The sequence below is a fragment of the Muntiacus reevesi genome, chromosome X, assembly GCF_963930625.1.
Source record: "Muntiacus reevesi chromosome X, mMunRee1.1, whole genome shotgun sequence".
NCBI classification, from domain to species: domain Eukaryota; kingdom Metazoa; phylum Chordata; class Mammalia; order Artiodactyla; family Cervidae; genus Muntiacus; species Muntiacus reevesi.
Genome location: NC_089271.1, coordinates 35884768 through 36160026, shown reverse-complemented (window position 1 = coordinate 36160026; position 275259 = coordinate 35884768). Strand labels below are relative to the sequence as shown.

The 275259-nt window shown below is 40.7% G+C and overlaps 1 protein-coding gene and 4 pseudogenes across 1 annotated transcript; 4 read left to right on the top strand and 1 right to left on the bottom strand.

The window, feature by feature from the left end:
* Positions 1-22710: 22710 nt before the first annotated feature.
* On the bottom strand, positions 22711-23982 carry LOC136154425 (protein FAM47E pseudogene; annotated as a pseudogene).
* Positions 23983-31128: 7146 nt separating this feature from the next.
* LOC136154424 (MOB kinase activator 1A pseudogene) lies at positions 31129-40945 on the top strand (annotated as a pseudogene).
* A 51889-nt stretch (positions 40946-92834) lies between these two features.
* PRRG1 (proline rich and Gla domain 1) lies at positions 92835-237759 on the top strand. Its single transcript, XM_065915830.1, has 4 exons — positions 92835-92943; positions 143270-143322; positions 177190-177350; positions 233623-237759. The coding sequence occupies exons 2-4, from the start codon at positions 143313-143315 to the stop codon at positions 234106-234108; spliced, it is 657 nt and encodes a 218-aa protein (XP_065771902.1). The 5' UTR covers positions 92835-92943; positions 143270-143312; the 3' UTR covers positions 234109-237759.
* Positions 92866-163961, top strand: LOC136153742 (transcription factor E2F6 pseudogene; annotated as a pseudogene).
* Positions 237760-271650: 33891 nt separating the features above from the next.
* Positions 271651-272307, top strand: LOC136154423 (ferritin heavy chain pseudogene; annotated as a pseudogene).
* Positions 272308-275259: the final 2952 nt, after the last annotated feature.

Genomic DNA, 275259 nt, shown 5'->3' with positions numbered 1-275259 from the left:
TTTTTTTTTTTTTTTGATGGTTTCCTTTGCCCTGCAGAAGCTGTTAAGTTTAATTAGGTCCTACTTGTTTATTTTTATTTTTATTATTCTAGGAAGTGTATCAAAAAAAGACATTACTGTGATTTATGTTATAGAATGTTTTCCTCTAAGAGTTTTATAGTGCTGAATCTTATATTTAGGTCTTTGGTCCATTTCGAGTTTATTTTTGTGTATGATGTTAGAGAATGTTTTAATGTATTTCTTTTATATGTAGCTGTGCAGTTTTCCCTGGAAGCACATATTGAAGACACTGTCTTTTCTACATTGTATATTTTTTCCTCCTTTGTGGTAGATAAATTTACCATAGGTGTGTGAGTTTAAATTAAGTTTCAGTTGTTCAGTTCAGTCGCTCAGTCGTGTCCGACTCTTTGCAACCCCATGAATCGCAGCATGCCAGGCCTCCCTGTCCATCACCAACTCCCAGAGTTTACCCAAACTCATGTCCATCGAGTCGGGGATGCCATCCAGCCATCTCATCCTCTGTCGTCCCCTTCTCCTCCTGCCCCAATCCCTCCCAGCATCAGGGTCTTTTCCAGTGAGTCAACTCTTCGCATGAGGTGGCCAAAGTATTGGAGTTTCAGCTTCAACATCAGTCCTTCCAATGAACACCCAGGACTGATCTCCTTTAGGATGGACTGGTTGGATCTCCTTGCAGTCCAAGAGACTCTCAAGAGTCTTCTCCAACACCACAGTTCAAAAGCATCAATTCTTCGGTGCTTAGCTTTCTTCACAGTCCAATTCTCACATCCATACATGACCACTGGAAAAACCATAGCCTTGACTAGATGGACCTTTGTTGGCAAAGTAATGTCTCTGCTTTTTAATATGCTATCTAGGTTGGTCATAACTTTCCTTCCAAGGAGTAAGCGTCTTTTAATTTCATGGCTGCAATCAACATCTGCAGTGATTTTGGAGCCCCCCAAAAATAAAGTCTGACACTGTTAGTGAGCTCTTATGAAATCAGATGTCTGATCGTTAGAAGGGTGATGATTTTTCTGCCTCACGTGTCTGTTTTTCAGTGGGCCAGTTTCAATTGTAAGACTGATAAGGCAAGTGAACTTAGGCAAACTCTACCATTGTAGTGTATAAACAACCAGGTGCAAAATAACCCCAATGATAGGGTGTCATCAAATGAGCATGGCTGTGTTCCAATAAAATTGTATTTATGACTGTTGAAGTTTGAATTTTAGAAAAATTTTTACATGTCATCCATACTGTTCTTTTAACATTTTCCAATCATTTAAAAATAGAAAAGCCATTTTTAGCTTGTGTGCTGTAAACAAATAGATGATGGGTCAGATTCAGCTTGTAAGCCATTTGCTATGCTCTGTTTCAGATAACATGTATACTTTGAAAAACTGTAGAAATGAATTACTACAACCAAATAAAAATTTACAATTAAAGCTGACTGATGAACCTAGTAAAAAATAACAGATGGGACATCATCATGCAACTTAATATACTGCACACAGTTCCAAATCCTTATCTGACTCTCAGTTTATATATAGCTGTGTCAATACTGGTTGCTGGTGGAGAATTTGTTCTCAAATTGAAAAGTTATTCAACAAGATTTAAGGCCTACCAAATCACAAAAAATATAGTCTAACTCAGTGACCATTTCTATAGAATGAGACACAGTTACAGATAAATATTGAGATTGCTGTAATTTGTTGGCTAAGGCAGAAATTCGTAGTTGTGTTAAACAAATCATCCATGATAATTTGTTGACATTTGTAATTTATTGAGTTTATAGTTTTGAATTTTATATGATTCAATGTTCAATAGTTTCATTTGTGAATTTTATAGAGAATGACTTTATGTTTTTTGTATTTGTTATGACTGAGAAAGAAGTACTACAGTGACAAAAAATTAACTCAAAATGGATCAATAGGCCTAGTGGTAAAGTACAAAATTGGAGGTATTCTTACCTCTCCGGAATGGAAAAGGTGCTACAATTAGGGGACTCACGGTTACAAAAGCATGTGGAGAGAAAGTCAAGGCTGTCCCTGTGCAACAGAGAGAAGATGAACCAAAGGAATGCCACAAAGTTTCCAAATTCTACACAGGAAACAAGCTACAACTACTCAGATACAAAGCTACCCTTTAAGAAAAATGAAGAATAACTTTAAGAGAAGAACTTTGGGCTCAGAGAATGGAGCCTTGAGCACAGAGGGGGAAATCTTGACCCACAAGGAATTCCTCCTAGGCCTGGCAACCTAATGAAATATCCGTACTGGGCTTTGAAATCACTTGGAATCAGTGACCTCTTCTGTTTTTTTCCATTTTGGAATAGGAATGGCTAAAGCTCTTATACTTGATTTGTTCTACCATTGTTTATTGGAAAGCAGTAACTTGTTTTCTGGGCTTCCCTGATTGCTCAATGGTAAAGAATCCACCTGCCAATATAGGAGACACAGGTTTGATCCCTGGTCTGGGAAGATCCCCTGGAGAAGGAAATGGCAACCCACTCCAGCATTCTTGCCGGGGAAATCCCATGGACAGAGGAGCATGGTAGGCTACAGTCCTTAGGGTTGCAAAAGAGTCAGATACAACTAGACAGCAACTTGTTTTCTAGGTTTACAGGTATAGAGGTGGACAAGTATGTCGTCCTAAGATGGATCATACACAGAGTCTCACTCTCTGATTTAGATAATGCTGATAATTATGTTTTGGACTTCTAAACTCATTATATGAAATTTTGGACTTGAGTTTACACTGTAAAGGATTAAGAGTCAATGGGATGTTGGGATGGATGAATGTATTTAACATGTGACATAGATGTGAACCTTTGGCAGCCAGAGGGAAGACTATGATAAGCTGAAAATTACACTACCAAAAAATAATCTACATACGAATCTCTGAAACCCATGAATGTAATCTTATATGGCAAAACTAAGACTGTCTTTAGATGTGGTTACTTTTAAGATCTTGAGATAGGAATATTATGCTGGATTATCTAGGTGGGCTCTAAATGTGGTCAAACACAACCACTTAAGAGGGAGATAGAGATTTCACACTCAGAGAGGAAAATGTAATGGGCAGATGGAACAAAGATTTGAAGATGATGGCCTTAAAGACTGGAGGGATGCAGGCAGAAGCCAAGGAAAGCTAGCAGCACACAGAAAGTGGAAGAAGAAAGGACGATTCTCCCCTGGATCCTCCGGAGGATATATATCGTAGCTGACACCTTGATTTGGGCTGAATGAACACACTTTGGTGTTTCTGGCCTCCAGACCTCTAAGAGAATAAGTATGTTGTTTTTGTTTTATGGCGGGGGGTAGGGGACGTGGTCATCAGTTCGAAGCAATTTGTTACCACAGCCCTGGGAGATTATTTAAAGTGGAAGCAATCCAAATGCCCATCAAATGATGAATGGGTATAGAAAATGTGATACTACCATCTAACAGAATATTATTCGTTAATAAAAAGAATAAAGTAATAATGTGTTCTGCAACATGAATGGACCTTGAAAACATGCTAAGTGAAAGAAGCCAAAAAGGAACACATGTTGTACAGTTCCACTCATATGAAATGTACAGAAGAGACAAATCTATAATACACAGAAAGCAAATTAGTAATTGCCTAGGATTGGGCAGGTAGGGATATTGGGAAATGCTACCTAAGTGGAGTGAAGTTTATTTGGGGGACAATGAAAATATCCTAAAATTTATGATGGATGTATAACTATGAATATACTAAAAGTTCTTGGATATAAATTCAGAGGGTGAATTATATGGTATATGAATAATACCATAGTGAATTCCTTTTTTCAAAGGAATGCTCTAAAGTGTGCTGAGAAAAAGGCATGAAATTATATTGAGAAAGACAAGTCCCACGATCTGCAGTGTCAAGCAGGGGACCAAGGAGAGCTGATGGTATAGCTCCAATCTAAGAGTCAGCAACCTCAATACCCAGTAGGAGCTAATGTTTCAGTTCAAGTCCAAAAGAAAGAAAAATCCCCCCTCATTTAAAGGAGGGTCAGCCTTTTTGTTCTAGTCAGACTTTCAATTGATTGGATGAGGCTCACCCCCATTAGGGAAGTCCGTCTACTGATTCTATTCTACGGATTCAAAGGTTAATTCAAAGGTTAATCTTATCCAGAAACACTCTCAGGGACACACATAATAATATTTGCCCAAATATCTGGGCATCCCTTGGTCCAGTCAAGTTGACAAATAAAATTAAACATTATGTAAGTTCTTTGTCATAGATACATGTTGTAATATTTTCCCATTTGCAATTTGTCTTTTAGTTTTTAATTTTAATCAAGTCCATTTGATCACCTTTTTTCTTTTCACTTGTATTGGATCACTTGTATGATACATAATGGATCAGCATGTCCATTCCTGCAAAAATAAAGTAGTAGCCTTTTCCCAGTAGCCTTGGGAAATGCTAGCTAAGTGGAATGAGGTTTATTTGGGGGACAGTGAAAATATTCCAAAATTTATTATGAAACATTTTTTATTGGGATTTTGAGAGATTGCATTGAATCTGTGAACTCTTTGGGGGATTGTTACCATATTTACAATATTAAATATTCCAATAAATGAACAAGAGATGTCTTCTCATTCATATTGACCTAGTTTAAATTATCTTAGCAGTGTTTGTAGTTTTCACAGTAAAAGTTTTGCACCTCCTTGATTAAACTTATTCTTAAGTATTTTTTCCTTTCTGATGCTGTTAGTGGAGTTATTAATTTCCTTTTCAGATTATTCACTGATCAGGTATACAGTACAATTTATTTTTGTGTTGAAACTGTGCTCTGCCATTTTCCTGAATGTATTACCTATAATTTTTTGTTCTTTAGGATTCTCTTTATATAAGATTGTGTCATCTGTGAATAGAGATAGTTTTACTCCTTCCATTTCAATTAGGATGTCTTTTTCTCCTTGCCTAAATGGTAAGGCTAGAATGTCTGGTTGAATGGAAATGGCAAAAGCAGGCATCCTTTTCTTTTTCCTGACCTTAGAGGGGAAGCTTTTATTGTTTCACCATTGAATATGGTATTAGCTTCTAGTTTTTAAGAGCTGCCCTTTATAATATTGAGGAAGTTCCCTTCTCTTTATAGCTTGTTGAGTGTTTTAATATTGAAATGGTATTCAATTTTGTCAAATATTTTTGTGTCCGTTGAAATGATTGCGTGCTTTTTCTCCCAATCATTCTGTTAGTATGATTAGTTGATTTTTGTGTATTGAATCAACCTGGCATTCCTAGGGAAAATTCTACTTGGCCGCAGAATATAATACTTTTAATATGCTGCTGCATTCAGTTTGCTAGTACTCTATTGAGAGTGTTTATATCTGTACTCATAAGGGATATTGTTCAGTAGTTTTCTTTTGATGTCAGTATCTGACTTTGGTATCAGTTAATACTGGTCTTATAGAATAAGTTAAGTAGTGTTCCTTTTATTTTTTGGAAGAATTTAGAAAGAATTGGTATTCTTTAAATGTTTGGTAGGATTCATCCAGAACTTTTCTTTGAATCAATAATAAATAGCCTCTCAACAATCTCTTTACTGGTTACTATCTTTGCAGATTATTCTTGATTAAGTTGTGATAGTTTGTGTTTCTAGTACTTTGTTTCATCTAGGTTATCCCATCTTTGTTGACACAATTGTTCATTGCATTATGTTAGATACTTTATTTTTTGTAAAATCAGTAGTGATGTCCCCACATTCATTCCAGGTTTTAGTTATTTGTTTCTTCTCCTTCTCTAGTTTGTTACTGTTGATATTTTTAAGGAAAGAGCTATCAGTTTCATTGATTTGCTTCTTTGTTTTCCCATTCTCTACTTCATATATCTCCTCTCTAATCTTTATTATTTCCTTCTTTGTGCTAGCTCTTCTAGTTTCTTAAGGTGTAAAGTAATATTTGAAATCTTTATTTTTAAGTTTAGGCTCTTAAGTTATACATTTTCCTCTAAGTAAGGCTTTACATGCATTCCAGTCATTCTTGTAATTAATAACAAGGGGAGACTCACTTCTGCTGTTTTTCTATTTATTTTCTATATATCTTATTTTTCTTCCTCGTTCCCTCTATTGCTAACTTCTTTCATGTTTGATTCTTTGTAGTAAACCATTCTGATTCCCTCTCATTAATTTTCTGTGTATATTTTTACTTTTTAAATGATTACCTTGCAGATTACAATTAATATCTTCAATGTAGAGCAATGTATTTTGAATTAGTAGTAAATTAGCTTCAATAGTGCACAAAATATGCCACTACACACTTCCATATTCCCCCCTTTATGTTGCTGTCACAAATTATATATTATATATATTGTGTTCCCATTAGTATACATTTATGACAAAGTTTTATGGCTTTTCACATATCCTAGAGGATACAAGAAGTTCTAAGTGAAATATACAATAATAGTGGCTTTTATATTTATTTATGTAGCTACTTTTAACAGTATTCTTCATTCCTTTATATGGGTTCTAGTTATTAATAGTATCTATAAATAAACAAAGATATACTCAGCTCCATTAGTAATTAGAGAAATTTAAAAAAAATCACAATACGGTACTACTTAACACCTAGTAGAATGGCTATGATTTAAACTAAATAGGCAGTTTTGTGTATTTCCAAAATGTTATAGAAATTGGACCCTCACACATTGCTGATGGAAATGAGAGATTATGCGGACGTTTTGGGAAACAGATTGGCAGTTTCTTTTTTTTTAATTAATTTATTTTTCAATTGAAGGATAATTGCTTTACAGAATTTTGTTTTTTTCTGTCAAATCTCAACATGAATCAGCAATAGGCATACCTATGTCCCCTCCCTCTTGAACCTCCCTCCCCATCCCACCCCTCTAGGTTGACGCAGAGCCCCTGTTTGAGTTCCCTGAGCCATACAGCAAATTCCCATTGCCTATCTATTTTACATATGGTAATGTAAGTTTCCATGTGACTCTCTTCATACATCTCTCCCTCTCCTCCCCTCTCCCCATGTCCATCAGTCTGTTCTCTATATGTTTCTCCATTGCTGCCTTGCAAATAAATTCATCAATACCATCTTTCTAGACTCCATATATATGCGTTAGTATACAATATGTTATCTTTCTCTTTCTGACTTACTTCACCCAGTATAATAGGCTCTAGGTTCATCCACTTCATTAGAACTGACTCAAATATGTTCCTTTTTATGGCTGAAGAATATTCCATTGTGTATATGTACCACAATGTCTTTATCCATTTATCTGTTGATGGACGTCTAGGTTGCTTTCATGTCCTAGCTATTGTAAACAGTGCTACAGTGAACATTGGGGTACATGTGTCTTTTTCAATTTTGGTTTCCTCAGGGTATATGCCTAAGAATGGGATTGCTGTGTCATATGGTGGTGGTATGCCTAGTTTTTTAAGGAATCTCCATACTGTCTTCCATTGTGGCTGTATCAATTTACATTCCCACCAACAGTGCAAGAGGGGTCCCTTTTCTCCACAACCTCTCCAGCATTTATTGTTTGCAGACTTTTTGATGATGGCCATCCTGACCAGTGTGAGGTGATATCTCTTTGTAGTTTTGATTTGCATTTCTGTAATAATGAGCTATGTTGAGCATCTTTTCATGTGTTTTATCTGTATGTCTTCTTTGGAGAAATGTCTGTTTAGGTCTTTTTCCCACTTTTTGATTGTGTTGTTTGTTTTTCTGATGTTGAGTTGTATGAGCTGCTTGTATATTATGGAAGTTAATCCTCTGTAAGTTGTTTCATTTGCTATTATTTTCTCCCATTCTGAGGGTTGTCTTCAACACCCATACTGATGACACTTCTGATAGGTTCTTCTTTGGGTTCCTGGATCTCATTAACCCCAGTGATCTCCACTTTTCTGTTTCTGGTCAAGTTCATACCTGTCTGACAGTGGAGTGCCACCTCCAGAGTCTCAGTGAATCTTTTTTTTTTTTCATTTATTTTTATTAGTTGGAGGCTAATTACTTTACAATATTGTAGTGGGTTTTGTCATACATTGACATGAATCAGCCATGGAGTTAGATGTGTTCCCCATCCCCATCCCCCCTCCCTCAGTGAATCTTTGCACCTCTGCAGCTTTCACTCTTTTTGAACTTGATGTTTGCTCCCTTTGTTCTTGCTCATCTTCTAATCTTTCAGCACAGTAGTGGAAACCCAGCCCTTTCACCTGACTTAACAATTTCCTTCCTCTTGGATAAGTGCAAACTTCTCTTTTCTCTGTCAGAAAACAAGACTTAGATACATTCTTAGAGAAAGCACTTAACCATATGAATATATTCATCCCTCCCAGCCTCATTTGTCCTTTCGCTGCCACTCAGCAAGCATTTTTTTTAATCCCTTAATTATGTTGTTTGGAATGAGCCACAGTGGTAGGAAATATCATTGATTTCAAATTATCTTTCATTCATTCAGCACATATTTATTGAATATTTAGTATCCCTACAATTTTACTCCATAAAATCTTAATAATACTCTTGAATGGATATGTTTGTCCTAAAGGGTGATAATGGTGCTTCTCAGATATTTTATACCTTATCATTAATCCTAAGTAAGTAGGTAATAGTAAAATATATATTATAACTAAGGGAACCCTAAAACTTAACCAACTTTTCTAAGGAATAATCAACAAAGAAGCATGGACTGGGGCTCAAATTTCCAGAAAGGAAATATGTGTGTATGTGTGTTTATATAAACAAAACCATTTCATTCAGTTTTTCATTAATGAAGAATATAAAACTAAGTACAAACACAGAATGAAAAAACTTCAGAGCAGAATGTATTTTTTTAAAAAATATGATTATGTTACAGAGTCCAATTTCACTCTGGTTGCCACACAACAGGCCAGTGAATCCGAGAAATGGGGTGTTGAGGCAAGGAAAAGGACTTCAATCGGAGAGCTGGCAGACGGAGAAGATGGCAGGCTAGTACCTCAAAATAATCATTGATTGGGGTCTGGATGCCAGGTTCTCTTATAGACCAGAGAGAGAGAAGCAATGAGGAACTAAATTAAAAAGGCAGAATAGAGAGAGAGAGTCATTGGGGAAGTAAAGTGAAAGGGTCTTCAGTCTTGCAAAACATCTCCAAGGGAATGGCCAGCCTTTGGAAGGGATGTGTTAATCTCTTCTATTCACAGGTGGGCAGGAACAAATTATCTCTCCAGGAGCTGAACCAAGGCACTTTAGTTTACCTTCAAGCAGAGGGGCAGGGTCCTCCAGGCAAGCCATTGAGTATGATTATAATAACAAAAGCAACAAAAAGCAAGTCAAAGAAACACTTTCCGACATGGAGTCAGAATTGGCTTCCTCCCTGCAACAATTATAGGACCATAAAATGAAATGTCTGTGGTCAGTATATGTATTAGTCAGTGTTCTCTAGAGAAACAGAACCAATAGGATTGATTGATAGATTTTAAGAATTGGCTCATGCAAATATCGAGGCGGAGCTTCCCTTGAAGCTCAGTTGGTGAAGAATCTGCCTGCAATTCAGGAGACCTGGGTTCGATTCCTGGGTTGGGAAGATCTCCTAAAGAAGGAAATGGCAACCCACTCCAGTATTCTTGCCTGGAGAATCCCATGGACAGAGGAGCCTGGTGGGCTATGGTCCATGCGGTTGCAAGCATTGGATACAACTTAGCTACTAAACCACCACATTATGGAGTCTGGCAAGACCTAAGATTGACAGTCAGCTGGAGGTACAGGAGAGCCTGGAAAGGAGGAGAACCAAGAGGAGCTGATGTATCAGTTTAAGTTTGAAGGCAAGAAAATACTGATGTCCTAGGTTGAAGGCAGTCAGACAGGAGGAGTTCCCTCTTACTCAAAGGAGGGTCAGGCTTTTTGTTCTTTTGAGGCCTTCAACGGATTAGTTGAGGCTTAGTCACACTAAGGAGGGCAGTCTGCTTTACTGAGTCTACCAATTCAAGTTATTTTCAGGCAAGTGTCTTTTTCAAGTTGTTGTTCAGTAGCTAAGTCATGTCAGACTCTTTGCGACCCCATGGACCGCAGCATACCAGGTCTCCTGTCTTTTTCAAGGTTTTTTTTTTTGAGATATAATTGTCATATCACTTTGTATTAGTCCAAGATGTATGATTTGATATATACTGCAAAATGATTACCACAATAAATTTGATTAATGTTAATCACCTCAGATAGCTACAGATTTTTTTCTCTAGTGATGAGAATTTTTAAGATCTATTCTATAAGCAGCTTTCAAATATACAATACAGTATTGTTACTAAATGGGGCTTCCCAGGTGGCTCAATGATAAAGAATCTGTCTGCTATTGCAGGAGTTGCAAGAGACATAGGAGACACAGGTTTGATCCTTGAATCCGGAAGATCCCCTGGAGAAGGAAATGGCAACCCACTGCAGTATTCTTGCCTGGAGAATCCCATGGACAGAGGAGCCTGGTGGGCTACAGTCTGTGGGGTTCCAAAGAGTCAGATACAACTAAGCAACTAACACACACATACACAAAGTGATGTATCAATCTAAAATCTATACTGTCTGTCGCTGGGCTGTTCACTCTACTTTCTTTTATTACACTTACTTTCTGAGTTTTCACTATTATTACCTATATTTTACAGATAAAGAAACTGTGGATTACGGAGTATATAGCACGTAAAGCACATAACTTGTAAATAATAGAGAGTGACACTGTGAACTGGATTCCTCTCTTGGTAATTTGGAAAGTTTGGCTGGACCATGAGGACTAGAACAAAGGCTGCGTTTAACTTGTTTGATGCTAGATTTCACAAAATAGGGGCTCAAAAACATGATTTAAAGACTAAGTGGCCTTTTAAAGTTTTAGTTTCATCTGTCCAAATTAAAAAACAATGAGTGGAAGCGAGTATTAAATTTGTATTTAAACTGTTTCTTTTTTTTAATTTATTTATTTTAATTGGAGGCTAATTACAATATTGTAGTTTTGCCATACATTGATATGAATCAGCTATGGGTGCACAAAAGGAAAACCAATCAAAGAGACGCAATTGTGACAAATTATTCCTATAATTTTACTTTAATATGCACAAACATATAGCTAGGTATAAAGCTCTGTAGCTTTAAAATATGCTGTTAGAACTGTAAAGCTAACAATTTGTGTGTGTAAATATATGTGTGTGTGTGTGTGTGTATACATATCTCTTGGAAGAGAAGCTGAACACCAAGACAAAGCCTAGCATTCCTTTATGGTCAGGAAGTTCAGATGTGCTGTGAAGTAACTGGTGAATTTAGGAAGGTGTGAGGCCAAAGGCAGCCTTTCGGAAATGGAAGAGAGTGTTGGAACTGGGAACTGAGGAGAAGAGAACTACTGACAGAGTTTTCAGGGATAACACACTTCCCTTTGTGTGTCTCTGTGGTAGAGTCTGTGGCCTGGAGTACAAGGAGAAAGATGTACTAGAGTAGCTTCTGGTGGCAGGAATACTATTTTCTTCTACATGCAGCTATGGAAACATTGCTTAATATTCCTCAGATCCTAACTGTCACGGACAAAAAAAAAGTGATGATAATGGGAAGTCAGTTCCAACTGCTTCCCCCTTTCATGAGCTCTCTTTCAATTATGCATGCTTTCATTCCCCCCTAAATCATCACTTTGTTCCTTAATCACATGTATTCCTCAATGAGGCAGTAGAAAACTACAGTCTTCTCTCTGTGGCCCTTTCCCCTTAATTCTTTTTTGATTTTTGCACCAACAATCCCTAATTTTTAGAAAAAAAAGACAATAGCATGCAAGTGAATCAAGGTGCAGAATTCCTTAAATTTTGAGAATCAATTCTTGGATCTTTATTGATTGCTAAATATATTGATCACATCAATTTAAGTATTTTAATCAGTTTGTGTACAGAGATTGGAGCTACAAAGTAAAAAGCATAATTTGTTTATTCAGTGGTTACAAATGTAGGAAGGGGAAATGTAAATAGGATTAACAAGATTATTATGCAGAACCAAGAGTCTACCTCCTTTTCTTTCCAAAGAGACTGTTCTATAAACTGTGGTACTGATTTTCCTAGCCATGCTATTAAACATGTTTGGTTAGATTATGTTTCAAATCAAAACAGGTTATTGAAGTTAATGTCTATGCGGAATGTTTGTACATGCTCAGTTGCTAAGTCATGTCCAACTCTTTGTGACCCATGCACTGTAGTCCACCAGGCTCCTCTATCCATGGAATTTTCCAGGAAAGAAAAGCAGGGTGGGTTACCGTTTTCTCCTCCAGGGGATCTTCCCGACCCAGGGATCAAACCCACGTCTCCTGTGTCTCCTGCATTGACAGGTGGATCCTTTACCACTGGCCCACCTGGCAAGCCCTTCTCTCTGGGATACTTGTGTTTATAAAACTATTTCATAGCTAGATGATGTGGAGCATTCCTCAGACTGTGTTCTTGCAAAGGAGTGCTTTTGAGTCAAATAAATAAGAGAAAGCAGGTAATAATATAATATTACAACTCTTTGCAAAAATACGACATATCAATTCACATTTTGTGATAGTCTGAATAGCATGTTAGAAAACCACAGTGTGTCTATGTGTGTATGGAATACATGCATTTATATGATTTGTATGTGAATATTAGCCTTTGCTTACTAAGAGTTATGTTCGCTAAAATTTAGACCTTATTGTGAATTGTGGTATGGATATATATTAGCCAGATAAAGTAGACCTTAGTGGGAACATGCATCTTGCCTGACTGTGTGTGTGTGTGCATTCTGTGAATTTTTAATTTTTTAAATTTATTTTACTCAATTTTTGGCTGTCCTGGGTCTTCATTGCTGCAAGTGGGCTTTTGTAGTTGCAGAGATCCAGGGCTGCTCTCTAATCGTGGTATGCAGACTTCTCATTGCAATGGCCTCTCTTATTGCAGAGCACAGGCTCTAGGGCACGTGGGCTCAGGAGTCATGACTCACAGGCCCCAGAGCACAGGCTTAGTAGTCGTGGCCCAGGGGCTTAATTGCCCCACGGCATGTGGAGTCTCGTCAAATCAGAGATCGAACCCATGTCCCTTACATTGTAGGTGGATTCCCAACCACTGGATCACCAGGAAAGTCCTTATTGTTTTTCAAAAATACACATGTTGTACTAAATATCATGGATTGAGTCAGCACTAGTTGGAAACTGAGGTTATGAATTATTCTTCATTTCTCATATTCATTAACATGAAGGTGTTAGGGGAAGCACACTGACTGAAACCGCCCACCCTGGCCAGGCACCACAGAAACCATCTGCATGAGTTGTTTTACGACAGGAGATCCTGGTAAGGAACACGGAACTAATAAGCCACCAACAAGCAAAAGAGTTCGGGAAAGGTCAACAGGAGACACCGCATGTCCGACCACCTCCCAGAATCCTTCTCTCTGGCATCCACCTTGGCTGAACAAGGCGTGCACCACCAGGAAGGACTCTGAGTCAGAATGACTGGCTAAAGACAACCCGGAAGCTAATCCATCACCTTAAAACCTGAGACTGCGAGCCGCGTGGCAGAGCGGTTCTCCTGGGTTCACTTACCTGCTGCTCTCCACCTGGGTGCCCTCTTCCAATAAAGTCTCTTGCTTTGTCAGCACATGCATCTCCTCAGACAATGCATTTCCGAGTGTTAGACAAGAGCCCAGTTTCGGGCCCTGGAAAGGGTCCCCTTCCTGCAACAAAGTGATTCAGGAAATTTTTTGCTAGCTACTAAAATGTAAACTTTTAACATTTAATCTCTCAATAAGTTCTGCATAATGTACACTTCAATCTTGAGAATTTAGATGATTCATGTTCTATACTAGCTTCCCAGGTGGCACTAGTGGTCAAGAGCTTGCCTGCCAGTGCAGGATATGTAAGAGATGCAGGTTCAATCCCTGATCGGGAAGATCCCCTGGAGGAAGGCATGGCAACCCACTCCAATATTCTTGCCTGGAGAATCCCGTGGACAGAGGAGCCTGGCGGGCTACAGGCCATGGGGTGGCAAAGAGTTGAACACAACTGAATGACTTAGCACACACGCATGTTCTGTATTCTCAGTATACTGCTGCGTTATTTAAGGTACATAGGTATAGAATGAGTGCAGTGTCCTTGCTTTACTCCCTTCTTAGGAGGCGGTGAAAGATGTGGGATTTTGTGTCAGATAGTCATCAGCTGAAAGCCTGACTCTCTGCCTTCCAAGCTGTCTGAACTTGCCTATAGTGATTCACTCATCAGAAAAATGGTACTAATGATATGAGATGTTAAGAGGATTAAATTAGATGATGCATTTATGATTATGCTAATATTACACAGCTGATTGATTACAGTCAATACACAGTAGCTTTTATTTTAGGAACTAGACTGACCCTGAGAAAGTAGTCTACTCACTATATAAAAAGTTCACCTTAATTTTTAAATTTTAGGCTCTTCTATTAAAATCCTGAAAATGTAATGCTTTTTCTCTTCCCTCGTATTTTGTTCTTTCTCTTTTTTAGCTAGTCACTAAAATCTATCTTATGCTATTTTTGGTGGAAAGGTTAGCAGATAATGCAGTTCCAAAATATATGAACAGCTTTTGGAATCAATAAATCCCAAAGATTAGTATGAGAAAGAGGAATTAATCTTCAAAACGTAGCTTAGAAAAAGTATAGATTTATATAGACTTTTGACATTTCTAATATTATTGTCCTGAGTTACTATTTAATTTCAAGTGTACCTGTCTTTGCACTCTAAGGAAATTGTAAAGTTCCTAAGGTCCGGGACATTAGATCATGTCTATTTATTTCTATTACAGAGCTTTCTCTACTTGGGGCTTAATAATAATAATGCAAAGAGTAGTAGATCTTATTTTAATCATGTTCTTTTAAATTATTTTAGTGTGGTAGTCATGTAGTAGGTATTATTTTAAATTATTTCAAGAGTATAGGTATTTGGTCTATTGAATACAGATCCATTAAACACTGGTATTCTGTACTGTGTTATGAAGAGATGGTAGCTCATAAAGCTGAATGTTTTTATATAAGTATATTTAGGAAAGAATGCAAATATGCCATGTGTAGCAGATTTGAGTGATTTTTAGAACTTAGTTACTTTCCCCAGATGCTATTAAGAAAGTCTGATGAGGGGGCGGGTGGCAGTAGATGTGAAATTGGCAAGATGACAGAATCAGAGGCTCCTGGTTTTACTTTCCATTAATGAAAGACCAGCTAGCAACTATCCACAGACAAGACAAGAAGGCCTTTGGGGGGAGGGGGGGAAAAAAAATCCCAAAACCTGGAAGTGAGGCTGCAGCACCCTCCTCTGGATCGCAAAGCAACTTCACTCTGACCACACAGCCCCTCCTGCAGGCCAGCACAGAGCCACACCAAATGATATCTCCAGCAGGGAAAAGAGATCCCTGTGTGAACTTCCAGGTTCCACAACATTCTGGGAAACTTCTCTTAAGATCCACTTCTTTCCATCTCACAGGGAACATTGGGAGAAAAGGGGGTGACTCCCTGGAATTAGCTTGAAATAAAAGGGAGGTGGGGCAGGGTTTACAGCATCCAGTGCATAGATTTTGATGGACTGTGTACCAGAGAGCACAGCGAGCAGTTCTGCCCACCTGTGGTGTGGAGCCAGTAATCTCATTTGGCCAGGGAGCGCAAAAGCAGTTCTACCCACATGAGGTGCCCAGCCAGAAATCTGGCCCAGTCATTGGAATTCGTCCTATGTCCCTGCTTAGGCAAGGTGGCAAGCCAACAGCCCCATCCAGATACCTCATCCAGAGCACAGCCTCTAGGCTTGCCCAGCCAGGAAGCCCAAACAGTGACTCTGAGAAATCGTGGAACCCAGTGCACCAATCTGCCTGGCTTTGGAGCCCAGCATACAGCCCATCTGATGGCTGAGCAGATGTCCCATTATGTAAACTATGCAGGAGACCCAGGTTCAATTCCTGGGTCAGGGCGATCCCCTGGAGAAGGGGATGGCTACCCACTCCAGTATTCTTGCCTGGAGAATTCCATGGACAGAGGAGCCTGATGGGCTACAGTCCATGAGGTCACAAAGAGTCAGACATGACTGAGCAACTAACACCTCTTCACTTCACTTCAAGCTATTGAAGTACAAAAGGAGCTATTTCATTTATCTTTCAGTCTTTCCATGTGCTATCAATTTTCTTCCTCACAATGCAAAGATTTGTTGGGTATGCTAGAACTATTATGAACAGTGCTGTAAATAGTTTCCTTATTTAAAGGCATAGTTTTTATTTTCACACTAAAGATTCCTTAGTTGCTCTAATGATAGACCTCAAAGAGGATAATATCCTTATCTTCTGTTTAATTGTTAAGAGATCAGGAGAGCATGACATAGGTATCACTGGCCATGCTATGCAGTTCTACTTGTTTATGATTTTTGCATCCTCCCAGAGCTGAATTTCATTTCTCCCTGCTCCTGCCACACAACTGACAAAGCTGTGGTTGTTGTAACAGGCAAGATGGAAGAGCAGGGTACAGCTGGTTCCAGCAAATAAAAGTACATCTTTATGTTTCCCTTATTTGAGGGTCCAGTATTATGTATGTTCTTCCTCCAGTTTCAGTGGTTGGGGGTCCAAGGTTTCAAGGTAAATATTTCCTTGTCCGTGATATTGCTGAGTGTCAGTGTGGAAATAATACAATTAGAGGACTTTGACTTCCCACTTGACCTTAGATAACTCACTTATTTGAAGTTTTCTCAGTTATAAGATGGAGATAATAATTCTTTGGGGTTTCTCTGTGTTTTCAACCTCAAAACAAACAAACAAAAAAAACCCCCACAAAGATTGTGAATGAGCATTTCGAAAATTTTTTAAGTAGCTATAGTAACACAGTTAAGCATCAAGCTCTCCTGAATTTCCTCTCCTTCTAAAAAGGCTTCTGTGGATTTGAAGTTGCACTGATGTTAAGAAATCTAAATTCTGTTTGTGTCTATATCTGTATGACAACTAATACCAATGTGGATAATTGCTGCAGTGAAGAAACCCATACAGTTTTACTGAAGAAACTTATTTTCACCAGTAAGTGATAAGTGGCCTTATTCGTGACTCTTATTTTGAAAATGCATTTTAATCTTAAGCAAAAGCTAGAATTGAGGTTTTAGTTGAATGCTATCACCCTGGATAAACACCATCAAAAAGTTTTTTTTTTCTCTTGGCTTTCCTATGTGCCCTTTTCAAACACTTCTTCCTTCTCTTTCACAGATGTATGCTGGGTATCTCATCTGTGATGGTGGTGGTATTAGGCACTTCTATAAAGTGATCCTCTAATTTTCAGCAAAATCTGAGTTTGATAATATGGTCTCCATCTTATAGATGAGGAGACATGCTTCTTGAAGTACAAGGTCACGTAACCAAAATATGGAAAAGAAGGTATTCTAAGTGTGTTTTCTGACTAAAAATATGTTGCTATTTCTGTGACATATTCCTTATATGCATATGCATATTCCTTAATGCACTTTTAAAATTGAGGAAACTTTAGGTAATTGATTCCAATTTTGGTTAAATGGAAGACTGAAATCTCCTTTCTTTTACAACAAATTTTAAAAATGTGTTTATTTAGTTTGGGCTGCTCTTGGTCTTCATTGCAGCACATGGGACTCTTGTTGCTGTATGCAGTCTTTCTCTGGTTGCAGCAAACGGGGGCTACACTCTAGTTGTGGTGTGCTGGCTTTTTGTTGTGGTGGCTTCTCTTGTTGCTGAGCATGGACTCTAGGGTTTGTGGGCTTCAGTAGTTGTGGTGTGCGGGCTTAGTTGCCCTGCAGCTTGTGAGGTCTTAATTCCTAGACCAGGAGTGGATCGATGGAGTCCTGGTCCCCTACGTTGGTTGGTGGATTCTTAACCACCAGGGAAGCCCCTAAATCTCCTTTCTTACCTCCCTTGCACATGCTAGCTCTTCTAATGAACTACTGCCCATGGAGTCATTTCACACTACAGTTTGGTTTACCTGATTTATTTATGTCACAGAGAAATCCATTCAGTCCTGTATTTGAACATTTGAGTGTCTGTTTTGTTTAAAAAGCAGTGATTTGTGTTAAAATACAATGGGATGAAGCAGATATGGTGATTTGTGTTAAAATACAATGGGATGAAGCAGATAATTAGCACATTGAGTGATGCATATAGTACTAACCTTAAATACAAAGGAAATGACACATAGCCTTTGTTTTGCATGTGACTGCAGTGGAAAGTATGAGAAAGGTATGTATTATGATGCTAGAAACTGTGATAAACTCTGGTCAGTAAAAAAAAAAAAAAAGGAAAATGAAGGAGGGGAGGAAGAGACCACTTTGGATACGGATCATTTCACATTTTGGTTAAAAAAGAAAAAGGAGATGAGGGTAGAACAGGTTTTGATTATTAAAATGTGAGGGAAATATTGTAGACTTAATAAATCCTATTATTTAAAAAAGCTTCTCCTATTTTCATCCATTCAACAAATAGTTATGGAGCATCTACTTTGTATCCTGAATTTTCTGTGTAGTGAGAACTTAGAGGCTAATTAAAAGTGTCCTTATTTCCACAGGGTGTTAAGCCTAGAGAAGAGAGGAAATAAACAAATATATATATATATTTATATATATATGTGTGGTGTATATATATATTTTTTATATATATGTGTGTGTGTGGTATATATATATATATATATATATACACCACATCTCATAGAGATAAATGTAATGAAATTAAAGATGAAGCAGGGGAAGGTGGGGTGGTAGAGAGTGATCAATGGTGATAATTGGAGTATGGTAATCTGAGGGGGACTCTCCAAAGAGGTGACATTTGAACTATATCTGAATAAAATGAACTATATGAGCATCTAGGAAGAGAACATTGCAGACAGAAGGAAGAGCAAATTCAAAAGCTCTGAGATGGGGGTATTTCTCACTCTCAAAGGAGACTTGAGATTTTATCCCAAGTGTAGTGGGAGACCTCTGAGCATTGTAGTTGGAGAGGAATATGACCTGAATTCGGTGTTTAAAAGATCACTCTGGTTTACTCTGGAAAATAATCTACAGTGTGAAAAGAACTGCAGTCGGAAGGTAAGGTGAGAAGCTTTTGCTATTGTGTGGCAAGATATGATGGCTCAGAAGAGTAGTAAGGGTGGAGATGGTAATAAGAGTAGAGGCTCTCCCTTTGGGAATATATCGTGAAGATATATCAAACTTCAGCATAGAATTGAAGAAGTCAAGGCTAGCCTGGCAACTCTGAGTGATGATGCTGTTTACCAAAATGGGGAACATGACAAGACGAGCAAATTTAGAAGTAGGAAATTATGAGAGTTCTTATGATAATGCTCTTTCTTTTTATTGAAGTGTAGTTGATTTATAATGTATTTGTTTCAGGAGTACAGCAACGTGATTCTACCTATGTGTGTGTGTGCTCAGCCACTTCAGTTGTATCCGACTCCTTGTGACCCCGTGAACTGTAGCCCACCAGGCTCCTCTGTTCATGGGATTCTCCAGGGAAGAATACTGGAGTAGGTTGTCATTTCCTCCTCCGGGGGATCTTCCTGACCCAGGGAATGAACCTGCATCTCCTGCATTGCAGGCAGATTCTTTACCACTGAGCCACCTGGGGAGCCCTTATATGGTTATACCTACATAAATATATTCTTTTTCAGATTTTTTCCATTAGAGACTATTATAAAGATATTGACTGTAGTTCACTATGCTATACAGTGGGTCCTTGTTGTTTATTTTTTATATATAGTAGTGTGTATCTGTTAATACCTATCTCTTAATCCCTCAGTCTTTTCCCTTTGGTAACCATAAATTTGCTTTCTATGTCTGTGAGTCTATTTCTGTTTTGTAAATAAGTTCATTTGTATAATTTTTTTTTAGATTCCACATAAAAATGATAAAGATGTATATACAATGAAGTATTACTCAGCCATAAAAAAGAATGAAATAGTGCCATTTTTAGCAACATGAATGAACCTAGAGATTATCATACCAAGTGAAGTAAGTCACATAGAGAAAGACAAATTTCATATGATATTGCTTGTATGTGGAAGATAATGCTTTATTTTAAATTCCTATTACACATGCTGGTAGAGGTGTCATGTGGGCAATTGACTATATTGCAATCTGGAGTTCACCACTAAAAATTGGGGGGTGTCATGTGGGTAGTTGATTATATTGCAATCTGGAGTTCACCACTAAAAATTGGGGAGTGTGTGTGTGTGTGTATGTATGATAAAATCATGCTATTCAATTGAATTACCTCCAGAGTTAGTTCCAGGACTGATCTCTGGGTATATCCAAGTCAGAAATAGGAGAATTTCACATTTAAGTCTCAGACCGGAGAAGGACCAAAACACAGGAATTGTCATGTTAGAAGAACAAAAAAGGAGGGGAATCCAAAAAGGAATGAGTTACTTATTAGGCCCAATGCTCTTAAATAAGATGAAAATATTAAATTTCGCCATGACACCTTATTGGTGACCTTGACAAGAACATGTCACTAGGAAATTAGAACAAAATTCTGATTGGAATGAATTCAAGAGACCCTAGGAGATGAAGACGTGGAAATAATGATTTATAAACAACTCTTTTTGGTAATTTTTCTACAAAGTGGAGCAGAAAATATAGAGTGGTAACTGGAAAGAAAAATTACATCAAGAGAATTATTATTTGGTTTGGTTGTTTCACATAATGAGAGTTATAAAAACCTTTTTGGTTTTGGTTTGTTTGCTTTTTAATTACAGGAATTATTCCCCCCTGCAAGACAGACCAATAATGTAGGAAAATAAGGAGAAAAATACAGGACAAATATTTAATTGGGCAAAATGTTGACATCCAATGCAGAAACGAAAGGCTTTGCCTTAGTAGAATAAAGAGTTCATCCTTTGTTACAGAGGATGGAGAATATGGGTATAGATGTCACTGGCCTGGCAGATGTGGTGATGGGAGGAAAAAATGGTTCTCTTCTAAATATTTTTTTTCCTCAGTGAAGTACAAAGCAGTGCTTTGAGGAGGAGGAATAGAAACAGGGATTTGGGCAACTGATTGCAGAAGTAAGATGATCATTAGAAAATGGGAAAATATATTGATGAGGGAAATAAATGGAGCAGAATTTCAACTAGTGTTGAAGGCACATTTAAGATTCATGCCATATGTAACCAGTCCCTGTGGTATGTGATTTTCTCTAGCCATGTATAACCATTTGGGTGCAGGTACAAGAATGGCAGACATTAAGATTTAACCAGGATTGGGGTTTTATCAGAAGACTGTAAGAGTTCAGGGAGTTAAAAGTATACTCAACGAAGGGATAATAGTAGTCAGTGGAACCTAAGCTGGGAAGGTAAGGAACTGAAGCAAGGCACAATTAATGCTGAAAAGCTGGTGAGGGTCATTGGATTGTTAACATGTTGGAGTAGAAGAACTGGAGGTTTGGGAATATTAAAAGGGCCTGATCCACAAGGTAAAAAGTAGGGACTGGAAGGTGGGATAACTGAAATTGAGATTTGGAATTGGTGTAAGTATTGCCAGAAGCAAAGGCTAGAGTCTCACTGTAGGGATCATCTTACCTACTGTCTGTAGTGAGATGAGGACAAGATGAATGGAGGCAGTGAGATCCAGTGCCAGGATGTGAATGGATAGTCTTTGTGAATATTTGAATCAAGAACTTTGGGAGTAGTTAAAGGGAGCAAGTCAGTAATTCACACACTAAGTAACTTCAGTGAAGATGGAGGAGTGAAAAGGGAGTAGTTGATTGCAGTAAGGATATTGGTGAACACTACAACCTGATGGCTCTGTTCTCTTCTTACAAGGGTGAAGTATATGCACATACTTCCATTTACAGATGAACTGCTTCATTACCAGAAATAGAATTGCACTGCAGGCCTGTGCTACTAATCTTTTCCACTATCAATTTCCTATCTCAGACAATTTTACTTGTTATTTTGGAAATGTATAGAAGTTGCTTGACTTCTTCTTTTACATTCATGAGTGAGTTTTTAGTCACTATTCATGAAATGAAATGATTAATCTTACTTGAATAGATATGTGTGGATATTTGATGATGCTGTGTAGTTTTGCTCACTCAGACCCTTTTTGTACACTAGATTTGCCAAGAACTTGAAGCTCCCTGTTATTCTGTACCTGTTATGTTATATGGAAGTACTTTTTCTTGGTGAAATTTTTATGAATATGGTTAAAAATTTTTAAGTATATTTAATTAAGAGGCATGACAAAACAGCATAATTAAAGTTTCACCTATAATTTTGATACTTTTCCATCTGTTTTGGGAGCTTGATGCAGCTTGATGCAATCCTAATAAGGGGGATAGCAATTTCATTATTAAATGGGGCTAACATTATTTTGGCTACCAATTGTACTTAAGAGTAATTGTCATAATTAACTCATTATGATTTTAATTATAATGCACAATTATTTTGAAACTGATCCCATTTTGTAGCTGACATAGCTAGATCATACTTATAAAAAGGAATTATTTTTTGTGGATTTATTTCTACAAATAATTGATACAACAATGTGGTATTCACGATGCTATAAAATGTGAGAAGAGTATATATGAATATTGATTTCATAGGCGATAAAACTGATAAAATATTGATAGACCCAAGCAGAAGGTCATTGAGAACTGTTTATAAGCATTAGGTATTAAATTTACAGATGTAGAATCAAAGTTGTACATACATGATGGGATGGACACTCACCATGAATTCTGATGGATGTTACAATGAGAGAGAGAAAAAAAGCCAAGTTAAGCAGTAAATAGAAAAATGTCTAAGCGTCTTCCCGTGCATTATCTTCTCCAATTAAGCTGATTTTTATCACTTTGTGTATAGGAGTCCTAACAGAATCATATTTCCATCCCTTCCTGGTGAACAACCTCTCAAGGATGTCTGGCATCCGGTAGCCCTTGCTTAGAATGAAATCTTTAAATGCAATTGTTCCATAAAGATCTTCAAGAATGTCCTGTTCAGGAAACCTCTTTCCAAAAATCCCACCTCCAAGTAAGACCTTGGGATCAATCAAAGGTTCGTCATTTATTAGCTTTTTCCACAACTTGGGCCGCAGGTACCATGCACCATACCTTATCTTCACCCAGTCAGGTTTATAAGGATTGTGTGGTTTCTGGAGTTTCCTCTCCCAGTTTTGTTCCCCCATGGAGTATTTTATTGCCTTCATTTTACCTACACTGATGTCAAATTTTACTTTTGAAGAAACCTGGGATAATTTCTTAATGTGGGCTTTGCCATGGGTTGCTGGGCAGTCGCAGTCCACCTCACACATTTTCATGATGAACTGTTCGTCAATGCCCAAGTCTCCAAAAGTAGAAACCCATTTGCAGAATTTCCGAATTCCTTTCGGTACATTGTTATCAAAAGACGAATCAGTGAGTGAATCCTTTCTGCTTGACTCCTTGTCTTCAAAGTAGAAACTGGCTAGGTGTGACACGGGAGCCTCCTTGACAGGTTCCAGCTGGACCATCACAGAGTGTTTTTTAGGAAGCTTTTTGGGGGACTTCTTTTTTCCCTTGGGACCCAGACAGTAAGCCCACAAGTCCTCCAGCTTTCTGTCAGGATCGAGCACTTCCAGCACCTTTAATAAGAGGTCTGCAGGTAGATCTTCCTCCAGCTTCTGGTAGAGCGCCGAGGGATGCTGGGTTAGATGGGCTTCGATTTCCTCCACGAATGCCTTCCGTGCTTGCTGGGCTGATGAAAGCGTGGAGAACACTTCTGCCTCCACGGGCAGCTTTTTCTTTGGGGGGGCATGCTGGGGAACTCTGTGAGCAATCACGGGGAGAAAGCCCTCACTAGGTCCCCGAGTGATCAGATCTTTACAAGGTGGGCAGCCCTTCCGGAAGTCGTCCAGCCCCTCTTTCACAAATACCCACTGCCGGCTGTCCAGGGATGTGGGGAACTTCAAGAGTGCCTTCTTGTGCTTTGCGAAACACTCGGAGGGTAACTTGTCTTTGTACCAGGGCTTGCAGTTCATGCCCAGGGGCATTGGTTCCAGTGGCCCCGGCCCTAGCAGCCACTTCTTTTCTGCCATGGTTCCCCTGGCCTCGAGGGGGACTCACTGCTTTAGTAGTTTGTTGTCGCGGCTTCTCCGGTTGCTAGGAGACCACGTAGCCAGGTGCCGCTAGATTCTCCCTGGAGGCGGGTCAATGCGGGCGCCATGTGAAACCTGCATTCTCCCAGGATGTGCTGTGAAGGCACATTCCTTTTTGTTGTAGTTACTGTGTTGTTGTTACTATTCTGTTGTATGGACATAGCATCACTTATTTATGCACTCACCTTTTGGTGGACATTTGGATTATTTGCAGTTTGAGGCTATCACAAATAAAGCTCCTGCAAATATTTGTGTTTCTGTCTTTGTATATCCATATACTTTCATTTCTCTTGGGTAAACTTTAACTCTGAGTGGAAAGCTGGGAGCAGATGAACTTTTATGGTTTAGACCACTACCAAACTTTTCCCAACTGGTTGTACTGGTTAATATTTCTTCTAGTTGTGTATGGGGCTTCCCAGATGGCGCTAGTGGTAAAGAATCTGCCTGCCAATGCAGGAAACTCAGGAGACATGGGTTTAATCCCTGGGTTGGGAAGATCCCCTAGAATAGGAAGAGGTAACCCAATCCAGTATTCTTGCCTGGACAATTCCATGGACAGAGGAGCCTGGCGAGCTATAGTCCACGGGGTCACAGAGAGTCGGACCCAATTGAGCATGCACACACACACATATACACTCACTAGTTGTATATGAAAATGGCACTCCCTCTACACTTTCCCCAATACTCAGTAAGGTTAGTCACTTTATTTTTGGCTGCTTTAATAGGTGTATGGGCATCCCTGGTAGCTCACCTGGTAAACAGTCTGCCTGCAGTGTAGGAGACTTGGGTTCGATCCCTGGGTTGGGAAGATCGCCTGGAGGAGAGCATGGCAGCCCAATCTAATATTGTTGCCTGGAAAATCCCCATGAACAGAGGAGCCTGGTGGGCTAGAGTCCATGGGGTCTCAAAGAATCGGACATGCTGGTGCTGCCGCTGCTAAGTCGCTTCAGTCGTGTCCAACTCTGTGTGACCCCATGGACGGCAGCCCACCAGGCTCCTCTGTCTCTGGGATTCTCCAGACAAGAATATTGGGGTGGGTTGCCATTTTCTTCTCCAATTCATGCCTGCATGCTAAGTTATTTCAATCATGTCCAACTCTGTGTGACCCTATGGACAACAGCCCACCAGGCTCCTCTGTCTACAGGATTCTCTAGGCAAGAATACTGGAGGAATTGGACAGGACTGAGTGACTACACACAGTACCCACAGCACAATAGGTGTATAATGGTATCTCATTTTGGTTTTTAATTTGTAGTTCCCTAAGTAATACCGGTGTTGAACATCTGTTCAGGTGCTTATTTGCCATTCATATATCTCCTTTGGTGAAGAGTCTATTCAAATTTTTTGTACTTTTGAAAATTGTTTTGATTGACATCTCTTATTTTTAGAATTCTTTGTGTATTCTGGATGTAATATATGATTTATAAGCATTTTCTTCTCCAACTATGATTTTTCTTTTCATTGTCTTAATACTGTCTTTTAAAGAACAGTTTTTACATTTGATGATGTCCAGTATATCAAGTATATATCCAATATATGGCTTGTCTTTTTGTGTTGTATCTAAGAAATCTTGCTTTGCCCATCCAGAGTTTGCCTGTTCTGCTAAAATTTGTATAATCTTTAGGTTTTACGTTAAGATTTGTCACCTCTTTCAATTCTTTAGATGATGATGAAAGATAGAGATCAAAGTTGTTAATTTTTATTTATTTATGTTTGGCAGTACTGGGTCTTTGTTGCTGCAATCAGGCTTTCCCTAGTTGCAGTTAGCAGTGGCTACTCTCTAGTTGTGGTGTGTGGCCTTTTCATTGTGGTGGTTTCTCTTGTTGCAGGGGCACAGGTTCTAGAGCATGGGCTCAGTAGTTGTGGCATTCGGGGAGCAAATTAGTTGCTCCTTGGCATGTGGAATCTTCCCCTGCTACTGCTAAGTCGCTTCAGTTGTGTCCGACTCTGTGCGACCCCATAGACGGCAGCCCACCAGGCTCCCCCGTCCCTGGGATTCTCCAAACAAGAACACTGGGGTGGGTTGCCATTGCCTTCTCCAATGCATGAAAGTGAAAAGTGAAAGTGAAGTCCCTCAGTCCTGTCCAACTCTTCGAGACCCCATGGACTGTAGCCTCCCAGGCTCCTCCGTCCCTGGGATTCTCCAGGCAAGAACACTGGAGTGGGTTGCCATTTCCTTCTCCAATGCATGAAAGTGAAAAGTGAAAGTGAAGTCACTCAGTCCTGTCCAACTCTTCGAGACCCCATGGACTGCAGCCTCCCAGGCTCCTCCGTCCATGGGATTTTCCAGGCAGGAGTACTGGAGTGGGGTCCCATTGCTCTTCCCCTACCAGGGATCAAACCTCTGTCCTCTACATTGGCAGATGGATTCTTAATTCACTGCACCATGAGGAAAGTCCCAAAGTTTTTATTTTTATTTTTCCTGCGGATATCTAGTAGTTCCAGAATTTGTTATATTCTTTGAAAAGAGAAAAATTTCTCCACTCAGTTACCTTTGTAACTTTGTAGGTATGAGTTGTCTCTATTTCTGTGGGTCCATGTCCAGACACACTTTTCTGTTTCATTGATTCTCTGTCTCTACTCCGGTTCTGCTCTGTGTTGATTACTTTGTATTTTACAATAAGCCTTGAATTTAGGCTGCATTAGTTCTCCAACCTCTTTCTTCTTTTACAAAGTTGGTTTGGCTCTTACAGGTCTTTTGAATATATATGAGAATTTGAGAATCAATTTGTCAATGTCTTTTAAAAGAAACCTGTTGGAATTTTGATTAGGATTTTTTGGAATCTACGAATCAATTTTGAGATATTTGACAGATTAACAATATCAAAGGTGCATGTTTTCATTTATGTATATATTCTTTCATTTATCTGAGCAGTATTTTGTAGCTGTCAGTGTGTACATCTTTCACATCTTTTTGTTGTTGTTGTTCATCTTCTCTGAACTTCTGTTTCATCTCCTCCCGTCTTTAGCTTCCACTATGGAAAGATACAAAGTTTGTTCTTGCTAAACTGTCAAGAAAGCTCTTATTTTACTACTTAAATAGTTAAATGAAAATAGTATGACAGTGCAAATTTGTATTATTTCCAGACTTGTGAAAGAAACCACAACCAGCATGATGCATTGTGTAAAGTACGTACAGCTTTAATAAAAGAAACAAATCAGCCACTATAACATCGGAAATGTTCTAGAATAATGATAAACCAAAACTTTTATTTATTTATTTTCACAACTTTTAGTTAGGAGTTTTAGAAGGTAAAGAATTAAATAGTTGAAACTCAGCTTTAAACTATCAGGAGAGGCACAAATTATTTCCTGTAATAATGCAATATATTTGGTATAGGGAAGAATATCAAAGGATAAGCTACCATTCCTGATTTCATGGAGGAGAAACATTTCACACTGGTACCTTGGTATCTGCCTGGGGTTAGCTCCAGGACTCCCCTTAGATACGCAAATCTGCGGATGTTCAAGTCCCTTATGTAAAATGGTGCAGTATTTGTGTATAATCTATGTACATGCCTGTATACTTTAAATCATCTCTAGATTACTTAGAATACCTCTTGCAGTGTAAATGCTCTGTAAATAGTTACACCACAAATTCATGTTTTGCTTTTTGGATTTTTCTTTTTCCAAATGTTTTCCATCTGTATTTAGTTGGGTTCATGGATGCAGAACCTAAAGATATGGACGGCCGACTCTACTGTACCATCTCATACAAGGGACTTGAAATCTGCAGACGTTGGTATCTGCAGGGGTCCTGAAACCAGTCTCCTTTGGCTGCTACCAGATGACTGTATTCTTCTTATGGCCTCTCTTCTATCTAGCCTATCTCCTCTGCTCCACACTGATGTGGATTCTTCCTTTCTGAAATTACAGCTTTATTGAGGTAGAACTTGCATTTTAGCAATTCACTCTTTCAAAGTATGCAGTCTAATGGTTTTTAGTGTATTAATAGGATTGTGCAACTATCAAAGCAATCGGTTTTGACACATAGTCATTAATCTCAAAGGAACACCAAACCCATTGGCAGTCTTCGATCCCCCAGCCACCTCAGCCCTTGGCAGCCACTAATCTACTTTCTGTCTTTTTAAATTTGCGTATTCTGGACATTTGATATAAATGCAATTATAGAATATGTGGTCACTTTTGACTGGCTTCTCTCATTTATCATACCACTTTTGAGCTTCATCCATGGTGTAGCACGTATATGTACTTCATTTCTTTGTATTGCCAAATACTAATCAGTTATGTAGATATACCATATTTAATGTATCTGTTCATCTGTTGGTGAATATTTGGGTTTTTCCACTTTTTTGTTGTTATGAATAGTGTTGCTACAAACCTTCATGTACAAGAGATTTTTTTCTATTCAGTCTTTTGAAATTTATTATAATCTCTTTTCCCAGATTTCATGATGTATAATTGATAATTTAAAATTTCATATTTTTAAGGTATACAGCTTGATGACTTCATAAACATATACATAATGAAACAATCACCACAATCAAGCTAATCAACATACTCATCATCCCCCATACTGTCCATCTTACTTGGCTTAAGATCTACCCTCTTAGAAAATTTCAAATATACAATATCGTTAACTATATTCACAGTGTTCTACATTAGTTTTTCAGAATTTATTCATCCTAAGTGACTTAAAATTTGTACCTCTCGATTAACAACTTTCCCTGCCTACCAGTCTCTGACAACCAACTCTTGCTACTACTATTCTCTGCTTCTAGGAGTTTGACTCTTTTAGATTCAACATATAAGTGAAATCATGCAGTATTTGATTTTCTGCATCTTGATTATTTCACTTAGCATGATGCCCTCCAGATTAACCCATGTTGCAAAAGGTAGGATTTCCTTCTCTTTGAAAGTTAAATAATATTCTTGTGTGTGTTTGTATCTCATATTTCCTTTGTCCTTCTCTGGATGGATATTTAATTTGTTTCCATATCTGGACTATTGTGAATAATGCTACAGTGAACATGGGAGTGAATGTATCTCAGTATCCTGATTTCACTTTCTTTGGATGTATAGCCAGAAGTAAGATTGCTGGATTATAAGGTGGTTCTGTTTGTGATATTTTGAGGAATCTCCATACTGTTTTAAAGAATGGTGATAAAAATTTACATTCCCATCAACAATGCACAAGGGTTCCATTTTCTCCCCTTCCTCAACAACATGTGTTATTTCTTGTCTTTTTGAAAATAGCTATTCTAAAGCGTGTGAGATGACATCTCATTGTGGTTTTGATTCACATTTCCTTGATGATTTGTGATATCATGTACTCTTTCATACCTTTTAGTCATTTGTGTATCTTCTTTGTAGAAATGTAGGTCTTCTGCCCTTTTTTTTTTAATTGAGGCATTGTTTTCGACCATTGAGTTGTATGACTTACTTACATATATTGGATATTAAGCCTTATGAGATACATGGTTTGAAATATTTCCCCCATTCTGTGACTTGCCTTTTCCCTCTGTTGGCTCTTCCTTTTGCTTTGCAGAAGCATTTTTATTTGATAAAATTTCTCTCATCCACTTTTGCTTTTGTTGCTTCTGCTTTTGCTGATATATCCAAAAAGTAATTGCCCAGACCACCATCAGGAAGCTTTTCCCATATGTTATCTTCTAGTAGTGTTACAGTTTCAGTTTCATGTTTAAATCTTAATACGTTTTGAGTTTTTGTTTAAATAGATAATCTCATTCTTCTGCATGTGGATACCAAGGTTTCCCAGAAGCATTTACTGAGGAGAGTATCTTTTTCTCATTGGGTTTTCTTTTCTGCTGCTGTACTGTACTCGGTTGCTTAGTTGTGTGTGACTCTTTGCAGCTCATGGACTGTAGTCCACCAGGCTCTTCTGTCCATGGATTTTTCCCTTAAAGAATATTGGAGTGTGCAGCCATTTCCTTCTCCAGGGAATCTTCCCCACTGAGGGATCAAACCTGGGTTTCCTGCATTGCAGGCAGATTCTTTACCACCGCACCACCTGAGAAGCCCCATGGATTTATTTGGTATATATGTCTGATTTTAATGCCAATACGATGCTATTTTAATTACTGTAGCTTCACAATATATTTTGAAATCAGGAAGTATGGTTTTTATTTCTCAGGATTGCTTTGGCTATTTGGGGTCTTCGGTTTGTTAGAGTTACTTTGTGACCTATTTTGTGTTCTATCCTGGAGCAGGTTCTGTGTGCACTTGAGGAGAATGTGAGTTCTTCTACACTTGGATAATAACTACTGTATATTTCTGTTATGTCATTTTAGTCTATTGTGTTCTCACGTCAGTTGCTTCCTTCTTGATTTTCTGTCTGGATGTTCTATCCACTAAGTGAGGTATTAGAGTGTCTTACTATTATTGTACTGCTGTCACTTTCTGCCTTTAGAACTGTCCCACCTTTATTAATGTATGGTTGACAAATAAAGAATTTGTATATATTTAAGACATATAATATGGAGATATATCAATATCTGCTTTATACATTTAGCTGTGTATTCATATAAATGTTATCTCGTCCTGTTGAATTGACCCTTTTATCATCATGCATTTACCTTCTTTGACGCCAAAGACAGTTTTAGACACAATGTCTGTTTTGTGTGGTATAAGTATAGTTACCCTTGCCAGGCTGGAGAAGGTGAGCCAAGCTGGACAGGGCTAACTTGAGAGCATCCCTTTGGGGGCCCACCCTATGACCCCCACCTTTTAAAATTATGGTGCTGCTCCTCCAGGATCAAGGATAGGAACTTGGTACTCTTCATGCTCCTACGATACTCCACCTGGCGCCAGGATCATGTGAAAGAGAAAAGAGCTGATGTGTGCAGAGAATTGACTCTTTTGTTCCCCTTCTATATCAACCTAAACAATATATCCAATAAATACACATCAGTATCAGCCAACTCTTATGGGAGCAATAAGGTGACCTGAGTGAAAGGTAATACTTGAGTTTTGTGCTAAGGAGGCTTGAGAAGCTAGTAGGATTTTATGGGGGGGTTGTTATTATTTTACTAATATGCTGACATCTACCTGTGACTCCAGGCAACTGGTATATGCCACAGAATATAACAGCAGGAAGGATGTGCAATGCCAAAGAAGAATGGAGGTAGGGAAAAATGAGACTGTCAGAGATATGAGTATGGACTTATCACAGTGTTTTGGGGTGAGAATCAGTGGATCGACTCAGAATTCAGTACAAGGTTTGATACCTGGTCATTGTCCTATGTTGACCTTGGTTACTTAGATATCAGGGCTTCTAGCGCTCCAAACATGCTCATGATTCAAAAGATTTCTGAAAATAGCTTGTATATACTAATAAGAAATGCTTTATGTGCTCACTTTTTAAGCGTATGCTTAGTCGCTCAGTCGTGTCTGATTCTTTGAGATTCTTTGCAACCCCATGGACTATAGCCCACCAAGTCCTCTGTCCATGGGGTTTTCCAGGCAAGAATACTGGAGAGGATTGCCATTTCTTCCTCCAGGGGATCTTCCTGACTCAGGAATCGAACCTGTGTCTCTTACATCTCCTGCACTGACAGGCAGGTTCTTTACCGCTAGCACTACCTGGGAAGCCCTAAAAATCTAGAGCTGTGTCCTTGACCTTTGGGGAACTTTTCTCATGTGTAAAAATGAAGTAGTTGAAGCAGATTTTCTGACCAAGATGATTTAAATCAGGAAGATTTTTTTTTTTTATAAATATCTGAAAAACTGTGAGGAGAATATTAAAGTATCATCTTAATGATCTCTAACCAGAAACAGAGAGTTCTATCTTTTCATGTGGAACAAAATGAAATTCTTCTACCTTAGAGATAAGCAGAGCCCAAGGCTCTTAATCTCAGCAACACAGTGTATCCAAGACCAGTGCACTCAAGGAGTGTGGCAGCTAGAGATGAAAAAGCAAAGTGCCATTCATCTATTGCTTTCTGCATCACTGCACACCTTCTAGGTCTTAATACCTCTGACCTATGGCCTGAGCTCCTTATCTGGTTGACTTCCCTTTAATCTCTTTCTCACCTCTCCAGTAAATCCTCCATACTGACACTGGTTGTGCATCTTTCCAGAACAAAGATCCCTCATGACATTCTTCCTTCATTGGATTTCTGCATCAAGGGGGGAAAAAAAAAACAAAACTTGTCTGCTGGCCAGTCATTTAAAACCTTCCACAGTCTTCTCTTGACCTGTCTTTTCAAATTTGTCTTCTTTACTCCCTGTCTTCTGTACAACTCCACACTGTTGTAGCTATTGTTCTGGATGCATTCTGCTTTCATACTTTCTGAGTCAAGCTCAAGCTTGCTTCTCAACCTCACCACTAACCCCATCCCTCTACTGCCAATCTGACAGTGGGGTCCTACCCCGCCTCCATGACCTTGTTCAAATAATTCCCTACAAAGCCCTCTTAGATTTCTGCAGTTGGAAGTGATCTACCTTTTGCTTTTATTCCCAGAGCACTTTGAACCTTTTCCAGAAAATTCTTATAACAACTGGCTGCTTTGTCAGTTACCCTCACTGCCTCTCTCTCACAGGATGAACAGCGTGTGTGCCTTAATCATCATCATGATCCCAATAATACCTAGCATAGTGTGAATATTTGATAAGGATTCGGAAAACATTTGGTGACAACTGAAGGTAAGATTATAGCCAAAATATCATGCAAATAGCATGCAGGAGGTCATACCAAACATTTTGTTAGTTTTAATGGTAACTTTATTTCTGGCCTTATTTGTAAGACTATTTGGCAATAAAGAACATGGTAGGTAAAACATTTCTATCCCCTTTATTCAAGATAGTCATTCTATTTGTTTATACTAATAAAAATAAAATCTTTATTAGAGGGCTCAGAGTCAAACAGAAGCAGTTGTGATATTAGCATTTAAATAGAATTTGGGGTTACCCAGGTATAACACAAATTTGTAGTATATGATTATTGAGAATTAGTTCTCCTACCATTGTATAATATATATATTTTTAGCTCATTGATCAAGATTCTTCTTTGTTCGATTTTAGAACACTCCCTCCTGTACCACGGCCAACAGGCCAGAGAGAGTTGGTAAAGACTACTGATAACTATCACTTATGTATCATTTTATCATGTTCTGAGCACTTGAATGTATTTTAGGTTATTTAATCTGTCTGAAATCTCTTCAAGGCAGGACTTGTTTCCTTTCTTGACTGAGGAATCTCAGGCAGAAAATGTCATGTCTCACATCTAACATTCAGCAAATAGAAGAACCAGGTTCAAATCCAGATTTTCTGACTTGGAACAGCCAAGCTACAAAGAATGTAGAACAAGAGAATGAAGAAGAGTTGGTCTTTAGAAAACATCATTTGTGGTCCATCCGCTGACCTAGTCAATGTGTTGACGTATTCCCAGAGTATAGCTAACCTTGAAAATATCCTTATAATAATTCAATTTCTCTGTATAAACCAACTTATCTACTTGTGTTTCAGCAGTACCAATACTACACTAAAACATATCTATGACCATCTCCCAAGATTAGTGTAGTTTATTCTCTGAAAAAACAAAATTATCCCAGAGCTTATTAAAGCTCCAAAATGGGGAATGCGGAGTTAATGCGAGTCTCTTCATAAATTATCAAATTATCTTGACCTTCAAGAAAAGTTCAGGAGGTGCTTCCTTCATTCTCCTCGCCTTTCTAGTTTCTTTTTAATTTTATTTTTACATTTTCTCCTCTTTCTGAGTACCAAGGAAATGTTTCTAAGGAGCTCTGCTCTGGAGAGCAGCTTGTCCAGGTCCCTTTGCTCTGTCTTCTCGTGTATCCAGAGCCATCCATATCTTCGCCTTCACGACCTTCAAATTCAGCGTTTCTTAGGGAGCATTTGATTTGCTCTCTTTAGTTCTTCTGACAGGACTGGAAAGTCATTAGATGCCCTCTCTGTGTATCTGCCAGGCTAGCTATATTTCCCAAGTCACAATTGGGCCATACGGTTTGACATGCATGCTTTTTGAGACAAGGGAAAAGGATATTAAAATTGAGATTGTCCCAAATTCTTCAGATGTATGGTCACCATACCTATCTATGTGTATTTTGTGTCCTTTATTCTGTGGCTGTAACTTTCCTTCACATGAGAACAAAGGAGAGGGACTTGGATACCCCCCATTCCTGACTGGATATGCAACTTAATTCTGTTATGTCTCCTTATTCACAACACCTCTCCACAAATGTCCTTGAAAAATAGAGACTAGTTCATTTAGAAGCATCTCAGGGATATGTTATCACTCTGTTTAGCATGATCTTTCTCCAAATTGTTGCACATAGCATTCAGTAAATATTGTGGAATGAGTGAATAAACAAATTGAAGTAAGGCTGAGGTTTGTTTTTCTTTTTAGCTGTCACACACAACTGCTCTTTGTGGTTATTATTCTTCTGGTTTCCATTTTTTGATCCTTGGTGTGTGCCACAAAGGTGAGGCAAAAGCTAACCCAGACCCTGAATTTTTCTGATAGCATCTCTGATAGGCTGTGGCAACTTAGTGACATTAGAGTGATGTCAAAATCTTGAACACTTCTGCTCTGCATTTGTCTCCCATTGAGTCCCAATTTGATTTGATCAAGACCTCTTGGGTATTGGGAATATCTCCTCTATGTATCACTGCAAGCTTATATTAATACTGAGACTCAAGGTATTTTGTTTTATGATTTAAATCTATAATATCCAAATCCTGACATATTTTCTCTGCACTAAATGAACTCAGACTTGCCCTGAGTCTCAAGATATGACCCTAGCAATGAAAAAGGAGCCTTTATGAGAGACAAAAATACATTTTCATTCTGCTACCTGCACATCATATTCATTAGTTTGTTCCCAAGTCTAAGAGGAGGGTAGGTGCTAACCTGATTTATAAAGTTAATTAAAGTTGTTGGAACATGTCACATGACAACAGGGGATTCCGTGAATCTCAGTACCTACTCAGTACCTTTTGTTGGGCAACCACACATGATGCAACTGAAATTTGAGTTTTCTCTTGCTCCTTTTCATTTCCTTAAATGATTATGCAAGACTGTTAATGTCTTCAATGAAGTTTTAGGTCAGTTATTTATACCACAGAATTAAACTAGCAGGCAATCATGTTCCTGTTAATTTTGCTTTGTAAATGGCATGATGACTGAGCCCAGGGCTGGTGGTTTTCAGTCTTTACAGAAGATCTCAGAACATATTTATTCCCTGCTTCTTCCTCTGTATGAGTGTCACATGACGGTGAGGAGATGGCCAAGACGAAGGGAAGCTAAAGGGGGTCAGGAGTGGGCATTCCAGCACAAAGGTGTCAGGGAAGAACAGCAGAGGATGTTTGGGAAACTGTAAACAGTTGCCTGGAAACAAGGCAGGAAATGGGAAGAGATGAAGCCAGGCAAGTTGTCAAGACCACGTGGGGAGGGACAAGGATGTCATGTGGTACTGGGGAGTGGGGGCCTCCTCGACAGGCACAGGGAGGCCCCCCAACCCCAGGGGTGAGCCAGGAGTGGTGCTATTGGACTTGCATGCGTGCCTTGGGCAGCTGTGTCAGGGGGAACTTTGTGAAGCACAATCCTGGAAAAAGGAAGCCAAATTGGGAGGAAGCATGGAGGCCCAGGAAAGAGATGATAAGTATTGAAACTGTTAGTCACTCAGTTGTGTCCGACCCTTTGTGACCCCATGGACTTTGGCCCACCAGGCTCCTCTGTCCATGGGATTCTCCAGGCAAGAGTACTGGAGTGGGTTGCCATTTCCTTCTCCAGGGGGATCTTCCTGACCCAGGGATGGAACTCAGGTCTTCTGCATTGCAGGCAGATTATTTACCAACTGAGCCGGAAGGTAATAGAAAAGGGGAGGATGGGCTAAATCTGAGAGGTATATTAGGGGAGTGGCAGGGCTATGTGACTGGCTGGTTGGGTGGATCTGGGGAGGGAAGGAATGAGTCCTAGTTCTGGTGGAGGCGGGGCGAGACAGCAGGGGATTGTGAGGGGGCTTTGGCAGCTGTGACAGACAACTCAGGAAGAGCAGCAGCAGTTTTGCCCTTCAATTCAGCAAAATTTCTTGAGAGCCTTCCTCAAGGTCAAGTGCTGGAAGATGGTGAATGGGGTGCAGGAGACATGGCATTTGAGGTTCTGGTGTCATAGCCACAGACCAATGTGTGACAGGGAGAAGTGGAACTTGGAAGCTTGCAGGAGGGGCAGGCCAGAGGTGACAGATCTGTAAGTCACCAGCTCATAGCTGGTGGTTGAAACTGAGAGTAAACTTACTTACCCAGGGAGCACATGGCAGAAGAAGAACGCTGAGCTTGGCAGAACTCTAGATGATGTAAGCATTAAAATGTTTATATAATTACTTTTTTTTAGTAGGTACTCCATGCATATTATATGATATCCAAAGGGTTCAAAAGGCTAGAGAGAAGTGAGTTTTTCTTCACCCTTGTCCCCTGGCTGTCTCACTCCCCAGCACTGTAACCACCTTTATTGGTTTCTGGTGTATCATTTCAAAGATGCTCTCTCTAAATGCAAATGTTTGCAAGTATGTTTGTGGTGGTTGGGATCATTTGAAACAGCGCCATCTCCTGTTCAGTCTGGTTGAGTTGCAGTCCTTGAGGACCCACCTACATGCAGATGTCTAACAGTGAGAAATAGATCTTTGATGCTTGTAGGAGAGGTGTGGGCCAGAGAGAACAGATCTGTAAGTCACAGCCCCCAGGTGGGAGTTGAAACAGCAAGAGTGAATTATCAGCTCCTGGAGGAAAATTTATTCCTTTCCAGAAATGCAACACAGAGGGAAAGAGAGGACTGGGCAGGGGAAAGATAAACAGGGAGAGAACGGGTGTGTAACCTCAGGAGAAGTGAAGATGGGGCGGGACATTATTGCTTTCAAGAAAATAAATTATGAGAGAAAAAAAAAGAGAACACTTGAGGTTGTGTCTTGTTCCAAATAGCTAAGGGGGTGGAGAAAATGAAACTTTATGATAAAATGGAAAGCATAGGGCGTTTGGAAGACTCAGATGGATACCCCAGAGACACGCCTTCTCTATTTGTTTCCTTAAGACTTACACTCTGGGAAGTCTTCAGAAGCCTTAAGAACCAGAGGCATCTCAGTAATATGCACTGAACATATATGGGGTGTTTTTCCTTCTAAAAACGTTCTAGCAACATTTTCCTGCGGCCTCATGATGTAGTGCCCTGCAGCTTGGAGCGTCTCGGTTGTGGCTTGCTGCCCTCTAGTGGCCAGAAAGGAACCTCACACTCCGGTTCTGTGACTTCAGTGAGGAGGGCGAATGGGGACTGGGTTTTGTGCTGAGTGTTTGAGTGACTGTGTGGAGGGCTCCTTGGGAACTTTGGAGATCATCGGCCTTTCTACCCAATCCACCATTTACCCGGAGAAGAAAATTTCCTTGGTCCAGAACACATTATGGAGGCAGCCATTAGGGCCAGACTCGAACTCATTGTTTCTATGATTTAAACAGTATTCTAAAGATAATGCTTTCTAGTTTCTCTGATGAAAGAGAAGGCAGGCAAGATGTGGTTGGAGCAGACCCTCGTGAATATGTCAGGAGGGAAATCAAATGGAAATAGTGTAAACCAAACAAGTTTGGAAACTCTAGAGAAGTCCATGTATATACAGCATTATTTTAGGGAAAAATATCAGTGATCACGTGGCCTCTGCAATAGATTCTTGGGCAAGATGTGCAACTTCTCCAAGCTTCAGCTGGCCCATCTGGGGATAACAATACATCCTGCATGTTTGTGTGGCTGAGATCACATGAGTCGATGGTTGAAGGGCTCACTTTTACCTTTCACTGTGCTTGACTGACACAGTATTAAAGATTTAATAAATTTAGCTATTATTTTTAATGAAGCCTATGCACCTCATGCACAGTGAGGCCAAGCAAAGTGAAATGTCAGAGTCTGGAGCAGAGAAAGATTCATTGCAGGCCATGCTTCTCAGGTAGCTTAGTGGTAAAGAATCCACCTGCCAATTCAGGAGACACAAATTCGATCCTCGGGTCAGGAAGATCCCGTGGAAGAGGAAATATCAACCCACTCCAATATTCTTGCCTGGGAAGTCCCATGGATAGAGTAGCCTGGTGGGCTGCAGTCCATGGGGTCACAGAGAGTTCGACACGACTTATCAACTAAGCAGACATGCAAGGCGATAAGGTGGCTCATATCTGAAGTAACTTGATCTCCTGGAAGGGCTTCAAGGGAAGCACTTTTAAAAACCAGATTGGGAGGGGTGACCTGGTGGATCATGCACAATTCTCTGATGGTCTGATGAGGAAGCAACAGGGTGGTGTCACAGGGGTTAACTTTCTCAGTTCTTAGGCTCCAGGGGGCCTGGGACTTTGCGCTCACGGTCATCGAGTAGTTAACATCTTCTATTTGGTGGGAAGTTTTCACTTCTGCAAAGCAACTCAGAAGATGTGCATCAAATGCAATACTATTATCCAGGTACTTCAGAGAGGAGCTAAAGCAGAGTATGTGGAGGGGGGAGGCACCATATGGTCCTGCTCAGTTACATTATTATTATTATTTTACTGTTTTATTGTGTTGATTATTCTTTAGGAGATATGGTCCCAGCTTCAGCTTTATGACAGACCAGGAGAACCCTTCCATAAATAGAAGCTCTCCTTCCCAGTTTATAAGGGTGTTTCAAGTCCATGTTGATCCCACTTAGTTAAAGCAGCACTTAAAATTCCTCTTAAAGCTCTCCTCAAAGAGATGGAAGGGGAAAGATGTACTTGAATGGCCACTTGATGTGAAGAAACTGTAGAAGCGATTGAAGTGAACTTTGAAGGCCTTGATAAAATGGACCTCAAAGCACTCACAGGATAAAAATTTTGAATCACCTGACTCTCTGACCTACTTGTTGCCTGGAAATTCATGAGCAGAGGCCAACAGCAGAAGGGACCAGAGACACGTCTCTGCACAAGCTTGTGGCTGACCCCGCCCCACATTCTGGAGGGAAACTCCATTCTCTCCTCCTCAGAGGCGGGCACTTGGGTCCCTCCAGTCACCCAGGGATGCTCCTGGAATGGCACACAGGCTGCCCATGACACCCTCCCTCCCAGCACCACGCACCAAGAATGCTTTCCTAGTGGAGGAGAGAGGGGCATCAAGCTGAAGGAAATCAAAATAGTAAGACTCTGCAGGATGACTGGACAGAACCTAAGGAAGTGACTGACAACAAAAACTGGCAAGGATGATTTCGATACCAGTCTGATCTTTGCATGATATAAACATTATAACTTCTTGTGTCTTGGCAGAAAATAATACAAACATCATCATCTAATTTGTCAGTTCCGTCTGACAGTCATGGCATTAATAGAACGCTGTGATTAGGGTGCAAAGAGAGGAAACTATACAAGCTTGAATTGTGACATAGAATATACTTAATTCTTCTTTATGGAAGGATAGATGAACAAGTTGGTGAATTGGCTCTACTACATAATGGACTATGAATTCCTAAGAAGGATCCATCACTATAAGTCAACAAACATTTCAGTATAGACAGTATTAAAGGAATTTCCCTGGTGGCGCAGTGGATATAAGAATCAGCCTGCCAGTGCAGAGGACATAGGTTCAATCCCTGGTCCAGGAAGATCCCTCGTGCTGTGGAGCAGCTAAACCCATGCACCACCACTACCAAGCCCGTGTTTTGCAACTACTAAAGCCCGTGCATCTAGAGCCTGTGCTTCACAACCAGAGAAGCCACCACAATACAACAAAGAGTTGCAACTAGGGAAAAGCCCATACAAAGCAACAAAGGTCCAGTGCAGTCAAAGCTAAAATAAATAAAAAATTTAAAAAGCTATTAGTGCCTGGACTTAGAGGGAAAAATCATAATATCAAAATAGCTCATGTTATTGAACATTTACTGAACACCAGATGCTATGCAGAGTACTTTTCACACATTATCTCATTCTTGAGACATACAACCAATTTTCACGTTTTACTGGGGTTCTTTAGAGAATTTCTTTCTTTCCCTTCATATGATTTACCACAATTCTTCATTATATAGTGTTTGGCTATTTGATGTCCAAAGATGATAATTGATGTTCGACATTATAATTGCAGTGTAAGTGGAATCTTTCCTTGTGAAATACGGCTGGGTCCATTTTTCTGGTTGGTGATGTGGGGGAGGCAGCCCCAAGTTTGACCCCCGCTCAGGGTAGCAGTAGTCTATGTTTTGCTGTCCACAGACTGAGGAGTGTCTACCCCTCCTGGTTCCCAAGTGCTGACTTTGTATACTGACTGCACTGCAACCCAATGTTCTCTCCTTCCCCAACCTCTACCCTCACACTCAAGAAGAAAAGAGCTTCCCCTTCAGCAGCCATTCTTCTAATACATTGAAATCCAAGAACATCCCTGAAGGAGCTCATCAGTATGAACATTTAAAACCTGCAGAAGCACTGTCAGAAGTGGGAACACGAAGGGAGCTGCCATGTTGCCCGAGCAAGAGGACCTCTGTCAATGGATGACAGTTAACACTATGGATTTCTCCAGCCAGATCACACCTGAGCACTGAACCAAGCTGCAGATCCAAGATCTGAACACCACTGGGAAGACGGTACTAATTTTGACAGTAGTCACGTGTCCTGCTCCATAATATATTGACCATTAGATGCTTTGAGTTCAGGATGAACTTGACTGTGAAGCTCTTTTTCCTTCTAAGGTTGGTGTCCCGTTTCCCCAAAATCTTATATCTGTGGTAAAGACTCTTCTAAAGCCTCTGTTCAGAGTTTACTGCCCACCTTTCTTACCAGCACTTTGATTCTGTGATGTAGCTGCCAGAAAAGGCCTGTCACAGTGTGTCCTTTAAGTACTTTATTTGTTCAAGATTTCAATTTGATTGATAGAGGACAGTTGGCACCACTTCAGGAATTCATTGAGGAGTTTGGATTGAAATACAGGTTTCTTTAACACAGTTATCCTCTTGCTTCGTGTACCGTTTGACTTATCTTATTGCTAATCTGCCATAGACTTGTGTTGGAGGTTGAATTGTGCACCCCCAATCATATGTTGCAGTCCTAACCCCCAGTACCTTATTTGGAAGTAGAGTCCTTGCAGATGTAATTAAGTTAAAATGAGGTCATTAGTTTGGACTTGAACCCAGCATGACTGGTGTCATATAAAGGGGAAATTTGGATATAGAGACATGTACAAAGGGAGAATGTCCTGCGAACATGAAAACTTAAGACACGTCATCCCTTTCTCTAAGTCCAAGAGGGAAGCCCTAACAAATCCTTCCCTCACAGCTCTCAGAAGAAACCAACTCTGCCCTTACCTTGATTTTGAACTTCTAGCCTTCAGAATTGAGAGACAATGCATTTCTGTTTTTCTAAGCCATCTGGCTTGTGGTACTTTGTGTCCTGGCATCCCTAGCTAATACAATCGGTGATACAAACTTTGAGAAACCAAGGTACAGACACACATTGTCTGTGTTAACTGATAAAATTATTCCAGTGGTAGGTTGGCTTCAAAGTAAGAATACAAGAGTGTAGTTAGCTTTGACGTACTCGAAGACCTGTTATTTCATGAAGTCACACTTGTAATATATGATGACTAACCTGTACTTTATTAGTTTAACATTGTTTCTTTGCTGAAGAAATTGAATCTTTTTCCAATGACAATATAATGGATAGTGAGCATTTCAGTCAGTAATTTATTGGTTTCCAAAAGTTTTGAAACCAAATTTCTTAACAGTACCATCACATCACCAGATAGGTTTTATTCTACTTCAATCTAAACAATAAAAAGAGGCTTTTTTTTTAACCATTTAGAACATACGTTTTACTTTGTATTTTATTTTCATGTTTGTATACAAGTGCTTTTTATAGTTAAGAATCTACCTACTTACCTGTCTACCTATCTCGCTATCTTCCTTTTAAAAAATCATAATTGCTATTTTAATAAATATTATATGACACATGTGGTGTAGGAGCAACTAAAGTTTTTCCTTAAATTCCTTTTTATTTTATAATCTTTGAGATTTTTATCAACATAAATGTATCTACATTGTTAGGAGGGCATAAGTGTGTGTTTATATACACAGAAATGATATATATCAGAAATTATTTATATATCTTTTGCATCTTCTAAGGCTAATCTTTTTTTTCCCTAAGGCTAATCTTATAGATTTTTATTTTCAAATGCCTCATTCAAATTAATTTTAACATATGAAGAGTTTGGTTAAGAAAAAAAAATCTTCTAAAGCGTTATCACAAACAGAGGTCTCAAAGCTACTGTTTTCATTCATGTTATAGTGTGGGAGTCCACAAGCTTTATCCCAATAAATATAAATTAAGGAAGACCACAATAAAAGCCATGAAGATATCCAAAAGTATAGCACAGCTAAGTTATGGTGTGCTATCTATTCTTTAAGGATTGAGCCCTCATAGGAGTTCCGTTCTTTTTAACTGTTTTAGTATCCATATTCAGCATACTTTATTTCAGTTAATAAAAAGGACCTTCCCCTTAAATAAGAAAGCACCTATTTTTCATTTGGCTCCTAGGACTTACTCCAGCTAACAGTTTAGAATATATTGAGGCACAACAAGTGTACTGGAAGATTTGCAAAAGAAACAAAGTTTTAAATTCCCGGACATTCTGTATTTCAGAGCCCTGATTTTCTTAGTCACTCACTGACCTCCTTGATGGCTTTGATGAAGGTTAGATTTGATAGTATTTTTTTTAAATTTTTATTATCCCACTAGGCTATAAAGAAAATTGTTGTTTAGAAAATTCCATTTTATTAACTCAATTTTAATAAATTCTTAAATACATACAGCACTTGAAAGAATTTTCATCTAATTTATATCATCATTTGTTGAGTGAAACAGTGGGCTGTCACTTGTGAAAAAAGAGAAAAGCCCTCTGTGAAGCTAACCTATAATTTTCCTGTCAGCTGTTTTGTAGGGGAGTCTAGATAATGCCTAGAATGTTACTGCCTCTCAACTTTAAATTAAATCTTGTCACTTTTATTTTATTTTTCCAGAAGAAATTAACTTCTATTTTTCAACTAGAGTCACATTTTCGTCTTCATTTCTAGTATTTCTGTTATTCTCAAACACAGGGGTCCTCACTTTTCTACATGTATTTTCAGCACTAGAAATCCTCTCTTTCCTCATGACTACACTTTAAACCAAACATCATCAGATCCCAAAGACATTCATTGTTAACCACAAACCAAAAGCTTGTAATTTGAGACTCATGATGCCCTTTATTATTTTTAATAAGCACAATTATCACCAGGTACACTAAAACCCTGATACAAACATTATTTGTTTGCATTCAAGGCCAGGGAGCCGAGGGTAGAAGAAAGCTGAAAGTGGAGAGAATGGGAGAGGATGACACCCTCCTGACTTGGCTCAAAGCTAAACTTTGAGGAGTCAGAAGAAATCTGACTTCTGTTTCACTTTCCTGGTATCTCTCCGTGCCTTAAGCCAGAGTGTCTTGTTCCACAACCCATACTCCCCTGCCCACTCCAAATCACAAGGCCTCTATTCTCAATATCTGTTATCTTTGCTCTTTGCACCTAATCCCACTCATAGGATGGAGAGAGCTTGCTACATTGTGTAGTCAATCTGTGGCGCTTTTATCTTCAGGCCTTTAAAAACAAAAATTTTTAAACCATGGGGCCATCATAGATCTTTGTTTGAATATTGATGATTCCATGTGCTACCGTGTTGGTTTTGGCCCCCAGATCTATCTATCTTATTCTTCATCCGTGATTTTATAGGACTACTAGTTAATGAAGTGTTTCATGGTAGACTTGTAGCATCCTAACTCAGGTAGCTTCCTAGTTATTCTAGAAAAGCAAATCAGTGCTCATCATGACTTTCACAACAAAGGACAAGTTCCCAGGGCCAATTTTACTGGTGAGTTCAAGTTTTCCAAACTCGAGTTTTCCTTATTATTCTCTGGACTTTCTCTCTGAGTGGTGAGGTTAAACCAGAAATGGAGCTTCTTAATCATAATATCACTATGTCATTAGCAGAAACAAATCAGGCCTAAAAAGTCTTAAGTCCTAGAAGTTTATTTCCAAGTAGACTCAAATCATGGTGCTGCTGCTGCTCCTGCTTCTCAGGGTGGAATCCTAGCCAGAGAAGTACTGGCCTGGACAGTTACATTCATTAAACAAGGAGCTCATTAGGCTGAGGTGGCTGTAATGCCACTATGTAAGTCAACTAAAACCTAAGCCTGCAAATGCCTCAAGGTTGTGAAATTGAAACCTAAGAACAACCAGTTACAACAAGTCACCTAGGCTTTAAGCTGTAGCCCATCGAAGAATTTCCTTTCTTTGCCTCTGCACTTCTCTATATAATCTCTCCCCTGGCTCCTCCTGGCAGTGTGCTCCTAACTATTTCCAATTCCACTGGAATCAATTGTTACTCTGATAAGCTCATAAAATTTTTAGTATGCCTCGGTTTATCTTTTGACAGCACCAAACCCTGAACACCTTCATGGAGGGATATTATTTCCTCCTGCACATTCAGTTTGGTGAGTAGATTTGATTTTTGCTACTGTAGAATTTTGGCAAAAAGGGGAAATGATCATCTGTTCTCAGTCTTTGTAAGTTTTGCATTATATTGTGATGTACCAGGCTGTAAAAGGCTTCCAACAGTAGTAGGGACATTACATGAAGTGGCAGTAATTTTACTAAATCAAGTGCATTGAAATTTGCTTGAGGTTTTTCTGATTATCAAATTCTATGCCAAACAAGTATTCTGTAAATCCAGATGGATTACCAGTGGGCGGTACACTTGTTATGGAGCAACATTACATATTTGGTCTACATCAGAAATAGTAAGTGTTCTTTGCCATCCAAAATATTTTTAAATGTTCTTTTTGTTAAAAAAATTAACCATTTTAATTGAAGTATAGTTAATTTACAGTGTTGTTAGTTTCAAATGTACAGCAAAGTGATTCAGTTATTCATATAACACACACATACATATACACACACACACATATACACACACACACACACATTCAGATTATTTTCCACTATAGGCTCTTACAAGATACTGAATATAATTCCCTGCACTATACATGCTATACAGTAGGTCCTTGTTGGTTATCTATTTTATACATAGTAGCATGTATATGTTAATCCAAATCTCCTAATTTATCTCTCCCCTACCCCCACTATGTCATTTGGTAACAATAGATTTGTTTTCTTTGCGAGTTTAATTCTGTTTTGTAAATAAGTTCATTTGTATCTGGAGTGGGTTGCCATTCCCTTCTCCAGGGGATCTTCTTGACCCAGGGATTGAACCTGCATCTCCCGCATTGCAGGCAGATTGTTTACCATCTGAGCCACCAGGGAAGCCCATTTCCTTTGGTAACCCTAAGTTTGTTTTCTTTGTGAGCTTATTTCTGTTTTGTAATTAGGTTCATTTGTATCATTTTTTTTTTTAGATTCTACATATAAGTGATATCATATATTTATTTTTCTCAGTCTGACTTACTTGACTCATTATGAGAAACTCTAGTTGCATCCATGTTGCTGCAGATGATATTATTTCATTCTTTTTTATGTCTCAGTAATATTCCATTGTATATATAAACATCTTCTTTATCCATTCACCTGTTGATAGACATTTAGATTGCTTTGATGTCTTGACTATTGTAAATAGTACTGCTTTGAACATATGGGTGGATGTATCTTTTCAAATTAGAGTACTGTCTGGGTATTATACCCAGGAGTGGAATTGTTGGATCATATGTCAAGTCTATTTTAGTTTTTTAAAGGAACTGCCATTGTGTTCTCCATAGTGGCTACACCAGCTTGCCCTCCCTTTGCCCTCCCTCCTCCTTTTGGATCCTCTTTTCATACTACCTTGGGTCAGCAAAATATGTGGAGCTGGGGCATTCATCTTATCATCACAAAGGGTCAACCAGGAGAAAAAAGTCAAATGAGTACCAGATGCTGGTTCTGAAGTCATCAAGTTTCTGGATCAAGACCAGTAGCTACCTACCTTGAGATTTTTTTGTTAATGGAGAAAAATAAACTTCATCTTTGTTTAAAAGTCACTGTAAGACAGGTTTTATACTGCTTGCAACTTGAAGTCCTGATAGACTTGCCTTGCCCCAGGAGAGCCACAGAAAAAGCAATTACAGCTCCATTATGGACCTGACACCAGTCACGCATGCCTTTTACCTTTTGGTGCACGTGAAGCTTTGGATTCCTACCTGTTCTTGTACTTGTGTCCTTGAACTTTGGATCTGTGTCTTCAGGGTGGTAAACATGTGTCTAAATGCCAGTTACGATTGCGCCTATCTCCTGTTTTAACCAGACTTGGGGGTGTTCGGGGTCCCTCCTCCGTTTTTGGAGTCAGGAAAGGATAGATTCTGTGGTACCCAGAGCCACAGGTTGAGAAAAAACCTTACAGGCAGTCTTCTGGTTTCCAGATGAGTAAATTGAGGACTGTGATAAGGCTAATTGGAGTGTGCCGCTCTGCAGTACCATGCTTATCTCATCCTTCCTCTCCTGGAAGAAAGTCATTCTTGTTCAGTGTTGTCTAAAAGGCCCCTTATAGGGTTGCACCAACCCATGGTTGTAGGAAGCTTTGCCGCCGTGTGGGATTCTCATACTTCTTATCCTTGCAAGTGACCCCTTGGGAGGCAGAATGATGAGAATCACTCAATTAGGTGAGAGCAGGTGGATTGACAGTGCAGTCATGTGGAAAACCATTTGATTTCACTTGCTACTTCAGATAAGAAGCATATGTATGATGATCACCTAAGATAGGAGTAGCACTTAATATTTTTCCTTCATATTACCACCGAGTGGTGATTACCTCTTTGTCATATTAGTAAGAAAGCATGTAATAAAATATTACTGAGCTATTAGATGAGATTGTCTTATAAGGGTTTTAAAATATAATAGTTTATCAGTTATGTTATTTCACTTGTTTCAATTATGATTAGTTAAAATGATAATAGATTTGTGATACTGGATTAATAGAAAAATTACTGAAGTACTGAGAGGAAAGAGGAGGAGGAGGAGACAGAGGATGAGATGGTTAGATAACATCACCGAGTCAATGGACATGAATCTGAACAAGCTCTGGGAGATAGTGGAAGCCTGGCGTGCCGCAGTCCATGGGGTTGCAGAGTTGGACATGACTTGGCAGCTGAACAAGAACAAGAACTGAGAGAAAATGATTTCCCACAAAATAAATTTTTATTTAGCTAATTGAATAATTTCCCATGTTATACTGAGAGGAAAAGAGCGATGGGAAGTAACTTTGAGGTTTTTAATACAAGCACCTCAGAAGATGACTTCCTATAATTAAAAATACCATAATAGTTGTGTGGAGAAGGAAATGGCAACCCACTCCAATATTCTTGCCTGGAGAATCCCATGGACAGAAGAGCCTGGCAGGCTACAGTCCATGGGATCACAAAGAGTCAGACACGACTGAGTGACACATTTTTTCAGAATTGCTTTACAATGTTTTGTGTTTCTGCTTTACAACAATGTGAATCAGCCCTATGTACCCATACAGCTAGCAAGATTCTCTCTGCCAACCAGTGCCCAGTATCAAGCCAGGAACTGCCTTTTAAAGAAGCTTTGCTAGCATCAGACATGTAACAAGACCCTCTTCCGGTGGATAATAGTTACTATGCCAGTACTGAAAGGTCCGTGTGTGTGTGTGTGTGTGCGCGCGCGCGCGTGTGCATGTGCATGCATGCACGCACTTAGTTGCTCAGTCGTGTCCAACTCTTTGTGATCCCATGGACTGTAGCCCCCCAGCCTCCTCTGTCCACGGATTTCTCTAGACAAGAATACTGGAGTGGGTTGCCATTTCCTTCTCCAGGGGATCTTCCCAATCCAGGGATCAATCCTGTGGCTCCTGCATTGCAGGTGGATTCTTTACCATCTGAGCCATCAGGGAAGCCCAAAAGGTCCTAGGTAATAACCTTTGATCAAGTGGTCACCAGGCACAAAATCATGTGTGTAATAGTCTTGTGATAAACTGTTCAGCATTTGAACCTATAGCAAAATGATAACCCCAAATTAACTTAAAATTGAGATATTCTATTCTTTAATAATAACACATGATCATGCCATGAAGAATTTAAATATGCTTGGATCTGAACAATTCTTTTTATCACAGTGAGCATGCAAATGTCTACAAGATGAGCACTCTTAAAATGAGGGCCAGATGATAGCTTCAGTTACATGGTTCCAAGTTTCTTTTCACTTTTAATATCTTGGAACAGAACCTTGAGAAAGAGTGAAAGAGTCCTATATCTGGAATACCTTAACATATTTCTTTGTATCTCGAGGGGCTTCCCTGGTGGCTCAGACGGTAAAAGAATCAGCCTGCAATGCAGGAGACCCAGGTTCAATCCCTGGGTTGGGAAGAATCCCTGGAGAAATGAATGACAACCAGTCCAGTATTCTTGCCTGGAGAATTCCATGGACAGAGAAGCCTGGTGGACTGCAGTCAGTGGAGTCCCAAAGAGTTGGACATGACTGAGCAACTGACGCTTTCAAGGGACCTAGTTACTACTCAGGTGTGAATAATTCTAAACAGCAATACATGATTTACTTTGTTTCCATGCTTGTAAACTGGCAAAGGGAAGAGAAACAGAAAATATGGGATCATTTTAATATTAATTGTTGACTCTTTGAGTAAAAGTTACATATGGCTAGAAATAAACGTGCGATACAAGAACAATGAAAAAAGATCTGCAACTCATTCTGCTTAATCATCACACATGGAACAAATAATTGTAACTTTTATTTCATAAAACCACTGCTTCACAATCTTTCACTCGCTTTTGTCCTCTTCCACATTTCTTTCATCCACCACTTTGTCCCCTGATTTTTTTGTTTCCCAGCTGAACTCTCAGAGAGTCAGGCAGCTCCAAGACTTCTGAGCCCATTTAACCTCAATGGGATCCGGTCTTTTCACTCCCTTTTGTCCTCGACTCCATTTTCAATCCCTGCTGTTAGTTAGCTTCATGCTTGGAACTTGCCAGATTAATACTTTAATAATCTTCTCAGATGGAATTGTGATTAATTTCGGTAGATTGTACAGTAGATTATCACTATCTTTATTTCCTCTCCCCTACCATTTAATTCAGTTACTTAGGCCATAAAGCTTCTGAAGGATATGCTTGTCATTTCTTTTCTTTTTTTTTGGGGGGGGGGGCCTCTCCAGCACTTAATACAGTATTCAGTAGGACCTTAATAAATGTTTGTTGAATAGTCAGATAAAGTCCCTAATCCATCCCTTCTTTTCCCTGACTTCCTCTTAGTCCTAAGTAAGCTTTGGAGAAGAATATGACTAAGATATGCTCAGAATCTGCGAGGGTGTTTGAATAGGGATGCTCTAGGAGAAGGCAATGGCAACCCACTCCAGTGTTCTTGCCTGGAGAATCCCAGGGACGGGGGAGCCTGGTGGGCTGCCGTCTGTGGGGTCGCACAGAGTCGGACACGACTGAAGTGACTTAGCAGCGGCAGCAGCAGCGTCTCTGCACTTTGTCACCATATTTTAGTGGCTATAATTCAAGGACTAATGATATTCCCTTAGAGATCTGGACAGTACACTTTCTTCTTGCCATTTCCCATGCTCTCCTTGTGCATCCTCATCCATCCTATGTCCCAGGGCCAGGACTGATTAACTTGTGTAGTTTTATTTGGGTCAATTTTGCAAATGGTAAGGAATTTGTTGCTTCAGTGGTTTGGACAAATCTATCCAGGCGGTTTCATGCACACATTCAAAACTGGGCCCAAGTAATCATTAGAAAAGACTGGCAAGGAAGGAGGCGAGCCTGGGAGAGATGGAATGCACTGAAAATTTTCATTTCTCCCTGCATAAATACATTTCATAAGTACATTTTCTAAAATCTCTCTTGAGACTTCCTCTTTTCACTGAATTCTGTAGAAGTGTGATGTTTAATTTCTAAGCAATTGGAGATATTCCTAACGTTCTGTTAATGATTTCTATTTTAATTTCATTACAATCAGAGATATCTGTTGTTTTCAATTTGTTAATGTTTTATTACCTATCTTTTTGCTTTCCTTGTGTGCTTGAAAAGAATGGATATTTGTTGTTGTTGGATAGAATGTTCTATAACTGTTAGATGGATCCCATTGGCTGATGTGGTTCAGTTCTTTTATATACTTGCTGATTTTTTTATCTAGTAGTTCTATCAATTACTGACAAGAGGTGTTGAGATTGTCATCCTTGATTGTGGATTTGCCTGTTTCTCTTTTAGTCATGTCAGTTTTGCTCTTGTGTTTTTTGCAACTCTGTTGTTTGGGGTATACATATATGTAGGATTGCTGTATCTCCCTGGTAGGCTAATGTTTTTATCATTATATAGTGTCCCCCTTTATCCCTGGTGATTTTTTTTTTCCTGTGAAGTCTCCTTTATCTGATATTAGTATGGTTACTTCTGATTTCTTTTGATATATCATTTTGCATCCTTTTATTTTTAACCTCCTTATATCATTATATTTGAAGTGAATTTCTTATAGACAGCGTGTATTTGGGTTTGGAAGGTATTAATTATTCTTTGCTCATACTGTTCATAATCTCAAACTCCTTTTTTTTAAGAATAAATTTTATTTGTTTATTTTTTCTGTGCTGGGTCTTAGTTGCTGCACAGGTTTTCTCTCGTTGCAGAGAGCGGGAGCTACTCTCTATTTGCAGTGCTTGGGCTTCTCACTGTGGTTCTCTTATTGGGGAGTGTGGGCTCTAGGGCCTGCAGGCTTTGGTAATTGAGGTGTGTGGGCTCAGTGGTTGTGGTTGCTGGGCTTTAGAGCACAGGTTAGTACTTGTGGAGCATGGGCTTAGTTGCTCCATAGCTTGTGGGATCTTCCCGGACCAGGACTGGAACCTGTGTCCGCTGCATTGGCAGGTAGATTCTTTACCACTCAGCCACCAGGGCAGGAAAGCCCCTCCTGTTTTCTCTTTGTACTTTATTTGTACTTATGGTATAACAGTTATCACACTTTATCTTATGCATGTATTTGAATGAGATTTGAGAAGCAGCCTCTTCAATTTTTGATTCCCCCATATGGAACACAGCGCATTTTAGTGACTTAAGTATAGAGCTATTTGTTAAATTCATTGTGTTCTATTACCTGGTTTTCTTTAATTGAAGTACAGTCGACTAACCGTGTTGTGGTCATTTCTGCTCTGTGGCAGAGTGATTCAGTCACACGCATGTATGTGTGTGGGTGTGTGATTGAATTACTTTGCCATACAGCAGGAACTACCACAACATTGTAAAATATATATATTTATTTATATTATACATATTCTTTTTAATATTTGTGTCCATTATAGTTTATCACAAGACATTGAGTATAGTTCCCTGAGCTACTCAATAGGACGGTATTGCTTGTCTCTGTTACCCGTTAATGGTAAACTTAAAGTGTAAGATCCAAGAAAGAGATGAGACTTTAAACTTTGAAACATCTCATCCTTAGTTTACTTTTGGATGGCATATTGATGTTTAGTTGCTATACACAAAAATGCTTAGGTAAAAGATTTAAAACTTTATTTTTAATTCCATCAAAGGGAAATATTGTAGCAGAGAGTCATAGTCTTGAATTCTGCAACCTGGGAAATTTAAATGTAAGGAAATACAAACTAGAGTGAGACATGAGAACTTCTTGGCTAAATTAATGTAAGACTGTTATAGGATGAAGAACTGTGGTGAAGGAGGGGAGTAGGTGGGAAGAAGCAAGAGAAAACAACTTTCATTGCCGTTTCATACCCATCCTCTGCCACAAATCAAATATTCTTATTCCCTAATTTAATGTCAATACTAACTTTGACCCTCATATACCTATATATATGTCAATTTTTATTGGAGTATAGTTGATTTACAATGCTGTGTTCGTTTCAGGTGTACAACCAGCACATATTAATAATAGAAAAATATTAAAAGGATTAATAGCAAAATAAAAAAGGATTTCTGCTGGCTCATAAAATAATAGCCTCATTGATGAGAACTAATAATTTTCTCAGGGAGCTCAGCTCGGTGCTCTGTGATGATCTAAAGGGATGGAATGGCAGTTGGGGAGGCTCGAGAGGGAGGGGGTCTATGTATGCATAAAGGTGATTCACTATGGTGTACACCAGAAACTAGCACAGCACTGTACAGAAATTTTACTCCAATTTTAAAAAAAAGAAACAGTTTTAGTGCAAAAAACAATTTCCCAGAAATGTTTCAGTAATATGTAGACTGCGGTTACATCAGGGAATATTTTAGTAATCTGTAGGCTGGTTACAACAGGGAACACTTTGCTTTTAGTTCAAGGATTACAAACTTCACAGCCCACCTGGGTCAGGGAGGTCATTTAAATATGTAAAATGGGTCAAAGGTTTATTGAGGAATGATAAGGACTGTGGTAGAGTAGCAAACACATGCCCTATACCAAGGCATTCAGTTTAAAACATTTAAAAAATACTCTAAAGGACATGCAAAACATGTCTGCTGGCCAAGCCACCTTGATGTGACCTCCAGTTTAATTACTTAGCCATTTTTGATGGAAAAGAAAGCTAGTCTGTCTTTATCACATTCAGACGGCCCTTACCTCACATGTAACTGTCACATTCTGGAGTCATGTATAAGCTCTGCAGATGCAATCATCCTACGGGGAGATTTTACAGAACGCAGTGACTATAAGACATGATGCTGTGCCTCAGGGATTTCTGACCCCTAGAATCTTAAAATCAATAGATTTTAAAAAACAGAGTTCAAAAAAGGTCTAAATAAATGATCATTTTTGCTTTAAAACTTATTTTGTATTATGAACATGTCTAATCTTTCTTTCCAATTAAGGATGGCATCACTAATTCAATATATATTTTACTCTAGATCAAGGGCCAGCAAAATTTTCCTGTAAAGGTTCAGGTAGTAAATATCTGAGGCTCGCAGGCTACACGACAAATACTAAAGTCACTCACTGCAGTGCAAAAGTAGTCATAGACATTATTAAACAAATTCGTGTGACTGTGTCCCAATAAAACTTATTTATGGACTTTGTGATATTTTCAATGAAAAATTGAGGTCATAGTTTTGTTTTGTTTTTTTAGTAAGTGGGTTAAACCATTAATAGTTACCCATGTCTTTAATGCTCAGCCAAAATTAAGTCAATATGAATCTTGTTTTTGAACTCTAAATTGAGCTCCATTTACTATCAAAACCCCACAGAATATTTTCCAGTTGTTATGGAAAAAAGGCAAGATCATTCCTCAGAGCCAGCCAGCTGGCGTACAATGACCAGGCAGTGGGAATGTCTGCCCACATGGGAAGGCTTATGATTTTCACTTTCTTGCTATGCACTGTGCTAATAAAATGGAGACAGATTTTAGTTAGGTTTTTCTTTAATATTTAAAATATTTATTTGGCTCCACCAAATAAATTGCATGTGGGATCTTTTTTTAATTGAAAGTGTCTGTAGTCAGTGAACCCTATTATTGGCTGTACTCCCGGTCTGCCCCCCTGAGTGTAGGGGCATAACCACTCCCACTGGGCCATCCTTGGAATGCCACATGGGGTTAGCCTCTGTGATGTTTGCCCATGTGGTATCATTGGAAGGTTGTAGGAAAGCCTCAGACAAATCTATCATAAAATACCTAAAACTCTCCCATTCATAACAGAAATAGTAATGATAGAAGTGGAGAAGAATTACCATGTATTGACTTGTCTACCATGTGCCAGAGATTATGTGTTAAGTGCTTTATTTATACTTGAGAGATGAGGAAATGGGGTTTCTGAGAGGCGAAATAACTTGTCCAAAGCCACTGAAGAAATAATGGGGTGGGGATTCGGGACTGGATGTAGGGAACAAGTAGGGTGAAGAAGGCTGCATGGGAAACTTCAGGAAAAAGGATGCTTAAAGTCATGAGAACAGAGGGTTGTATGAGAACAATGTGAAAGGATAGGGTTGAAATGAGAGGGTTGAATAGGGTTGAAATTGTGAAATATTGCGCCGGCCAAAAAGTTGGGTTTTTCCATACCATCTTACAGAAAAACCCAAATGAAGTTTTTGGCCAATCCAGAAGATCACCTTTTCTAACTTCTAAAAAATATAACACTTTGAAAAGTGAGGTGATTGCATAAGATGTTAAGATACTTTTGTCCTCCTAGAAAGATTTCAGCATTTAACAGACTCAGGGTCTTCCTGGTTCAAAAGTTGTTCAGTCAGTCAGTCATGTCTAATTCTCATGCCCCATGGACTGCAGCACGCCAGGCTTCCCTGTCCTTCACCATCTCCTGGAGCTTGCTCAAACTCATGTCCATTGAGTTGGTGATGCCATCCAACCATCTCATCCTCTGTCATCCCCTTCTCCTCCTGCCCTCAGCCTTTCCCAGCATCAGGGTCTTTTACAGTGAGTCGGCTTTTTGCATCTGGTGACCAAAGTATTGGAGCTTCAGCTTCAGCATCAGTCCTCAAAAGAGGTGTGTCTTATTTTGGCAACCCAGATCTTTTTCCAATGACTCTGTAAACATTTTAAGTATGGTCAAAGCTGTCATGTAGTAAAAGACCTCAAGTAAGATGAATATTAAAAACACCTATAGTGAGAAAAAAAGATTTAAGAAAAATAAGATGAAAAGCATATCTACAGTTGGTAAAAAGGGAAGGGAACAACGGAAGTTATCATTGCATTCACTGAAAATGAAAGTAAATGTAAAACGGATAGAAAGTTTTAGAGTTAGGAGACTAAAAGTGGTCCTTCAGCTTCAGTGTTCATCTCTATCACCTGGAGGGGTTGTTAAAACACAGATCACAGTCCTTACCCTTAAAGTCTGATTCAGAAGGTCTAAGGTAAGGCCTGATAATCTCCTTTTTTAGCAAGCTTCCAGGTCATGCTGATGTTGCAGATCTGGGGACCACGCTTTAAGAACTATTGGACCTGGACTTCTCTGGTGGTCCAGTGGCTAAGACTCTGCACTTCCACTGCAGGGGGCACGAGTTCGATCCCTGGTCTGGGAACTAAGATCCCACATGCCCTGTAGTGTGGCCAAAAGCAAACAAACAAACAAAATCTGTTGGATTGGAGCAATGCTACTGACACTTTTCAAACTAACTCCTCCCAGTAGCAAAGGAGAGTAGGCAACCATGGGCTAAGATTTATCAGAGCAGTGTAGTAAAGATACAGGACCAGATATTAAGGGGACAGGACACAGGCAGAGTCTGGAGCAACTCATGTGTCCGTGCTCATGTTCAGTCGCTCAGTTGCTCAGTTGTGTCTGACTCTGCAACCCCATGGACCATAGCTCACCAGGTTCCTCTGTCCATGGGATTTCCCAGCCAGATTACTAGAGTGGGTTGCCATTTCCTCCTCCAGGGGGTCTTCCCAACCCAGGGATCGAACTTGGGTTTCCTGCATTGATTCTTTACCACTGAACCACATGTTAAGCCCAATCCATGTGTAGGCCTCCTAATGGTTTCTGCCTGCCATGAGGGGTCACACAGAATATCCTTTTCCCCCAGCAGTTAAAAGGCAACAACATGCACAATGTTTCTGCCCCGGGAAGCCCTTTGAGACTTAGTTTAGGGTTTTCTCTTTTTTATTATTGTTTTTTCTTTTTAGGGTTTTTTTTTTTTCTTTTTTGCTGGAGACTGGTCACATAGGCACCCTCTGCCTTGGATCTAGCAGAAGTCTCAACTTCCAGGAGGAAAGTAGGTGTTCAGAATAAAACACATTGTGTGAACTGTCCAGGCACAGTAAAAATCCTCATCAGTTAGGGAGCAATAAGGACCCTCCCCAAATCCAAGCTCCCAGACAACAGCCAAGGGCCAGGTTGGCAAACAGGCCTTTCTAAGGGTATCAGTCTCAAATCTGCTTCGTTCTTATTTCTGCAGAGGACAGTTGGCAGAAACCTCAGATAATACCATCAGTAGTATTATGGAACCCTATGGGATAGAATGATGAGGTGAAACCAACAAGGTGAAGCCTATTAAGGGAAAACGAGAGCTTTGCATTAAAGTCCAAAAGATCAATGACTAGTACTGGATGGTGGAGACCCAGCTTGACAGCAATTAATGTGAAAAACCCCCCGGGGGGTTTGTTGCTCAATATCAATTAACAGTGTTAAGTGAGCCATTGGAAAAACTAATGGAAACTTATTCTAAATTAATGGGTGTAGAACTCCCATGGTACTCTGAAACGATCAAATATCATTTGGAAAAATGTATACAGTTCTAAGGTTTTTATTCTAATACAGATATGAATAAGTAAAAGAAGTGCAGTAGCTATACGGGCTGCTAGAGTGACATTGATATATGAGCAACCTTATCATTTTTGAAATGAGCCCTTGAAATTTTTGAAACGAGTCTGGGTGATTCTCTCTTGCTCCATTTGGCAGAATTGAGACCAGTGGAGGCAGCTTTAGGGAGGTAGATACAGTGACACTGTAGAAAAGAATTAGAGCAGACCGACTATGAAATTAGCTGATGTGGGCAAGAATGTCTTCCCCAATAATGCAAGTATTTACACAACTGGATGAACATGGTCTCTAGGCTGGATGAGACACTGGAACTGAGGATCTGTGTGTATGTGTGTGTGTGTGTGTGTGTGTGTATGTGATCAGTTACTCAGTGTGTTGGACTCTTTGCAACCCCGTGAACTGTAGTCCACCAGGCTCCTCTGTCCATGGCATTTCCCAGGCAAGAAGACTGGAGTAGATTTCCATTTCTTTCTCCAGGGGATCTGCCCGACCCAGGGATTAAACTCACGTCTCCTGCATTGGCAGCTGGGTTCTTTCCCATTGAGCCACCATCTCTTTCTCTTCCACTGTGCTTGACCCTGTGGTTCTGTTAATTTAGATGCCTCCCTTGTGCTCATATCTCAGAGGCTGCTGAAGGGACAGTCAAAAGAAGAAGAGTGGCGACCTCTGCTATAGGTTGCCACAGGAGCCCTGGGGATGCTCACATCTGCTAGGGGCTCATTTCATAACATTGTCTCATACAGGCAGGCCCTCAATTTGGAGACAGAACTCTTCACTGGCAAGATTCATGCTTGAAATTTCACTTCTAGAATTAATCTTCAAGGATTATGTCATAAACATTAAGACACTACCTCAGTGAGCAACTCTTAAATTTTAGATGCAATTTCAGTATATACCAGGAAGTTCCTTAGTCCCAGATGAAGCTGACCGGAGCTCCTCCCATTTTACCATTAAACATTTATTTTTCTGCATCCTACTAATATGTTGACTATCACAAAACATCCCCTAAAAATAAATAGCCCTGGGTGAAGTAGTGCTTTAGCTAATATCATCTAAATCAGGGTTCTCTAAGTGTTTCGTATTATGTAAAAAATATTGATTTCTAGGAGGAAAAATTCAGTTGTATCAGTAAAAAAGTTAGTCATATCCTGACCTGTCTATATCTTTTATTTCCTTGTATCCTTGACACTCTTCACTCATTCAGCTTCCTTCCTCGAAACAACCAGAACCCTAGTCACAGCCAGCTCTCTGCCCACTCTGCAGCTGTGCCCCACTAATACCTTTGGCTGGAATAAAATTCATCACCATGCAGATGGTTTTCTTTTGAAATTGATGCTGGAAACCTTATGTGGGCCCTTAATGCAGCTGAACCATCAGACTGTTCTTCCTGAATGTAGTCACTCTCCGTCAAAGTATATCTCAGACTTGGTGGTGATGGTGGTTTATTGCTAAGTTGTGTCTGACTCTTTGTGACCCCTTGGATTGTAGCCCACCAGACTGTCCATGGAATTCTCCAGGCAAGAATACTGGAGTGGGTGGCCATTTCCTCCTCCAAGGGGATCTTTCCAACCCAGTGATCAAACCCAGGTCTCCTGCATTGCAGGCAGATTCTTTACCATCTGAGCCATCAGGGAAGCCCATCACAAACTTGAGTGTGCTCTAAGTCACCTGGGCTTCTTAATTAAGTACACTTTCTGGTCCTGGAGTGTGTGAGTCTGTGTTTCTAATAAGCCTCAGGTAAGCTACAACCTTGGTGACCATTGAGTAGCAGAGTCCTCAATGACAATTTTATACCTTATCATTTCCCTCCAAGCTTCTAACACCTCCTCCCCAATTCTTGCAGCCAGGCAGTGCCCTGCTTCTTACTGTACCAAGAAAGTTGTAGCAGTCAGAAGAAATGTCACCTCATCTACTGACCTGCCTGCATCTAGACCCACACATTCTGCCTTTCCACCTATTAACAGACATCTCCAACATAACCGGGCTCAAAAGTGAACTCCTTGTGTTGTCCCCACAATCTCTTCTCTCAAGTTCTATGCATCAGTCCCTGCTGATGTTGCTGTCCTTTCTCCAGTTGCTGACATCAAAAATCTTGAAGTCTTCCTTCTCACGTTTCTTTCCTTTTACCCTGTATCCAGTCCTATTTGCTTTACCTTCAGCATACATCTGTAGTCGGGCCACTTCTCACCACCTGTATCATTACCACCCCTCCCTGTCACCTGGGTCAACATAATCATCTGTTAACTGGCCTGCCTCCATCTTAGCCTTGTGCCGTTAGGGTCTATTCAAAACCAAGTAGTGAGAGTGATCTATGTTATTGAATCTAATGTGTGTGTGCTCAGTCGTGTCCAACTCTTTTGGACTCCATGGACTGTAACCTGCCGGGCTCCTCTGTCCATGGAACTTTCCAGCAAGGATACTGGAGTGGGTTGCCATTTCCTTCTCCAGCAGATCTTCCCGACCCAGAGATGGAACGCATGTCTCTTGTTTCTCCTGCATTGCAGGGAGATTCTTTACCACTTGAGCCATTGGGGAAGCCCTATTGAATTTAAGGTGAAAGTGAAAGTTGTTCAGTCATGTCCGACTCTTTGTGACTCCATGGACTGTATAGTATTCTCCAGGCCAGAATACTGGAGTGGGTAGCCTTTCCCTTCTCCAGGAGATCTTCCTGACCCAGGAATCAAACCAGGGTCTTCTGCATTTCAGGCGGATTCTTTACCAACTGAGCTCTCAGGGAAGCCCAAGATGCCACCAATTGTGAGAAGCAGCCTTATATTATGTATAGGTAAAGTAAGAGACACTGCTATGAACTAAACTATAAAGCTTTGCCTTAAAACTGTGTGTGCATGTGTGCTAAGTCGCTTCCGTTGTGTGCAATTCTTTGAGACCCAATGGACTGTAGCCCACCAGGCTTCTCTGTCCATGGGATTCTCCAGGCAAGATTACTGGAGTGGGTTGCCATTTCCTTCTCCAGGGGATCTTCCCGACCCAGGGATCGAACCCATGTCTCCTGTGGTTCCTGCATTGCAGGCGGATTCTTTACTGCTGAGCCACCGGGTAAGCCCCTTGCCTTAACACTAATCTTGTGCGAAACATCACTTAGTCTCATCAGAATCTGTCTGCTTGAAGAGATTTCACAATTCCAGGATATTTGAAACTTTTTTTTTTTTTTTTTACTGCATTCAGATTCATTCATCACTTGATGGAATGATAGGCAATCCTTTCCGATGTATACCACGAATGAAAGAAAACCCAAGTCCCTGATATATTTTCTTTGACCTTTCACAGTACTAACTTGGTAATGGCTTTGCAAGAAATGACAGACTTTCATTCCTCCAGCAATGAATGTTCATTTCACTAGTATCACTTTTTACACTGCTTCTATGTTTCCCTGACTTTCTATTGCATGTTAACTTTTTGCTTCAGTGCCAAATCATCATATAATCTTTTGGAAGACATTTTTATTTTTTAAATATTTGTTTATTTGGCTGTGCTGGATCTTCAGTTGCAGCATACAAACTCTTAGTTGGGGCATATGGCATCTAGTTCCCTTTCTAGGAATCAAACGCAGGCTCCCTGCATTGGGAGCATGGAGACTTGGCCACTGGACCACAGGGAAGTCTCTGGAAGGCATTTTAAACAGCAATTAAACTCAACACATGTAGTACTGATAATGCAGAGAACTTGCCTAAAGGGAAGAAAAGAATTTTCCTGAACAAGTTCCTTTGTGCAGGCAAATAACAACTTTGCCTGAACTGTCACATGGCAGATGAGTGTTGTAATACAGTTGCCTCAAAGGCAATCCCAATAACCCCAGTGATAAAATGTAGGGGGAAAGTGATAAAATTGAGTAAGTCAGATCAGTCCCTTCTGTACTCAGAACTAACAAAGGCTCTCCATTGCACTTATGAGAACCCCTGCCATATCCTACCGAGTGCTGTGTGAGCTCTCTGTCCCCAGTTCAAGCCCCTTTGTCTTTGTTCCAGAGGGAGTTTGTCATTAGAGTGATCAGGTGAGTGTTTGGAATCTAGCCATGGGCATATTGAGTTGTAGATACATGTAGCTTGGATTTCTGGGATGTATTTTTGTAGTTCACAGTCGTACCTAGAGGTAAGCTAGCTTCCCCATGTAAGGAATGGCTTCCCGAAACTCCTCATGTCCTCTGTGCTGACTCATCTGTGTCGGACATGAGGATGCAAGACCGAAGCCTGTTAGGTAATATAACCATGCACTCTCCCAGAACCTGGAAGAATGGAGATGGTGGGAGAGAAACAATTACTGAAATGGTTGATGCCACAAGCCAGAGCGTCGGAAACTCTTCCATCACTAGCGTGTATAAAGTTGTAGGCAGCGTGGTTTACTCATGCCAATGTCTGTGGAGACAGAAGTTCTCTCCTATCAGGAACATACATGAAAATGCAGCCATAAACTCTATTCCATACTTCAGAGTCTTCAGGGTTTGTGGTATTTGTTGGCTTTTTAAAGTTTGGGCTTCACTCCTGGGCATACACACGGAGGAAACCAGATCTGAAAGAGACACGTGCACCCCAACATTCATCGCAGCACTGTTTATAATAGCCAGGACATGGAAGCAACCTAGATGCCCATCAGCAGACGAATGGATAAGGAAGCTGTGGTACATATACACCATGGAATATTACTCAGCTGTTAAAAAGAATTCATTTGAATCAGTTCTAATGAGATGGATGAAACTGGAATCCATTATACAGAGTGAAGTAAGCCAGAAAGATAAAGACCAATATGGTATACTAATGCATATATATATATATGGAATTTAGAAAGATGGTAACGATAACCCTATATGCAAAACAGAAAAAGAGACACAGATGTACAGAACAGACTTCTGGACTCTGTGGGAGAAGGCGAGGATGGGATGTTCTGAGAGAATAGCATTGAAACAAGTATACTGTCAAGGGTGAAACAGATCACCAGCCCAGGTTGGATGCATGAGACAAGTGCTCAGGGCTGGTGCACTGGGAAGACCCAGAGGGATGGGATGGGGAGGGAGGCGGGAGGAGGGATCGGGATGGGGAACACATGTACATCCATGGCTGATTCATGTCAATGTATAGCAAAAACCATTACAATATTGTAAAGTAATTAGCCTCCAACTAATAAAAATAAATGAAAAAAAAAATAACTGCCAAAAAACCAAAATAATAAAGTTTGGGCTTCCCAGATAGTGCAGTGGTAAAGAACCTGCCTGCTAAGGCAGGAGATGTAAGAGACTCGAGTTCCATTCCTGGGTTGGGAGGATCCTCTGGACTGGAAATGGCAACCCACTCCAGTATTCTTGCCTGGAGACTCCCCATGGACAGAGGAGCCTGAGGGGCTACAGTCCATGGGGTTGCAAAGAGTCAGACAGGACTGAGCACACGCACACACACCTAAGTTTCGTCATTTATTGCAGTTTTCTTTGTCATTCTACATAAGTCCTCGAATTTGTACCTAATTTTGTATTTGTACCTTTGAATTCTTTCCTTTTTACAAAGCATTTATTTATTACTTATTTGCTGCTCTGGGTGGTGTTTGTGGCACACGGGGTGTTTCTCTAGTTGCAGCCTATGGACTTCTCTTATTGCGGCATGTGGGATCTGAGTTGCCCAACCAGGGTTGGAACTTGCAGCCCCTGCTTCGGAAGACAGATTCTCAGCTAGTGGACCACCAGGGAAGTCCCTGAATTCTTTCATTTAATTGTGCAAGACTCAGGTGCCACAACGGAGAAGGCAATGGCACCCCACTCCAGTACTCTTGCCTGGAAAATCCCATGGACGGAGGAGCCTGGTGGGCTGCAGTCCATGGGGTCGCGAAGAGTCGGACACAACTGAGCGACTTCACTTCCACTTTTCACTTTCATGCATTGGAGAAGGACATGGCAACCCACTCCAGTGTCCTTGCCTGGAGAATCCCAGGGACGGCAGAGCCTGGAGGGCTGCCGTCTACGGGGTCGCACAGAGTCGGACACGACTGATGTGACTTAGCAGCAGCAGCAGGTGCCACAAAGCTTGGATCCACTCCTGCTCTGACTTCTGTAACACTGCCCTTGTCCCCACTTCCCGCACACTTGCCCTGAGCATAGGGTTCAATTGTAGTTGGTGGTTGTATATTCTTTTTTTTTTTTTTTTTGATTGTGTGTGGATTTTTATTTTAAGACTTTTTTTAGAGCAGTTTTAGGTTCCCAGAGAAATTGAGAAAGGTACAGACTTTTTCCATATACTCCCCTGCCCAGTGGTTATGGATTCTTACTACAGGGAAAAGGACAGGATGGTTTTTATGGTTGAATGACTGCAGGACAAAGACCAAAGCTGCCTTTGAAATAAAAGCTTCTCATACGCGTGGCTCTCGGTTTAGGAAACCAGAGAATTCTCTGGTGGTCATTATTTAGAACAATGAGGAAAATGAGGACAGCAGAAAATGCTGAATGCTGTGAGCATTGGATACAAGCCAAACATTGGAAATGATGGTTTATTAACTTCTTTTCTGTTTGAATTTGTTTAGCTTTTTTTTTTTCTCGCCTCAGAAATGAGGATCATTTCCCCACATCTTGGGCTCCATTTCCATCACAGCTCAGCAGGGCATAGCAGTGGGAGCCTCACAGATGTTAATTTCGCTTCTGTCTCAGAACTTCGCATTTCAGGGAAAGTCTGCCTCCTTGTCAACAGCAAATTCAGTTAACAGTTACTAGCTATGTTTCTGATGTCTTTGCCTGGCCATGCGCGGCTTCGAGCTACTTCTATCACTGTGCAGGAGGCTGGATGAGAAGTCATGTTTCTCCTTTTTGCTGAAAGGAAAGATTCAGGCCTAATGTTTTCTGCTTGGCTTAGCACATGTTCCAGGATGCTGACATATTTGGTGTAGTGATGCTAGGGAAATGTGAATGTCAAGAGCAGGTAGCCCTGAGGAGGATCACCTGGCAGAGTGGTTAACCGTGTTTCTTCTCCACTTACATCACACATCTATTTGAAGCCTTGGTTCACGTCTGATCTTTGACACTTGGCAGTTGTCAGCTGTAGCTTTCTGTTCATGGCATGGTGGATTGGCAAGAGGGGTCCTCCCATGGGCACAGGCTTGTGGTGCCTGATGGCTTGTGGGGCCCAGGGAGGTGCCAGGACCTGTGAGGTTTGTTCCCTTGTGATCCAAGTGAGCAAGAGACTGGTCTCACTGCCCCCATCCTGGCCCCCACACAGCAGCCCAATGGAGCCTGTTGAAACAGGAATCAGATCATGTCACTCCATTGCTTCACACCATCCCTTGGGTTCTCATTTCACTTGAAGGAAAGACGACGTCTTCACAATGGCCCTGCTTGATCTGATCTCTGCCCTCCTCTTACTTTTCCAACCTCTTCTCCTATTACTCTCCACCTCCCTCCCTCCATCCACTTGGACCACACTGGTCTTTTTTTGTTTTTTGTTTTAATATTTATTTATTCGACTGCATTGGGTCTTAGTTGCAGCATGCAGGATCTTCGTTGCATCATGCAGGCTCTTTTGTTGTGGAAGACAGACTCCAGCTATGGCATGCAGGCTCAGCAGTTGCAGCACAGGGACACTCGAGTTGTGGTACATGGGCTCTGGAGCATGCCGGCTCAGTATGTGGTGCCCAGGCTTAATTGCCCTGTGGCATGGGGGATCTTAGTTCCCCCACCGGGGTTCGAACTCAACTCACCTGCATTAGAAGGAGAATTCTTAACCACCAGACTCCCAGAGAAGTCCCCACACTGGTCTTCTTGCTGGACCTTAGACACACCTAGCACATGCCTTCCTCTGAAAGTGAAAGTCGCTCAGTCATGTCAGACTCTTTGCAACCCCATAGACTATAGCCCGCCAGGCTCCTCTGTCCATGGAATTCTCCAGGCAAGAATACTGGAGTGTTCCCTCCTCCAGGGGATCTTCCCCACCCAGGGATGGAACCCAGGTCTCCTACATTGCAGGCAGATTCTTTACCATCTGAGCCACCAGGGACACCCTTGCATTTACTGTCTCTTCTGCCTGAAATTCTCTTCCCTCAGGTTTCCTCATAGCACCCTCCCTCATCATCTACAAGTCTCTGCTTAGAAGTCACCTTCTCACTGAGGCTTACCTCAACTGCCACATGTCAATTAGCACCCTCTCCAGACACCCCACTCACACATGTATACTTAAATTCTCTCTTCCCTGCTTTAGTTTTTCCATCACCTCCTATCATCACTGAACATTCTATATTATGTTTCTTGATTGTTGTATTGTCTGTCTTTCCTGCTACAGTATAGGCTCTAAGAAGTTACTGGTTTTTACCTTATACACTGTTCACTGCTCTAGTCGAAGCCCCTGGAATAACACTTGGGATATAACCAGGTTGAGCATCCATACTGGTTTGCCAGGACTGTCCCAGTTATGTCTGTTGTCATGGTGTGACTATTAACTACACTCCCTTCACTGTGCAAAGTGACAATTACACCAAGGAGAAGTTTAGTAAATATGTCTGGATGAAGAGGCTGCTTTCTCATGGGTAGAGTCTTTTCCAGTTGTGGTTCAGGCATTTAGTCAGTACCTGGAAAAAAATTGAACACTCACCAGAATGATGCAACAGAGGTTCAGAAATGGTAGTAGAGAAAAGCAGTGAGCCTCTGAAAGGTCAGTCTTTGGGCTACAGTTTATCTATCTCTGAGTTTCCCTGGTAGCTCTGTTGGTAAAGAATCTACCTGCAGTACAGGAGACCTGGGATTGATCCCTGGGTCAGGAAGATCCCCTGGAGAAGGAAATGGCAACCCACTCCAGTATTCTTGCCTGGAGAATCCCATGGACAGAGAAGCCTGGCAGGCTGCAATCCATGGGGTTGCAAGAGTTGGACACGACTCTCAATCTCTGATATTCAAGAGCAGCATACCAGTTTCCTATAGCACAGTGGGCTCACTCTTTCCACAAGAAGCCTTGGGTCACTAGAAAGTTGACCAGAGCAGAAATGTAGAACAGCGTCCAAAACGGAAATCTAGCTTCATAAGCCAGCGCTGAAGAGGGTAGCAGCCAGGTAATCACAAGTTTTAGCTAACAAAAAGGATCTTTGATGCTTTTACTCTCTTGAACGAACCCTTTGAACCCTTTTGTTGTTGTTTAGTTGCTAAGCTCTGTCCGACTCTCTGTGACCCCATGGACTGGTGCCTGCCAGCCTCCTCTGTCCACGGGATTTCCCAGGCAAGAATACTGGAGTGGCTTGTCATGTCCTCCTCCAAGGGATCTTCCTGACTCCAGGGATCGAACCCATGTCTCTTACATTGCAGGTGGATTCTTTACCGCTGAGTCACCAGGGGAGCCCCTTGAACCCTTTACATATATTCGAAATCATCTTTTTCTTGTTGAAGACTGTGGCTCCCCTTCTACATGCCTTGTTAGTCTGTGACTTTTTCTTTTTTCAAAATATATACTTGAATACTTTAAAAAATATATCACTTTGCTTTCTCTTATTCCCTGTATTATTTTTAATATATTATTTATTTGGCTCCTCCAGGTGTTAGTTGCAGCATGCAGGATTTTAGTTGCAGCATGTGGGGTCTAGTTCCCCGACTGTGGGTCGAATCCAGGCCCTCTGCATTTGGAGCACTGAGTCTTCTTAGCCAGTGGACTACCAGGGAAGTCCCAATGTATTAGGTTTCTATTGCTGACATAGCAGATGGCCACAAACTTAGCAACTCAAAATAACACGAATTCATTGTCTCACAGTTCTGCAGATCAAAAGTATAGGATGGATCAGCAGGTTTTTCTACTCTGCGTCCCACAAGGCTGAAATCAAGGTATTGACTAGCCTGGGCACTTCACTTGTCTGGAGGCTCTAGGAGGCATTCCCCTGCTTGACACAGTCAGGTTTTTAGCAGAATTCAGTCCATGCTGTTTTAGGACTGAGGCCCGCATTTCCTTCCTGGCTGTTGTCTAGGAGTCATTCACAGCTTCTGGAAGCTGCTCACATTCCTCGCTTTGTGGTCCCTTTATCTTCAAAGCCAGCAAGAGTGGGTTGACTTCCTCTCACGATTGGAATCTCCCCGAAATGTTCCTCTCTAGCATCTCCTCCAGCCTCCTCTATCACTGCATCTCTCTGACTGACTTTTCTGCCTTCCTCTCTTGCTTTTCTGGATTCATCTGTTTATAGTGAGCCCATGTCAATAACCCATAATATCCTCCCTGTTTTAAAGTTAACTGATGCATCACCATTAATTGCTTATTAACAAACTGGTGATTGTAATAAACTATAATAACTGTAAAAAAATTTTAATTACATCTGCAAAGCCCCTTCACAGTAGTAACTCGGTTAGCATTGGATTGAATAACTAGGAAAAGGGACTCTTGGGGGAGTCACCTTTTAGAATTTCATTCGTCACATTCCTTCTGTTTTTGCAAATGTATGTTCAAATTTCTTTTCAAAATATGTATTCAAATTTCTTTCCAAATTATCAAGCACTTGAGATGTTTTTGCTTTTGAGTATGACAGCCTCCCGGCCCTGCAACTCCACAAACAATGCCTATAAAGGTGGTGAAATGGGTGGGCAGAATCTTGGGCTGAACTTAAACAGGAAACTCATCTGGTGAGGACTGATGTGTAAAAGTCTCTGGCTTCCAGCTGGCTCTCAATACCTTCATTTCTTCCTCCTAGCAGAGTTTGTTGTTGTTTTTGTTCAGTCACCCAGCTGTGTCTGACTCTTTGCGACCTCCTGGACTGTAGCAGGCCAGGCCTCCCTGTCCCTCACCATCTCCTGGAGTTTGCCCAAGTTCATTGCTTCGGTGATGCCATCCAGCCATCTCATGCTCTGATGCCCTCTTCTTCTCCCTTCAATCTTTCCCAGCATCAGGGACTTTTCCAATGAGTCGTCTATTCACATCAAATGACCAGAATGGTGGAGCTTCAGCTTCAGCATCAGTCCTTCCAGTGAATATTAGGGATTGAGCTCCCTTAAGACTGACTGGTTTGGTTTCCTTGCTGTCCAAGGGACTCTCGGGAGTCTTCTCCAACATCACAGTTTGAAGGCATCAGTTCTTTGGTATTCTGCCTTCTTTATGGTCCAGCTCTCGCAACTGTGTGTGACCACTGGGAAGACCATAACCTTGACTATATGGAGCTTTGTCAGCAGAATGATGTCTCTGGTTTTCAACACCCTGTCTAGGTTTGTCAGCAGAGAGTTTAATGAATAGCAAAATCCGATGTCAAAAATAAGACTCCAAGTCTCTGATTTCCAAGGCAGGGAAAATGGGTAGGAGGATGTGCATGGGCTTAGAAAACTCCAGCACGGGAGCATAATTATCTAAACAGTGCACCCAGGAAGTGGTGTTGGGAGGGGCCCACACGACTGAGACCCATCAGGTAGCTGTGAATTGTGACAAGGGATGTGTGGGTGATGATTCTGAAACTGCTGCAGTAATTCCTCTCTGGAGCTAGGATAAGTCAAAGACAGTGCTTCTCCAAGTGGGATCCCTGGACCCACAGTGTCAGCATCAGCTGGGGAATGTGTTAGAAATGTAAGTTCTTAGGACTTCCCTGGTGGCCCAGTGGCTAAGACTCTGTACTCCCAATGCAGGAGGCTTGAGTTCAATCCCTGGTCAGGGAACTAGATGCCACATTCCACAATTAAGAGTTTGTATGCTACAAGGACAAATTGACACAGTCAAATAAATACATACGTACACACGTATAAACATTTGTTGTTGTGCAGTTGCTAAGTCGTGTCTGACTCTTTGTGATACCATGGACTGCAGCACTCCAGGCTTCCCTGTCCTTCACCAACTCCTGGAGTTTTCTCAAACTCATATCCATTGAGTCAGTGATTCCATCCAATCATCTTGTCCTCTGTTGCCCACTTCTCCTCCTGTCCTCAATCTTTCCAAGAATCAGGGTCTTTTTGAATGAGTTGACTCTTCGCTTCAGGTGGCCAAAGTATTGGAGCTTCAGCCTCAGTCCTTCCAATGAATGTTCAGGGTTGATTTCCTTTAGGGGTGACTGGTTTGATTTCCTTGCTGTCCTATTTGAAAGCATCAATTCTTCAGAGACATATATACAGACATAAATATTATTTTTAAAATGTAAGTTCTTGGACCCCATTCTTGACCTCTTAAATCAGAAACTCTAAGACCCCAGGGATAGGGCCTAGGTGTTGGTATTTTAACATGCCCTCCAGGTGATTTTGATGCAGGAGAGGTGGGTCCCCTTCAGCTATAACAGTACACAAGAAATGGAAAGTGACACATCATGTAAAGGAGGTAAAGATACAATGTAGAAACATCATGGAGATTCTCAGTTACCTTTCATGTATAATACTATGTTAGTGATTTTCGAAGACAATATGGGCATGATATTATTTCCTCTAGGAGTTCACACACAAGACATGGTTCCTTAACAGATTTGAACATTTCCTCTAGAACAGGAGTTTTGTTGCCCAGAATCTCTGGAGACATTCTCTACGTTCAATAATCTAGGGTTAGACTTAGTGTCCAGGGACAGGAATATTCAAAATTGGAATCATTTATCTCATCCTGCTGAAAGCCATGAAGCAAAGAGTGTTCACTTCATGGCTCACCCTGAGTTAAATAGATTCCTAAATCATTCAACTGAAGCCCTTCAGGTTTGTCAACGATTCATTCACGACCCAGGGTGTGGAGGGCTGTGGCACCAATTTGGCTGCTAAAGGGCTGGTGCTGAATAAAAGTAAGGTTCTGCTCAGCAGCAGTGAGCCCCGTCTCTACAGTGAGCTTCTGCTTTGATGGAACTTGGGTATGAGGCTGGCAAGCTGCCTGGCCCCTCAGAGAGTGAAAGAATTTATTGTGAGTAAATGCGTGAGGCAGAGGGAGTGGAAAAGGTCAAGGACATGGTTGAACTCAGACATCTGTCTGACTTGGAAAGAGAAGCGTGAGCCATGTTAAAGGCATGAGGCCTCCTCCTCTTTGCTAAATGATGATTGACTCCCTTTTCACTGAAACTATAGGCTTTTGCTTTTGTTTTACTCTGTTGTTATTGCTGTTGCTGTTTTAATCTGGAAGCTCTACAGCCAAAAGAAATGGCTTTTCTTGATTTTCTTTTAATATTTTTTTTTATTTGTTTGTCTCCGCCGGGTCTTAGTTGCAGCATGTGGAATCTAGCTCCCTGACCAGGGATTGAACCCAGGCCCCCTGCAATGGCAGTGTGGAATCTTAGCTACTTCTTGATGTTTTTGTTCTCAAATTTTGGCATAGCCAGGCAGCAATTCCTGAAATCTGTGTTTTGAGAGCTGCATGCACCCAGCTCTGCCATTTCCAAACTGTAAGCTGTAGCAGGTCACTCAGCATCTCAGTGTCTCATCTGTAAGATGTGAATATAATAGTTCTTACCTCATTGGGTAATGTTTAGGATTGGATGAGTTCATAAATGTCAAGCACTTACAACTGTGCCCTACATAGATTAGGCACCCAGCAAATGAAAATTATTCTTGCTGTTGTGGGGTGGTATTCTCTGCTCTGGATCACTTTCTTCTTATACTTCCCGTTATGTACCATATGCCTCATGACCATAACAAGAGGAGAAGACAGAGGCTATGGACTAGAGGTAAAATAATTCCTCGCATACCATACCCAGGTTGCATGCACAGTACCTCCCTGTCTTCTCTCCTTGACCATCAGCTCTTTAATTAAATGCCAGGAAAGTTCAAGAATAACAAAAGATTACTTTAGTGACCTGAAAATGTGGCCTTTAAGCATTTAGAAATGTAAAAAGTAGTAACTAGCAAAAGCAAATTTTAAGTCATTTTGATATAATATGGGCTTCCCTGGTGGCTCAGATGGTAAAGAATCTGCCTGCAGTGCAGGACACCTAGGTTCGATCCCTGGGTCAGGAAGATCCCCTGGAGGAGGAAATGGAAACCCTCTCCAATATTCTTGCCTGGAGAATCCCATGGGCAGAGAAACCTGGCGGGCTACAGTCCATGGGGCCGCAAAGAGTCCAACACAACTGAGTGACTAAGCACACACTACAATGTATGGACTGTGCTAGTCAGTAACAAAGAAGTCCAGCATTATAACCATATATAACCACCAGGACTTATTTCTTGCTCACATAACCAATCTGCCGTGAGAAGACTGGGTCCCACCTCCACAGCTCTCTTCTCTGGCTGAGTTGGGCTGTTAGAGCGGCCAGCATCTGGAGAGTTGCTGTACTGTCGGCATGAAAAAGGAGACAAGGCACATCATGTACACAGCCATTAAAGTGGTGGCCCAGAAATGAGCCACTTCTCACATTCCTTCAGCTAAAGCAAGTCACCTATCTACGCTTAACTTCCACAGGGTCCATTACATCTGTGAAGGCATAGCCTCAAAACCAAAGCATTGTAAACTGTTGCTTCCAAAGAAAAATATTGGGCTTCTCTGGTGGCTCAGTGGTAAAGAATCTCCCTGCCAGTGCAGGAGACTCGGGTTTGATCTATGATCTGGGGAGATCCCACATGACTTGGAACAACTAAGCCCATGTGCCGCAACTACTGAAGGCCACGCACCCTAGAGCCCATGCTCCACAACAAGAGAAACCACCACAATGTGACGCCTGCGCACCACAACTAGAGAGTAGCCCGTGCAGCAACGAGGACCCAACACAGCCAAAAATAAAATTTATAAAACGGAAAAATATTTAATATATAACAACATAAAAACACAAATTAACAATGTAAGAACGCAAATCAACCTGAAATGAATCATCCCAACCCTAAGTGCACATTGTGTCAAGTCAGTTTTTTCAGTCTTTAATATTTATATGATTAGTCTACTTTTCTAAGCAGAATGATATAATTTTCAAGCATTTTAATTATCTAAGAAAGACCTGCATAAAAAGGTCAGTCTCATTCCAATTTTAGGACAATATCAAGATACATGGATTTTTTTTGAGTTGTTTTTGTTATCTAAATTTATAGATGTATAATTCCTATATTAGTAGTTTTTCTGTAATATAGTTTTTTGTTCCTGGTGTTCAGTGTGTGCATATATACATTCCAGTTGCTTTAATTCAAAGTAACTCCTTAAAAATGTGCTTTGACTAAGGAAATTTATTTTTGAGAAAGCCTATCTGGTGATGGACAGGGAGGCCTGGTGTGCTGCAATTCATGGGGTCGCAAAGAGTTGGACACAACTGAGCGACTGAACTGAACTGAACTGAACTGATCAAGTTTACTAGGTTTTAAGCATGTACTATAGCTTTTTTCTTAAGCTAACTTTGATGATTCCAGCTGAATAATTCAATGTTTGCATTGAAAGCCAAGTTTGAATTTTGCATAGTCATGAAATGAAATAATAAACAATATCTTAATTTACTAAGCTTTGTATACTTAATTAATCACTCAAAAAGAGGAACTATTAGTGTTCCCCCCCACACCACCATTTTGCAGTTGTAGAGATTGAGAAGCTAAGACTTAACCAGGGCTTCTCTGGTGACTCAGTGGTAAAGAACCCACCTGCCATCGCATGAGACACAAAAGACACGGGTTTGATCCATGGGTCAGGAAGATCCCCTGGAGTAGGGATGGCAACCCATTCCATTATTCTTGCCTGATAAATCCCATGGACAGAGGAGCCTGGGTTACTACACTCCAGGACGTCACAGAGTTGGGCACCACTGAGAAACTGATCACAAGCACAAGAGACTTAACGAGGATCACACAGTAAGTAGCAGAGAGAGCATGCAAATCCTAGTCTCCCTGGCACCAGAGTCAGTGCTCCTAATAACCCTCTATGCTCAACGGCTCACCAAGACCCCACATCCCTCAAAGTGAAATAGGACAGTTTGCTTATCCAACTGAACTTGTCCACGTGGAATCCTTGAGTGTATAAAAAAAAAAACAAAAAACAGTTACTTAGGGCCCGATAAAATACGTCCTAATGAGATAAGAGTATGTATAATTTTCCCAGAAGCATAATGATCACATAGCTACTATTAATAGTGCATGTGTGTGTGCTAAGCCACTTCAATTGTGTCTGACTTTTTTCGACCCTATGAACTGTAGCCCACCAGGCTCCTCTGTCCATGGGATTCTCCAGGATACTGGAGTGGGTTGTCATGCTCTCCTCCAGGAGATCTTCCCAACCCAGGGTTCGAACCTGCGTCTCTTATGTCTCCTGCATTGGCAGGTGGGTTTTTTACCACTAGCGCCACCTAGGAAGTAAGATACGTCTAATACACTGATATCTATGTTTAAAGTATATACGTAGGAAATAGCAGGCTTTTGTAGGTTGAAAGAATGAGAAAATAGTTGTGCTTAAAGATAAGCGGCTGAGGACTTCTCTGGTGGTCCAGTGGTTAGGAATCTGCCTGCCAATGTAGGGGACATGGGTTTGATCCCCGGTCTTGGAAGATTCCATATGTGGGTGGGGCAACTAAGCCCATGTGCCGCAACTACTGAGACCTCATGCTACAACTACTGAAGTCTGTGTACCCTGGAGCCTGTGCTCTGCAACAAGAGAAGCATCACAATTAGAAGCTCTCGCATGGCAACTGGAGAGTAGCCATTGCTTGCCTCAACTAGAGAAAGCCTGTGCACAGTAATGAAGAGCCAGCATAGCCAAAAGTAGAGAAATAAGATTATTTTTTAAAAAATATCAGCAGCTGAATTCTTAATATTAAAAGAAAACAAGTATTAAAAAACTGGCTCAAACTGGTAGGTTTGATATATGTCAAAGGCTTCTTTAGTCAAAGTAGAGATGAACAGCAAAGAATGTGCAGTAGCTTCATCTCATCTATTAATGTGTGAACTTCCAGGCCTGCCAAGAGACTTAGAGTAGCCAAAGTGCCATAATAGGCTTTTAGTTTTCAACAGGGTCAGAGAGAAATTACATTTTAACTCTGATTAATTCCAACATCCTGTTAATTGAATACCTCAACAAACTCGTTAATGAGACTGTTGACAGAAGAATGTAAGATCAGTTGTTTTTTATTGTGGCTTTTTAGTTGACATTACCTTCAAAAAGAAAAGCTAATAAATTACATTGGGAAATCTATATTTGTAACCAGAAAATAAATTGCTCTTACAGTAACTTTGCTGAGGTAGGTAGACTACAGTATAAAGGGCATTTATTTTTAGGTAAATTACTGGTGTTCAAAAATATTCTATTTGCACGGCTAACTTGGTTAGCTACTTTGCAGAAAAGAGTTAAGATAACATGCTTGAGACTGCTTTCCTAAGAAGGGTCTGTTAGTGAGTTTGAACTTTGCCTGGAATCTGGGAACTTGGATTTGGGGAGGGTGCCCACCAGTCCCCAAACTGATAAGGGTATCTAAATGGTTTGTGCAAACAATGTAGTTCCTGCTGAACTCTGCTTTCCTTCTGAAGTCTGCAATGCTGAGAGCTCAGCTTCTCTGCACAATGGTGCCAAGTCAAATCTTGGAGACCGAGTTTTGCATGAAGTAGAAAAGAGTAGCTTTATTGCTTTGCCAGGTAAAGGGGGCCACAGCAGGCTAATGACCTCAAAACCGTGTGTCCCCACTTGGGGCAGATACTGAGAAGTTTTATAGTAATGGTTCAAAGAGGGTGTAATCAGCTCGTGGACTTTCTTCTTATGGGTTACTGGTAAGGTAAATAGGAGTCCGCATCATCGACCTTCAGGTCCAACTGGTCTGGGGTCTACGTGCCTGTGGGCAGCAAACCATTATTAATTGTTAACTTCTCCCACCTGGAGGGGCTTTCAATATCTGCAAAACAGCTCAAAGATACTCTTGTGTGTATCCATGGATGGGGAAATGGGAAAACAGGACCTTGACCCAAGGCTGCTCTTGACTGTTTGTTTCTCCCTAGTCTCACATCCCCTCCCTTCCATTTTAACAACTGCTTGAATCTGCCTGTTGGAACTCAGGGAAGGTCATGGAGGCTGAATGGAGACTGTTTCCTATAATCAAGGAAATGGGTGACACAGGAAGGCCTCATTCCCAGGAGTCCCACTGGGACTTGCATAGTATCATCTAGAATTTTGATACATGTTTGACAGAAGGTACCTATGTGACCAGCCCCCAATGAAAGCCCCAAATACTAAGTCTCGAATGGATGGCCCTGGTTAATAACATCACACATATGTTGCTGCATTTTTCTTGCTGGGGAAAGCGTGCACTCTGAGTGATACCTAATGGAAGGAATAAAACCTAGCAAGACCCTGCAGGCCTTCCCAGGTACAAAAGCCCCTCTGTGTCCCCCATTTCTCTCCTGTAGAAAAAGGCTTTAGTCTCCTAGGCCCTTCCTGAGTTCCAAAGAGCAGACTCAAGCATTTGCTAATTAGGGAAATGAGGGAATGCTGAAACAAAGGAAAAACATTCAAGCAAGAAAAGTTGTGAGAGCTTAGATAATAGTTCAGCGATAAAACAGAGTCTTAGTTCTTCCTCAAGAGATCCACATAATGTTGTTATTGTTGTTCAGTTGCCCAATCATGTCCGACTTTTGTGAGTGACCACATGGACTGTAGCATGCCAGGCCTCCCTGTCCCTCACCATCTCCTGGAGTTTGCCCAAGTTCATGTACATCACATTAGTGATGCTGTCCAGCCATCTCATCCTCTGACGCCCTCTTCTTCTGTCCTCAATCTTTCCCAGCATCAGGGACTTTTACAATGTGTTGTCTGTTCACATCAGATGACCAAAATACTGGAACTTCAGCTTCAGCATCAGTCCTTCCAGTGAATATTCGGGTTGATCTCCCTTAAGATTGACTGGTTTGGTCTCCTTGCTGTCCAAGGAACTCTCAGGAATCTTCTCCAGCACCACAGTTCAAAAGCATCAATTCTTTAGTATTCTGCTTTCTTTACGGTCCAGCTCTCACAGCCGTATGTGACCACTGGGAAGACCATAGCCTTGACTATATAGACCTTTGTTGGGAGAGTAATATCTCTGCTTTTCAACACACTGTCTATGTTTATCATCACTTTCTTGCCAAAAAGCAATCATCTTCTGATTTCATGACTGTAGTCACCGTCTGCAATAATTTTGGTTTCTCTGGTAGCTCAGCTGGTAAAGAATCCACATAATAATCTGACATGTATCTTTGAGTCATTCTGCAAACACTAAGACTCCCCACCTAGCTGGAGGATGGTGACTACATTCTGATCACAAGAAGGTAGACCTCAGACTGATTGGAACCAGAAGGTTGATGATTGATTAAGATTACCAAAACATCACCACCAGCCAATCAGAAGAAAGTCTTGTATCCTGCAGCAGTCACCCCAAATGCTGCCTTTCGAAAACTCTCCCCTGAAAGCCAGCGAGGAGTTCTGGTCTTTTGAGCATGAGCTGCCCATTCTCCTTGTTTGTGAAAGTGAAAGTGTTAGTCATTTAGTCATGTCCAACTCTTTGTGACCCCATTGACTGTAGCCCACCAGGCTCTTCTGTCCATGGGATTTTCCAGGCAAGAATACTGGAGTGGGTTGCCAGTTCCTTCTCCAGAGGATCTTCCCAACTCAGGGATTTTCCCGACCCAGGGATCGAACCCGGGTCTCCCACATTGCAGGCAGATGCTTTACCGTCTGAGCTAGGAAAGGAAGTTCTCTCCTTGTTTGGTGCCCTGCAAATAAATGCTGTACTTTCTTTCACCACCACCTGTTAGCAGTAGATTGGCTTTGCTTGTCAGTGGGCTGCTGCTACTGCTAAGTCACTTCAGTCGTGTCCGACTCTGTGCGACCCCATTCCTGGGATTCTCCAGGCAAGAACACTGGAGTGGGTTGCCATTTCCTTCTCCAATGCATGAAAGTGAAAGTGAAGTCGCTCAGTCATGTCTGACTCTTGGCGACCCCATGGACTGCAGCCTACCAGGCTCCTCCGTCCATGGGATTTTCCAGGCAAGAGTACTGGAGTGGGGTGCCATTGCCTTCTCCGTGTCAGTGGGCAAGTAGACCCAAATTTGATTTAGTAACAGGAAGAGAACAAAAGGAAACCTGCATGTGGATTCTTCTAGATTCTGCTTGTGTCTTTCCCCCTCATGATCTGGTTGTATATCCATGCTGCATCACTGTAATAATTCTTGGCAATGTGTGCAACTGTCCTATGAGTCCTTCTGGTGAATGTCTGAATGCAGGGATGGTCTTGGAGACCCTTCAGCACAGGTACTTTCTACAGGCATTTTGCATCCACAAGCTTTAATTTAAAAAGCAGTACTAAGTTGGTGTGTTTCATCAGAAAGTTGTAGAAAGATGATGTCTCACCCCGTTCCGACAAGATAAATAAAACTCCAAATATATTTGCAATCTGTGATTTCAATACATCAGCCTGCAACAAATGTTTTGCACAGTAAAAAGCTCTGAAAGAGAATCAGAAAGGCAATGAATGCACACAGCAGAAACAATAGCTCACTTTTAAAGAAAAATAAGCAGAAGTGTCATTGTTCCTTTAGCCTTGGGGCACAATTATTCTTTGTTCTGAGAATTGTGAGGAAAAAAAAATCCAGGAAGCCATATGAAGATCTCTTGTGGACTTTTAAAAATATCAGCCAAGGGTGAAAGTGGGCAGAGATAAAGAGGAATCATGTTATTAATGAATGTTGTCCTTTTAATTTTTTTATGTTTTTTTCTCCTTTAAAAATTTTTTGGCTGTGTAAATATTATCTTTTAAAAATTACAGTTAATTACCTTTACTACAATATCCACATGTGTTTTATCTACTCTTCTTTTTAGGTACTGGAGGGCTGTTAAATGTATGTGAACAAAAGAAGAAAAAATATTCACGCAGTATGTTTTGAAATGGAATTGAAAACAAAAGAAAAGAACAAAGCAGAGCGTTCACTGAGATCATCATATAAAAAGAAAAGATGCCTGACAGGATTAAAATGCCAACGCCTGACATCAGGTAAAATTTAAATGTCAATTTCATAATAAGTATGTCATGAAGAGATACTTTAACACAAAATGAAATGTTAGAAAACAGCAGTGCAGTACAGTGTATATCTTTTAAGCATTACTGTAGTTTTTTTCTCATCCTTTAAAGCAATGTGATGTTTTTAGAATGCATAAAATACAATATTATGACAACGTTTAACACATTTCATATAGTTTCACAGGGTATTTCCAGAATATGAGTAATAATTTAAGAAAGATATTTCATCTATTTAGAGTGTGACTTGAAACTCTCTTCCTCTCCTCTAAGATTCCTGTAACTTTTATGTGTCTTTAACATCTTCCCCGACCCTGTTTTTCCACTTGTCACCCACTGACTACTTTGTAATTAACTTTATTTTTTCTCTATAAACTAAAGATTTCTTAATGAAACAAATGGTAAAAGACTGGCCTTAAGAGGAAATGGGTTTTGCTGGAAAAGTTGCAAGAGGATAAGATTAAAAAAAGAAAGATAGTCAGAGTAATGAATAGTTTGAGGACCACATATGGCATGGAATTACTCTAATTGGAATGCGAAGCCTGTTGAAATGATTTCACATGAAAATAGATATGACAAATAACTATGTCTATCAAAGAGTTTTAATATTCTCTCAAAAAGGATTATTTTCCAATGCTCTCCAGTTACAATATATAAATCATTTGTAACAGATATTTTTGTTACATTCCTCATAATAAAGGTGAATGGATTTCACTTCACAAAATTCTAAGACTTTGAACTCCTTTAAGGAAGGCAAGTGAATCTATTCCTCCTTACTTATATCTTTCTCCCCATATCCTCAGACTCTTCTCAATGCTTAGTTCATAGTAAGAGTTTGGAGAAAAGTATAGGGGATGATGGGGGCACTTTGCTCCTTTCCTTGCCATGTCGACTTGGGAGGAAAATTCACTCTATCAGAGTTATGAGTTGGTTTTTTGTTTGTTTTTTGTAACTTTTTATTTTATATTGGGGTATAGTTGATTAACAATGTTCTGTTAGTTTCAGGTGTACAACAGTGATTCAGTTATACCTATACATATATCTGTTCTTTTTCAAATTATTTTCCCAATTAACTTATTACAGTTCCCTATGCTATGCAGTAGGTCCTTGTTGGTTATCCATTTTAAATATAGCCGTGTGTACATGTCGAGACCTTCCTGAGGACTATAACCCAAGGAGACAGCCTCTCAATAGCTCTGAGGGAACTGCTCCAAGAAGGAAGAGGAAGCAACCTCGTTTGTATATGACATTTGGCTGGGGAAGCATGCAGTCAAGCATGCAGCTTGGTAAAAGATTACTGCTATTCACAAAGAACAGATATCTCAAGTTAATGACCTGAGTGCTTTTCTATGTATGGATCTAACTACGTAAGGGGACTTGTTTTTTCCAAAGCACAGAGAGCCTCATCCTGTTTTTCATCCTGAATTCCTCTCAGAGTGCCTGGTCAGCCAGTAACGACTTAGAGCTGGGTGCTGAGCAATGCTTTTTGTTCTTCCTTGTTTACAGCTTTGCTATAAAAAATTAATTTTTCTTTGTAATTCATAATTGAGAGGTGGACTGCCACTCTATCTGACTTCCCTTCTACAGTTTCCACTGGGTTCTATTTATAGTTCTTACTTCTTTGCTGAGAGTCCCTGTCTTTACATTCATTCTGAAGATATTTTTATTTAATTCCCTGAGCATAATTACAATATCCTTGTGTTAATAATTTAGACAACTGAGTCACCTTAGGGTTGATCTCTGTTGATTATCTTTTCTGCTAAAAATTGGGCCACATTTTCCTGTTCTGTTGTATACTTTTGGATTTTTGCTGGATATTGTGAATGTTATATCATGGAGATTTGGATTCTGCTATAGGATCCCGAAGAGCTGGTTTTGATATTTTGCTCGTTTGTTTTCAAATCAGGTATGTCCTTTGGTTGGTTTCAGACTTCACGGTCTGAATCTCCTGAGGTGGCGACATCTCAAATTTCAGCTCTCACAGATAAAATTGTGTTAATTTGAGCCTACCCCAGCCCCTGTGTGGTTCAAGGGTCAGCCACAGAGCTGAGCAAAATTTATAGAGAGAAATTGATACACTTACCCTCTTGTCTCCTTTTCATTGTCACACTCCTCCTTTGCAGTGTCTGTGTTTGCCCTGGATTCTGTCCTCTAGTTCTTCAGGCCAGAAATTCTGGAGATTTTCTATCCAAGTTTTAGCCACTCCAGGTAGGGAGATCTTTGTTTTGTCCTCAGTCTAATGGGTATTAAACTGGTTCTGGGCTCTGTTCCTCCTTTTGAGTTTTGAGTTCCCTCCAAGACCTACTGTTTGTGTTTATTCTCCTATGCTTCCCAGTCACTGTTTTATGTTATTTTTCCCCAGAATTTTTAATTGTTTCCTGTGGCAGGATTGTATCTATTAGAGCTACTCAGCTATAGTAATAGCAAAACTTGATAGCTCTATGTGACTTCAAATATGACAGTGGTAAAATGAACTTTATGGCTATAAAAGTTTCTATGGTGTTTTCACTAGTGGGCTATTATTAATTAATATAATAAAAATAATCAGTGTAGCTATTAAAAGGGAGCCTCCCAGATATAACTTTTCTATAAGCTATTTGAATATTTTAAAAATAGACTTTTCAAAAGAGAGTAAAATAAAAATAAATAGAGCAATATGACTTGGAAAATCATATTATAAATTAAGAATATTTGAAGGAAGAATAAGTGGCATTGCAGAAGACATAAGATGAGAAGTAAACACAAAGGCTGTGGCCTTGATTCTAAGTCATTACAGATAAAGACATTGGACCTCTGAATAGGTTTACTATCTTAAAGTCTGATGTGGGTTGGCAGGGGTCTCTTCTGTTTAGTGACTCAGGGATCCAGGTTTCCACCAGTTCATTGTATTCCCATGTAAACATGTGGCTTGCAGAACCTCTGCTATCAGGAGAGAAAGAACCAGAGCATTGCTTCTACACAGGCTTTATATAGCCAGACTTGGAAATGGCATATGCCATTTCTGTCTACATTCCATTGGCAAGAACTCAGTGAAATGGTCCCAATCCATCTTCAAAAGAGGTTGGGAATATTGTCTTTCTGTGTGTCCAGGAAGACAAAGTAGTATGGTGAATACGTAGCGCTGCATGTGCAATTGCTCGCCTTTTCATTGAGGATAGTATTAGAGGGAAAAGGGCTTCCAAGGTGACTCAGACAGTAAAGAATCTGCCTGCAATGCAAGAGACCCAGGTTTGATCCCTGGATTGGGAAGATCCCCTAGAGAAGTGAGTGGCTACCCACTCTAATATTCGTGCCTGGAGAATCCCACAGACAGAGGAGGCTGGCAGGCCACAGTCCATGGGGTCGCAAAGAGTCAGACACAACTGAGCGATTAACACACACAGGGGGAAAGAAAGATAATTTTTAGTCCACATTTCTCTTCTTAATGGGAGGAAGAGTTGCTACTTCTTGCATATCACAAGAATATTGATGAGATCAAGACTACCTCAGAAAAGTATTTCTGCAGTTGATCCAAATAAAAAGCAAAGAGACCTACTTAACAATAAAGAGTAATATCTTTATTTATAGATATTTGAGGGAGTGTTTTATAAGATGTTCTTTCTGCTCCCTTTAGTCAGTAGTCTTAGCAACCTGCTCTATATTATAAGGTAATAGAGTCTGTAGTTGATACAGTATATGTATTAATAGCTTTTATATACAAGAAGGTAATCTACAGCCTATATGGAGGGTAGGAGCACTGGGAACTTACCATTGAGGGGGTGCAATTGGGGCTACCTTCATGCTTATTGTCCTTCAACCCCAAGGAGGCTTGGCTAGTGGACTCGGCTTTGACCTTTCTCTCTTGGGGCTCCCTGCCCTAACATGCAGGAGTGGCTTATATGTAATCCATTTAGGAATCCCAAAGCTTGAAAAGTTCTCCATTGATTACTTATTCTCCCCTCAAAAATATTCCCTCCATCAGATTTTGGACTTACCATGCGTGAATTGTTTTATTGTTACAGTTGGGTTTTAATTTTGTTAAACTTAGAATATCTTAGCTGATCTTTCATCATTTATCTGGTGGGTTTCATTTTATTATTGTAACAAACTTTAACCTCTTTCCTCAGTTTTACTAAGTTAATGTTTAAAACACTTAGTTTTTTAAAACTCCTTTCATACATATATACAGAGAGGGAGAGAAGTAGAGAAAAACCAAAAGATACAGGAATATGGTGATGTCTGTACATAGGACACTATTTTTGTGCAGAAATGATCAGAAACTATTTTCCAAAAGAGCCTATATCTGTCACAATAATTTTATCAAGAACTTATTTTAATAAAAATATAATATTATTTTAATAGTATTTTAGAATCTGTTATAGTATATATTATAATGGTATATATTATTTCTAGAATTATATATTATACAGTAATATATAATTCTATATTAATATATTACATATCATGTTTTCTAGAATTTATACAATATAAAGTATATGAAAAATCCCCCAAAAGATCAAAAGAAAAAGAAAAAAACACTCACAGTCCCATCATTCAATCATTGTTTACAATTTAGAAAGCTTATACACTGAAAACTTGATGATATTTAGAAGTAGAGAGCAAATCCACTACAGAATCGTGAACAGCTGGTTAGCTGAGGAGGCAGTCTGGAGAGAATGGGAGATTTGAGACATTGATATTAGAAGAGCATAAAGCAACCAAATGAATGAAAAGGAGTCAGGGAGGGAAAATTTTTCCTCTATCCTAAGTTCTCCTGGCTGCTCTAAGGGTTAAACTGACATCAGCCAGATTAACAGCAGAAAATCAAATAAAAGTTTAATAACATGTAGGCATGGAAGAGACCCAGCAAAATTCAGTAACTTGCCAAAATGGCTGAAACCCTCACCTTCAATACCATCTTTAGCTAAAGAAGTAGGGGCAGTGGTTTGGAACTTCAAAGAGGAGGGAGGCAATTCACACAGAGGTGGAAAAGCAAATATTTGCTAACCAAATGTTTGCTGGGCCACACAGAGACCATGGGACACAGAGTGGACCCTGATCTCTAGACCCTGCTGTGTTTCCCTAGTACATCTCGCCCATGTTCTTTACATATCTCTAGTGATAACTATTCTGAGAATGTGACTTCTGTCTAAATTCTTTCATGCAGTGAGGTTTAAGGTCAAAGATTGATCCTGAATCTTTTAGACCTTGATTGGTTTCAGCTTGAAATAATCCACACATCAAAGAGACACATTTTTTGTGGCTAATTTTGTTCCCCTATAGAGTAAAAATGTTGTAAAGGTATTGTTGTTGTTCTTCAGTGGCTCAGTCATGTCCATTTCTTTGCAACACCAAGGACTGCAGCATGCCAGGCTTCCCTGTTCTTCATCATCTCCCGGAGCTTGCTCAAACTCATGTCCATCCAGTCGGTGATGCCATCCAACCATCACATCCTCTGTCATCCCCTTCTCCTCCCACCTTCAATCTTTCCCAGCATCAGGGTCTTTTCTAATGAGTCAGTTCTTCACATCAGGTGACCAAAGTATTGGAGCTTCAGCATCAGTCCTTCTAAAGAATATTCAGGATTGATTTCCTTTAGGATTGACTGGTTTGATCTCCTTGCAGTCCAAGGGACTCTCAAGAGTCTTATCCAACACCACAATTCAAAAGCATCAATTCTTTGGCCCTCAGCTTTCTTTATGGTCCAACTCTCACATCCATACATGGCTACTGAAAAAACCATAGCTTTGACTAGACGGATGTTTGTCAGCAAACTAATGTCTCTGCTTTTTAATATACTGTCTAGGTTTGTCATAGCTTTTCTTCCAAAGAGCAGGCATCTTTTACTTTCATGGCTGCATCACCATCTACAGTGATTTTGGAGCCCAAGAAAATAAAGTCTGTCACTGATTCCATTGTTTCCCCATCTGTTTGCCGTGAAGTGATGGAACCAGATGCCATGATCTTCATTTTTTGAATGTTGAGTTTTAAGCCAACTTTTTCACTCTCCTCTTTCACTTTCATCAAGGGGCTCTTTAGTTCCTCTTCACTTTCTGCCATAAGGGTGGTGTCATCTACGTATCTGAGATTATTGATATTTCTCCCAGCAATCTTGATTCTGGCTTGTGCTTCATCCAGCCTGGCATTTGGCATGATGTATTCTGCATAATAGTTAAATAAGCAGAGTGACAATATACAGTCTTGATGTATTTGTTTCCCAATTTGGAACCAGTCCGTTGTTCCATGTCTGGTTCTAAATGTTGCTTCTTGACCTGCATACAGATTTCTCAGGAGGCAGGTAAGGTGGTCTGGTATTCCCATCTCTTTAAGAATTTTCCACAGTTTGTTGTGATCCACACAGTCAAAGGTTTTAGTGTAGTCAGTGAAGTGGTAGTAGATGTTTTTCTGGAATTCTCTTGCTTTTTCTATGATCCAACAGATGTTGGCAGTTTGATCTCTGGTTCCTCTGCCTTTTCTAAATCCAGCTTGTATATTTGAAAGTTCTCAGTTCACATACTGTTGAAGCCTAGCTTGAAGGATTTTGAGCATTTCTTTGCTAGTATGTGAAATGAGTGCAATTGTGCGGTAGTCTGAACATTCTTTGGCATTGCCCTTCTTTGGGATTGAAATGAAAACTGACCTTTTCCAGTCCTGTGGTCACTGCTGCATTTTCCAAATTTGCTGGCATATTGAGTGAAGCACTTTCACAGCATCATCTTTTAGGATTTAAAATAGCTCAACTGGAATTCCATCACCTCCACCAGCTTTGTTCATAGTGATGCTTCCTAAGGCCCCCTTGACTTTTCACTCCAGGATGTCTGACTTTAGTTGAGTGATCACACCATTGTGGTGATCCAGGTCATGAAGATCTTCTCTGTATAGGTCTTCTGTGTATTCTTGCCCCCTCTTCTTAATATCTTCTGCTTCTGTTAAGTCCATACCATTGCTGTCCTTTATTGTGCCTATCTTTGCATGGAGTGTTCCCTTGGTATCTCTAATTTTCTTGAAGAAATCACTTGTCTTTCCCATTCTATTGTCTTCCTCTACTTCTTTGCATTGTTCACTTAAGAAGGTATAGTTTTACCATTTTTAAGGGAAAGAAAAGAAGTGATGAGCCACAAACAGAATCTCTTAGATCAAGAAAAATCTTTTAAATGCTAGTTCCTCAAAAGAATAAATGCCAGAGATAGCTCCTAAGTCCCCAATATAGAAAAATTGATGTCACACCAAAAACTAATAACATTAGCACTCAAAGCCCTGTGGGACTTCAGAGTAGCCAAAGTGCTTCAGAAACAAACAGGATAAATTAAAAAATAAATCAAGAATAAATGCTAAAAAAACCAAACAAACAGGATGAGGCAAAACTAATTAATTTATGCCCCAAGTTGGGAAAGAGCAATCTGGCAAATTCTTCACTGGATGCAAAAAAATAAATAAATAAATTATTCCATTTATATTTATTCTGATTATATATTTTATATGCATCTCTTTTTCAAATAACTACTGTTCTTCCATTTATGATTGATAACAGAAAAAATCATGCTGGGGTTTTGTTTCTTGCTGAACTCAAAATTGAATAAGAAATGATTATAAACAGAGAAGGCAATGGCACCCCACTCCACTACTCTTGCCTGGAAAATCCCATGGACGGATAAGCCTGGTAGGCTGCAGTCCATGGGGTCGCTAAGAGTCGGACACGACTGAGCGACTTCACTTTTACTTTTCACTTTCATGCATTGGAGAAGGAAATGGCAACCCACTCCAGTGTTCTTGCCTGGAGAATCCCAGGGACGGGGGAGCCTGGTGGGCTGCCGTCTATGGGGTCACCCAGAGTCGGACACGACTGAAGCGACTTACCAGCAGCAGCAGCAATGACTATAAAAGCTCAAGAACTTATAGACTCATGAAATAATTTATAGAGGCATGTAACTGAGAAAAGAAAGTGAAGAAGAGTGGAAGAAGAGCAAAGGAAGGCAAGAGGAAAGCAGAAGAGAGGATTTTTTTCTTAAGTTTTAAATATATTTTGTTTTTAAAAGAAACGAGCCATGTATGCTACAAGTTCCCAAGTTCAATCTAAGAATCTCCATTACCAAACTTCTTAAATTGCTATTAAAAGTTAAATTACTGTTTAGTTCCTCACAGTTCAGGCATTCTAGGCACCCCTCTTGAAAACACTGACCTGATTAGTTTTTCAGTTTACTTTGGGAAATTTGTTCTTTAGTCTCTAATTAAGCCATGTGTGATAGACTGAATAATGAACCCCGAAGATATTCGCATCCCAATCCCTGGAACCTGTGAATATATTATCTAACATAGTGAAAGGATCTTTGCAGATTGATTATCTTGAGGAGGGAAAATTAGCCTGCATCATTTACTTGCATGCTAAGTCATGTCTGACTCTTTGCAACCCCATGGACTGTAGCCCTCCAGGCTCCTCTGTCTCTAGGCAAGAATACTGGAGTGGGTTGCCATGCCCTCTTCCAGGGGATCTTCTTCACCCAGGCATCCAATCCAGGTCTCTAACATCTTCTGCATTGGCAGGTGGGTTCATTACTACTCACACCACCTGGGAATCCTCTGAATTACTTAACTGAGTCTTAAATGTAATCACAGGCTTCCCTGGTAGCTCAGAGGGTAAAGAATCTGCCTGCAATGCAGGGACCTGAGTTCGATCACTGGGGAAGATCCCCTGGAGAAGGAAACAGCAACCCATTCCAGTATTCTTGCTTGGAAAATCCCATGGACAGAGCAGCCAGTGGGCTACAGTCCATGGGGTCACAAAGAGTAGGACAGAACTGAGCGACTAATGTCCTAAATGTAATCACAAGGGTTCTCATGAGAGAGAGATGGAGGGAGATTTGGCAACCAAAGATGGAATGCAACAATGGAACCAAGAGCTTAGAGGGATATGAGCAAGGGGATGAAAGGAACCACTAGACAAATGATACAGGAGATCTCAAAAAACTTAAAAAAAAAAAAAAAAAAACTGGACCATCTATTGATGGAACCATGCTCAAAGAAGATTCCTGGGCTTTAGGTCAAAAGACTGATAAATAAATGTACAAATAGTTTTATGTTAGAATGACATTTTCAATTTTGCGTTTTAGCCAACTTTGCCAATTATGAAACCAATTACTATTCTAATTGCTTTTCATGAGGGATTCTCCTACAAGTTGGTTTATTTTTCTATAATTTATTAGCTTAAAAACACAAAAATAAGACACCAATCCTATAAAGATGCAAAACTCCCATGACATATAAGTATTACTCCACTCAGTCTTTCCTTCCATACTTATAAAAAATATATTTTATTATTTATTTTTGGGTGAGCTGGGTCTTGGTTGCTGTGCAGGCTTTTCTCCAGTTGGAGAGAGTAGGGTCTACTCTCTAGTTGCAATGTGTGGCCTTCTCATTGTGGTAGCTTCTCTCGTTGCAGAGCACAAGCTCTAGGATGCATGGGCTTCGGTAGTTGTGGCTTCTGGGCTCTAGTGCACAGGCTTGGTAGTTGTGGTAAACAGGCTTAGTTGCCCCTCGGCATGTGGGATCTTCCCTGACCAGGAATCAAACCCGTGTCTCCTGCATTGGCAGGCAGATTCTTTACCACTAGGGAAGCCACCTTCCATACTTTAAAAAAAAAAAAAAAAAAAAAAAAAAAAAAAAAAAAACAATAATCTTAAATAGTAATGTGCCTGTCATCCATAGCATCCTGTATGTCCCAGGTCATGCAACATTCATCTTATAAAATAAGGGCCAAGGTCTTTCTATACTGTGGTTGCCCTCTGTAGCTGGTACAGGATTCTCTTTGCACCTACTTTCAAACATTTCAATTTGCATCTTTCTTGTTATCTTACCTTACCTTAAAAAATCATATTGGAGTAAATGGTGTCAGAACTCTCCTGAGACCTAGCCTATTGTGTTGCCCTGGGCCACCCAAAGGGATCTACCCAACCAGAAATGAGGGAAATTAACTACTACCTCCCAGCAAAATAATCAGAATTTCCTTTTTCTTATTCAAGATCAGAATAACTAAATAACTACTTCTGGTTTGACTATAGTGGACTGAAGTGAGGAAGGCAGTGGGATCTCAGGAAGCTGTTGATAGAATCATCTAAATGTTCTAGTAACTAGGAATTGGGCTTTTCTCAAAATGTCTTATATGGAAATTTTGTTATTATTGGGGGAAAAACGTTCTCTATTTTGAGGGGCAGATTAGGAAAAGTCTGCAGCTATTGATCAAAAGGGAAGATTAATAGGAAGGAAGTAAATATTGTACAATAACATTTATTATGGAAAAGACCCTGATGCTGGGAAAAATTGAGGGCAGGAGGAGAAGAGGGTGATAGAGGATGAGATGGTTGGATCACCGACTCAATGGACATGAGTTTGAGCAAACTCCAGGAGGTAGTGAAAGACAGGGAATTCTGGCATGCTGCAGTCCATGGGATCACAGAGTCAGACACGACTTAGTGACTGAACAACAGCAATAGTTATTAAGGTAGGACTTAACAAAGTCCTTATCCTTGGGCTTCTTCCCAAGGATAAAAAGAGACTTGGTCACTCTTTTCCCAGTGATGATGGATTTAGGCAAAAGAGCTGAAGGCAAAATGACCAACAAACATTCAGACTAAATATAGGGCAAGTACAAAAATCACTGAATGTCGCATTGATTTTTCCATCTGAAAGCAGGATGTTTGTTTGACTAAAAGATTTCAAAATTCCAGCGTCTTAGATTAAGAGTCATAACTCTGAGCCTTAAGAGAGATAATTGTGATTTAGAAGCAAGAGCACAAAATGAGGTTTCCGAAGACTTGAATTCTAGTCCCAAATCCATTCTATATGTAGGTGAAGATACTTAAACTCTCAGAGCTGAGTGAATTAAGATCTGACACTTACTAGATTCTAATCTAGTCCTTGACCCTTAGCAGCCATGATCTTGGGTACAGTGCTTAATCTTTCCTAGCCTTGGGTTTGCTATTTGCAAAACAGGAATAATAATAGAACCAAAATGTAATAGGTAGAAGTGATGATTACATGGAATAAACGTGTAAAGACCATAGCACTGTGGCCAGCATACAAGTACTCAACAAATATTAGCTGTAATTATTCATTTTGTGGGGAGGTGGTTAGAGAGACTGGCAGGAAGGAATGAGTGTCAGAATTGGTGGCATCAGCCCTTGGAAAGGAGCTATTTTTTAAAATTGTATTTACAATTTTTCAGCCTCTAAAGAAATGCTGGTGCCCTAAGGCATAGTCCTGGATGACCACACCCTAGTCAAATTCTCATCACAGACCTTGCTCTTTGGAATGAAGATCAGGGTCTGTGAATACCTTTTGTGTAGTCCTCATTTTGTTTAATCAGAAACTGGACAATTAGCCTGGGGAATAAAAGAATACGAAATACAACTTATATGTATAATAATTATTTTAACTTTTATTCTAGTATTGACAGGACCATATTAATATTGACTGTCCTTTTCCAACAACTGAGAACTGCTTAACCACAAAAAAGATCATCCAAATTTAATGAAGTTAGAGCTTAGAGAGTATGCCTGTTTGGGACCTCCAGAAATTTAAATCTGAGACAGGATTATAAGAGGTTTGGGGGAAGGATGGAAAAGTAACATCTCTGAAAGATAAATGGGGGAGGAAGGCTTGGGCAGAGAAGACCTTGGTCCTGAGATGCTGATTTGACACTTTTGAAAGGAAAATGAGGAGAAAGCACATCAGAGAAAATTTCATAACAAAACACAGATCTGATCAAGTTTCAGCTAACCCAGTGGAGCTCCAGAGCAAAGATTGTTCCTTAGACTAAGTCTTGCCTTGGGCAGGAATGGCCAGGCTCCAGTGCCCCACCATGCTCATTCACATGGTGGGAAGTTGCCCATCAAGCATGCATAGCCCCCTCCCACCTCAAAAGCTGAGGTGCATCCTGAAGATGATAGAACTAGAGGCTGCCAGCTACACCTACTGTTTGTAGCTGAACAACAATTTTCTTTCTTGAAGGAAGATCTGAGAGGCATACCGCCAAAGAGAGTTTCCATAATATATATACCCTCAATATATTTTACTATAACAAGTGTTTCTCCTATTTTTCTGCTTTGTTGTGTGCTGTGCTTAGTCATGTCCAACTCTTTGTGTCCCATTGGACTGAGCCTGCCAAGCTACTCTGTCTGTGGGATTTTTCAGGCAAGAATATTAAAGTGGGTTTCCTCCTCCAGGGGATCTTCCTGATCCAAGGATTGAACTTGTGTCTCCTGCATTGCAGGCAGATTCTTTACTGCTGAGCCATTGGTTACATCATTTAATATTTTGTAATTTAAATCTTTATATTTTTTCTTGAACATATTTTATCAAATTCTTGAATTGCTAATAAATACCAAATTACCAATTATAGTTGTTCAGTGCTAAGACGTGTCTGACTCTTTGTGACCCCATGGATTGCAGCATGCCAGGCTCCTCTCAACTTCACTATCTCCTGGAACTGCTCAAATTCATGTCCATTGAGTTGTGATATTATCTAACCATCTCATCCTCTGATGCCCTCTTCTTTTGCCTTCAATCTTTCCCAGCATCAGGGTCTTTGCCAGTGAGTCTGCTCTTCACATCAGGTGGTCAAATTATTGGAGGTTCAGCTTCAGCATCAGTCCTTCCAATGAATATTCAGGGTCAATTCCTTTAGGATTGACTGGTTTGATCTCCTTGCTGTCCAAAGGACTCTCAAGAGTCTTTTCCAGCACTGCAGTTTGACAACATCAATTCTTTGGCACTCAGCCTTCCTTATGGTCCAACTCTCACATCCGTGCATGACCACTGGAAAAAACATAACTTTGACTATATGGATCTTGTCGGCAAAATGTCTCTACTTTTTAATATGCTGTCTAGGTTTGTCATAGCTTTCCTTTCAAGGAGCAAGTGTCTTTTAATTTCATGGCTGCACTCACCACCCACATCGATTTTGGAGCCCAAGAAAATGAAATCTATCACTCTTTCCACTTTTTCCCCTTCCCTTTGACATGAAGTGATGGGACCAGATGCCATGATCCTAGTTTTTTTAATGTTTAGTTTTAAGCCAATGTTTTCACTCTCTTCTATCACCTTCAAAAAGAGGCTCTTTAGTTCCTCTTCACTTTCTGCCATTACAGTCGTGTCATCTGCATATCTGAGGTTGTTGATATTTCTACCGGCAATCTTGATTCCAGCTTGTGATTCATCCAGCCCAGCATCTCGCATGATGTACTCTGCATATAAGTTAAATAAGCAGGGTGACAATATACAACCTTGTCATACTCCTTTCCCAATTTTGAACCAGTCTGTTGTTCCATGTCTGGTTCTAACTGTTGCTTCTTGACCTGCATACTGGTTTCTCAGGAGACAGGTAAGGTAGTCTGGTACTCTCATCTCTTTGACAATTTTTCAGTTTCTCGTGATCCACACATTTAGAGGTTTTAGTGTAGTTAGTGAAGCATAAGTTGATGTATTTCTCGAAGTCCCTTGCCTTCTCCATGATCCAGTGAATGTTGTCCATTTGATCTCTGGTTCTTCTGCCTCTTTGAAACCCAGCTTGTACATCTGGAAGTTCTTAGTTCACTTACTGCTGAAGCCTAGTTAGAAGGATTTTGAGCATAACCTTGCTAGCACATGAAGTGAGCACAACTGTACAGTAATTTGAACATTCTTTGGTGTTGCTCTTCTTTAGGATTAGAATGAAATCTGATATTTTCCAGTCCTGTGACCACTGCTATTTTCCAAATTTGCTGACATATTGAGTGCAGCAGTTTAACAGTGTCATCTTTTAGGGTTTTAAATAGTTCAGCTGGAATTCCATCACCTCCAGTGGCTTTGTTGGTAGTAATGCTCCCTAAGGCCCACTTGACTTCATACTCCAGGATGTCTGGCTCTAGGTTAGTGACCACACCATCGTGGTTATCTGAGTCATTTAGACCTTTTTTGTGTAGTTCTTCTGTGTATTCTTGCCAACTCTTCTTAATATCTTCTGTTTCTCTTAGGTCCTCACTGCTTCTCTTCTTTATCATGCCCATCCTTGTTTAAAATGTTGTCTTGATACTTCCAATTTTCTTGAAGAAATTTCTAGTCTTTCTCCTTCTATTGTTTTCCTCCATTTGTTTGCATTGTTCATTTAAGAAGGCCTTCTTATCTCTCCATAGTGTTCTCTGAAACTCTGCATCCAATCAGAATATTCAGATCAATTTGGACATAAAATAATAAATCCAGTAATCAAATGAAAGTGAACAAACATATGCACCTATTAAAGATATAAAAATTATCTTTATAATAGGGTTAGCATTTGTTTTTTTTTTCTTTTAGCACCTTCTGTATGTGAAACATGTTACCAGTGAGATGACTAGGACAAATTCCTACTTCCAGGCAGTTACAGATTATCCAGCCTATAGAGTCTGTTTCCACACTTACCAACATACATACCCTTTTGCAGTCTGTCCTCACTGAAATCCCCATATGCTTATTTGACACATGCAAAACAGAAGTGAGTTCAGAAAGTCTGGTTTGTAAAAATACACAAACAGAAGAACCACAAAGGTTAATGGAAAGAAATTCAGGATGTTCAGATCTCTAAGGGCAATGACGGGTCTCTCACCAAAAATGTTCCTTTCCCTTTTCAGTCTAAATACTTTGTGTGGAGGACTATTGCTTTGGTTCTGTGGCAATTCTATTATTCTTAATAGCCAGTTGTTTCTCAGTTCCATCATAACTCAAGTAAAAAGAAGAAAAGTAATTTGGTGTAAGTCACTTCAGGCCCACAGGCCAATTTACTTGGATTCCACTCAGGTATGTTTATTTTAATAACTGATCTGAAGGCACGTGGAATACCACAGCCGACCAAATTTTAAACAGAACAGCATAGAACTTAAAAACTAAGCACGCATGCAGCATGGAATAATAATCAAGTTAGGCTTCTTAAAATGCTAACTGCCAGAAATACCTGAAACCAGGAGAGCAAAATTCGCAGGGCTACACACGCTGAATATTCCTGTTTCTCAGAGGGGCTTTTAAGAAGGTTCAAATTCTGAAGTGGCTCCCTAAAGAAGCAGGGTCAGAGATGGGTCTTATTTGACATGTGTTCTTCTTCCCAAGATATTTGGGTAGGTTTGTTTAAGACTTTTCGTTCTTTCTTCTCTTTACTTTCTTTCTTTCTTTCTTTCTTTTTTTTTTTTTAAAGAAAAAGCAGATGTTGTCAACAAAAGGCCAGAACAGCAAAAGAGTTTGTTCTCTGGGAAAGGGCTGCGCTGTAACAGTGGGCAACGCTTGGAAAGTCACCAACCGAGTTCTGGCCTCACACAGCATAGACGTGTTAACTAGGGTGCCCTGCACAGACGGTCTGTGGGTGAGAAATTTCCATGCGGCTCGCCTCTGGAGCGCCAAGGGCCATGCAGGACGAGGCGAGAGGCCAGTGGGTGGAATAACATGTGGGGAGACGGGCATGTGAAAAGGTGAAAGGGTAATGCAGGACCCAGAGTGGTTCCTGGGAGAGGCGTGCTGACGCCTGGGGTGGCTAGCTTGGCCCCACGCCGAGCTGGGCTCTCTGGAGTGTGAATGTGCATGGGGTGCACCCAGGGGCCTCGATGACTTCTCGTGCCAGTGTTATTTATAAACAGATCTCCAGACTGGAAAGCTCTAACCCAGTGCCCGGAGCCTTAGGTCTTCCGTGCCCAGGCGGCGGGCCCCGCCCCTCGGTTTCCCAACCTGCCCGGCCCCGCCCTGCCTCTCCTAACTCCTCCCGGGCCCCGCCTCCGCCGCTTCCCACAGCCCTTCCCGTCGGCTGCTGGCTCCAGGCTCCCACCGGGCTCGGCGGAGGTGGAAGCGCGCAGGCGCCGTTGGCGGCAGGCGGAGTGCGGAGTAGCGGCGCGTGGCGCGCGGTGAGTGTGGTGGGCACGCGGGGCTCGCAGCCGCAGATCGTGGCTCGGGCCAGGCGTCCTGAGAGGGATTGGAGTGTGTGCGGGTGACGGCTGGGACAGCCGTCGGTCCCGTAAGGAGAAAGCTGCCAGACGTGCGGCAGCGGGATTGGCCGCGCTGCCGGAGGGTGTCCGGCTCGGCTGCGTGGGGAGCAGAGTGCGTGATGGCAGGAGCGGGCGAGGATACGTGGAAGGGGAGAAATGGAAGGAAAGGGCTCCGGAGGCTGAAAGTCTGGACTCAGGCTTGGCAGGACCGGGAGGCTCGCCAAGGGCTCTGGAGGGTGTCCCAGCTTCAAGTTTAGTAGCCCCCGCTTGGTGCCCCTGAGCGGCGGGCGTCCCGGGCCCATCCCTTCCCCCGCGCTGCCGTCCCGGAGTGTGCAGAGTTGCCAGGAGCATTCCTCATCGCGGGGGGAGAGGATTTGGAGGAGGTGGGCTGTCGCCCCAGGTTTGTGCCAAGGAGGGCGTGGCACTCGTGTGACTTTCTTCACCCCGCCCCCGGGAATGTGTCCGTCTTCTGGTACATTGTGCTCATGGACATTGCAACAAAGGCTAGGACTGTTTTCTAGGCAGTGGCGGGTGACAGCGGGGGCGAGTCGGTGGAGGGGGGAGAGCCCAAGGTCGCGGTGCGGCCTTAGGGGACGGGGTAGCGAAAGTAGGGGGGCAGACATGGGGGGAGTGGAAGGCAACAACCCTCCTGCCTCAGCTTCTTCCTCCTTTCTGGTCCGCTGATTTTGATCATTGGTAGAAACAGCCTCGAGAGGGATGTGAGTGGAAATTAGTGTGTGTGTTCAGACTGGCTGCAGCCATTGGTTTTGTAATTGTGCTGTTGATGTATTTCTAAGTGTCCCTTAAGGAGAAATGGGAAACTAATGGAATTTAAGAGGAAATAATTGAAAGGAAGGATGAAGAGGTGGTGTGTCAAAACTTAGAGCTAAATTAATGCCTTGAGATAGTCCTAGTATAAATTCAGCCAAACTTTGAAGGATGTGGAGGTGTGAAAGTCAGGGTAAGTGGAAGCTGGTTAGGGCGTGGTTGATTTTTTCAATTAAGAATGGATTTGTGTGTGTGTGTGTGCACGCAAGATTACATTGGGGGATATAAAACACCAGGGCAAGTCTTGTAATTTAGGATAAGGTTCTGAGGCTTTCATTTCCAAGCATAGGGTTTTTATGGAAAGTAGTTATATGTGTTCCCAAGCATAGATGTTGATATTTTTACTCATTTGTTTAACTTAATACAATAAAACAAACTGAGCTTCTTCCTCCTCCACCCCTTTCCCCTGCTTGTGAATACTGTTTTATAAACATTTACTTTCCGATCTGAAATGTGTTTAAAGGCACAGTCCGAACCCCCAGATCATAAAGTGGAGGATTTCTTCTTGCACTATTGTCATTTTACTCTTTCTTTTCCTGTTATTCTAAGTTAAATGCCACTAACATTACCAAATTTGGGGAGAGAAGTATTAGGGATACATCCCTTTTCCAGTGCCTGATGAACTCCTGTTTATCATTTCAGACTCAGCCCAGTTCACTACTTGGAAAAAATTGGCCAAATCTTCCAGAATGTATTGGGCTTCCCACGTGGCTCAGTGGTTAAAAAACAAAAAAAGATCCACCTGCCATGCAGGGGACTTGGATTTGATCCCTGGGTGGAGAAGATCCCCTGGAGGAGGAAATGGCAATCCACTCTGGTATTCTTGCCTGGAAAGTCCCATGGACAGAGGAGCCTGGTGGGCTACAGTCCATGGGGGTCTCATAGTGTCGGACATGACTGAACACGTATGCACTCAGAATGTATTAATCACCTCTTTTTCTGTCAAGCTAACACTACTGGCCTTTTTTCGCTTGTTACTGGAGCCTCAGTCTTCTGTATTATCCCAGTACCTGGGACTAATGGGTATGTACTCTATGCCTAATAAATGCACTTACAGTTAGATGTTAATAAGTGCTATTAAAAAGATAGTAATTCACATCACATAAGGCTCATGGGATAATAGAAGAAATTCAGAATGCTGAAATTATAGTGTTTGAACACCATTATTTAGAATATGGATGAGAAATAAGCTCGGAAATATGTTCCCATGTATTAGTCTGTGGAGATCCCTGGGTTGGCAAGATGCCCTGGAGAAGGAAATGGCAACCCACTCCAGTGTTCTTGCCTCGAGAATCCCAGGGATGGGGTCGCACAGAGTCGGACATGACTGAAGTGACTTAGCAGTAGCAGTAGTCTGACACCAAAACAAGCGAAAAGCCAAGGCAAAATGATTAATCATTTGTAGAAAGACACAAATAGAATGCTACTGGAATTTAGAAAATTTGTAAGCAGATCAGGCTGACCCAATGCCAGCTTCCGGAGGGTAATGTAACTAAAGAAGCTATAACCGATTAGACCAGTTACACTTATCAGTTGTATTATACTCCTCCTAAATCATAAGGTGACTTGAACATTTGGCTGGGGAGTCTCTTCACGCACAGTGTCCTCAGTAGGCTTGGCCTGACTTTTCTGCCAGCAAGTTCTCTTAACTCTACCAGCATCCCTGGCCTTCCAGTCACCTCCAGCTCATAACAGAAATTATCTTCCTTTTGCTCATTACTATTCAAGCTCCTCACCCTAGCAGCTGGCTTTCCTCTGCTAAATGGATTTACCCACTGGAGAGAACATCATGAGCAAATGGTTACTCAGTTTATAAGTGAATAGAATTGATACTTTAGTTTTAAAAATTAGTCAGAATCTTCCCTTAGTTGGCAGCCTGGATGGGAGAGTTCCGGGGAGAACAGATAGATGTATATGTATGCCTGTATATGTTTGCTGTCCACCTGAAACCATCACAACATTGTTCATCAGCTGCACTCCAATATATATAATTTTTTTCTTTTTTTAAATAAGATAAAGCTTAATAAAAAGTTTTGTTAAAGAAAAGGCAGAAAACCTGTTCTGGCTCTTAGTACATTTCTAAATTTTCTCCCCTCACTTAATTTATCCTATCTCCACCTAAATGTAAAAACTTTTTTCTTTATGTCATTTTAAATATATATATATGTAATATTAACCATTATTCCCCCCAAAACACTCCAAGTTAGTATCTGGTTTTGTCAGTAAAACTTGGGAATCAGAATGAATAGCCTCCATGAAACTAAAAAAAAAAAAAGTTCTACATCCTTTGTGGTCTGTAGACTACTGAAAAAAATTTCCCAACCACTGTGATTAAGGCTTTCTGCTTAAAACTTTCCTCACCTAGACTTCCTTCCCTATTTCTGGTTTCTCCTCTGATTCTTTGACCAGTCAACCTCAGTCACTTCCACTGAGTCTTCTTCTTAGGGTTCTGTTCAAGACTTTCTTTCCCACTCTTTGCAGGAGACAGTGATATGGTGATCAGTGGTGTCAAATTTGGAGGCAAGAGTTTAAACATCTTTCTCAAAGTGTCAGTGTCCTTACCTGTAAAAATGATGATTACGACACCTGATAAGTGAGATCAGATGTGTTAACAGTTTATCAAAGTATCTAGCACATACTAATTGCCCTGAAAATGGTAGCTACAATTATTTGTAATTGTCATTTCTTAGGACACCTACTTAAGCACACCATGGGCTTCCCTGGTGGCTTAGACGATGAAGAATCTGCCTGCAGTGCGGGAGATCTGGGTTCAATCCCTGCATTGGGAAGATCCCCTGGAGGAGGGCATGACCACCCACTCCAATATTCTTGCCTGGAGAATCCCCATGGACAGAGGAGTCTTGTGGGCTACAGTCCATGGGGTCACAGAGTCTGACATGACTGAGCGACTGAACAAACACTCATGACAACTACTATAATTTCAGTAGCAGTTAACTTCAAAATACGAATGTGTTGACATCTCGCTTCATTCACGCTTCAGTCCTGTGAATAGATTCCTCCCATATTTCTAAAATCAGGTGGCTTAGCACACTGCTTTGCAGACATCAGCATGCCTAATCATCACAAGATTGCATTGATTTCTGGACCCCATCCCTCGAGTTTCTGATGTCTGGAATGGGGCCTGAGGAATATTCATGTCTTGTAAGTTTCCAGTTGATGGTGTTGCTGCCCACCCTCGGATCCACACTGAGTGGCACTGATTTAGATGGCATCAAGACAGATTGGCAGGGAGGAGGGGAAACCAAAACAAAAAGACCAAGATGTTATTGAAGAGAGGAACATGCTTAAAATTGGTGGTATCGGATGCCTTGGAAAGTTCAGAAAGGATACAACTGAGAGAACACAGTTGGATTTGTGTTCTGATTGGAGCCTTTTTATTTGTTTTTCATGTGTATCAGGTGCAAAGTTGATTTAATTATACTCCTCAGTTGGTAGAATATTAACATTATTATGACCAGAAAAAAAAGAAAACAACATATGGCAGGTCTTTGAGGTAATGGTTCTTAATATGGGGGTGTGCATTAGACTCTGTTGGGGAGCTGTTTTCACCAACACACTTAGGTTTAGTGTGTTTGCTAAAGTGCCTTCCCCGTGCAAACTGATCAAGTCAGAATTTCAGAGTGTGGAACCTGGTCATGAAAAAATTCCAGGAGGTTTTCATGTACACTCTAGTTAAGAACCACTTCTTTGAATAATGTTGGTCAGGAAGTAGAGGCAGTGAAAAATATTTTTTTTTCTAAATTGTTGATGAAGGAAGAAGAGAAGAAAAAAAACTGGAGTTTGAGATTTTTAAGAGATCAAGAAAGCAGTATTGTGAGAAGGGCTGAAAAGCCTACTGGAATGTTTGAAGGTGTAATGCTAAGTGGATATAATTGATAACATAGAGAACTGGATTCAGAGGGCAGGAGGGACTAGAATCAGGCACCAAGAGAATAGAGGGGGAAAGAATGAGTTAAGAAAAGTAAATCTAAATGTAGAGAGGGGAGAAGTTGAAGGAACACTCTGTAAGGGAGGTTTGTTTGCACACTACTTTTCAGTGGAACTTAAATAGGCCATGAACTCGATGGATTTTTCAAGTTTAGTAATGCTGGTTACTAAAGTTCAGGACTTCAGCTACCTCTTATGGTTGCACAATTGTGTTTTTTTCCACCTTTTTTCATTTAGAAGAATTTTTTGAAGTTAAGTTCAGGCATGCTCTGTCATAACCCCATGGCCCCAGCCCTTGCCCTAAAACTGACATAAGTATATGATTATTATTCTTCAAATATTTGTGTGCCTCTCAATTGCCAGGTATTATTCTAAGCACTCAGGATATAGCATTGAATAAAATATTTGTATTTTACTGGACATTTTTGTCCTCAAGGAGCTAACATCCCATTTGAGGGAGGAAGAAAATAAACAACATTAATAAGTAAAATATGGGTGTATATGCACTCTGTGTGTGTGTATATAGAGTGTATATGTGTATGTGAGTAGAATTACAGTGTTGCATTCTTTAGAGAAATACAAAGTAGGGAAAGTGAATAGTGGAGCATCTATAGATATTCATCAGTAGGTGAATAGAGTCTTTTGGAGGGCAGTGATCAGGGAAGACAGTGTCAGCAAAGAGTTTTAAGAGATGAGAAAACTATTTATTTGGAGGAAGAGCTTTCTGGGAATAGAGAACAGGAAGTATAGAGGTCCTGAGGTGGTACCTTTTTGAGACATTTTTGCTAGGAATCACAGAACAGTCCTTGTGACGAGAATAGCATGAATGAGTGGGAGTGAATAACAAGAAACAGGGTCACATAAGTAAGAAGGTATGTTGGAGGGTAGGAGCGTAGGGCTATTCCGCTCATTTTGAGAGGATATTGTAAGGCTATTGAATGAGAGGAAAAGCCATGGAAGGTTTGAAGAGTGAAATGATGTGATCTGATTTCTGTTTCATAAGGATCAATCTGAGTGCTTTGTGGAATATAGAGTTGCAAGGGGAGCAAGAACTGTATAGACCACTCTGAGGAGAGGTTGAGGTGACTTGAACCAAGGTAATATAATGCTAGAGGTGATAAGTGACCAGATTTTCTGCTCACTTATTGAAAGTGGAATTGGAAGGGGAATATGACAAAGGATGAGAGTCAAGGATGATGCCAAGGATTTTGGTTGGAGCAACTAGAACGATGGAGTAGCCACTTAGTGAGATATGGAAGATTGCTGGAGAAGAAAATTTGAGAGAAGGAAGACCAAGCATTCAGGACTAGGCATGCTGAGTCTGAGAAGACTTTCTACTATCCAGGTGGAATTCAGGAGAGTGGCATGGGTGGAGAGGAAGCTCTGGGAATAGATCAAATCATTACAAGGAAAGAGAAGGGCTCACTCCTTAAAAAAAAAATTTAATGAACTGTTTTTTAGAGCATTTTAGGTTCACAGCAATATTGAATAGAAAATAGTCCTCCAGCTTTGTTCTTCAGTATTAAGTTGACTCTTTTAGATCTCTTGGCTCTCCATGTAAATTTTGGAGTAAGTTTGTTGATGTTCACAAAATACCTTGCTAGATTTTGATTGAGATTGTGTTGAACCTATTGATCATCTTGGGAAGAACTGACATCTTGGGCACTATTGAGTCTGTATTTCCATGAATGTAGAATAATTCTCCTTTTATTTAGTTCTCCTTTGATGTCTCTGATCACAAATATGAGGAATTTTCCTCATGATGAATTTTGAACAAAATTTTTTAGATTTATATATAAGTAATTCATTTTGTGGCGAGTGCTAATATAAATGGTAATATATTTTTAATTTCCACTTCCACTTATTTATTACTGGTGTTTAGAGAACTGGGTAACTTTTGCATATTAATCTTATATCTTGCAACTTTGCTATCATTGCTTATTAGCTCCAGGAGTCTTTGTTGTTGATTCTTTGGGGTTTTCTACATTGTTGATAATGCCATCTGTGAAAAAAGTTTGATTTCTTACTTACCAATCTGTGTAACTTAGGAAGGAATTCCCAGGTGGCGCTAGTGGTAAAGAAGCCACCTGCCAATGCAGAAGATCTAAGTTCAATCTCTGGGTCAGGAAGATCCCCTGGAGAAGGGAGTGGCTACCCAGTTATTGTTGGATAGTATTGTCCAATCCCATGGACAAGAGGAACCTGGTGGGCGGCAGTCCATGGGGTCACAAACGAATTGGACACGACGGAGCACACACACATAACTTGGAAAAGAGTGGTAAGAGGAGACATTATTGCCTTGTTCCTTATTTTAGCTGGAAAGCTTTGTGATTCTCCCTATTAAGTATGGTGTTAAGCTGTAGGTTTTTGTAGATATTCTTAACAAATTGAGGAAGTTCACCTCTACTCCTAATTTTCTGAGAGTTCTTAATCATGTATGGGTGTTGGATTTTGTAAAGTCCTTTCTCTGCATCTGCTGATATGTTCATGTTCTTTTTCTTCTTTTGCCTATTGATGTGATGGATTACATTAATTGATCTTCAAATGTTGAATTAGCATTGCATAACTGGAATAAATCTCACTTGGTTATGGTTTATAATTCTTTTTATACATAGTTGCATTTGATTTGCTAATATTTTGTTGAGGGTTTTTGCAGGTATGTTCATGAGAGATATTAGTCAGTAGTTTTCTTTTCCTATAATGTCTTTGTCTGGTTTTGGTATTAGGGTAATTCTGGCTTCATAAGTTAGGAAGTATTCCCTTGGTTTGGTTTCTATCTTCTGGAAGAGACTATAGAAAATTGTTACAGTTTCTCCTTAAGGGTTTGATAGAATTCACAGGTGAGCCCATCTGAGCCTGTTGCTTTCCTTTTTGAAAGGTTATTAATTATTGATTTTATTTCTTTAATATATAATATATATTCATATTGTCTATTTCTTCTTGTATGAGTTTTGGCAGGTTGACTCTTTCAAGGAATTGGTTTGATGGATTTGTTCATAATAATCTTTTATTAACCTTTTAATGTCTCCATGCAATCTGTAGTGGAATCTCCATGCAATTTGTTATTTCAAGTATAGTAATTTGTCTCTTTTTTTTTTTCTTAGCTTGTCTAGAAGATTGTTAATTAAAAAAAAATCTTTTCAAAGAGTCAGGTTTTGGTTTTATTTTCTCTGTTCATTCCTTGTTTTCAGTTTCATTGTGATATCTGCTCTAATTTTTATTTCTCTTCTTTTGCTTCTTTGAATTTAATTTGCACTTTCTGACTTTCTATAGCAGAAGCTTAGATTGTTGATTTTTAGAGCTTTTTTTCTTTAAATGGGCTTCCCAGGTGGCGCTGGCAGTGAAGAACCTTAAATGTATGCATTCAGTGCTATAGATTTTCCTCTAAGCACTGCTTTCACTGCCTTCCATAGTATTCGGTAAGTTTTATTTTCATATAGTTCAAAATATTTTAAAATTTGAGAGTTCTTGCTTAACTCATATGTTGTTTAGAAGTGAGTTGTTTAATCGTCGTGTGTTTGGGGATTTTGCAGTTATCTTACTGATTTCTGGTGTAATTCCATTGTGGTCTGAGAGCAGACAGTGTATGATTTCTATTCTTTTAAATTTGTTAAGGTTGCATTTTATGTCCTAGAACGTGGTTTATTTTGGTGCATATTCCATCAAGCTAGAGAAAAATGGGAATTCTGTTGTTGGATGAAGTCGTCTTTAGATATCAGTTATATCCAATTGATTGGTGGTGCTATAGAGTTACTGAATTTCTGCCTGCTGAATCTGTCCAGTTCAGTTAGAGGAGTGTTGAAGTCTGTAATAATAGGAGAGTCATCTGTTTTTCCTTGCAGTTCTGACAGGTTTTGCCTCATGTATTTTAACACTTTGTTGTTATGTGCATACATTAAGGATTGTTATGTCTTCCTGAAGAATTGACCCTCTTTGTCATTGTGTTATGATATTACCCTCTTATCTCTGACAACTTTCCTTGCCCTGAAGTAGCTCTGTCAGAAATTAATATAGCTGCTTCTACTTTCTTTGATTAATTACCAGCATGGCATATTTTTCCATTCCTTTATCTTTCATCTATGTGTGTCTTTCTATGTAAAATATGCTTCTTGTAGACGATATATATTTGGGTTTTATTCTTTCATCCACTCTGACAATCTGTCTTTTCATTGGTATATTTAGATCATTGATGTTTTAAAAAGATTATTGATATAGTTGGATTAATAACTACCATATTTGTTACTGCTTTCTATTTGTTGTTCTTGTTCTTTGTTCCTGTTTTTGTCTTTCATACTTTTCCTGTGTTTTAACTGACACTTTATATGGTTCCATTTTCTCTTATTTGTTAGTGCATCAGTTAAACTTTAAAAAAAAACCATTTTTAATGGTTGCCATAGCATTTGCTAAATACACATTTCCAACTAATCCAATTCCACTTTCAAATAATACTGTATCACTTCATAGGTAATAGAAGTACTGTATAATAACAAAATATTCCAAATTCCTCCCTCCTATTCCTTGTGTTATTGTTATTCATTTCACTTATACATAAGCATATATGTCAGTATTTATAACTGAAAGTATTATTGCTAGTAGTTTGAACAAATTGTAATCTTTTAGATCATTTAAGAATGAGATAAAAGTTTTTATATTACCTCTAGTTATTCATTTTTTGATGCTCTTTGTTTCTTTATGTAGCCCTTATTTCTGACCTATATTATTTTCCTTCTCTCTGAAGAACTTTTAACAAATCTTGTCAGGCAGATCTACTAGCAAAAAGTTGCCTCAGTTTTTGCCTGTCTGAGCAAGTCTTTATTTCTCCTTCTGACAGATAATTTCTTAGGGTACAAAATTCTGAGTGGGTGAATTTTTTTCTCTCAACACTCTTAAGTATTCATTCCCTTCTCATTTGCTTGGTTTCTGAGGAAATGTCAGATATACAGTTAGCTCTTGAACAATGTGGGGATTAATCCAAGTGAGTATAACTTACAGCTATACCTCCATATCTCCAGTTCCTCTGCATCCACAAAATCAACCAACCACGGACCATGTAGTACTTCAGTATTTACTATTGAAAAATATCTGCATATAAGTGAGCCTGGGCAGTTTAAATCCAGGTTGTTCAAGGGTCAACTTACCTTCGTTCCTCTAGTGGTACTTTTTTTTTTCTCCTCCGTTGGGTTGTTTTCCAGATTTTTTGTCTTTGATTTTCTGCAGTTTGACTATAACATTCCTAGACATAGCTTTTAGTTTGTTTCTTTGTTTTGCTTTTATCCTGTTTAGCATTTATCCTGCTTTGTGTTCTCTGAGCTTCCTGGATCTATGGTTTGGTATCTGACATTTATTGGGGAAATTCTCACTCATTATTGCTTCAAATACTGCTGCTGTTCTTCTATTTCCTCTTTCTGGTATTCTCATTACACATATGTTACATCTTTTGTAATTGTCTCAGAGATCTTGGATATTCCTTTCTTTTCAGTTTTGCTGTTTCTATTTTCATATTTTCAAACTTAGAAAGCCTTTACTTAGCTGTATCCATTCTCCTAATAAGCCTATCAAAAGCATTCTTTATTTCAGTTACAGCGTTTTTGATTGGTAGCATTTCTTTTTGATACTTTCTTGGAATGTCCATCTCTCCACTTACATTACCCATCTTTTCTTGCATGTTGTTTACTTTTTACATTAAGGCCCATATCATAATTGCTTTTAACTGCTGCTAGATCTCTGTTGCTTTGCATGGGCTTCTCATTGGGTGGCCTCTCTTTTTGCAGAGCACAGGCTATAGATGCACAGGCTTCAGTAGTTGCAGCACATGGGCTCAATAGTTGCAGCTTCTGGTCTCTAGGGCGTGTGGGCCCAGTAGTTGTGGCACATGGGCTTAATTGCTCCACGACATGTGGAATCTTCTCAGACCAGGGGTCGAACCTCTGTCCCCTGCCTTGGCAGGCAGATTCTTATCCACTGCGCCACCAGAGAAGTCCAAAGTCCATAGCATGTTATTCCTAGTATTTTAAAATTCCTGGTCTGATAATTCTAACATTCCTGCCACATCAGACTCTGATTTTGTTTTGATTTTTCTCCCTCTTAGGGTTTAGAAGACAATCTCTTGGTGTCACAACATCTTTCCAACAACAGCAGTGATTGGGGACCATACCAAACGTTGGGGACCATAGAAATCATATTGTCAGTGGAAGTTGACTTTTAGCGTCTCCTAAAGAAGTGGCTTTATACAATATATGTGAGACTTTTATTCGACATTTATTGAGCACTTTTGCTGTGAAAGGGTGTGCTTTACCCTTTGTAGAGTAGAAACATAAATATTTCTCAAGAATATTATTGAGCATAATGAAGTGAGAGTTGAATAAAGTTCCACAAGGCAGGGATAATCAGAGCTGTGAAAAATGCTCAATGGTTGCTTTTCTTTCTCTATTATTGTGTGGTAATAGCTGGTATGCTTCTTTTCAGCTCATTCACATACTTACGTATATGAATTTGTGATAGTATTCATTATCTTCTGGAAAGGCTTGGCGGTTAAATGGGCCAGAATTGAAATAACAATTTGAGCTTCTTAAGTATATTTTTCAGTGCCTCATAATTTAGAACCTAGGATTTCTTTAGGAGAGGGTATGCTATTTTATATTCCTGACTTGGAATAAGTTCCCTGCATTCTATTTTTTCCCTTCTTTGTGTCCTAGAAGATACATGTTATTTCCTGGAATCCTAGGTAACCAAACTCCTCCTTTTTGACCGACAAAACCTATTCAAAGCACTGTATGTTCTGTGTAAGGGCTCTAGTCTGGCTCTAGAGAGCCTGTTCTTTGTGGTTTGGTTTCTAATGTTATGCATTACCATTTTGAAAAAAAAATCCATATGACTAACTTGCCACAGTAATCCTGTCTGACATGTTTGCTTCAGAGAGAAAGCTGGCAAAGTTAGAAACACATGCCTAGTTGAAAATTTGCTGTCACTGCAGAAAAACATTAATGGAATATATTCCTAGTCTTTTCCTCTATGTTAGTATTACTCATGGGAGCAGAATAATGATTTTTGGCAAGAATATATTTACTTTCCTGTGTAATTTTATCATACTTCAATTTCTCACTCATTTTTTCCCTAGGATTTATCAAGAAAATATTATTATATAGAGGAGTAAAAATAAAAATTCTTTCTTTAGGCTCATAAGCAGTTAGTCTGAAAATACACGTTTTTGTTGCATTAATATGAACTATCCACAAATACTGGAAGCTTCTAGCCTGCGGGTACCACTTCATGGTGCTTCGCCAGTCCCTTCTCCAGGGGAACTTTCTGACCTAGGGATTGAACCCAGGTCTCCTGTTCCAGGTAGATTCTTTACTGTCTGAGCCACTAGGGAAGCCCCCATAAAGCCCCACCCACCCCTAAAGACTGACCTTTTTACTATCTTTAAAGGTTGTGTACCCCTAACCTTTCTGAGTTGGATTCTGCTTTTCTGCCTGAGTTCCTTATTTGCATTTCAGCTCTTAACTGTTTTGAACTGGTGCTAGTTCTCTGCCAGAATCTCGGCCTCATTAGCTAGGGGTCAGAGCGTCTCTGTTGTCTTTGTCTACTTTGGTCTTTGCCTGGTGAGGGTTGGGAATCAGAAATCAGAAATCCAGTGACTCCTCACCACTGGAGTGGGTGGCCTCCAGTGTACTTCATCAGGGCTGACAAGAGGCAGAATATATCAGGGCCTTCAGAAAACCAGGAAAGGCACTGGGGTAAATCCTGTTTGGAATGGGATTTGGTTTTTTCCTCTGGGACCCAAGCACAGTCTTAGAAACCCTGTCCTTCACAGGAATATAGTTGAGTTCATTATTCAGAAGGTTGCCCACATTATTTTTTTCTTCTCACCTCTCAAGCGACACGGATTATCTTCCTTAATAATGATAATAGCAACAGTGACAACCCCTCCATGTTGTACCAGGCATTTTACTTTTATTATTGTTATTACCTTATAAGGGATATGATATTTACACCCACTTTTATACCAGGGACACTGCAGTTCAGCAAACTTAAGAGCTCGAGGTCACTTTGGGGTGTTCAGGAAGAGAAAATGTATATTGAACACTTACCATGCATGCATTTCGAGCATCAGACATGATCTTGCAGGTGTTAAGTGCTTAATCATTGTTGAATGAATGAATGAGAGGATACTGTGTAAATTTGTCAGAAAGGTTAATCTCTTTGTGCTTAACACAGCAGCAGGCATGGGGTAGGTTCTCAGAAAATATTTGTTGAACTGATGACACTGTTCATTCAAATATTGTTGAGTTAGATTATCCAGTGTACCCTTCTATTAGAACATGATGATGAATGTAAGTGTTTGAGTGATAGATACAGTATTCTGGTGAAGAAAAGATGAACTTTTTTTTTTTTTAATTTTGACCTCTACACAGCATATGGACTTTGGTTCCCTGACCAGAGATCGAACCCATGCCCCCTGCGTTGGAAGCACAGAATCTTAACCACTGGACCACCAGAGAAGTCCCAAACACAGATTTTAATGGATGTTTTGGCCTTTGATTCTCTCAAAGAGTAATTGATATCCTATGCTGAACTCCACTTGTGGTAAAGGCTTCATTTACCTACTTCATCTTACTCAGTCTCTCATTCATTCACTGCTAAAACTCCTTCCTTGACTTCTGCCCTTTCCCTAGATAATGCCATTAATTCTCATAACCTGCTACATTCTGCACACTGACAATTCCCACAAATAGATCAGAATTTTTTAGCCAAAATTTTTCCTCAACAACCCAGGGTCATACTTTTGACCTTAAACTTTTGACCTTAAACTAAAATGTCTTTTTTTTTTTTTTTACCTTAAACTAAAATGTCTTAGAACTTTTCCCCCTGCCCACTGCCCCGTGTATGTATCTCTGCTTCTCCTTTGTGGCTCATATTGTTAAAGAGGAGGAGATTCTGTATTCAGGACAGAGACCTCTTGGTAAGAAGTGGCCTGAGTATAATTACGAATGTGACCACATGGGGTTCCCTTAGCCACTGCTGTGGAGAAATAGCAGTCTTGACCTCGAGTTAAGGCCCCTAACTTCAGGGGCTGTGGTCTGCATCACCTCTGCCAAACAAGTTTTGTCTTCTGGTGCTTTTATGTGCCGTGTTGTGCTCAGTCATGTCCAACTCTTTGCGACTCCGTGGACTGTAGCCCGCCAGGCTCCTCTGTCCCTGGGATTTCCCAGGCAAGAATCCTGGAGTGGGTTGCCATTTCCTTCTCCAGGGGATCTTCCTGATCCAGGGATCGAACCCACGTCTCCTGCATTGCAGACAGGTTCTTCACCACTGAGCCACCAGGGAAGCCCTCAATTGTTTTCTGTGCCGGTGACCACCTCTTCCTCCTTGCTGATGCCAGTAGGGATGACAGGAGCAGGCGGCCTCTTTCTTCTGACCTTCCTTTCTCAAGTGTGATGTGTGGGAAAATGTACGCTGATCGTCACGTCCACAGAACTCTCAAGGTCTATGTGGATTTTTCCCCCATTGTCTCCTCCTTTCCTGGCTGGATAATAGACCATATGTTTTTTTGTGAGTTATTTTTCCTGTGACTTCCAGTCCTCACAGGAGGCCTTCCCAGTGACACTGTGCAGTTCACTCTTACCTATTTCTCTGGGCCTATCCATGGTTTCCCCTTTTTGTGCTAGAGCCACAGGGCTTCAGCTGATAGCGGTATGTTTTTTCCTGTTACATTACTACAATGGCATGTGGTTTTGCTTTTCTTTTTTTCCTTTATCCCATTTATGTGGGACCCATTTGTCCAAAGCTGTATACACAACCTTAAAGTCAGACACTGTCTCTCTAATGTTGGTAAAGAAATCTTAAGCATTTCTTTCCTACATTTAGTCATATTAAAGAGAAATTTATAAAAAAATTATTTTCTTCCTTTTATTCCAAAATATTTACTAGAACTTCTTATGTAGTATTGATGAAAGCGGTGGATTCTGTTAAGATGACCAAAAGTTAATGTACATCTAGGCTTCATGTTGTCACAGGTGAATCTTAGTTGCTATGTGATCATCTACTGTGTGTCTGTCAATGCTGTGCTGTGCTTCATCACTCAATTGTGTCTGATTCTTTGCGACCCTATGCACTGTAGCCCACCAGGCTTCTCTGCCCATGGGATTCTCCAGGTAAGAATACTAGAGTGGGTTGCCATGCCCTCCTCCAGGGGATCTGCCCAAGCCATGGATCGAACCCAGGTCTCCTGCATTGCAGGCGGATTCTTTACTGTCTGAGCCACCAGGAAAGCCCATGTCTGTCCATATCTGTATTTAAAGAAATGTAATTCCAACTCATTTTGTTGGCGGTTCCCCAGCCAGCAAGGACTAAGGCAGAGAGTGTCATGGAGAGCTCTGACCTAGGTTTGTTGACAACCTAAGGTTCTCGCACTGTCTGGGGTAGATGATTCTGATTATCGTGCGCTGATTGCTTCAGAACCATAGCCCTTGATCTTGACTTTACTGTGTTAGACCAGAAGCAGCAGCGTTAATTGCATGGAATATTATGAAATCCTAAGACCATCCTTCTGAGGACCAAGAGTGAGTGGTTGGGGGACGTGTACAGGGCTGGTGTACCGCTTCCTTCATTGTGATTCCACATACCTCCCACAAACAGACCCCCTGCTTCAAGGGTGCTTGGATTTGGAGTGCTTAATTCCATTCGCCTGTGTGAGTAGGTGAAAGGTTATTTGGTTAAAAACTTCACATTTACCTTCCTCCCCCATCACTTTTCTTTTATGTAGTTCAGGGCTCAGCTGAAATGCTCAGTGTTTCTCCCTAGTGAGTGCTTCAGAAATCTTGGCACTGAATATCATTCTAGTAAAAACACGTAAATTCAGCATCTTGTAGAAAAGCTTCTCTGTGCGGTACCCGGGCCACCCTTGCATGTCTTCACTCAGGCCCCATGGGCAGTGCTTGAGTCAAGTCTTGGCGAAACGCCCCATGGTTCCTCCTGGAGCAAGGAGAGATAAGCAGCCTGGTGTCATGAGGCAGTTTCTTGTAACATACCTTGTGGGAAATACCCTAAGTCTATTTCTCATCCATCTCCTTGTTCAGCTGAGGGCAGAGACTTCCGTCTTGTTCCCCGTGGAGTACAACTTCTGGTGTCTGCGTAGGTCTGTAAAACTGCTTGGGTTTCATTTAGAGGTGGCTTCTTGATGGCAGCATGACACATTGCTTGGACATCTGTCATTGGGCCCCTCCTGTTTGATGCCAGCCTGTGGGATTAAGTCCTTGGTACACTGACACATGCTGATTTTGCATTTGCTGTGTGTGTAAGTAGTAAATTGTCTGAATCCATTTGAACTCATTGTCTCCTTACCAGCCTAATCTATGGACGTGTGGCAAGCCAGCCCAGCGGCTGCACTAATAATACTTGTGACCTCGTGAGACATTGAGTTGGTGCTTTGAGAATGTTGCCTGTGTGACACAGTGAGGCAGTGGGGCTCTCACTGGCCAAACCCTCAGCTCCTAGATGTACCACGGGGTATTTTTTGAGCCTTTGTACTTGTCTTTGAGCAGAGTGGAGCCCCCAGTTTGTAGGTGAACAGAGCCTTTCTATTGGAATTACCCTTTTCTCACATTGCCAGGCCAAGGAAAATACCAATATCTGCTTTTTAGAAAGCCTTATTTATAGAACTGGAAAGACCACAGAAATTCTGAAGCTCCCTTCCCCGCAACCTCCTGGCCTCTGACTCTCTCAAAGTGTGGTAGAAAACAAGGACTAATCACAGTGTTAGGGCCTGCTCAGAATGGTATACTTTATTTTTTTATTTTTATTTTTTTTTAAGAATGGTGTACTTTAAATGGTACATTCTTACTCAGGAGGTGGTTCTCTTGCTCATAGATTTTGTGATATTTTGGTTTCCAAAGACACCAAATGTTTCACCATTCAAGCACCTACAAAACATTTCTATTCAGGCATTAGATCTGGGAAAAAGAGAAAACAATATGGAGGGCAATTTCTGCTTACATATTTTTGAAATTTTTTTCTATAATACTTCTTGATTTTGCATTAGAGTTTTTTTTTTCCAAATGTAGACATTTAAGGCTATAACTTTCCCACTCAGCACAACTTTAACTGCATTCCACAGATTTTATGTTGTACTTTTATTACCATTTAGTTCAAAATATTGTCTAATTCCTCTTGTCATTTATTTTTAAATTTTTGTGTGTTTTCCCATGTTGAAAGCTTTTCATCCGAATGCAGTCATACACATTTCACTACATGGTACTATAATTTATATTCTAACACTGTAGTACTCTTTCAGTTTATCAGACCCCTTTCAGAAGAGAAGTTAGTATATGTATAATTGATTTGTGATCCAATGGTTATTTAGAGTTTTATTGTTTACTTTCCAAATATGTAGGGTTTTCCTCGTTTACATATTGGTATTTGTGAGGAAGATGTTAGCACAGGGGTCTAGTTGCTAACTTTTCCTGTCTCTAAAGGAACCTGGAACCATACTCTTGGTTAACCCCTGGGAATGTGACCCTCTGCATGTTTTCATGTTAATGGTTGATTTTGTTTTGCACACCAAGAGCAATAGACCATGCTGTACCTGTTTGTCAGAACTACTTTGTACAAACATCTAGACTGATGAAGTATACCTAATTTCATTGTTGGGGTCCTGAGTGTCAGTCCCCATGGCTGGGTATGCCTATATGACCAGTCCTTCATATAAGCCATGAACACTGAGACTCAGTTGCTTTTTCTGCTCTTCCCTGGGCAGAGATATTTTGCATATGTCCCTGTATTTTTTTTCAAGAATGTATAAAAAGGTGTGTGTCTGACCTCTCTGGAGTCTCCTACCCAATGCATATATTTTTCTCTCTTGCTTTTACTCTGTACCCTAGGCTGCAAGAAATCTTAACCATGAGTATAACCTGCTGTTAACTCTGTTGGTGAATCACAAGCTTGAGGGTGGTCCTGTGTGCCCTAAAACTGGATTCTAATTTGATTCTATTGTGGTCAAAGAACATACTCCATAGGATTTCAGTTTTTTTAAAGAAAAAATTACTGAGGCTTGTTTTATAACCTAGAATATGATCTCTCCTGGTAGCTATACCATGCAAATCTGAAAAAGAATGTGTTCTGCCATTATTGGTTATGTCATTCTATAAATATATATTAAGTCAAAGTGGCTGATAATGTTGTGCAGGGCTTCTGTGGTTTTGCTGATTTTTTCCCCCTCTAGTTCAATCTATTGCTGAAGGAGGAGTGTTAAAGTCCCCAACTATAATTGGAGAATTGCCTATTTCTCCTCTTCAGTTCTGTCAGTTCTTGTTTCATATACTTGGAAATTCTGTTACAAAATGCATACACATTTAGGTTGATCCCTTCCTGTTAAATTGACCCTTTTATCATTATGAAGAGTCCTTTGTATCTGATAATACATTTGGTTTTAAAATTTGTCTTGTGATGTTAATGGTCATTTCAGTCTTTTGCTTATTACTCTCTTCGAGGTATATTTTTTCATCTGCTCATTTTTAACCCATGTATTTATATTTAAAATGAATATTTTGTAAACAGCATAGACTTGTGTAGTTTGTTTCATTTTTGCCTTCTGACAGTTTCTACTTCTTAATTGTAATGATTAACATGATTGGGCTTATGCCAAATATTTCTATTTTTGTTTTCTACACATCTGTTTTTCCTTCCTCTCTTCTTCCTGCCACGTTTGTATAGGACTTGACTATGTTTTCAGAATTCTGTTTTATTTTGTCTAATGATATTTTAGCTATTCTTGTTTGTAGTATTTTTATAGTGGCTGCCCTAGGGGTTACAATATACAAGCATAGCTTTTCACAGTCCACTTAATTTGTTAATAATGTACTACTTGGTACATTAGTTAATAATGTACTACTTCAAGTAAAACATGGAAATCTTACAAACTTATAGGTCCACATTTCTGTTCTTTTTTTTAATAGGTGTTAAATGTACACATGCATACACACACACTCCACAAGACTCTGTTATCACTTTAGTTTTAGACAGTTTCTTGATTTAAAGAAAAATTTAGAGGAAAGAAACAAAATATAGTCCTCTGTTTTTATTCTGCCATTTATCACTTCTGATGTTCTTTATTCATATTTCAGTGCCCCAATTTCATCTGATATCATTTCCCTTACAGCTAAATAACTTCTTTTATTTCTTATAAGGCAAGTCTGTTAACAACAAATGCACTTCTTATAGTGATCTGCCAGTGACAGATGCTTTTAATTTTTTAAATTAAAGATCTGAAAGTATATTTATTTTGTTTTCCCTCCTCAGGGATATGTGTACTGGATATAGAATTCTAGGTTAACATTCCCCCCGCCCTCCAAGATTTTAAAGATGTTGGCTCCAGTCTTTCTGTCCTCCATGGTTTCTGATGAGAAGTTAAACATTAATCAGATCATTGTTTTCTTATTGGTGATATGCCATTTTTGGTTGCTTTCAATATTTGCCCTTCATCTTTGGCTTACAATGGTTTATTATCTACTTTGGGTTTCTCTGTGTTTATCCTGCTTTGATTCATGTATCTTGTATCCATGAATTTCTTTCATCAATTTTGGGAAATTTTCATCCATTATTTCTTTAAAGTTTTTTCCTCTCTCCTTTTCATCTGGTATTCTAATTACATTTATTTATGACTATATAATATAATTTGACAGGTCTCTTATCTCCTGTTCATGTTGTTTCATTTTATTTCTCTGTGTTCCTCACCTTCTGTAATTTCTATTGTTTAGTCTTTAAGTTCTCTTACTTATTCCTCTGTCATATCCATTTGGATGTCATTTAACCTAGTGATATTTTTTCAGAAATTATATATTTTTTGTTCTAAAATTTCATTTTCATTGTTTCTATTTCTCTGCTGAAACTTTTATCAGTTAATCGTTACAACCTCTCAGCCATAATTGAATCCAGTTCTCATGCTTTCTTTGTCTCATCTAACTAGATTGTTTTGTTTTATTATGCTTTGACATTTTTTGCTGAAAACTGTACATCACGTACTGCATAACAGGAACTGAGATAAATAGGCCTTTAGTGTGAAGTTTGATGTTAGTCTGGCCAAAAGGCTGTGTATAGTATTTACTGTAGCTGTAGGTGTCAGGATAAACTTTCCTCTGGTATATCTTTATTTTTCACTTTCCTCTTGTCTTCAGGTTCTCCTAGGGACCTGTTCTTTTTTTTTTTTTTTAGTTGGAAGCTAATTACAACATTGTAGTGGTTTTTGCCATACATTGACATGAATCAGCCATGGATTTACACGTATTCCCCATCCCGATCCCCCCTCCCGCCTCCCTCCCCACCCCATCCCTCTGGGTCTTCCCAGTGCACCAGCCCCGAGCACTTGTCTCATGCATCCAACCTGGGCTGGTGATCTGTTTCACCCTTGATAGTATACTTGTTTCAATGCTGTTCTCTCTGAACATCCCACCCTCGCCTTCTCCCACAGAGTCCAAAAGTCTGTTCTGTACATCTGTGTCTCTTTTTCTGTTTGGCATATAGGGTTATCATTACCATCTTTTTAAATTCCATATATATGCATTAGTATACTGTATTGATGTTTATCTTTCTGGCTTACTTCACTCTGTATAATGGGCTCCAGTTTCATCCATCTCATTAGAACTGATTCAAATGAATTCTTTTTAACGGCTGAGTAATATTCCATGGTGTATATGTACCATAGCTTCCTTATCCATTCGTCTACTGATGGGCATCTAGGTTGCTTCCATAACCTGTCTATTATGGGACCTGTTCTTAAATAAGGTCTGGGATGTGCTATACTTTTCGGTTTTATTCCCCTGTATATACAAGAATTCTATTGATGAGGTGGTGCTCATCAATAGACGAAGTGCTTTATCATCCTAAGGTTGGGTCTCAATCTTTTAGTGAAACTGTACCCCTGCACTGTGACCTTCACAACTACTTCTCAGCTTTTGTTTTTCCCCCTTAGATTACATCTCTTGCATTGGCAAGTGAGTTCTTTACCACTAGCGCCACCTGGAAAGCCCCTTAAGATGAGACAGGAAGACTAAATGGTACTGGAATTAGGTGATTTCTTTCCCCCATGTGGAAGGCTAAAGGGGGTTAGAACTAACAGGGTATTTGGGTATTTTGAGTATTTCACTTCCCAGAAGTTGACAGTTCAGTTCAGTCACTCAGTCGTGTCTGACTCTACGACCCCATGGACTCAGCATGCCAGGCTTCCCTGTCCATCACCAACTCCCAGAACTTGCTGAAACTCATGTCCATTGAGTCAGTGATGCCAAGGTTGACTAGGCTTTGTTAAATAGTCTCTCTCTTTTTTTTATAATTTTCTTTGTTTATTATATTTGGCTGTGGTGAGTTTTCATTGCTGCACAGGCTTTTCTTTAGTTGCGGCACATGGGCTTCTCACTGCAGTGGCTTCTCGTTGCAGAGCATGGACTCTAGGGCACATTGTTGTTGTTCAGTTGCTCAGTCTTGTCTGACTGTTTGTGACACTATGGACTGCAGCACACCAGGCTTCCCTGTCCTCCACTATCTCCTGGAATTTCCTCAAACTCATTTCCATCGAGTTGGTGATGCCATCCAACCATCTCATCCTCTTTTGTCCTTTAATCTTGCCCAGCATCAGGATTTTTTCCAATAAGTCGGCTCTTCGCATCAGGTGGCCAAAGGATTGGAGCTTCAGCCTCAGTCCTTCCGATGAATATTCAGGTTGATTTCCTTTAAGATGGACTGGTTGGATCTCCTTGCTATCCAGGGGACTCTCAAGAGTCTTCTCCTGCACCACAGTTTGAAAGCATTCATTCTTTGGCGCTCAGCCTTCTGTATGGTCCTACTCTCACATCCATACATGGTTACTGGAAAAACCATAGGCTTCAGTAGTTGTGACGTGTGGGCTCAGCAGTTACAGCTCCTGGTCTCTAGAGCACAGGCTCCACAGTTGTGGTGCGCAGGCTTAGTTGTTCTGCAGCATGTGGGATCTTCCCAGACCAGGGATCTATCCCATGTCTCCTGCATTGGCAACAGATTCTTCATCACTGAGCCACCAGGGAAGCCCCAGATAATTTCTCTTGAGCGCAGGCCTCGTTAAGAGGTAAGAGTTTCTGGGCATATTACACAATGGCTATTTCCCCCCCTCTCCCTGCTGGAAGCCTGAGGGAATTTTTCTCTGATCTTCCCTGTGAGAACTTGGTAGGGCTCCTAGTAGTCAAACTCACAAAAATATTAGGGTCCCCCTAAGATCAGCACCCCCCGCTGCCCTGAAATTTTTAACTCTCAAACTTATCTGCACTGAGCCTCCAGCAATCAACTACAGTTTAGGTTCTCTGCTCTTGATTCTGGGCTTCTCTTGTGTCTCTGCTAGTCAAGAATCTGCCTGCAATGTGGAAGACCTGGGTTCAGTCCCTGGGTTGGGAAGATGCCCTGGAGAAGGGAAAGGGTACCCACTCCAGTATTCTGGCCTGGAGGATTCCATGGACTGTATAGTCCATGGGGTCTCAAAGAGTCAGACAGGACTGAGTGAATTTCACTTTCAAATTCACTCTGATTCTGGTTCTGGAATTTTCTTTTCCTGGGCTTCTTTTTGCCTGATACACTGGGTTTTCTAAATGGACCTGTCTGTCTCTCCAGTTTTGAAGGGTTTGCCCTGTGAGCTCAGTCCTCTGATGGATCTAGAAAGAATTGTTGATTTTCAGTTTGTTCACCTTTTTTCTTATTGTGAAAGTGCGAGTAGCAACTTCCAAGGTCCTTATATGCCAAGGTCAGAAGTCAGGTTTTTATGAATTGAAAGCAGGTCTCCTTGTATTTTGTTGAGGATAGCCACTTTAGCCAGAGAAGGCAATGGCACCCCACTCCAGTACTCTTGCCTGGAAAAATGCGATGGATGGAGGAGCCTGGTAGGTTGCAGTCCATGGGGTTGCAAAGTCGGACATGACTGAGCAACTTCACTTTCACTTTTCACTTTCATGCATTGGAGAAGGAAATGGCAACCCACTCCAGTGTTCTTGCCTGGAGAATCCCAGGGACGGGGGAGCCTGGTGGGCTGCCGTCTATGGGGTCACACAGAGTTGGACACGACTGAAGCGACTTAGCAGCAGCACCAGCAGCCACTTTAGCATCCTTGTCTGTTAGTTCCAACATCTCAATTCACCTAGGAGTTGGACTAGAATGGTTTTCTTTTCTCCTGATAATGTGTTATATATATATTGTGTGTATATATATATTCTTTGTATGCTGGGTACTTTGGGATTGTATCTTGGATATCATGAGTGTTATTATAAAATTCAGTAGATACTGGACTATATGATGTTTATCCAATAAGTACTGTATCTTAGCAGCCAGTTTTGTTGGCTGAGCTTAAACAGCTAACTCTTGTGTAGTAGCTCTTGTCTTTGTTCAGATCTGTTGTTTCTGGATGGCTGTTAAGAGTCTAGTCTGTGCAAGTGTTGTTCAGGGTTTAGTCAGAGATGTGGGTAATCAGGGATTAGGGATCTACTCTTTGGCGCTTTCTCTTCAGTGCTCATGACTTCCTAGATTCTTGTTGCCTGATTCTCCAGGGCTGAATGACTAGGTTTTTCCTACCTGCTTGCTTCTGCTGTGAGTACTTGAGCTGCACCTAGAATGCTCACCATCTCCCCTCCTTCAAGTGAGCACACAGTCTGCCAGTGTCTGTCTGCTTCGCTTTGCTCACCAGAACCTTCTGGATGGCAGTTACAGTCTCAGTTCTGAATCTGTTCTTTTGCTTTGCATTTATTTCATACCAGTGTAGTTCAGGATTCAATTACCAGTGTTTTTCAGGATATGGGTAGACAGCGTTTGGCTCTCCTCCTCCTGGGATTCCCTCACGTCCTCAGCATTTTCCCAGCTCACCTTTCCCGGTTCCCTAAGCCAGGATGATGTCAGGTTTTTTCCATGTGTGCCCCGTCCTCCACTGGGTTACTCTTCATCACAAATGCTGACTTAGCCTCAGGCTGAAAGCCATGGTGACCAAAACTTATTTATCTAGTTCTCTGTCTCTGTCCCTCCCAGCAGTTGTGAGTTCTTGTGAGAGTTCGTATGCTTCTGCTCACTGTTCGGTACCTTAAGTTTGTTTCTCTTTCTATCATTCCTAGGCTTTATGCTTGTTTTGTGTGTGGGCGTGTGCGCGAAAGAGTGCTATGGGTTCTGAGTTTATCATGTCTAGAAATGGAAAATTTCGAGGAGTATTTCTGGAGGGCAAAAAAACAATTCACTGAATAGTCTCTTATAAACCAGCCCCATGTGTTCCTTTAGTTCATATGGGCGACATAGAGTCTTGTGATGTCCAACCTCTGGTTTTCCATACAAAAGGGAGTCTGGGGGGAGACATTTTAGAGATAAACAGTGTCCTTTGGGGGCTATGAACAATGTATATGATCCCACCTCACTAAGTTGTATTGAAAATAGAATTACTTTTCATCAGTTCTGGAGATTTAAAAAAACCTATTTATCGCTATTGATATTTTGAGTCAAATGCTAGATTGTGCTCTGCTTAGTACAGTGTTGTTGTTTTTTAGTTGTTGAATTGTGTCCAACTCTTTTGTGACCCCATGGACTGTAACCTGCCAAGCTCCTCTGTCCACAGGATTTCCCAGGCAAGAATTCTGGTGTTCAGGAAAGTATTTTTCATCATAATAAATTACCCATCATTAATAAATTAAGAGCATTTTGATTATCTCATAAATGATTAAAGAAATATATTTGTATGTTTTTCTTCTTGTAATCATGCAAACAGGCAGCTAATATATTTCAAGCCATTTTAAATCAAAGATTACTTTGTCCACGATATACCTTTATATATAGTGCTATATAACTGAAATATTTGGGAGGAGGTTCCTGTAATGGTTATTTTTTACTACTAGCTCATTTGTTGAAGAACTATAGGGAATAGTGAGCTAGGTAATTAAATAAAGTTCATTTTGTATGAACCTTATAGAACAGCCAGAGTAAATGAGATTATTAACTTGAACACCTTAAGGATGCATATAGTAATTAGGCTTGTAGAAATCACCAAGGAATTTACAATGATAGAAGAGCAAAGAATTACAGTTTCACTAATAATGGGGTTAAAGTGTTCTGCATATATGTCTACTTATGTACAAAATATAAAATTCATCAAAGTACAGCTCACAATACTTTTAGCTCATTACCCTCTTGTTAATTCACATGTAAGAGATGATGTGTGGTCTCTTATGGTAAAGCATTATGGTAAATCATGGGCTGCGCTGCTCATTATTGAATGAGATTGCATGAGATCAAAGCAGCCATGTTGGCCTGTCACTAAAATGAGAGATTTGACATTGACTTGTCAGAGTGGTTATAGTAAAAGAGAGGCCGTATGGAGCTATTTCCTGAGATTAATCCAAGTATTCAGCATTGTAACTCAGAAGCTCATCGAGTTCTCTTGCCCTAGGCCTCCACTGACTCAGTGCTGTAGGCAGATTGGTGAATCCTGAGAAAGCTTGGGACTTTAAAGGGGCTATGGTAGCTATCTTGCTGTTGGCTCTAGTGACCCGTAGCGGTGGATGCCCCTGTATGCACCCCCATTCTGGGGTTGAAATCCAGTGCCCCAAAGCTGCTTTGAGGTCTTAATTGCATGAGTGAGCTCTAAAAATGTGAAAACAACTATAGACGAGAATAACAAGGTAAGTAAGGCCAAAGAATGTTCTTATGGATATTCATGCATGTGGCCAGCAGACTTCATTTTTTCCCCAGATGATTCTGAAAGATTCCTTTATAATTGAACAAATTTATAGTTGATACTTCTTGGCACCCAGTTGCATTCTTATTGGTTCTGTACCAGACCACATCAACTGTGACCCTTTGTCTTACTCTCCCATCTCTGAGGTAGACGAATGTTTCATTCAGCTCAAAGGGTGGTAAGGAGCTATGTTTCCATGGGATTTGCCTTGTGTTTCACAGTGTCTGGGTGGTAAGAACAGGGAGAAAAATCTGGTTGACAATAAACTGTATGAGGTGTTAGAATCCTGTAACCCTTATATGAAGTTTGGTGAAATACTTTTCCAAAGAGAATTTTCTCCTCCAATTAGTAGGAGAAATTGGTATGCAGATAGAACCTTCCCTCAGATTGGCTTTCCCTGGTAGCTAAAGCAAGACATTGCAGACATTTCAGAAGCAGTTTCCGAGGAGGTGAATGGCTCGTGAGATAATTTTCTTAAGTACTTGGATCCTCATTGTTGCCAGAGGCTTTGAAGCTGTGAGTTACCAAAGAGCCTGATTTGATCTCCTGGGATCTTTGCCAGGTTCATAATTGCATTGAGTTTTTCCGTGATCACAAATGACAACATGATGTCTCTCCTTTTATTCTAGCAGAGAGGCGATTCCGAGATGATAAGAAACAAAGGGTAGGTTTTAGTTTGGAAGACTTGGAACATCAGACTTCTTATAGGTCAAACACAGTAGTATATATCAGAAACAGGTATGCAGCCATGGAGTTCTGACTGCTTGCTTTATTGATATAGCTTTGAAAAAGTCAGTTAAACTAACCAACATGAGGGCAGGTTTTATGTTATTTGATATTTTGATGATCAGACTCCTGGTATGATGCTTGACTATGGAAGATCCTGATAGATTGTTGTTAGAATGAGATGTCTGTTGTATTGCAGTGTTCCTAGGTTGCTTGATTTGTTTTAGCTTGGGAATAAAGGTAGCAATGTTGGCCAGGAAGCACAGTAAGAGAGACTTTCCCTCCTGCCCCTGGCAAACAAGTCATTTTTTGAGACTTTCAGGTGTCGCCTGGAGACTTCCCCGGTGGTCCAGTGGCTAAGGCTCCACACTCACAATGGGGGGCCCTGGGTTTGATCTCTGGTCAGGTAACTAGATTCCACGTGCTACAACTAAGATATGGCACAGCGAAATAAATGAATAAATATTTTTTAAAAAAGAAAAAGTGTCACCTGGTCTGTGATACTAGACCATATCTTTTCTGGGTACCACTGACCTGATCATTTTCCCCTTAATGTATCCTTTACTTCTTTTATAGCATCTATGGCATTTTTACTTCATTTTTGATGTGTATCTGCCTCTTTATACCATAGTGGAGAGCTCAATTATGGTTCATTTGCTTACCCTTGGTCTATTAGTAGGAATGAGTTTGGCTGCAATTGGCAGGAAATGCATTTAATAGACACTTAGATAAGGGTGTTGTTATCTCACAAAATAAGTTAGGAGGTAGGCAGTTCAGAACGAATGCCTTCAAGGACACATATCTTTCTGTTTTTCCAACCCATTAAGCGTAGCATGTGGTTCTCATTCTCATGATTGTACAATGGTTGTAGTCCACACCTCACATCTGTATTCCATGTGGGAAGAAAGAGGGCAAGTGCAGAAGGGTTTGCCAGAAGTATGTCCTCTGGAAAAAAACACTTTTCCCCTTATATCACATGGGTAGAACTGGATCATATGTATACCCTTAGTTACGAGGGAGTCTGAGAACTTTTCTGGCCCTCCTCCTAGAGAAAGACTGGGGGCAAAAGCATTGTGGATAGCATTTTTGTAGGCAGTCTACAGTGTCTTCTTCATGATTGGGGTCTCCCTCAAAAATGTCTTGGCACACATCCAATCAATTCTGTCACATATTGAACAGATTTTAGTCGTAGGCTCACCGTCTTAAACCTCAAGGACAAAATCTATTTCTTTGCGATTTCTTCAGATTCTTTGCATCTATTTTAAAAGTGTGGTCTGGCTCATGGTTTCAAATTAAACTTACGTTGGCCATTTTCAAGATGAAGGTTATGGTCAGAGATGGAAGTATGCAGGAGTACAATAGAATGTGGTTCCAGGAATGTGGCCCCAGCAGTATGGAAACCATTCAACCCTGTGAGTGATGGACTCCATAAATAATCTGTCTGATTCCTAGGGCTCTGTGATTTCTGGATGTCCCTTAGCTTTCAATTCCTTTCTTCTCTGAGGAATTGCATTTCATAGTGGGAGGGGCTGTGGCACTCGATGGGTCCGCTTATGTGTGTGTGGGTGTTAGTCACTCAGTCATGTCTGACCCTCTGTGACCCCATGGACTGTAGCGCACCAGGCTCCTCTATGCATGGAGATTCTCCAGGCAAGAATACTGGAGTGGGTTGCCATGTCCTCCTACTATGTGTAGTGTGAAAATATTTAATTTCTGTATCAACAATCACTTCTGAGTGTCCTCTTCTTTAAACTGGTTGGAATGAACTCGAGGACATCTGGGAACCTTTAAGACCCTCTAATCTTTGCTCCTGCTGCCTCCACTGTTACTCTTGTCCTAAGACACTCCTTTCTATCATTTGTGGCTTTTATGCATTACTGACTGTATTCTCTAGATGGTTGTGAATTGTAATGTCTCTGTCTTTATCCAAATACAGAATGTTTGTTTTCAGCCATAAATTCCCCTGTCCGTCCTTACCACAGCCACAGGAAAACCCTACAGTCGTATCTATTACACAAATCCCTTTCCTCAGAGACCAGCTTTCCTTCACAGTCCTTCCCTTTAGTTGTTCCAGGAATGGCAGCTTTATTGAAGGAAGTTTGCTGAAGCAAAGTCTTCATTGCCTCTAGGAAAGTTTCATCCAGTTCGGTAGTGGCAAATTTTTTTTTTTCCTTTGGAAGTCACATATATAAAGAGGAAGAAATCAAATAAGGGCTACACAGATCAAGATTTTACTGAGAGGGTAGTTCTTGTGGAAAGAAGTTTTACATTTTGAGAGAAAATGTTCTTCATGCATGGTTTTACAATTAAAAACAGAGTGTCTATGTCCCACAAAAAGAGCAGAGAGTACAAAATTTTAACCAAAAGCTATAGGTTCATAAAAGAACACATATAACTAGCTCATATATACATTATATATTTAATCTGATTGTGATCAAGGAATTGTAAACTAAAGCAATGAGGTGCATTTTTAATCTGTTGACTTCACAAATTTGAAAAACAAAATACTCATTCTCATTGCCAACAAGTATGGGAAATAGTCTTTAAAAATTTTTTTAAAGGCCTAACCCTCCCTAATCTGGTTCCCTTCCTTGCTTCCTTCCTTCCTTCCTTCACTGTCAACCTCCCTAAAGGCAACCTGAGGAAACCACTCTCTATAAACAAACACTGTCCTACACTGGGTTGTAAAAATGAAATTGCTTCAAACTGCCTGGAGGGCAAGATAGTAATAAATATCAATCACCTTAGGGATTTAATCTCAGAAAATAATGAAATGTTCATAAAAATATAGGTAAGGTAGATTTACCACCATAATTTATAAGAAAGAAACAGAACCATCCTAAATGAGCACCCATAAAGCACTGGTTAAATAAATGATATTCCTAGAACAGATTATGATGTGGCAATGAAAATTTATGCATGTTCCAAGTTGTCTGTTTCTAAGTATGTATCAGTGAGAGGAAAATAGTTCCCGTACATGTTATGCAAGAATCCATGGTCAGTCCAGTGTTAAAACATATAATTTGTTTTTTGTGTTATGAACAGTTAAAATAGAACAAGGTAAAGGGGAAAATGAAAAGTTAAAAGATCAATTGAGGGACTAATCTGGCAGTCCAGTGGTTAGGACTCTGCACTTCTACCACAGGGGCACAGGTTCGATCCCTGACCCAGGAACTAAGATCCTGCATGCCTTACAGCTCAACCAAAAAAAAAAAAAAAATTGGTTGAGTTTAAGGCTTCCCTGGTAGCTCAGGTGGTAAAGAGTCCACCCACAATTCAGGAGACCCCAGTTCAATTCCTGGATCAGGAAGATCTGCTGGAGAAGGGATAGGGTACCCACTCCAGTATTCTTGGTCTTCTCTGGTGGCTCAGCTGGTAAAGAATCCGGCTGCAATGTGGGAGGCCTGGGTTTGATCCCTGGGTTGGGAAGATCTGCTGGAGAAGGGAATGGCTACCCACTCCAGTATTCTGGCCTGGAGAATTCCATGGACTGTATAGTCCATGAGGTTGCAAAGAGTCAGACAAGTTTATAATGAAAGAAAGACAGTGAAGTTGGCAGCTCGATTGTTTAGATTGTTCAGAGGGCCTGGAGTCTTAGCCATCAGTCATTGAGTGTTTTTTTTGTCTCTGTGTCACCTGGGTGCTAGCTGCTATTGTCAGTGCAGACAGGGCAAGTGAACGTCTCATCCCTCAAGCAGCTTGTGATCTGAGGGAGACTGAGGACAGGAGGAGAAGAGGGCAACAGAGGATGAGATGGTTGGGTGGCATCACTGACTCCATGGACATGAGTTTGAGCAAACTCCAGCAGATAGTGAAGGACAGGGAAGCCGGGCATGCTGGAATCCATGGCATGCTGCAATCAGACCTGACTTAGTGACTGAACAACAGCAATACACAGAAAATTGGTAAGCAAGTAAGAGAGAGTCATATTTGATGAATGAGTACTACGGGTCTGAATACCATAGAGATTCAGAGGACAGAGAGATTATATCCTTCGGGGCTGATAGAGATGCATTTCTAAGGAGGCAGAAAATCATACTGCCTTTAATAATGGCGTTTGGATTCAAATATGCCAAAAGAAAGGGACATTATATTTCAATGAAGAGGAATGGTATGAACATAGGTTTGTAAGTGGGAGAGAGCTAGATTTTTGTAGAGACCTTTTTTGTAGAGAGCTAGCTTGACTTGACTTGTAGGGTTCTTGTTGGAGGGGGAAAACAAATAACAGGGACCAGAAGTCAGTCTGGAATGTCACACTTGTCTTCAGACCTCTGATGCAGATTTGCATGCAGTTGTGTTTGTTGCTTTTAATTGAATGACACAAAAATATCCATTTTAGTATTAGAAAGCCCACTGTAGGACATAATGAAATTAAGCTGAGAGCCGAAAATTTTCCCTTCTTGGTTGAGAGTATTACAGTGGGGACAGCATTAGAGTGAGATATGCTGCAGGGTCTGCCAAGCAGAAACTCTACAGAGTTTGGTTACAACCAACCCAAACCTTGGTTTCCTCATCTGTAAGACAAGTATATTATTATTTGCCAGACTGAACACAAAAGGTTCCTAATGTGTAGGTCAAGCATTAATAAAGTGAAAGAAATATTCTTGTTGATGCAGGGTTGGAGGATCAAAAAAAAAAAAAAAACCTTCAGACAGAACCCCCTCTGTATCCTGTGCTGTCTCAACCTCAGCTCTGATGAAAGGGTGTGCAACTAGGGGACATAAAAGCATTTATAGAGAAATTTGAACCCACCTGAAAATTGAGTACTGACGGGTTAGTAGTCCAGAAAAATGTTCCCCCACCCAGCACCAGATGCCAGTTACACGAGTTTGATCCTTGGGTCAGGAAGATCCCCTGGAGAAGGGAATGGCTACCCCCTGCGGTATTCTTGCCTGGAGAATCCCTATGGACAGAGGAGTCTGGTGAGCTATAGTCCATGGGGTGATAAAGAGTCAGACATGACTGATCAACGAACACTTTCGTATTGTAACAAATATCCTCTTTGGTTTTGGCCAGTGAATCCCAGGGTTGTTCTGATTTGGTAAACTCACCTGACAGGCATTCCACAATGTGTTTCCATGGTGCAGTAATTCTTAGGGACCCAAGGCTACCCCCAGATGAACTCTAGTCCCTCATCTTTAATTATTTAGAGTGGAATGATATGCTGAATTCTCTTGGCCCATGAGGTTGCTTTGTGGCTATTTTTTTCCTCGGGGCTGCTGCTCTTTTCTGGAGAAGGGCCAGCAGGGTGAGTCAGAGCACCTAGAATTTATTCGTAGAGTGGCCCTCAGGATTGCTGTCTGAATCAGCCAAATGTAATGAGTTTCCTTTGGCACAGGCGTTCGGTTGGGCCTGGTGTGTTTTTGATTATATCTAGGCAGTTTGGGGCTTCCCTGGCGGCTCAGGCAGTAAAGAATCTGTCTGCAATGTAAGAGAACTGGGTTCAATCCCCAGGTCAGGAACATCCCCTGAAGAAGGGAATGGCAACCCACTCTAGTATTCTTGCCTGGAGAATTCCACGGACAGAGGAGCCTGGCGGGCTACAGTCCATGGGGTCACAAAGAGTCAGACATGACTGAGTGACTTTCACTTTTTTCAGGCAGTTTTAGGAAGCCACTGAGTGGGTCAATCTCTAAATATATTATACAAATGTAGAGTACCTGGCTTTTGTGCTATCTTGCCATTGGCCTACTTATAACAAAAAACTGTAGAAATCGTGTTGTAAGATGGCTCATAGTATTTGCTATATGGATGTTGAAGATATTGTTCATCACATTTCTTCTGTTGAGGACACTCGGGATAATTTTTCTCTCTACTCTCAAAATCATAACTAATAAGGCTTCTAGGCAATTGGTTTGTTTTTATTTTGGAGATACCATGGCTCATGTAGCTAGTAGTGTTTTTCTCTTGGCTTTGGCTCTTAAGAAGTTTATTTCTTCCTTTAACAAAGATACAGAGCCTGTCAGCAAGTTTTTCATAGATTAATCTCAGTTCTCTCTATACAGGCCACATTATCCTGAAACTCTTCTATTCTTGATTTCCCCTTTGTCACATTTCCCTCAAAGGCTTTTTATTTTTTAATTTTATTTTATCTTCTTTAATTATCTAAGTTTATATAGGCCATCTTTAATTCTTTCCAGAACTAGACAAGGTATAAGTAAATACAATTAATTTGATACTGAAATGTTAAATTTAATGTGCTGAAATGGTGTCTGTTTTGCTTTTGTTGTATATTATGACTTCGTGATTTGGGATACCGGAGTGAGTGATATTTCTGAAATGTATAACACCTGAACTTTTAGATAACACGAGAGATAAAATAACAGCTGATCGTATGCCTGCAGTAACCCCTGCAGTGAATACCTCAAAATGTGCGTAAGTTCTGTCTTCTTGGCCCTTTCCTGTTTAACTTCTCAAGTCTCAGTTCATTTCACCAGGAAGCCTTTTATAGGAGAGGAGAGAGTCTCAGAAATTTCTCACAGCTCACTAAATAACAGAACAAAGGCCTAGCTCAGTGCATGTTCCTTGATCAGGATCAATTCTCCCACACCCATCCTATATAACACAGCTCTTGCTGGATAAAACCCATTTCTGTTTTATCATGGGAAAACTCCAATTTTTGTAGTCTGTTTCAGCTAGGCATTAAGAAGCAGGCAGATTAATTTATACATGTGTGAAGAGCTGATAATGCCCTCTGATTGTCCTACTAATATATGCTGGTTTGCCCCCAAAGATAAGATAGCTCTATCTCTAGATATCTAAATCTAGATTCTCCCATTTATCTGTCCCAAGGCAATAATGAGAAATGAGAATAGCAATTTATATTTTAAAATACATACTGCTACATTATTTATGACAGCAAAAATTGGAATCAGTTCTTAGTGACTGCATAAATTTTTATTGTATGATTGTAACAAAGTTCATTTCTGAAAGAACATTTAGGGAATGCTTAAATTATGGTTCACGAATATAACGCACCCATCAAGAATCATACTTAGGAAGTACATAATTCATAGGAAGATTATTACGATGTATGAATGAAAGAAGTTGGACACAAAATGGGGTAGTATATAAACTCAACACGTTAAAATGCAATCTTTTATTTATTCCACAAGTTTTTTACTCGATAAATTTCACATGTCTAGTATGTGTCAAGTAGAGTGATAAGTATGAAGACCTAGCATCAAACAAGATTTACATGCTCTCTGCCAGCATGAAACAAAATAGGACATGATTAGGCAATTGAATCTCCCTTTGGGGATTGGTGGCTTCTCAGCAAATGTGATTAAGCTCATTTTCTAGTTTGTGGATTCTCCAGGACCTTGGTTTCATTTCTCTTCTGTGTTTTGTATGGGAATCCATAGTTCTCCAGTTCCATTAGATTGAGTGGTAGAATTTAAAAACAATAGCAACAGACAACATCAAGCCTCATTCCCTGTCATTTTTAGATTTTTTTTTTAACCTATGTGGTTAGTGTTGCCCAGTGACACCAGTATAATAGCTTCTCCTAGAAATCTACCTGAGTTTATCGGGGCTGCTTATACAGGAGAAGATACTAGTGTGCAAAGGAAAAACATTTCTTTGGGGTCTTTCTATTTTATCTTACACCTGCTTTTACAGAATTTTTCTTATGATTGGCTAGCATTATGAACTTAATTTTGTTCTTAAAATTAATTTTCCTTTGAAAAATTTGAATGATACTTAAAGGAAATGGACCTTCACTCAGAAATAGTTTTTTTAATCAAAGAAACTATAAATCTTGTTTATTTAGGAAAGTCATCCTGCAAAATAAACCTTCTTTAGAATTGAGGTTAATGTTCTAATTTCATGTTTAATGGTCCGTGTCAAACCATTAAATTTTGTTTCTCCCAATAGCTTTAATGTAATATCCTTGGACATATTCATTGCAATGATATGCTTTGTTAGAGAATGATGTAACTTTTTACATGTCATAGCAAGAGCTCTTCTTTCTAAAGCGTTAGAGATATATCAGATTTGTTCCATATGCTACTTGTAATATTATTTCAATGCTATATTTTTGTCATGTGCATATACAGTAGGATAGTGGGAATACTAAAAATGTGAGATGGATTTTTTTCCTGGTTGAATTGTAAATATTGAGCTCTTGAAGTAAGTTAGTATATCTGACCTCATTTTAAAAAAAATTATAAACCTGAACTACTTATATGATCACATTTAAAGCACCAGTTTTGTTACATTTAGGGCTAAGATTTTGTTCTGTGGTATGCCTAAAGTAAATACAACCAAAGTCACATTGTTTATTCTTCTACTTTTTCACTCACACATGGTGTCCATTATGCATTGATCTTGTCCAGCAGTATTAACTTTCTTTAACTGATTGTTCTGCTGTCTGAAGCGTCTTATTAAAATTTAATCAGTAAACTAAAAATAAGCAGCTAATGCTGTAGTGCATTCTGGTAACTCATAAAAGAGAAAAAGAAAGTAAAGCCTAATGTAGGCATATGAGGTTAAAGAAAGGTGAATATTTATTGGCTAGTCAAGAGTATATATTGGCTTCCTAGATGGTACAGTGGTTAAAAATCCACCTGCAATGCAGGAGACCTGAGTTCAGTTCCTGGGTGAGGAAGATCCCCTGGAGAAGGGAATGGCTACCCACTCCAATATTCTTGCCTGGGAAATCCCATGGACTGAGGAGCCTGGCGAACTACAGTTCATGCGATTGCGGAGTCAGACACGAACTGAGCACGTGTGCACAGGTATATATAAATTACCATTTTTCCTCTCGAGATGTGTGATGTAATGGGATCACACTTACAGGTGATATACTTTTCTATTTGCAGAATGTTTACTGCTTTCCACACTAGCACTGAACTGCTCTGAATTATATAGTGCTAGTGCTAAGTCACTTTCAGTTGGGTCTGACTCTTAGCAACCCCATGGACTGTAGCCCACCAGGTTTCTCTGTCTGTGGGATTCTCCAGGCAAGAATACTGGAGTGGGTTGCCATTTCCTTCTCCAGGGGATCTTCTCGATCCAGGGATCAAACTTGCGTCTCTTCTCCTGCATTGGCAGATGGGTTCTTTACTGCTCATACCACCTGGAAAGCTGTATAATAGGGGTAAAGCCCATCTGTGCCCCTTGTTTCCACAGAAAAGCTTTTCTGGACAGTGACTATGGTAACATGGTTGTTGAGTTATATCCTATGTGTCCTGCACTTCCCATCCACCAAAATAAAGCAGATCCCACCCACATGTATTATCTTCATAATTGTTCTTCTCTTTTTGTCTCATGCCCACCTTGAAAAGTTCCTTCTGCCTTACTGCTTTTCTTGTCTCTCTTTTCAAAACATTTCTAGATTTAGAAGAGTCATCTAACCATATTCCTGCTATTAGTTCTGTCTTTGCCCCCACTGGCTCTGTTCAAAGGTACTTATTTTCACAATACTATAGAGAACCTATTGGCGGTTTAGTCATGTCTGACTCTTGTGATCTCAAGGACTGTAGCCTGCCAGGCTCCTCTGTCTGTGGGATTTTTCCAGGCAAGAATACTGGAGTGGGTTGCCATTTCCTTCTCCAGGGGATCTTCCCAACCCAGGGATTAAACTTGGGTCTCCTCATTGCTGGTGGATTCTTTACCAGCTGAGCCACCAGGGAAGCTGTTGAGAAAGTTATGGTATTCTGCTGATCTTAAAAGTATTATTTGCTTAAATAGGCAAAGGATTTGAAACAGGCACTTCACATAAGATGTCCAAATGGCCAATTAATGTACAAAAAGCTGTTCAGTTTCATCAATCGTTAGGAAGATGTGTGGTGCAGTACCACGACCACTCACCAGAATAGTGAAGATGCAAAGGACGATACCAAAAGTCTGCATGAATGTAGAGCAACTGGAGCCCTGTTCTAGTCCTGCTGAGAGTGGACAACCGTACTGGAAAAGTGGTGATTAAGTAATGAGTAGAGCTGAATATAAGCATGCCTATAAATCCATTAATTCCACTTTTTGGCATAGATGCAGAAATCGTTATGTATGTTCATAAAAAGACATGTACAAGAATGTTCATAGCACTATTTGTTGTAAACCTAAACTTGAGAAAACCCAAATGTCCATCAGTAGTAAAATGAATGCATTAATGGGGATATAGACCTAGGATGAAATTGGTAGTAAGAATGAATGAACTGTAACTACATTGAACAATATGGGTGAATCTTATAAACATGATGCTAGAAGCTAGATTCAAAAGAGCATACATTGTGATTCCACTTATACGAAGTTCAGAAACAGTCAAATCTCATCTATGATGTAAGAAACCAGGCCAGAGGCCCAAGAGGGGCTTCTGGAGTGCCAGTAATGTTCTATTCAGATCTGGGTACCGGTACATGGATGTGCTCACTTTATGAAAATTCAACAGGGTATGTACTTAGGATTTGTATACTTTTATGTATGTGTGCTTTATTTTAATATATTATATAAAAGAATAATAAGTACTATGTTATTTATCTACTGCCACATAACAAATTATCCCAAACCTTAGCAGTTTAATAACTATCTCACACAGTCAGAGTGTCATTGATCCAAGAGGAGCTAAGCTGGGTGTTTTTAGCTCGGTCTCTCTCACAGGGTTGCTTTCAACATATCAGCTGGGGTCTGCAGTCATGTGAAGGCTCGAATGGGCCTGGAGGATCTGATTCAAGGTGGCTTAGTCATCTACCTGTTGGCAGACACCTCAGTGAAAGCTGCTTATCTTAGCACAGGCTAGAAAAAATAATAGATAACATTTATTTATTTGCTCATTTATTTCTAGCCTGGGATGGGGGCATGAACGATGGGGTTGCAGAGGGAACCCATGTTCTCATTACATTCTTCAGTCACATGGTCTCTGCTGTACCTGGGAAGACAAAGTCAGGAAAATTTTTCTTTTCTCCTTTTCTGACCCAAGCTTATCTTACATTTGAAGTCATGAGTGCAGAGTGGCTTAGCTATTTGTGGAGAAAATAGTTGATAAGGTAGTAAAGAAAGAAGGAAAAAAAAATGAAATCTTTGGAGAAACACGACTTGAAGTATCTAAAAAAATGTCATCCCACAACACTTGGGTTGAATGATTGATAATAAAGGTATCAATAATACAGTTACAGAATTTAGAGGGTCAGCTACTTAATATACATGATGGAGAAAATAGTTGGTTTCAGATCCCTGATTTTCAGGTGGTGGCATAGTATCCAAGTATAGATTTCTCTGGGGCATTTGAAATTACAAAAGTTAGGGGAAAGGTTAAGACTAGATAGATAGCTTTGTATTTCATTGGGTTGGAAGTGATAATTGAAACATTACTTTGGATGAAATAAATGATTTCTGTTAGGAAATCCCATTGACTTCATCAAGTGATTTACAGGGCATCTAGATTATTTGATGTTATCTGTGATGACTTCTTTTCATTCACTGAGGCACTTCTATAGCTTGAGCATGATTTATTTAGATAGTTACACCATTGTCTTTAATATTTTATTGGGTACTTGAAATACAAGTCCCACTATCATGTAAAATTAATATCTCTGACTTAAAAGTTATTAGAAATTGTCTAACTCTTCTTATTGATAGTGCTAGATCTTTATGTTTCAGTAATATTTATCCTGGGCTTGCTTGGATTTCTTTTGACCTGTTGATTTATGGAAATTCAGTAAGCCATTTCCCAGTATACTCCTAGGATTGGCAGATAATGGCTTGTGCCTGTTTTATATGGCCCATGAACTGAGAATGCTTTTTACACTTTTAAATGCTTGAAAAATTTTTAAAGGAAATTTCATGACACACGAAAATGATATAAAATTGCAATTTCACTATCCATAAATAAAGTTTTATTAGAACACAGCCACACACAATTTCATTTCTGTGGCTGCTTTTGTGCTACAACAGCAAAGTCGAATAGTTTAAGCAGAGACCATATGGCCTGCAAAGCTCAACATTTACAGGAACAGTTTACAGAAAAAGTTTGGCCCTTTACAGAAAAAGGGCCTGACCCCTGGTATACACCAGCTGTTGTGTCATTGATAAACTACTAAAAAGACAAGTATTCAAAAAATACTTGCCTGTTTACACAGATTTAAATAATCCCTATCCTCCTTTCAGGCCTTATTTTTTTATCTTTTGTGTGCACTGCTATTTGTCACAATTTAGCAGTCCATGGCATCGCTAAGAGTCGGGCACGACTGAGCGACTTCACTTTCACTTTTCACTTTCATGCATTGAAGGAAATGGCAACCCACTCCAGTGTTCTTGCCTGGAGAATCCCAGGGACGGGGGAACCTGGTGGGCTGCTGTCTGTGGGATCGCACAGAGTCGGACACGACTGAAGCGACTTAGCAGCAGCAGCAGCATATTATACATTTTGCTTGTTTCAGTAAACAAGCACAGGCTCCCACCCATCTAGGTTGTAACTTTCCTGAGGGCAGGGATTTTTGTCTTTTTTTATTTACTGCTGTCTCTCCGGCAACTAGGCACATGGTAGAAACACAATATGTATTTGCATAGTCATAGCATTTGTTGAATTGAAAAGACGATTGTGCTGATTGTCCTTTTTTCATCTGTAAACTGGCCTCACTTTGCTCTCCACGTTTTAAAAGATGAGTATCCAGGTAATGCAGCAATATCTTATAGCACATTTGATGTTGTTGCTTTGCGTATATCACTGGGAGGAATAGCATTTATAAATATTTATATATTATACACACATGTAAATTTTAAAATTATTTTATATCATGATTTAGGATTTTATAATAATTATTATATTAGTACTTAATATGTACATATTAAAATATATTTCTTAAGCCTTTATGTCAGTTATTTTATTTATACATTGAGGTTAATGGGCCTAGTGAAGTGGATGGTGTGGCGTAAGTACCCAAAGGTTAGAGCAATTGAAGAATTCAGCCAGCTCTTTGGGAAGAGGTTGTTTTAGGAAGAAGGGGTATTGTTTAACATTCTTGCACAACATTTAGAATCCAAACTCTTTTTCAGGCAGTGAAGCCTTCTATGATTTGACTATTTCTTTCTCTAACCTCTTCTCTTTCTTGCCATGCCGAAACCATACTGAACTTTTTAAAGTTCCTCTAATACCTTAAGCTCCTTTATATATGGTCTTTTTAAAAATAAATTATTATGACCCCCTATAGACTCTAAGCTGTATTAGGGCAGGGGTCAAATCTGTCTTATTTACCATCAGCTCTGCAGTGCTTAGCAAAATTCTGACATTTAGAAGCAGTAACTAAAAATATGTTGAATGCCTACGTGTATGATTTACAGGTATGATTTAAGGAGCATTAGACTTGGTGTCGGAACCCCTCAGTTAAAATCCTGTGGAGTATGTTCCAAATCTTAATCTGGATGCCGGTTAGAGTAGGTGTGTTTGTGAAGTCTTTGAGCTGTACATGTATGAAAGTGTACCAAATTGATGTAAATGTGTTGATGAACTAAAAGCAACAATCCTGGGACTCTCCTCCTTACTGATGATGTGAACATGTGTGAGTCAGTTTCTTTGAAATTTAGTTTGTCACTTATCAAAAGTTATTGTTGTGAACACTCATGAGATGATGCATATGAAATGGCTTTACTGTTATAGATATACAACATATACCAGTAGAGTCTTGTCTTTATTATTTGGAGGATGTGGAAGTGGAAAAGATGCAGAGGGGAAGTTCTGAGGAACCTGGTGGAGTAAACTCACCTCTTATAGAAGGCACTTCAGCAGCTAAAGAGAACTGGGGCTTTAAGAGACACCATGAAGAGACAATGGATTTCCTCAATTCTAGAGTATGCCACAGGGCCCTTAGGCCCACTTACTCTTCAAAATCGAAAGGACTTTGGGGCGTGGGGAAGAGCAGGAGACTAGGACTGGCACAGCCTTTAGTAGGATGTCCAGAAATTAATACAACTATCTGAGTCCTCTGCAGGGGAGGACAGGGAAGTGATTGACCTACCTAATCAGCCATAAGAGAGCCATGTGGCTCGAAAATAAAACCGTCATCGAAGTGCTTCTCTACAAATTCAAATGTACCCTTCAGTGTTTCAGAACTATTAAAGAGCCAGACATAATTGAATCTCAGAGGATTACTGAAAGAAGAATCGCTACCAGGTTTGGGAGTTTCCAGGCTCTGATTGTCACTGGAAGCTTGGGAAAAGAGGCACAAACACATTTAAGGACAGCAAAAATGGCAGAGGAAGCTCTTAAAGAACTGAGGGCACACATTCCAAACTTAAATAGGACATGCAACTGATGCTAAAACTTTAAAATCAAATTTTATTTTTAAAAAATTCAGCTCATTAAATATTTAGTATTCTACTCTCTGTCTTAAGTAGTAATATTTACACTTAATAATTACTTTGCCAACAAAGGTCTGTCTAGTCAAGGCTATGGTTTTTCCAGTAGTCATGTATGGATATGAGAGTTGGACTATAAGGGAAGCTGAGCACCAAAGAATTGATGCTTTTGAACTGTGGTGTTGGAGAAGACTCTTGAGAGTCCCTTGGATTGCAAGGATATCCAACCAGTCCGTCCTAGAGGAGATCAGTCCTGAATATTCATTGGAAGGACTGATGTTGAAGCTGAAACTCCAATACTTTGGCCACCTGATGTGAAGAGCTAACTCATTTTAAAAAGACCCTAATGCTGGGAAGGATTAAAGGAGGGAGGAGAAGGGGACAACAGAGGATGAGATGGTTGGATGGCATCACCAACTCAATGGACATGAGTTTGAGTAAACTCCTGGAGCTGGTGATGGAGATGGAAGCCTGGCATGCTGCAGTCCATGGGGTTGCAAAGAGTCGGACATGACTGAGCAACTGAACTAAACTGAATATATTGAACCAGATTGACCACCAGAACTACACTGAACGAAGACATTTGGGGGAATGAAAATCTTTGTTACCCTCCTCACAGGTCCTGTTCACTGTTTATTTGTTGTTACAAAGAAGTGTTCTCATTTAATCTTCCCTCCAAGTCTGTGAAATTAGGGCTACCAATACTAATTGTATTATGGATGCAGAAACAGAGGCTTGGAGAGGTTAAATCACTTGCCCAAGGTCACATAGCTAGTAATTGGCAGGGCAGTCTCAAACCTTGGGACACATGGTGGCAAAGCTCACTCTGACCTGGTGGTGGAACCCTTGTTGGGAATGTGAGAAACCTGCCATTATTTAAGAGGCCAGAGTTCTGGAAATTTCTCAGTGCCAGAATGCCTGCCTTATATAAGAAATTAATACCACAGAGAAGAAATCCTGAAAACTGCAGACTTAATGAATCTTACTTGAATGTACTGGAAGAAAATAGTAGTGTCTGTAACGTTGTTACTGGACTGTAAGCTTCAGAAAAGCAGATAATGTGTCTCTTTCATCTGCCATGTTTCTCTGAAGCAGGATTTCTTAACTTGAATATTGTTGACATTTTGGATCAGATAATTCTTTGTTGTGGGGGACTGTTCTGGAAACTGTGGAATGTTTAGCAGTATCCTTGGCCTCAACCCCTGAGGTGTCAGTAGCATCCCTCCCCAGTTTTGACAAGCAGAAATATCTTTCGTGTGTGTGTGTGCTCAGTCATGTCCAACTCTTTGCAGCCCCAAGGACTATAGCCCACGAGGCTCCTCTGTCCATGGGATTTTTCAGGCAAGCATATTGGAGTGGGTTGCCATTTCCTCCTCCAGGGGATCTTCCCGACTCAGGGATCAAACCTGTGTCTCCTGCATTGGCAGGTGAATTCTTTACCACTGCGCCAGCCTCTCAAATATCTGTAGATAATGCCAAACATTTCTTGGGGAGAAAATTACCTTCAGCTGAGAACAACAGCCCTTTTAAAGAGTAGAACAGCACCTGGCAAGTAAAAGACCCCCACTATTTTTTTAATCGACTGAAGATAGGAATGAACAATGTTCCACAAATTAAACAAAATAACCAGAGCAAACCTTGAAAAAGTTTTTGAACTTTAACAGTTATGCATTTTTATATGCATTAGAAAAAGAAAACATATTGAACTCGTGATTTCGCATAATATTTTACCGGATAAGGCTAAAGTGAATAGTGAAGTTTTAAAAAATGACTTCATTGAAGGAAACCTGAAGTGAAGACAATAGATGCATTTAGCAAAAATCAATAAATCAACCAAGGTGGTATGTAAGTGACTGAAGTATGATTCATTGATCTATATACTAAGGAAAACTTAGGCAAAAAGAGTGTCCTAAACATAGTTGGTATGAGAGCCTCCCCTAAGTCTGGCCACTAGAGCTCTCATTGGGAATGATCTGGTGTCTTGCACAACCTAGACACAGATGTAGAAGACAAATTACTTACCCTCTGAAAACTGCAGTGTCCTGGACACTGTAAGGTATGCACATCTGTACGAGATAGTACCTAAGTTCCACATTGTCTTAGTTCAAAGGAAAAGAGATGATTTCCTGTTCATGGAATGAGGAAAGGCTTCACTACCAATAGTGAGGGATGAATGGGATTTTAGTAGTTATGGATAATGTAGAGAAGAGCAGAGGCATAGAATTGGAATGGTTTAAAGCATACTTTCGGGATGAGTAGAGGCCGGTTTGGCTGGAATGTAGGGTGACTGCTAATGAAGGTAGAACCTGCTTGTCGAGAATGTTTAATGCCAGGCTGGGTAAACCCATGGAACAGTGGTTTTTATTTAGATTTGTTAATGTCTGGCTAAAAGCTGCCTTGCTGTTGTTTTTAAGTACATTGCCATTACTTTAAGAAATTAGCTTAACCCTGGCAACAGGAGAAGCAGAGTAGTAACCTGGGACTGGGGGAATCCAGGGTTTATTGGTAGTAGGCGGTAAACTCCAAACCTCTGTCAGGAAATTGTCTTCTTTAAAACAAAGTTCGGGTCTTTGGAAGTTTATTGCTGGAACACTAGGTGAGTCAGCTGATGGTTACCTCCCTTGGTTTCATCTTCCCCTGGAAGAGAGTTGCCTCTGAAACCTGTTTTCTCCACCATGTTGACCTCTGGAGAGGCCAGTCCTCTTGAAAATCCTGGCTTAGGCCTGAAAGCCCTTCCTTTTGTAGTTCCCCGAACACAACTGAGAATGGCTTGATTCTTTGCAAAAAGACTATTAAATATTAAAGAATAAACAGGAAATAAAGTACAAGAAGTCTCGCCTGTCAAATCTCCTCTTTTCCCTACTGCTGCCACTGAGAACTTCTTGAAATCCGAGTGTAGCCATCTAACTCCCTGGCGTAACACTTGAATAGCTTCTTGTCTCTACAGGGGTTGCATTTTAGCGTATTAACTGTCATGTACTTTTTTCTGGAGTGAGAAAAGTTTTGTGATTCTCTTTACATAATGCTTATTTTATGTGTCCGACTTGGAGGAATGACTTAAAATTGAGCTGATACTGGGAAGGGTGAAGGACCTTCCTGTGAATATGTAGGAGAGTTCAGCTCTTCCCCAAAGTCTTCTCAGAATAGCTAATCAGAAGGGTCAGGGCTCACTAACCTCTGCTTTCCAATGAAGTTTCTAGGTCCCTCAAGGAGAAATCCCCGTAAGTGGGACTACAGCCCTCTATCTCAATTCACCCTGAGGACTTGGGGCCTAACCCATTTTATATATTAGTGTTCTGCATAAGATTTTGTGAGAGTGATCTGCTGCTTTAAGTAAAAGGTGGGGTGAGGAGAAATCATTAGATGGTTTCTCAAGTTCCTTTTGGCTCCAAAATACTCTGAGAATCAACCCCGTTGACTTCTTTCTGGATTCACTTTGTTACTTTTGTTCCGTACAATCAATGCCTTGTTAGATAGTAATGAAATTTCAGAGCTGTAAGAGGTTTTATCTTCTCTGGGTTCCCAAACTGAGCTCACAAGAATAGAACTCCTAAGAAATACTGATTGCTTATGAAAAGGATTGTATAGCCAAATACATGGAGAGCGTATACTTTTGTCACATTGCTCATTAGCATTTTTAAGGCTCTGAAAAGTTTTATAATAAAGAAACCCATTTAACCTTAAGATAGCATTTCTTCCATTTATTTGATCAGAGCCTTGTTTTTGAATAATGCACTTTTAACATTCTGTGGACATCAACTTGGGAAACATTCATCTAGTTCTGCCCCTTCCTTTTGCAAGGAACTTGAGATAGAAATAATTTTCCAGTGTTGTAAAACTAGTTATCAGGTTTCAGTCACATATTTATTCCCTGAGTGTCCCTATTTCATATAGACTTAATTTCTTTCTTTCCCAGCTTTATTTGAAATATAATTGATATATAACATTGTATAAGTTAAAGTTGTGCAATGTGATGATTTGATTCATAAATATATTGTGAAGTGATAGCCACAATAAAGGTTAGTTAACTGATCTGTCACCTCACATAGTTAGAATTTTTTGTGTGATGTGTTGAGAACTTTTAAGGTCTACTTGCTTAGCATTTTTCAAATATACAGTAAGTATTGATAACTGTAGACATTATACTATATATTACATCCCCAGAAATGACTCATCTTGAAATTGGAAGTTTGTACCCTTTGACCATCTTCACCCATTCTTACCGCCACCCCTGCCCCCATCCCTTGCCAGCACCATTCTACTCTCTATTTTTGTAAAATTTTTTTTTCAGATTCTACATAGAAGTGAGATTATACAGTATTTGTTTTTTGGGGTCTGCCTTATTTCACTTAGCCTAATGCTCTCAAAGATCCGTCTATGTTGTCACAGATGTTAGAATTCCCTTTCTTCTGACTAACAATATTCCTGTTGCTTGCATGTGCATTTCTTTATCTCTTCACCTGTTGGTAGACAGTTAGGTATTTCCATGTCTCTACTATAATAAATGATGCTGCGGTGAACATGATGGTGCAGAAATATACCCCAAAGAGGAATTACTGGATCACATGTTATTTCTGTTTTTTATTTTCTTGAGGAACTTCCATACTCCTTTCTTCAGTGGTTATAGGAGGTTAAATTTGCATTAGCAGTGTCTAAGGGTTCCCTTTTCTCCATATTCTCACTAGCATTTGTTATTTCTCATCTTTCTGTAAGTAGACATAGTAACAGGTGTGAGGTGTGATGTTCCATTGTATTTTTGTAATGTATTTTTAACTGGAGGATAATTGCTTCACAATATTGTGTTGACTTCTGCTATACAACAACGTGAATCAGCCATAAGTATACATATGTCCCCTCCCTCTTGAATCAACTCCCCCACTCCTCATTGTGGTTTGATTTGCATTTCTCTCAGGATTAGTGATGTTGAACACCTTTTCATGTACCTGTATTTTCTTTTGAAAGATGTTTATTTAGATCCATTGCCCATTTTAAAATTTGTTTTCTGCTATTGAGTTGTGTAAGTTCATTGTATATTTTGAATATTAACCCTTTATTGGATATGTGGTTTGCAAATAAACTCTCCCATTCCTTTGATTGCCTTTTCATTTTGTTGATCATTTCTTTTCTCTACAGAGGCTTCTTAGATTGATGTAGTCTTATTATTTTGTGCTTTTTTTTGCCTGTTTTTTTCCCCTTTGTTTTCTTCTAGGACTTTTTATGAGTTCAAGTTTTATGTTTAAGCCTTTAGTTCATTTAAAGTTCATTTTTGTCCATGGTGTAAGGGAGGAGGTCCATTTTCAGGTTTTTGTTTTTGTTTTATGTGAGTATCTAGTTTTTCCAGAATCATTTGTTAGGCTGTTTTTTCCCCATCGAGTGTTTTTGACTCCCTTGTCAAATATTAGTTGACTTTATCTGCTTGAATTTATTTCTGGACTCAGGATTCTGTTTTTTGGGTCTATTCGTCTTTTTTTTTTTGCTAGTACTTCTAGGTTGTTTAATTTGTTGGTGGTAACTGTTCATAGTAGTCTCATGATCCTTTGTATTTATTTGGATCTTCACTTTTTTATTGGTCTAGCTAAAAATTTGTCAGTTTTGTTCTTTGCAATGAACCAACTTTTAGTTTTGTTAATCTTTTCTGTTGCTTCCCTATTCTTTATTGTATTTATTTCTGCTCTTATATTTAGTATTGAATTCCTCTACTAATTCTGGGCTAGTTTCTTCTTTTACTAATGTCTTTACGGCTAAAGTTCGGTTGTTCTTTTGAGATCTTTCTTTTCTTTTATAAATTTACCACTATGAACTTTTTAGAACTACTTTTGTTGCATCTGATGGGTTTTCCTGTGTTGTATTTCAGTTTTTGTATGTCTCAAGATTTGTTTTATTTACCTTTTGATTTCTCTTCTTTGGTCCATTGGTTGGTCAGGAAGATGCTTAATTTCCATGTACTTGAAATTTTTTTTGCTTTCCTCTAGTTATTGATTACTAACTTCATAACATTGTGTTTATAAAGGATGCTTTATATAATTTCTGCCTTCTTGAATTTGTTGAAACTTATTTTTTGGCCTACCATATGATCAATCCTAGAAAAAGTTTCTCTATTCTTGAGAAAAATGTGTATTCTGCTGCTATTGAATGGAATGCTCTCTCTGTCTGTCTGTCTGATCTGTTTAGTCTGTAGTGTAGTTAAAATCCACTGTTTCCTGATTGATTCTCTATTTGGATGATATATCTATTGTTGAGAGTGGGATATTAAAGTCAGCACATGTTACTGTATTGCTGTTTGTTTCTCATTTTATTTGTAGTAATACTTGCTTTATATATTTAAGTGCATCCAACATTGGGTGCATAAACATTTACAGTTGTTATATCTTCATGATGAAATCGACTCCTTTTTCTTTATATAATGGCCTTCTTTGTCTCTCATGACTGTATTTAGCTTAAAGTCTATCTTGTCTGATCTAAGTATAGTTATCCCTGCTTTCTTTTGGTTTCTACTTGCTTGGAATATCTATTTCCATCCCTTCACCTCATCCTATATGTGTTCTTAAAAGTAAAGTGAGTCTCTTATAGACAGCATATCATTGAAATCTTGTATTTTATACACTCAGCCATGCTGTTTTTGATTGGAGAATTTAACCCATTTACATTTAGAGTAATTATTGCTAGATATTACCATTTTATTCTATTGAATTCTTCAGTTATTGTATTCCTCAGCTCTAAGATTCCTTTTTTTTCTGAAAGAGACTCACAGACTTAGAGAATGAACTTATGGTTGCTGGGGGGAAGGAAAAGAGGAAGGGATAGTTAAGGAGTTTGGGATGGACATGTACACATTACTAGATTTAAAATGGATAACCAACCAGGACCTACTGTATAGGATATGGAACTCTGCTCAATGTTATGTGGCAGCCTGGATGGGAGGGGAGTTTGTGGAAGAATGGATACATGTGTATGTATGGCTGTGTCCCTTTGCTGTTCATTGAAACTATCACAACATTGTTTGTTAATTGGCTATACTCCAATACAAAATAAACAGTTAAAAAAAAAAGAGAACAGTGGACACTTCCATCAACCCCCAAAAGATTCTGATTTTTTTTATGGTTTCTGTTTACTTCTTGAACTTTTTTTTTGTTCATGTACTATTTTCCTGATTTTCTTTAGCTGTCAGTGTGTTCTTGTAGTTCACTGAAAGTTAAGAGGATTTTTCTGAATTCTTTTTCAGACAGCTTATAGACCTCTGTTTCATTAGGGTCAGTTGTTGTAACTTTTAGTTTCTTTTGGTGATGTCATGTTTACCTGTTTGTTTCATGATTCCTTGCATTGGTGTCTGTGTATATGTTTAAGCAGTCTCCTCCTCCAGACTTGACAGGTTTACTTCTGTAGAGAAAGACCTTCACCACTCATGATAGCTTGCAGCTGCTGGGCCAGTTAGCTGGTACCTTCCACAGTCAGCAGGGCTTATACTTGGAGTCTCACTGAGTGAGGCCATGCTCTGAGTTTGGGGGAAATGCCACTGACTGGGCTCCACTGTTGGGTAGGCCTGTTGGCTGGGCTCCATGTTCAAGCAGAACTACTAGGTGACCATCTCCCTGTTTGGGTGGGGCTGCTGGTTTTGCTCAGCCATGAAATGGGACCACTAGCCGAGTTCTGATATCACCTCCAGTTGGGTAAAGTCCCAGACTGTTTGTTGGTAGGGTGGTGCCACGGGTTCAAGTCCTTGATTGAGCAAGACTATGGATTGGTTCAGCAGTCATGCGTTGTTGTGTGGGATCTCAGACCGCACTCCACAACCCAGTGGTATTGTTGGCTGGATTTTATGTTTAAGCAGGGCCCCGGGCAGGACAGAGTGTTTTCACATGACTTCAAGTTGTGTTTCAGGATTAGGTGGGGCCACAGACACTGCCATGAAGTTGAACAAGGCTGCATACTGCTGAGCTTCCTTGTTCGATGGGACCGCAGGCTACCCTTCTTCATTGGGCAAGATTACTGGCTGGGCTTCCTGCATGGGCAATACCACAGGCTGTTTCCAGCAAGTGGGCAGGGCCATAGGCTGAGCTCCTCTGCTTATCAGTGTTGAAAGGCTAGGCGCCATGGCTGAGTTGGGAGTGTAGGCTCCGCTCTGTCTCTCTAGCAGTCCCATCAGCTGGGTTCTGTTGCCCAGGGTCACTGTTCCAGCTCCCTGGTTTTGTGGGGTCAGTGGTTATGTTCAGCAATTGGGTAGCACTACTAGCTTGACTGTCTGACCAGTCGGGGCTGTAAGATGAGTTCATGGCTGCTCTGGTTCCCCAGCCAGGCTTCCTGGAAGGAGAAACTGGAGCCTATGCTTAGCACTTCAGCAGGGCTAGGCATTTGCTTGCCTTCATGGGCTGGATGGTAGAAGAGGCTCCACTGATTGTAGATCCAGATCAAGTAGAACTACCACCTGAGCTCTCTACTCAGAAGGGGCCACCTGCTTAGCTCTGCAAATGGCCAGATCTGCTGGCCAGGATCTTTGCTAAGGCATGGATGTGAGCAGAAATGCCATTTGCCAAGGCCTGAGCACTGTTTTCTTTGAGCCCCGCCCCCTTCTCCATCTCTTTCCAATTCCCAGTAGTCAAGCAGCAGATTGCTCCAGTGATCTCCATAAGGCAAGACCTGAGTGGGCCTCCAGGGAAGTGTCCTATATGGTAGGGGAGCCAGATGCCCACCTTTAGCTCTCTTTTTCCCAGTATGGAATCCATATTCCTCTCCTCCCTCCAGGGAGGAGGGTGATGTGGTCAGGGTGGATCCAGTCCGCTCACCCTTCTCATGTGGTCCTGCTCACTCTCTGTTGTCCAGCAGGGTGCTTGAGCCTAGCATCTTCACAATGGGCATATGCACATTTTCTGTGCATAGTTGCTAGTGGGTCTTCTTGTGAGGGGAACTGAAATTGGGAATGATCATCTGTGGCCAGGTTGATGACATTACTCTCCTCTATATGTTTGACTTAAGCATGTTATATATTCCTTAACATGGTGATAAATTAGAATTGTGCCTCTCTGGTGCTTAGCTCCATATTGGGAATGTGACATGTGAACAGTAAATGTGTGGTAGTTTTGTGATTAAACCCTGTAAGAAAATGAAGCCATTGTGGTATACATTAGCTTCTGTGTGTGTATTTTCCTAAAGAAACAGAATCACTGCTCCTCCATGCATACCTGCATTTGCAGTATGTATTTTTCTCCTCTGAAGTTTCTATTGTCAGTAGCTCATAGTTATTATTGATTCATGCTGTTTACTGGTAGTAACTCTGTGGGCTGCTTTGCCGGAGGGATAATTTGATTAGAGGTACTGCTGTTTGGCACCATTCAGGAAAATGTTACACTCTAAAGGATATTGGATTTGTCACAGAGTGACACTGAAGAGAAACCAGGGATAGGCAGGCTAATAACTTGCTAGCCTTGTTATTAAAATTGAGCCTTTTGGCATTTTTGTCCACCTTTTTTTGTTGATATCACTTCTTTCCTATGAGAGAAACATGTGACCAATTTGATGACTTTTATTTGGCAAGGGCAGAAACTAATGCCAGATAAACAAGGTCATAGCCAACTGATATGGAGCCCATGTGTTCCAGAATACTGTGTTTCCATCTTCTGAGGTTAGATACTGGCTTTATTTATATAAGGGGGCAAGATTGGAAAGCACTGAAATGTTCATGTTGATAACATCAGTTTTAATGGAACTTGACTCTGACTCTGTGTATGCTGTGTTTTGCAGAGGGACTCATCATCCAAGGATCTACCAGAGACCACAGGAAAACATGGGGAGAAGTAAGTCTCTCTTCACTTTTAAATAATTTAGAGTCTGTCTACATTAATCCACTATATGCAGGAAATTAGATTTGCAACTCAGTTTTTTTTCCTTTGTGGACAATTAAATTGTGCTTCTGGTTAGTGTTAGAAAGGTTTTCTCTGAAGCAGTGCTGTGCAGAGACACGTTGCTCACTGGAAAGGGTCTCCCCCCGCCCCGCACTGCCCCCCCAACCACCGCTCTTTTCTGAACATCTCTCAGTACAGGGAGCGAAGGCTCAAACTTGATATTATATAAACCTGCCCTAATCTCAGCTTCTTTACAACTCTTAGCAAAGTTACCCATATGCTGCTAATGGTTTCTAAGGCCTTACTGATAATAACATAAACAAAAATATGATTGTACTATGCAACTAATGATAGTAGGAAAAACATCACCTTTGAGGTTGACTTAAATGGCTTTGGTTGCCTGTAAAGTGTTAAAGACTGGAATTAAGACCCATTAAATGAATTCTTTTTGTCCATTTTTCATTTCTCATAAGGCTGTCATATGGACAGTTGACAACAGACAAATTTAAGATTATTTCTTTGTTAACCAGCCACTGCAGTGATTTGATGATTAATTCTAATCAACATAGGTCATGAAATCTGATGTTATAAAGGACTTCAAAGGCAGAGTTAGTGTTGGGTAGTATAATGAGAAGAGTACTTGACAGAAAGTCAAGAGTCCTGAATTGAAGTTCTACCTCTACGGTTTTGATCAAATCATGTCATTGCTCTAAACTTATTTGTTCATCTCTGTTCAGTTCAGTTCAGTTGCTCAGTCGTATCCAACTTTGTGACCCCATGAACTGCAGCACACCAGACTTCCCTGTCCATCACCAACTCCCAGAGCTTACTCAAACTCATGCCCATCGAGTTGGTGATGCCATCCAACCATCTCATCCTCTGCTGTCCCCTTCTCCTCCTGCCTTCAATCTTTCCCAGCATCAGGATCTTTTCCAATGAGTCAGGTCTTCACATCAGGTGGCCAAAGTATTGGTGTTTCAACTTCAGCATCAGTCCTTCTGATGAATATTCAGGACTGATTTCATTTAGGATAGACTGGTTGGATCTCCTTGCAGTCCAAGGGACCCCGAAGACTCTTCTCCAATACCACACTTCAAAAGCATCAATTTTTCGGTGCTCAACTTTCTTTATAGTCCAACTCTCACATCCATACATCACTACTGGAAAAACCATAACTTTGACTAGACAGACCTTGGTTGGCAAAGTAATGTCTCTGCTTTTTAGTATGGTGTCTAGGTTGGTCATAGCTTTTCTTCCAAGGAGGAAGCGTCTTTTCATTTCACAGCTGCAGTCTCCATCTGCAGTGATTTTGGAGCCCAAAAAAATAAAGTCTGACATTGTTTCTGCTGTCTCCCCATCTATTTCCCATGAGGTGATGGGACCAGATGCCATGATCTTAGTTTTCTGAATGTTAAGCTTTAAGCCAACTTTTTCACTCTCCTCTTTCACTTTCATCAAGAGGCTTTTTAGTTCCTCTTCACTTTCTGCCATAAGGGTGGTGTCATCTGCATATCTGAGGTTATTGATATTTCTCCCTGCAGTCTTGATTCCAGCTTGTGCTTCTTGCAGACCAGCGTTTCTCATGATGTACTCTGCATATAAGTTAAATAAGCAGGGTGACAATATACAGCCTTGACATACTCCTTTTCCTATTTGGAACCAGTCTGTTGTTCCATGTCCAGTTCTAACTGTTGCTTCCTGACCTGCATACTGGTTTCTCAAGAGGCAGGTCAGGTGGTCTGGTATTCTCATCTCCTTCAGAATTTTCCACAGTTTATTGTGATCCACACAGTTGAAGGCTTTGGCATAGTCAATAAAGCAGAAATAGATGTTTTTCTGGAACTCTCTTGCTTTTTCCATGATCCAGCGGATATTGGCAATTTGATCTCTGGTTCCTCTGCCTTTTCTAAAACCAGGTTGAACATCTGGAAGTTCTCGGTTCACGTATTGCTGAAGCCTGGCTTGGAGAATTTCGAGCATTACTTTACTAGCGTGTGAGATGAGTGCAATTGTGCGGTAGTTTGAGCATTCTTTGGGATTGCCTTTCTTAGGGATTGGAATGAAAACTGACCTTTTCCAGTCCTGTGGCCACTGCTGAGTTTTCCAAACTTGCTGGCATATTGAGTGCAGCACTTTCACAGCATCATCTTTCAGGATTTGAAATAGCTCAGCTGGAATTCCATCACATCCACTAGCTTTGTTCGTAAGGAGACAGTAATTAAGACCATCCCCAAGAAAAAGAAATGCAAAAAGGCAAAATAGCCTTAGAAATAGTTGAGAAAAGAAGAGAAGCTAAAAGCAAAGGAGAAAAAGAAAGATATATCCATCTGAATGCAGAGTTCCAAAGAATTGAAAGGAGAGATAAAAACACATTCATCAGTGATCAGTGCAAAGAAATAGAAGAAAACATTAGAATGGGAAAGACTAGGGATTTCTCCAAGAAAATCAGAGATACTAAGGGAACATTTCATGCAAAGATGGGCACAATAAAGGACAGAAATGGTATGGACCTAACAGAAGCTGAAGATATTAAGAAGAGGTAGCAGGAATACACAGAAGAACTATACAAAAAACATCTTAATGACTCAGATAACCACAGTGGTGTGATCACTCACCTAGAGCCAGACATCCTGGGATGTAAAGTCAAGTGGGCCTTAGGAAGCATCACTACAAACAAAGCTAGTGGAGGTGATGGAATTGCTTTGAGCTATTTCAAATCCTAAAAGGTGATGCTGTGAAAATGCTGCACTCAATGTGCCAGCAATTTTGGAAAACGTAGCAGTGGCCACAGGACTGGAAGAGGTCAGTTTTCATTCCAGTCCCAATGAAGGGCAATGCCAAACAATGTTTAAACTACTGCACCATTGCACTCATCTCACATGCTAGCAAAGTAATGCTCAAAATGCTCCAAGTCAGGCTTCAACAGTATGTGAACCGTGAACTTCCACATGTGCAAGCTGGATTTAGAAAAGGCAGAGGAACCAGAGAAAAAATTGCCAACATCTGTTGGATCATCAAAAAAGCAAGAGAATTCCAGAAAAACATCTACTTCAGCTTTATTGACTATGCCAAAGCCTTTGACTGTTTGTCTCTGTGGTGGGATTAATAACATAGCACACTGTTAGCCTCAGAAGGTTGTGACTGGCATAATGTGAGAATATATATGAAAGCATGTTGAAAACCCTAATGTATAATGGAAGAATGCAGAGATCTCTGCTCATTACTGTCTTTGCTGAAGACATAGATCTCCATTGGTTCCGTCTTTCAGTAGTTAAAATGAAGTTATTTGATCAGATGCCTCTGTAGGCAGGAAGACTGGGACTAGGGTGTGCTAGAGATAGAGTGCTTCCTTATGTTTGTGTTCTGGGCATCTTTCTCACCCTATGCCAGTTTGGGCCCTGGTAGGCAAGCCCAAGGATTATAGATGGAAAATATCTTCCTGAACTGTGATGAGTCAGCTTTTGTGTGTTTTCTCCAGCACTCCTTCAGGGATTCTGGTTCTGTCCCCACCTTCACAAAAGATACCTATCTCTGATAGTTTTGAAATTTTTAAAACCTGAATACATTGTTTTAAAATGGTCAATGTTCTAGAACTAATCTATGCCAGGTCCTAACTCCAGCATCAGCCAACAACAGAACCTTTGAGAGTAACTGGAATCATGGTTTGATTTTCACTTTCTCTCAAGCTTCAAGTGGATTTGGAGAATGCTGTGATTCTTGGTTTTCATCATGGCCCTGTAGCCAAGAGAGCCGCACTGAGATAGGGCAACATATTTCTCCTTGTTTCCCTTCTTCCTTTTTAGAACAGTCATCAAATCATTATCAGTTAAGTGCTTGCTTTAAAAGATGCCTCAGCAAATGTCTGTTTAAATGGTCAGGCAGTTAATAGAGTTCTTACTAAAGGATAGGGCTTGTTTGTGTAATCTGCAAAGATGGGGAGGTTTCCACCCGGAGGTGAGATAAGAGAAGCACTTCCAAAAACACTACTTTTACAAACACATGGCAGCTTGTAATAGCAGCATTTTGACTGTTTGTGTGAGCACTCTGAAAACATCCTTAACATCCTGAATCACAAAGAATCTATCCTTGACACTCTAAGCTTTAGTTTGTCTGATTATACTTGTTAATTGCTGACTCTGTTAGTGAGGGAAAAAAAAGATGCTACTGTGTGCTTTTTTTTTTTTTTTTTTTTCTGGCTGTGTACAATGAAGTTTTTACTGGCTTTGGCAAAGGTTCTCACAAACATAGCTCAACGTGTCATACAAAGGGACAGCAGAGGAAAATATCAAAAAGACATGTCATTGGCCTCATTAATTAAGGAGCCACGGAAACAAAGAACACAGCTGGGAAACCATACAATATAGATGAAAAATTAAATTGAGGTCAACTTCTTTTAGTATTCTTTGATGTTGGATGAAGAAATTATTTATAGATGTGTTAGAGGAATCCTTCTTTTGCTTATATGATATGGAAAAATTCATAGTCTTACAAATGGTGGAGGGGATGAGAACAGACTTGTGTGAATCATTTCTCAGTAGATCATCATCAGTGTCCATTGTATGTGGCATTGAAATTCCATTTACCATATAGAGATTTAGTATTTAAGTAGGGTTTAGTTTTTACGATTCTTATGAATATATAATTATTTTGGTATTAACAAGTATCTGTAGAGTTCATAACTCATAGATATTTCTCCATTATCTTACTTGAGTTGTAAGAGAACCCTGTAGTATAAATATGGATTATTATCTTCATTTTATGTACTAGAAAACATAGAGTCATGAGAGAAAGTCTTATCTAAAGTCTACAGTTTATAAATGAAGAGTCAGAAGGCAAACCTAGGTCTCCTTATGTCATAGGCAGTTTTCATTTTCTTCCAATAAACTGTATTCTGAGCACCCTAGTCATCAGCTGTGTATAAAGTCGATTAAAAACTTAGGAACTATCTTATGGTGTGAAAGAAAATATTTTCTTTTTAACGGCTGAGTAATATTCCATAGTGTATATGTACCACAGCTTCCTTATCCATTCGTCTGCTGATGGGCATCTAGGTTGCTTCCATATCCTGGGGATTGGGATGGGGAATACATGTAACTCCATGGCTGATTCATGTCAATGTATGACAAAACCCACTGAAATGTTGTGAAGTAATTAGCCTCCAAGTAATTAAAAAATAAATAAATAAAATTTAAAAAATATATATTTTCTTAAAACTATGTTCTCACAGTATGGTGTGGGGGTGGGAAGAGAGGAAAAGAGAAATGGCTCAGTGTTCATTCTCATTTATGGTAACAGCTAAAACATCTGTGTCACATAGTGGAGTGCCTCAAATATCAAAATTCTCTGAGCAGCAGTGGTCTTTGGCTGCGGTAACTCAAAGGCAGTAGCCCTGATTGGCAGTCACCAAGTGAAAGTAACAAGAAATTCAACTCAGAAGCTTGCTGGACACAACACACAGTGGGAAGTCCCCAAAGAAAGGGGCCCAAGACACCACTTCCGTGGTGAAAGTCACCCTTCTTGATGGACAGGTTTTATCTCTGTGGTTTTTCATAACACAGAGAATACAATACACTATGGAACACCAGAACAGTATGTAGTCAACAAGGAAAGATGCTGTTACAAAAAAAAGAACAGCATGTATACATTAAATTATGTGTAAGATTTTAGTAGAGAATTAATGTTTTCACAAAGAAAATATGAGAATTTTACAAAGGTGCATGTTTAGGCTTACCAGATATTATGTACCAGAAGTATCTGTAGTCATCTTCAGATAGATGTTAAAACTTTATCCTACCTTTTCATCCTCTCCTCCCCCCAGCCCCGCTGCTGAATAACTGGAACATTCATGATAAAATGACAAAGGTTTCAGTACTCCACAAAGCAATTTCTTGGGAGTTTTCTTGCTAAAAAATTTGAGGGTTGTTTTTGTTACAGTGTTTGAGTAGAATTTGATTTTTAGTCATACCTACTTTCCATCAGATTTTTTTCTATGTCAGAACACACTTCTCTTACTGCTTAAGTACTATAGCAGCAATTTATGGTATTTATTACTCTAATAGGCAGTTATGATGGCTAATTTCACGTCTTTACCATAATAACAAAGCATGTGAAAGAAATTCATCTTGCCTTCTCAATAATAGCAAACTACAAGATGTTCCTACTCCTCTTTTACAAAGCAAGAATAATATTTACCCATGAGTCTTCAAACAGCTTTATTTTGCTTTGTTGTATAGAAAACAATGTCTGGAATTGCTGAATGATAACAGACACACAGGTTATATTTTTAGAGAATAATTAACATAAAATGCTTGATTCCAACTCAAGCTGAAATCAAGATTGTTGGGAGAAATACCAGTAACCTCAGATATGCAGATGACACCACCCTTATGGCAGAAAGCAAAGAAGAACTAGAAGTGAAAGTGAAAGAAGAGAGTGAAAAAGTTGGCTTAAAACTCAGTATTCAGGAAACTAAGATCATGGCATCCGGTCCCAACACTTCATGGCAAATAGATGGGGAAACAATGGAAACAGTGACAGACCTTATTTTTTTGGGCTCCAAAATCACTGCAGATGGTGACTGCAGCTATGAAATGAAAAGACGCCTTCCTCCTTGGAAGAAAAGCTATGACCAACCTAGACAGCATACTCAAAAGCAGAGATGTTACTTTGTCAACCAAGGTCCATCTAATCAAAGCTAGTTTTTCCAGTAGTCGTGTATGGATGTGAGAATTGGACTATAAAGAAAGCTGAGTGCTAAAGAATTGATAGTTTTTGAAGTGTGGTGTTGGAGAAGACTCTTGAGAGTCCCTTGGACTACAAGGAGGTCCAACTAGTCCATCCTAAAGGAAATCAGTCCTGGGTGTTCACTGGAAGGACTGATGCTGAAGCTGAATTGCCAATACCTTGGCCACCTGATGTGAAGAACTGACTCATTGGAAAAGATCCTGATGCTGGGAAAGATTGAAGGCGAGAGGAGAAGGGGATGACAGAAAATGAGATGGTTAGATGGTATCACCAACTCGATGGACATGAGTTTGAGTAAGCTCTGGGAGTTGGTGATGGACAGGGAGGCCTGGCGGGCTGCAGTCCATGGGGTTGCAAAGAGTTGGACATGACTGAGTGACTGAACTGAACTAACATAAAAATATAAAGATGCCTCAGCACATTTTCTGTTTCTCCTCTTTTGGTATTTAGTCTTTGGAGATAGGTTTTATCTAGCTTAGAAAGAGACCCTAGGCCTATAAATTCTTAATCCACAAAGCCAGTTTCCATCTTCATTTTCCATACTTAATAGTAACATGCCTTTGATGTCCTAGGATCCATGAACATATGGCTGTGCTGTAGAGAAACAATGACAGTGCTACCAGTTACAGTCTTCTGTTTATTATTATTAAACCATGGAGTTCTCAAGGCAAGAATATGGAAGTGGTTTGCCATTCCCTTCTCCAGTGGACCACGTTTTGTCAGAACTCTCCAGCATGACCCATCCGTCTTGGGTGGCCCTACATGGAATGGCTCACAGTTTCACTGAGTTATAGAAGGCTGTGGTCCATGTGATCAGATTGATTAGTTTTCTGTGACTGTGGTTTTCATTCTGTCTGCCCTCTAATGAATAAAGATGAGAGGCTTACAGAAGATTCCTGATGGGAGAGACTGACTCTCGCAGAATTGATACTTTTGAACTGTGATATTGGAGAAGACCCTTGAGAGTCCCTTGGATTGCAAGGAGATCAAACCAGTCCATCCTAAAGGAAGTCAGCCCTGAATATTCATTGGAAGGACTGATGCTGCAATGCCAATACTTTGGCTACCTGATGCAAAAAGAACTGACTCATTTGAAAAGACCCTGATGCTGGGAAAGATTGAAGGCAGGAATAGAAAGGGACGACAGAGGATGAGATGGTTGGTTGACATCACTGACTCAATGGACATGAGTTTGAGCAAGCTCCAGGAGTTGGTGATGGACAGGGAAGCCTGGTGTGCTGCAGTCCATGGGGTCACAAGGAATCAGACATGACTGAGTGACTGAACTGGACTGAAGTGATTAAACCATAGCAGCATCATTCCCTTGGCTCCTTTACTTCAAAGAACCCAAACATATCCCCTCCACTTACCAAGACTTAATGGAAGGAAAGATGGTTCATAGCTACTAGAGTAAATTTCTAAGTTCTTTGAGTCATTGCTGAACTAGTGCTCAGTTGAGGTCAATCCTAAGCTTTAATTCAAGCCATACAGCTCCATATTTTCAAACAGGGAATGCGTATTCAAACTGACAAGGCTTGTAAAGTGACTGTTTAATAATGTACTGCCTAATTTTATTTGACAGGTCCCAGGTTTATAGTTCAAGTGAAGGCACACATTCAAAGACAATTATTTCATTTTCTGGCCTATATTAAATCTGAGAGTCTCGCTATTATGGTAGCATATTCATGCCTATGTGGTCCAGATGATGTCACCAATTTATTATAAATTCTTATCTAGCTTCATAATTTTGTAACAGTAAAACAAATCTACTTGGAGCTGGCAACAGCCATTATTTTTTTCCTGGCAAGATTTTCCTATTAGAAAAAAAAAAAAATGAGCTTACTATGTGAGGTTCAGGCTGCCTTTAAAAAAAAAAAAAAAAAAAAAAACCTCATTATAGTGCTTGATGCTTTTTGTCTTTGATACAATCCTCTCTGCCTTTTACCTATTGAAGAAGAGAATAACTTTGGTACATAAATTTACAATGGCTTCTTAACCCTAGCACTGTTGACATTTTAAAAATTTGAGGCAAAATACATAATATAGGCAAAACAATTCACATAACAAAGAATTGACTCTTTTTTTAAAAAAAATAGTTTTAGTTATTTTAGTTATCTAGTTTTGGCTGTCCTAAGTCTTTGCTGCTGTGTGGGCTTTTCTCTAGTTGCAGTGAACAGGAGCTACTCTCTAGTTGTGGTGAGCAGGCTTCTCATTGTGGAGCTTCTCTTGTGGAGTATGGGCTCCAGGATGCTTGCTGTCAGTAGTTGCAACTCCTGGCCTCTAGAACGCTGGCTCAGTAATTATTGTTGCACACAGGCTTAGTTGCTCTGTGGCATGTGGGATCTTCCCTAATCAGGGATTGAACCCACGTCTCCCAAATTGGCATGTGGATTCTTTACCACTGAGCAACCAGGGAAGCCCAGAATTGACCATTTTAAACTGTACACTTTAGTGGCATTTAGTACATGCACAATATTGTGTAACTCAAATACCAAAACATTTCCATCGCCTCCAAGGGAGACCTTCTCTACCCATTAAACAGTCAGTCTCTATTTTGCACTCTCCCAGGCTCTGGCAACCTGTTAGCTGATTTCTAGCACTATGGATTTTTATCTATCATGGATATTTCATATAAATGGAATAATATAATATGTGCCCTTTGGTGTCTGGCTTTTTTCACTTGGCATAATGTTTTTTTAGATTTATCCATGTTGTATTAGTACCATATTCTTTTTTTATGGCTGAATAATATCCCAGTGTATGACTGTATTACAATTTGATGAGTCATTCATCAGTTGGTGGACATTTGGGTTGTTGCCACCCTTTGGCTAATTGGAAACAGGGCTCCTGTGAACCTTGATGTACAAGTTTTCGTTTGAGTATCTGTTCTCAGTTCTTTTGGGCCAGATTTGTAGGAGTAGCTATCAACATTTGGGACCAGATACGTCTTTGTTTTGGAGGCTGACCTGTGCATTGGAAGATGTTCAGCAGCATCCTTGGCTTCTCCCCCACTAGTGGCACCTACTCCTCCAAGTTGTGAGAATCAAAAATGTATCCAGGGACTACCCAGGTGGTCCAGGGTTGAGAAGCCACCTTGCAGTGCAAATTTCAATCCCTAGCTGGGGAACAAAGACCCCCACATGCCACGGAGCAACTAAGCCCATGTGCCTCAACAGAAGATCTCACATGACACAAAGATGTGCCTGTGTGCTGCAACTGATCCTCAGCACAGACAAATAATTTTTTTTTAATTTTCAAAAAATATATCCAGACATCACCAGATGTTCCTTGGGGCGCAACATCACCCAAGATAGAAAACCACTGATTTAGAATGAAGGATAGTGATAGTGAAAGTCACTTAGTTGTGTCCGACTCTTTGTGACTACAGTCCATGGAATTCTCCAGGCCAGAATACTGGAGTGGGTAGCCTTTTGCTTCTCCAGGGGATCTTCCCAACCCAGGGATTGAACCCAGGTCTCCTGCATTGCAGGTGGATTCTTTCCCAGCAGGGAAGCCCTGGAATAAAGGATAGGAAATCTTTAGAGATAAGCCAAACAGCACCATTGTGATTTTCATAGAAGTAATTTGAGTCTCAAGGACAGCGTTAGAGTCGGCCCTCTGTGTCTTCAGTTATCCTCAGGTTCCACAACCATGGATTCAATCCACTAAGGATCAAAAATACTGGGAAAAAGTAAAAATTTCAGAAAGTTCAAGAAAGCAAAACCTGAATTTGCTGCATGCCATCAACTGTTCACATAGAATTTACGTTGTGTTTCCAACTATTTATGTATCGTTTACATTGCACTGGGCCTTCCTGGTGGCTCAGATGGTAAAAAATCTGCCTGCAATGTAGGAAACCTGGGTTTGATATCTGGGTCAGGAAGATCCCCTGGAGAAGGTCATGGTAACCCACTCCAGTATTCTTGCTTGGAAAATTCCACGGACAGAGGAGCCTGGAGGGCTGCAGTCCTTGAAGTTTCAAAGAATCGGACACAACTGAAGCGACTGAGCATGCATGCCATTTCACATAAGGGACTTGAGCACCTGCAGAATTTGGTATCCATAGGGGGGCCTGGAATCAATCCTCCACAGCTGCTGAGGGACAAATATATATGGTTGTCAACAAAAATGATCAGTAAACCAATCTATGATAGGAATAGAAAGGAATTTTGTTTGAGCCAAACTAAGGATTAAGGAAGCCAAACAAAAGAAGCTGAAGTGCCAGTATTTGGTCACCTGGCGCGACCAGCCTACTCACTGGAAAAGTCCCTGATGCTGGGAAAGATAGAGGGCAGACGGAGAAGGGGATGACAGAGAATGAGATGGTTGCATGGCATCACTGATGCAATGTACATGAACTTGGGCAAACTTTGGGAGATGATGAGGGATGGGGAGGCCTGATGTGCTGCAGTCCATGGGGTTGCAAAGAGATGGACATGACTGGGCAACTGAACAACAACGAGGACTATAGCCCAGGAGACAGTGTCTCAGATTACTCTGAGGAACTTATGCTGGAGAAGTTACACTGTAGTTTTCAGCACAGTTTTTTTTTCCATTCAATCAAAATTTATTGAGTAGCAACTGTGTGCTCAGTACACGAGGACTATAGCCCAGGAGACACGAGGACTATAGCCCAGGAGACAGTGTCTCAGATTACTCTGAGGAACTTATGCTGGAGAAGTTACACTGTAGTTTTCAGCACAGTTTTTTTTTCCATTCAATCAAAATTTATTGAGTAGCAACTGTGTGCTCAGTACTGGGAATACAGCAGTGAACAAGATGGGTACGACACCTGCCCTCATGAGCTTACAGTCTAGCAGCCCTCTAGCCAATTAACATCTGTAATTTTTACATTACTGTTGTAGTAAGTGCTCTGAAATGGGCCTGGTGCTCAGAGAAGACTGAACAGAAAGTCTTGACCTAGATGGAGAAACCAGAAAAGTTCTCTGTGAAGAAGAAACACTTAAGATTAGCACAGTGGGAAATGGAAAAGTGTCGCAAGCAGAGAGAACAGCCTGTGTGCCGGCTCTGAAGCAGGAAGATACTTAATAAACAGAAAGCCAGCCAGTGTGACTGGGACACAGGGAATGAAGAGGGGGTGATGCAAGGTAGAGGCTGATTTATGAAAGGTCTTTAGATTTAGGACATTCTTCCAAAAGCAGCTGGAAGCCACTGAAGAATTTGCAGGAGGAAAGTTAGATGCTGAGGTTTGTTTTTAGCAGCTCACTCTACTGTGTGTGGGGATGGTTGTTTAGTTGCTCAGTCATGCCCAACTCTTTTGCTACCCCATGAACTGTAGCCTGCCAGGCTCCTCTATCCATGGGATTCTCCAGGCAAGAATACTGGAGTGGATCGCCATCTCCTCCACAGCACAGTTTTGTATCTTGTCAGAACAAAAAATACCGTTTTTGTTTTTTGTCTTGACAAGAAGTCAAGATTTTGAAACAACAATAACAAATCACCATGTACACAGGAGTCAGTATAGCCTTGCTACCTGGGAAGGGCGTCTTGTCATTGAAGGAGCACCACCATTGGCAGCCCAGGAAGGGCGGAATTTAATGTTTATTTTTAACATAGACTTTTTTTTCCATTTATTTTTATTAGTTGGAGGCTAATTACTTTACAATATTGTAGTGGTTTTTGCAACACATTGACATGAATCAGCCATGGATTTACATGTATTCCCCATCCCGATCCCCCCTCCCACTTCCCTCCCCACCCCATCCCTCTGGGTCTTCCCACTATACCAGCCCCGAGGACTTGTCTCATGCATCCAACCTGGGCTGGTGATCTGTTTCACCCTTGATAATATACATGTTTCGATGCTGTTCTTTCAAAACATTCCACCCTCGCCTTCTCCCACAGAGTCCAGAAGTCTGTTCTGTACATCTGTGTCTCTTTTTCTGTTTTGCATATAGGGTTATCATTACCATCTTTCTAAATTCCGTATATATGTGTTAGTATACTGTAATGTTCTTTATCTTTCTGGCTTACTTCACTCTGTATAATGGGCTCCAGTTTCATCCATCTCATTAGAACTGATTCACATGAATTCTTTTTAATGGCCGAGTAATATTCCATGGTGTATATGTACCACAGCTTCCTTATCCATTCGTCTGCTGATGGGCATCTAGGTTGCTTCCATGTCCTGGCTATTATAAACAGTGCTGCGATGAACGTTGGGGTGCATGTGTCTCTTTCAGATCTGGTTTCCTCAGTGTGTATGCCCAGAAGTGGGATTGCTGGGTCATATGGCAGTTCTATTTCCAGTTTTTTAAGAAATCTCCACACTGTTCTCCATAGTGGCTGTACTAGTTTGCATTCCCACCAACAGTGTAAGAGGGTTCCCTTTTCTCCACACCCTCTCCAGCAATTATTGCTTGTAGACTTTTGGATAGCAGCCATCCTGACTGGCGTGTAATGGTACCTCATTGTGGTTTTGATTTGCATTTCTCTAATAATGAGTGATGTTGAGCATCTTTTCATGTGTTTGTTAGCCATCTGTATGTCTTCTTTGGAGAAATGTCTGTTTAGTTCTTTGGCCCATTTTTTGATTGGGTCATTTATTTTTATAGATTTTTTTTTACTTCTGGTCAATGCACAGTTTTCTTTAAGGATCAAGGCAGATGTAGAGTGTTTGTTTGATAGGCCACAAACAGGCTGTTTTAGTTAGCATAAACTTTCAATTTAATCATGTATAAGCCAGAAGGACTCCCCATATCTTAGTATGCGAAATTGGCTTCCATTATGGCTCTAGAAACCAAGATGTAGTGCTGGTCCTAGAATCAAGCAGCTGAGTCCTTGGATAAGTCATTTAGCCTGGATGTCCCTTTTCTTGTCAGCAAAATGAAGGGATTAAGATGGATCCGTGGTTTTGGTGTGCTCAGAGGAGCCCCAGGTTTTCTACAGGGGTCCCTGAGGAGCCACTAGGAGAGAAGGGAAAGAAGAGGGAATACTGGTGAGTGTTCCTCTCCCCTTCAGGTAGAACGAGCGGAAGTTTGAATTCTATCAACACCACTTCTAGAACAAATTCACATATAAACAACATTGATTTCACCAGGGAAAAGTCCTTTCTGAAATCTGTGTGCTAATTAATAAAAGCACTAATTTGTCAGTGAGATTCCGTTTCTGAAATCCATTCTGCTCTGCTGTTGTGCATAACAGACAGATAGCTGACTACTAGCTTTGCATGTTCTCTGAACAACCATCTCTGATATGAGACTTTTTGATTAAATGTAGTATGTATTCTATTAGGACAATCATTCACTCCTAACATCTAGATTACAGTTAACTAGCCCATAGATAATACCATACTGTCTATGTTGACAGAGTATAAAGCATTCACTGTAACATAATTATATATTTAAAGCTATGTTTCATGTTTGCTGAGTCTCACTACATGCTTTACCCTGCCCCACCCCAGCCCATTTAATGGTGATTGTTAGAGTTGTTTCTGTAATCTTCCAAATGGGACAGATCTAGTGTAACCAGAATCAGTGTAAATCGGATTCATAAACTAAAAACAAAGTTTTGTGGTTGTAGCAACTATAAACTCTAAGACAAATGATCTTGTTGATGAGAGTTGAGGCACTAGTGATGGGAAATACCTATCTTGGGAATTCCCCTGTTTTCATGATTCTACCGGATTGTGTGCTTAATGTTGTGCAAATTAGATCATTTTCTAACCCCATATTTGTTTGCTTCCTGTGGGTAAGGCACAACTCTCGTTCATAAATATCATGCTAGAGTACCATACATTTAAGCAATTGTTGTAATTGCTAGTAACTTGATTGCTGTCATCTACCATTTCATGAAGTATTCTTTTTGATAAGGAGTTATTGTAAAACTCCTTCAAAGAAAATTTGACTTTTTACCTTCCCTTGTGGGAGAACCTATTAGATAATTTCTCTGTATCTAATTATTCCTTACAAAGCATAAAATCATTAGACATGAGACATCTGAATATATGATGTAAAATTCGGCTTTTAAGTAAACCATATTGAATTAGTAGTAGATCCCTCCTCATGGGGGAAGGGATCTATTGATGTTATAGACATACACTATCTCTTTTGTCTTCAGTCTTATAGAAATCAGTTTCTGGCTTTTTCTCCACACTTATTCCTGGAAACCTGCCTGTTATTATCTGGCATTTCATTGCATACCTCTGATAGCACAAAGATGTCTTTTTTTGAAGTCTTAGATAGGGATCATAACCACTACATTGTCCTTAAGAAGCAGGTTCAGGATATTAAAGATATAACAGTTACTTCTCTCAAACCCTGAGATGCCCCCACTCTCTCTAGTTCAGTCCTATAACATTAAATAATATTTTAAATGTCTCAGTTCCTGAGTGGGTTTCCACTTCCTAATTCCTGTGAAAATGCCTACTACATGCCATTCTAACTAAGTTGTAAGTTTGTGACAACCTGTATGGGCACATGAGCACCACTGTACAACAAATTCTGAATTATAAACTTTCCTTCTATGAAAAAAAATAGCCTTTTAATTTCCACAGATAGGTTACAGTGGTGAAGTACATGTGAGAAATAATCTTTTTCCCACCTCCCTAAGTAATAGGAGGGCTTCCCTTGTGGCTCAGCTGGTAAAGAACCCGCCTGCAATGTGGGAGACCTGAGTTTGATCCCTGGGTTGGGAAGATCCCCTGGAGAAGGGAAAGGCTACCCACTCCAGTATTCTGGCCTAGAGAATTCCCTGGACTGTATAGTCCATGGCGTCGCAAAGAGTCGGACATGACTGAGCAACATTCTTTTTTTCAGTAATAGGAAGATGATCCAAATAGGATCTTTTTTTTTAATATTGAAATTTCTTTTTAATTGAAGGGTAATTGCTCTACAAAATTGTGTTGGTTGCTGCCAAACATCAGCATGAATCAGCCATAGGTATACCTGTGTCCCCTCCGTCTTGAACCTCCCTCCCTATCCCACCCCTCTAGGTTGTCACAGAATCCTGGGTTGAGCCCCCTGAGTCACATAGCAAATTCCCATCAGCTATCTGATTTACCTATGGTAATGTGTATGTTTCCATGCTACTTTCTGCATACATCCTACCCTCTCTACCCCCCCACCCCTGTGTCCATAAGTCTGTTCTCTATGTCTGTCTCCATTAGTTCAGTTCAGTCACTCAGTCATGTCCAACTCTTTGTGACCCCATGGACTGTCTCCATCGTTGTCCTGCAAATAGGTTCAACAGTATCTTCTTTCTAGAGTCCACATATATGCATTAATATACAGTGTTTGTTTTTCTCTTTCTGACTTACTTCACTGTGTGTAATAGGCTCTAGTTTCATCAACCTCATTAGAACTGACTCAAATGCATTCCTTTTTATGGATGAGTAATATTCCATTGTATATATGTACCACAGTTTCTTTATCCATTCATCTGTCAATGGACATCTAGATCTCTTCCACGTCCTAGCTATTGTAAATAATGCTGCAGTGAACATTGGGGTGCATGTGTCTTTTTCAATTGTGGTTTCCTCAGAGTATATGACTAGTAGTGGGATTGCTGGGTCACATGGTAGTTTTTTTTTTTTAACTTGATTATATTTTAATTTATTTTTTTTCCATTTATTTTTATTAGTTGGAGGCTAATTACTTTACAGTATTGTAGTGGTTTTTGTCATACATTGACATGAATCAGCCATGGATTTACATGTATTCCCCATCCCGATCCCCCGTCCCACCTCTCTCTCCACCCGATTCCTCTGGGTCTTCCCAGTGCATCAGGCCCGAGCACATGGTAGTTTTATTCCTAGTTTTTTCAAGGAATCTCCATCTGTCTTTCATAGTGGCTGTATCAATTTACATTCCCACCAACAGTCAAATAAGATCTTTTTTTTTTTTAATGTCATAACCAATGACTAAGGACTATTTATTGATCACAAAATAACAACAAATCTCTAACTTAATAAAAAAGGTAAGAATTTTTATAGATATCTTGCACATTTTATAGATGATAATTGACCTTGCATTTGCTATTTTGAGTAATTCTTTATATATTGGTATGGATAAATATTTATTTGCAATCATATATTTCGAGTTTCTTTTGTGAATTATGTAACTAATTTCCACTATGAAAAAGCTACAAATTTTTTTTTTACGCTCTCTGGTTTTTCTGTCTTATAGATTATTTATAAGTTTTTGGTTTTTATTTTGCATAATTTTGGTTTTTAGGAAGTGAGATGTCACTTGAGAATTCTAGTGAGACTTAGTTGTTCTAAGGAAAGTTGTGTCCATCCATTTGCGATAAGAAATGCCTATTTATACCCATTTTAGCAGAAAAAACTTGAAGGCATTGCATGTACACACAACTGACTGAATGATGGTATCAAAAGTTTTAGAAGCAAGGAAATATGAGTGTGATATTTTATAAGATTTTATTCATAGTCTATAAGTTTGAGCACAGGATTTGATGGGGAGGGTATCTTGTTGATTTTTGCTTCTTTGTTTTTATTGTTGGTTTGGGGGATGGTGGTTGCTTGGCTGAAAAATAATATATTCATATCCCCAAAGAATTTGAATGCGATACACTACTCCCACTTAACAAAAATCTTTCCAAGTATAAAATTTCACAGTTACAACTGAAAAGACCTAAGAACTAATATACATATAAACCTTAGGTTAACAAATTAGGAGACAGGCTCAGATAAATTTGGCAACAAATGCAGAATCATGTAGCCAGTTTAGTGCCAGAGCTGGACAGAAATTTGCATACCTGACTACAAATTTAGAATCTTTCCTCACTACCATACTCTGCCTGAATTTTCATGTGTCTCAATACAGGGTTGGTGAAAGCAGTGAACAGATACTGGCTTTTTCGGACTTCAACCAGAGAGTCTCAAAAGGCAGTTTTCATATGACTAACAACAGAAGGCTCAAATAAATGGATAACTTAGCATCTTGCACAGTCTTTTATGAGAAATTCACAACTAAACAAGATATTAGATTTATTTAAAAAAGAGAAAAAATAACCTCTTAGTATGCGGACTCCTTATAGTTTCAGTCTGTGGCACACCAACATTTACACAACACCGACTAGGAACAAACTTTCTATTTGAATAAACGCATGTTGCAGATTGCTGAAAGTGAAAGTCGCTCAGTCATGTCCGACTCTTTGCGACCCTATGGACTATACAGTCCATAGAATTCTCCAGGCCAGAATACTGGAGTGGGTAGCCAGATTCCTCTCTCCAGGGTCTCTTCCCAACTCAGGGATTGAACCCAGGTCTCCCGCATTGTAGGCGGATTCTTTACCAGCTGAGCCACAAAGCTCAGGCTGATCTTTTTTATTAAAAAAAACAAAAACAAAACAAACTTAAAACACTGTGCTGCGTGCAGGGGAACGTGCCAGCCGCAGCGGAACGTGCCAGCCGCAGTGGGCATGCGCACTAGAGGCAGCGCACTGCGCATGAGTAAAGATGGCGGGACTCGTGTTCTGAGTGCCATAGATCAGCGTGCTTTCTTTCCGCGAGCGTTCCAGCTCCCAGGGGCGTGGGGCAGCGGTGCACCAGTCTGAGGGCCGGCCTAGCCACGTTGAGCATCTCATCACAACAGGGGCCAGGTTCGTGCTTGTCCCGCGGGACCAGTGTGTTGGAAGCAGTGCCCGACTTGAGCAGGAGAAGGCGGGAGAGCTCGTGCAGTGCGAGGTGAGGGCCAGCCGGGCAGCATGAGTCAGCAGCAGCCTGCCTGGGAGGCACGCAGCTTGCATGTGGACCAGGTGGAGGAGAAGACGGTGTGCGGTGAATCCAAAGACTCCACTCGCATGCAGGACCCGCGCGGATTAAAAGTAAGCTTTAATTTGGAAGATAGTGCGCAACAGGTGTCCATGAAAAAAGGCCCCAAAATGAAGATACCTCGATGTTATGCGTCCCTGTCTCGTTTAACTCGAAGATTTATGGCACTTCTCAGATCTAGTCCTGGAGGTGTTCTTGACTTAAATAAAGCTACAGAAGCACTGGGCGTACGAAAACGAAGAGTGTATGACGTCATCAGTGTCTTAAGTGGAATCAAGCTAGTTGAAAGAAAATCTAAGAACCAGATTCAATGGATAGGACCTGATCTTAGCTGTTTGGAAATAGGGCCTGAACAGAGAAAGCTGCAGGAGGAACTTTTTGACTTATCAGAGAAAGAAGCAGCTCTGGATGAATTAATTAAGGATTGTTCTCAACAGATGTTTGAGTTAATAGAGGACAGAGAAAACAAAGATCTAGCATATGTGTCATATCAAGATATTCATAGCCTTGAAGCCTTCCGTGAACAGACTATGTTTGCAATTAATGCTCCGGCGGAAACCAGCTTTGATATTTTGTATCCCAACGATGAGTCTGTTGCAGTATATATGAAGAGCACCCAAGGGCCCATCAATGTTTATTTATGTCTAACGACGCAGCAGGATGTCTCAAGTGATGAAACATCAGGTGGTGTAGAAACCTTTTCGTCCGAAAGCACACAGCCAGGACACCCTCACCCTGAGAAAGAAGAATATCCTCCAGAGCAGAGTGAAGAACTGCTTGAAGTGAAAACTAATGGCATGTGAGGATCCAGGTATTAAGTCTTTGGGGACATCTGGGTGGGTGAATTACACTGGGTGGGTGATTCTCAGAGGAATAAATCATCCCCGATGCTTTCTCATTCTCCCTTACAACAATAAGGCCAGGGGTAACTTTGAGCAGTTCACTACTTAGATTACTGGATAATTACGGTTTCTGCATTTGAAAATAACTTTTTAAAACAATAATTATTCCCTGTTTTTTTGCCAGTGAAATAGACATCTTGCCTCCTGAAATTACTCCATCACACAGAGTATCACTGCCAACTGTTGGGCAGGCTGGATGGACAGCTGTTTGTGGACTCTGCCCTTTGCTGCGTGGATCAGGTGTTTCTATCACAAGAGAAACTGCCTTAATACGGGTTAATGCATGCATCTGGACATGATGTCTTTGTGTATATTTGTATAATGTTTAGATTGCTTATCAAGTATTTCAAACTGAGACTTTTTACCCTTGTATAACCAAAATAATGTCTATGTGGAAAGTATCAGACATACTATCTAATTTCTCTGTTCTTTATAACTGACTAGAACCCTCTGAATGAGGGTTAGAGAAGAGTTTTTTTCCAAAATTTTATATACAGAGTTATCATAAATATGCTGTATTTTTAAAGTTTGTGGAATTATTTAATGTATTTCACTACAGTTCCCAGTGCTAAAATTGGACTTCAAGGTCCCTACAGATTGATTGTGTTGGAGCAGACTGGTGGCATGCCCCAGGCTTTGGGGGCAAGTGTAGAAATGCCATCAGATCGTGGCTTAATAATTCCTTACAAGATGTGAATTCATGGTGACAATTGAAAACTATTTTAACCTTTAAAAAAATTGTAAAAGTTTACTGTGGACCATTGTTAAAGTCTATTGAATTTGTTATGGTATTGTTTCTGTTCTATATTTTTGGTTCTGTGGTCTTAGCTCCTCAACCAGGGATTGAACACACACCCCTGCATTGGAAGACAAAGTCTTAACCACTGGACCACCAGGGGAGACCCCTATTTCAACCTTTTTTGCAAGCAGATTCTGTAATATGTTTCTGCATGTAGCCTTGCTCTTCAGTCAAAGGGATTTACTTATGATGACCTAATGGTATCCTGCCCTCTCTCCAGCTCTAGTTAATCTTTTCCAAGTACCTAGTATTTCTGCTTCATTAGGTAAAGTATTTACCACTCTGTGCCTCAGTTTACTCAGTAGTTTACCATTAGACTGTGAGCTCCTTGAGGGACTTTGTCTTATTGTTAAGCCCATTGCCTTGCACCAACATCTGGCACATAAAAAGTGCTCAATAAATGTTTGAACAAATCAGTGAGTGAGTCAGTGAATGGTAAACTTAGACTAATAATATTTGGCTTATGTAGCATAACAAGGTTCTTGTGTCATTCAAATTCATATCTTAAGCTTCTCTTGCTTTCAAAGAATTGAAGCAACATGAAATTAAGACCATGTATAAAAAGAGCATAAGAATCAAAAATCTAAATATTGGAAGATAATACCGAGCATTTAGGAGTTGCACACCTGTGAGCTTCAGTGACTTTTGCCAGTCTTGCCCCTCTGCTGAATACCAGCCTCCTCCCTACTGGTGTGCCCCTGCCGACTGCCTCGGCCAGTCTGGGACTGCTCATTGTGCTTCTTGGGCACAGGTGATGAACATGAGAGTTTTAGCAGGAGGTCTGTGTATCTTCAGGTGCTCCTTGGACAGGGCCAGGCTGTGCATTGTAGAGTTGGCAGCTGTCCCTTATATGTGATGGCTAAACATGATAGTGGATGAGGTCACCTAATAAGAGGGAAGGAGAAGAGGACAGGCCCGTTAACATTTATTTTAAGGGAAGAGACAGAAGAAAAAGCCTTTCCTGAGAGGGAATAATGAGAGGAAGGGGAAAAACAACTGAAGAAGGTGGTGCTCCCCAAACCAACAAAGGAAGCTTGGCCACAAGTGATAGCATCCTTTCTAAGCAGCAGTTTCTTACTTGTGAGATACGACAAACACTCTACTTTGCAAAGTGTTCTGAGTAAAATAAGATCATGTAAACTTGTAAATAACCTCAAAGGGCCTCCTGTCTCTTTCCTCTTCAGATCCACCAACTTTCCCTTCGTGTTGCTGTCAGTGTGTTGATCTGGTTCAGCTCACTCCTACTCCCTTCTGCTTCTCAGCTTTAATGTGTGAAAGAAGCTTTCCAGTCTTACAGCCAGGCTCATGGATGAGGGATGAGTAAACTAATCCTTGTTAAGTCTAAGGGAGCTGGGGCTCCCTTATAGGTAAAACAGAAGTTCTGATGCATCACCTTGGTCGTGTTTTGTTTCTTAAGTTTATGAGTTTGAGTGACTTCTGCATAAATAATATCTTACTATCCTTAATATCTACAACAATTATGTCAGATATTGAATAGCTACCTGAACTATCAAATAACCCAAATATCAGTAGAAAATTATGTAGGATATTTTGTTATAGCTACTCATTCATGCTTCTCAAAATATGTATTTCTGTCAGGTGTATGATTTCCTGTAACTCCATTTTGTTTTCAAGATTTTGGATCATTTTTATTATCATTATTCTAAATTCTTTTTCAGGTAGATTCCCTATCTCCTCCTCTGTTGTTTGACTTGGTGGGCATTTTTCATATTCCTTTACCTGCTGGGTACTTCTCTGCCTTTTCATCTTATTTAGATTGCTGTGTTTGGGGTGGCCTTCTGTATTCTGGTAGTCTGTGGTTCCTTTCTATTGGGGAGGTTTCTCCCAGTGTGTGGGGCTGGATATTTCGCTTGTCGAGGTTTCCTGGATAGGGAAGCTTGCGTCGGTGTTCTGGTGGGTGGAGCTGGATTTCTTCTCTCTGGAGTGCAATGGAGTGTCCAGTAGTGAGGTTTGAGATGGGTCTATGGGTTTGGTGTGACTTTGGGCAGCCTGTATATTGACACTCGGGGCTATGTTCCTGCAATGCTGGAGAATTTGCATGGTATGTCTTGCTCTGGAACTTATTCGCTCTTGGGTGGTGGTTGGTTTAAGTGTAGGCATGGAGGCTTTTGGGTGATCTCTTATTAATTAATGTATCCTGTAGTCAGGAGTTCTCTGCTGTTCTCAGGTTGTGGGCTTAAGCCTCCTGACTCTGGATTTCAGTCTTATTCTTCCAGTAGCCTCAAGACTTCTCCCTCCATACAGCACTGATAATCAAACTTCTAGGCTAATGGTGAAAGGATTCTCCACAGTGAGCATCACCCAGAGAGGTTCACAGAGTTACATGAAGAAGAGGAGAGGGAGGAAGGAGATAGAGGTGAGCAGGAGGAGAAAAAGGGGGACTCAAGAGAAGAGAGACAGATCTAGGCAGTACTCTGCTCCCTAAGTGTTCTCTGGAGCCCAGAACACTCACAGAGATTCACAGATTTAGACTGAGAAGAGAAGGGGGAGGGAGGAAATAGAGGTGATCTGGGGAAGAAAAAGGAGAGGCAAAAGGGGGAGAGAGTGATCAAACCAGTAATTACACTCCTGAGTAAAAATGGGTACTGAAGGTTGGATTCTTAAATGTCCAAAATTGATATCCAATACTGAAAAACAAAGATTAAAAATCTCGAGTAGAGGTTAGACTCTTAAAAATACAATATCAAAAAAAACAAAAAATTTAAGAAATATATGTGAAGTTCCCTTTAAAAATAGGGTCCCCCCCCCTTTTTTTTTTGCAAGGTTATAGTGGGTTATAAAAATGAAAATTAAGGAGTAATAGAGGACTTAAAAAAAAAGAAAAAAAATTTTAATTAAAAAAAATAATAATAGTAAAAATATATCTAGGAATTTCTCTGGAGCTGTTGCGGGCAGTGTGGGTTCAGTTCAGTTTCCGATAGCTCCTTGTTCCAGCTTACACTTCTCGCTATCTATAGGCCCCTTCCAGTGTAGTTGGTGTTAACTCCAGGGATTTTAATCTGTTGCACCTGTCACTTCTAAAGCGGTTCCCTTTGTTTATTTGGCTTCTGTTTGCAGGTCTCTTCAGTGTCTAATTTCCGCCCTGATACAAGCGGGCAGAGGTGGTCTCTTGTTTAGGTTCGCTTGCTCAGTCATGCTGCGGGGAGGGAGGGGTGCCGCAGACAAATGTCACTGGCGTGTGTGGGGAGCACTCACCGTGTTCCGGCCACACTGGGTTTGCCCCCGCTCACAGGTGTGTGCTTTCCCCTGTATACACTCCTCAGGCTCCAGGCTGCTCTCCAGGAAGCGGGCCCTGAGTTGCGTGCGGTTCCAGTTTTCGGGTATTCCACAAAGGCACAGGCTTGGTCGGGCCTGCGTTTTGTGCCTTCCCCGGTTCGAGCAGCTCAGGCAGCCAGGAGTTTGACAAGCGCACTCTCTTCAGGTGCAGTGCGCCTTCCCCCCTCCCCGGTCCCAGCCTCAGTTTCCAGGTGCGCAGGCAGGTTCGGTGCACCTTGTGTCTCTTCTGGGGAGCTGATCTCTGGCTGTGACCCTCCCGGCAGATGTCAACCATCCAGAATCTCAGGAAGTCTTTGGTTAGAAACTGGAAGCCTGTTTGCAGTTTGGTAGGGGATGCCCTCTCTGGGGCCGAGTTTGCCCCTTTCCCCTCCCCCCTGCCTCCTGCCTCCCCCGGGGGCCGGTCCACAGCCGGCTAGCTCTTCTCTGGTATTGCTCAGTCCTTTGTTCTGTGAACAGGCTGGCAGTGCCTTGGGTTAGGGCTTTTTGCAGGGTAATTCTCTCTTGTGATCCCACAGTTTAGGTTGCTATCTCGCGTTAGCTCCCTCCAATTGCCCTCAGGGCCTTCGGGCCGGGTCCTTTACCCTAAGCAATGTCCCCCGCTCCTCTCCATTCAGCCCCCACTTGCTGGTGGCGAATGCTAGCATCTGGGGTACTTTTCTGCTGGGAGTTGCTTTTAGGCATGTAATCTGTGGGTTTTATTTATTTTTCCTCCTGGTTAGGTTGCCCTCTGAGATTCGAAAACTTGCCCCAGACCCACCAGTGAGAGGGTTTCCTGGTGTTTGGAAACTTCTTCTGTTAGGACTCCCTTCCCAGGATGGATTTCCATCCCTAACTCTCTTGTCTTTCTTTTTATCTTTTATATTTTGTCCTACTTCCTTTTGAAGACAATGGGCTGCTTTTCTGGGTGCCTGATGTCCTCTGCTAGTGATCAGAAGTTGTTTTGTGGAGTTTGCTCAGCATTCAAATGATCTTTCGATGAATTTTGGGGGGAGAAAGTGGTCTCCCCATCCTCTTCCTCCGCCATCTTAGCTCCTCCCCTCCCATGTGTATGATTTTCAATTCTCAATCCTCCTTAAGAGCTTCTTTGTGATCTTTTGTTAAAATTCTCATGATGACAGACTTATCAGCACACATTTGACCAAAATTGAAGTTAATAAAAGTAAGCATGTAAGGTATGGTAAAGGATACTTCCTTAAGAGTTTCTTATAAAATCAAGTCCTTCTTAAATAAGGACCAGAGATAGTCCATCATTTATATTCTGAAGAATTTCTGAAATTTTTGAAAATAATTATATTTATGTATTCACTTATTTATTTTTGGCTGTGCTGGGGCTTCGTTGCTTCACAGACTTTTCTCTAGTTATGGAGATCAGGGACTACTCCCTAGTTGTGGTGCACGGGCTTCTCATTGCAGTGGCTTCTGTTGTTGCAGAGCGTGGGTTCTAGGGCACACAGGCTTAGCAGTTGTGGTTCCCAGACTCTAGAGAGCACTAGCTCGCTAGTTGTGGCACATGGGCTTAGTTGCTCCATGGCCTGTGGGATCGTCACAGATCAGGGATCCATGTCTCCTGCCCAGGCAGTCAGATTCCTTACCAATGAGCCACCAGGGAAGCCCCCAAAATTTTAAATCTCATGATATCCTCAGAATATTTATGAATCATCAAAGTAGCCACTATTTGACAGTAACTAATTGAAAGGACCCATGAGATTCTCATTATTAAAGGTATGGGTTACCCTGGTGGCTCAGTGGTAAAGAATCCACCTGCCAATGCAGGAAACGTGGGTTCAATCCCTGGGTCAGGAAGATCCCTGGAGGAGGGAATGGCAACCCACTCTAGTTTTCTTACCTGGGAAATCCCATGGACAGAGGAGTCTGGCGGGGCTATGGTCCATAGGGTCGCAAAGAGTCGGACATGACTGAACGACTAATGCACACACCACACTGCACCCTATCCTGGATTTGGATGAAGTCAAAAATGGGCTTAGGAGCCATCTCTCTCCTGCTGCACCATACCTTTATTGTTGCTTTGTCTTCTCATTGTGAACAGTCAAGATACATGCAAGGTAACCTTGGTCTCAGGGGAGCCAGAGGAAAAGTTTACTGAGAATCTTTGATATTTAATGGTCATATAGCTGAAATTAGGCATGCCATCAGTGGAAACCATCAATCTATACATTTTTCAATAAACTAGACAGGCTAGTACAGAGTTTCTCCAGGGACTTTAAACAGCATTTTATAAAGCTTGTACATTTCATCCCAAATTTGACCAAGGGGACCAGACTTCCAGGCATCCCTGGAGTCAAACATACAGACTCACTGCAAGTTAATCCTATCCTTGATCGATTATTCTTTCTTTTCTAAGTGTATTTTTTTAAATCATCTTGGTAATAAATCTCTTGTTTTTCCTTAAATGAAATAACTGCTACCAGGACAGTGACAACAAATCATACTCTTGTTTATTGAGCTCCAGTTTTTGCCAGGCTCTGAGCAAAGCACTTTATGTCCAATACCTCATTTATAACTGAGGTTGGTGCTGTTATTCCAGTTTTACAGATGAGGAAGGGAAGTTTAGGGTTTCAGCTTTTCTCACATAGCTGTTTGCTTTAATACCTCTTTCTTACTTTGTAAATGTGTAGCTGATTGAACAAACTTGGGATACCAATGAGATCACATTCATTACTCAAATTAACCACAGCCCTTGAAAATATGAGAATGTCTTCCTTCCTTCCCTTACCAGCCCTGTTCCCGTGGGACATGCAGGAGCTCTAGGGTTGCACCCGAAGCCTAGAGGAGTACATCCTGTGAGGAGTGATGAAGATGAAGGAGTAGTAGGCTGTGAAGCTCACCTTCTCCCACAAATAGAGGAGTACATCCTGCCTCCTGCATCGAAGAAAGATAATGGGATGCTAGGTGCATTTGTAGGAAGTCTCCCTTTTCTCTTGCTCTTCATGTTGTTGCTGGCATATAGTCTTACATTGAAACCAGGGCACCCAAACCAGGCTTTCTGATACAATTCCAAGGAAAGTAGAGGAGCCACTTCATGAACTGAGGCATAGGTTTGCCCTGGCTGGGCTGGTAGTAATTACCAGCAGCACTTGGGAAAGAGGAGAATACTTTTTGACCCAGCACTTCCCTCCCCTCTGCTCGCTCCATAACACAGGAAACCTGATTGCCCAGTGTTTCGCCTACCTAGTGACCCTGTGTTTCAGTTTTCATCTCCCTGGCCTCTTCCCCAGACAAGCTGACAAAACTGGAGCAGCTAGCTGAGGGAGGTGGGACTGGATGGGGAGGGGACTACACTGGATTCTTTTCCTGCTAATTTTTATCAGGGCCACAGTAACTAGCCCACGTGCCAGGTGTCACCAACTTTCAAGTTCCAAAATGGATCTCAGTTTGCTTTCTCAGAGGAGGAACTTCGCAGCCCATTGAAACTTGATGTGCCAGATGGATTGGGAGCACAATGGCAGGACCCAATCAGTCTTCAGAACCCCTAGGTCAGAGGTTCCCAAACTTGCTGAGTTTAAGGTACTCTTAGTTATTGCAGTGACTTTTTCATAGTAGCCATAGGCCAAAAGAAATGCCTAATAGTTCCATTTATTAAGTAATCAGGTCTAAACAACTTAATAGGTATTTATATCTTGAGAGCTTGGTCACCTCTTAAATAATACAGACATACCTCTTATTAATGCACTCGTCAAATATTGCGATTTTTACAAATTGAAGGTTTTTGGCAACCCTGTGTTGTCAGGTGGTAGTTAGCATTTTTAGCAATGAAGTATTTTCTAATTACAGTATGTACATTACTTTTTAAAGATACAGTGCTATTGCATACTTAATAGTCTATAGTATAGTATAAACGTAACTTTTATGTGCATTAGTTATGTTTATGCTCCTTGGAAGAAAAGCTATAACCAACCTAGACAGCATATTAAAAAGTAGGAACATTACTTTGCCAACAAAGGTCCGTTTAGTCAAATTTATGGTTTTTCCAGTGGTCATTTATGGATGTTAAGAGTTGGACTATAAAGAAAGGTGAGTACCAAAGAATTGATGCTTTTGAACTGTGGTGTTGGAGAAGACTCTTGAGAGTCCCTTGGACTGCAAGGAGATCCAACCAGTCCATCCTAAAGGAGATGAGTCCTGGGTGTTCATTGGAAGGACTGATGCTGAAGCTGAAACTCCAGGACTTTGGCCACATGATGTGAAGAAACTGAGTCATTGGAAAAGACCCTGATGCTGGGAAAGATTGAGGGTGGGAGGAGAAGGGGACAGCAGAGGATGAGATGGTTGGACAGCATCACTGACTTAATGGACATGAGTTTGAGTAAGCTCCAGGAGTTGGTGATGGACAGGTAAGCCTGGCGTGCTGCAGTCCATGGGGTCGCAAAGAGTCGGACATGACTGAGCGACTGAACTGAACTTATGTGCATTAGGAAACAAAAAAACTCACACTTTGTTTTGATATTTCTCTTAAATAGCCATGCAGTTACTTACTAACTGGATGTGTGTACCTTTTGAGGATCACAAAACTTCTCAAACATTCTCATTTCTTCTCAGACACAGCACCTGTTTGGTTGTTTTCTTTTTTTTTAATCACAGCCAAAATCCACCTTCTGTGTAGAACTACCTAATAATGAAACTGAATGACCTTCAGCTCATAGTTAGTGTGGTATCCAACCGACGTTATGTATCAATGAATTTTTCCCCAAATGTATACTATCCCACACATCTGTCATGAATTCGCTGTGGCACCTGGGGAAGCCAAGCTGCTAGTCCCTTGCCAGGAACTGGCTCTGCCCTCTTCCCACATCAGTAGGTGTCCAGCTGCTCTCCTGCTACATAACTATTGGGGCAAATCAGTGTTTCTTTCAGAACAGCAACAAAACATATGCTCCAAGTGGAGCCCAAATAGAACTCTTGTACAGATTTCAAAAAGTGCTTGCTTTTGCAAAAAGGACGTTCAAGTGCCGGCTAACTAGAAACTTTGCTGTACACACGTTGGTTTCACAATCATATGTTAACTTTGTGCTGCTGCTTCATAATTGGAGGCATGGCCCACGGCTTCCCAGTTTCTAGTCATTCAGATTTCAAGTTTCTCCCGTTCCGCATTTTCCTTTATTCCCCCATTATTGAATCCTGTTCTATACCAAAATCTTTACTAGGCATTATGAAAAACAGAGGTTGGATCAAAATATCAATAATACGTGGGACCCGTCCTCAAGTCTTGAGAGGGAATCAGATAGGCATACTAAAACTTCTAATAAAATTACAATATAGTTTATTTAATTGCTATAATTGAATTCTACCTAAATACTGAGACTTTATAGCAGCTATGTCTAATGATGTGGGAAGTAGAACCTGGGGAGCATTTTTAGAGGATGTTACAGTTGAATGGTGTGTGTTAGTCACTCAGTTGTGTCCGACTATTGGTCGGGAAGATCCCCTGGAGAAAGGAAAGGCTACCCACTCCAGTATTCTTGCCTAGAGAATCCCATAGACAGAGGAGACTGATGGGCTACAGTCCACGGGGTTGCAAAGAGTTGGATACAACTGAGTGACTAACACTTTCACTTCACATCTGAATAGAATAGGAGTTTGCCTGGCAGGGGAAATATTAGGTATAGAGCTATGGAGGCATGAAAAAGCCTATATGGAGAATGACAAGATTTGGTTTGACTGAGGAATAAGGTACATGATAGGTGTAGTGGCCAAAGGCATCACACATTGAGTTATATTGATATGTTGGGTTATATTAACCCTAAATTTCACATCTGTCCCTTTCCCTTCCTTTTGGCACCATTCTGAAGCATGATCTTATCATTTCTTAACCTGGTCTAATGTAAGTAGCCTTTTTCCTGGTCTTTATTCTTCCATTTTCTCCTCATCCTACCCCTAAATCTGTTGTACATACACATTTTTCTAGGTTTTTCTCCGTGAATTATCGGTCTAAAATCTTGAATGCTATCAAATAGTTTAAATATTTTAACCTAACATTCAGTGCCTCATGACATGGCTATGAAGCCATTTCAAGTTCCATTTCCCTCTCTTACTTTTTTGAATGGTGAACTCTGGCCCTACTGGCAAGCTCATTATTCCTCATTTATGGCCCTAGGTTTATTTGATTCTAGGCCCTCACTCACTTTTTTTGTTTTCGTAGGGTATCTTTCCTCACCATCTTTTCATGTCCCTAAAAGGCCAGCTCTAATACACTTTTCACTTGTCCTTCTCCAGGCCTCTCTCCCATCCACCAACACACCTACCCAGTAGGAATATGCCTGCCAACTTCAAACAGCATATATCTGGTTCATCTTCCATTAGAACTGTTTGTATCTCTTATCTTCATTATATGCACCAAAGAACCTTGAGAGCAAAGGCCATTTCCTGTTATCTTTGTGGCTTGTCATGATCTCATTGTACATAGTCTGTGTTCAGTAAACACGTCCTAAAGAAAAAAATTTTGCTCACTTAAAAGAAAAATGTAAACATTTGCCACTTTAAATAATGGCTTTTGAGTAAATTCAGACCCAAGAAGAGAGAACTGATTAGATAAGTGGAGTGGAGATTTTCCACATGAGCTGTTAACTTTCAGGCCCTGCCATCTGCTGTTTTTCAGCAAATATATGGACATGATTTTACCTAGATAAAGATTTTTGACATTAAAATATCAGTTTTGGTATCCTGCAGTGTTAAAAATATGCAACATGACTATGTATTTTGGTTTAAGGGAGTAATTTAGGGAGTTACTTGAGAAATCATCTTATTTCACTTATTGTTTTCCTCTGAAGAGAAAGCATGGGTGAGAGCTATCCATTTTGAAATTATGAAAAAGTAGCTATTTTTTAATTAATATACTTATTTTATGGTGGTATATCAGTCTTAGAGTTGAAATATTTTCCTTAGGATGTTCCCTAACTGAATCGAGAGAAAACAGCTTAGGTTTTTCCTTATGTATTTTAATGAGAAAAGAATATGTTTGAATACCACCTCAGTGTTGTGTTCTCAGAGTAGATTTACAGTCTGTATACTTGTCATATTATGTCATCTCTGATGAAGGCATATACACGATTCTGGACAGCTCTGGGGTACCTCACACATTTTGATGAGAAGGAGGTAGAGGAAAGTAATCAACTTTAGTTTCCAACATTAAGTCCAAACACAAGCCCCTGCATCATGGAGCTTGCCCAGCGTTTTAGGAAGAAATAGTCTGATCTTACCCTATAGGTCCAAGATGCCACCTTTCCCTTATTTTGTTTTCCCATAGAAAGGATCCCAATTCTGATTTCACCCATTAGATTTCCAGATTACTTTGATTAGGACTGGCAAATACTCTGCCACAATTTCCTGTTCCCTAATATACGGCAGACGTGTTGCTGTTGTTCAGTCACTCAGTTGTGTCCAACTCTTTGCGACCCCATGGACTGCAGCACGCCAGGCTTCCCTGTCCTCTGCTATCTCCTGGAGTTGCTCAGACTCCTTCCTGTCCATTGAGCCAGTGATGCCACTCAGCCATCTCATCCTCTCTCACCCCTTCTCCTTTTTGTCTTCAATCTTTCCCAGGACACAACTAATCTGTAACAGTATCTTTTGTACTGGTCAGATTCTTATTCCAAGTGATAACTTCTAACTGACCACATTTGGCAAGTGAGATAAAAACCTACTTGCCAGGTTATTGCATCTAGAGTTCTCAGTATTATATCACGTTGCCTCCCAGTACAAGAAATACACAGGAGATGTTTGTAGAATGCTCTTGGTAATTTGGTTAGGCTGGAATTAGAAGGGCTGTGTCCTGCTGTACATTACCTTATAGTTGTGTGATCTTCTGAATTAGCCTGCATTCTGATTTTAGGAGTCAGCTGCTTTCCTTGACACATTTTTCAATGTAGACAGCATGTAAGATTTTCCCTTAGGAGAATTTAGGGGTTTTCCCTCTTAAAAGCTTAAAATACAGTATTATTGATCAGTTTATTTTCAAGAAAACTGTCCCCAAAAGCCAAGGAAGCCTTAGACTTCATTGACATATCTGAAAGTGAAAGTTGTTCGGTCATGTCTGACTCTTTGCGACCCCATGGACTGAATTTACCAGGCCAGAATACTGGAGTGGGCAGCCTTTCCCTTCTCCAGGGGATCTTCCCAACCCAGGGATCGAACCCAGGTCTCCCGCATTGCAGGTGGATTCTTTACCAGCTGAGCCACCAGGGAAGCCCAAGAATACTGGAGTGGGCAGTCTATCCCTTCCATGGCAGATCTCCCGACCCAGGAATCAAACTGGGGTCTCCTGCATTGCAGGTGGATTCGTTACCAGCTGAGCTACCAGGGAAGCACAATTGACATATCTAGTGTGTTTAAAAACATGGAAACTGATAGCCATGATTAGTTTTGTACTTGTCAGACCACACTCAGTGTAGAATACAGCATTTAATGTGATAAAGATGGTACAGGGACTCCTATGTATTTTTCTGATATATCACCAACAGATGAAGAAATGAGACATGTTTATCCTAGAAAAGAGAAGCCTTAAGGGAAGTCAGTTATCGTCTTCATGTATTAGTTGTCCTATTATATGGAAGAGAATTGTTTGTCATTGCCATAAATAAGACCAGTTGTTAATTCAGTGAAATGTCCCTTGGAAAAGGGTTCCATAGTCAAATAAATGTGACATACGCACGTGTTGTGTTTGTTTTCTGGAGATTTCAAATATATAGTTTAAAATATATATTTCAAATACATAGTAAGAGTCCTAAAAAGTCATACAGTAAAAGATCTTTTTAAATTTGTTAATCCCAGCATTCCATAAACACCTTCCTCAGAACTAGTTTTCTAAGGAGCTCCCATTTGAGTAGTGATTTTCAAACTGTGGGAGTGGGCCCAGCAACACCAGTGTGACCTGGGCTCTTACTTGAAATGCAGCTTCTTGGCTCTACCCCAGCCCTGTGCGATCAGAGACTCGGAGGTAGGCCCGGTAGGATGTACGATAGTGAGTCCAGCAAGAGATGCTCAGCAGCTAAACTGTGAAAAGCACTGGCAGAAAATTCTACTACTCCTCTCCAACTCAGCAGCACCCTTTGCTGTTCTAGGATTTCTTCTAATGATTTTTTATGACTTTGTGGTCCATTTTTATCACTACTTACCCTTCTGAGGCACAGAAGGAAGGAAGATGTACCATAGTTTTCAGTGTACCCATCTAACTTGTATCAATTCAGATATTTTAAAGAATCCTAAGTATTGAATCCATATCCTGTATAAAGTCAAATACACATTTCTAAAATTGAGGTAAACCTTAAATTCATTCCTGTTGTTGCCATTTTTAAACGAGTATTTACTTATTTTCATTTAACCTCAAAATGTTTTTTTCTGCCCCCCAAAATGTGGCCTTTTTTTTTTTTCTCTTAATGTTCTGAAGGATCTATTATGTACCTTGTCACATGTCAAAGGTCTTTAAGATTAGAGTATTTTCTAATTTATTTGCACTAGCAGAAGATTAAATTCTGGTAGCATTCTATTTATATCTTCAAACAAGCATGATCGTTTTAGACAAATGTAATTGAAGTATAGTTTAAAATGCATCTGTACATAAAAATTATTTCCCACAAGTGTGCATTATAACCATTGCCTTATTTTACTGGGTATCATGAATGTGCATTTTGAATGTTTATATGAAATGCCTCTACAAGTCAGACAGAACAATTTTCTTTTTCTGAAGGACATCAAAATGGGGTTAAATATATTAGTATCAAAATATATTCAAGCTAAGTGCATTTAGAACAAAATGACTATTAATATCCTTTGGAATGAATTATGGCCAAATTTACCTTAATTTCTTGGTAGCATTTTGTCACCTCTTGCTTTCACATGAGTAAAGGTGCTTTGGGTTTTTATAGTTAGGTCAATTGGAGTTTTATTTATTTTTAGTTGGGGTAACAAAGACTGGTAGTCCACAGACTGGATTTTTATTTCATTGCTGCTCTCCACCAGCAGAAAGCCTGGGGCAGCCTCTTCCAGTAATGAGTGCATGTGCGTACTGGTTTCATTATTGCTATATTTAAACAGCCATGGTTGGCAGTAATGTGCTAAGGTCTGGATTTGGATAGTTCATCATGTCATTGTCGCTGCCCAGGGCAACTGCCACTGAAAGGACTCACGTGATGAGGAAGACAGCAGATGGGGCGGCTGAGAGCCGAGCGTTACTTCCTTGCTCTCCTAGAGAAAGAGGTTGAGGGTGTTGACTATGTTCTCCAAAGGGCGTCTAGCAGACTTCATCTTGTGCAGTAACTTTCCACATGTATTTTTAATTACAATGTTATGCTTATTATTATATCTCTTTGTAGTTTTCCTCACTGGCGAAAAAGCCAATTCAGTATTAAAACGCTACCGAAGAGCGAATGGACTCTTTGAAGAAATAAGACAGGGCAACATTGAACGTGAATGCAAAGAAGAAGTCTGTACATTTGAAGAGGCAAGAGAAGCTTTTGAAAATAACGAAAAAACTGTGAGTATATTGGCAGTCTTTTAAAATATTCACAGATTTGCCTACCTTTGTGATGTATATTTAAAACCTGCATTCCCAAATGTGTGCTTTGCTATCAGTTAAAAACTAACCTCTCGAAGAGCTTACTCTAAATGTGGCCTCTAAGAACACGGTGTGGGTCAGAGGCCCCGGTCCACTTTCCTGTGTGCTGATCTATGTTTGAGGGCTCCATTTCCATAGGACCCTGCTGAACTGAGTTTGATCATCCGTGCAAGGGGTAAGTAAGCATGTTTTATGCAAGGCTTTGTTTGGGAAACTTGCAGATACCATCATCACCCTACTGCGCTTGATCACAGAGAAAGTACAGAGAAAGCGGATAGATAGTGACACTGTTTTAAAACATTTTATTTCTACCGGAGAAAAGACCTATCAGAACTCCCCTCCCCACTCTGACAATGGTGTACATTCTTTGGAACTACTTTACAGTAGGAAATGATGTTTCAGAGCGGTAGCTATTGTATAAAGATCCACTCCTGTACGCTGCTGTGAAAATAACACTACTTGAGAAAAAAGTGATGTTGGATGTGCTCAGGGGACGTTAGATAATCTCAGGAGCAGTGGATGCAGAAGTTTTAAAGAAAGACAATGTGGTTTCTTGTCAGGTAAGGAAGGATCCAGGGGGTAAGAGGAAGGAGTTCAAGGAGAGATGATCAGAGAGGCAGTGTTGCTAGATTTTGGTGTGCACAGCAAAGGCAAAATCAATGTGTAAAGTGATCAGTTGTGAGCGTCAGGGTTTTTAACTCTGAAGTCCCACAGGTAAAAACAGGGAAAAGAATACATCATCCATCATGCCATCATGCAATCACAAAATGCTCTTGGCTTTTAAATTTCTTTTCAGCTTTTTTCGGTTATATCTGCTTACTCCTTGTGGGATTTTTTTCTTCCCATACTTTTTCTTCTTATAAAAGTAATACATGTTTATTGTAGAGACATTGAAAATATGATAAAACATAAAAATGAATAAAATCACCTGAAATTGTAATATTATCAGTTTTATAATTTTGGTATTTATCATTCTAGCCTATTCATAGTACATAGATAATTTTAATAACAATAGAATTATGGTATAAATAGTATTTTGTAGCATGGAGTTTCTGATAAAACCTGGCTCATGTACTTAAAATTTAGGTTTTGATATTGTGTTTTTCCAAAAAAAATACAGATTTTAGATACTCTACTGTGGTTTTCATAAAGCTAGTGCCTTTTCATCCTGCTTTATCATGTTCCTTTAAAGGAAAGGTAAGAACTTTAGTGGGAAGATACTTTGACACTACGTAAAAATATTCTGTTCTCCACCAAACTTCTACCCACTAGTTTTAATGTCTGCTATTGATAGTTCTTGACTGAATCAATTAAATTCTAGTTTAACATAATGCTAAATGGTGAGTTTCTGACTCCATCATTCTATGTACACTTATTAGTTGGCAGCCCACTCTGGGAAAGAATTTTCCCTTGATCTATCTTATCTTTCATAGATCATTTTATTCTGTGAGTTATAATTCATTACTGTCAGTGTTTTGATCAAAATATCTTAAATTTGGCTAATGGAAATTTCTCCAAATCAGCTTCTCTGTCTCTTTGACATGTCCTTATCATTTTTGTTTTTTTTTTTTTAAACTTTTTGGCCCAGCAAGGTGCTCCAGGATACTGTTGGACTTTCCCTGTCCTGGTCTTGGCATTGGTTGTTTCTCTGAGGAGCCTTGCTTACTTTTAGTTAGGAATAATATTTAGAAACCAAGATCTGGGAGCTAGAATGTTTTTCATTGCTATCAGAGTATCATTGTTTCTGGATGTTCCAACAGCAGAGCCAGGGAAAAAAAATGATACATGTATATGCATATAAATGTGTGTGTGTATGCACATGCACATGTCTGTGTGTGTTAGGGACCTGCATATTCATCCTGCTAATCTCCAGTTCCAACAGGGTTTTTCTTTGTTTTCCCTATTCTATATTTGTATGTGAAACGTAAATATTCTTCATAGATATTCTTCCACAGTGAGAAGCCTGTCAATTACACCAGTATATTAACTCCTTTGCCCAGTTCTACAGCACACATACAGTGGTTTCATAATTTTAATGCCCATATCAGAACAGGGAAAAACATTTATGTTCATCCATCTGTCCCTTCTGAAAGTCATTCTGTATGTATTCACAGAGCTTACCCTGTTTAAAAAAATCTGGACAGTACTTCCTTGTAAGGATGTGTCACCATTTATTCAGCCGGTCTATTGCATTTTGGCATTAAGTAGTTTCCACTATTTTTACAATTACAGATAATGCCATAGTAAATCATTTTGCATGATAGGAAGTACATCTTCAGTGTAAATTCTTAGAATTGGATTGCTTATCAAGGGTTGATGTGTGTGTAGGTTTGTTAGAATTTGCCAGAAAGCTCGTATTGTTTTACATTCCCCCCAGATATTTGAGAGAGTGCCTATTCCCTCACAGTCTGACTAACAGGGTGTGACATGGTATCTTGGTGGTGTTTCAATTTACATTTCTCTTATGAGTGAAGTTGTGTATTTTGCCATGTGTTTATAGGCCATTATTATATCTATTTTGTGCATTGTCTTGGCCTTTTGTTCATTTTTTTCCTATCAGATTTATGGTCCTTCCCACACCCGCCACTCTGAAATTTTAGGAAATATATTAGAGATACTAGTCTTTATTGGTGATACATTTCAAATATGTGCTTGCAATTGTCATTTATATTTTGACTTTGCTTATGGGTTATTACTTATGCAGTTTTTTTTTCATTTTCATTGTAGCTATACATTAAACAAGTAGTTTATTGAATCTAGATTTTAAATCATACTAGAAAACCTTCCTTTTAGTCCCTGGTTATAGAGGAATTCACACAATTTCTTCTAATATATTTGAATTTTTACATTTAATCCTCTGATTCACTTAGTTTATTCTTGGGTGAGATGCGAGTTATGGATCTGATTGTTTTTCACGTAGCTATCCAGTTGTCCAAACACAATTTGTTGCAAAATCCTTCTTTGCCCCAGTAATTTTAGTTACCTTTTATCATATACCCAATTTCCATGTGTACTTAGTGAATTTCAGGATTGTTCATATTCTAGTCCACTGGTCCATCATTCTACTTAAATGCAGTCCCACACTGTTTTAATTATGGAAGATTGTTAGCATATTTAATATAAATTACAGCTAGTTTCCTTTATAAGCTCTTTTTCAGTGTTCTGTTCTCATATGCCTATTTTTCCATATAAATTTTAGTATTGTGTCTAGCACAGAAAAAAGTCATTTGTCAGTATTTTTATTTGGATTTTTTTCGGTTTGTAAATTAACTTAGGGAGAACTAACATCTTTAAGGTATTAAATCACCCTCTCAAGAAGAGATTTCTTTCTGTTTGTTGAAGTTAGAAAAGTTTTACTATTTTCAGAAATGTTTTATTGTTTTCATCATACAAGTTTTGCACATTCCTTAGGTTTGTTCCTGTTTCTTTGCTGCTATTGTAAGTGGGTTGTTCTTTTCCATGATATATTCTAGTTGGTTATTATTTGTGAATGTGTAAGCTATTGATGTTTTTTAAACCTTACTGAGTTACATACAGTTAACTTCACATATATAAACTGTACAACTTGGTAAATTTTAACATATGCATACACCTATGAAACCACAGTGAAGACAGTAAATATATTCATCACTCCCAAAAGGTCCTTCTTGCCCTGTTGTAATTCCTCCTTCCCAGCTCTCCCCATGATTAAGACCACCCCCAGGCAATGATTCATCTGACTTTTGTTGCTGCAGATTAGTATATATTTTCTAGAGTTTTCTATAAGTGAAGTCATACATTATGCACTCTTTTGTCTGACTTCTGTTACTCAGCATAATTATGTTCAGATGTATCTGTAGTTCACATGACAATAGTTATTTTTATTGCTGAGTAGTATATCATTGTATGTATATGGACATTTGAGTTGTTTCCAGTGTGAGGTTATTACAGATGAAGCTGCTATGAATTTTCAGGTACTGGGCTATTGACTTTTTAAAATTAATGAACCATATATATTTTATTTTGATTTGAATTTGAAGAAATCCTATGGTCCAAGTTAAACTTTCAAGGGTGCATTAGATTTTTTAAAACTTTTTATTTTGAGATAATTATAGATTCTTAGAGAATTGCAAAGATGACACAGAGAGGTCCCACCGGAGCCTGTATCTACTTTACCCTGGTGGTTACATCTTACATAGTAGTAGTACCGTACCAAAACCAGGAAACTGACATTGGTACAACCTGTCTGTATAGTTCTATGCCATTTTATCGCTTGTGTAGACTCCTGTAACCACCACTACAGTTAAGATGCAAAATTCTTTCATTATTAAAAAATCTTCCTTAATAGTCACATCCTTTCCACCACCACTGACATCCCTAACCTCTGGTAATCACTCTTCTGTTCCCCACCTGTGTCATTATAAGAATGTTATATAACTGGAATCATATAATATGCAACCTTTTTATATTGTCTGTTTACACTCAACATAATGCTCTTGAGTTCATCCAAGTTCAGTGTGTATCAATAGGTCATTCTTTTTTATTGCTGAGTAGTATTCCATGGTAATGGGCTTCCCTGGCGGCTCAGATGGTAAAGAATCTGCCCGCAACACAGGAGACCTAGGTTCGATCCCTATGGATGTATCACAATTTTTTGAACCATTCCCTCATTGAGGGTCATTTGGGTTGCTTCCAATTTGGGGCTATTTCAAATAAGGCTGCTATGAATATTTGTGTACAGGTTTTTATGTGAACATCATTTTTTATTTCTCTGGGGTAAATCCCCAGGGATATAAATGTTGCTTTCCTTGTAGCTCAGTTGGTAAAGAGTCCGCCTATAATGCAGGAGACCTGGGTTCGATTCCTGGGTTGGGAAGATCCCCTGGAGAAGGAAATGGCAACCCACTCCAGTACTCTTGCCTGGAGAATCCCATGGACTGTAGCCTGCCAGGCTCTTCTGTCCATGAGGTCGCAAGAGTCAGTCACGACTTAGCAACTAAACCACCACCACCAAGTATAGGTATAGTTCTGTAGGCTACTGACAAATTAATTTGTCATTGTATAAACGACTATTTTAAATTCCCACCAAAGCACTGTTTCAGTGATTCAGTTTCTCTGCATACTCGCCAGCACTTGCTGTCATTACTGCTTTTTGTTTTTAGTCATTGTGATAGGTGTGTAGTGATACATTGTGGTTTTATTTTCCATTTCCTTAGTGGCCATAGGAACATCTTTTCATATGCTTATTTTCCATTTATATATTCTCTTCTGTGAAATCTTTCTTCCTATCTTTTGGTTACCTTCTGATCATATTTTCCTGTATTTTTGAGTTTTCTGTATATTCTGGACACAAATCTGTGGTCAGATATGTGTTTTGTAGACTACTGATTTTTATGTGTCTTTTTTTTTTTTCATTTATTTTTATTAGTTGGAGGCTAATTACTTTACAATATTGTAGTGGTTTTTGTCATACATTGACATGAATCAGCCATGGAGTTACATGTATTCCCCATCCCGATCCCCCCTCCCACCTCCCTCTCCACCCGACTCCTCTGGGTCTTCCCAGGGCACCAGGCCCGAGCACTTGTCTCATGCATCCAACCTGGGCTGGTGATCTGTTTCACACTTGATAATATACTTGTTTCGATGCTGTTCTCTCAGAACATCCCACCCTCACCTTCTCTCACAGAGTCCCAAAGCCTGTTCTGTACATCTGTGTCTCTTTCATTTGAATCAGTTCTAATGAGATGGATGAAACTGGAGTCCATTATACAGAGTGAAGTAAGCCAGAAAGATAAAGAACATTACAGCATACTAACACATATATATGGAATTTTAAAAAATGATTTTTATGTGTTAATTGTAGATCGTACTACCTTACCGACAGCCTCTTTTGTTTCCTTCAAGGTGAATGATGATGTCTTTATGGCTTCCCTGTCTGGCCCTTAATGAATGTCAGTGCTTCTCTGTATCCTTCCCTGCCCTCAGAGACAGGATGCTGCATTTTAGCAATATTCAAAGCAAATTGAAAAAACTCTTTCAGCAATTGCTCTGTGCTCTCTAGCATCACCTTTTCCCTCTCTATAGAATCATTCTCATTAGCCTACCCGCCTTTTAGGGAGGAAAAAAAAAAACAACTCTCTCTCACCCTCTTATCTCCCTCCAGCAATAGCCTCATTTTTGCCTTGTCTGTACTCACAAACCGTGAGAAACCTTGCCTTGTCTGTACTCACGCCCCTGGTGAGCTTTTCCTAGTTTGTGGCTTGAAATGTTAATGACTCCCAAATTTATATCCTGAGCCCTGGAGAGTTACCTCGAAATGCAGACCCAGGTGACTGACCGCCTACTCAGCATCTCTTGGAATTGCCACAGCCTTTCTGATCTCAGTTGTTTGTTGTTAGTTGCTCAGTCGTGTCCGACTCTTTGTGACCATGGACTGTAGCCCACTAGGCTCCTCAGTCCATGGGATTTTCTAGGCAAGCACAGTGCAGTGGGGTGCCATTTCCTCCTCCAGGGGCTCTTCCCCATACTGGGATCGAACCCATGTCTCTTATGTCTCCTGCATTGACAGGCAGATTCTTTACCGCTGAGCCACCAAGGATCAATCCCACTCAAATCTCGGTATGTGGTAGCCATACATCTGACCATCCCTTTGCTAAGCCCCAAACCTTTTTGCCACCCCTGACTCTTATTTTTCATATCCACACTCCATCTGCCAAGAGTGCTGGTTCTAACATGAAAATATATTCAGAATAGAACCACCTCTCAGCCTGTCTTCTTGGTACCAGTTTACGTCCAAGCCACCATCATTGTCTCATTTGTATGATATCTTGGCCACCTCGTCATTGGTCATTCTCAAAATAGCAGGCTAGAGTGACCCTTCGAAGTGTCTTCTCTGTAACAGCTTCCTGTCTTCCTTGATAAACATCCAAGGGTTCAGAATTACCCACAGAGCATTGTACCAAAAGTCCTCGTCTCAGTCCACTCCATACCTCCACCACGGCTGCAGGCACTTCTGTATCACATCTCCTGTGACACATCACTCCTTGTTCACTTTCCTGTGGCTTCCTTGTGGCTCTGTACACACACGTAGCACGTGTCCTGCCCCAGGACTTTGGCACTTGCTCTTTCCTCTTCCAGGTGGATGTTTCTGAGCTTTGTCACCACTCTCCCAGAGAGGAAGTATCCTACTGTAAGTTGCAAGCTCTTGCCCCTCTGGGCATTGTTTTTCTTCCCAGCACTTATCAGCATCTGACGTGTATTCATTGTATTTGTTAACTGTTAGCTCTGATAGCAGCATTTCTCTTTTGTTTTGTTCATAGCTATGGTCTTTAGCATATGAAACAGTGTCCGCACATGCTAGGCATTAAAGAAATACTTGATGAAGGAATGAACGAATGTATTGGTGTATTATGAAGTCCATTTAATTCATAGAAAGTAGTGATCTGATGACTTTTGGCATTTGCTTTCTAGTCTTAGACTACATGTGTATGTGAGCAGTCGTGTCTGACTCTTTGTGACCCCATGGACTCTAGCCCACCAGACTCCTCTGTTCATGGAATGTTCCAGGCAGGAATACTGGAATAGGTTCCCATTTCCTCCTCCAGGGGACCTTCCCCACCCAGGGATCAAACCTGCATCTCTTGCATCTCCTGCATTGACAAGCAGATTCTTTACCACTGAGCCACCTAAGAAACCACCTATAAATTAAGAGTATGTATTGACCACCTTTTTGTTTACTAAAACCTTGCACTCAGACCAGTTTACACATAATTATTTTCCTTATCCCCAATTTTGGGGATATAAATCTAGTTGTGAGATACAGTAGAAGTGAATGTGTTATGCTTCATGGTCCTCATTTTCGCCAATGTGGAATTTGTGCAGATTTATTCAGATGTTATCTGCTGAGTGCCTGCTGCATAACAGACACAGGACATTCAGCAGTGAATGTACTGACCCTCCCTCCTGGCTGTGAGATCTGGGAAAGGCAGGCTGCATACTCAAAAAAACTCAGTTCGGCTCAGTCACTCAGTCGTGTCCAACTCTTTGTGACCCCATGGACTGCAGCACACCAGGCTTTCCTTTCCTTCACCATCTCCTGAAGGTTGCTCAAACTCATGTCCATAGAGTCGGTGATGCCATCTAACCATCTTGTCTGCTGTCATCCCCTTCTCCTCCCACCTTCAGTCTTTCCCAGCATCAGGGTCTTTTCCAGTGAGTTACTTCTTCACATCAGCTGGCCAAAGTATTGGAGCTTCAGCTTCAGCATCAATCCTTCCAAGGAATATTCAGGACTGACTTCTTTTAGGATGGACTGGTTGGATCTCCTTGCAGTCCAAGAGACTCTCAAGAGTCTTCTCCAACACCACAGTTCAAAAGCATCAATTCCTCGGTGCTCAACTTTCTTTACAGTCCAACTCTCACATCCATACATGACTACTGGAAAAACCATAGCTCTGACTAGACAGACCTTTGTTGGCAAAGTAATGTCTCTGCTTTTTAATATGCTGTCTAGGTTTGTCATAGCTTTTCTTCCAAGGAGCAAGCATCTTTTAATTGCATGGCTGCAGTCACCATCTGCAGTGATTTTGGAGCCTGAGAAAATAAAATCTGCCACTGTTTCCACTGTCTCCCCATCTATTTGTCTTGAAGTGATGGGACCGGATGCCATGATCTTTGTTTCTTTCAATGTTTCAAGCCAGCTTTTTCACTCTCTTCTTTCACTTTCATCAAGAGGCTTTTTAGTTCCTCTTCACTTTCTGCCATGAGGGTGGTATCATCTGCATATCTGAGGTTATTGATATTTCTCCCGGCAAGCTTGACTCCAGCTTGTGCTTCCTCTAGCCCTGCATTTCACGTGATGTACTCTGCATATAAGTTAAATAAGCAGGGTGACAATATACAGCTTTGACGTACCCCTTTCCAAATTTTGAACCCGTCTGTTGTTCCATGTCTGCTTCTAACTGTTGATTCTTGATCTGCATACAGGCTTCTCAGGAGGCAGGTAAGGTGGTGTGGTAGTCCCATCTCTTTAAGAATTTTCCACAGTTTGTTGTGATTCACACAGTCAAAGGCTTTAGCGTAGCCAGTGAAGCAGTAGATGTTTTTCTGGAATTCTCTTGCTTTTTCTATGACCCAGCAGATGTTGGCAATTTGGTCTCTGGTTCCTCTGCCTTTTCTACATCCAGCTTGAACATCTGGAAGTTCTCAGTTCATGTACTGTTGAAGCCTAGCTTGGAGAATTTTGAGCATTGCTTTGCTAGCATGTGAGATGACTGCAATTGTGTGGTAGTTTGAATATTCTTTGGAATTGGAATGAAAACTGACCTTTTCCAGTCCTGTGGGTACTGTTGAGTTTTCCAAATTTGGTGACATACTGAGTGCAGCACTTTCACAATATCCTTATAGGATTTGAAATAGCTCAACTGGGATTCTATCACTTCCACTGGCTTTGTTCATAATGATGTTTCCCTCAGGCCCACCTGACTTTGCATCCCAGGATGTCTGGCTCTAGGTGAGCAATCACACCATTGTGGTTATCTGAGTCATTAAGATATTTTTTTGTATAGTTCTTCTGTGTATCCTTGCCACCTCTTCTTAATATCTTCAGCTTCTGTTAGGTCCTTTATTGTGCCCATCTATGCATGAAATATTCCGTTGGTACCTTTAATTTTCTTGGAGAGATCTCTAGTCTGTCCCATTCTATTGTTTTCCTCTATATCTTTCTTATCTCTCCTTGCTATTCTTTGGATCTCTGCATTCAGATGGATATATCTTTCCTTTTCTCCTTTGCCTTTAGCTTCATTTCTTTTCTCAGCTATTTGTAAGGACTCGTCAGACAATCATTTTGCCTTTTTGCATTTCTTTTTCTTGGGGATGGTCCTGATCACTGCCTCCCGTACAATGCCACAAACCTCCGTCCATAATTCTTCAGGCACTCTGTCTATCGGATCTAATCCCTTGAATCTATTTGTTACTTCTACTCTATAATCATAAGGGATTTGATTCAGGTCATACCTGAATGGTCTAGTGGTTTTCCCTACTTTCTTTAATTTAAGTCTGAATTTTGCAGAAAACTCACCTGTGCGTAGTTAACAGAAAGCCAAGTGAAATCTTTTTCATGGCAGAGCACCTGGACCTGATTTGGTGTCTCAGCTCTGCCACCTACTGACTGTTTTATTTCTGCAAACATTTCACCTTTCTAAGCCTCAATTTCAGAACATTTAGAAAAGGAGAAATTATACCTTTAGCATTAGATTTGGGGCTGTGCACTTAGCTTGGCACAGAGAAAGCCTTCCATAAATCTATTTTGTTCTAGTTTTTAGGTGTTGAATTATAACCACTATATTTCAGAATCAGTATTTGATCTCTACTATTGTCTTCTCTTTTCCTCTCTATGGGTCCCCCAGGGTAATTTGCATTTTGGAACTTGAATCTTGAACTAACATGAAGAACATAGTAGTAATTCTTTAAACGAGCTATTTCAGAGCTTTTCTTGACAAATTATTTCTACTTTATTTGTGCTTGACTTTCCAAAATGGCAGCCCTCAAACTTCAGCATGCCTAAGAATCTGCTTGATTGCTTCCCAAAACTGCACAGTCCCCCTCAGTGCCCAGATCTAGGTCACTCATACAATTCCATAGCAAGAGAAATCAGGATTCCCTGGGGGTATGGCCCATTCTAGGGCTGTAGCTAGAGAACGGAAGATGAAGCGAAATCTTTTGTAGTGCTGTGTCATTTGTGTGTCTGACTCTCTTTCGACCCCATGGGCTATAGCCCGCCAGGCTCCTCTGTCCATGGAATTCTCCAGACAAGAATACTAAAGTGGGTTGCCATGTCCTACTCCAGGGGATCTTCCCAACCCAGGAGTTGAAACTGCATCTCTTGCGTTTCCTGCAGTGGCAGGCAGATTCTTTACCACTGAGCCACTCGGGAAGCCCAGCAGAAAATAAGAATGAAAGTAAAATGAGAGCATGTCCAAGGGACACAGGAGCCAACCTGAAGGAGCGCTCAGTGGCCAAAGCCAGAACAACGTGAATAACAATATATGTGATGTGGTTTTGGATTATAACGTAAAGCATATAATAAACACACGAATCCATAATGATACAAATAAATGAATAAATAAACAGGTAAGAAGGGACAAATCTTTATTACACAAGAATTCTAATCTACTTATGTAAATACTCCCCTCTCCGGGAGGTAGAGCCTAATTCTCTGCCTCTCTTGAGGGTTGCTTGGACTTAATGATCTGCTTCCAAAGACTTGAATATGGAAAGTGGGAGGAAATACCTTACAGTGGAGAAACCTGGCAAACCACTGGGTGGCTGGGTGATCAAGGTTAGCATCATCAGTAACAGGTCATGTTATGTGAATAGACTTCACCTCTGTGGTATCTTCCCCCTCAAACCCATAGCCCCAGTGGAATCATGAGAAAATTGCCAAAGACATCCAAATTGAGATATATTGTACGAAACACCTGACCCCTCAAAATTGTCAAGGTCGTGACAAAGAGGAAAAGACTGGAAAACTGTCACAAAACAGATGAGACTAAAGACATGTAATGATTAAGTGCAATGTGGATTGGATTCTGGAACCAAAAGGTTAGTAGGAAAACTGGTGAAGTCCAAATCCACTGTTAACAATCATGGATCAATATTTGTTCATTATAACAAATGTACCATCCTAATGTAAGAGGCTAATGTGAGGGAATACTGGGTGAGGGACACAGAGAAATGCTCTGTACTATCTTTTCAAGTTTCCTGTAAATCTAAAATTACTCCAAAATTAAAAAAAATTATTTTAAAAATGTACGGTCCAGGGTCCATAGGTCTCCATGGGGCCAGGGAACCTGCTTCAGTGAGCAGGGGATTCTAGTGCAGGTGATCAGTTGATAACATTTTGTTAGACTATCAACCAGATGATTTACTAAAAGTGCTTAGTTTAGAAACCAAATCCAAGGATTTTAGTCTAAGTCGAGCTACTCCTTTTTGGATAATACCTCTGATTCCAAAGTGTTGCCTTAAATTTGTCTTGTGTGGAAATTATTAACAGAGAAATTGAAGAAAGTGCTGCTTCATACTAGAATATGCCACAATAGCTACACTGGGGATCTCTAAAGTCAGAGCCCACAGCAGGAGGCAGCATGTGGATACTTGTGGGTGGAGGTGGTGATTCATAAAAATAGATCAGAGGTATTTAAGAGTTGGTCACTAGTTCCCTGGAAATGACTCATCACACTTGCAGGGAGAAACTGGGATTCTTTGACATTGTTAGGGGAACTCTGATTTCATTGAGCCTCTCATGATCCACTGATGGCATTTGAGCCACTGATTCAGAACTTTGCCCTTTGAAGGTTGAGAGAATTCAGAGAAAAGAGGGAGGGAGGGAGTTGAGTCTGGGCATAGACATACGGGGGCATACAGGGAGCCTCGCCGTGGCTCTTTGACAGCCATCCTCTGTGCATGTCCATCCAGAACTTTCCACACTTTCCATAAACTCATCCTAGACCCTCTTGGAGGAGCAAAATGTGAAGTTCCCTCTCAGCTACAGGTGGTAGTCTCCTGGGGCTCCCATGGGCTTCATCACTACATATTTTGGGATCTCTTCAGAATAAGTTAAACAGGCCTAAAGTCTGTTATTGTGTATCATTGGTATTCTAATCCCCCAGAAAAATCAGAAAGGTCTAACAGCACTTTGTCCATGATCATATATGATCATTTAGTTTTTATTGATTATACTGTCGATGTTTTTCAGTTAGTGGTGAACTTTATTCTCTGGCAATTGGGCCATTTTGTAGATTGTAAATGCTATGTAGTCTCAGTTAATCTTTTCAAGTTATGGTAGTAACTTTATTTGGAGGACTTCAGCCTGCGTGTTACTAAAGCAGTGGAGTGGTTTCAGTGTGGGTCTCTCCTGCCATACCGGCAGTCTTTTAACCTCGGCAAGTTTCAATACCAGTTACCCTTTTTTTAGGCCAGCTCTCAGAGACTGGTGACTGGTGGGATTGATGAGTCCACTTTTTTTTTTTTTGGTCATTTGTAGAATCTTCTGCACCATAGATTTAATATAACTCTGCATATCTTAGGCTGCAATGTCTAGTTAGTGATGTCCTGTTTAGTCTCCAAATATGCTGCTATTTAGGGCTTTCCTTGTGGCTCAGACAGTAAAGAATCTGCCTGCCATGTGGGAGATCCAGGTTTGATCTCTGGGTTGGGAAGATCCCCTGGAGAAGGGAATGGCTAGCAACTCCAGGATTCTTGCCTCGAGAATCCCATGGACAGAGGAACCGGCAGGCTACAGTTCATGGGGTCACAAAGAGTCAAACATGACTGAGTGGCTAACACGTTCACAACACTTTCATGCTGCTGTTTACCCATGATTACCCCCCAGGACATAGGTAGAATTTCAGAACTCATCGGTGCTCCTCATTTTGCCAGAAGGAGTTCTCCTAATGGAGCTGGTGGAAACCCAATGGTCCCCTGGCAATATTGCATCAGAGTTTAAGGTCACGTAAGTGGTGAGTCAGGTCTTTGAAAAGACCCTGCTTTGCCTGATCACTCTAGTTTGACAGTCTATAAACTCTTGTTCCTTGAAGATAGGCAAATCTCTTACCTTTCTAGGCGCTTCGGGCCATAAAAATTCTTATCCACTCTCTTCCACTTAAAACTGTAGTACTGGATTTGCTTTATACTCAGCTTTTCCTCCTCTGCTCCTTCAGCTTCTGCCACATCTTGACCAGAAGATCTTGCAGTAAGGAGAAGGTCATGATCCGCTCTTCAGCACTTACCTTCCCCATTGGTCTCTCCCCTGGTATTTTGAGGACCGGGGTGGTGGGGGGGAGGAGAAGGGGACAGATGTCTCTAATGTCACTAGTATTGCCATCACCGCCCCCCTTCTTGGCTGTCACCAATTCTCAGGTGGGCCTAATTATAAGTTGGCTGGGAGATGCACAGTGTTCTGCAAAGGGTCCGAGAAGAAGCTTTCCCATGACGCAGTTCCGGGAACAGGAGTTAGGACTCTGTGGTGGCCTCTTTGGCCCCATCCTCATATTCCTGTGGACACAGCAGGCGGGAGTGAGGCTCCCCGGCCATTCCACTGCTGAAGCGGACGTCCGCTTGGGGAATGACTGTTCATGGGCTCCTCATGCGGGTACCCTACGTTGGGCTTCCTTGAAGCTCCTCTCAGTCGTTCGGGGTCTTAGGTTCTCAGCAGTGCCTTTGAATCTATGAAAGTGTGACAGAGCAATGTGGGCCGTGCAGTGCTGCTGCCCCGGGTGCTGGATTGCTAGCTCGGCAGTGCTGGCACTGTTGGAAGTGGCTTAGGTTATCCAGGAGTGAGCGGCATTCAGTCAGTGGAGCCGATGAGAAGGAAACCTTCACATTCAAATTGGGATTTGAGTAGAACCCTAAATCAGCAACTTTCCTTGCTAAATATTTAATGCACCTATTATTTCATCTGAAAGATGGTGTCACATGTTTCCCATAGCAGGCTAGGAGGAGGTTAGCTATGAATTCAGAGAACGGGGGTTACCTATTACCCAAGGAATTATTCCTTAACCAAATACATTAAACCTCTCTCTTCAAAAATGTAAAAGAAAGAAGAAAAAGGTTAGCAACCACCCATTCTAGGATGAGGCTGATGTGTTGAAAAATGATACAATATCCAATAGAAAATGCCAGTTTCTTCTTTTAAATAAGGTTTTCTATCTTTATATATAATACTGTGGACCATTAGGGTCACAAATCAATTTCCAAAAAGTAATAGGCAATTAGGAATAGTTTAAAAAACTAGCTACTTTAATAAATATACTAAGGCAAGTGGATGACAAAATCCAATATATATTACATCAATTCTCTACAAAACCCAATATATATTTCATCAATTCTCTAATCGTTTATTCACATTTTAAGTTCTGTGAAATTGAGGTGCAGCTTACAATAAATGACATATGGTTGAAAACATGTTTTTTTCTTTTCTTTTTTTAACCCAGAAAAAAGTGTGCTTTTCAGTTCATGGTATATTTGATAAAATGCAGCAACCAGTCACCACCCCTGCCCACTCCGCAGAGCCCATCTGGGTGAGGCCACTACTGTAAATCAATTTCTGTTACAGTAGGTGGCTGCTGTTTCTTTTTTTTTCTTTTCCTTTTTTTTTAATATTCTAGTATATCTTACAATCAATTCTTTTTTTTTAAGAGATAAATGGGCACTTTAGAACAACTCACACTTCTTTTTTAATAATTTTATTTATTTTTGGCTGTGCTGGTCTCCACTCTTGCACAGGCTTTTCTCTAGTTGTGGTGAAGGCTACTCTCTAGGTGCGGTGCAGGGGCTTCTCATTGCAATGGCTTCTCTTGTGGAGCATGGACTCGAAAGCACACAGATTTCAGTAGGTGCAGTGTGTTGCCTCAGCAGTTGCAGCGCCTGGGCTCTAGAACACAGGCTTGGTAGTTGTGGCAGACAGGCCCATTTGCTCCACAGCATCTGGGATCTTCCCGGATCAGGGAATGAACCTGTGTCTCCTGCATTGGCAGATGGATTCTTATCCACTGCGCCATGTTAATTAGAAGCCCAGCTGCTGATTTAATATGTTGGGGGTTGTAACTGGTTCTTTCCCCCAGTGTTAGGGCACAACTCCCCCAGGGCAAGACTTCTGACCCTGGTTCTCACGGTTGGAATGTCAACAACTGTAGAAATAAGATTCAGTTTAGTGACTTCCAAGGTACAATAAAATCAGTAGCAAAAGAAATTAGAACTCTGCAATAGTCTAATATTGTCAGACCTAGGACTTAGGTACCATCAAACTGAAACAGGGCATCTCTTCTCCCCACTGCACACACACCAACCAGCAGAGCAAAGAGGGCTCTGCTTTTTCTTGAATTGTAAGCTTCAGAGAGTTGTACTAACGCCGTAACTTAATGTAGCATTATTATTTGAATGTTAAAATATTACCGCATTTCCAAAGCTAGTATTTGATACCAGTCACTGCTTATCATGAATAGACTAAAGCCTAATTTTTCTTTCCATTCTATTATTGAAAAAAGACTCATGGAATAGGCTCCGGTCATTTTTTTTTCCATTTATTTTTATTAGATGGAGGCTAATTACTTTACAATATTGTAGTGGTTTTTGCCATACATTGACATGAATCAGCCATGGATTTACATGTGTTCCCATCCCGATCCCCCCTCCCGCCTTCCTCCCCACACCATCCCTCTGGGTCATCCCAGTGCACCAGCCCCGAGTACTTATCTCATGCATCCAACCTGGGCTGGTGATCTGTTTCACCCTTGATAATATACATGTTTCGATGCTGTTCTCTCAAAACATCCCACCCTCGTCTTCTCCCACAGAGTCCAAAAGTCTGTTCTGTACATCTGTGTCTCTTTTTCTGTTTTGCATATAGGGTTATTGTTAACATCTTTCTAAATTCCATATATATGCGTTAATGTTGGTAATTTGCCTTCTCTCTTTTTTCCTGATCAGTCTGTTGAGAGATTTATCTTTTTTTAATCCTAAAGAATCTGTATTTAGTTTTGTTTGTTCTATTTTTTTTGTTTTCTAGTTCACTGAATTTTCCGTTATCATTTTCTGACTTCAGCTTGACTTCTGTATTCATTGCTCTTCACTTTCTTATTCCTTAAAGGAGGGTAGATTTTTTTGATTTAGATGTTTTTTCTTTTCTAATAATGTGTGATTTGAGTCTTTTGAAATTTATTGAGACGTGGTTATAGCCTAGAATATGATCTGCCTTGGTAAACGTTCTCTGTGTACCTGAGAAGAATGTGCTTCTAAAGAATATATTTTAGTTTCTTCTCTTCAATCTCGTGAATATTATTTCTTCCTCTTTTCCTTCTTTCTCCTCCTGATTTATAAGAAGTAATGCCATAATGCTTGCCTGCAGAGAGGAGACCAGTGTGGCTTTGAACTATATATTACCTATTAAGAAAATTATATACACTTTTAGAAATGTTTTTTCTTAGAGGATAATTGCTTTACAGTGTTGTGGTGGTCTCTGCCATACATCAATGTGAATCAGTCATTAATGTATATATAGAAATTTTTTAAAATGATAATTGATTCATGGCAGTGGTTAAACACACACAGACATCTACACACACACATACCACAGTAAAGGGTATTATTAGCACACCATAAATACGAGGAATTCTTGGAAGATATGAAATGCAGATGCAGTCAAACTACTTAATTCAGAGAATTTGAAACATCTGCAGTAGAAAACTGAGGATGTTCAGACACACCTCAAGAACAGTCACCAAAATGAAGCACTGTACAAAGTCCTAGGTCAGCTGTGAGGTGGCACGGCTATTCTGAGAACAGCACACCTGTTGCCCTGCCCTGAACCTCTCCGACCTCTACCTATACTAGACATAAGGACCTGTGCCGTTTGAGCACCTTTCATCTCCCCAAACTGCATACCTGCACAGAAGGGAAACATCAGGACACAAATACCTCCAAAGAGAAAAACATTTGCCTTGCTTTGTCAGAAATAACATCTTTATTTAAGCAACAGTGAGGATCTCTAGTCTACCTGTGAGCTCCATGCCATATACCCACAAAAGTAGTCACTAAATAATTGACGTAGTCTGCCCTTCCATACTGAGGAGGAGAGTATAAATGAAATGGACGTCACTTTAGAACAGATCCATGTCAATTACCAAGGCTAATCAAATGAGTCCTTTATGCCGACGTTTAAACGGACAAAAGCTTGCCAGATGTTTGAGGAAAATAAAAGAGACGATAATGATGAACAAATATAACTATTGCTGGAGGAAAGATGAATACAATACAGGAAACAATAAATACAAATTCATATTCTCAGAATTTTAAGGAAGACAGTGATACTATAAAAGGAGAACAGGCTGCTATAAAAGAGAGCAATTAAAGAACAAGAGAAAGTCCATGAAAAGTAAAGTATTATGGCAAAAGTAAAACCTTAATAGATGCTAAACGCTTAGGTCAAAGTCTCTCTGCCTCACCAAGGCATTGGTGGAACCCGGGATACTCGCGCCCCGCCCACTGGCGCGCCCCGCCCACTGGCGCGCCCCGCCCACTGGCGCGCCCCGCCCACTGGCGCGCCCCGCCCACCGGCGCGCCCCGCCCACCGGCGCGCCCCCGCCCACCGGCGCGCCCCCGCCCACCGGCGCGCCCCCGCCCACCGGCGCGCCCCCGCCCACCGGCGCGCCCCCGCCCACCGGCGCGCCCCCGCCCACCGGCGCGCCCCGCCCGGAACCGGAACCTCTTCTCGCCCCTCCCAAGCCCGGAAGGGACTTGTCGTCTGGTCCCTTGCAGAGCTCTCCACGTGACCTGAGCCGCCTTCCCCTGTCAGCCCTAATTTTCCACCCTGGGAACTCTCCGAGGCCGGTGGTACTGGCCCCGTGGCTTAACCTTCACATTCTCGCCCACCACACCTGTGTCGCTCGCCATGCTGCCCGCACCGCCCTCACAGGTACGCCAGAACTACCGCCCGAGTGTGAGGCTGTGGTCAACAGCCACGTGTTCTGGAGTTCCAAGCCTCCCTGGAGTTTCATGCCTCCTACGAGTGCCTGGCCGCGGCCTTCTACCTCGACCGTGATGATGTGGCCTTGAAGCACTTCTCTGGCTTCGTCCTGCTCTGCTGCCACGAGCAGAGCGAGTGGGCGGAGAGCCTGATGTTCCTGCAGAACCGGTGTGGGGGCTGCGTCTGCTTCTTCAGTATCAGAAATCCCGAGACCCAAGAGTGGGAGAGTGGTCTCTAGGCCATGCAAGACGCCCTGCACCTGGAGAAGAGCGTCAACCAGAGCCTGCTCGACCTGCACCAGCTGGCCACCGACAGCAGCGACGCCGACCTGTGCCTCTTCCTGGAGACGCACCACCTGGACCAGCAGGTTGAGTTCATCAAGGAGCTGGGGGACCATACCAGCATCCTGAGCAACATGGGGTGCCCCAGAAGGCAGCCTGGCAGAGTAAGTCTTTGACAAGCTCACCTTGGGTGATGGCGACAAGGAGGACAGAGCTTGGACTGGACTTTCCCCCGAGTTCCAGGTGACTGCCCAAGGTCACCCTGCCTGCCATGCAGATTGCAGTATTGCCTTTGCAGAAAAAGTTCAAGTTTTTTTTTCTTTCAGTTTTACCAGTTCTTCACATAAAGTTATTGGTTCTTCAAATAGTTATTAGTTGATACATAAATAAAGGTCTCTGATTTGTGTGTTAAAATCTCTCACCTTTTAAACTTTAAAACTGTATCCAGAAATCTCTCCAGCTACCCAGGCCCTGTCCACGTGCAGCTCAGGATCTCCACGATGGAGGGAGAAGGTGTTCCATGGATCCTGGAAAACACAAAATCATTCTTCCCCTAGTAAACAGTGTTGGGTGTGGGTGATCAGGGGCCCTGGTGAGTGTGGATGCCTGTGCAGAGTTAAAGTATAAAAACATGGCCTGAAAGTCATGATTGGGGTTGATCTGGAGAAAGAGTGAAAGAGATGGGGTTGGTCAAGGATTGAAATGAAGGGGTTTTTCACTTTATTTGAAATGTTAGTGGTTAATTCTGGGTACCAAGTTGGGGGCCCTGGAAGTCAGCATGGCAGAGTTCCTCTTTGACAAGCTCATCCTTTGCTGTAGTGATAAGGGAAACTGAGCTTTCACCTGTCTTCCCCATAAGATGTGAGGGTGACTTCCTCTGATCCCCTATGCAGAACATGCATGTTGTCCTTAGAAAATCTCCACTTTGCCCATATAAACTGTGGTTATGTAGGGTGGGGTGAGATGAGTGGTTTGGGGCACTGGTGTCTGCGGGTGCATGTGTATGGTAAAAATATGGATAAAAACATGTTCTATAATTCATAATAGTGGTTGCCTCCCAGGAAGAAGTGAAAAATGGGATTGGTGATGGTGATGGTTTAGTTGCTAAGTTGTGTCTGACTTGTGCAATCCTGTGGACTATAGCCCGCCAGGCTCCACTGTCCATGGGATTCTCCAGGCAAGAATACTGGAGTGGGTTGCCATTTCTTTCTTCAGGGATCTTCCTTACCAAGGAATCGAACCCGGATCTCCTGAATTGCAGTCAGATGATTTACCAACTGAGCTATGAGGGAAGCCCAAAAAATGGGATTGGCAGGCATTAAATAAATGAATGTGAGAGTTGGACCATAGAGAAGGCCGAGTGCTGAAGAGCTGATACTTTTGAACTGTGGTGTTGGAGAAGACTCTTGAGAGTCCCTTGGACAGCAAGGAGATCCAACCAGTCAATCCTAAAGGAAATTAACCATGAGTATTCATTGAAGGGCTGATGCTGAAGCTGAAGCTCCAATACTTTGGCCACTTGATGCAAAGGGCTGACTCATTGGAAGAGACCCTGATGCTGGGAAAGATTGAGGGCAGGAGGAGAAAGGGATGACAGAGGATGAGATGGTTGGATGGTATCACGGACTCAATGGACATGGGTTTGAGCAGGAGATGGTGAAGGACAGGGAAGCCTGGCATGTTGTAGTCCATGGGGTTGCAATGAATCGGACACTATTGAGTGACTTAACAGCTACAAATAAGTGAAGTCTTCCACTTTATCTGAAGTATTTTAGCTTTTTATGTAAGTGTCCATGTTTATTGTTTCTCAGTAACAATCTGGGGCCCTGGAAACTGGCATTGTGGCATCCCTGTTTGGCAGGTTCACCCTTGTCAGTGATTATGGGAACTGTGCCTTAGGCTGACGGCTCCACAGACACAGGTATGACTTTATATAGTTAGCAGTGCGAGGCATATATGCTGCTGCTGTTATAAAACTTCTGCCTTTATTTTTTTTCCTTTGTACAACTTCTAATAATTTGGTAGAGAAAGAAAACCCTACTTATTACAAAGTTTGAAAATTTAACATAGGAGCTGAACATCAAATTTTTGTTAGTGAATGTATAGTAGGTTGAATTTCGTTTTAGAGAAATGAGTCATAAGGACCTTGTCCAATAACTGATAGCCACCAGAAATTTCAGAAGGTGAAAATAGAATGTTGTGTAAAAGGGGACACAATAATCAAGAAGTGTTTTTTAAATACTAACTACATCCAAACGCTATTATCATACAGTTTTCACCTTTAATATACTAGCACTCTAAATTAGATTAATAGATCTCCCTATGTGGAATTATTCCTGGAATGAAACTTACTTTGTCACTATTTGCTTTGGTGTCAGGTTTTGAGCTATAATATTGTATAATATTGAGATGTGTAGTGTGTTGATTTATATACATATATTGTGAGATGACTACCCCCAAAGCCTTAGCTAAAAACTCTGTCACCTCAGATATTTACCATTTCTTTTTGGTAGTCAGAATATTTAAGAATTACAATCTTAGAAACAATCTTAACAACATTAACAACAGGTATTAATTATAATGACTATGCTGCACATTAGATTCCCCAAAGCTTGTACCTTTTGGCTAACATCTCCCCCCTTTCCCCCACCCCTAGCCTCCGGTAACCACCATTTTACTCTGAGTTTTACTTTTTTAGATTCCACATGTAAGTGATAGAATGCAATATTTGCCCAGCTTACTTTACTTAGAATAATACCCTCAAGGTTTATTCTAGTTGTTAAAAACATAAGGATTTCCATCTTTCTCGACTGAATAATATTCTGTTGTGTGTGTTTGTGTGTATATATGGAGATATATATATATGCACACACTTATATAAACACACATATATATATCACATCATCTTTATCCATTCATCTATTGATAGACACGTTATTTCCATATGTAGGCTCCTGTGAATAATGTTGCATTGAATATGGAGATGCAGATACCTTGTTGATATCCTGTTTTCATTTATTTTAGATAAATGCCCAGAGAAGGAATTGCAGAATCATATGGTAGTTCTACTTTTAATTTTTTGAGGAGCATTCATACTGATTTTCATACTGGCTGTATCAATTTGCATTCCCAGAACAGTACACAAGGGATCCATTTTTTTCACATCCTCTCCAACACTTACCTCTTTTCTTTTTAATGATAGACATTCTAATAGATGTGAGGTGATCATTTTCATTGTTTTGATTTGTATTTACCGGATAATTGTGATGTTGAACACCTTTTTGTGTACCTGTTAGCCATTTTTATGTCTTTGGAACAATGTCTACTCAGGTCCTCTGACCACTTTTTAATTAGGGTTTTTTTTTTTAAACTATTGAGTTGTGTGAGTTCTTTATATATTTAGTATATTAACCCCTTATCAGATATAAGATTTACCTGTTTGCTTTACTGATGGTCTCTTTTGCCATACAGAACTTTTTTTAGTTTGATGTAGTCCTACTTACTTATTTTTGCTTGTACTTTTAGTGTCATGGGCTTCCCTGGAGGCTCAGCTGGTAAAGAATCCGCCTGCAGTGTGGGAGACCTGGGTTCAATCCCTGGGTTGGGAAGATCCCCTGGGGAAGGAAATGGCATACCACTCCAGTATTGGCCTGGAGAATTCCATGGACTGTATAGTCCGTGGGGTCACGAAGAGTTGGACACAACTGAGTGACTTTCAGTTTCACTTTTTAGTGTCATATCCACAAAATTGTTGCCAGGACAAAAGTCTAAGAAGTTTTTCCTATGTTATCTTCTTCCAGCAGCTTAATGGCTTCAGATCTCATGTTTAAGTCTTTAATCTTTTTCAAGTTAATTTTTGAGGGGTGTACAAGGGTCCAGTTTCATTCTTCTGCATGTGGTTATCTATTTTCCCAACACCATTTAACAAAGAGACTATCCTTTCCTAACTGAATATTCTTGGCTCCCTTATCAAATATTAGTTGGCCCTATATGCATGGGTTTATATCTGAGCTCTTATGTTCCATTGGACCATGTGTGTGTTTTTTATGCCAGTACCATGCTGCTTTGATTACTAAAGCTTCTGTATTATAGTTCAAACCACACCCTTTGGGGTGTCTTGTGCATTTTTAGAAATTATAGGGTTTTTTCCCTGTTTCTGTAAAAAGTGTGATTGAAGTTTTGATGGAAATTGCACTGCATGTACAGATGGCTTTGGCTAGTATGGACCTTTTAACCATATCAATTCTTTTACTTAGTGCACACAGTATAGTATTCATTTTATTGGATCTTCCATTTTTTATCAAGATCTTAAAATTTTTAGCATACATATCTTTAACCTACTTGATTCAGTTTAAGTGTTTTATTGCTTTTTTATTTTATTGTGAATAAGATTTTATTTTTCAGGTGTCTTGTGTATAGAAAAATGCAACTGTTGATGTTATTTTTGTATCCTGCAATTTTTCTGAATTCCTTGACTAGTTACAGCAGGGTTTGGGGGAATTCTTTAGGAATTCCTGTATATAAAAAACATATGATCTGCAAAGACATGTTGACTTCTTCCTTTCCAATATGGATGCCTTTTGTTTCTTTTTTTTTGCCTGGTTGCTACAGCTGGGCCTTCCAGTACTATGTTGAATAGGAGTGATGAGAATGGGTTTCTTGACTTGTTCTTGATCTTAGAAGAAAAGCTTTCAAATTTTTAGCATTGCAGATGATGTTAGCTGTGGACTTGTTCTATATGGCTTGTATTATGTTGAAGTGTCCTCTCTATACCAAATTTTTAAGAATTTTTATCATGAAAGGATGTTGTATTTTATTAATCCTTTTTCTTTATCTGTTCAGGTGATCCTATGATTTTTATCTTCCATTCTATTAATGTAGTGGGATCAGTTTTTGATTTGCATATGTGAAACTGTCCTTCCATCCCAGTGGTAAATCCCACTTGATCATAGAATATGACCTTTTTAATGTGCTGCTCAATTCAGTTTGCAAAGGTTATGTTGAGAATATTTGCATCTACATCAGACATTGACCTGTAATTTCTTTTCCTGTAGTGTCCTTACCTGGCTTTTGGTATTAGGGTAACGCTAGCCTTGTGAGATGATTTTTGGAGTGTTCCCTATTCTGCAGTTTTTTGAAAGTCTTTGAGAAAGATTGGTGTTACTTTTTAAAAATGTTTGGTGGGATTCACCAAGGAAACCATCTGGTCCTGGCTTTTCTTTGGAAGACCTTTTTCATTCGTGATTCAATCTCTTTATTCAGTATTGTTCTGTTCAAGTTTTCTGTTTCTTCCTGATTCAGTCTTGGTCGGTTGCATGTTTCTCAGAATTTATCCATTTCTTTTCGGTGCCAATTTGTTGGTGTATAGTTGTTTATAGGATCTCAGCATCCTTTGTATTTCTGTGGTATCAGTTGTAATGTCTTCTCTTTCATTTCTGAGTCTTTTCTCTTTTTCTTAGTCTAGCCAAAGGTTGTCAATTTCATTTATTTTTCTTGATGTATGCATTCATCACTATGCAGTTCCCTCTTAGAACTATTTTTTATGCGTCCCATTTGTTTTCATATGCTATGTTTCCATCTTTTTTTGTTTCAAGATAATATTCTGTTTCCCTTTTGAATTCTTCTTTGACCCATTGGTTGTTCAGCAGTGTGTTTTTTTATTTCCACATATTTGTGATTTTTCCATCTTCCCTTCAATTACTAATTTGTAGTTTCATAACGTTGTGCTCAGGAAAGCTACTTGGTATGGTTTCAGTCTTATTAAATTTGCTATGTCTTGTTTTGTGACATCACATGATCTATCCTGGAGACTGTTTTTTGTGTGCTTGAGAAGAAAGTGTGTATTCTGCTGCTGGACCACCAGCGAAGCCCTAGAATCTTTTTTTGTTGCTGTTGTTTTGTTTTTGTATTTAACACAAGTTTTTCCTTTGTGTGTTTGGGACTGGTTATTGATGATGATTGTGATCCTTTGGTCGTGTCATGTTTACTTGATGTTTTTCATGTTCCTTAAAGTTTTACTTGGCTGTCTTTTCTTTTAAATGTATTTGTTTTTTATTGAAGGATAATTGCTTTACAGAATTTTGCTGTTTTCTGTTTGGCTGTCTTTTCTTTTGAAGCAGTAGTCACTTCCTACAATCTTTACTAATTGCCTTCAGGAGAAAAATACCTGCTCTGAGTCCTGGTAGTGAGGCTTTCTCAGATCTTCTGGAGATACAGCTGCTCCACACTTCTTCCTCCCTCTTGTGGCAGAATTCTTCAGCTTTCTCCTATACCTTCTCTTGATTCTGCACTGCATCAGGCCAAGAGTTGACAGTCTCAGTTTTATTTTCCAAAAAGTGGCACTAAATCTCAAGTTTGTTGTCTTTCCCTAGCCTATAGAATTGGGTGATTTCCTGCAGATGCTCACTAGCCATTTTCCAAGGCTTTCCCTTGCCATCACCACTGGGAGCACACACACGGAGCTGACCAAAGTGTGGGGGTGTGTGTGTGTAGAGGCGGCGTGCTGAGTACTGAGGGTACCCAGGGGTCAATTAGGGGGTCAGTTGGGGTCATCCATGGGGGGCATTACCAGTGCTTGTATGCAGGTCTCTTGATGGAGTCAGGCACAGTAGGATCCAGGTCCGTTTAATACTCTCTTAGAGACCTATCTGCCGCGCTCTCAGCTTCTTCCTGCCCCCAGTCATTTAGTATTCCTCTCCAGTGTGTCTGAAATTTGTATCACTTTTTCCAGTGGTATGTTGGAACTTTTCCTCTGGGAACCTGGACTTCCACAAAGGTTCTCACATCTGTGGGTGACTGTGTAAAACAGTATTTCCAGGGGTTCCTGGACTGGGGCCAAGAGAAATTGGAACTGGTTCATGGGCCACCCCAGGAGTCATACCTGAGACCACGTGTATATGCCCTTTGCTCAGTGTGTGGGTAGTTGCAACTCCTTTTGGGATACTTGGCGTATGGAGCTGGATCATCCCACAGCTCCCACGAAGCATTTTTGTCCACAATTTGATGTCAAATTGTTGTTGAAGGGGCACAAAGATACTGGTTATTAAGCTGGGGATTTTTGCCAGGGATACTTTGGAGGTGAAGGTTAGGGAAGACATGCCTTGTAAAATCTGGGATGCCTATTAGATATCCAAGTGGAATTGTCATGCTGGTGGGTGGAAAAATGAATCTGGAGCTCTGGAGGAGGTCTTGTATTGAAATATACATATGAGAGGCATCAGCTATAGAAGATGTTGAGGTCAAGGGAGTGGATAAGCTCACTGGAAAGCGGGTGGAGAGAAAGTATGGCACAGCCAGCCCCCCACCCAGGGTGGCCAACTGTAGGTGGTGAGTTGAGGCATTGGAGCTCTGAGAGAGCTGCTGGCCCCACCTTGACCATTAGCTTATTCCAGACTATGGCCACCTGGGTCCACACCACTGGCCCCAAATCAGCCTGTTCCTGACCTCAGTGTGGCTTCAGGTTTCTCCTTTCAGAATGTGGAAAAGAGTGAGCATTTTACTTTGTCTTCATGACTGTTAGTGCTAAGTAGCTTTAGTCATGTCCGACTCTTTTGTGACCCCACGGACTGTAGCCCACCAGGCTCCTCTGTCCATAGGATTTCCCAGGCAAGAATACTGGAATGGGTTGCCATTTCCTTCATCAGGGAATCTTCCCAACCCAAAGATTGAACCCGTGTCTCTTATGTCTCCTGCATTGGCTGGTGGGTTCCTTATCACTAGCGCCATCTTCATGACTGTGGGTCGAAATAAATTATTTCTTAGCTAAAGGAATATTCCCCAAGGAAATGATCTGCTTTTTTATGTTTGTCTTTTTTTTTTCTGTTCCCTTTTATTTTTTTAGTAGGGAGAACAATTTACTTGTTTATCTGCACTGGGTCATAGTTGTGGCATGCAGGATCTTCGAACTTCATTGGGATCTTACTTGCAGCTTCCAAACTCTTAGCTGTGGCATGTGGGATCTAGTTCCCTGACCAGGGATCATCCCAGGTCCCCTGCACTGGGAGCCCAGTCTTCACTACTGGACCCTCAGGAAGTCCCTCTGTTCCCTTGTAAAACCCCCTGTCTCACTCCGTCCACTATGTTTTACCAGACGAAATCTGTACCCATGTAAACTCTAAGGTTGTCCATGTCTAGGAAAAAAATTCGCAAAATATTTTGTTTCTTCTGAGCTGCCTGTGTGTTACAAAGATAAAAGTCAAACAGTACAGATTTTTTTTTTGTGGTAATTAAGGTTACAAGGGTAGTGCAAGTCTCTTTAAAGCTAGTAGGTAGCTTTAAACATTTAGTAAAATGTGAATGAATTTAGCTATGTAGTAATTAGCATCCACATTTCATCACTGCACTGTAACATTTCTTTAAAAAAATGAAAATTAGGCCCCCGTGAGTTCGGTTTCCAGAAATGCTATTGTCATTTACCTCTTCTTAGTCAGTGCTGGTCTTTGTACTGTTTTTCTTTCTCTGCCTGCTTGGAGGGCCTCTCCTCTCTCTGACATTGGTTCGGATCTAACTATTAACTGTTCTCCTCTAGATATGAGGAAGCACAGCAGAGCTCCTGTTTGTGTTCATAACTGTAAACTGACTGAGGAGCCTTATTTTCCTGTTTTGGAGAGGCAGTTTACTGATATCTTTTTAAAAAATATTTTATTTATTTATTTTGGCTGCACTGCATCTTCATTGCTGCATGACTTTCTCTAGTTGCAGAGCACAGGCTTTAGGTGTGTGGGCTTAGTAGTTGTGGCACATGGGCTTAGTTGCTCTGCAGCATGTGGTATCTTCCCAGAACAGGGATCAAACCCATGTTCCCTGCATTGGCAGGCAAATTCTTAACCACTGGACCACCAGGGAAGTCCCCTGTACTGACTTCTTAACCTCAGAATCCCTGACTTCAAATCCCAGTTTATCCACGTATCTTTGGTGAGCTTAGCCAAGTTATTTAACTTCTCTGCACCTCAGTTTCCTCACACGTAAAATAGTGATAATAAAAGTGTTAACCCCATTGAGGTTTTGCAGTTAAATGAGTTATATGTAAATCATTTTGAACAGTGTCTGGTATATAGTAAGTACATTGTGTGTTAGTCATCATTTAACATCACCATCCTCCTCATTCACTCGCTTCTAAGTTGTTGTTTTATTTCTTTGGTGCTTTGGGGAGAAGATTTCATGTCTGTGCTTTGCCACTGGTGGGTCTCTCTCGCATTTTGACCAACCTTGTCACCCTGTATATTTAGAAGGAAAAGTTCTTCGTAGCTGCTTAGTTGTGAGGTTAGATGGTGAAGGACAGGGAAACCTGGCATGCTGCAGGCCATGAGGCTGCAAAGAGTCAGACACAACTGAGCAACAGTACAACTACAAAGTTGTCAGCTGCTGCCAGGACTCAAGAGGGTAGATTGCTGTTTTCACTGCCTGAACTTCAGGCACAAAACCATGGGCGAATTTTGCTACGACAGCTTTCCCTGGCAATCCTCCCCATTGTCTCAATGAGCTTCCCTTTTAGATCCTCCCATAGAACACTGTTTGCTTATTCTTCCCCATTCCAGACTGCCCAAGTCTCTTTTTCCATCCTGAACTAACTCTCACTTCCCAGAGATGGAAAAGAGCAAAAGGAAGAAGTATAAATCCTGAACTGCTCCCCCACCCCCCGCTGCCATCATCTGGATGTTGGAATCTGAAAAGGAGAGGAATGGGTGAGCAGAGATCATGGGCTGTGGAGTAGGCAAACAGGATCACGTTAGAGCTAGTAACAGAATAATAGCTAAATTGATAAATTACCACATGCTTTGCCATGCGGGTCCCTCAAGCTTTGTTGCATGTTAGAGTCCCATGCAGGGTACATGCCAGATCACTTATATCAGTCTCTTGGGGCAGGACCAAGGCATTCCAGGCAGGTAAACCAGCAAGACTGCCTGGCTGCTCATACTGTGGTCTGGAGGAGTAACCTCACCTCGAGAGCTTGTTCATGCTCATGCTCAGTCGTGTCCAACTCTCTGTGACCCCATGGACTGTAGCCCGCCAGGCTCCTCCATCCATGGGATTCTCCAGGCAAGAATACTGGAGTGGGTTACCATGCCCTCCTCCAGGGGATCTTCCCGACCCAGGGATCGACCCCAGGTCTCCTCTATTGCAGGCAGATTCGTTACCATTTGAGCTACCTGGGAAGCCGGGAGAGCTTGTTAGAAACTCATTAATCTTAGATGCGACCCCCAGACTTACTGAACCAGAATCTACATTTTAATAAGACTCCTGGTAATGAATATGCACACTGAAGTTTTTGAAGCACTAGTTTTAGCATCCTGCTTCTCAATGATGGCTGTATCTTGGGAGAATCTGGGATGCTAGAAAAGGATACTTATACTCAGATTTAAACAGCTCATCCAAGCATATCCTTCTGCACGTATGCAACCAAACACGCTAAAACGTTAGCTTGTTGAATTGGCAAAGATTGACGAAGACTTGAAAACCTCATTTCCACTTAGGTTGCATACTTGCGCACGTGCGCGTGCGCACACACACACACACACACACACACACACACACACACTTTTAAGCATTCTGTTTTGTAAACATAGGGCAACTGCTGTTTTATCACAAACATGGGTTAGAAACGGGCCTACAAGCCAAATCCAGTCCACTACCTACTTTTGTAATAAAGTTTTATTGGAACAAATGCATGGCCATTTGATTACATATTGCTTGTTGACAGAGTTCATGCTACAGTTGTTGCCAATCTCAGGCCCAGTTGCTTGCCCCTAGAAAGTTGGCAGGAGAGAAAAGTATTGGTAGGAACAGAAAAGCTGCTTTTATTTTTTCATTTATTTTTATTAGTTGGAGGCTAATTGCTTTACAGTATTGTAGCAGTTTTTGCCATACATTGACATGAATCGGCCATGGATCTACATGTATTCCCCATCCCCATCCCCCCTCCTGCCTCCCTCCCCATCCCATCCCTCTGGGTCTTCCCAGTGCTTTTAAAAAGTTGCTGGCAATCTGGAGAGAAGACTGACTAGTGTCCCCAAACCAACTCTATAAATTCTGCTTGGCCATGAAACTTCTTAAGGGAAAAAAGGGAAGTGATCTCAGTTAGTCATTGAGCTAGGGGGTTGGACGCATGGCCATCTCCCACTGTTCACAGGCCTGTTGACTCCTTGTGATCTTTCTTTAGATGTATCTCCTTCACCCAGTTTGTCTGCAAGATTACTGAAGGGGAACCTGAGGAAGAGATCTTGTCATCTGTTAATTACTTATTCTTCATTTCTACCTCTTTGACCTAAGGAAGGAACCAGCTGGTTAGGCAAGGCTCTGTCTGATCAGAAGACTTGAAAAGTGTGCTTGACCCGGAGGTTAAAATATAGCTTTGTCTGCTAAAGTGACAAGACAAAAGCTGCCTCCTGTGAAGAGCTATTTTCTGCCAAAAGTTGCTTACACAAATTAGTACATAGTGACAAAGACCGTATGTCCCACAAAGTCTAAAGTACTATCTTATTCACAACAAAATGTTTGCCAACGCCTGTATTATACTAACTTGTCACAGGCCCTGAATTTACCTAAAACTGCTAAATATTTAAAAACCCACAAGTGTCTTTATACTTCCAACATCCACACATTACAATTTAATCATCCATCTCCCTACCACAGCCACCCTTTGGCAGAAAGGAAAGCAAGGTAATATGTATGTTTAATCTTGGAGGTTAATGATTTAATATAGTATGAAATGAAAATATCTCCTGCCATATCAATAAACAAGAAATGTCACAGCCATCAGTGACTTCTGGCCTCCAAATGTGAGTGAGGGCTCTCAAAACTGTGATCCAGTGGATGCCACCACCCCTCACAGTAATTGCTGAGGAGCTGGGAGGAAGGAAGCAAGGTGAAAAAGGAAACAGGATTGGCCCCAGATAGCTGAGGTGCATATGAAAGGAATGAATTAGTGAGCCCAGAGGCTTGCATCTTCCTGTACATGGACTGCTAAATTCCTTAACTTGATACCCGATCTTTAATGATCAGACTGCCTGCTCCCTTTGTTGCAAACTTGTATGTAGCCTGACTTCCCCTCCTGCCTCCTCGGAGCAGTTTTCTCAGAGCTGCTGAAATGCTGTCTCCCAGGCTCGGAGTCCTAAACATTCTCACCAAATAAAATAACTCTACTTTCAGGTTGTGGCTATTTTTTAGTCGACAGTAGTATCTCCAGCTAAGAGAAGTGTGGCAGACACTATTGGTTACTTATTCAACGGCCATTCCACTCATCCTTCCTTACTAAGGTGGCACTAATTTGGGGGGGATGACGATGTGCCCAGTAACTGGCGATAAGTCATTAGTAGTCTGCATCAGTCATGGCACTTATTTTCTCCTTACAAGAGGTTTGCTTTATTCATCTTTCCTGATGCTAGGGCCAGCCATGTGACTGATTTCTGGCCTAAGAAGTAGATGTAAATAACCTGACCGCCGAGCAAAGTTTGCTTCCCTGATAAAAGACAGAGTTTTGTGAAAAGCATTTTGCCACCACTCTAATCACTCTTAGTGGGATGCTTGTATGGGGATGTGATACCATGAGCAGAGAGAGTCACCTTGTAACCATGAGGAAAGGCTGAGAATTGCAGGAAGACATAGACCATAATTTAGCTAGAGTCATCAACCCTAGCGTTTTTGTTTTTTTTTTTTTTAATCACCCAGGCTTCTTGGTAAGAAAGCACAGTTGATATTATTGTTTAAGTACTTTGTGTGTATTCTGTTATTTGTGGCTGATCTAAAAGGTCTAAGATGACTTCAGGGGCACGGTATTGATTGTTGCTCTTCTTCCGTCACTAAGTCCCACATACTGTAGCCAGCCAGGCTCCTGTGTCCTTGAGATTCTCCAGGGAAGACAACTGGAACGGGTTGTCACTTCCTTCTCCAGGCAATCTTCCTGACCCAGAAATCAAGCCTAGGTCTCCTGCATTGGCAGGTGGATTCTTTACCACTGATTGTTTAGCCTCACTCAACATTAAATCGTAACTCTTCCCTCCCTTGTTAAGTAAGCAGTGTTTTAAGTATGTGTTATATGTGGGGTTTCAGATAAAGCACCTGTTTCAGGTGCTGTCCAGACATTTTCTGTGTTGTTATTAACAATCCTGTGAGGTATGGATCCTCCTTATTGGATGAGAGGATGGGTTCAGGGTGGTGCCATTTTCTACAGCCACATAGCTGCAAAGTGACAGAGCCAGGGTCATCTGGTTTCAGGGGAGAGTAATGTCTTTGTATCACTTCTACTTTGCTCTCATCTCAATTCCTTCTGCTCTATGACCCATAGTACACAAGTGATTTTATTTAAGCAACAGCCCTGTGAGAAGAGTCTCTGTACCTGTTTTAAAAAAGGTAATGCAGTTTAGTTTGTGGCTAGTGTTTGCAGACCCCTTTTAGGTGTTCAGACCTAGAGCTCCTTCTCTCCTTGTCACTCCCAGCCCTGTATGTCTGCTTCCTCCCTCTCTCTTATTCTCTTTAGGAGTTTAATATTCCTTAAATACACGAATCCCTAAACCTTATCTGCATCTCAAACTAACAGCTATTTCAACCTTTCATTCATAGCCAGGCTTCTGGAAAGGTTTGCCTGTATCTGTTGACTTTCTTAAAAGAAGGAATTTTTTACTATTAAGTTTTAGAAGTAGTACTTTCAGAAGATTTAGAAATAAAACACATAAAATGATTTATGTGAAAGATTTCCTCCAGTTCCTATCCCTAGGCTCTCAGTTGTCCCTCCTCTGCTCCCTCAAGGTAAACTTTTCCTGGGAGTTTTCTGAATATTCATATGTACACATGTTTCATGTATATTTCAGCATACCCTCCCCCCTCCTAAAGAGTAGCATAATTTAAAGGATCCTGCATATTGCTTTTTTTCCTATCCTTAGCAATATAAAAGAACAAGTGTTTTTATTAAGATATAATTTTACTCATTATAAATTATTAAAATTTATTTTATTATATAAGTTTATTAGGCATAACATTTTATTAGTTTCAGGTATATACAACATGATTTGATATTTGTATATGTTGCAAAATGACCACCACCACAAGTCTATTCAACATCCATCACCATACATAATTATAATTTTTTTTCTTGTGATGAGACTATGATCAATTATTTTAGCAACTGTCAAATATACAATTCACTATAGTCACCATGTTGTACATTACATCCCCATGACTTTATAATTGGAAGTTTGTATCTTTTAACCCCTTTTAACCATTCTGCCCATCCGACCCCTGAAAACCACTGATCTCTTTTCTGTATCTATGAGCTCAGTTATTTGTTGCTTTGTTTTGATTGTTTAGGTTCCACATGTGAGATCATATATTTGTCTTTTTCTGTCTGACTTATTTCACTTAGCATAGTTCCCTCAAGGTGCACCCATGTTGTTGCAAATGGCAAGATTTCCTTTTTTTATAGTTGATAATTGTATATTCCATTTTTGGAATATTTTTTTTGAAAATATTCCAATTTTTCACACCATCTTTATCCATTCATCTGTTGATTGGACACTTAAGACTGTTTCCATACATAAGTTATTAGGAATAACTAATAGGAATTAGGACTTCCTACAGTTATAGGAATTAGGAATAACTAATAGTTATAGGAATTAGGAATAATGTTACAAATGAACATGGGGATGTGGATACCTCTTTGAGATCCTGTATTTATTTCTTTTAGATAAATACCCAGTGGAGGGATTGCTGATTGTATGGTGGTTATGATTTCATATTTTGAGGAGCCTGCATACTGTTTTCCATAGTGGCTACACCAATTTACATTTTCACCAACAGTGCACAAGGGTTCCCTTTTCTCCCTATCCTAGCCAACACTTGTTATTTCTTGTCTTTTTGGTAATAGCCATTCTGACAGGTGTGAGGTGGTATCTCCTAATGGTTTTGCCTTGTGTCTCCCTGATGAGTAGTGACAGTGAGCACCTTTTCATGTACCTATTGGTTATCTATATGTCTTTACTTTTAAAACTGTCTATTCAGATCCTCTGTCCATATTTCAACTGGATTGTCTTCGGGATTTGTAGTTTTTAGCTATTTAATTGTAAGAGTTCCTTATGTATTTTGAACAGTAACCCCCAATCAGATATATGATTTGCAAATATTTTCTCCCATACAGTAGGGTTGCCTTTTCACTTTGTGAAAAGTGTACAGCTTGCTTTGCTGTACAGAAGATATGTAGTTTGATGTAGCCCACTTGTTTATCTTTGCTTTAGTTGCCCATTTTTTTGGTGTCTAGTCCAAAAAATCATCACCAAAAACTGATGTCAAAGAACTTATGACCTATGTTTTCTTGTAAAAATTGTATGGTTTCAGGTCATACATTCAAGTCTTTAATCCATTTTGATAGAATTTTTGCAGCATGTAAGATAGTGGTCCAGTTTCCCCAGCACCATTTATTTTAAGAACATAATTGCCATGATTGGCATAGAATAATTAGGACTTCTCACCAGTAACCAGGCACACTGTCATTCCACCCCAAATCAGCTTATAGCCTTATGGGTTTGACCCTATATGACATTCAGAAAACTAAGATCATGGCATCCGGTCCCATCACTTCATGGCAAATAGATGGGGAAACAGTGACTGACTTTATGGGCTCCAAAATCACTGCAGATGGTGATTGCAGCCATGCAATTAAAAGACACTTACTCCTTGGAAGGAAAGTTATGACCAACCTAGACAGCATATTAAAAAGCAGAGACATTACTTTGTCAACAAAGGTCCGTCTAGTCAAGGCTATGGTTTTTCCAGTGGTCATGTATGGATGTGAGAGTTGGTCTATAAAGAAAGCTGAGTGCAGAAGAATTGATGCTTTTGAACTGTGGTGTTGGAGAAGACACTTGAGAGTCCCTTGGACTCCAAGGAGATCCAACCAGTCCATCCTAAAGGAAATCAGTCCTGAATATTCATTGAAAGGACTGATATTGAAGCTCAAACTTGATGTGAAGAGCTGACTCATTTGAAAAGACCCTGATGCTGGGAAAGATTGAGGGCAGGAGGAGAAGGGGACGACAGAGGATGAGATGGTTGGATGGCATCATCGACTCCATGGACATGGGTTTGGGTAGACTACAGGAGTTGGTGATGGACACAGAGGCCTGGCGTGCTGCAAATCATGGGGTTGCAAAGAGTTGGACACGACTGAGCGACTGAAATGAACTGAACTGATCCTATTTTTCTCTTGTAGCCTTTAGAATTCTTTATCTTTGGCAGTTTTAATTATAGTATGTCTTGGTTTGGGAGTCTCTGTGCTTCCTATACCTAGATATCTGTTTCCATTCCCAGGTTCAGGAAATTTTCAGCTATGAAATCATCAAATACATTATTGACCCCTTTTGCTCTCCCTTCTCCTTCTGTGACCCTCATAATGTGAATGTCAGTACATTTGACATTGTTTAACAGAAAATCCCTTAAACTGTTTCATTTTTCAAAATTTGTTTTTCTTTTTGCTGTTCAGATTGGATAATTTCCATTATTTTATCAGCCAGATCACTTCTGTGTTCTTCTGTATCACCTAATCTGTTATTAGTTCCTTGAGTGTTTATTTCATTTCAGTTACTCTATTCTTCATCTTGACTGGTTCTTACAGTTTCTAGTGCCTTGGTAAAATTCTCTCTGTATCCATCTAGTCCATGTTTCAGTTGTTAGTAGGAATGCTTCAAACTCTTATCTAATTAATTTGTTCTTTCTAGATCATTAGTTGTTTTTTCAGTTTTTTTTTTTTTTTAATATATACTAGTGTTTCCAGGGCTTTTTCCTTCTTCTTTCATTTGAAACAACTTTTTTTTTTCATTTATTTTTATTAGTTGGAGGCTAATTACTTTACAATATTGCAGTAGTTTTTGCCATATATTGACATGAATCAGCCATGGATCTCCATGTGTTCCCCATCCACTTTCTCTGTCTCTCTGAAATGAGGTCAAACGGTTACCTGTCCCAGTCTTAAAGAAATGTCCTTGTGTGGCGGTGTCCCTGTGCAGTCTGCACGGGCCCAGTGGCTCCGGTGAGAGAGCTGGATCTGAAGTGAGCACAGGCCAAGCTTTCACCTATGAAGTGTTGGCAGTTACCACCTCGGTGGGAGGTGCGCTGGGGCCAGAGCCAGCGCCAGGGGTGAGCCAGTGCCGCTCCTCCTCTCCGCGGCATCACTGTCCTGATGGGGGCGGGGGTAGGTCCTGGAGAAGCCTGACCTGTTCCCTCGAAATACACATTCTCCTTGCTCCCAGCAACGGCCCCTTTGGCACAGAGGGGAGCAGCGCTGCAATGAGAGAGGCTGGAGCGGGTGCGCTGTGAAGGCTGGGGCGCATTATGGGATGGTCCCCACATGCCAGTCGGAGCTCCAGACAGCTACCTGTCAACCCGCTGCCGCCACCGAGGGCCAGCAGTGGCTGCTCTCACCCCATTCAGATGTGGTGCGGGCTGCGAGCCGGCTCCACCCCCCGCATCTCAGCTTCCTCTTCCTTGTTTAAGGACTAAGCAAGCTTGTGCATGTGGTTTGCAAGGGTGGAGTCTCAATTTCTTACAGCACACTGGTTTGCAAACCAGCAAACAGGACTCGTCTTCCCAGTATTGGACCGCAGGGCTGGGGTGCCTAATATGTGGTTCAGACCGCTTACTCCCAAGGAGAATCTCCCAGTCCATGATAGTACCCTGGCTTTCTCTGTCTCCTCCTAGGTATGTGGGTCCCAAGCTGGTCACTTCTCCTCTCTTCCTAAGCAGCTCTGCAGATCTTTGTTTACAGCCTTGATTGTAAAAGAGCCTTTCTGCCAGTCTCCAGTTTGTTTTCGGTGAGAACTGCTCACTCCACATGTAGATGTATTTTTGATGTGTTCATGAGGCCAGGTGAGCTCAGCCTCCTCCCACTCTGCCATCTTGATTTCCTCCCTCCCCTATGTTTCTCTTTGTTTTTAAATTGGAGGATACTTGCTTTACAATGTTGTGTTGGTTTCTGCCGCAGGACAGAGTGAATCAGTCATAATTACATGTAGATCTCCTCCCTCTAGTGCCTCCCTCCCCGCTTCCATCCCACCCTTCTAGGTCGTCACAGAGCGCCCGGCTGGGCTCCCTGTGTTATAATAGAACACCTTCTTCCCACTACTTTACACATGATAGAGTATTATATTAATGCTACTTTCTCAATTCGTCCTTCCCTCTCCTTTCCCTACTGTGTCCACAAGTTGGTTCTCTACATCTGCATCTCCATTCCTTACCTGCAAATAGGTTTATCAGTATTATTTTTGTAGATTCCATATGCATGTGTTAATATATATTTGCTTTTCTCTTTGACATTTACTCTGTGTAGCAGGCTCTAGGTTCAACCACATCGCTATCACTGACTCAAATTTGTTCCTTTTTATGGCTGAGTACTATGGACATGAGTTTGAGTAAACTCCGGGAGTTGCTGATGGACAGGGAGGCCTGGCGTGCTGCGATTCATGGGGTCGCAAAGAGTCAGACACGACTGAGCGACTGAACTGAACTAAACTGAATATTCCACTGTGTCTGTGTACATCTTCTTTATCTGGTCATCTGTCAGTGGACATCTAGGTGGCTTCTATGTCCTGACTATTGTAAATAGTTTTACAGTGAGCACTGGGGTACATGTGTCTTTCTCAATTGTGGTTTTTTCAAGGTATATGCCCAGTAATGGGATTGCTGGGTAATAGGGTAGTTTTATTCCTAGTTTTTTTTTTTTTAAGGAATCTCCATGCTGTTCTCATAGTGGCTATACCAATTTACATTTCCACCAACAGCACAAGAGGGTTCCCTTTTCTCCACTTCCTCTCCAGCATTGATTGATTGTAGATTTTTTTTTTTGATGGTCATTCTGATAGGTGTGAGGTGATATCTCACTGTAGTTTTGATTTGTATTTCTGTAATAAGCGATGTTGAGCATCTTTTCATGTGTTTATTGGCCATCTGCCTCCCCTATTTTTTGTTTAAAGACCAGAAAGTTATCAGGAACCTCTACTAGTCAGAGTTCTTTCCATGAGTGTTCTTGAAAATGAAGCACTTTGTGTATGAATAGTCTGGCAAAAGCAAGAAACAATAACTCTAATGACAAAAAGACAAATGTCTGTCATTAAAAATGTGATGAGAGTTCATAAAAATGTAGTTTACATGGATATTTGGTTATTCCAATCACAGAGAACATTTTAAGATGATAACTAGATGTATAATAACAGTCTACTAGGACATATTAGAGTTTTAGAACTTTTATAAAATTTCTGGGACTACACTATTAACATATATATATATGTCAAATAAAACCTTGAGAAGGTTTACAATTACTTATTAATAATTACCATATAATTTAACATATCAAATAAACCTAAGTAAAGTCTCTCTCTTTTTTGTAAGGAGAGACAACACATCTTTTGACATGTTCCAGGATACTTCTGGAAAATCACAAAAGTAGTTCAAGGTCAAGAAGAATTCATTTGGTAATTTGATTTGGGGGAAGTTTGTCAAAAGAATCTCAAAATATTAAAACAAATAGGATCATAGGTCCTTCTGAAACAATACTGAGTTTTCCATTTAATCAAAGTGACAAAGACTTACCAGAAAAATACAAAAAGTTGCAAAATTGTAAAAACAACACCTTAGCTCTTTTAATAGAGAAGACTGGGTGTTTTTAAGTTGCCAGAGACTTGATAAAACACCAAGTACAGGAAATTATTTTTGATAAAACATAGGATCTTTGTTTTCTAGGTAAATTTATTAAAAAGTAAAGAGAAACCTTTCAGTCTTATCAGGAGCAGACCAGTAGCCCATGAAAATTTTGTCCTTTTAGCAAATGAAAGAAAATTAAGTTTTATATTCCTGTACATACACTACTTAAACTTCCTTTAAAAAACCTTACCATAAAATTATTCCATTTTTAGCTAGCTTGAGTATCCAAGATAAAGTTCTTTCTCTCTGCCTTCAACTTCCTATATCCATTCAGTTAGACCTTTATGTTACTCTCTTCATTATGAAACACCCAGTTTTATTTTTCACATTTATGTTTAATTGAAGGATAATTGCTTTACAGTATTGTGTTGGTTTCTGCCATCCATCATCATGAATCAGCCACAGGTATACATATGTCCCCTCCCTCTTGAACCTCCCTCCCCCCCCCCCCCCCGCCGACCCCTCTAGGTTGTTACAGAGCACCGATTTCAGCTCCCTGCTTCATACAGCCAATTCCCACTGGCTGTCTGTTTTACATATGGTAATGTATGTTTCCATGTTACTCTCTCCATATATATCCCACCCTCTCCTTCCTACACAAGTCTGTTCTCTATGTCTGGAAACACCCAGTTTTACTTTAGGATAAAATAACTTTCATTTCCTTTTTAAAAAATGCATCTCCATACATTATATCTTTTCTTAGCCAAAACATCCAGCTTATTTGGCATAGTGATATTTCTTTTTTTTCTCTTACTATTTCTAGTAGTTTTAATTACATGTATTAGCATTCTGAACCTTTAGAAACCTTAACTAAGAAGTAAGCACTTGTGAATTGCTATGCAAGTAGTCTGTAGAGTGGAACACATCTGAATACAATTCAGAATTTCTAGAAGCACATGACTTCTCAATAGTATAGTCTTTTAATGTGGCACATGTCTGCTGACAGATCCCAGTATCTTTAGCTTCTCTGTAGTGAGACGTCAAAGGTGACAAAACCTATATTGGGTAATTAATCTATCAATATTTTCTCATTTGATGATGATTCAGATATGCATTGAATTGCCATCATTTATTTTAAGTTAGAAAAACTGTAAGGTTTCAAGTTACCAAAAGATCCGAGTAACTCTTTTAAGTAGACATAGCATGAAACATGAATTCTGTAGGAAAGTTCACTTCTAAATATGTATCCCAATTATGTCTATTTAATGAGGAGTTTCTTCCCTCCTGAACTGGTTTGATCGTTTTGCTGTCCAAGGGACTCTCAGGAGTCTTTTCCAGCACCATAGTTCGAGAGCTTAATTCTTCGGTGCTCAGCCTTCTTTATGGTCCAACTCTTCATCTGTACATGACTACTGGAAAAATCGTTAAGTTTGGCTATAGGCACCTTTGTTGGCAAAGTGATGTCTCAGCTTTTCAATACACTGTCTAGGTTGTCATAGATTTTCTTCCAAAGAGCAAGCATCTGTTAATTTCATGGCTGCAGTTACCGTTTGCAGTGATTTTAGGGTCAAAGAAAAGAAAGTGTCTCCGTTTCCATTTTTTCCCCCATCTATTTGCCATGAAGTGATGGGACCAGATACCATCTTAGTCTTTTGAATGTTTACACAGGTTTTTCACTCTCTTCTTTAACCTTCAACAAGAGGTTCTTTAGTTCTTCTTTGCTTTTGTCCATTAAAGTGGTATCATCTTCATATCTGAGGTGGTTGATATGTCTCTCTGCAACCTTGATTGCATCTTGTGAGTCGTCGAGCCCAGCATTTCGCATGATGTACTCTGTATAGAAGGTAAATAAGCAAGCTGAGAATATACAGCCTTGACGTACTCCTTTCCCAATTTTCAACCAGCCTTTTGTTCTGTGTCCGGTTCTGTTACTTCTTGACCTATATACAGATTTCTTGGGAGGCAGGTTAGGTAGACTGGTATTCCCATCTCTTGAAGAAATTTCCACAGTTTGTTCTGATCCACACGTCAAAGGCTTTAGCCTAGTCAATGAAATGGAAGTAGAAGTAGATGTTTTTCTGGAATTCTCTTGCTTTTTCGTTGATCCAGCAGATGTTGGCCATTTGTTCTCTGGTTCTTCTGCCTTTGCTATATCCAGCTTGTATATCTGAAAGTTCTCAGTTCATGTACTGTTGAAGCCTAGCTTAAAGGATTTTGAGCATTTCTTTGCTAGTATGTGAAACGAGCACAATTGTGTGGTAGTCTGAACATTCTTGGACATTGCCTTTCTTTGGGATTGGAATGAAAACTGACCTTTTCCAGTCCCGTGGCCACTGCTGTGTTTTCCAAATTTGCTGGCATATTGAGTGCAGCACTTTCACAGCATCATGTTTTAGGATTTGAAATAGCTCAACTGAAATTCCATCACCTCCACTAGCTTTGTTTGTAGTGATGCTTCCTAAGGCCCACTTGACTTCGCACTCCAGGATGTCTGACCCTAGGTGAGTGGTCATACCATTGTGTTTATCTGGGTCATGAAGGTCATTTTTGTATAGTTCTTCTGTGTATTCTTGCCACCTCTTCTTAATATCTTCTGCTTCTGTTAGGTTCATACCATTTCTGTCCTTTATTGTGCCCATCTTTGCATGAAATGTTCCCTTGGTATCTCTGATCTTCTTGAAGAGATCTCTATTCTTTCCCATTCTATTGTTTTCCTCTATATCTTTGCATTGATCACTGAGGAAGGCTTTCTTACCTCTCCTTGCTAGTCTCTGGAACTCTGCATTCACTTGGGTATAATATGTTTCCCTTTGTCCTTTGCCTTTTGCTTCTCTTCTATTCTCAGCTATCTGTAAGACCTCCTCAGACAACTCCTTTGCCCTCTTGCATTTTTTTCTTTGGAATGGTTTTGGTCACCACCTCCTATACAATGTTACGAACCTTCATGCATAGTTCTTTAGGTACACTGTCTATCAGATCTAATCCCTTGAATCTATTTGTCACTTCCACTGTATAATCATAAGGGATTTGATTTAGGTCATACCTGAATGGTCTAGTGGTTTCCCCTACTTTCTTCAAAGTAAGTCTGAATTTTGCAATAAGGAGTTCATGATCTCAGCCACATTCAGATCCTGGTCTTCTTTTTCCTGACTGTATAGAGGTTCTGCATCTTCGGGTTCCAAGAATATAATCAATCTGATCTTGGCGTTGACCATCTGGTGATGTCCACGTGTAGAGTCATCTTTATATTGCTGGAAGATGGAGTTTGCTATGACCAGTGTGTTCTCTTAGCAAAACTCTTGTTAGCCTTTGCCCTGCTTCATTTTTTACCCCAAGGTCAAACTTTTCTGTTACTCCAGGTATCTCTTGACCTCCTACTTTTTCATTTCAATCCCCTACAATTGAAAGGACATCTGTTTTTCTTTTGGTGTTAGCTCTAGAAGGTCTTGTGGGTCTTCATCGAACCATTAAACTTCAGCATTCACCAGGGCTTCCCTGGTGGCTCAGCTGATAAAGATTCCAACTGCAATGCAGGAGGCCTGGCTTTGATCCCTGGGTTGGGACGACCCCCTGGAGAAGGGAACAGCTACTCACTCCAGTAATCTAGCCTAGAGAATTCCATGGACTGTATAGTCCATGGGGTTGCAAAGAGTCAGACATGACTGAGTGACTTTCACTCTTCAGCATTACTGGTCAGGGCATAGGCTTGGAATACTGTGATATTGAATGGTTTGCCTTGGAAACAGAGATCATTCTGTTGTTTTTGAGATTGCACCTAAGTACTGTATTTCAGACTCTTTCGTTGACTGTGAGGGCTACTCCATTTCTTCCAACGGATTCTTGCCCACAGTAGTAGATATAATGGTCACTGGAATATAATTCACCCATTCCGGTTCATTTTCGTTCAATGATTCCTAAAATGTTGATGATCACTGTTGCCATCTCCTGTCTGACCACTTCCAATTCGCCTTGCTTCATGGACCTAACTGACATTGCAGGTTCCTGTACAATATTCTTCTTTACAGCATCAGACTTGACTTTCACCACCAGACACATCCACAACTGGGAAACGTCTCCACTTTGGTACAGCGTCTTTTTTTCTTTCTGGATCTATTTCTCCACTCTTCTCCAGTAGGAAACTGGACACCCACCGACCTTGGGGGCCTATCTTCCAGTGTCATATCTTTTTGCCTTCCTGTACTGTTCATCAGTCTGTTGTAGACAGCATATATACAGGTGTTGTTTTCACAGCCAGCCAGCCAGTCTGTGCCTTCTGGTTGAAGTATTGAATCAGTTGACTGTTAAGGTAATTATTAATATGTGTTCCTACTGTCATTTTCTTATTGTTTTGGGTTCCTTTTTAAAGGTCTTTTTCTCTTCCCTTCTTCTTTTGTTATCTTCTCTTGTGACTTGATAAATAACTTTAGTGTTGTGTTTGGATTCATTTTTCTTTTTTATGTCTGTGTATCTGTTGTCGATTTTTGGTTTGTAGTTCCTATGAGGATTTTTCCCCATGAGGTTTTGATACTGCATTCTCTGCATGTACAAGGTTGGTTTAGTTTCCGTTGTCTCAATTTCCAGTTCATTCCCAGTATCTTGCACTTGTACTGGCCTCGTGATTGCTGGTTTTGATATCATATTTGTGTGCAGATTATTTCTAACATGTACCATTTATTTGCTCTGAGTGGTAAGGTTTCCCATTGGTAATTGTCTTGTTTCTGGTTGTGGCCTCTTTTTTTTTCTGCCCCAGAGAAGTTCCTTTAGGCTTTGATGTAAAGATGGTGCAAAAAGATGTAAAGATGATGTAAAAAGGCTTTGATGGTCTCATGGTGCTGGATTCCATTAGCTTCTGCTTGTCTGTAAACCTCTTGATTTTTCTGACAAATCTAAACGAGAGCTTTGCTGGGCAGACTTTTCTTGACTGTTATTTCTTGCCTTTCATCACTTTAAAAATATCATGCTTCTCACGTCTGACCTGCAGAATGTCTCCTGAAAAACCAGCTAATAACCTTATGGGAGTTCCCTGGTATGTTATTTATTGCTTTTCCCTTTAGTATGTGTTAATATTTTTTCTTTATAATTTTTTTCAGTTTGATTAGTATATGTCTCAGCATGTTCCTCCATAAGTTTATCTTACCTGGGACTGTGTCTATTTCCTGGACTTTGTTTCCTTTCTCATGTTAGGGGAGTTTTTGGCTATTATCACTTTAAATATTTCCTCAGGGCCTGCCTTTCTCCTTCTGGGACCCCCTAGAGTGGGAATGTTGGTGCATTTAGTGTTGTCCCAGAGGTCTCTGAGACTGTCCTCATTTATTTTCATTCTTTTTGTCTGTATTTTGTTCTACAACAGTGATTTCCACTATTCTTTCAGCCCACTAGTCGTTGTTCTGCCTCAATTACTCTGCTAGTGGGTCCTTCTAGTATCTTTTTCATTCCAGTGATTGTATCACTAATTCATTTGTTTGTTCTTTAACTGTTAAGTGTCTCTTCTATCTTTCTTGATCTGTGCCTCCATTCTTTTCCAAAATCCTGAGACATCTTCACTGTCATTATCCTTGTTAGGTAAGTTGCCAGTCTTCACTTCATTTGGGTTTTCTTGTGGGTTTTTATCTTGGTCCTTCGCCTGGAACATATTAGCCATCTCTCAGGTTTTATAACTTTCTGCTGGCTGCAGGATTGCAGCTCATTTTCTTCCTGTTATCTGTCCCCTGGTGTGTGAGTTTAGTCCTGGGGCTTGTGCAGGCTTCCTGGTGGGAGGCACTGGTACACCTCCTTAAAGTTGTCAGGAGGTGCTGGCACCTGATGTTCACGACAGGATATTTATATTTGTCCATCATGTAGCAACATCATGGCAAGTACTGCACCCATGGGATCTCATCAGGTCAGGGGGCAAAGAGTGCAACAGTTGTGAGGCAGTGACACAGAGACTGTAGACCTCTTGTTGTATTTTCCCTTTTATTGTAGCCACCAGTTTCCTGTCACAAGGCTCTCTCTGTTCTGGGTTAAGTCTCAGCCCAGGCATGACCCACAAGAAGGTGATTGTCACAAGAAGAGGTCTCTTATCTTCCTTACCTATAGGAATCCTTTCATCCTGCCTTTAACCCAGAGCCTCCCCTTGGGCAGTGACAACAGCCTGGTGATCCAGTCTCCCTTCGTAAGCTCTCCTTGGCCTTGAGGTATGGAGTACCCTCACACACATTCATAGTCAGTTTATTTTTATTTTTTTTTTAAATTTTTTATTTTTCAGTGGGTTTTGTCATACATTGATATGAATCAGCCGTAGGGTTACACGTATTCCCCATCCCGGTCCCCCATCCCACCTCCCTCTCCACCCGATTCCTCTGGGTCAATTAAAGTCTCTATAATTAACAGTCTACTCACCTCGCCTTGAGCACACTGCTCTAGGTATACTGCTGAGTTGTTATAATAGCCATGAAACTTTGGGATAAGATCCTGAACACAGTATACAACCAAGGCAGTATGTGAAAGCACACCGCAGCTCAACAGACCTCAAGTAAGTAAGCAGTGCTCCTCCTCTTTTTTTGGGCAAGTATTTGAGAAGGATTGGTATTAATAATTCTTTGAATGTTTTGTACATTTTACCAGTGAAATGGTCTGGGCCTTGTCTTTTGTTGGGAGGTTTTTTTTATTAATCTCCTCACTAGTAATTGTTCATATTTTCTAGTCATGATTCAGTCTTGGTGGTTGTACATTTCTAGTAGTTAATTTTATTCTAGGTTGTCAAATTTTTTGGCATTTAATTGTCCATTGTAGCCTCTTACAGTTCTGTGGTACCAGCTGTAATATCTCCTATTTTCTGATTTTTATTTCAGTCCTTTTTTCTCAGGAGACTAAAGGCTTGTCAATTGTGTTTATCTTTGTAAAGAACCAGCTCTTAGTTTCACTGATTTTTCTATTGCCTTTTTAGTTCCTATTTCATGTATTTCCACTCTGATCTGTTATTTCCTTTCTTCTACTAACTTTGGCCTTAGTTTTTCCTTCTTTTTCTAGTTCTTTGAGGTACAAAATTAGGTTGTTTCTAATTTTTGTTTTTTGATATAGGAATTTATTGTGATGAACTTCCCTTTAGAACTGCTTTTGCTTCATCCCATAAGTTTTGGTATGTTTTATTTCCATTTCATCTGTCTTGGGAATTTTTTTCTCTTTGATCTCTTCACTGCCACATTGGTTGTTCATATGTTGTTTAATCTCTGCATATTTCTGAATTTTCCAGAGAAAGGGGTCAATGGAACAAGAGTTTATAACACTTGTAAATATTCATGCACCCAACATAGTGGGTACCTCAATATATAAAGCAAATATTAATGGCTCTAAAGGGAGAAACAGCAGTTTATAATGATAGTAGGGGACTTTAATACTCACTTTCATCAGTGGACAGATCAACCAGACAGAACACCAGTAAGGAAACATCAGCCTTAAATGTGAATGATAATGACAATCGTAAGTTGTGTCATGAACCCTTGATCAGTTGATACATCTCCAGGCAATAACATTGGCATAACAAACACATATTAATATGTTTTAAAAAGTGATACAATTAGCATTAATGTATAAATTTGTTAAAGCTTAACACTGATCAGGGGTTTATTATACAACTTATGGTTGTCATTATCATTCACATTTTGCTCTGTTAGGTTTTTGTTCCAACCTTGTATATGTTATAAACACAAGTGTATTACCATAACATTGTCAAAACTGACATATCAAGTAATTTCTCATTTCCACAAGATGCACCTTGTCAACTCCAGGTAAAAGAACACACTCTAGGTGAAATAATACCCACAGGACTAAAGAAAAATGCCACCAGAAAGTACAGAGGAGTCGGGTGGAGAGGGAGGAGGGAGGGGGGATCGGGATGGGGAATACATGTAACTAATGGCTGATTCATATCAATGTATGACAAAACCCACTGAAAAAAAAAAATAATAATAAAAAGAAAAAAAAAAAAGTACAGAGTGTACTTCCAGGGAAAAGAGCAGTGAAACAGTATATTTGAAATAGATGCTTTGTCCTCCTGCACAGAGTGTCAGCTATACTGCCTCTAATGAAATATTAGAATGCTTTAGTAAGACATGCACAAGTACAAAAAAAAGTTTTTTACTCAAATGCAGATGTTCACTATTGATTTACATAACAAATCACTGGCCACAAAAGTCCCCAGGTTATGTCTTGCAACAATGAAGCACAGGTATATATTTACTGCTGTTTTGTTGGTTAAGTGTTTTCTTACTGCTTTGCAGGCCCTCTAGTCATTCCTCTGTTGTTCTTTTCCTTTGTGATGACGATTTTTACTCCTCCCCCACTCCATTATGCTTTTCATATCACATTTTACATCTTTATATCTTATATATCCCTTACATACAGTTAACTTCAACATCATGGGTTCGAACTGAGCAGGCTCACTTATACATGGATTTTTTTTTCACTAAATTTGTACGCTAGGACTATACAATGTACACTTGGTTGAATCTACAGATGTGGAACTGTTCTATGGGAATTTTCAAGTGGGTAGAGGGTTGGTACACTTAACCCCTGTGTTGTTCAAGGATCAACAGTAATGGGATTGTAGTTAGTTAGTTTTAGTACTACTTTTGTCTTTTAACATTCATACTAGCTTTATAAATGATTAATCTACCACTTTACTACATTATGTACCTTTTTATTATATTTTATTATTTACCTTTAGTACCCTTTTTTTCAGCTTAAAGAAAATTCTGTAACATATCTTATAAGGCTGGTGATGAACTCCTTTACCTTTTGCATGTCCAAAAACCCTCTTCCCAACTCTGAATAACTATTTAGATGGGTAGTGTATTCTTGGTTGGACGTTTTTTCCCTTTCAGCACTTGAAATATATCATGCCACTCCGTCCTGGCCTTCAACATTTCTGCTGAAAAATCTACTGCAGGTCTTATGTATGCTACATATTGTTTTCCTTTTGCTGCTTTTAAAAGTCTCTCCTTAACTTTACTTTTTAATTATAATCTGTCTTGGTGTGTGTCTCTTTGGGAAACCTGGAGAGTTCCAAACAAGATAACCCCAATCTGGATGTCTCTTTCCTTCCCCATTCTTTCTTTAAAATATCTTTGCACACCTTTCTCTCTCTCCTCCTCCTGGCACTTCCCTAAAATGCAAATCTGAAGTTAGTTCATTGTTGTCCCCAAAGTCTTTTAAGCTATCTTCATTCATTTTTTTTTTTCTTTTCGCTGCTCTGACTGGGTAAGTTTCACTCACCTGTCTTCAAATGCATTGCCCTTTTCTGCATTATCTAGTCTGCTGTTGAACTCCTCTAGTGTATTCTTTAGCTCTGTAACTTCCATTTGAAGTTATCACCGTGTGTGCCCATTCCTTTCCTGTGTTCAGTAGCACCTTTATGATCATTGTTTTGAACTCTTCATCAGATAAGTCACTTACCTCTGTTTTGTTCAAGGTTTTTTCCTGAGGTTTCATCATTCCTCTCATTTTCCTTGGCTCTCTGTGGTGATTTCTAGTGAATAGATGAAACCGCCACCTCTCCCAGTCTTGAAGAAGTAGTCTACAAAAGAAGAACCTTGTCATTCACCCCTGTCCTAGCTCTTGGTTGCCTGTCAAACCTTTGTGATTGTTCAAGCAGCCCATTTTATTTCTAATGACTCCCAGTCCTTGGGAGTGTGCCAAGACATTTCAGTGACCCAAAGAAGAGGATCACCATCAGCACCTCCATTCAGGCTGATGAGAAGCCAGGCCTCCAACAGCAGCTTTTAAAATGTGCGGACATAATCTATAGTCCTGTGGGGTAAGTCATCTGACTACCGGGGCCCAGTGGTATAGACTTGTGTCCTAGGCAGCAGCCTACAAAGTCGGGGTCCCAGATTGAGGGTACAGGCTCCTTTCTAGGAGATACCAGCAGCCTGGAGCAGTGTGGTGGGAGAGTGCAAAGGTACCATCCACTGGCCTTCATCCACAGAGTACCCTCAGAAATCCCTACATAAGTACCAAACCAGAATCTTGCTCCTCAGCCTGAAGCTCTAAGACAAGCAAAGAAGGATTTTTCACACAAAAATTGGGCTGTGTTTCAATCTGTTGTCTGTGCTCTGCCCTGAGAGTGGTAGCCAGCCAGGAACTATTATATCTGTTCCACTACTGAGAGGTGACACAGGAGCTGCTAGCCATCTTGGAGGGGACTACAGGGGGCCTTAGCTGTATGTTTCCATAGAAACCGGCCCCTCAGGCCACAGCTGTGACATAAAGCCTCTTTCCAGGATGCCAAGGTGGCCCCTGCTGTCCTCCACCCCGAGAGCATTGCGTTAGGCCTAAAAGATGTCTATGTTATCTCAGAGGCCTGTGCCTCAGGCCGATTGATGCTTTCAGAAGCAAGTGAGTCTCTTTCACAGGAAGTCTGGGTGTTTCTGAGTTGGCTGCCGCTATTCTGAGTCCGCTCCCATCCTGCTAAGTACAGTCAGAGTGCCCCCACGTGAGCTCAAATCCTTTACTCCTCAAGGAGAACAGCTCATGTTTCTGAGATCCCTCCCAATGACAGGTCCTCACACGACAGGTGGGGTCTATGGGGAGGTTGTGTCCCAGTCTTTCCTACCCACCTCAGTATAGGTTTTCCCTGGCTCACCTGATGAGTAGAAGTTGCTCTGCTAGTTTTTTAGGTTTTTTTTCCAGAAAATAGTCGTTCCCTGCGTAGAGCTGATGTGTCCACAGAAGGAACTGCAACCCTAAAATGATGGATTTTTACCAGTTTTTTTCTTTTTTTCCCATTTTCTTTTTATTTATTTTTATCAGTTGGAGGCTAATTACTTTACAATATTGTAGTGGTTTTTGCCATACATTGACATGAATCAGCCATGGATTTACATGTGTTCCCCATCCCAATCCCCCCTCTCACCTCCCTCTCCACCCCATCCCTCTGGGTCTTCCCAGTGCACCAGGCCCGAGCACTTGTCTCATGCAACCAAACATGTATATTATCAAGGGTGAAACAGATCACCAGCCCAGGTTGGATACCAGTCAGTTTTTAATGCTGCTTACAAGGGATATTTTGGGACTTGAGAGTTCTCCTGTTGCCTCTTATACTGGGATGGCTATCGGTTCCCACCTCAAGTATCCTGAATCTAAACCTTCACGGTTTTTACAACCATTACCATTATACCTAAATTACAGAGTTTTTTTTACTTTATGTAAGCTGTATGCTACCTAGCAAAATAATAATCCCCATAATTATTTTCTAAAAGATAGAACTGTAACTTCTGAACATGTTTGAGTCAGTTCTAATGAGGTGGGTGAAGTTAAGTCAAAAAGAGAAGACAACTATCACATTATATTGCATATACATGGAATCTAGAAACATGGAACTGATGAACCTGTCTGCAGGGCAGCAAAGGAGACGCATACAGAGAGGACAGACTTGTAGACACAGCAGGGGAAGGAGAGGGTGGGGTGACTTAAGAGCAGTACTGAAACATATACATTACCATATGGAAATTACCATATAGAAAACAGCCAGTGGGAATTTGCTCTATGATGCAGGGCACCCAAAGCCAGTGCTCTGTGACAACCTAGGGGGTGGGAGGTTTAAAGGGAGTGGACATATGTATATCTGTGGTTGATTCATGTTGATGTATGGCAGAAACCATCACAATACTGTAATTATCCTCCAATTAAAACAAAAGAAAAACTGTACCTTGTTCATCCTCCAGCCATATCATTTACAACTTATAGTAAAATAAGTTGACACCATACTTATCATAAATATTGCTTCTCAGCAAATTGTATACACTCCAGTGGCAATTTTCAAGAGAATGCCTTACCTTTCATATCGTACTCCATAATTTATAAGTAGTCTTTGTTTTCTCAGAAGTTAGATCAACATAGTCCTACTCTTTTGATGAAGGAAAGAACACAAAGTAACTTTTACAGGCATTTTTTTTTACCCTAGAACATCCATCTAGATAAAGAATCTTAACAGTGTTGAACGACCTCTTGCTGGAGTATTCCGACTTGTTCCCAACAAGGCAGCTTTTGGAGTTAGGGTTGTGGCTTCTGTCCCTTGTCTCTGGTGGTCTTTCCTTCCCTGTCATGCTTGTTTAGTAAAAGGGAGAATATGAGTGCTGAGTATAAATGCTGCCGGACCCTCAGCAATACAAACTCACTGGGCACATCATCCACTTCCAAACTTTACCACATAGGTAGGTTCTGAGCTGATTACTCAAAGAATGGAAAAATATTCTTGGCTTTACTCTTTGAATTTAGGAACAGGGTCCTTCAGGCCTCAGTTCAGTTAAGTTTAGTCGCTCAGTTGTGTCCGACTCTTTGCGTCCCCATGAATTGCAGCACGCCAGGCCTCCCTGTCCATCACCAACTCCCAGAATCTACTCAAACTCATGCCCATCGAGTCGGTGATGCCATCCAGCCATCTCATCCTCTGTCGCCCCCTTCTCCTCCTGCCCCCAATCCCTCCCAGCATCAGGGTCTTCCAATGAGTCAACTCTTCACATGAGGTGGCCAAAGTACTGGAGTTTCAGCTTCAGCATCAATCCTTCCAATGAACACCCAGACTGATCTCCTTTAGGATGGATCGGTTGGATCTCCTTGCAGTCCAAGGGACTCTCAAGAGTCTTCTCCAACACCACAGTTCAAAAGCATCAATTTTTCGGTGCTCAGCTTTCTTCACAGTCCAACTCTCACATCCATACATGACCATTGGAAAAACCATAGCTTTGACCAGATAGACCTTTTTTGGCAAAGTTAATGTCTCTGCTTTTTAATATGCTATCTAGGTTGGTCATAACTTTCCTTCCAAGGAGTAAGCGTCTTTTAATTTCATGGCTGCAGTCACCATCCACAGTGATTTTGGAGCTCAAAAAAATGAAGTCTGACACTGTTTCCACTGTCTCCCCATCTATTTCCCATGAGGTGATGGGACAAGATGCCATGATCTTAGTTTCCTGAATGTTAAGCTTTAAGCCAACTTTTTCACTCTCCTCTTTCACTTTCATCAAGAGGCTTTTTAGTTCCTCTTCACTCTCTGCCATAAGGGTGGTGTCATCTGCATATCTGAGGTTATTGATATTTCTCCCAGCAATCTTGATTCCAGCTTGTGCTTCTTCTAGACCAGCATTTCTCATGATGTACTCTGCATATGAGTTAAATAAGCAGGGTGACAATATACAGCCTTGATGTACTCCTTTTCCTATTTGGAACCAGTCTGTTGTTCCATGTCCAGTTCTAACTGTTGCTTCCTGACCTGCATACAGGTTTCTCAAGAGACAGGTCAGATGGTCTGGTATTCCCATCTCTTTCAGAATTTTCCACAGTTGATTGTGATCCACCCAGTCGAAGGCTTTGACATAGTCGATAAAGCAGAAATAGATGTTTTTCTGGAACTCTCTTGCTTTTTCGATGATCCAGTGGATATTGGAAATTTTATCTCTGGTTCCTCTGCCTTTTCTAAAACCAGCTTGAACATCTGGAAGTTCTTGGTTCATGTATTGCTGAAGCCTGGCTTGGAGAATTTTGAGCATTACTTTACTACTGTGTGAGATGAGTGCAATTGTGCGGTAGTTTGAGCATTCTTTGGCATTGAATGTCTTAGGAATTGGAATGAAAACTGACCTTGTCCAGTCCTGTGACCACTGCTGAGTTTTCCAAATTTGCTGACATATTGAGTGCAGCACTTTAACAGCATCATCTTTCAGGATTTGAAATAGCTCAACTGGAATTCCATCACATCCACTAGCTTTGTTCATAGTGATGCTTCCTAAGGCCCACTTGACTTCACATTCCAGGATGTCTGGCTCTAGGTCAGTGATCACACCATTGTGATTATCAAATTCTACTTAAAAATGGTATTGAGAAAATTCAAATCAGAAAAGCAGACATTTTATAATAAAATAGTGACAAATTTGGTTTGGTAGACTCTTTTACATACTTACCTACTGTGATGAAACATTGATCTTTTGGGACTCTTGCCTCCAAAATAATTGTCAAAAACTAGAGAAAATATAAAAAGCTACAAATAACAACTAATGGATCACTGAAGAAAAAAAAAATAATTCATTTGTCTCTAGGTAAACAAAAGCATGACAATCCAAAACATATGGGATGCAGCAAAAGCAGGGAAGTTTACAGCAATACAATGTTACCTCAGGGAACAAGAAGAATACTCAAATAATCTAATCTTACACTTATAGCAGCTAGAGAAAGAACAAACAACCCCAAAGTTAGTAGAAGAAAAGAAATCATAAAGCACAAATAAATAGAAAACAATAAAAAAAGATTAGTCAAACTAAAAACTGCTTCCTTGAAAAGATAAACATAATTAATAAAACTTTAGCCAGACTCAACAAGAAAAGAGAGAGAGGGCACAAACCTAACATTAGGAATGAAACGGAGAACTTACAACACACACCACAGAAATACCGAGGATTATAAGGCAACTATATAAAATGGACAAATTCTTAGAAAGGTACAATGTCCGAAGATTCAACTAGGAAGAAATACAAAATATGAACAGACCTGCCACAAGTACTGAAACTGATTTAAAAACTCCCAACAAATGCTAGGGCATAGAGTTGTAATCCCTAGGTCTGCTTACCATGAGAGCATATCTTTTAGGGTGCTGGTGGAAGGTCATGGGATCTGAAATCTGACATCAGTATTTCAAAACATGAAGAAAACAATCTCTCATTATTAATAAGTATGTAAGTACATGTAAAAAAAAAACAAAAAACCTCCCAACCAAAAAAGTCCAGGACCAGATGGCTTCACAGGTGAATTCTCTAGAAGAGTTAACACCTATCCTTCTGAAACCCTTCCACAAAATTGCAGAGGAAGGAACACTCTCAAACTCATTCCATGACACCACTATCACCTTGTTACCCAAACCAGATAAAGATACCACAAAAAAAAAGAAAATTACAGGCCATTATCACTAGTAAACATACATAGGCACAAGAATCCTCAATAAAATACTGGTAAACCAAACCCAACAGTGCATTAAAAGGATCACACACCAGGATCAAATGGGATTTATCCCAGGGATGCAAGGGTTCATCCATATCTGAATGATTTGCCAGACCCCTCTGATCCCTTGAGATTCATTATCTATGTAATTTTAGCCTTATCTAAAATTACTGAATCCCTTTCTCTCATTATAATTTTCTCTCTTAAATAAACTTCCATTGCCTCTAAAGCACTGTTTTACTTGAGTCTTAAAATCACTTATTTGCTTTCTGAATATCTTCTGGCTGTTTCCAGTAAGATAAAGAACAATCTAAATAGCTTAGAGAGACATAAACCTGGTTTGTCTGTTTGAATGACAGTCATTTTACTTGATTTTAACTTAATATGTCTCTGATTCTCTTGCCTCAAGGACAGAGTAAGTCTAGTTTCCAAAGAAATAAATCTGGCAGTACCTTTTTATTCAGATCAATGAATGTTACTTGCTTTCAAACTACACATTGAGCATGATGAGAAAGATTGAATTTTCTAGGAAACTGTCCAAGTTTGACATACCTTATGTAGCATCAGGACGGACTGCTTTTTGCTTTGCTCTGACACCAGGCCTGTTGCATTCAAATGCCAGCTCCAACATTCGTGTGTTAAGTGACCTTGGTTTTATTACAAGGCAACATCTCTGAGCCTCCATTTCCTCATCTGCAAGTGGGGATGATAAGTATGCCTTCATTATTAGGTGCAGCTTGCGAATTGCATTGCCATTGGTAAAAAAGCTGGTGTGATGATTCCGTTCTTGTCTAAGCTTTGTCTTTAAAACAGAATCACACTTTTATTTTCAAGGGTTAAAGTTTTTTCTCCCAAAGGAAAAAAAAAAAAAATCACAGCTTTGCTGCTCTTTCCTAAGTGTGCCAAGGAAACCACAGAAATTGATTTACACCAGCCAAGCATGAAAAAAAGACAGAACCATTTTCATGTGCATTACTGATTATCCAAAAGTGACAGGACAAGATTAAAAAGTCATTTTCTATTCCATTTATTCTAAGATTAGCATTATATAATTATTTGAAATCACATATTATTTGTGTTTTGTGGTTAAGATTAAAAGGAGGGGAAGGAGATGGCGATCTGAGAGATGGCAAAGAGAGGAGAAATCCTCATCTCTATAGATTAAGAAAGTTACCTACAAGTAGATACTTGGTAGGTCTCTATAAGTAGATTAATAAAAATTTTATTGGGATTTAGTAGTTTGATTTTAAGTTAATTTTAAGTTAATTTCTAAATTTAAGTTAATTTCTAAAAAATGTACGTTTGTGTAAGGATTCGACTGAAAGTTGGATGAGAGTAGTTGTAAGTCAAAAATGTTAATAGTGATTATATCTTTGCAATGTAATTACAGATGATTGGTTTTTCCTTTTCAGATATCTCTGCATTAGTAAATTTTTATATAATCTATATTTTCTGTAATAAAGTCGGCAATACTAAAAGTAACAGTTATACAAAAATAGCATACACTTTTATTGTTTACAAAAAGCTTCATGAGTTTTCAACCTGGATTATTAACTGTTTTACTAATAAAAATTTAATTTCCAGTTTGGGGTACTGTCCTAAAATAAATGCTATACACTTTGGGATTATAGTATCTCTACTCTTGGCTTGTTTTAATGTTGCACCTTGCATATTTTCACCTGCACACTGCCTTTACTAAATCATACCATATTTCTTACAGCATATCAAACTTTTATCTTAGAATCACAGAATGTTGGAATAATAATGTACCTTATAAGACGATCAAGTTTAGGGGTGGAACACTATGGGTCATTCTTAGACTCACTTAGTACTTTAAAAGCCTTTATGACTAATAAAAGATAGTGCTATGAAACAGTTTTCGTGCCCACAGTCTTACCTCCTGCCAGGTATTTAAATAGTATCAGTAGCCTGCAAACAAATATTGTGAGAAAAAAAAAAAAACATTATTAGCTAAGCTTAAGCATTGGGGGTAGTGTTTGTACCAAGGTTTGGGATACAGATTACTCCAATTTGAAGCAGAGAATTATGATACACAAGTGAAGTGTTAATTGCTCAGTCGTGTCTGACTCTTTGCGACCCCATGGACTGTAGCCCACCAGGTTCCTGTCCATGAGATTTCCCAGGCAAGAATACTAGAGTGGGTAGCCATCCTTTTCTCCAGGGGATCTTTCCAACCCAGGGATCAAACCCATATCTCCTGCATTGCAGGCAGATTCTTTATCTGAGCTACCTGGGAAGCCCATGATATACAAGAATTCATTATAATCACCACTACTTATTGAATGTTTAGATTCATTAAATCTGTGTACTCTGGGACTGGTAGAAAAGAGCCCCAAACAGAGCTATTGGAAAACAAGGCATTCCATCTGAGCACTAAGAGCCTCCAACAGCCTGAAACAGCACAACGATGATGGGGTCCCTCATAAGAACCTCATAATTGGACATGGAAAATGGTATTTACCTTCTATATTAAAGGGGAGATTAGGTGGTATATTTGGAAAAGGGAAAATTCCTTATGCTTTTTCCCCTTCCAATGTGTCATAACTGAAAATACAAACATCACCAAGTCTTGAAGACCTTGGGTTCTGACTCCCCATTTTAGGGGAGGGAGGGTCCAAAGGGAGCAGCATGATCTGCAGTTTCTTGTCAGGGAAAATACAGGCTGCAGGTCACTGGAACCTTTCATCATATTAAAATCTTTTCATCATATTAAAAAAAAACCCAGATATGCGTTCATTTGCTGTTTCCGATCTTTGGATCATGCTGATTTACAGTTAATCTCGTCTTCTATTTTCAGAAGGAATTTTGGAACACGTACACGAAAGCGCAACAAGGAGAGAGTAACAGAGGAAGTGACTGGTTTCAGTTTTACCTTACCTTTCCATTAATCTTTGGCCTCTTCATTATCCTCCTTGTCATCTTCCTAATCTGGAGATGCTTCCTAAGAAACAAGACTCGCCGACAGACGGTGACAGAAGGTCATATTCCTTTCCCTCAACACCTCAATATTATCACTACACCTCCCCCACCAGATGAAGTCTTTGATAACAGCGGGTTGTCCCCAGGCTTCCTGGAATACGTGGTTGGGCGCTCAGATTCCGTCTCCACTCGCCTGTCCAACTGTGATCCGCCTCCGACCTACGAGGAAGCCACCGGCCAGATGAACCTACGGAGGAGTGAAACAGAACCTCATCTCGATCCGCCTCCGGAGTATGACGACATCATCAACTCCAACTCAGCCAGTGCCATTCCTATGGTGCCTGTGGTCACCACCATCAAATGAAACTGCAAACTTCTTTTTACTATAATCGTTTTTAAAATACTAATAAGAGACCTTTCTAGCACTTTACCACTACATACATGTCATGTGCATCTGACTTATTGGACTCTGACAGCATACCACTTCATATTCTCCGATTTGATTTTCATTAGTTTTGTTTCCCACTCTAAACTCTATCCATGCTCATTTTTGCTAATGGAAATATGTGAAGAGGGAAAAATACTAGTGGAGGTCTTCCTAGGAGATGTACATCGGTGTGTGTGCATGTATGTTTATGTATATATGTACATGCACATATACGTGTGTGTACATCAGCCCAGGATATGGGCACCTGTCTTAAAAAGTCATTAACATCTATCTAAATCCCCTGTAAGAGAACATTACTCACCAAAATTGGGGGTTGGGGGGAAGGCACCAACACTGTGTAACAGCAACATGCTGTTGAATTTTGAAAATAAGATGAACTTAGCCTGCTTTAAAATTTTTACAGGCTTTTGTTAACCTTCTTTAACTTTCTTAAAAGGGAAAAAAAAGTGCATATAGTCAGTCTTGACTTGAGGGACATCTCAGAAGGTGACAGAGAGAGAAGGAAGGCATAATAATTGATACCTTGTTCCTAGTGGATAGCAAGAAAATCATTGGTCCTTCATGGCTTTTGACTGCTTTCACAGGAGAGATTTTGGTGCTGTAATTGAGTGCCTCCCCCACAAAAATTAAACAGTGTTCACTTAGTGTCCTTGAAAGTCATATGCTATTTGTATTAACATCTTGGTGGAGTGGATTTCCTGGCAAAAGAATCATTTCTCAAGTAGATACTCGAATCAATGACAGAACTGATGCAGACTTCTCCTTGGCTCATTGGCAACCCTTTTTTTCTCCATGTTACATTGCCTTTTACTCTAGTCGCTCTCCTACCACCCCCAGAATCTTCTAGCAAGAGGAAATTTAGTTAAAACCCTGGGAATTATTTTCTTAATGTTTCTGTATAGAGTGAAGCCTTTGTCTCAAGATGATTACCAGGCAATTTTCCCTTAAATTAAGAATTGTGATTTCTGCATCATTCTCCAGTTGGCGGAGGAAGACTGCAAAGCCTGTGTTGTGCCAGGCGCACAATAAATCTAGTTATAGCTGCAAACATATCTCATGGTTGCTATTTCATTTTGTATTTTCAGATTTTTTTTTAACTGCAGAATTTTTACTGAAAATCCTTGGAGCAGAGGGAACAGGCTGTGAATGAACTGCCAATATAAACTGGCTAGGAAAGAAGAAAAAAATCCACCAGTTATACATGCACTGATGGAAAATGCATTCTGTTGGTCAGATTTCTGTCCCACTCCCACAATTCCTTAGTGTTGGATAAAATGATTGATCAGACAGAAGGCAAGCAGGTTTTGGAAGCGTCATGTCCTGCGGCCTCCATATCCATCCCCACGCAGACTCCCCTAAACCCTAAGGAGGAGGACCGCTTGGGAGGACCTTAAACTAGGAGTCAGATGACCTGAATTCAGATCCCACTCTGCCATACCCTTGCCAGGCTACTTTGGGAAAGACTCATATCTGACCCTCAAGCTCCTTACTTACCTCTGAAATGGCAGTAGTATCATTCGCCCGGCCTTTCTCCTGGGGCTTTGAAAGGATGCAATGAGATGGTGTGTGTGAAAGTCATTTGTAAGACGTGAAGAGCGCTCTAGGTCACAGCATTGTTCCCGTTGCTCTCACGGGGGAAGAATTTTGTTTCCCTCAAATGTACCTGAGTTTTCACAGAGTGAGAAATCGAGTGGGCTGCTCCATGAGTGGCTCACAGGTTCCTAATTTGAGTGTGTGGGCTCTCGGTCTAACGCCGGTCAGCCTCTGGTCTGTGCCAATGCTGGGCCCACTTACTGACGACTGTCTGCTCAGCGCAAACAGGAGTCAGCAGATGGTGGAAAGGGAACTACGCTGTGTTTAGGTAATAGGTTTTACGGCTTTCAAGGACTAAAAATTAAGAAATCTTGAACCGGGTCTCAGCAGAAATGACAGTATTGTTTTGAATTTGGCCCTGAGTACATGGTAATCTCTGGCTTCTACTTAAAGCTGAGAATGGGAGTATTTGAGCCAGTAATGTATTTTGGTTTAAAGAAAAATTAAGGCTCCTTTTGTGTGGACTTTTTCTTTTGTCATTAATATCAGGCCTTAGATTAAACCAGCAGTTCTCAACAAATGGCCAATGAGCCCCCCCTGGGAGTCCTTGAGAACATTCAAATTTGAGGGGGATCTGTGAGACCAACACTGTTTTCATAATAATACCAACACGTTGTCTTTTCACTTTCTCTCAAAAAGTTGTTAAAAACGTTAAAGTCATCTTTCCATGATTTTGTTTGTTTTAGAAAATATAGCTATTTTCTTTAAAATGCTATTTATGTTTAGCATGTAATGGACTTTTTAATTTGGGGACTTTTATATTTTTAAATCAATAAGTACTTAAATCTTTTTTCACTTTTACTTTCTAATATGGCAAATACTGGTAGGTATAAATTTCATAAACAAAAGCTCTTTGGTGTCCAGATCCCCAACAAATGTTAAGAACATAAAGGGGTCTGGAGACCAAAAGTTTGAAAATTACAGGATTAGACAAAGGAGCAGGATGTTCTATTACTAACTATGCATACTTGCCATTTAATTTTACATTCTAAACTCCTGATAGTGAATTTAACGCTGCCTCTTAGAGATACCTGAATTTAAGTATAAGAATGAATGTTGATCCTTGAAGCAAAAGCCAAATAATAACACTGATCAATGGCTACAGCTTTTTAGATCGTTGTCAGAGAACACACTATTCCACAGTGCTAACTGACATCAGCCACAGGTCTCATGGCTGCATTCAGGTGATAATGACAGGCTAAGCAAATGTCTAAGATAAAATACTTTAAGAAATGGTCTCTTAGGTTAGTTTTGTTTGATCTTGGTTTGGGTTTGACCTTTTTAGAAACCCTTTTGCTATCCTATCTGGTTTTGTACACTGAGTTTCTTAACATTTGTTATAATTAAAGGGGCTTGTCTGGAATAGTGTCTATTTTTATGCTTTAGCCTTTCTTACCTGACTGATATTACATTCACCTTTGATCATTTTTAATAAATGTTTATTTTTACAGATCTATTTAGTACCTTTCTTAAGAAGTAACTACATTGAATCAACCAGTGTATATTTACATGAAAGAATGGGCTACCTGGGCTTTTAGTGGATCGGTTTCCAGACGTCCACTTGCAGTGCTTGTGTCTGGAATCCTAGAAGTGGCGCTTTTCTGCCTCCCTGCTTTGATTGTCACAATGAATTGTATCTGTTTAAATTAAATGATTTCTCTTTTTCCTGTTGATCAGTACAAATACAGATGCTGTGTTTGATTCACTGTTAATGATGACTTCAAGACTGATGATCTGATAGAAGAATTGTGGAGGGAGCTTTACCTTGGTTTTGATGATCTGATAGAATAACTGTGGAGGGAGCTTTACCTTGGTTCTGTGTAAATAGCATGTATTTGATAATATTTCACATTTTTAAACAGCTGGTTTACATTAAATTATGGTATTTAACTATTTTATGTTCATTCCAGGTAAGGTTTTTCTTATGTTTCTGTGTTTTGGGTATGCTAAATAAAGCTGTTTTTAAACTCTAAAGATTTCTTCTGCCATTCGTTAATAATTAGATTATGGTGAGATGATAAACATGCCGTATAAGCTCTTATTGTGATCTTTTTAACATGGTAAAATTATTACGTTTCTCTTTTGCCTAGGAATTTAGGGAACACTGCTTAGTAATCAAAAATTACCTGCTGAAAACTTCAGGGTGTTCGAAGCCTAAGAAAGAATGATCTTTACTACTTGTGAATGATGTTGGAATGATACAAAATGGGAACACTTGCTCCAAAGGGGTAGACTCAGTTCCCTGCTATAGTGGAGTCTGTCAACTACTGGGAACACTGTTGTCTACAGATACAAAAGACCCGTGTTTTTCCTCAGCAGAATAGCTTGCATTTGACATGAAACACTGAGAAAGGAAAGCAAAGGATGGAAACATATATGACCACAGGACATCTCCCTAAGTATAGTTACCTCAAAGATGAGAAGCTGATGTGACGTGTCATTACCTAAGCAGGTAAATATGACTTGATCTTTACAGTATACAAAATTAAAACAATTTACTTATATCCAAGGAAAAATTTTAAGTATAAACTGTAAGCCTAAAATATACATTTTATAAGTGTTAAGTTTAGGTACTTTTAAAAACATAGGTTTCTAAAAATTTTATAACATACATCTTAACACATCCATGAAACCTAAAACCCAGATCAAGATATTTCTAGTACCCCCCAGAAGGCTCCCTCTTACCCTACCCCCTCCTTAAAGAGAACACTATTCTCACATCAGTCGTAACAGATTAGTTTTTAAAATTTCACACTTGGCTGTAGCCATATGGACTCATCACTCTTCCTTTTTCAAAGTATTTCCAAAAAGTTCAGGCTATAAATTCCAGAGCTGCTCTTCTATCTCCTGGCCCTCTTGGGAATCACCTGCTCATTCTAAGCCTTTTCTACATACCTAAAGCTCTTTGAGGGCCAAAATTCTGTTTAATCCCTTTCCCTCCCTTTCACAAGTATGTGGTTGTGGTCTAGTCGCTCAGCCGTCTCTGATTCTTGCAACCCCACAGACTGTAGCCTGCCAGACTCCTCTGTCAATAGGATTTCCCAGGCAAGAATACTGGAGTGGGTTGACACCTAAAAGTGGGGCCTTTCTAATACTATATATTGACTAAAACCTTAGTACCTTTCTGGCTGGTCTCTTGCTTGTCTTTGTCTTGTAATTCTTATCACATGCCATTTCCTTAAACGTTGTATATGGCATTTGTTCTCAGTAATTTTATTTATTTTGTCTACTGCTTTTTTTTTAGATCAAAACCTGCTATAATCTGGTCCCACAGGCTTATCTAACCTTATTTTCTTAGTAACTCAGATGATACTTACAAAGTACCTACCTTGTGATAGACACTAATTGGATTAGAAAGCAATGGTGCCCATAGCTTTGTCCCTGAGGAGTTAGACTGGCCTAACCTTCTAATCTTCTAATTTGGTATTACCCTAATTCCACCCCATCTCACAGACAGTCTTTTGGCTGAAAGTTTTATATTATAATTAGTCATCTTCATCATGCAGTCCTACCAGGCTATATTGTGATTTTTTAAGTTTTTAACAATGGAAACAAAGTTTGAAATATTTTCTTCAGAGAACCCTAATACATTAAACAGATGAGACGATGATGGCTGATGACAGAAGTGAGAAGCTTGGAACCTCACCATCTATGACCGTCCTTATCAATTACCCTTACTTCAGGTCAAAGTTCTCTCTGCAAATGTTAGAATTTGATGAACATCATCACTTAACATCTCCTATTGATGGCCAGTTTCTTAGTCCCTCATCTTTACACACACACTAAAACAGCAATCTACAGAATCTCTTCCACTAAAGGACTGCTTAGAGTTTTAACGTTCTTTCTGGCCAGTTGTTCTTAACTCACATGTGTACTGCCCCGACCACCAACATACACTATCATAACTTTGTCAGCAGAGAGCACCACAGAATGCTCCCAGTTCTGATTCTTTGTTTACATCATTTCCATCATCACCACACGGTTTACTACATTTTCAATTCTCAGTCCATCTGCCTTTGTGGAAAAGATAGTTTGAATATACTCATAAACCATGTTTTAAAATAAGCATAGAGTAATGTCAATGAAAATAGGTAACTCCATGTTCTTCCACAAAATCAGCAAAAAAAAAAAAACACCCTGCCAAAATCTGGCAGAATCAACTTTATTAGCACTCTGGAAACTACTTAAAGCTTATAGCAACCAATCAAGAAAAAATGTTTACCTTACCCTGTCCTTATCCCCAGCTTCCCTTCTCACTGGCAGTGTAGCATTCTCGACAGCTTACATTCCAGGTAGAGGCTCCTAGTACCAGAAGGAGAAAAATGAATCTTATCCTCAAAGAATAGAGGCTGGTTGCTCAGCTCTGTATTTTGGCTTCCTGAAGTACCAGCTCAAAGGGTTTGTGTTTATTTAACCTGACTTGGAAATCTCCCAAGTTGGAGGCAGCTACAGGGCAGGGCAGCAGGGAGAGAAGGCAGTCAAAAATACTTAAAGGTAAAAGCATTAGGGCTAGCAATTAAACAAGGACTGCTACTGCTAAGTCGCTTCAGTCGTGTCCGACTCTGTGTGACCCCATAGACGGCAGCCCACCAGGCTCCCATGTCCCTGGGATTCTCCAGGCAAGAACACTGGAGTGGGTTGCCATTTCCTTCTCCAATTCATGAAAGTGAAAAATAAAAGTGAAGTCGCTCAGTCGTGTCCAACTCTTAGCGACCCCATGGACTGCAGCCTACCAGGCTCCTCCGTCCATGGGATTTTCCAGGCGAGAGTACTGGAGTGGGGTGCCATTGCCTTCTCCGAGACAAGGACTAACAATAGGGATAAACAATAGACAAATGGAAAAGCTTGGGAGGATAAGGACTTTGCAAAGCTTTCAGGTAGTCTTAGTAATCTAAAAGGTCGAGCACATATCAAAAGCTGGGTACATGCTCTTAAAAAGAAAAAAACAAGCTGAGAGACTTTAATCTCTCACCTTTGTCTGACCTTCAGGCTCTCTGTAAGCAAGAAGTGAAGGTTATGACAGAATTGTATATTGTCTGACTGTAAGTCGAAGGTTTTCTCCAACACAAAGAGCCCACCTGTGAAAACTAGAACACTTTTTGAAGGCGGAGTGTTGCACGTGTTTAAGGAATTCTATCAAATCACTAGTTGACCACTACAGTAACAGAGACTTTAGCCTCATCTGACTAAGAATACAGACTTTACAAAATGAGTTTAAAATGTTACTGAAATAACAACTAGAATAAGAAGAAGAATCAAACCCTGAGGAGGGCAAGAATCAGATTTCCAGAGTTGCTATTCTTTAATATTAATTCAGAGCTCCACCTCTTCTTTAGCATAGTACCCAGTCCCCACCATCTAGGAGGCCTGACCAGAGAACTCAAACAACCATGGAGCCGCCCTACAGCCTTCTGTGGGCAGGGCAATAAGGCAGCAGTCCTATCCCATGGGGTACAGCCAGCAACACACACCTCCAACCTTGTAGCTCAGGCAGTGGCCTCACCCCAAAACAGACCCAGATGGCAAGCCCCATTGGCCCAATGATGTTATTAGCAGACATGTACAGGAACCCAAACTGAACTGACTGGTGAAGAGCTGTCTCTGACAAAGCAAGCCTGTAAGGTCTGAGACAGAAAACCGCTTTCTCAAATGTGTAGATACCCATGTAAGAAACCAAAGATCATTAAAAAAAAAAAACAAAAACAAAACAGGGAAACAGAAAAACACCAAAGGAAACTAATAAAGCTCCCAACAGCTGACTCTAAATAGAAATCTGTAAACTGTAAGGCAAAGAATTCACAATCATCTTTCTAAACGAGTTTAGTGAACTACACGGACACCTCAATGAAATTAGGAAAACAATACATGAACAAAAGTAAAAGTTCAAAGAAATACAAATCATCAAAAATAAAAACAAATCCTGAAGCTAAAAAATATGAGTAAACTGAGATCAGTCCTGGGTATTCATTGGAAGGGTTGATGTTGAACTCCAATAATTTGGTCACCTGATGTGAAGAGCTAACTCATTAAAAAAGACCCTGATGCTGGGAAAGATTGAGGGCAGGAGGAAGAGGGGACGACAGAGGATGAGATGGTTGAATGGCATCACCGACTCAATTGACATGGGTTTGGGTGGACTCCGAGAGTTGGTGATGGACAGGGAGGCCTGGTGTGCTGCGGTTCATGGGGTCGCAAAGAGTCGGACATGACTGAGCAACTGAACTGAAACTAAAGAATTCAACAGACAACTTCAAAAGCAGATTCAACCATACAGAAGAAGTCAGTGACTGAGTAGACAGGAGTACTGAAATTATCCAATCAGAAGGGGGAAAAAAGAATAAAAGAGTAAAGAAAGCTGCTAGGACAGATGGAACACAATAAAAAGAAACAATATCCACACTATGGGAATTCCAGAAGGAAAAAAAGAAAAAAAGGACAAAGGGACAGAAAGTATATTTAAAGCAATAATGGCTGAAAACTTCCCAAACCAGGGGAGAGAAATGGACATTCAGACCCATGAGTCTTAAAAGATCCCAAATAGGTTCAACTTAAATAGGATTACACCAAGACACATTATAATTAAATTGTTGAACACAAAGAATTGAGAAAGCGGCAAAAAACAGAAGTTATATACAAGGGAACCCCCTAACACTATCGATGGATTTCTCAAAAACATTTCAGGTCAGGAGAGAATGGATGATATAGCCTACACTGCCCAAGACTCCAGCCTTGGGTTACTTAGTGGGATTTCAAAGAACAAAAAGACAAGAAAGCTTGCAGTTTTTTCTCCTCTGTCTTGCAATGTAACTTTTCTGCCTAGGCTCTCAGGAACTACCTAATCTATCTGTAGTCCCCCAGACTGGAAAAAATAAAAGCCATTTTAAATATAACCAGGAAAATCATGAGACTTCTGGTTCTGTATAAATTAACTTATCTAGCTTAAGCTACTGGGTTTACTTAATACAGACCTGGGTACAGAGTCATCAATATTAAGTGTAACACTTTCATTGTATCCAGGGTTACTAGAAATCAGTAAGTGCATATTGTTTGTTACAAAATCTGCCAACAGGGATAATAACCAGATATGATTAAATTTTTAAGTAAATGTAACAGATAAGAACATTTTGATAAAATCTAAAGGAGTAGCTATGTTTTGGTAATGTCCATCTAAAATGGTCTCTCCAAATGCTGGTAAATTTGAAACTAAATTAAGTTAAATGATGGGAATTAATTGAATATTCAGGCCATATCAAGTAAGATACAATATTGGAATATTAATTGCTAAACAGATCTAAATATACCTAGTTTTGTCTTGTGACAGAAACTAAAGATGTTTGGTAAAGAGTAGACTGGTGCATCACAAGCTGGAATCAAGATTCCTGGGAGAAATATCAACAACCTCACATATGCTGATGATACCACTGTAATGGCAGAAAGTGAAGAGGAACTAAAGAACTTCTTGATGAGAGTGAAAGAGAAGAGTGAAAAAGCTGGCTTTAAAATTCAATGTTCAAAAAACTAAGATCATGGCATCCGGTCCCATCACTTCATGACAAATAGAGGGGGAAAAGTGGAAGCAGTAACAGATTTTATTTTCTTGAGCTCCAAAATCACTGTGGATAGTGACTTGGAGCCAAGACATTAAAGGATGCCTCCTCCTTTGAAGGAAAGCTATGACAAACCTAGACAGCATATTAAAAAGCAGAGACTTACTTTGCCAACAAAGGTCTGTACAGTCAAAAGCTGTGGTTTGTCCAGCAGTCATGTACGGATGTGAGAGTTGGACCATGAAGAAGGCTGAGTCCCAAAGAACTGCTTTTGAATTGTGCTGGAAAAGACTCTTGAGAATCCTTTGGACTGCAAGGAGACCAAACCAGTCAATGCTAAAGGAAATCAGTCCTGAATCTTCACTGGAAGGACTGATGCTGAAGCTGAAGCTTCAATACTTTGGCCACCTGATGTGAAGAACTGAATCATTGGAAGACCCTCATGCTGGGAAAGACTGAATGCAAAAGGAGAAGGAGTGGCAGAGGATGAGACGGTTAGACAGCATCATTGACTCAATGGACATAAATTTGAGCAAACTCTGGGAGTTAATGGGGAACAGAGGAGCCTGGCTACAGTCCATGGGTTGCAAATAGTCGGATACGACTTAACAACTCAACAACAAAGACTGATGCACGGCTGGATTCGGTCTCGTAAGAGAACAAAGTTGTTCTGGAATGCTACTTTTGGTAACAGAGCATGTGCCTTTAAGTGATCTACATTTACTTTAGATTTTTTCCCCCACTTTACCTCAAGGAATAAGAATTTTTCCACAGAAACCTACGATCCTATTTGACCAGGTGTTTTAAAATGTTTTCAAATTTTTGACAAATACCAAAATATTAAATTCTAATGAAAAGTCTCTAGACTTCCAGTTAACTGTGGAGTGCTCCAAAGGGCCCTTGGAATGTCCCAAAGAGAAATCCTAAACTAATTGGGTTAATCTGCAAGGAGTCATTGGCCAGATTCTCAGAGAACCCTAACAAATTTAGGGATGAATTTGTCAGGCTAGGGCTGGCATTCTCTCTCCCCTGGCAGGATATCATAATTATTCTGGCCCACTGTTGCACCCTGAATGAAAAGGAGTATATACTGAGAAAGGCCAGGGAATACACAGAAAATATCTACTGGTCACCCATCCACACTACCAAATTCATCAGGCGGTAGGGATGCAACCCCAGAACATGAGCCACATGGGGACTATGCAGATCGTGTAAGCCAGGCTAGGATGAGACATTACTTGTCTTCCAGAAGGAATGAATGTTTGTAAATTATGATATGGTCAGAGAGGCTGTACAGGAAGAAGTTAAAAACCTGGCAGTCTTCCTGAGTCAAGTGACAGAGGCATTCAGGAAGGACACCCATATAGATCTGGAATCCACAGAAGGGAAGACATACTGGCCCTGCATTTTAGCACCCAGGCTACTCCTGATATCCAGAGAAAATTAGAAAAGCTTAAGGCTGGGCCTCAAAACCCATTATCAACCTTGGTAGAGGATGCCTTCAATAACTATTAACTAAGACTTAATGGAACAGGCCAATGAGGATCAGTTCAGTTCAGTTGCTCAGCTGTGTCCAACTCTGTGACCCCATGGACTGCAGCTCTCCAGGCTTTTCTGTCTATTACCAACTCCCAGAGCTTACTCAAACTCATATCTATCGAGTCGGTGATGCCATCCAACGATCTCATCCTCTGTCGTCCTCTTCTCCTCCTACCTTCAATCTTTCCCAGCATCAGGGTCTTTTCCAATGAGTCAGTTCCTTGCATCAGGTGGTCAAAGTATTAGAGTTTCAGTTTCAGCATCAGTCCTTCCAATGAATATTCAGGACTGATTTCCTTTAGGATGGACTGGTTGGATCTCCTTGCAGTCCAAGGGACTCTCAAGAGTCTTCTCCAACACCACACTTCAAAAGCATCAATTCTTCAGCGCTAAGCTTTCCTTATAGCACAACTTTCACATCCATACATGACTACTGAAAAAACCATGGCTTTCACTAGATGGACCTTTGTTGGCAAAGTAAAGTCTCTCACTTTTAGCATACTCACTCCTTTTTGTATATGCCAGAATGCCGCTCCCTCCTCGGGAGAGATTTGCTAAATAAGGATCTAGTATATTCTCAGGACAGGGTAAAGTCCAAAGAGGTAAAGAGTCTGAACAGAGAATGCATCTGTTAGTAGCCCCATATGATCCACCCATTGGGCATCAAAATATCTCTTGTTACATCTGCGAAGAAATCAGAGAACAGGTAGATCCTGCAGTTTAGGATACCCTAGTGCCAAGAAGGCCTAAATGTGTTCCCCCAGGAAAAATGGGGTTAAGTCCGGGGGAAGAATACCCCTGGAAGAGACAATATGGAAGAGACAATATCCCTTAAAGCCTGTGGCCCTGAGGGGATTCCAACTGCTGCTCAGCAAATTCCTAAACACAGACTCTTTATGCCATGCCAATCCCCTTGTAACATCCCCATTCTCCCCATTCAGAAGCCTAGCGGGGAGTATCAGTTCGTGCAAGACTCACAAGCAGTGAGTGAAGCAGTCACCCCTGTTCACCCATTGCTGACAAATCCATACCCCCTCCTCATCCAAGTGCCAAGCAACATCTGGATTCCTCTGTTTTGGGTCTCAACGATGCATTTTTCTGTACTGCCCTATATCCAGACTCAGTACCTTTCTGCCTTTGAATGGAGGGACCCTGACTTTGTGGGGGCCAAGCAATACACCTAGGCAATGCTTCTGTAGGGTTCTCAGGACAGCCCCCATTTCTGGAAATGCATTAGCAAGCGAGTGTAGAGAACTGAACCTGGAGAAGGGAACTCTGCTACAACATGTTGATGCCTTATTGGTAAGTCGTGAGACCAAACAAGATTTAGATCAAAATACTGTTAGGATCATAAATTTTCTGGCAAAAGAGGGGATATAAAGTCTCTCTAACCAAGGCTCAGATCTCACAGCAATGGGTTCAATATTTAGGATCTGTTTTTATTTATTTATTTATTTTTTATTAGTTGGAGGCTAATTACTTCACAACATTTCAGTGGGTTTTGGCATACATTGACATGAATCAGCCATAGAGTTACACGTATTCCCCATCCCGATCCCCCCTCCCACCTCCCTCTCCACCCGATTCCTCTGGGTCTTCCCAGCGCACCAGGCCCGAGCACTTGACTCATGCATCCCACCTGGGCTGGTGATCTGTTTCACCACAGATAATATACATGCTGTTCTCTCGAAACATCCCACCCTCACCTTCTCCCCCAGAGTTCAAAAGTCTGTTCTGTACTTCTGTGTCTCTTTTGAATCCAGGGTCATGAGCCCCGGCCGTAGATTAAAAAACAGCATTTAGTGCATTACCATCTGAAACCACAAGGAGACAGCTCTGAGGCTTTCTCAGGATGGCTGGGTTCTGTCCTGTTCGGATTCCTAATTATGGCCTTATAGCAAAACCCCTCTATGAGGCTCTAAAGGGAGGAAAAAGGGAAGCCCTTCGATGGAATTTGGACAACCAGTGGGACTTTGAGACTCTATAAAGATGGAGTTGAACTGAACACCAGCACCAGGGCCTCCGAATTTGGACAAGCCGTTTATCCTGTATGTTCACGACAGGTGAGGGATAGCACGAGTCGTCCTGATCCAAAAGCTGGGACCAGATCAGAGATCACTGGCTTATTTTTAAAACAACTGGGCTTAGTGGCCCTGGGATGGCCAAGCTGGCCGTAGGCGGAAGCAGCCACAGCCCTGTTGGTTATGATGCTTCCAAGCTCACCCTGGGACAACACTTATATGTGTTAATCCCTCATCAGATACAATCTGTTCTGGAAGTCAAAGGACATCAATGGTTGGCTAGAAGAAGGTTAACAAGGCATCGGGCCCTCCTAATACCCCTGACACTACCTTAAAGGTGTGCCAAACCCTGAACTCAGCAACTCTGCTTCCAGCTATCAAGAGTGGAGACCCCAGAATAAACTTACTCCAACAGGTCTGATCTTCTTCTAGATGAGCCTCTTGGTAGCCCTGAGGTCAAGAGGCTTACTGATAGGAGTGGTTTTGTAGAAGTGGGAACCTGAAAAACAACATATGCCATAGTTAGTCTAGAAGACGTCATAGAAGCCAAGGCCCTGCCACCCCACAGACTCAGCTTTCCCCACAGCCAGTTCCTCACATCAGGAAGCTGGCACAAGCCTCTTATCCTCATCCATCAGAAGGCAGACAGAATGAAAACCACAATCACAGAAAACTAACCAAAACGATCACATGGACCACAGCCTTGTCTAACTCAATAAAACTATGAGCCATGCCATGTAGGGCCACCCAAGATGGATGGATCATGGTGGAGAGTTCTGACAAAAAGTGGTCCACTGGAGAAAGGAATCACAAGCCACTGCAGCATTCTTGCATTGAGAACCTGATGAACAGCATCAAAAGGCAAAAAGATATGACAATGAAAGACAAGGCTGAACTAACTACATTAATGAGAACTTTGCAATTAGCAAAAAATAAGAAACTAAATATTTTTACAGACTCTAAATTTGGGTCCCTGCTCATGTTCAGTTCAGTTCAGTTGCTCAGTCGTGTCTGACTCTTTGTGACCCCATGGACTGCAGCACGCCAGCATTCCCTGTCCATCACCAACTCCTGGAGTTTATTCAAACTCATGCCCATCGAGTCGGTGATGCCATCCAACCATCTCATCCTCTGTTGTCCCCTTCTCCTCCCGCCCTGAATCTTTCCCAGCATCAAGGTCTTTTCAAATGACTCCATTCTTCACATCAGGTGGTCAAAGTATTGGAGTTTCAGCTTCAGCATCAGTCCTTCCAATGCATATTCGGGACTGATTTCCTTCAGGATGGATTTGCTCATGTTGCCATTTCGAAAAAAGGAGAAATGTTAACCGCTAGAAATTCCCCCTTAAAACATAAAGATGTGATTTCAGCTCTTTTAGAAGCAGTGCAGCTTCTGACCCTGGTAGCAATAATCAGCTGTAGGGGCCATCAGAGGAGGGATCTTTTGTGAGCCAAGGGAACAGCAAAGCTGACTGAACTGAAAAACAGGCAGCTCAACTGCAGGAACCTAAATAGGTTCCGGCTTTAGTGACTGGTCCCCCTGAACTCCCTAGCCTCCCCCAGAGTTCCCCCACAGGAACAAGAACATGCTGAGAAATGGGGCTATGAGAAGGGAATCACAGGCTGATATTAAAAAGGAGGGTAAGATTCTAATCTCTGAGGCTCAACAATGGAAACTCACTAAGAGTTTACATGACGCCCTTCACTCTGACAGGAGTGTACTATGGGACTTGATGCAGAAGGTCTTTTAGGTGAAGGGGCTTAAAAGAACAGTAAAATAAGCAACACTGCCTATGACTTATGTGCCCACAATAGCCCACAGACCCATCCAATCCCCCCTTCATTACTCAGGTCAATTGAACACTGAGGTACATACCTGGAGGAAGACTGGTAGTTAGATTTCATCCAAATGTCCACATTGTCAGGATATAAATATCTTCTGGCATTTGTTGATACCTTCACAGGATGGGTTGAAGTCTTCCACACCCAATCTGAAAAGGTTAAAGACACCTGTAAGTCCCCTATAAAAGAAATAATTTCTCTGTCTGGACTTCCAAAGTCCCTTGAGAGCAATAATGGGCTCTCTTTTACAGCCAAAATCTCACAGGGGCTCACAACAGTCCTAGGAATAGACTACAAGCTACACACCTCTTGGTACCCCCAGTCTTCAGGGAAGGCAGAGAAAATGAACCATACTTTAAAGAAAACCATACTGAAGCTCTGCCAAGAAACTCATGAACCCTGGGCCAATTTGCTTCCTATTGCACTCCTCAGGGTCCATATAGCCCCCAGGCATGATCTCAGATTTAGCCCATTTGAAATGACCTATGGGAGGAGGTCTTTGCTTATTATTGGCTTTCTACTGGATGAGGAAGTGAGCCAGGTCCTGAGATATACACATAGAAAAAATCTAGCACAAGTTCAGAAGGCAATCCAGGACTATGCCCACAAGGCACTGCCCACTCCCACTAAAAACATATAGGAAGGAGCAGTTCCTTCCTTCACAAATAAACCCCCAGGGACCAAGTTCTTCGTAAAACCTGGAAATGGGGGTCCCTCAAATACCAAAGATTGCCAAAATAGAAGGCCCCCTATAAAGTAATTTTAACCATCCCGATTGCTGTCAAACGGCAAGGGATATCTAGTTGGGTACATTTGTCCAGACTAAAGTTTTTACCTCCAGAAACAGCAAAGGTCACAACAGAAGAACAATACACCTGTGAGCCTGTGGAAGATCTGAGATACTTTTTCAAAAGACAGGCATGGGACTTCCCTGGTTAAGAATCCGCCTGACAATGAAGGACACAGGTTTGATCCCTGATCCAGGAAGATTTCCATATGCCGCAGGGCAACTAAGCCCATGACTTACTGAGCCCACACTTTGCAACAACAGAAAGCCCGCATGCAACAATGAAGACCCAACAATGGCCACAAACATTCAGCACAACCAAAAATAAATTAATTAATTTTTAAAAAGACAGGGATGATCAACACTTAACTAAAATGATGTAGTGCATTGGCTCCGATTTGAAGTCTTAAATGGACTTGGGACCTCTTGTTTCCTTGGCTGATGTGCTTCTTGACAGTTGTCTGGCCCTTGGTTACCTTCTGGCAGACCAAGGCAGAGTCTGTGAAATAACTGATACTCCCTGCTGCATTTGGATCAATGCAACAGGACATATAAAAGTTAGTATTAAGGAAATACACACCTAGGCAGAATGGCTTCCTAATTTTGGCAGGGGAAATATCGCCTCCCTTGAATGGTCAACAGTTAAGGAAGTTAACCTGGTTCCTTCCCTTTCTAGGCCCTTCAATGGCTATTGCTGTTGTCTTTTTTAGCCCTTGTTTATTTAACCTTTTGGTTAAGTTTGTGTCTTTTAAAGGTGTTAACAGTTTGAAGTGAGGCTCATGATGGCTCAAGGAATTCAGCTCATTCCAATGGCAAGTGGCCCAGGTCCCTATAGGTCCTTGGAACAGTCACTGAGGGACTTCTTTACCTCCAGTATAGGCTAGGGTCTGTGGCCCCTGTCCAGCAGGAAGAAGTTTCAGAAAAAGAGACCTTCAGCCCCTTACTCCTTAAGAATAAGGATGTAGAGTCTCTTGCGGGAATGAGACTGGCTGGGATCTGAGACCCTTCCTGCAGTGCTGCAAAGCTTGCCCCTGGAGACATCTTCCCTCCAGCAACAAAATGCAAAGAAACTATATGGGACTGAAAATAGCTGTGTGCATGTACAGTTGGGGCAAATGCTGGACAAAAGGTACAGAGAGACCAAAAAAGCCAACTGCCACTTCTGAAGAGCCTGGAGAAAAAGCAGGGTACTGCGCATGCCCTCTGCACAGAACACCACCTAAGGGGTGACGCCTCCGGCTTGACCTCTGAATAGACCTCCACTCTCACCCCATACAAGGAACAAGCTAGCCCCACCTCAGGGAGCAAGTAAACAAGAAAACCTGCTGTTTGTTCTCACTCTCCCCTGCTGCAGTAGCGGCCCCAATAAAGCCTTGCTTGAAAAAAATAAATGAAGGAAGGAAGGAATAAATAAACACATAAAAAACAAAAAAGAAGAGTAAAACTCATTGGTGATGGTAAATATATATTCAAATTAGACTCTGTAGTACGATAATGGTGGTGCATAAATCATTTACTACTCTAGCTTAAAAGTTAAATGTAATACAAATTACTATAACTACAATAGCCTGTTATCACTTAAGTAATATAAAAAATATGTACACTGTAATATGAACAATCAAAAAATGTGATGGGAAGGAGAAGTAAAAGTGACAAGCTTAGAAATTCAGTTGAGGGACTTCCCTGGTCCAGTAGTTAAGAATCCATCTTCCAATGAATGGGATGTGGATTTGATCCTTGGTTGAGGAACTAAGATCCTACATGCCACAAGGCAACTAAAGGCATGCACAGCAATGAAAGAAAGATCCCACATGATGCATGAATTATATATATAATTTCTTTATATATAAAGAAATTCAGTTGAAGTTGTTATCAGTGTAAAATAAGGTGTTATAATTTTAAACTATTTGATATGAGCCTTGGAAACAATGATGGACATTATTATACCATTATACATCCCTCCAAATTCCACTTTTGGTCATTTCTGACAATCCTCGAGTTTTTACATTCTAACATGGCGCCATTTTTATTGGGTTAGCCATAAAGTTCGTTCAGGTTTTTCTGTAAAATGTTATGGAAAAATCTAAACAATCTTTCTTTTTTTGCCAACCCAGTATCTTGTGCTCTGACTCTGTTTCACCATGCTTCTGTGACTTTTTACATCACCTGATCATCTGCTTCACTCTGGTAACTTGATGGAGGGCAGACAGTCCATTATGATGCTCTCATCACTGAATGTCCCACAGGCCACAACCCCACCAAGTCAGTGTGAGATCAATTCTAAGAGGAAGTTCATAGCAAAACACATTTACATTGAGGAGCTAGAAAAATTTCAAATAAAAAACCTAACTCTATGTCTTAAGGAACTGGGGTGGGTGGAGGGGGGAGAAAGTTACACCCAAATTGAACAGAACAAGAAAGATGTCAATAATATTAGAGTAGAAATAAATGGAATAGAGAACAGGAAAACAATACAAAAGATTAACCCAACTAACACTAGTTTCCTTGAAAAGATAAACAAAATTGACATGCCATTGGCTAGACTAGCTAGGGGAAAAGGGAGGATTCAAACCAATAAAGTTACAACAGAAATACAAAGAATCATTACAAGCTATTGTGAATAACTATATGCCAACAAACAGGAGAACCTAGAAGAAATGGAAACATTCTTGGAAAAATACAATCTACCATGACTGAACCAGGAAGAAAAGAAAATCTAAACAGACAAATTACTAGTCAGGAGACGGAGTCAGTAAACACACATCTCCTAAAAAAGAAAAACCCAGGACCAGATGGCTTCACAGTCGAATCTTACTAGACTTTTTAAAAATTATTACCACTAGGGACTTTCCTGGTGGTCCAGTGGCTAAGCCTCTGTGCTCCCCATGCAAGGAGCCTGGCTTTGATCCTTGTCAGGGAACTAGATCCCACATGCTGCAAGAAAGATCAAAGATCCCATGTGCCACAACTAAGACCTGGCGCAGCCAAATAAATAAATAAAAATTTTAAAATATTAAAAAAATTAATGCCACTACTTGCCCAAAAAGCAAAGAGGAGCAAACACTCTCAAAGTCATTTTCTGAGGCCAACCTTACCCTGCTACCTAAAAGCCAGAAAAGGACACTATCAGAAAAGAATATTATAGGCCAATATACCTGATAAACATAGATGTAAAATTCTCAATAAAATACTAGCAGACTGAACTCAGCAGCACATTAAAAAGACCATTCAGCATGATCAAGTGGGATTTATCCTTGGGAGTCAAGGATGGTTCAACACATACAAACTAATCAATGTGACACATCACATTTGTAGAATCAAAAATAAAAATCATATGGTCAACTTGATATATGCAGAGAAAACACTGCACAAAATTCAACATCTGTTCATGATTTTAAAAAACTTAACAAATTAGATATTGAAGGAATTTACCTCAGCATGATAACAACATATAACATTGTCGCAATGTTGACAAGCAACAGTGAAAATCATCCTAAATGGTGAGACACTGAAAGCTTTCCTATAAGATTTGAAATAAGACAAGGGTGCCCATTCTCAACACTTCTATTCAACATAGCATGGAAGTTTTAGCTAGTGCAATCTGGCAAGGAAAGGAAATAAAATGCATCAGAATTTGAAAGGAAAAAGTAAAATTGCCTCTATGTGCAGATGACATGATTTTATATCTAGAAAAGTCCTAAAGATTCTACCAAAAAACAGTTCAATCTAATCAACAAATTCAGTAAAGTTTCAGGATTCAAAATTAACATGCAAAATTCAGTAGTGTTTCTACACCCAAAAAAAGAATTATCTGAAAATGAAGTACAGAAAATGATCTCATTTACGATAGCATCAAAAACAATAAAATACTTAATGGAAAAGTACAACCTAGTAGGCAAAAAATCTATACACTGTAAACTGTACCACATTGATGAACAAAATCAAAGAAAACATAAATAAATGAAAAGATATCCCATGTTCATAGATTTGAAAAAATATACTTAAATTTTTCATACTGCTTTCACTTTTCACCCAAAGTCATCCATAGACTTAATGGAATCCATACCAAGAAGAGTCCAATGGCTTTTTTTTTTTTTTAACAGAAGTAGAATCAACAATCCTAAAATTTAGATGGGCCCAATGTGTGTGTATAATCATAAGGGATTTGATTTAGGTCATACCTGAATGGTCTAGTGGTTTTCCCCACTTTTTTCAATTTAAGTCTGAATTTGGCAATAAGGAGTTCATGATATGAACCACAGTCAGCTCCTGGTCTTGTTTTTGCTGACTGTACAGAGCTTCTCCATCTTTGGCTGCAAAGAATATAATCAATCTGATTTTAGTGTTGGCCATCTGGTAATGTTCATGTGTCGAGTCTTCTCTTGTATTGTTGGAAGAGGGTGTTTGCTATGACCAGTATATTCTCCTGGCAAAACTCTATTAGCCTTTGCCCTGCTTCATTCCGTACTCCCAAGGCTGAATTTGCCTGTTACTCCAGGTGTTTCTTGACTTCCTGCTTTTGCATTCCAGTCTCCTATAATGAAAGAGACATCTTTTATGGGTGTTCATTCTAAAAGGTCTTGTAGGTCTTCATAGAACCATTCAACTTCAGCTTCTTCAACGTTACTGGTTGGGGCATAGACTAGGAGTACCGTGATATTGAATGGTTTGCCTTGGAAACAAACAAATCATTCTGTCATTTCAGAGACTACATCCAAGTACTGCATTTTGGACTCTCTTATGGGCTGTGATGGCTACTCCATTTCTTCTAAGGGATTCCTGCCCACAGCAGTAGATATAATGACCATCTGAGTTAAATTCACCCATTCCAGTCCATTTTAGTTCACTGATTCCTAGAATGTCAATGTTCACTCTTGCCATCTCCTGTTTGACCACTTCCAATTTGCCTTGATTCATGGACCTAAAATTCCAGGTTCCTATGGAATATTGCTCTTTATAGCATCGGACCCTGCTTCTATCACCAGTCACATCCACAACTGGGTGTTGTTTTTGCTTTGGCTCCATCCCTTCATTCTTTCTGGAGTTATTTCTCCACTGATATCCAGTAGCATACTGGGCACCTACTGACCTGGGGAGATCATCTTTCAGTGTCCTATCTTTTTGCCTTGTCATACTGTTCATGGGGTTCTCAAGGCAAGAATACTGAAGTGGTCTGCCACTAGATCTGATAGACATAGTGCCTGAATGAACTACGGATGGAGGTATGTGACACTGTACAGGAGACAGGGATCAAGACCATTCCCAAGAAAAAGAAATGCAAAAAAGCAAGATGGCAGTATGAGGAGGCCTTACAAATAGCTGTGAAAAGAAGAGAAGAGAAAAGCAAAGGAGAAAAGGAAAGATATACTCAGTTAAATGCAGAGTGCCAAAGAATAGCAAGAAGAGATAAGAAAGCCTTCCTCAGTGATCAATGCCAAGAAATAGAGGAAAACAATAGAATGGGAAAGACTAGAGATCTCTTCAAGAAAATTAGAGATACCAAGGGAACATTTCATGCAAAGATGGCCTCAATAAAAGACAGAAATGGTATGGACCTAACAGAAGTAGAAGATATTAAGAAAAGGTGGCAAGAATACACAGACGAACTGTACAAAGAAGATCTTCATGACTCAGATAATCATGATGGTGTGATCACTCACCTAGAACCAGACATCCTGGAATGCGAAGTCAAGTGGGCCTTAGGAAGTATCACTATGAACAAAGCTAGTGGAGGTGATGGAATTGCAGTTGAGCTATTTCAAATCCTAAAAGATGACGCTGTGAAAGTGCTGCACTCAATACATCAGTAAATTTGGAAAATGCAGCCGTGGCCACGGGACTGGAAAAGGTCAGTTTTCATTCCAATCCCAATGAAGGGCAATGCTCAACAATGTTTAAACTACCACACAATTGCAGTCATCTCACACACTGGTAAGGTAATGCTCAAAATTCTCCCAGCCAGGGTTCAGCAGTACATGAATTGTTAACTTCCAGATGTTCAAGCTGGTTTTAGAAAAGGCAGAGGAACCAGAGATCAAATTGCCAACATCCGCTGGATCATCAAAAAAGCAAGAGAGTTCCAGAAAAACATCTATTTCTGCTTTATTGACTATGTCAAAGCCTTTGACTGGGTGGATCACAAAAAAACTGTGGAAAATTCTGAAAGAGATGGGAATACCAGACCACCTGACCTGCCTGTTGAGAAACCTGTATGCAGGTCAGGAAGCAACAGTTAGAACTGGACATGGAACAACAGACTGGTTCCAAATAGGAAAAGGAGTACGTCAAATCTGTATAGTGTCACCCTGCTCATTTAACTTAATGCAGAGTATATCATAAGAAATGCTGGGCTGGAAGAAGCACAAGCTGGAATCAAGATTGCTGGAAAAAATATCAATAACCTCAGATATGCAGATGACACCACCCTTATGGCAGAAAGTGAAGAAGAACTAAAGAGCTTCTTGGTGAAAGTGAAACAGGAGAGTTGGCTTAAAGTTCAACATTCAGAAAACTAAGATCATGGCATCTGGTCCCATCACTTCATGGCAAATAGATGGGGAAACAGAGGCTGAGTTTATTTTGGGGGGCTCCAAAATCACTGCAGATGGAGATTGCAGCCATGAAATTAAAAGACGCTTACTCCTTGGAAGGGAAGTTATGACCAACATAGACAGCATATTAAAAAGAAGAGACATTACTTTGTCAACAAAGGTCTGTCTAGTCAAGGCTATGGTTTTTCTAGTAGTTATGAATGCACATGAGAGTTGGACCATAAAGAACGCTGAGCTCCGAAGAATTTATGCTTTTGAACTGTGGTGTTCGAGAAGACTCTTGAGAGTCCCTTGGACTGCAAGAAGATCCAGCCAGTTCATCCTAAGGGAGATCAGTCCTGGGTGTTCATTGGAAGGACTGATGTTGAGGCTGAAACTCCAGTACTTTGGCCACCTGATGCAAAGAACTGACTCATTTGAAAAGATCCTGATGCTGGGAAAGATGGAGGGCAGGAGAAGAAGGGGATGACAGACGATGAGATGGTTGGATGGCATCACCAAATCAATGGACATGAGTTTGGGTGAACTCTGGGAGTTGGTGATGGACAGGGAAGCTTGGCGTGCTGCGGTTCATGGGGTCACAAAAAGTCGGACACAACTGAGCGACTGAATTGAACTGAATGTGTGTGTGCTGAGTCGTCTAGTCTTGTCCGACTCTGCGACCCCATGCACTGTTAGCCTGCCAGGCACCTCTGTACATGGGAATCTTTAGGTAAGAATACTGGAGTGGGTAGCCAGCCATTCCCTTCTCCAGGGGATCTTTCGGACCCAGGGATCGAACTCAGGTCTCCTGCATTGCAGGTGGATTCCTTACTGTCTGAGCCACCCGGGAAGCCCAGATGGGCCCAAAGAAGACCATGAATCCTCAAAGCAATCCTGAAAAAGAACAATGCAGGAGGCATCACACTTCCTGACTTCAAGCTGTATTCTAAAACTAGTCTTCACAATAGTATGGTACTGGCATAAGAACAGATAAGGGAACCAGTGGAACAGAAATCAAGAATGCAGAAATAACCCAAATGCATACAGTCAGGTTATATTTGGCAAGGGATGCAACAATACTCAATGGAGCAAAGACAGTCTCTTAAATACATGGTGCTGGGAAAATTGGATACTTACACGTAAAAGAATGAAATTAGACCCCCACATTTTATGCCACTCACAGAGATTAACTGGAAAGAGATTAAAGACTAATGTAAATCCAGAAACCGTAAAACGACTAGGACTAAGCATAGGAAAAAAGCTCCTTAATATGGGTATTGGCAATGATTTTTTGTATATAACACCTAAAGCACAAGCAAACAAAATTTAAAAATAAATGGGATTGTATCAAATTATAAAGCTTCTGCATAGCAATAGAAGCTATCAATAAAATGAAAAGACTGTGTATCAAATGGGAAATCATACTTGCAAACCAAACATCTGATAAGGGGTTCATATCCAAAATATGTAAAGAATGTGTACAACTCAAAAAACCAAAACAATCCAACTAAAAATGGGCAAAGGACCAGATTACTTTTTTATCCCAAAGAAGATATATGAATGGTTGACAGGAAGGATGTTCAACATCATTAGGCAAATGCAAACCAAAACTATGAGGTAATACCTCATACCTGTTAGAATGGTTAGCAACAAAAAGATGAGATAACAAAAGCCGATATGGATGTGGAAGAAAGGGAACCCTTGTGCACTGATGGTGATATTATGTACTAATATAGCCAGTATGGAAAACAGTATGGAGATTCCTCAAAAAATTAACTACCGCAAGATCCAGCAATTCCACTTCTGGAAATACATCAAAAGGTGGTGAAAACACTCTGTTGAAGAGATATCTGCCCCCACCCCACCCCTTATGTTCATAGCAGCCTTATTTACAATGGCCAAGACATGGCAACAGCCTAAATATCCACCTACAGATGAAAGAATAACAAAGACATGATATATATGTATATACAATGGGATATTATTTAGCCAGAAAGGGGAGGAAATCCCGCCACTGGAGACAACATGGATAGACCTTGAGGGCATTGTACTAAGTGAATTCAGTCAGAGAAAGCACAACTACTTTATGATCTTACTTACATATGGAATCAAAACAACTCAGAGAGAGAGCTTAGATTTGTGGTTACCAGAGGTGAGACATGCAGGAAGAGGGAACTGGATGAAGATGGTCAAAAAGTACAAACTTCCAGTTTTAAGATTAATTAAGTACTAGCGATAAATAGTCATCAACGTGACTATAATTAATACTAGCGTATGGTATACATAGGGGCTTCCCTGGTGATTTAGCAGTAAAGAATCTGCCTGCAATGCAGGAGACGCAGGTTCATTCCCTGGGTCAGGAAGATCCCCTGGAGAAGGGAATGGCAACCCACTGCAGTATTATTGCCTGGGAAATCCCAGGGACAGAGGAGCCTGGTGGGCTACAGTTCAATGTCACAAAAGAGTTGGGCATGACTTAGCATCTAAACAATAACAGAGGTATATGTGAAAGTTGTTAAGAGCAAATCCTAAGTGTTCTCATCATGAGGAAAAGTATTTATTTCCTTCTTTCCCCTGTATCCATATGAAATGATGGATATTACCTCAGTGCAATCTATATAAGTCAAATCATTATGCTATATATCTTAACCTGATACAGTGTTACACGTCAATTATATCTCAGTAAAGCTTGAAGAAAAAGCATATAGCACACATGCATTTGAAGGACGTCCTTGCTCCTTCAAGCATTTTGGTAACAAATCCTTGCCCTAGAGGACATAATATAATATGGGGCATCCTTATGTAAATATAGTATAAGCACCTAACAGTTAAGGTTCTTAAATTTTTATTATAATACAACTGCCTGACATTTAAGCGTTTGATTGCCCGAGGCATCCGCTTCAAAGACAGCTCTCCTGAATAAACACAGTGCCAGCTACAGGACTATATAGTCACCGTGCCCCACCCCTGAGGTTTTCTTTGGTTTAGAGTTCTCTGATCAACTTAGATAAGTGATCATCTGACTGCTAGTTTTTCCCTTTCTGAGTTTTAAGTCCCACCCTTGTTTTAAATTCATCAATGAAGAGTGAACCTGTGAAACCCTGGGCACTCCATCCTAGACTCCAATAAAGGCATAACCCCATGTCCACTATCTCTCTACTGCAACCTCACTGAGTGGCCCCAGGTATAACATGTATTCTATAGGATTTCTGCATAATAATTCTTTTTTTTGGCTCTAAGTTCCCTGATGGTTGTTGCCTAGGTGCATCATGTAATCATAATAAAAACCACAAGGCTGAAAGAGGAAAACAAATATCGTATATTAATGCATATATATGGGATCTAATGCATATATATGGGATCTAAAAAAACGGTACTGATGAACCTATCTGCAGGGCAGCAATGGAGACACAGATATAGAGAACAGACTGGACACAGGGCAGGAAGGAGGGGGGGGAGTTGCGAGAGTAGTATTGAAACATATATATTACCATATGTAAAACAGATAGCCAGTGGGAATTCACGGAATGATGCAGGGAGCTCAACCCAGTGCTCTGTGATGACCTAGAGGGGTGGGATGGGATGGGAGGTGGGAGGGAGGTTTAAGAGGGAGAGGACAGATGTATACCTATGGCTGATACATGTTGATGCATGGCAGAAACCAACACAACATTGTAGAGCAACTATCCTCCAATTAAAAAAAAAAAAAAAACCTACAAGGGCGAGTCCAATCACAGCACTGGTTCTGAAAGGGGAGATGTCTATAGGGGCTCACCTCAGGCCCAGGTGAGTGCCTCCAGACATCTGTAGCCAAGAGCATCGCTGTTGATAGGCCGAGACCAGCTAGTTGGCCTAGCTGGCAGGAGAGCATGGTTGCCTCTGTAGTTAATCATGGGGGACACTCTTCAGCTGCACCTGCCTTACGAGCTGACCAACCCACATGGGTAACACCCTCTGGGAACAGAACACCGCTGGCTGGAGGGCTGCCATGCTGCCATGCGCTTTTGCATATTGCCTCTTTCCTGTGTTGTCTGCAGTATCCAGGCCAAGATGTCACTGCTGCCATAATAACTCAATGATCTCCCCAGAGCAGCATGATCAAGGCCATATGGTCTAATGAGACAATTAGACCACTAATTAAAAAGGCCTTAATTGACTATTAATGTACATAAGGGCCTTCCAAGTCTCCTGCTGTGCAAAACTGGCATGCTCCAAGCCTCTGTCGTTTCCACCACCGTAGTGACCCAAATGACTCTCCCTGAATCTCCAACCCTCAATAGGTCTCATTCGACCCTAAGTCCAGAGCATTCTTTTTACATGGTGCTCCCCTAACTACAGGGCAGCACTGCTACTACAACATTCTGGGAAGGGAGTTCCTGAAACCATTCACCAGGCACTGAGCAGGAGAGCGTTGACATGCCTATCAGAGATCACTGTCCAGATGTCCAAATACATCAGACTCATGGCCCTCTGTCACTGTTACCCCAGAAAGGCCTCCCTCAAACAAACTGCCCTCAACAGAAAGGCTTCTCCACTCCCTTTCTAATAAACCTCTGATCTAGCTGTGCCCTGTATGGGAATACAAGGCAAAACCTCTACTGGGAGTTATGAAATCATGGGGCTCCTGGCCGCTTAACCTCTGGACAGCCACTCTCTAAACTCCAGATTCTGAAACTAATGTTCTCCCAATCACAGCCCCCTTCTGCCATCCCTGCTCTGGTCTCAGCTCTCTAGCCCCAAACTAGTCCCTGCTTCCCCATTGCCCTCTTCCCTAACCTCCAGGACTGGCTACCACTTAAGCTCCCACCCTGTGAAATCAGCAGCTCTCCTGGGCTTGTCCCACCTCCCGGGGACAAATACCCCTCCAGCACTCTGGTGGTTCACTAGAACAATGAAAATGCACAGTCCTTTTTGGTCCTGCTAGATGGTGATGCTAGTGGTAAAGAACCCGCCTGCCAATGCAGGAGACATAAGAGACACAGGTTCGATCCCCAGGTTGGAAAGATACTGTGGCAATCCACTGCAGTATTCTTCACTGGAGAATCCCATGGACAGAGGAGCCTGGTGGGCTACAGTCCATAGGGTTGCACAGAGTCAGACATGAGTGAAGTGACTTAGCACAGCACAGCACAGATCCAAGTCACTATAATGCTAGACAATCCCTCCAAAACCCCAAAAGAAAAGCCCTTCTACCTGACCCAGGAGACAGATGGGCTCCATGTTAGACATTTACAATTGGCCTCCTGTTTGCATTTCATTGGGCACAAAGAAGTGGTCCTCAGGCTGGATACTGAACAACTGTTATCATTTCCTGATACAGGAGATACAGGTGGGCTCCAGTTAAGGCATTTGCAATCAGCCTCCTGTCTACCCTCTGAAATGGAAGTAACAACAGAAACAGGGTAAACAGCTGGTGTTTGTCTCTTGTAAACACCTTAAGGTAACAGTCATGGCAAGGACAAAGAGGGGTAAAACTCTATATGAGTAAAGGATTAAGGGATCTCCACTCCTGTTATCTTTTGGGACAGCAGAGATACTACATATGCACAGAAAGGATTCTTTTGGGTCAAAGATCAGGGGATGCCAGGCCATAATGAGTCTTGCTCCTTCCAGAAGCCTTAACTTCAAGATCCATCTTGGCTGAGGGGTGTGTATACACCCAGGGGAGGGTCCTAGGATAGGTCTGGTGAGGAAAAAGAAACTAGATAATTGGCTAAAGGTAAACAAAGACCCAGAAGAACTGGCCTACATAAATGACTTAACTTTACTTTACTGCCCTCCTCCTCACTTGGAAGAATGCCCACACTGAGAAATGGAGTATTCCTGCCATTATAAGTAAACAAAGATGTCACAGTCACTAGTGATTTCAGTCTTTCAAATGTGGATCCTAAGGGCAGTCAGAAACAAGAACAATACCTGCAATCCTGCAGCCATCTGGCTGCAGTCATTCCCTATGGTGAGCACAGAGGAACTTAGGATGTAGAAAAAATGTAGGTTACTGGCCTCAGATAGGTGAGATGCATATGAAAGGAATGATTTCAGTGAGTCCACACTTCTGCATCTTTCAATACACAGAAAAGTACTGAATTCCTTAACTTAGGAAATCTGTTTTCTTTAATTCACAAAAATACTTCTGATGTTCAGACTACCTGCCCTTTGTTGCAAACTTCTGTAAAAGCTGACTTCCCCCCACCCCCACACCCAGCCTCCTCAGAGCAGTCTCATGATTATGTGAGATGCTGTCTCTCAGGCTTGCAGTCCTAAAAATTCACACCAAGTAAAACACAACTCTCAACTTGAAGGTTGTGATTATTTTTTTAGGTCAACAACACCCTTTCTCTGCGGATATACATCTCTGTCTTACTTCTATCTTAACTAAACAAACCCATCTCTGCGTGCTCTCCCGCTTGCTGTTGTTCTATGTCTCTAATAATAAACCTTATACCTGCATTTACAGTTTCTGCATCTGTGATAAATGCATTTTTCACTGGGGGCAAAGACCCAGGGAAAAATAGCTTCTAGCCTCTAGCCCTTGCTGGTCTGGTGGCTAGGATTCCTGGTTCTCATCCAGGTTACCTACGTTTAATTCCTGGGCAGGGAATTAAGATCTTGCTTCATGCTGCCACTCAGGGCTGCCTCGCTGAGATCATACCTACAGGGCATTGCCAGGAAAACAATCAGAGATGCACAAACCTATTTGGTTGTCACTATTAGGATCCTTCACCTCAAACAGATTTCTCTGGTGGTGGCCCCAATTTGACACCATGCCACATGGAATAAGCCCAAGTTCTTGGCCTTCCTGGTGAAACTCTCCAATGGACACGAAGAACACTTCCTCTCTTGGTCAACATACTAAACATCTCACATTATCAACTTAAACAGGGTGCCCTGTCATTAAAGATATGCTTAAGACCCAAGTCATGAAGTCACTATCTCCCTTGTTAATAGCCCCATTTAGCAGGTACTTCAGCCAGCCAACAAAGGAAGGCATGTTATCATAGACGATCAAAACCTTAGTGCTCAGGCTCCCTAATAAGGCTTCAATTCCTATTATAGAACTGACTGAGGATGTATAGTTGGCCCAACAAATGTCCTTTGTGTTCATTGACCTACTAACATGTTTCACTCGATCTCATCTTTGATGAGTACCAGGCTCTCTTTGCTTTTGCTTTTTAAGGAGCTGATTATACATTTATGCAGTTCTCAATGGAATATTTTAATAGCCCTGCAATCACATGTATCCTCTGCCACCAGGATTTAAATACCTTATAGTTGGAAAGGTGTCATTTTGGGCATTATATTGATGACATTATGCTCAGGGGTCCCTCTGAAAGCAGTACAAGTAGACTTGCACATCCTCACATACCACCTAGACCTCAAGAGCTAAGGCTTAGCCTTGTCTGTCACATTTCTGGTCATCAACTAGTCCTATAGGGCAGAGGTTCCCAAGTTTGGGATCTAATGCCTGATGATATGAGGTAGAGTTGATGTACTAATAATAGAAATAAAGAGCACAATAAATGTAATGCAATTGAAGCATCCCAAAACTAACCCTGCACCCCTGGTCTATGAAAAAATTTTCTTCCCTAAAACTGGTCCTTGGTGCCAAAAAGGTTGGGGACATCTGCTTAAGGGCTGAAAAATTTCCCCAACAGTCAACCATCAAATGCGTTGTTTAGTTGCTCAGTTGTTTTCGACTCTTTGTGATCCCATGAACTGTAGGACTGTAGCCTGCCAGGCTCCTCTATTCACGGGATTTTCCAACAAGAATACTGGAGTGGGTTGCCATTTCCTTCCCCAGGGGATCTTCTCAAACTAGGGATCAAACCCAGGTCTCCTGCATTGCAGGCAGATACTTGATCACTGAGTCACCTGGGAAGCCCCAAACATCAATTATTCACCATGAAACTAGCCAGTACGCTCAGACAAACACAACACATATTAGGTCTTTTCCTGTTCTGGAGGCAACACATCCTTCACGTCTCACTGTTTCTTTGCCCTGTTACACGTGCAATCACATACAAGTTAGCTGCCTTCCACTGGGGCTAAGGCCAACAAATATGCTTTGGAAGGTGCCCTGGAGGCATTCCAGCAACTTTTCCCTTTATTCCCCATTGGTTCCATATACCCTATCAAGTCGTTGGTCACAGGAGACTACGCCTCCCGGAGTCTCTGGACCAAACAGGAAGGAGTCTACCTGGTTTCCTTTGGGGTTTTGGACTAAGCACCTACCCCAGCAGCAGGCCTGTATACTCCATTTGAGCACCAGCTTTTGGCATCCTCTTGGGCTCTTTGAGGAACTGAGTTCATAAGCAGCCCCCATCTGTTACTACTCCAAACATAAGTTCCTGCAATGCCTGGGGTTAGAGACGCCTCTCAAGAGAAAAGCTCTGCACGCACCCATGATGCCTCTTTGATGACATGGAAATGTTACCTTCAGGGCTAAACTTGATGTCAAAGGCCTTTCCAAAGGACAAGAGGATGTGGCTTCCCCCACGCTCAGCCCCTGGCCAGAGAGTAGCGCCCCTTCTGCCACTTCCTCCTCCTGTGGCCACTTGGGGTTCCACACTTGTGGCCCTGGGTTCCACAGCAACAGATTTTATTATCTTGGGCTCCAAAATCACTGCAGATGGTGACTACAGCCATGAAATTAAAAGACACTTGCTCCTTGGAAAAGTTATGACCAATCTAGACAGAGTATTCAAAATCTCACTTTGCCAACAAAGATTCGTCTAGTTAAAGCTATGGTTTTTCCAGTAGTCATGTATGGATGTGAGAGTTGGACCATAAAGAAGGCTCAATGCTGAATAATTGATGCTTTTGAACTGTGGTGTTGGAAAAGACTCTTGAGAGTCCCTTGGACAGCAAGGAGATCAAACCAGTCAATCCTAAAGGAAATCAACCATGAATATCATGGGAAAGACTGATGCCAAAGCTGAAGCTCCAATACTTTGGCCACCTGATGCAAAGAGCCAACTCATTGGAAAACACCCTTATTCTGGAAAAGACTCAGAGCTAGAGGAGAAGGTGGCAGCAAAGGATGAGATCATTGCATGGCATCATCAACTCAATGGACAGGAATTTAAGCAAAGTTGGGGAGAAGTGAAGAGAGGGAAGCTTGGTGTGCTGCAGTCCATGGTGTCACAAAGAGCTGGACATGACTTACCAACTTAACAACAATGACTGGGACCCACTGTCTGAAATGGAAAGGGAGGTAGTGGTCTTCATCCCATGCAACTCGCTGGATGGCCATGGCATTTGCCCAGCTTTGGGGAACTTTCCAAGTCAAGGAGGACATCTTGGCTCAGCCCAACTGGCAGAAACCAGACCTTAAGGAGGCCACAAAAGAGGGGTGTTTCACAGAGCCACGTTTCACAAACTCCTGGGCTGTAGCTAAGGGCCTTGCAGTTTGGTCTGGCCAAGAGCTAAGGGACAATTTTTTCATATGCAGCAAGGCCATCTGGCATTCCCAGATACAGAAGGAACTAGGAGAATCCCCACCCCTATCACTGGTGTTCACGTTTCCACTCACATGAACCACTCTACACTATTTTCAAAAATATTGCGGTAAGACCCCTGACTCAGTCCTCCACTCTCTGCCCCATAGATGCCTAGGGTAATGACCCTTCACCCCAGCTTGTACGATGGGCCCATGCAACCTCAGGACATTGTGGAATCCATGCCTTAGCAACCTGGGCTCAACCAAGGGGACCCCTCTCCCACCACTACTCAGCAGCAACCAAGGTGGTAACAGATGAGCACGCTCCCTGCACTCAAACAATGGGGCCCATCCGGATGGGGACACACTCCACAGGTGTGACCGACCATACTCCCGCTCTGCTGGGGCTTCCTGATACCACATCACCATCACTGACACTTGCACAAGTAAGTGTAAGTCACTTGGTGAACTGCATCCATAATTCCTCCTCAAAACAGGTCCTCTCTTTCCTTACTTCATTTACTCTTGTTCCCTTCAGATCACCAGACATTGCTGCCTCTCACCAGGGCGCCCACTTCACCTCTCAGGAGATTCAACGGTGGGCTCTTCAACCCAACATTCCTACAAACTTCTATCTAGGTGATTGCCCCCAGGTGGCTGGCCTCATTGAGATAACAATGATTAAATTAATTGAGTTATGAAATTTTCAAAGAAGTGGTTCTCAAAATGGATGGAATGCTTGCCCCCAGACCCACATCTTGCTTAATTCTCACCCCTTGAGCCTTTATACTGCACATACCAATTATTTTATGATTATTATACATCCTCCCAAATTCCACTTTGGGTAATTTCTGGCAATCCTTAATCTTTTACACTCTAACACAATGCCCTTTTTATTGAGTTAGCCAAAAAGTTAGTTTGGGTTTTTTTGTAAGGTGTTAATGGAAAAACCTGAATGATCTTTTATTGCCAACCCATTATCTCCTCTGATTCTACTGCTCTCTGCTTCTATGATTTTTTTTTTAAATCACCTGACCATCTGCTTCAGTCTGGTAACCTGATGGAGAACAGACAGTCCAGTAAGATGCCTTCATCACTGAGTGTACCACAGGCCATAACCCCACCAAGTCAGTGTGAGAACACTTCTTTGAAAATCCTGTGAATAGTGAGGACTCTTCAAGAGAACCCACCTCCGTGTCCGAATACAGTGACTACAAGGACTGGCTAATGAAACTGCATGCCCCAACTAATTTCAAGGAAGTGGAAGTCATCACCCCGGGACCAAGCACTGGCACACTTAGGATGTCTGAAAAAGAGACAGAAACCTGGTAGACACAAGTCATATTCAGAGATGAGAGTACAGCAAGAAAGCTATGAGTTATGGCCAGATCCCATGTTACATAAGGCAACCCAGTATTTTCTTACCCAAGCAACCACACTTAGCCAGCAAGCAAAACACACACAGCTCATGCAGAAGGAGTCTGATCCAAGCTCTAGCAATAGGGCTTAAACATCAGGGCTCCAACTGGCTATGGCCATTCTTATTGCTTTGTACCACCTAGATGACATGGTTATTGGTAGATCCCTCAGGCCCAACCCTCTCCCAGATATATAATGCTGCAAAAACACTGCTCTAGCCGGTAACTGCACTCTAGGATGGAGAAGGGGGGAATGTTAGAGAGCCCTGTTGGAAGGGGTCAGGCCAGTGTGCAACTGAGTCTGAGAGGCAAAAGGATGGGTGTATCTGTGTTAGTCACTCAATCGTGTCCAACTCTTTGCAACCCCATGGACTGCAGCCCAGCAGTAGCTGAAGCCAGCCCGCTCCTCTGTCTATGGATTCCTGAGACAAGAATACTGGAGTGGGTAGTCATTCCCTTCTTCAGGGGATTCTCCTGACCAAGGAATCGAACTCGTGTCTCCCACATTGAAGGTGGGTTTGTTACCCTCTGAACCACCAGGGAAGCCCTTAAGGGGCAACGGGCTCTCTGGAAGCAAGATCCAAATGATACTTGCCCTCCAGTATCAACATCAAATAGGGCTACAAGCCCAGTTGCCCTATGATCGCTCCTACATAAAACCCATCTGGATATGGGGAATGTGCTCCCAGGATCTGTGCAGGGACTGCCCTCGTGGCTGTGCCTAAGTAGCATCCATAAGATCGCTTGTACCCTGGGATATAAATGTGCCCAGCATCTTCCGGTGTTTTGGATGAGCTCTTTCAGGAAGGAAAGGACAGCCACTCATTCCACTGCTAAAGATCCCCTTGATGACCCCAGAGAACTTTCAACAATTTGTTCCACGAGCAGCAGGCATCAGATATTTCTCACAGTCCTCAGGGAATCCCCTACGTTTAATCAGACCAGCTTACACCCAGGTGATGATCAATACCCCAACTGCATATCCACATGGTTCCCACCCCTGGGTGGCCTCCACTCCAGAGGACCTCACTCATGAGTGGGACAGACTCATCGCTGGAGATGATGCCATCCCAAGTGACATCGTCCCAGTCCAGGAATTCACCACCGGATATGCCTATGCCTCGTCTACCGGAAATGACACCCCAGGGCCATGGTACCATGTTGGAGATGTATCTGCTCACCCAGATGGCTTGCTCCCCAGTTCACATTGTGGAACACTGCAACGGGGACTGAGACGTTCCTGAAACAATGGACTAAGTGCACTGCCTGAGGACAAGCTGCTATGATGTTATCTGGCAGAATTTGCTCGGTGCTTGCTGACTGACCCAACCCTAGACCAAGAGGCCCATCAGACTATCAGTCAGTTCTCAGGCCAAAAGGTGCACCCAGAAACAGACAGCTCCCCTGCCTACAAATACTTAAGGCTGTTCAGGTCCTCACCTCCTAGATCCGCTATCTCAGCATCACAGGCTGGGCTGTACTCTAAGCACCTGAGTTGTTTTGTTTGGCTGCACTGGGTCTTAGCTGCAGTATGTGGGATCTAGATCCCCGACCAGGGCTTCAACGCAGGCCCCCTGCATTGGGAGCTTGGAGTAGTCACTGGACTACCAGGGAAGTCCCCTGAGTTGTTGTTTGTTTGTTTGTTTTTGTTTTTAATTTTTCATATTGTAATGCAAGTTGATTGTCGAGGCATCCACATCACAGACAGCTGTCTTAAATAAACACAAGTCCAGCGACAGGACTAGATGAAAGCCAGGCTATCCCATGACAGAAGTTTCCTTTGTTTTAGAGATCACTGGTTGACTAGGATAACTGACCATCTGACCACTTGTTTTCCCCTTCTGACATTTTAATTCACACTCATGTTTTAAATGTACCAAGAAAGACTGAACCTGTGAGACACAAGGCATCCCATCCTAGACCCCAATAAAAGCACCCAGGCTGAATCTGTACTCACTTTCTACCCATGACCTGATTGTGCAGCTCCAGGCATGCCATGTATCCTCCAGGATGTGTGAGTAACAAGCTATATTTTCTTTTCACAGTTCCCTAAAGACTGTTACTGAGGCATCTCTTGCAATCATAATAAGAACCACAAGGCGGGGTGGGGGTTGGGGGTGAAATCACAATGAAAAAAGTGCAAGTGTTAGTCACTCAGCCATGTCCAACTCTTTGTGACCCCATGGACTGTAGCCTGCCAGGCTCCTCTGTCCATGGGATTCTCCAGACCAGAATACTGGAGTGGGGAGCCAATCCCTTCTCCAAGGGATCTTCTCCATTCAGGGAGCAAACCCGGGTCTCCTGTACTACACGCAAATTCTTTACTGTGAAAGCCACCAACACTGGCTCCCACAGGGGAAATGTCTGTGGCGGTCAGGTGAGTGTCCAAGGGATTTGCAGCCAATAGCATCACTTACTGAGTGGGTTGAATGCACTCAGAACAACACATCTGTTGTTTTCCTTCCTCCTGGAGCGCTACTTCCTCACTCCTCCTTGTGTCAACCTGGTCATGTAATAAGCAGTTAGTGGTCACAGGACCATAGCCAGACTAGAAGTCTTCACGAGACAGTCACAGCGTCTAGCCACATATGACAGAAGACTCATTTGAACTCGGTCTACATTCAAAAATACAACTGAGGTACTGGATTTTATAACAACGTATGCTCAACCATAAAATAAATAACAGGAAAGGATGAAGGACCAGTGATGATCCCCATAGTTAAGTTTCTACAAGACATCTGTCTGAGTCCATTGCTGGCCATTAAATGCAGCACATGGGTGGCTTCTCATATATCAGACCCTCTCCAGATTAAAAAATAGGGTGTGAAGAATTATGGTCCAAGGACTTTCCTAGAGGTACACTGGTTGACATTTTGCCCTCCCAGCCCAGGGAGCGTGAGTTCAATCCCTGGGGAGGGAGCTAAGTTCCCCCATGCCACCTGGTGCAGCCTAAAGAAAAAATTGGATTATGGTTGACATTAGAGAAGTGTTGGTTTAGTTACGCCAAAGGAGTACATATAACCCCAATCAATGATTTGTGATTTTTGTGCATCAAACTGCTGAGAGATGGAGAAGGGTGATGATCTTCATAAGACCACACAAACTATACTCCTGCTGGGAAAAATCATACACAAATATCAATGGGTATTTGGAGAATTGACCAAGGGACAGCAGTTTCGGTGAGAGGTGCTAAATAACTCCCTAGAAAACTTACTTTAGTCCTAGGTGGAAAGGAAACCCAAGCTTCTCGTTTATCCCCAGGGTGAAATATTGACTACCCCCATTGATAGAGGATGACAGATCACGAACTCTTGAGAAAATGTCATCTACAAATTAGACCAAAAGAATATAAATCAAGAACAACTCAGCTGGAGGAGAGGAGGCAGCAGATGACAGGACTGATACACCACGTAACCCCTCATCCTGGCTATGGTCAGGGGCTTGGAAGCCTGATGAAAAGATTTTGTTCCAACAATAACCCTCTGTGATTTTGAAAATTTACTTTAATTCCTTTCATAGCAGAAAGTGAGCAAGAAGAGACTGTTGTTGTGTAGTTGGGTAGGAACCTGGCCTGGCTGAAGGTTAGAACGGTGCCAAGACCCAGGGTGACGGGGTTACTCAGCTGCTACAGAATCAAGAACAGCTATTTGTCTGCACCTCTTTGTTCTCAAAACCATCTAGACTTTTTTAACCACTAGGTCTGCATTTTCACTAAGAGGAAATGCTGTAGGACTACAGTAGCTTATAACCTGTAGTCATCCAGAATTTGCTTCCTGGCTAACTAGTCAGGGTATGCTAACTGTTGCAACAAATATTCTGAGTCTGATTAGCTTAACACAGTACATATTTTACTTTCTGTTCTTATCAAGACCCAGTGCACAATGGTGGGGCAGACAGTGGGGATAGAGTCTCCTTATGTCATTCAAAGGCTCAGGAAGGGAAACCATATGAAAAAAGCCCTGAGATAACTGTGGACCTGGTCTACAGAAAAGCAAGGAACAAAACAAAAAGACATAATCAATCTAGAAGAGATACAGGAAAGTTCTCCACTGTCAAAATACCAAGCGTTTGGCATTTGGGATGGTTTTTATCATCTGCAAGCTCCAAACCATGTATCCCAGAGAAGACGCTCCCAAATTGATACGATCCACTTCCCATTCAGAAAAGACTAATAGTGGAATGGATATCACAACTGTAGCTCAGATCCAGGCTAATTTCCGAGGCTAATCAAATGAGTCCTTGACTTCCAAATATGGACGCACAAATGCTTACCAGATTTGTGAGGAAAATGGAAGAGAAGATCATGATGAATAAGCAGATTTCTGGAGAAAAAATAAATATACTACAAGAAACAGAACACAAAATGGCCAAATATCCAAATTTATATACTCAGAATTATAAAGATGACAGTGGGTTTATAAAATGGGAACAGAGTGCTATAAACGGGAACAATTAGAAAATAAGAGAAAGTCCTTGGGAAAAAAGTATTACGGCAAATTGAAATCTTTGTAGATGGGAAGTACTCAGCTCAGAGCGGCTTGGCCTCACCCTGGCTTTGATAGACAGTGGTCTCGCCCCGCCCACGGATCCCGCCCACCCACGTGACCTCTTCCTCAACCAATCTCAAGCCCAGGCACTGACCCCGCCCAACGGACACCATTACCCCTCCATCCCAGAGCCCACATCTAGCCACCTGCCCTCTGGACTGGAGCTGGCCTCTGTCCTCCCACATTGTCCACCATGGGAAGGCTCCGAGGAGGCCGCTGGCACTCGCACCCCCGCCGATGCCAGCCCCGCACACTCGCCGACCGAGTCGCCATTACCTGGGTCATGGAGTGGCCCGCCATGCTGCCAAAACCACCCTCACAGGTGCGTCAGAACTACCGCCCTGAGTGTGAGGCCGCGGTCAACAGTCACGCCGCCCTGGAGCTCCACGACTCCTTCCAGTGCCTGGCTGTGGCCTTCTACCTCGACCGTGATGACGTGGCCCTGAAGCACATCCACCACTTCTTCCTGCTCCGCGCCCACGAGCACAGCAAGACAGCCGAGAACCTGATGTTCCTGCAGAACCGGCGTGGGGGCCGCGTCTGCTTCCTCGACATCAGACACCCCGAGAGCCAAGAGTGGGAGAGCGGACGCCAGGCCATGCAAGACACCCTGCAGCTGGAGAAGTGCGTCAACCAGAGCCTGCTCAACCTGCACCAGCTGGCCATTGAGAGCTGCGACGCCCACCTGTACCACTTCCTAGAGACCGGCTACCTGGACCAGCAGGTCAAGTTCATCAAGGAGCTGGAGGACCATGTCAGCAACCTGAGCAACATGGGGTCAGCGGAAGGCGGCCTGGCAGACGACGTCCTTGACAAGCTCACCCTGGGTGATGGCGACAAGGAGGACTGAGCCTGGACTGGACTTTCCCCTGAGTCCTGGGTGAGTGCCCACGATCACCCTGTCTGCCATGAAGTCTGCAGTATTGCCCTTGCAGAATAAGTTCACTTAAGTTTTCCTTCTTTCCGTGTTGCCAGTTCTTCCAATAAACTAATTGTTTCCTAAAGAAATAAAGGTCCCTTGTTGGTTCACGCATGCAAACCCTTAACCTTTCAAGTTTTAATACAGGTATCTGGGAGTCTCTTGAGCTACCAATGCCCTGTCCACAGGCAGCTCAGGATCTCCACAGAGGGAGGGAGAAGGGGATGCATGGGACCCTGAAAAATAAAAACGTACCTTCACTGGACTTCCCTGGTGGCTCAGACATAAAGAGATCACCTGGGTTCAGTCTCTGCGTTGGTAAGATTCCTTGGAGGATGAAATGGCAACCCACTCCTGTATTCTTTCCTGGAGAATCCCAGGGACAGAGGAGCCCAGTAGGCTACAGTCCATGGGCTCCCAAAGAGTGGGACATGACTGAGCGACTAAGCACACACACATGCAAATAAACAATGTGGTACATGGGGTGGGGGTGGGTGAGTTGTGGCCCTGGTGAATGTAGGTGCTTGTGAATAGAATAACTATAAAAATATGGCCTAAAAATCATGATTGGGGTTGATCTCCAGAAATACTGAAGGGAATGGGATTGGGAAGGGAATGAAATAAAGGGGTCTTCATTTTGTTTGAAGCAGAGTTCTGGGGAGCAAGATGGGGGCCCCGGATGCTGGCATAGCAGAGTCCCTCTCTGACAAGCTCACCCTTGGCTACAGTGATAGTCAAAAGTGTAGGAGGGTTGGCTTTCCTATAGACACTTCCTGTGGTCACCACTGTTGAGCATGGATGCTGCTCTTAGAAAACATCCACCTGTGAATTTTTACTTGAACTGTACCACGATGCAATAAAGTAATTGTTCCACTGAAAATTTACCTCAATAGAAGGGCTGAAAAATATAAGCTCATGGATGAAGGTCAATTTGTGATATTGAATATAAAGTAAAATGAATCCCCGTGAATGTGAAATCAGTGGTTCCAGGTGCACTGAGGAATGTAGAGAGGGAGGGGTTGAAGCTTGGCGACCAGTCAGTACATACCATAGCTGGTCCAGGTGAAAGACAATGGTGGTTGAATTGGAGTGGAGGCTGAAAAAATGAAGATATTCATATGCTGCAGATGGATTTGGATACATCAGCAAGATTTCCTCATGGAACAGACAGGAAAAATGAGATATGAAGAAGATGATCTAACTTTTAATTTAGCCTGGGTTGGGTGGTGCTAATTATTGATTTGGAGTCTTTTGTCAGGGTCACAGCTGGGATGGAAGAGTGGAGAAGATATGTCATGTAAAATCTGAGATGCATATTAGACCTCCAAGTGGAGTTGTCATGTAGGACATCAGAAAAATGAATTTGGAGTTCAGGGTGTACAGCAGCTTTAGAAAAAGAGCTATGGGAGATATAACCTATATAGATTGTGTTGCAGTCATGGGAATGAAAAACTTCACTGGAGAGTGGACAAGGAGTATGGCAGAGCCCAAGCCCAGGGTAACTAACATGTAGAAGCAGGGCTGAGGTGATGAAACACCCAGAGGGGTGCTGACCTCACCTTCACCATTAGTTCACTGCAGACTCTGCCCACCTGTGCCCATACGCAGTGGCCCCAAATCAGCCTCTTCCTGACCTCAGTGACCTCCTGGTTTCTCCTTTCAGAATGGGGAGAAGAATGAACTTTTCGTGACTATATAGCAAGAAATTTCCCAGTCTAAAAAAACACAAAACAAAACAGAATTCATAAGAAAATGATATGGACTTCCCTGGTGGTCCAGTGGTTAAGAAGCTGCCTTTCCAACACAGGGCATATTGGTTCAATCTCTGGTCTGGGAGCTATGATCCCACATGCCTGAGGAGAACTAAGGCCACGCGCAGCAAAAGACCCAGCACAGCCAAGAAAATCTTATTTGTTTTCTCCTGTTCCCCTTTAAAAATTTAGCCTCTTGGTCAAGTCTATTTGATCAGATGAAATCTGTACACATATAGACCCTAGTATTGTCTTTGCCTAAGAAAAACACTCAAAATAAGTTTCTTCTGTGCCTAGGTGTGGTTAATAAGATAAAAGTTAAAATTTTATAGATTTTGCATGCCTTATCAAGGACACATGGTCAATCTGAGTCTAAAGTTTGCATACTGATTTAAAAATTTACTAATATATGAACAAGCTTAGCTAGAAAGGAATTAACTTTCCCATTTCAACATGACTGCGCTTGAACATTTTCTTCAAATGAGGATTAAGTCTCTTCAGTTAAGTTTCCAGAAAATGTCCATTCACTCTGTTCCTCTCTCTGTTCATGTTGAGGAACTCTCCTCTCTCTGACAGGGGTTCTCTGGTGGATCAGATGGTAAAGAATCTGCCTGCAATGCAGGAGACCCAGGTTTGATCCCTGGGTCAGGGAGATCCCCGGGAGAAGGGAATGTTTACCTACTCTAGTGTTATTGCCTGGAGAATTCCATGAATAGAGGTGCCTGGTGGGCTACAGTCCATGGGGTCACAAAGAGTTGGACACAACTGAGTGACTAACACTTTCATTTTTCTCTCTCTGACAATGTCTCAGCTCCTACAGAAGTCAATAAACTGTTCTTCTCCAGACAGAAGGAAGCACTGGGTGAGCAGCTGTTGGTGTTTGTAACTAGAAATTGAGTGAAGGGCCTTCCTTTTTTAAAAAATATATATATATTCTTTATTTTTGGCTGTGCTAGGTGTTCATTACTGCGCAGGGTTTTCTCTAGTTGCAGTACGTAGGTTTCTTATTGCAGTGGCTTCTCCTGTTGCACCCCATGGTCTCGAGGTGCTTGGACTTCAGTAGTTGCCTCTGACTCTAGAGCACAGATTCAGCAGTTGGGATGCACAGCCTGAGTTGCTCTGTGAAATGTGT

Coding starts and splice junctions, on each gene's coding strand:
- PRRG1 (XM_065915830.1), top strand. Junction 177,351..233,622: donor TTGAAAATAACGAAAAAACT/GTGAGTATATTG, acceptor TTCTATTTTCAG/AAGGAATTTTGGAACACGTA.